Here is a 288,358-nt window from a genome sequence, read left to right as displayed (position 1 = left end):
AGTCTTCCATAGTGACCAGGGAACATCTTCTAGAGGAATGAGGGCCTCTAATAATATCAGAGTGATATTTCATTTCACAGCGGTGACACCCTGGATTTTATATCGTGAGAGCAGTGAGTCTAAGGCCCCCTTCACATGTCAGTGATTCTGGTACGTATGTGCTTTTTTATACGTACCAGAATCACTGACATACGCAGACCCATTATAATCAATGGGTCTGCTCACACATCAGTGATTTTTACTGAACGTGTCTCCGTGCAGCGTACACCTGTGGCCGTGATTCTACACGGAGATAAGTCCGTTTTTTTCTGGCATCACTGATGACCCACGGACCACACTATGGTGTGATCCGTGTGTGATCCGTGAAACACGTACCAGAAAATCATGGACATATTAAATATTTTCAACTAACCTTGCCTGCGATTCGCTGTGCAGCCTCCGCTCTCGGCAGCTCCTGCCTGGCTCATGAATATTCATGAGAGCAGGAATAGCCGACCAGGAAGTAGCTGCAGAGAGCGGTGGGCGGACGCTGCAGACCCGAGGAGTTCAGCACCATGGACAGCAGGAGCGAAGGCAGGTGAGTAATGTCCATTTGCAATCACGGATCACGGATTGCACATGGACAACCCACGTGTGCCGTGAATCACGGAGAGACATGTGCGTGTTTTACACGTCAGTGAAGAACGTCTGTTTTTCACTGACATGGGAAACGGGCCTTAGAGAGAGACTATGGAGCTCCCTGCCACAAGATGTTGGAAAAACCTCACAGGTTATTTACGAGATTCTGTATGTTGAACAATGGTCCAGAAAACTAGTCCGATTGCCATCAAGGGACCTGTCACAGTAAAACAGGGCTATTACCATGATCGGCTACATTCAGTTCTTTCCATTATAGGATGAACTCAATAAACATTTCTCTTTAACGATAAGTTATAAATGAGAGACCAGAGCTAAGCAACTAAGCACAGCTGAATACTACTGATTAATTAGAAAGGAAGGACCGTAGCTGAACTCAGATTCCTGTTCTGAAGCCGTAATAAGGAGAATTACTAGGCCAACTCAAGCATGGCTGCTTATCACGCTAAGCCAAGTGCAGGTCCAGAAGCGTGAGGCCCCTCTAACCAAAGCCGATGCTAGAGACCCAAGATGTGAAGTATGCAGCCCGAGGCGCAAAGGACGAGGCCACCGGTGCAAGGCCAAAGGCGCAGAGGCGCAAGGGCAAAGGCGCAGAGGCGCAAGGCGCAATGTCAGAGGCGCAAGGCGCAATGCCAGAGGCGCAAGGCACAATGCCAGAGGCGCAATACCAGAGGCGCAAGGCGCAATGCCAGTGGCGCAAGGCGCAATACCAGAGGCGCAATGCCAGAGGCGCAAGGCACAATGCCAGAGGCGCAATGCCAGAGGTGCAATGCCAGACGGGCAAGGCCAGAGGCACAATGCCAGACGCGCAAGGCCAGAAGCATGAAGCGCAAGGCGCAAGCCCTGAGGCGCAAGCCCGAAGGCACAAGGCACAAGCCCAGAGGAACAAGGCACAAGCCCAGAGGCTCAAGCCCAGAGGCCGAGAGCCAGAGAAGCCAAGCCATGAAGGGCAAGGCTGAGAAGCAGTAGGAGCAGAGACGCCAAGCAGTGAGGCTTGACTGTCCCAAGGTGCCAAGCCAGCGTGTGGTCAGAGCTGTGTGGCGTGTGGGCCGAGGCCAAAGCCGTGAGGCGTCATGCCGGAGCCCCAAATTGTGCATCAGGCCCAGGGTTGCATAAGGCCTGTGCTGTGGCTTCACCCCTCCTTTCCACCTCCAAACCTTAGAGGGATAGAGGAAACTGGTAATGCCAAGAGCCCTCCATGAAGAGAAGTGGCATCATGGGCAGGAAGACCACATCGTTGTAGATGGTGCGCTGATGGCTGAGGGACCTCTCTTCGAGAGATGTCGGCCCCGGACCTCTTGACAGAGAGAAGGGAAGGCCGAGACCCCCCGATCTCCCTGAGTCCATTCTCATACAGCGAGAAATGGCTGAGGGACTTCTCTTCGAGAGGTGTTGGCCCCAGGCGACTTGACAGGGTGAAGGGAAGGCCGAGACCCCCGATCCCCCTGAGCCCATACTTCTTGGGTCCGTATGATGAAATTCCAAAAGATAAAATAGCTCCACTCTAGGAGCACTTGTTATGCGTCTGTCTCCTGAAGGGACAGGAAAAACACTGAAGGGTGGAGGTGGGAGGGGCCTATTAACCTCTCTGTGATCCTGTCCCTGTATAGGTCAAGGGGATTAACTCCTCCTGTGGTGCTGTCCTGTGGTGCTGTCCGTTCTGGAAAAAAGGGGTACAACATCACATACCCACAGGCACTCAACCACCTATCAAAGAGAGGTATAGGCCCATACCACCTGCCCATTACCAATGTGCCAAAGATATGCTCAGGAGCATGAAGGAAGCTGGAGTAATCCGTGACAGTTGTAGTCCCGGGGCCGCACCTCTGGTACTCATGAAGAGGAAGGATAGTACCATGAGAGTGTGTGCAGACTACCGCCAAATTAATAAGATCATGCACAAAGATGCCTACCCCTTGCCCCGCATTGAGGAATCGTTGGCTGCCCTGAAATCTGCTAATTACTTTTCTACCCTTGATCTCACTAGCGGATACTGGCAGGTGACTGTTGCTGAGGAATACTGGGAGAAAACCACGTTTGTTACCCCGATTGGACTGTGTGAATTTAATAGCATGCCATTCGGGCTGTGCAACGGACGTTCCAGAGGCTCATGGAGTGCTGCTTAGGCCACTGCAATTTCGAGACGGTCTTGCTGTATCTGGACGACGTCATTGTATACTCCAAGACGTACGAGACGCACCTGGAACACCTGTCAGAGGTATTCGAGGCACTGTCCAAGTATGGGATGAAGCTCAAGCCATCCAAGTGCCACCTGCTGAAGCCAAAGGTACAATACTTGGGGCATGTGGTCAGTGCTGAAGGTGTGGCACCGGATCCAGAGAAAATTACAGCTATCCAGAACTGGCCAAGACCCAACATCGTCAGAGAGGTGCGGCAGTTCCTGGGCCTGATGAGGTACTGTCAGAGGTTTGTCAAGGGCAGGAACGTCTGGTGGGACAACCCGTGCATGGCAAGTCCTCTGGCCCTCTGTTCCAATGTGGCAAGGAACAAGAAGATTCCTTTGAGCAGATGAATTCTATCCTGACGGGAGACGAAATTCTGGCATATCCTGACTACGGTCTCCCGTTTATACTGTATACGGATGCCAGTAATGTGGGGCTGGGAGCCATCCTGTCACAGGTGCAGAAGGGCAAGGAGAAGGTGATAGCCTACGCTAGCCGGAAGCTAAGGCCCACGGAGAAGAACCCAGAGAACTATAGTTCTTTCAAGCTGGAGTTCCTGGCACTTGTATGGGCTGTGACAGAAAGGTTTAAGCACTACCTTGCTGCCACCAAGTTTACTGTGTACACGGACAATAACCCATTTACTCACCTGGATTTGGCGAAGCTGGGAGCCTTGGAACAGCGCTGGGTCGCAAGGTTGGTGAATTATGATTTTATCATAAAATACAGGGCTGGCCGCAAGAACACTAACGCTGATGCACCGTCTAGGATGCCCTATATGTTTGATGACGGGAGGGATGAATATGACCTGGAAGAGATTGAATTGCCTGCATTCCATCAGCCCACTCCCATGGAGCGGCCTCGACCATGTACCCATCAACAAGAAATGACCTGTGATCCATTGCCTCATCACGGCTGGCAAGAAGCCCAAGATAGGAACCCTGGAATCAGATTAGTTAAAGCATTGCTGGCCAGAGCCGATGCCCGTCTTGAGCCAGGCGCCCCGGAGGAGGCCAGAAAACTGTGGAAGGACAGGAGTCGGCTCTATCTCCACAAAGGCAAACTGTGTAGAAGCCTTACCCATCCCAAAACACATGAGAGGATCTGCCAGATCGTCATACCTCGGGAGTATGTTCCGGTGGTGTTGGAGGCGTACCATGATGGAGCCGGGCACTTTGGATGGAAGAAGTTGAGATGTTGCTGAAAAGTCGCTTCTATTGGATAGGGATGAGAGACTCCCTAGAAGCCTGGTGTCGGAATTGTGGTCCCTATGCCTTGAGGAGGCAAGATGGCACCAGTCAGCGAGCACCACTCCAGCCCATAGTCACCAAACAACCTCTCGAGATTGTGGACCTGGAACATGTCAAGTTGACCCCCAGCAGGAGTGGATACACGTACGCGCTCACAATGGTGGACCACTACTCTCGGTTCCTGGTGGTGGTACCGGTTAAAGATCTGACTGCCAGCACAGCGGTGAAGGCGTTCCAAGCGCACTTTTGTAGGCCGCATGGGTATCCCAACCGAGTCCTTACCGATCAAGGTCCAGCATTCGAGGCTTAAATCTTTCAGGAGTTCTGTAACCTGTACGGGTGCAAGAAGATACGTACCACACCCTATCATGCACAGATGAATGGGATGTGCGAAAAGATGAACCATCTTGTGATCAATCTGCTGAAAACTCTTCCCCTTGAAGAGCGGAACCAGTGGCCTGAAAAGCTACCAGATGTGGTGGACATCTATAAAATCATTCCGGTGGGATCCGCCAAATGCACCCCAGCCTACCTGATGAGGGCCAGACCTTGAAGACTCCCAGTGGACTTAGAGATGGAGGTTGAGTTGCCTGAAACCTACTTGCCCGGAGCGGATTGGGACTCACGTCGCCAGATCCAGTATAAACAGATTCAAAAGTGCGTTGAAGAGAGTTTGAATCAAACCAGGGAACGGCAAGAGAGGAACTTTAACAAACAGGCAAAAGCCACACCTTTCTCTCCCGGCGTGATTGTGATGAAAAGGAAGAGAAAGCTGCACAAATTAGATGATCAGTGGGAAAAGGAGCCATATGTGGTACAACCATCCAACTTCGACAACCAGAAGACCTGCCTAATCAGCAAGGATCAGGGAAGGAGCAAGGCTACTGTCTCCCGAGACCATCTAAAAAAATGTCCAGTGCCCTTAAGAGTAGCAGATGAACCTCAGCCCCAACCTCAAGTGGTGGAAGGAAAGAGAATGATCTGTACCATTCCAGGTGATTTTCCGGAAGATTGGCCTATGCAGAATGCAGCAGTATTAGTCCCATTGTTAACATTCCCACAACCCGTGGAAGAACCAGAACAGGAAAGGCTTACTGACACTGCACCCACTTCAGCACCTAGAGTAGCCTGTACCCTTGCCACGCACATGTAGAGTCCTACCAGCTACACCTAACAATGAGGGCGAGGAACCAGTAGACAATATTGCCAGGTCACAAGAGGGGGATGAGGGTCTGGAATTGAGAAGGTCGACCCTTGGTTAACTTTGGTCAGCCCCCACGGAGGTATAGGGAAGAATGCTAATGGTACCTGTAATATGTAAAATTCAAACCGTTAGGCATCTGTGTTTCTTTTATTATTTTTCAAAGTTTGTTATTTTTCATATAGAGAAAATGTTAGGAAGTAAGTGTTTTAATCAACAGAGAAAGTTAGATGATTGAAAAAAGATTTTATAGTGTGTACACCAGGTGCATGGACTTCGTTGTAATTATGCACCAATGTTTATAGTAAAAATGGACCATGGTCATGGGACTGGTTGTGACCAACATAGACTTGTGTATCGTAAATAGTTGCACCTCCTGTGCCCACCAGAGTCGTATTTTGCAACACCCGGGACCTTAACCTGGTCACGGACCCACAATAGGTATGCAGCGGGTCAGGTTGTTTGGGTGGCGAGTTAACGGGATCCGGGACATTGGGACTGGACTGTCACAGGAAGAGGCTGCAACGGAGCAGGTTGAGCCTCCGCTACTAACCTAACCGGTAGCGTTACACTGTTGAATTGATGAACTTAAGAGTTATGTAGCGTTTAAGTACCCAGCCTCCCTAATGTGGGATGAATTTTGTAAATAAAAATGTTCTTATTTTCTACATTTGCAGTTTGAAAAAAAACAAAAAAAACCTCTGATGTCCTGTGGGCAGGTCACGGATCACCAGGCAGCACCATTGGGGACGGGACCCAAGTAGCTCCCCTCAGCGGCAGCGGTATCCAGAACTTTGGTTTATCTAGTTGTCGGTGTCAGCTTAATGGACTGAGTGAGTACGCAAGTGACCCCCTTCACACCCAACAGCACTCCCTAGCCACCATCACAGAGTCCCGGGGCATACCCCCTACCCGTGGAGGGTCACAGCACCTGGCTGCCCCATTCCATCACCCCCGGGTACTCCCAAATGCGGATCCGGATCCGAGCAGCTCGGCTGCTGGCACGGGGGCGGCACACCTGATGTGTCTTAAGATTGGGTGAGTAAATCAAAATGACATCGAGATCTACAGTCCTGCTCATCGTTAATGGCACCCATGATGTTTAAGTACATAATGTGGAATATCTCCTGAAAAAATGAATCAAGTGAAACAGCTTTTTTGTATAGAGTAATCGTATTAAATACAAAAGAACAAATAATAAACAGCAATTTAAAACAAAAAACACTAGGAGGGGAAAAAAAATAAAAATGGAAGAACCTAAATCTTGCTGTGACACTGGTATTGGCCCCCTTTACATTACATTAGTATGGAAACACATTTTGACTCACCTATGAAAAATCACTAATGAGAATCACCTGTGATAAACTGTCAGTGCCCGTGTCACCTGAAAAAGGCAATGAATGAGGTCTTCAGTGTTTTAAAAAGCCACATAGTAGACTCTGTTCCTTTGTCACAATGGTGAAGACAAATTAGCTGTCTGAGAACATCAGAACTGCTATTAGCAAACTCAAGACTTCCAAAAAGTATAAGGCCATGTCCAAAGATCTTGATATCCCAGTTTCAAGAGTATGCAATGTTATTAAGAAGTTTACCAAGCATGAAACCATGAAGAATCTCCCCGGACAAGGGGGAAAAGAGAAAAATTGACAAGAGATGTCTTCGAAGATTGGTGCAAATGATGGAAAAATTGCCATGTGAAAGCATCCAAAGACCTGAAGGCCAACCTGTAGCAGTCTGGGATCATGGTTTAAACAAGTACCATACACTGCACACTAAACCAACCAGAGCTTTGTGGGTGAAGGCCAAGGAAGAAACCATTGCTGAAGAAAAGACATAAAAAGGAACGACTGATCTTTGTCAAAGAGTACCTTAATAAACCACAATCCTTCTTGGACAATGTTCTGTGGATAGATGAAACAAAAATAGACCTTTTTGGCAATGCAAAGTAACAAGTTTGTTTACAGATGGTGCAATGAAGTGTATAAGGAAAAGAACACCCTACCCACAGTTAAGCAGGGTGGAGGATCCATAATGCTGTGTGTCTGGTACTTGAGGCATTGACTGTATCACAGGAATCATGAAATCAGAATTATCAAGAAATTTTAGAGCGAAATGCACTAACCACTGGATTGAGTAAGATTATGGGTCCTCCAGCAAGACAATGACCCAAAGTTCACACCCAAAAGTACACAGGAATGGTTGAAAAAGAAAAAATGGACTGTTTTAAAATGGCCAGCATTGAGTCCTGACCTCAATCCCATTGAAAATCTATGGGGTGAGCTGAAGTCTGTCATTGGGAAAAAGAACCCTGAAAACATTCGAGACCTTGAACAAACTGGAACTGAACAAAAAGAAAGAGTGGGAGAAAATACCAACTGAGAAATGCAAGAAGCTTATACATGGCTACAAGAAACGTTTAGAGGCCGTCATCAATGCAAAAGGTTGTGCAATCAAGTATTAATTAGGGGTACCTTTATTGTACAGTCTATGGAAAAAATTAAGGGGTGCCAATAATGGTGAGCAGCACTGTACAACCACAAACCTGCCCACCAGGTGATGGAAAATATAATAGACAAAATGTTGAAAAATGGCGGGAGCATTAGTAAAACCAAAAGGCATGACAAGATTCTCACAATGTCCTTCAGTAGTATTAAAGGCCATTTTCCACTCATCACGCTCTCTGATTAGTCAAATAGTCTAGTCAGATTATTGGCTTCCCTGAGATCAAACTTGAAAACCATTTACCTCCAACAATCTGATTAAACAAATCAGCAATGAGCTGAGGGGATAGGATCTCAGATGGTAACCTCATTCAACTCACGAAAAGCAAGGATGCAGGCCCTCATCTTTTTTCTTAAAGATGAACCCCGCCGCCACAGGAGAAGAAGAGGGCCTAATGTGTCCCTTAGCAAGACTTTCAGAGACGTAATCTTTTGTAGCCTGTCTTTCAGGGCCAGAAAGATTGCATAACCTGGTCTTGTGTGGTTTTGCTTTTGGGAGCAAATTAATGGGGGAATCATACAAATCGTGAGGAGGCAGTTCCTGAAACTTTTCTGCCCAAGAAAACATCCTCAAACATTGGACAGAAAAGAGGGTAGGCTTTTAGCAGAAATGCTAGAGGTAATCGTAGTCATGCAATTGCTCTTATAGAAATCACTCCATTAAACTATTTCTTTGGATTGCCAGTCAATAACAGGATTGTGCATACCAACCAGGAAAAGTCCACTACAATTGGGATGGGAAGACCTTCAATGATGTAGAAAGAAAGGAGCTCCTTGTGAAGAGCCCCTATGCGAAGGTTTAGATTACGCAAAACTACCCTTAATAAGAGGTGCAGACTCTATAGCAAATATGGGAAAGCATTTCACCAGCATGCTACAGGAGAGACCAAAAGTCTGAGAAAACCAAGAATCCACCATATTGGCTCCCATCCTACTATCCAAAAAGACGAAAATGATCTCAAATTTTGTACCAATGACCACTTCTGCAGGTAAGACAAACAGACACATATGTAGAAAAAAACGCCCTGGTTGTAATCTCCACACAACCTGGGTTGAGAAGTTTTCCGAAGGTTTTTCTTCTTATTGACAGATGGACAAGCTCCAATAAAGTGACCCCGTTAACTACTAAAGAAACACCCCCCCATCTTATGGCGGATGACCAAAGACCCAGACTGAGGAGAAGCCTCCCTAACTGCATGGGTTCATCAGTGCACACAGGCAGAACTTCACCCATAGGAAGTACAACGTGGCCCAGATCCCCAAAACATGTCGGCCAGAGTGACAGAATCGGTAGGTAGGAAAAAGGACACACACAAACACACACACACATATTGGTGGCACGGTGGAATTAAATTACTGAGCAACTGATCGCAGGATATATAAAGAGACTTGCAGGGATAGGATTGATTCCAAGCATCCTGTCTGTTGGCTTTTGGTGCAATGCATTGAAGTCCTGATGATGCTGTTGGGGGTGACTCCTCTTCTTTTCTGACTGTGCACACAGACGGTCTGGAAGATGGAAAAGCAGGCAAGGGGCATGCGCTGCCCTCGGCAACAGCACAGGAAGTGGTTGAGACGTCTTCAATAAGATGGCACTGGAGCTAGCGCTATGCACAGGCGATGACTCCAATACCATCTTAGTGAGGAGTAGATTAAATACTTCACAATGCTACTGAGTGCACACAGGAAATAACTACAGGGAGGAAAGCCCAGGCAAAAAAAAAAAAGGGGTGGAATAAGAATGCAGGACTCGATCCACATAATCCCACCCCTGGTGCACACGCAAGTCGAACAAGCAGTGCATTAATTTCTGGGACTTGGAGTAAAGATATTTCAGCAATCAAGCATGGAATATGTGGAGTAAAGGTATCATTGCACTCAGCTTCCTGGTGCCACTGTGGCACTGGCTTTACTTTATATAGAAAAATTCTGCTGGTTGGTTCCCTTTAATCATCTCACAAATACATTTGTTAAAACAATGACCAGAGAGTGGTCAATGCTCTTAACATGAGTCATTTAGATAAATCCTTTGGTCAATTATGCAAAGTGCAAAATTATAGTGGCGATAACCAAACAATCAGAAAAACAAAAACGTATAAAATTAACAATGAAAATAAGGTAATTTTGTGCAATCATAAAAACATAAAAAAACAACAGAGTATTTCACAAGGTCTAAGGAACTGAACCATATTAAAACTTATTTTCTTAAATGTAAAAACAAGAAACAATAGTGCACACTGTCTTAAGAACTGAGCCCTAATATTAATGGGCTATTCCCATAAATTTAGGAACAAATAATTGTGCATACCCCCTTAAAGCGCAACAATAACCAGGATTTTCCTATATAAACTAAAGCCAGTGCTATATTGGCACAATCATGCTGATTCTAATCATACCTTTAGCTGTCAGCTCGGATGTATAGTTTTTGAAATCCAAGCAAGGAAAGTTTGTGAAATGAACAGCTTTTTGATTTGGGAGCAGCTACTAATAGCTGGGTGGGTTTTCATAGTGATCCCCGCCCCCTGCCTGTCTGTCCTCCCACTAACTTTTATTTATGCTAATTCTACTATGAAAGCGTTTTAATAATCTTTTCACTAAGATGGTGTCGAAGTTGGCGCCTGCGCAGAGCGCATTTTTCTGGCGCCATCTTTCTGAAGATGGCGTGACCCCCTGTAATTCTTTTTTTGCCACCACAGGAGGGCGTGCAGTCACATCAGAAGAGACAGCACCAAGCAACAGCTAACTGGAGGACGTGATCAGCTGCAGTCCAGGACAGCATGCCAGCAGCGTTTATCTCACCTGACCCAGTGACGACACTGCTGAGCAACCCGTGAGCTCGTGACATCGGCACCGGTTCGCACAGCATGGGTTCACGTGAGGTCAGTTCACAATGGACACACCTAACCCCGTGAACGTCAGTGTCGCACGACCCGGTCTCGGGTCGTGATATCGCGCAGCAGTGGCTTTACAGGGTTAGGTGAGTTAACTCATTTGATCCTGTGATATCATTGCCTCTACAGGCACACACACACTGCTATGAGATCCAGGTCACTGCAGGGAAGCACACAAAGCAGTGTGTGTTTGTGTGTGTGTGTGTGTGCCTGTAGTGCCATCTGGCACAATCGATGGGAAACGTTATGTCCTCCATTGATTTTGCCAGCAAGTATGGGATCAACGTGGGCACCCTGGATTTAGATTACGGCGGACTTGGATTATTGATTGGACAGGAAATTAAATTGGAACAGAGAGTGTCTTTTTGTTTATTTAATTTCTCTTTTTATGTCTTTTCAAGTTCGACTTTGGAGAACGTCAGGGAACATCGAAATAGATTATGGTGGACCTTTTATATTTTAATACATTTTTTAATAAATTGGTCAATGAGGGATGGCGTCGGGGGTTTTTGTTCTAATAACATTTTTTTTATTACTTTCAAATAATGGAATTCGTAGTGGGGGTGTCTGCTAGACGCCAACCCATTACTAATACCAGGGCTTGATGCCAGCTGGCAATTCACAGCTGGCATCAACCCAATATATTACCCCATTTGCCACCACACCAGGAAAACAGGAAGAGCAAGGTCCAGAGCCAGAATTGGCACATCTATAGGATGCACCACTTTTGGGGCAGCTGCTGGCTGCTATTGTTTGGCTGGAAATGGTCAAATAACCATGGCCCTTCCCACCCTAATATCAGCCCCCCGTTGTCTGCTGTATCTTGGCTGGTTTTAGAAAAATGGGGGGAACCCCACGTCATTATTTATTTTATTTTTTTTAAATAAATCAAATAAATAAATACAAAAAAAGAGTGGGATCCCCTCTATTTTCATAACCAGCCAAAGTACAGCAGACAGCTGAGGGTTGCAGCTCACAGCTGCTGCTGTTCTTGTGCAGGAGCATGAACACCTACAATGTTTATAGAATGAGCAGCACATGGACAAAAGAGAGATCTTGGAAACTTCTCTAGAATTTTGGCCCTAACACTTTTAAAAGGGAAGGTGTCGCGGTTTTTTATTTTTGTATTAAAAATAGTGGATTATGAAATCAAGTATTTTTAATACAAAATTAAAAATCACCGCTTACTTAGTTTTTATTTAATTCTAATTTTACTGAAGGCACTGGGGGCTGCCATGCTGGATTTGCTGTGTGTGTAACGACAGTTACTCCTTTATGGCAGCCCCTGTGCATAGAGAACAATGGCCGGGATCCGACCCCATTCAGTAACGTTACAGTAGGCGTCTGTGACCTGGATGCGCCCCCTGGGCTGTCCAGATCAGAGGGAGGAGATCAGCGCCATCATTGTGGAGCTCACAGATATGCGGTTTGCTCCACTTTACCCCTGTCAACCGCCGGGATGTGTGATTACGGGCCGCCTCCCCTCCCCTCCCCCCGCCCCGCCTTTACCGTCTCCAATGACACCCCCTCCCTCCGCTCTACCCAACCCCCGCTACTGCTGCTGCCAACGCCGCCCCTCCCCCGCCGTTACCGTCTCCAATGACACTCCCTCCGCTCTACCCAGCCCCCGCTCTGCCCGCTGCTGCTGTGTGTGTTTGTGTGCCCCTGCATAAGAGTACCGCTGCTGCTACCGTCTCCAAAACACCCCCGCTCACCCCCCCACCTCTTTCCTCCTGCCACCTGTGCGTGAACCGTTGACACTGTATGCAGGGCTGTGTATCTAATCCTATCCTGTGTGATACTGTATGCAGAGCTATGTATCTAATCCTATATTGTGTGATACTGTCTGCTGAGCTGTGTATCTAATGCTATCCTGTGTGATACTGTCTGCTGAGCTGTGTATCTAATCCTATATTGTGTGATACTGTCTGCTGAGCTGTGTATATAATCCTATCCTGTGTGATACTGTCTGCTGAGCCGTGTATCTAATCCTATCCTGTGTGATACTGTCTGCAGGGCTGTGTGTCTAACCCTATCCTGTGTGATACTGTCTGCTGAGCCGTGTATCTAATCCTATCCTGTGTGATACTGTCTGCACAGCTATCTATCTAATCCTATCGTGTGTGATACTGTCTGCTGAGCCGTGTATCTAATCCTATATTGTGTGATACTATTTACTGAGCTGTGTATCTAATCCTATCCTGTGATACTGTCTGCTGAGCCATGTATCTAATCCTATCCTGTCATACTGTCTGCTGAGCCGTGTATCTAATCCTATCCTGTGTGATACTGTCTGCAGGGCTGTGTATCTAATCCTATCCTGTGTGATACTGTCTGCTGAGCTGTGTATCTAATCCTATCCTGTGTGATACTGTCTGCTGAGCCGTGTATCTAATTCTATCCTGTGTGATACTGTCTGCAGGGCTGTGTATCTAATCCTATCCTGTGTGATACTGTCTGCAGGGCTGTGTATCTAATCCTATCCTGTGTGATACTGTCTGCAGGGCTGTGTATCTAATCCTGTCCTGTGTGATACTGTCTGCAGGGCTGTGTGTCTAACCCTATCCTGTGTGATACTGTCTGCTGAGCCGTGTATCTAATCCTATCCTGTGTGATACTGTCTGCACAGCTATCTATCTAATCCTATCGTGTGTGATACTGTCTGCTGAGCCGTGTATCTAATCCTATATTGTGTGATACTGTCTGCTGAGCTGTGTATCTAATGCTATCCTGTGTGATACTGTCTGCTGAGCTGTGTATCTAATCCTATATTGTGTGATACTGTCTGCTGAGCTGTGTATATAATCCTATCCTGTGTGATACTGTCTGCTGAGCCGTGTATCTAATCCTATCCTGTGTGATACTGTCTGCAGGGCTGTGTGTCTAACCCTATCCTGTGTGATACTGTCTGCTGAGCCGTGTATCTAATCCTATCCTGTGTGATACTGTCTGCACAGCTATCTATCTAATCCTATCGTGTGTGATACTGTCTGCTGAGCCGTGTATCTAATCCTATATTGTGTGATACTATTTACTGAGCTGTGTATCTAATCCTATCCTGTGATACTGTCTGCTGAGCCATGTATCTAATCCTATCCTGTCATACTGTCTGCTGAGCCGTGTATCTAATCCTATCCTGTGTGATACTGTCTGCAGGGCTGTGTATCTAATCCTATCCTGTGTGATACTGTCTGCTGAGCTGTGTATCTAATCCTATCCTGTGTGATACTGTCTGCTGAGCCGTGTATCTAATTCTATCCTGTGTGATACTGTCTGCAGGGCTGTGTATCTAATCCTATCCTGTGTGATACTGTCTGCAGGGCTGTGTATCTAATCCTATCCTGTGTGATACTGTCTGCAGGGCTGTGTATCTAATCCTGTCCTGTGTGATACTGTCTGCAGGGCTGTGTGTCTAACCCTATCCTGTGTGATACTGTCTGCTGAGCCGTGTATCTAATCCTATCCTGTGTGATACTGTCTGCACAGCTATCTATCTAATCCTATCGTGTGTGATACTGTCTGCTGAGCCGTGTATCTAATCCTATATTGTGTGATACTGTTTACTGAGCTGTGTATCTAATCCTATCCTGTGATACTGTCTGCTGAGCCATGTATCTAATCCTATCCTGTAATACTGTCTGCTGAGCCGTGTATCTAATCCTATCCTGTGTGATACTGTCTGCAGGGCTGTGTATCTAATCCTATCCTGTGTGATACTGTCTGCTGAGCTGTGTATCTAATCCTATCCTGTGTGATACTGTCTGCAGGGCTGTGTATCTAATCCTATCCTGTGTGATACTGTATGCTGAGCCATGTATCTAATCCTGTCCTGTGTGATACTCCTGCTGTCCTTGGTGACACTTTAGACATTTGTGGTCACCAACAAAATGGCTCTACACTGTGTCCCTACATTTCATCTTCCCTTATCCTTTGGAAACACCCAGATTAGGAGGGGGAGGTGTGATATCACACACAGGAGAGCAGATTCTGCCCACTTTACTGCAGCTGTCATCCAGCCTATTTCTACAGTAGGATTTCTGTAGGATTTCAGCAGCTGCTCCCCCTAGTGTTTAACAGTGGAAAAGATCAAACTTTTTAACTTTTTTTTTATATTTTGCTCAATTATAAACAAATAATAATATTATAAATTTGAACAAAATACACATCTCAGTCATTTTTAACTATGTCTCAAAAAGACCACTCCATAATAACATAAGAACCAGAAAGACCAGGAGTTTTTACAGGCAAAAATAGACAATTTTTATTAATACAAAAATGCACACATATAAGAAAATACATGAAGATTAAAATAGTGCTATAAAGGGGAAAACACCCAAAGACGCGTGGGACAGAGAAGCACGCTCATGTAAATATCAAAAAACATGGGTATATAGGTCAGGCCTCAATAGATTATCAAATGCAATCATGTAATAGACCTAAAATTCAATTGCTTACCCATTGTTAAAGGAGCGTCGCTAATGCGTCACTAATGCGTCCCACAGGTCACAGAACCCTTACTCCAACGCACGTTTCGCGTCATATATCTCAGCTTCCTCAGGGCGGGTTTGACTCATGATCCCAAAAACAGATCTTATATAGAACCCAAAGTGATACGATTGGATGGAATATGATTGCGACGCATGCGCATCGCACATAAGATGACCACTTCCGACCGGCAATGCACAAAGAGGAGGCGCCGGAAATCTATGTAACCAAGAACGCAAGTGTGTTGCCAACCTCATGGCGCATGCGCCGGGCTGGTCAAAGGAGACCTTTGAATAAAACACAATAACGGCGCGTGCACATCGCATGCGAGATGACCACTTCCGCTCCGTCCGGCAGTGCACAGATGAAAAGGCACCGGAAATCTTGGTAGCCAGGGACGAAAGTGCGTCACTAACCACATCGCACATGCGCCGGGCGGGTAGGAGGGACACGTCATACATGCGAGAAGCATGCGCACAGCGTAATAATCCAAATATGGAGAAATATTAACCCTGAATTAATGTCCTAGAAGGGAACACGGGACATTAGTGCGGCACTATTTACCCACCACATTTATATAGTAAGACAAGAATTGATATAATAAATGGAATCAAAATCCACATAATGAGGAAATCACATCAAAATTAGTGACATCATAGAAACCATGGCAAAAAGGGTCAAGTAACTAGCACATTATATCAAAGATACATATCACAAGAAATAGTTCAATAAATCAGTCTCTTTTGTTCTCCTCCAGAAAGTCAGGTTATATTCATAGATGATAATTATATATATCTCTTATGTTCCCCATGGCTTTTATCACTCTTCCGTAGTTGAACCATGTTATGGATCCTAAGGATTGGGATCAAGAGTATAGGTTTTAGACTAAAGCATAATTATAACACCAAATAAAAACAATCTAAAAACTGGCAAAACCGTAAAACACATGATAGCAAACAAGGAGTTCGGAGTAGGAGGTTTCAAAATAGAAGGACCCTCATAAGGACTTTATAGGAAAGGCGCAAAATTTGCCGCTTCATTCAGGCCCAAAGGGGCAACCGTATTCAACATAATAATCCATTTCATTTCTTTTTGCGCCAAAAGTTTCTTAACATTACCCCCTCTTATCCCAAGATGAATCACATCTATCCCTCTAGCCATAAATGTCTTAGGGTTACAAGAATGAAATTGCTTAAAATGGCGAGGGATAGTTTTGAGTTCGGTCGTGTCAGTCACTGTCCCCGCCGCCACAATGTTCCTCACATGCTCTCGGATTCTGACTCTTAGCTCTCTAGATGTAAGGCCGATATAGAGCTTATTACAGCCACATGTGGCATAGTAGATCACATTACTTGTGTCACATGAGATGTGTTCCCTAATAGAAAAGGTCTTCATACCATCACTAGTCGTAAAATCCGAGCATCGAGAGACATTCGGGCAGGAGAGACAGCGACCGCACGGAAAACAGCCCTTAATCGGACAACGTGAACCAAAAATGAAGTCTTGCTGTGGGGCGACATAATGACTTTTAACTAAGAGATCCTTCAAGTTTCTGCAGCGTCTCGCAGTCATCAAGGGCACTGCTGGTAGAAAAGATTTGATAGAGGGATCTGACTGAAGGACATGCCAGTATTTATTAAAAATTCGCCTCATATCATACCATTTCTCATTAAATGTAGAGATGAACCGTACATTCTTTGGTTCATTCTGCAGTGCCCTTTTTGAATGTCCACCTCTTCCCTGCAATAACTCACTCCGGGGGGCTGAATTAGCCCTCTGATAGGCCCTCTTTACACATCGGCCACTATATCCCCGCGCTCTAAATCTCATCCTCAAATCATCTGCCTGATCATGAAAAGAGTCATCCTGAGAGCAAATCCGCCTGATTCTTAGGTATTGTCCAATTGGGATAGCTGAAATGGTAGAATTAGTATGTGCCGAAGTGGCATGGAGCAATGAATTCACAGACGTCGGTTTTCTAAAAACATCCGTCTGCAATGCCATCGCCCCATCCACGAAAACCTTAATGTCTAAAAAATCAATTTCATTAACACTGTAACTAAAAGTCAATTTAATGTTGAATGTATTGTCATTGAGTTGGTCCGTGAACTCCCCGAGCTGAGATGATGAGCCATGCCATATGATGAATAAATCATCAATGTACCTCACCCACAACTGTGCCATGGGAGCAGCCCACGTGCCTCCGCCCTCAAACAAACCCCTCTCCCAGTACCCGAGAAAGAGGTTTGCATACGAAGGCACACAGGCCGCGCCCAAAGCAGTCCCCCGCCTCTGCAGATAAAATCTATCTTTGAAGACGAAGAGGTTGTGGGTGAGTACATATTCAAGGAGCAACTCGCAGACATGGCTATCCCAACACCCAAGAAAAAGCGGACAGCCCTCAAGCCATCATCATGCTGAATGCAGGTATATAGTGACTCAATATCAGCTACCACCAAGAGGGTTTCAGAGTCCACATGGATCCCGTCAATTCTCTTCAACACCTCAGTTGTGTCACGTACATAGGATGGAAGGGTCTCGACTAAAGGTCTTAAATAATGCTCAATGAATTGGCAAATCGGACTACATAACCCTTCCATCCCAGACACAATTGGTCTTCCAGGTGGATTGACGGGATCCTTGTGGACCTTAGGCAATAGATAGAATGTAGGGATCTTAGGATACTTAGTAAATAATCCATCAAAAACCCTCTTGGTAATAACACCCTGATCATAGGCATCATTGAGGATGAGGTAGAGTTCGGCTGAGAATGAGACCAAAGGAGAGGAATCCAATTTCATATATGTTAACTTATCACGCAGCTGCCTGTGGGCCTCCCTCTCATACATATCAATAGGCCATATCACGACGTTACCCTCCTTGTCTGCTGCCTTAAATACAACATCTTTCATGTTCTGTAGCTCATTCAGAGCCTTACGCTGGACCACTTTAAGGTTATCATGTGACCGGCATGTGGAGATCCCACGCAGCTCATCAGTGACAAGCTTGGTGAAAACCTCCACAGCCGGGCATAGTGACAAGGGGGGGGAACGTCGTAGATCTAGGCATTATATTAGGAGGGAACCCACCTGGCAGCTGAGTAGATTGTTCTTCTAAAAGATCTTCAAGATCCTGGAGTGTCCTCTGTTCGGTCTCATCCACAGCCGAGGGGACAGATGTTCTGGCATGCAGTTTCTTAAGGATGAGCTTGCGTGAAAAAAGGTGGACATCCTTCAATGCTGCAAAAAGGACACTCCAGGATCTTGAAGATCTTTTAGAAGAACAATCTACTCCGCTGCCAGGTGGGATCTCCACATGCCAGTCACATGATAACCTTACAGTGGTCCAGCGTAAGGCTCTGAATGAGCTACAGAACATGAAAGATGTTGTATTTAAGGCAGCAGACAAGGGGGGTAACGTCGTGATATGGCCTATTGATATGTATGAGAGGGAGGCCCACAGGCAGCTGCGTGATAAGTTAACATATATGAAATTGGATTCCTCTCCTTTGGTCTCATTCTCAGCCGAACTCTACCTCATCCTCAATGATGCCTATGATCAGGGTGTTATTACCAAGAGGGTTTTTGATGGATTATTTACTAAGTATCCTAAGATCCCTACATTCTATCTATTGCCTAAGGTCCACAAGGATCCCGTCAATCCACCTGGAAGACCAATTGTGTCTGGGATGGAAGGGTTATGTAGTCCGATTTGCCAATTCATTGAGCATTATTTAAGACCTTTAGTCGAGACCCTTCCATCCTATGTACGTGACACAACTGAGGTGTTGAAGAGAATTGACGGGATCCATGTGGACTCTGAAACCCTCTTGGTGGTAGCTGATATTGAGTCACTATATACCTGCATTCAGCATGATGATGGCTTGAGGGCTGTCCTCTTTTTCTTGGGTGTCAGCAATTGGGATAGCCATGTCAGCGAGTTGGTCCTTGAGCTCCTTGAATATGTACTCACCCACAACCTCTTCGTCTTCAAAGATAGATTTTATCTGCAGAGGCGGCGGACTGCTATGGGCGCGGCCTGTGCGCCTTCGTATGCAAACCTCTTTCTCGGGTACTGGGAGAGGGGTTTGTTTGAGGGCAGAGGCGCGTGGGCTGTTCCCATGGCACAGTTGTGGGTGAGGTACATTGATGATTTATTCATCATATGGCATGGCTCATCTCAGCTCGGGGAGTTCACGGACCAACTCAATGACAATACATTCAACATTAAATTGACTTTTAGTTACAGTATTAATGAAATTGATTTTTTAGACATTAAGATTTTTGTGGATGGGGCGATGGCATTGCAGACGGATGTTTTTAGAAAACCGACGTCTGTGAATTCATTGCTCCATGCCACTTCGGCACATACTAATTCTACCATTTCAGCTATCCCAATTGGACAATACCTAAGAATCAGGCGGATTTGCTCACAGGATGACTCTTTCCATGATCAGGCAGATGATTTGAGGATGAGATTTAGAGCGCGGGGATATAGTGGCCGATGTGTAAAGAGGGCCTATCAGAGGGCTAATTCAGCCCCCCGGAGTGAGTTATTGCAGGGAAGAGGTGGACATTCAAAAAAGGCACTGCAGAATGAACCAAAGAATGTACGGTTCATCTCTACATTTAATGAGAAATGGTATGATATGAGGCGAATTTTTAATAAATATTGGCATGTCCTTCAGTCAGATTCCTCTATCAAATCTTTTCTACCAGCAGTGCCCTTGATGACTGCGAGACGCTGCAGAAACTTGAAGGATCTCTTAGTTAAAAGTCATTATGTCGCCCCACAGCAAGACTTCATTTTTGGTTCACGTTGTCCGATTAAGGGCTGTTTTCCGTGCGGTCGCTGTCTCTCCTGCCCGAATGTCTCTCGATGCTCGGATTTTACGACTAGTGATGGTATGAAGACCTTTTCTATTAGGGAACACATCTCATGTGACACAAGTAATGTGATCTACTATGCCACATGTGGCTGTAATAAGCTCTATATCGGGCTTACATCTAGAGAGCTAAGAGTCAGAATCCGAGAACATGTGAGGGACATTGTGGCGGTGGGGACAGCGACTGACACGACCGAACTCAAAACTATCCCTCGCCATTTTAAGCAATTTCATTCTTGTAACCCTAAGACATTTATGGCTAGAGGGATAGATGTGATTCATCTTGGGATAAGAGGGGGTAATGTTAAGAAACTTTTGGCGCAAAAAGAAATGAAATGGATTATTATGTTGAATACGGTTGCCCCTTTGGGCCTGAATGAAGCGGCAAATTTTGCGCCTTTCCTATAAAGTCCTTATGAGGGTCCTTCTATTTTGAAACCTCCTACTCCGAACTCCTTGTTTGCTATCATGTTTTTTACGGTTTTGCCAGTTTTTAGATTGTTTTTATTTGGTGTTATAATTATGCTTTAGTCTAAAACCTATACTCTTGATCCCAATCCTTAGGATCCGTAACATGGTTCAACTACGGAAGAGTGATAAAAGCCATGGGGAACATAAGAGATATATATAATTATCATCTATGAATATAACCTGACTTTCTGGAGGAAAACAAAAGAGACTGATTTATTGAACTATTTCTTGTGATATGTATCTTTGATATAATGTGCTAGTTACTTGACCCTTTTTGCCATGGTTTCTATGATGTCACTAATTTTGATGTGATTTCCTCATTATGTGGATTTTGATTCCATTTATTATATCAATTCTTGTCTTACTATATAAATGTGGTGGGTAAATAGTGACGCACTAATGTCCAGTGTTCCCTTCTAGGACATTAATTCAGGGTTAATATTTCTCCATATTTGGATTATTACGCTGTGCGCATGCTTCTCGCATGTATGACGTGTCCCTCTGACCCGCCCGGTGCATGTGCGATGTGGTTAGTGACGCACTTGCGTCCCTGGCTACCAGGATTTCCGGTGCCTTTTCATCTGTGCACTGCCGGATGGAGCGGAAGTGGTCATCTCGCATGCGATGTGCACGCGCCGTTATTGTGTTTTATCCAAAGGTCTCCTTTGACCAGCCCGGCGCATGCGCGATGAGGTTGGCAACGCACTTGCGTTCTTGGTTACATAGATTTCCGGCGCCTCCTCTCTGTGCATTGCCAGTCGGAAGTGGTCATCTTATGTGTGATGCGCATGCGTCGCAATCATATTCCATCCAATCGTATCACTTTGGGTCCTATATAAGATCTGTTTTTGGGATCATGAGTCAAACCCGCCCTGAGGAAGCTGAGATATATGACGCGAAACGTGCGTTGGAGCAAGGGTTCTGTGACCTGTGGGACGCATTAGCGACGCTCCTTTAACAATGGGTAAGCAATTGAATTTTAGGCCTATTACATGATTGCATTTGATAATCTATTGAGGTCTGACCTATATACCCATGTTTTTTGATATTTACATGAGCGTGCTTCTCTGTCCCACGTGTCTTTGGGTGTTTTCCCCTTTATAGCACTATTTTAATCTTCATGTATTTTCTTATATGTGTGCATTTTTGTATTAATAAAAATTGTCTATTTTTGCCTGTAAAAACTCCTGGTCTTTCTGGTTCTTAAAACCAAATAATATTTAAACAAAACATTAACACATTAATGCTTTACATTTTTTCAGTTATTGAATGTTTTTTTTTTTTTACTACACCTTTCCTTTCAATCCTACCAGACATGTTTGCTCCATTATAATATCCCTGGCCTCTGCAGTCTCTGAGGTCAATGGCATGCTCATTCAGTTTTGATACAATCATGTTCACATTTTGTTCTCCAGTCTTCTGAAAAAAAAAAAATTGAAAAAATTCCAAAAACCTTTCTTGCACATGCCAAATTCCTGTTTGAGGATCTTTGGAGACATACCTGAAACCTATAAAGTTCTGTTCCGTACTTGAGACATCTGCAGTAGCATCACAAATAACAGAAAAATAAATAGTTTCTTTCCGCTCTGAAAGTATGGTATCTAGGACATGTTTTCCATAAATATTTATAAATTCATTTAGTGTTGCTTAGTTTAGGTAATGAGCTGGATTTTTTTTTCCACTTTTCTTGACTAACCTTGATCTTGTCTAGATGCTCTTTTAGTACACTATCATATTGTGAGATTTCCAAGGTTCAGAAAAAATTGCCATTAAGTAGGTCCAATTCTCTGCGACATTCCCCTGAAAGCCATGCTGCGTGAAACTAAATGCAGTGTCACATCCAACAGGCTTTCTAAAAGAGCCACAAGCTTTTCTGCTTCCTTCTCTAAACTTCTTTGCATCTCAAAGTCAACACCATTGCCATCTATTTTGGAATGTTCCCAAACTCCAGTTGTGGTTCCTGTGCGCTATGTTCATGCTCTGGTATTTTTCAATCATTGTCTACTTGACTGTTTATTTTTATATGATGGTAAGGTATACGTTCATACGATTAAATAAATAAATGCTCTGGTAACCTGAGTTACAGATGATGCCATTTGGAAATCAAAGGATTAAAACCGTCTTTCTGGCAAAGGATGCTGCCAGTTTTGATTCTCTGAGCAGCAGAAAATGCCATGCACGTTACACAATACATTATCTTCCTACTTGGGTTCCATCTTAGCCAATCGCTGATACACTCTTCATGCCCAATAGATGACTTGGTAAGAAGGAGAAACTCACTAAAGAAACGGTCATCAACATCCTTAGGCAGAGATTGTGCTATCTGCTTCAATTAATGCTTAAGGGGGCAGCCACCTCACTTGCTCAAACATTTGATGAGAAGCTTGCATCTGAGGAGTTCACAATTGCCAACATCACCACCCTTGGTGCTTTGTGGCTTTTTAAAGTAATGAAATAGAACGTTTTTCTTTTTAAGCCTTTTCTCTTCTTCATCACGCTCCCTTTTCTCCTTTCCTTTTTGAGAGAAGGATTGATGTTGGCACATTTTTCTGGATGTAGGTACACAATTTGTGCTTGCAAGGTAATCTGTAAATGAGTATTACATAAAATCAGAAAAATTTGGAAATCAACACTATATTATACTGGCATAGGGCAGCAGAAACAGTATAAAACATACAGGTAAGGCTGGTTTCACACCAGCTCTTTTTTTGACATTTATAAGGGGGATGTAAAAAGATCGAAAGAACAGAGTCTAAAAAGAATCAAAGATAAATCAGTAGTAACAAGAACGAGCGGAGGCACCGCTGTTCAGCTCCACTATGCAACGCAGTTGTCATGCTGAAAGCCTGAAAATAAAGCTGCATGCACCAGTTTTTGGGCTGCCAAAATATCAAGCCCCAAACGGACGCGTCAGCCATCACTATGTTAGTGAATGGCTGGAGATTCCACTTTTCACACAAGCGCTAAACGATTCAGCGCTTACTGCTGCTACAGAAACCAGTGCTGGATTAGAGCACTGGTGTGAAACTGGCCTTACTTGACCTGAGTTCAGTTACAATTTATGGTAGTTTAACCCCTTCACCCCCTGGCAATTTTTCCTTATCGTTTTTTACTCCCCTTCTTCCAAGAGGCATAACGTTTCTGACAATATAGTCATATGATGGCTTGTTCTTTACAGGACAAGTTGTACTTTGGAATGAAACAATTAGTTTTACCATATAGTGTACTGGAAAATGGGAAAAAAAAATCCAAGTGCAGAGAAATTGCAAAAAAAAGGACAATTGCATAATTGTTTTTGGGGTATTTTTTTTACCACGTTCACTATATGGTAAGACTGATGTGTTAGTATAATGCCTCACATTGGTACAAGTTCGTAGATACCAAATATGTATAGATTTACTTCTATCTAAGGGGTGAAAAATATTAAGAAGTTTGTTCAAAAAAAGAATAGCATTTTTGGAGACCCGTGGCGTCCTTATTTTTTGGGATCTACAGCTGTGTGATGGCTTATTTTTTGCGTCTTGAGCTAATGTTTTTAATTATAACATATTTGCATAGATGCGAAATTTTGATCGCTTGTTATTGCATTTCAATGCAATGTTGCGGCAACCAAAAAATGTAATTTTGGCATTTTTTTCTCACTACGCTGTGTACCGATCAGATTAATTGATTTTATATTTTGATAGATCGGGCATTACCAAAATATGTGTATTTTTATTGTTTTATTTCAATGTTGCAAAAGGGAGCTGATATTAACGTTTAGGCTTTTTAATTTTTTTTTTTTTAAAACATTTTTTAATTTTTTTTTTATTGCACTAGTCTCCATAGGGACTTTATGACCGTATATTCTGATTCCTTGGCAATTACTGGGAGGTACGAACTTGGACGTATATATACATCCAAAAGTGAAGAGGTTAAATGAAAGGGGTTCTTTGGTGAAAACAAGTTATCACCGATCCTCAGGTTAGGTGGGTGATGACTTTGATTGATTGATAGGTGGAATCCGACCATTGAAAACCGCACCTATTGGAAGAACAGGTAACTTTTATCTCTGACAGGACACTTCTATCCAAATTTTAAAATGCAGCGGCAGGTGAGATGTCTGACTGTGGCTCCCTTCATCCTCTTTAGGGGTGTCCGTAAAAGCCAATTACAGCGCTATCAGATACTGAGGGAATGAATGTATCAGCGATTGAGTTATACATGCTGCTCCAGTATAAGGCTATGTACGCACGTTGCGTTTTTTCCCGCGTTAACGCTGCGTTTTGAACTGCAGCGTTTCAGTGCCAAATTGCATGCGTTCTGCTTCCCCAGCAAAGTCTATGAAAAGTCCGAAAATTCAATGCGCACGCTGCGTTTTTAAACGCAGCGTTTTGGATGCCAAAAATCGCTGCAAAAAAAAGCAGAAAGTCACCACTTTTGTGCGTTGTAGCTGCGTTCTCCACCCATTGGAATCAATGATGTGGGTCAAAACGCAACCAAAATGCACTTGGACTGCATTTTTGTTGCGTTCTGCATGCTTTTTTGACAAGCAAAACGCAGGTCTTTTCAATCTCTCTCTGACGATGTCTGTCAATCTCTGTCTGTGTATGTCGGTCAATCTCTTTCTCTGTCAGTTGGTCGCTTTGTCTCTCTCTCTCTGTCCATCGGTCGGTCTCTCACCCTTCCTCATACTCACCAATCACTGGCACGGCGCTGCACGGCTGTCACAAAGCTCCGGCGACTTTTACTCTTTTGAAAATGCCGGCTGCTTATTATTCCATCTCGTATTCCCTGTTTTCCCTGCCCACCGGCGCCTATGATTGGCTGCAGTCAGACACGCCCCCACACTGGGTGACAGCTGTCTCACTGCAACAAATCACAGCCACCAGTGGGCGGCTCTATATCGTGCAGTAAAATAAATAATTAAAAAAAAACAACAAGCGGTCCCCCCTAATTTTGATACCAGGCAGAATAAAGCCACAAAGCTGAAGGCTGGTTTTCTCAGGATGGGGAGCTCCACGTTATGGGGAGCACCCCAGCCTAATAATATCAGCCAGCAGCCGTCCGGAATTAGATGCGACAGTCCCGGGACTCTACCCGGCTCATCCCAAATTGCCCTGGTGCAGTGGCAATTGGGGTAATAAGGAGTTAATGGCAGCAGCCCATAGCTGCCACTAAGTCCTAGGTTAATCATGGCAGGCGTCTCCCTGAGATACCTTCCATGATTAACCTGTAAGTTAAAGAAAATAAACACATACACCCGAAAAAATGCTTTATTTGGCATAAAAGGCTAAAAAACCATCCTTTTTCACCACTTTATTAACCCCGAAAAACCCATCCAAGTCCGGCGTAATCCACACGACGTCCCACAACGCTCTCAGCTTGACTACATGAAGCTGACAGGAGTGGTCACAGACCAGACATCTCTCTGTCAGCTCCACACAGCAACTGAAGTGAGCCGCACGATCAGTGATGACGTCAGTCAGGTTACCCGCGGCCACCGCTGGATCCTTCAACTGTGACAGCAAGTCGCCCGAGAGACTGAAGTGAGCTGCGCGATCAGCGATGATGTCACAGGTGAGTTGCGGTCTTGGGTGGAGGACTCCAGCTGGCCGCGGGTAACTTGAGTGACAGCAGCGCTGATCGCGCTGCTCACTTCAGTAACTCAGGGGGATTAGCGGTCACCGGTGAGTCCTTCACGAGTGACCGCTAATCAGGACACGATACACAGACAGAGCCGCGTTATGACAATCAATTCGGGTGAAGTTCATCCGAGTTCATTCTCATCGCACAACTCTGTCTGCTGTCAGCAGGCATGTAGCAAAGCTCAATTGCCGTGGGACCGCACTGCAAAAAATGCATCCAAAAAGCATGCAAAATGCATGCGTTTTGGATGCATTTTTTTGACAAACGCAGTGTTTACAGTTTAGAGAGTGCGTTCTTTTCCGCACTGTTATGAACGCAACGTGCGCACATACCCTAATGGTAATAAATCATGTTCCACATTTTGTTGATCAGTGCAGGTCCCACCCAGGCCCGGACTGACAGGCGGGAGGGGCGGGACTTCTCCCGGTGGGCTGGCCGGTGGAGAGGTGGGGGCAGGGCCGTATTTGCCACTAGGCACCCGTGGTCCATAAATTTTTTTTTTTTTGTTTTACATCCCCGCCCCCCGTCCCTCCCTCCGTTACACTCGGCTGTGTTCGGGGGGGGGGGTTGAGAGGGAGGAGAGGCGCACTTCTGTCTATTTAAATACATGGCGGGCGCCAGGCATAGTGAGCTGATTAACCCCGGAAGTTCCATCACCTGCACTTCCGGGGTCAGAGGCGCGCGGGCGCGACAATCAGCTGACTGCCCCGTGCTGCAGCGTCCAATGCTGCAGACACACGCCGCGGAGGAGGACACGTCTGAAGCTGGAGCCAGCCAGAAGAGGAGCCAGCCAGAGCAGGGCGGCGGGCACCGGAGCAGGTAAGGCAGAGGCAGAGCCTAGAATGTATGGGCTCCTTACAGGTTAGTTGATGATCGTTGCGATGCCTCTTTTTGTCCACTATAATCATGCAAGGGGAGGCTGGGGGGAGAGAGGCTGAGGCTGGGGGAGGCTGGGAGGGGGAGCAGGGAGGCTGATGCTCTGGGAGGCTGATGCTGGGGGAAGCTGGGAAGAGGGAGGCTGAGGCTGGGAGGGGGAGGAGGGAGGCTGATGCTCTGGGAGGCTGATGCTGGGGGAGGCTGGGAGGCTGATGCTGGGGGAAGCTGGGAAGAGGGAGGCTGATGCTGGGGGAGGCTGGGAAGAGGGAGGCTGATGCTGGAGGAGGCTGGGAAGAGGGAGGCTGATGCTGGAGGAGGCTGGGAGGAGGGAGGCTGATACTGGGGGAAGCTGGGAGGGGGAGGAGGGAGGCTGATGCTCTGGGAGGCTGATGCTGGGGGAGGCTGGGAGGAGGGAGGCTGATGCTGGGGGAGGCTGGGAGGAGGGAGGCTGATGCTGGGGGGAAGCTGGGAGCAGGGAGGCTGATGCTGGGGGAGGCTGGGAGGAGAGAGGCTGATGCTGGAGGAGGCTCATGCTGGGGGAGGCTGGGAGGAGAGAGGCTGATGCTGGAGGAGGCTCATGCTGGGGGAGGATGGGAGGAGAGAGGCTGATGCTGGGGCAAGCTGGGAGCAGGGAGGCTGATGCTGAGGGAGGCTGGGGGGAGAGAAGCTGATGCTGGGGGAGGCTGGGGGGAGAGAGGCTGATGCTGGGGGAGAGGCTGCTGCTGGAGGCGGGGGGAGAGAGGCTGATGCTGGGGGAATGGAAGAGAGGGGCCAATGCTAGAGACAGAGGACAAGGGTTGAGGGATAGAGCAATGACAATATCGATGGAGGGGGAGTATAAGGACTCAGAATAAGAGGGTCTCCTAGGGCTTACATGACATGTCACATGAGCCCTGCAGCCAATCAGCAGCTGCTAATGGACTGCTGAACTCTTATCCAGAGAAAGAGCAGCAGCACATCTGCTTATCAGTTTCCATGGTGGGTGTGAAGCAGCCCATTGACAACCACTTGTTAGCTGCAGGGCTGATGCAACATATTGTCATTCAAACCCCAGGTTACTCCATACCAAATTTGCTGAAACAGGGCCATCAGCAGAGGCGAGTATAGGTGAATATTATTTTACATGGGGTAATATATTAAGTGAGAATGGGATGTCTTGAGTAGTGGACAATCCTTGTATATTGCACATTTTTATGTCAATTTTTTTCTTTATGACATGCTGCACATATTTAATTGTTTTATTTTGAGAAGGATGATGTTAGTATATTCTATACGTTTAATAAAAAATATTTAAAACCATGACTCTTTTCTGTTATGGTAATTACACATATCTTTATGGCAAGTTCCAGCTACAGTACTGGTGCTGCATGCGTACAAGTATGTATTGCAGTGCTAAATTTACCACAATGCTAATGCAAATGGTTATTTTTTTGGAAAGCGATTTTTGCATGTGGGCTGCTTTGGTTTGAGTTCCAGGGCTGAATTTCAGTCCCAGTCGGGCCCTGGTCCCACCAATCCATAACTTATAATTTATAGTAAGGACACGTTAACAAGTTCAGTATTTTACATCACTTATTTGTAAGTTAAAACCAGGAATGGAACAATCAGGGGAAAAGTATAATGCAATAACTATAGAATAAGACATGACCCACACATCCAAAAATCATACTTTGATCTAATGACGCGAGGCAAAAATGTATATACCTGAACATTCTGATCACACTGTATGAAACCCCCTGCCATGTCACGGGGAACCTCTCAGGGAGTCCCTAACTTATTTGAAGCCTGAAAAGTGCGGCGCCATGCACCAACCACCGCCGCAGCGACAGTTCACCAGCAGGGCAGGTGACCTGACGCCTCACAACACCGTGCTGTAAGGCTGCGCACCCATGGCTCCAGCCCCCACCACCCCAACGACACAAGACCACCTCAGCAATGGCTGCCACACAGTACCAGCACCCTGTGAAAGGAGCCGGCTGACTCACCATCCACAAGCTCCCAGTATGTGAACTGAGAGCAAAAAGGCAAACTCTCCTTGCAGTCCTGCTAATTAAAAACGTCTGTGCAAAATGGGAGGAGTGCTGGTTCAAGTAAAAAAAATCAGAGGGGGACAGACAATGAAATATCTGTAGAAAAAGTATAATAGAAACACGGGCACCACTTCTCATTTTCACCCACTCCTGGCTCAGGCTAATAAATACTGAAGTATAATACTAACCAAATACTGAACGTGTGACTGGCCTTAGGATAGGCGACTACTTTTTTTACCGGAGAACCTCAATAAGTGTATAACTGCCATTGTTTAATAGTCGCAGGACAGGGAGGAATTAAATGTCCAAGTAATTATTCTGTATTGAAAAGAAAAAGAAACTGCCACTTATTGTTATGAGAGAGAACACAATCCACTATATCAAGACCAATAATACTACTTACAAGGGAGAAATACCAACACACCTTGACCAGACCTCCTATTACCACCACAGTGACTGAATAATACCACATACAGTGACAAATACCGCCACACCATCACCAGAACTCCTATTACCTCAACATAGTGACTGAATCACAACATATACAAGGGACAAATATCGCCACACCATGACCAGAACACAATACCACCACATGGTGAGTGAATAATATCAAATACAAGTAACAAATATTGCCACACTATGAAGAGATCCAGTCTATAAGAGCTTCGTTCAGGCCTAGTTCTGGCTCTCATTGACTTACATTGAGTGCTTGTGAGTGCTGCTTCTGACTTCCAGGAGAGATTTCTTTCGATCTATTATAGCGCATGTACCTGTATATACCTGATGAAAGCATATTGTCTGCTGAAACGCGTTGTATTAATAGGAGTTTGTAATTGAAAAAATAAAAATACAACATTTAATATCAGCTAGTGGTTCCTTTAGCGCTACAATAGACCGAAAGAAATCTCTCCTATATACCTACTCCCTACCTGGGATTTCGGTAGTAGCTGCAAAGGACCTGCCAACCCATTACAGAATCCAGCTGGAGACTGGAGGATAGTGGAGCAAAACCTGAATCCCAAGGTGCCAGAGGAGTTCAGGAGCTGACAACGATGCCAAAAGTCTGGATTCAATAAGTTTGGACACTGCATTCAGAACGGAGGATTACCCCGGACTGATACGCTTTCACTGGGGTTGTGCGGGGGCGCACAACCTGCAAAGGTGAGCAGATCTAAATTAAATTAATTATCTTGAACTATCCACGGATGCTTCTCATATTGCGCCTGTCTCTCTATTTCGCTTCTGACTTCCAGACAGCCAGAAGTTGCACTCGCAAAATGGCACCGCGCGACCGCAGCGCTGCGAAAAAATGGTAACAGTGAGTATAACACAATATACCTGCATTGAACGACATGGCCGGCCCAGGTTTTTGTGGGCCCCGGGCGAAGGAGTCTCAGTGGGCCCCATGCACACACAGACCTGCACATACAGATATGTACACACATTTACAGTACATATTTGAAGACAAATTCACATAAATACATATAAATAGACATAAATATAGACACAGTCATATACACTGACATAAATACATACACATATCATACATGCACACACAGACACATTACAGATATTTTTATAATGGGGAAGCTGGCAGCAGCCTCATTCACCTCCCCATTTGTCTCCATCCAGCTCCTCCTCTGCATGTGGCTGTGCAAACCGCTGCATGATGTCCATCACCGAGAGGGGTATACGAGGGCACCACAGCTGAGGTAAACGGGATCAAGCCAAAGGCACACACCTATATGATATAATCCAAAAAACAGAGAAAGGTGGTGTGCGACAAATGGGATGACCAAACGTTATGCAGAATGTCCATCACTGTCACTAACAGACATGGCCACGCACATGCACACCTACACTGCTGTATATACATCACAGAAGGACCTAGGGGGCTGCAGTATATACATCCCAAGAGGGGCTGGGGGCTACAGTACATACATCCCTGGAGGGGCTGGGGGCTACAGTACATACATCCCAGGAGGGGCTGGGGGCTACAGTACATACATCCCAGGAGGGGCTGGGGGCTACAGTATATACATCCCAGGAAAGGCTGTGGGCCTACAGTATATACATCCCAGGAGAAGCTGTGGGCCTACAGTATATACATCCCAGGAGAAGCTGTGGGCCTACAGTATATACATCCCAGGAAAAGCTGTGGGCCTACAGTATATACATCCCAGGAGAAGCTGTGGGGCTACAGTATATACATCCCAGGAGAAGCTGTGGGGCTACAGTATATACATCCCAGGAGAAGCTATGGGGCTACAGTATATACATCCCAGGAGAAGCTGTGGGGCTACAGTATATACATCCCAGGAGAAGCTGTGGGGCTACAGTATATACATCCCAGGAGAAGCTGTGGGGCTACAGTATATACATCCCAAGAGAAGCTGTGGGGCTACAGTATATACATCCCAGGAGAAGCTGTGGGGCTACAGTATATACATCCCAGGAGAAGCTGTGGGGCTACAGTATATACATCCCAGGAGAAGCTATGGGGCTACAGTATATACATCCCAGGAGAAGCTGTGGGGCTACAGTATATACATCCCAGGAGAAGCTGTGGGGCTACAGTATATACATCCCAGGAGAAGCTGTGGGGCTACAGTATATACATCCCAGGAGAAGCTGTGGGGCTACAGTATATACATCCAAGGAGAAGCTGTGGGGCTACAGTATATACATCCCAGGAGAAGCTGTGGGGCTACAGTATATACATCCCAGGAGAAGCTGTGGGGCTACAGTATATACATCCCAGGAGAAGCTGTGGGGCTACAGTATATACATCCCAGGAGAAGCTGTGGGGCTACAGTATATACATCCCAGGCAGGGCCGTATTTACTATTAGGCAGCCGTGGTCCGGTGCCTGGGGCGGCAGGTTGCGGGGGGCGGCACCTTCTGGCAGCAAAAAAAAAATTTTTTTTTTTTTTTTTTTTACTTTTTTTAATTTTTTTTTTTTTACAGATCCTCTCCCCCTCCGTTAGACAGTCGATTAAATCCGCTGTGTTTTCAGAGGGAGGGGGGGAAGGCGCATTTACATTTATTTGTGTCCGCGTCAATTAAGACGCGAATGCAAACAAACTGCAGCTGCCGAGCACAGGGAGCTGATTGACCCCGGAACTGCCGGCGCCTGCACTTCCGGGGTCACATGCGTGCGCCAATCAGCTCCCTCCTCTGTTCTGCGTCCACTGCCGTGTGGACATCACGTGCAGAGCTCACAGCGGGACGCCGCGATGGAAGCCGGTGTCAGAAGAGGATACTCACGTGAGCCAGGATAATGGCGGCGGGCACTGGATCAGGTAAGTGCTCGCAGAGCTGAAGATTCATAAGGAGCGTCGGAGATCTGCGCATGCGGGGGGGAGGCAGAGGCTTATACTGGGGGGAGGCTGGAGGGAAGCAGAGGCTGATACTGGGGGGAGGCTGGAGGGAGGCAGAGGCTGATACTGGGGGGAGGTTGGACGGAGGCAAAGGCTGATACTGGGGGGAGGCTGGAGGGAGGCAGAGGCTGATACTGGGGGGGAGGCTGGAGGGAGGCAGAGGCGGATACTGGGGGGGGAGGCTGGAGGGAGGCAGAGGCTGATACTGGGGGGGGAGGCTGGAGGGAGGCAGAGGCTGATACTGGGGGGGAGGCTGGAGGGAGGCAGAGACTGATACTGGGGGGGAGGCTGGAGGGAGGCAGAGGCTGATACTTGGGGGGAGGCTGGAGGGAGGCAGAGGCTGATACTTGGGGGAGGCTGGAGGGAGGCAGAGGCTGATACTGGGGGGAGGCTGGAGGGAGGCAGAGGCTGATACGGGGGGGAGGCTGGAGGGAGGCAGAGGCTAATACCGGGGGAGGCTGGAGGGAGGCAGAGGCTGATACTGGGGGGAGGCTGGAGGGAGGCAGTCGCTTATACTGGGGGGAGGCTGGAGGGAGGCAGAGGCTGATACTGGAGGGAGGCAGAGGCTGATACTGGGGGGGAGGCTGGAGGGAGGCAGAGGCTGATACTGGGGGGGAGGCTGGAGGGAGGCAGAGGCTGATACTGGGGGGAGGCTGGAGGGAGGCAGAGGCTGATACGGGGGGTAGGCTGGAGGGAGGCAGAGGCTAATACTGGGGGAGGCTGGAGGGAGGCAGAGGCTGATACTGGGGGGAGGCTGGAGGGAGGCAGAGGCTGATACTGGGGGGAGGCTGGAGGGAGGCAGAGGCTGATACTGGAGGGAGGCAGAGGCTGATACTGGGGGGGAGGCTGGAGGGAGGCAGAGGCTGATACTGGGGGGAGGCTGGAGGGAGGCAGAGGCTGATACTGGGGGGAGGCTGGAGGGAGGCAGAGGCTGATACTGGGGGGAGGCTGGAGGGAGGCAGAGGCTGATACTGGGGGGAGGCTGGAGGGAGGCAGAGGCTGATACTGGGGGGAGGCTGGAGGGAGGCAGAGGCTGATACTGGGGGGAGGCTGGAGGGAGGCAGAGGCTGATACGGGGGGAGGCTGGAGGGAGGCAGAGGCTGATACTGGGGGGAGGCTGGAGGGAGGCAGAGGCTGATATTGGGGGGAGGCTGGAGGGAGGCAGAGGCTAATACTAGAGGGAGGCAGAGGCTGATGCTGGGGGGAGGCTGGAGGGAGGCAGAGGCTGATACTGGGGGGAGGATGGAGGGAGGCAGAGGCTGATACTGGGGGGAGGCTGGAGGGAGGCTGAGGCTGAGACTGGGGGGAGGCTGGAGGGAGGCTGATGCTGAGACTGGGGGGAGGCTGAGACTAGGGGGAGGCTGGAGGGAGGCTGAGACTAGGGGGAGTCTAGAGGGAGGCTGAGACTGGGGGGAGGCTGGAGGGAGGCCGAGGCTGAGACTGGGGGGAGGCTGGAGGGAGGCTGATGCTGAGACTGGGGGGAGGCTGAGACTAGGGGGAGGCTGGAGGGAGGCTGAGACTAGGGGGAGTCTAGAGGGAGGCTGAGACTGGGGGGAGGCTGGAGGGAGGCCGAGGCTGAGACTGGGGGGAGGCTGGAGGGAGGCTTAGGCTGAGACTGGGGGGAGGCTGGAGGGAGGCTGAGCCTGAGACTGGGGGGAGGCTGGAGGGAGGCTGAGGCTGAGACTGGGGGGGAGGCTGAGACTGGGGGGAGGCTGAGACTGGGGGGGAGGCTGAGACTGGGGGGGAGGCTGGAGGGAGGCTGAGACTGGGGGGAGGCTGAGACTGGGGGGAGGCTGGAGGGAGACTGAGGCGGAGACTGGGGCAGGCTGAGGCTGGGGGGAGGCAGAGGCTGAGACTGGGGGAGAGGCTGATGCTGAGGGATGATAGAGGCTGATGCTTGGGGAGGCTGGGGAGAGAGGGTGAAGCTGAGGGAAGAGAGAGGCTGATGCTGAGGGAAGAGAGGCTGATGCTGAGGGAAGAGAGAGGCTGATGCTGAGGGAAGAGAGAGGCTTATGCTGAGGGAAGAGAGAGGCTTATGCTGAGGGAAGAGAAAGGCTGATGCTGGGGGAGAGAGCCTGATGCTGGGGGAGAGAGCCTGATGCTGGGGGAGTGAGGGGCTAATGCTAGAGACAGAGTACAAGGGTTGAGGCATAGTGCAATGACAAAATCGATTGGGTGGGGGGAGTGTAAGGACTCAGAATAAGAGGGGGGCAGCATTGGGAGCTCATTATGGAGAAGGGGCAGCATGTGTGGGATCAGTATGGAGTGGAGCAATGTAGGGGAGTCAATATCAAGAGTGGAGTAGTGTGTGTGTGTGTGTGTGTGTGTGGGGGGGGTCTCAGCATAAACGTTAGTGTGGTGGTCTTAGCATGAGTGGGGCAACATGGAGGTGTCATTATGGAAAAGAGGAAGGCAGCATTAGGAGCTCATGGAGAGGGGCAGCATGTATGGGACATTGTGAGAATGGGGCAGCATGCATGGGACATTGTGAGGAGGGGGCAGCATGCATGGGACACTGTGAGGAGGGGGCAGCATGCATGAGATACTGTGAGGAGGGGGCAGCATGCATGGGACACTGAGAAGGGGGAAGCATGCATGGGACACTGTGAGGAGGGGGCAGCATGCATGGGACACTGTGAGGAGGGGGCAGCATGCATGGGACACTGTGAGGAGGGGGCAGCATGCATGGGACACTGTGAAGAGGGGGCAGCATGCATGGGACACTGAAGAGGGGGCAGGATGCATGGGACACTGTGAAGAGGGGGCAGGATGCATGGGACACTGTGAGGAGGGGGCAGCATGCATAAGACACTGAGGAGGGGGCAGCATGCATGGAACACTGTGATGAGGGGGCAGCATGCATGGGACACTGTGAGGAGGGGGCAGCATGCATGGGACACTGTGAGGAGGTGGCAGCATGCATGGGACACTGTGAGGAGGGGACAGCATGCATGGGACACTGTGAGGAGGGGGCAGCATGCATGGGACACTGTGAGGAGGGGGCAGCATGCATGGGACAATGTGAAGAGGGGGCAGCATACATGGGACATTGTGAGGAGGGGGCAGCTTGTATGGGACACTGTGAGGAGGGGGCAGCATGCATGGGACACTGTGAGGAGGGGCAGCATGCATGGGACACTGTGAGGAGGGGTGAGCATGCATGGGACATTGTGAGGAGGGGGCAGCATGCATGGGACATTGTAAGGAGGGGGCAGCATGCATGGGAAATTGTGAGGAGGGGGCAGCATGCATGGGACACTGAGGAGGGGGCAGCATGCATGGGACATTGTGAGGAGGGGGCAGCATGCATGGGACATTGTGAGGAGGGAGCAGCATGCATGGGACATTGTGAGGAGGGGGCAGCATGCATGGGACATTGTGAGGAGGGGGCAGCATGCATGGGACACTGTGAGGAGGGGGCAGCATGCATGGGACATTGTGAGGAGGAGGCAGCATGCATGGGACATTGTGAGGAGGGGGCAGCATGCATGGGACATTGTGAGGAGGGGGCAGCATGCATGGGACATTGTGAGGAGGGGGCAGCATGCATGGGACATAGTGAGAAGGGGGCAGCATGCATGGGACATTGTGAGGAGGGGGCAGCATGCATGGGACATTGTGAGGAGAGGGCAGTATGCATGGGACATTGAGGAAGGGGCAGCATGCATGGGACATTGTGAGGAGGGAGCAGCATGCATGGGACATTGTGAGAAGGGGGCAGCATGCATGGGACATTGTGAGGAGGGGGCAGCATGCATGGGACATTGTGAAGAGGGGGCAGCATGCATGGGACATTGTGAGGAGGGGGTAGCATGCATGGGACACTGTGAGGAGGGGGCAGCATGCATGGGACATTGTGAGGAGGGGGCAGCAGGCATGGGACATTGTGAGGAGGGGGCAGTATGCATGGGACATTGTCCTCACATCATGCTGCTCCCTCCTCACAATGTACAGATCATATTTCATAATCGAGGAAGGTGTGGTGGGTATAATTTATAAGGGAGGACAGTGTGGTGTTTTAGTTTATTAGGGGCAGTGTGACAGTCACACTATATAAGTGGGGACAGTGTGGTGGGAATATTTTATACTCATGCTATGTTTTGATGTGCCTGTGGTGATCCCCATGGGGGGGGGGGTGTTAGTGCCCTTCTTTTCTCATTGATACTTTTTAAAGTGTTTTACAGAGTAGATCTGCCTTAAACAGATGTCGTGTGCGAAAACTAAGTTTTACGTTGTCACTAAGGGGCGCGACCACTTAAAGTGCCTAGGGCAGCATGAAGGCAAAATACAGCCCTGATCCCAGGAGAAGCTGTGGGGCTACAGTATATACATCCCAGGAGAAGCTGTGGGGCTACAGTATATACATCCCAGGAGAAGCTGTGGGGCTACAGTATATACATCCCAGGAGAGGCTGTGGAGCTACAGTATATACATCCCAGGAGAGGCTGTGGAGCTACAGTATATACATCCCAGGAGAGGCTGTGGGGCTACAGTATATACATCCTAGGAGAGGCTGTGGGGCTACAGTATATACCGTGTTTTTCCAAAAATAAGACACTATCTTATATTTTTTTTGCCCCCCAAAAAAGCGCTAGGGCTTATTTTTGGAGGAGGTCTTATTCTTGGAGAAACACGGTTGGGGGTAAGTTTATCCCCCCAAAAAGCAGACCCCCCCACTTCTCAGGAGACTCATACTCACCAAACCCGGACGTCTGCGTGGTTCCAAGGTCCTCCTGTGATCTCCGGTCAGTGCTGCACGCCGCCGTCCTAACCCTGCTGCTAGCTGACACGCTGACACACAGCAGATCACAGACACACACAGCAGATCACACACAGACACACAGCAGATCTCAGACACACACAGCAGATCACACACAGCAGATCGCAGGCACACACAGACGATCACAGATACACATAGCCGATCACAGATACACACACAGCAGATCGCAGATATACACAGCAGATCCCACACAGCAGATCCCAGGCACGCACAGCCATCACAGATACACACATCCGATCGCAGGCACACACAGCCGATCACAGGCACACACAGCCGATCACAGATACACACATCCGAACGCAGACACACACAGCCGATCGCAGAAAAACACAGCCGATCGCAGACACACACACACAGCCAATTGCAGACACACACACACACACACACATCACATCCAGCACTTACGGCAGCAGAGAATGAGAGCAAGTCACGTGTCCGGCCGCAGGTCCTGTTCCTTGCGCTGCACCGCACTGCCTCTCAGGATTCTCCCGGCGAGAAGAGATCGGTGTCACTGGATGAGGTGAGTGTGTATGCGATCCGATGTGTGTGTGTGTGTGTGTGTGATTTGTTGTTTGCGTGTGCGCCGATGTTTGTGTGTGCGATCTGACGGTGTGTGCGATCCGATGTTTGTGTGTGAGATCTGGTGTGTGTGTGAGATCTGATTGTGTGTGTGTGTGTGTGTGTGTGAGTGTGTGTGTGAGAGCTGATGTGTGCAGGTGTGTTATCACTGCAGGTCCTGCCGCTCAGTGTTGGGTGAATGTAATTGCCGGGTGCCGCTGTGTATAATGAAGTGTCCTGCAGTATCTGTATCTTTTTTAGCTGCACGGACACTTCATTATTGATCCGGGACTAGGGCTTATTTTCGGGGGAGGGCTTATATTTAAGCCTTTCTCCGAAAATGCTGAAAATCCCTGCTAGGGCTTATTTTTGGAAAAACACGGTATATATATATATTACAGGAGGGGCTGGGGCTACAGTATATACATCTCAGGAGGAGCTGGATGCTACAGTATATACATCCCAGGAGGGACTGGGGGCTACAGTATATACATCCCAATAAAGGCTCGGGGATACAGTATATACATCCCAGGGGAGGCTGGGGGCTATAGTATATACATCCCAGGGGAGGCTGGGGGCTACAGTATATACATCCCAGGGGAGGCTGGGGGCTACAGTATATACATCCCAGAGGAGGCTGGGGGCTACAGTATATACATCACAGGGGAGGCTGGGGGCTACAATATATACATCTCAGGAGGGGCTGGGGCAAAGACATTACTGGACAAGCATACACGTTACTGAGAGGCATACACATTATTGAAGATCATAGATATTACTGGGGTGGCATACAGCTCTGGGAAACATACATTTCTGGGTTGGGCGGCATACAGCTCAGGGAGGGTACATACAATTCTGAGATGGGGCACATACAGCTCAGGGTGCTGGGCTCTGCTACCTCCAAAAACTTCATAAGAATGAATGAAGCAGAGGCAGAACATGTAGGAGAGGTGAGTGCTGGGCTCTGCTACCTCCAAATGCTCCATAAAGAATGAATAAAGCAGAGGCAAAGCATATAGGAGAAGTGAGCGCTGGGCTCTGCTCCATTCTACAGGCTATAGAGAATGAATGGAGCACAGGCAGAACATGTAGGAGAAGTGAGCGCTGGTCTGTGCGCCATCTTTGCACAATTCATAGCAGGGTCTCCTCTCAGGATTAGTGGGGAGTCAATGAGGGGTTGACTGCTATCAATAAGTGAAATCTGTGTGCTAGGATTGCACTACTGGCCTCCGGGAAGATGGCGGCCACAGGAGCAGACACTTCCTAATGAGGAAACTTACCCCTATAGTCCCTGTGGTCATCACTACAGTGTGCCTATGGGTCATGCCCCGGGGGGGTCCATGCAGCTCAGGAGGGGTAGGGGCCAATACAGGTCGGGGGGGTATACACATTGCTGGGAGGACACTGGCAGCGCTGCGGCTCCTCTTTATCTCTGGGACTGGAGCACACTGAGCGCTAGCCCCACCTACAGATGAACTTCACTACCCCTGCACTTAAAGGGCCAGCAGCCAGCAAAGTGCAGCTGCAGCCTGAGCAACGGAATCCCTGGAACTCGGCCTGGGGCCCACAGAATAAATCACCACCCCGGCCGACTGCGAGGGACCCCGCCAGCTGTCTAGGACCCTGGCACTTGCCTGGGTGCTGACACCGGCCCTGTTGAGTGAAGCTGTGCTCTCTAGTCAAAATTCTGAATTTCACATACTTGCAGCCATATGACCTCTGCTCCCGGCTCGGACAACGGCGAATCCCCACAGTGCACAGGGAGTACACTGGGATGAGTCACAAGTCTGCAGTCACATAGAGGGACTGCAGATTTGTGGATTTAGACCTGATCACCCCTTTAAGGCGGGCTTTGCACGCTGCGACATCGGTAACAATGTGTTACCGATGCTGCAGCGATAGTCCCGCCCACCTCGCACGTGCGATATCTAGTGAAAGCTGCCGTAGCGATTATTATCGCTACGGCAGCTTCACACACACATACCTGCCGTGCGACGTCCCTCTGGCCGGCGACCCGCCTCCTTCCTAAGGGGGCGGGTCGTGTGGCGTCACAGCGACGTCACACGGCAGGCGTCCAATTGAAGCGGAGGGGCGGAGATGAGCAGGATGTAAACATCCCGCCCACCTCCGTCCTTCTCATTGCAGCCGGGAGGCAGGTAGGTGATGATCCTCGCTCCTGCGGCTTCACACACAGCGATGTGTGCTGCCGCAGGAGCGAGGAACAACATCGCACCTGTCGCTGCACCGGCATTATGGAAATGTCGGAGGCTGCAGCGATGATACGATAACGACGCTTTTGCGCTCGTTCATCGTATCAAATAGGTTTTACACGTTGCGATATCGACTGCGAGGCCGGATGTGCGTCACTTTCGATTTGACCCCATCCACATCGCACGTGCGATGTTGCAACATGCAAAGCCGCCCTAAGGCTTATTCAGTAGTCAGTGAAAATTGGTCTTCACTTAGACCGCAGTGCTTGGACTGGCTGCAGATCTCCTGACCTCCCAGTCCATGCACTGCGGTCCGAGCACAGACTGATTTTCACGGATGGCTGAATGAACCCTTATAGCAGGAGTGGGGAACTTTTTTTCTGGCAAGGGCTATTTGGAAATTTCTACTAACCTTATGGGGCCGCAGAAAATTATCAACTTTAAAATTACCCTGCTATACTTGATCAAACAATTAACTCAGCCTTACTGTGGAGGCTGGAGCTGCTTCTCTTTGGTGGGGCTGTGATGTTAGGTAATATTAATCATGTTTCTTTTTACAACTGCTTTTACAGGTTTGTCTCGGTCTAGAGCGCAGTCAAATGTTTGTGTTAATAAGTTTTGTAAATTATACATATAACAGGAGACACTGGGACTGGTGTATATACTGGTGTATATATAAGTTCATCTCAATAAATTAGAATATCCTCAAAAAGTGAAAAAAAAATGTCAGTAATTAAATACAAAAAGAGAAACACATTATATAGAGTCATTACAAACAGAGTGATCTATTTCAAGTGTTTATTTCTGCTAATGTTGATGATTATGGCATACAATGAAAACCCAAAAGTCATTATGTCTGAAAATTAGAATATTATATAAGACCAACTGAAAAAAAATATTTTAAACTCAGAAATATTGGCCTACCAAAAAGCCTGTGTAGTAAATGCACTCAATACTTGGTCAGGGCTCATTTTGCATGAATTAGGCTAAGTTGACACAGGGCACCTTTTGCTGCGTTTTTGAGGTCACAAAGATGCACCAAAATGCATGCATTTCCTTCTCCCAGCAAAGTCTATGAGATTTCGATTTTGCTGTCCACACTGGCCATCTTTTGTTGGCTGCGTTTTTCAAGATGCAGCTAATATGCAGCTAATATGCAGCATGTCAGTTATTTTTGTGTTTTTACCACGTTTTTGAACCCTCCAGTCAATAGATTTGACTTAAAAAAGCGCATTGGGCAAAACGCGGTTAAAACGTGTCAAAAACCTGGTAAAAACGCATTGCGTTTTGGATGCTTTTTTGGTTCATTTTAAGATGCACTCAAGATGCACTGACAAAAAAGATGCCGCGTGCAGGGCCGTATTTGCCACTAGGCACCCGTGGTCCCGTGCCTAGGGCGGCACGTTGCGGGGGGCGGCACTTTCTGGCAGCAAAAAAAAAATATAATTTTTTTTTTTGTTTTACAATCCCCGCCCCCCGTCCCTCCCTCCGCTACACTCGGCTGTGTTCGGGGGGGGGGTTGAGAGGGAGGAGAGGCGCACTTCTGTCTATTTAAATACATGGCGGGCGCCAGGCATAGTGAGCTGATTAACCCCGGAAGTTCCATCGTCTGCACTTCCGGGGTCAGAGGCGCGCGGGCGCGACAATCAGCTGACTGCCCCGTGCTGCAGCGTCCAATGCTGCAGACGACACACGCCGCGGAGGAGGACGCGTCTGAAGCTGGAGCCAGCCAGAAGAGGAGCCAGCCAGAGCAGGGCGGCGGGCACCGGAGCAGGTAAGACAGAGGCAGAGCCTAGAATGTATGGGCTCCTTACAGGTTAGTTGATGATCGTGGCGATGCCTCTTTTTGTCCACTATAATCATGCAAGGGGAGGCTGTGGGAAGAGAGGCTGAGGCTGGGGGAGGCTGGGAAGAGAGAGAGGCTGGGAAGAGAAAGAGGCTGAGGCTGGGGGGAGGCTGGGAAGAGAGACAGAGGCTGAGGCTGGGAAGAGAGAGAGGCTTAGGCTGGGGGGAGGCTGGGAAGAGAGAGAGACTGAGGCTGGGGGGAGGCTGGGAAGAGAGGCTGAGGCTGGGGGGAGAGAGGCTGAGGCTGGGGGAGAGGGAGGCTGGGGGGAGAGAGGCTGAGGCTGGGGGAGAGGGAGGCTGGGGGGAAAGAGACGCTGAGGCTGGGGGGAGAGAGAGGCTGAGGCTGGGGGGAGAGAGGCTGAGGCTGGGGGGGGGCTGGGGGAGAGAGGCTGGGGGGAGAGAGGCTGAGGCTGGGAGGAGAGAGAGGCTGAAGCTGGGGGGGAGGCTGGGGGGAGAGAGAGGCTGAGAGGAGAGAGGCTGATGCTGGGGGAGGCTGGGGGGAGAGGGAGGCTGGGGGGAGAGAGAGAGGCTGAGGCTGGGGGAGGCTGGGGGGAGAGGGAGGCTGGGGGGGAGGCTGGGGGAGAGAGAGAGGCTGAGGCTGGGGGGGGGAGGCTGGGGAGAGAGAGAGGCTGAGGCTGGGGGGGAGGCTGGGGAGGGAGAGAGGCTGAGGCTGGGGGGGAGGCCTGGGAGAGAGAGAGGCTGAGGCTGGGGGGGAGGCTGGGGAGAGAGAGAGAGGCTGAGAGGCTGAGGCTGGGAGGAGAGAGGCTGATGCTGAGGGAGGCTGATGCTGAGGGAGGCTGATGCTGAGGGAGGCTGATGCTGGGTGAGGCTGGGAGGGGGAGGGTTGGAGGAGGGAAGCTGATGCTGAGGGAGACTTGGAGGAGGGAGGCTGAGGGAGGAGGGAGGCTGATGCTGGGGGAGGCTGGGAGGAGGGAGGCTAATGCTGGGGGAGGCTAGGAGGAGGGAGGCTGATGCTGGGGGAAGCTGGGAGGGTGAGGCTTGGAGGAGGGAGGCTGATGCTGAGGGAGGCTGATGCTGAGGGAGGCTGATGCTGGGGGAGCCTGGAAGGAAGGAGGCTGATGCTGGGGGAGCCTGGGAGGAAGGAGGCTGATGCTGGGGGAGCCTGGGAGGAAGGAGGCTGATGCTGGAGGAGCCTGGGAGGAGGGAGGCTGATGCTGAGGGAGGCTGCGAGGAGGGAGGCTGATGCTGAGGGAGGCTGATGCTGAGGGAGGCTGATGCTGGGGGAGGCTGGGAGGCGGAGGGTGAGGCTTGGAGGAGGGAAGCTGATGCTGAGGGAGACTTGGAGGAGGGAGGCTGAAGGAGGAGGGATGCTGATGCTGGGAGGAGGGAGGCTGATGCTGGGGGAGGCTAGGAGGAGGGAGGCTGATGCTGGGAGGAGGGAGGCTGATGCTGGGGGAGGCTGGGAGGAAGGAGGCTGATGCTGGGGGAGGCTGGGAGGAGGGAGGCTGAGGCTGGGGGAGGCTGGGAGTAGGGAGGCTGAGGCTGGGGGAGGCTGGGAAGAGAGAGGCTGATGCTGGGAGGGGGAAGATGAGGCTTGGAGGAGGGAGGCTGATGCTGAGGGAGGCTGGGAGGAGGGAAGCTGATGCTGGGGGAAGCTGGGAGGGTGAGGCTTGGAGGAGGGAGGCTGATGCTGAGGGAGGCTGATGCTGGGGGAGGCTGGGAGGAGGGAGGCTGATGCTGGGGGAGCCTGGGAGGGGGGAGGCTGGGAGGAGGGAGGCTGATGCTGGGGGAGCCTGGGAGTAGGGAGGCTGGGAGGAGGGAGGCTGAGGGAGGCTGGGAGGAGGGAGGCTGATGCTGGGGGAGGCTGGGAGGAGGGAGGCTGATGCTGGGGGAGGCTGGAAGGAGGGAGGCTGATACTGGGGGAGGCTGGGAGGAGAGAGGCTGATGCTGGGGGAGGCTGGGAGGGGTAGGAGGAAGGCTGATGCTCTGGGAGGCTGATGCTGGGGGAGGCTTGGAGGAGGGGGGCTGGGAGGAGGGAGGCTGATGCTGGGGGAGGCTGGGAGGAGGGAGGCTGTTGCTGGGGGAGGCTGGGAGGAGGGAGGCTGATGCTGGAGGGAAGCTGGGAGCAGGGAGGCTGATGCTGGGGGAGGCTGGGAGGAGAGAGGCTGATGCTGGAGGAGGCTCATGCGGGGGGAGGCTGGGAGGAGAGAGGCTGATGCTGGAGGAGTCTCATGCTGGGGGAGGAAGGGAGGAGAGAGGCTGATGCTGGGGTAAGTTGGGAGCAGGGAGGCGGATGCTGAGGGAGGCTGGGGGAGAGAGGCTGATGCTGGGGGAGGCTGGGGGGAGAGAGGCTGATGCTGGGGGAGAGGCTGCTGGTGGAGGCGGGGGGAGAGAGGCTGCTGCTGGGGGAATGGAAGAGAGGGGCCAATGCTAGAGACAGAGGACAAGGGTTGAGGGATAGAGCAATGACAATATCGATGGGGGGAGTGTAAGGACTCAGAATAGGAGGGGGGCAGCATTGGGAGCTCATTATGGAGAAGGGGCAGCATGTGTGGGCTCAGTATGGAGTGGAACAATGTAGGGGAGTCAATATCAAGAGTGGGGTAGTGTGTGTGTGTGTGTGTGTGTGTGTGTGTGTGTGTGTGTGTCTCAGCATAAGCGCTAGTGTGGAGGTCTTAGTATGATGAGTGGGGCAGCATGGAGATGTCATTATGGAAAAGAGGAAGGCAGCATTAGGAGCTCATGGAGAGGGGCAGCATGCGACATTGTGAGGAGGGGGCAGCATGCATGGGACATTGTGAGGAGGGGGCAGCATGCATGGGACACTGTCAGGAGGGGGCAGCATGCATGGGACACTGTCAGGAGGGGGCAGCATGCATGGGACACTGTCAGGAGGGGGCAGCATGCATGGGACACTGTCAGGAGGGCGCAGCATGCATGGGACACTGTGAGGAGGGGGCAGCATGCATGGGACATTGTGAGGAGGGGGCAGCATGCATGGGACATTGTGAGGAGGGGGCAGCATGCATGGGACATTGTGAGGAGGGGGCAGCATGCACGGGACATTGTGAGGAGGGGCAGCATGCATGGGACACTGTGAGGATGGGGCAGCATGCATGGGACATTGTGAGGAAGGGGCAGCATGCATGGGACACTGAGGAGGGGGCAGCATGCATGGGACATTGTGAGGAGGGGGCAGCATGATGTGAGGACAATGTGCAGATCATATTTCATAATTGAGGAAGGTGTGGTGGGTATAATTTAAGGGAGGGCAGTGTGTAGTATATTAGGGGCAGTGTGACAGTCACAGTATATAAGTGGGAATATTTTATACTCATGCTATGTTTTGCTGTGCCTGTGGTGATCCCCATTGGGGGGGGTTAGTGCCCTTCGTTTCTCATTGATACTTTTTAAAGTGTTTTACAGAGTAGATCTGCCTTAAACAGATGTCGTGTGCGAAAACTCAGTTTTACGTTGTCACTAAGGGGCGCGACCACTTAAAGTGCCTAGGGCAGCATGACGGCAAAATACAGCCCTGGCCGCGTGTGAAAAATAGCCTAACTGTATCAATGCAGCATAGCATGGTGGCAATCAGCCTGTGGCACTGCTGAGATGTTATGGAAGCCCAGGTTGCTTTGATAGCAGCCTTCAGCTCGTCTGCATTGTTGGGTCTGGTTTCTCATCTTCCTCTTGAGAATCTATGGGGTTTAGGTCAGGCGAGTTTGCTGGCCAACCAATCAGTATGGACAGGTGCCAAGTCCTGCTGGAAAATGAAATATTCATCTCCAAAAAGCTTGTCGACAGAGGGAAGCATGAAGTGCTCTAAAATTTCCTGGTAGACGGCTGCTTTGACTTTGGTCTTGCTAAAACACAGTGGACCTACACCAGCAGATGACATGGCTCCCCAAACCATCACTGATTGTGGAAAATTCACACTAGACCTCAAGCAGCTTGGATTGTGGCCTCTCCACTCTTCCTCCAGACTCTGGGACCGGATTTCCAAATTAAAAGCAAAATTTACCTTCATCTGAAAACACCTTGGACTTCTGAGGAACAGTCCAGTTCTTTTTCTCCTTGGCCAAGGTAAGACCCTTCTGGCGTTCTCTATTGGTCATGAGTGGCTTGACACGAGGAATGCAACAGTTGTAGCCCATGTCCTGGATACGTCTGTGTGTGGTGGCTCTTGAAGCACTGACTCCAGCAGCAGTCCAGTCCTTGTAAATCTAGTTAACCCCTTCAGTGAACACCCGAAAAGAAATAAAAATCGTAGTAAAAACGCTAATCATGTGTGCCGCCCCTGCAGCAGTCGAACTGCTCAGAGCCGGGGATTATTCATGGCTCGAGGGTCTCCGGACCCAGGGGCTAGGGGCCACACTCAAATGAAGAAAGGGTTATTTACAGGGGAGTTATAGTTTGTGACGCCACCCGTGGTGTGTGTGTGGTAATTAGGAGTACCACCGCTGCTGTTGGGAGTACCCGGGGATAATGGAACGGGGCAGCAGGGTGTTGGAACCCTCCACGGGTAGGGGGGATGCCCTGGGACTCCGGTGAAAGGTGGGAACTGCCGTGGGGATGAAGGGGTCACTCTCGTACTCACTCAGTCCATAATCAGACACCGACAACCGGGTAAACCAAGTCTCTGGGTACCGCTGCTGCTGGGGGGAGCTCGTCCGGGTCCTGTCCCCAAGTGGTGCTGCCTGGTGGTCCGTGACCCGTCTCCTGGCACTTAGTTTAGACTTCAACTTGATGGCCCTGTAGCTTGGAACTAGCCGGGCCCCACTCCCCACTATGGCTAAGTGAAGGAGCTTGCTCTCAGGGCTTACGCTTTGGATTTTCTGGACCGTTTTTGGTTGGAAAGTCCTATCCCCCTCATTGTGCTAATGCCCCGATTTTGGAGCGGGTGGGAACGGATCATGAAGGCTCCGTTCTCCTCAGGTGAATTGTTGGGTTGCCTGAAGCTACTCCCCGACCTAGGGTCCGGCCATCCTCCTTGACGAGCCCGAGCACCTTGACACGATCCCCTGCGACCGGGGGTCCGACTCCTTCTAGGCCCAGACCACCGTCTGCAACCTAGCCCGTTACTTCAGGAGTCCCACTCCCTACCTCCTCTGAGCTCTTCTCAGCTCGAAGGCTACTCTCTACTCTCCTTCTCCACTCACTCCACTCTCCTCAACTCAACACACTTCATCACCTCCCCTCCCCAACCCCCCAGGTGGGCGACTCTATTCCTCTCAAGCCGTCCATTGGTGTGTTAGGTGGGTGTGGTGCAGGATGTCTTTAGGGTTTTGATTCGCTGATGGAGGCAACACTACTTAAGTAGGGACCCAGAACCAAGAGGGAGGCGGAATACTGCAAGGGAGGGCAGTTTGTGCAGTACCCTGTGACGACTTGTTAGTCCAGGGGCACCACACATACAGTCAACAAAAAAGGTGGAATAAAATGCAATCAAAAAGTCATATATAAGTAAAAATGTACCGCTGAAAATGTTACCATATCCCGCAACAAAACCCACCATATACCTCAATCAGCAAAAAAATAAAAAACCTATAGGTCTTATTGCAATGAAAAAAAAAATATTTCTATAAAATAGTTTTTATGGTGTAAAAGCAGCAAAACAAAAAAAAAATGGATTTTTGTGTACTCACCGTAAAATCGTTTTCTCTTAGCCATCATTGGGGGACGCAGGACCATGGGTGTTATGCTGCCTATCCATAGGAGGACACTAAGTAGATGCAAAACCATAGCTCCTCCTCTGCAGTATACACCTCCTGGCCGGGCCAGGCAACCTCAGTTTTAGTACACAAGCAGTAGGAGAAAAAGCCAGTAAAAACTTATCTCAACAGAGGAACATGAGAAAAAAAAGAGTCATAACCAAATAAGGTACTAAGAGAACCAAGTCATAACAGGGCAACAGGGTGGGTGCTGTGTCCCCCAATGATGGCTAAGAGAAAAAGATTTTACGGTGAGTACACAAAAATCCGTTTTTCTCTGACGCCTCATTGGGGGACACAAGATCATGGGACGTCCTAAAGCAGTCCATGGGTGGGAAAAATAAAAACAAGATAACGCAACCCAAGGACTAGGAACCAGTCCCAGACAGTCTGGATCACCTACTGAGAGAGGTGCTCTACTGCCGTTTGCAGAATTTTCCTACCCAGATTTGCCTCAGCTGAAACCTGGGTATGGACTCTGTAATGCTTTGAAAACGTATGTAGGCTAGACCAGGTCGCAGCTTTACAGACCTGTTCCACTGAAGCCTGATGCCGAATGGCCCACGAAGCGCCAACTGCTCACGTGGAATGAGCCCGCAGCCTACTAGGAATGGGCTTGAGTTGGAAGCGGTAGACTTCCTGGATCGCAGAGCGAATCCAGCGAGCCAGAGTCGCCTTTGAAGCTGCCTGTCCCTTCTTAGGCCCCGCAGGAATGACGAACAAAGAGTCCGTTTTCCTAAAGGGGGCTGTCCTGGATATGTAATATCTGAGAGCTCTGACCAGGTCTAACGAATGCATAGACCTTTCCACCCTATGAACTGGGTGTTGACAAAAGGAAGGCAGAACAATGTCCTCGTTCAAATGAAACGGGGTAGGAACCTTTGGAAGAAAATCCGGAAGGGGGCGCAGAACCACCTTGTCCTGGTGAAAGATCAGAAAAGGTTCGCGGCAAGAGAGTGCAGCCAGCTCCGAAACCCGTCTGATGGACGTAATTGCCACCAGGAATGTTACCTTCCAGGACAGAAGAGCAAGGGAGGATTCCTTGAGAGGTTCAAAGGGAGACCTCTGGAGACCGTCCAGAACGAGATTGAGGTCCCATGGGTCCAGCGGCCGTTTGTACGGGGGAACTAGATGGGAAACACCCTGGAGGAAGGTCTTGACTTGCGTTTTTTGAGCCAGGCGGCATTGGTAGACGATTGAGAGCGCTGAGACTTGCCCGTTAAGGGAACTGAGAGCCAACCCCGCTTGCAAGCCAGACTGTACAGGGGTAGAGGTGGAAATATGTAAGGCAGGCGGAATTGGTGCCAGGAGCAGACTAGAGCATCCGCGCCGATGGACTGCGGGTCGCGTGACCTGGCTATGACCGTGGGTACCTTTGCGTTCAACCTTGAGGCCATTAGATCCACGTCTGGTGTGCCCCAGCAAGTGCAGATGTGTAGAAACACTTCTGGGTGGAGAGACCATTCTCCGGCGGCCAGGCCTTGGCGACTTAGAAAGTCTGCTGCCCAGTTCTCTACCCCCGGTATGTGTACCGCTGATATCACTGACCCCGTCGATTCGGCCCAGCTGAGGATCTTGTGGGCCTCGAGATAAGCCGCTTTGCTGCGGGTGCCCCCCTGCTGATTGATATAGGCTACAGCTGTCGCATTGTCCGATTGGACTCGAATCTGACGACCCGCTAGCAGAGGGCAGAACGCCCTGAGCGCGAGGAAGATCGCGCGGATTTCCAGGATGTTTATGGGTAGGGAAGACTCCTGGGGCGTCCAACGTCCTTGAGCAGTGTGGTGCCGGTACACTGCTCCCCAGCCTAGGAGGCTGGCGTCCGTGGTCAGGACCAGCCAGTTCACTGGGAGAAAGGATCTCCCCTTCGATAGGGATGAGGACCGAAGCCACCAGCGGAGTGCGTACCTGACTGAAGGCGTCAGGTGAAGATGTCTGTCCAGGGAGAAGGGGCTCTTGTCCCAGGCTAGAAGTGCTAGCTGCAGTGGGCAGAGGTGCAGTTGAGCAAAGGGTACTGCTTCCATAGCCGCCACCATCCTGCCGAGCACCTTTATGCCGAATCGAATGGAGCGAGACGGAGGACGTAGAAGGCAGCGTACCCCTCGTTGAAGAGCGATCGCCTTGTCCAGTGGGAGATAGATCAAGCCCCGACGGGTTTCCAGGGACATGCCCAGGAAGGTGATGGATCGTGATGGGATCGGGGATGATTTGTCTAGATTCACTAGGCACCCTAAGCGGGATAAGGTGTCCACAGTCATCTGTACGCTGGTTGAGCAGTCACAGAAGGAGGGGGCCTTGATGAGGAGGTCGTCCAAGTAAGGGAGAACGACTACTCCCCTGGCGTGAAGGACGCTCATGGCGGCCGCCATGACTTTGGTGAAGACCCTTGGTGCAGTGACAAGGCCGAAGGGTAGAGCTACGAATTGAAAGTGGGAGTCCTGAACTGCGAAGCGGAGGAACTTTTGGTGATCTGGGGCGATGGGTATGTGCAGGTATGCGTCCTTGATGTCTATGGAAGCGAGGAATACCCCTTCGACCATGGATGCAATAATGGACCTTAGGGACTCCATTCTGAATCTCCGTACATGCCCATGTTTGTTCAGGTGTTTGAGGTCCAGGATGGGTCGAACTGACCCATCCTTTTTGGGGGCCACAAAGAGGTTGGATTAAAAAAAACCCCTGAAGTTCTCATCGTCCGGGACAGGTATTATCACTCCTGCTGCTCAGCGATGCTGAGAAAAAAGCTTCGCGTCGTTTTCGAGTCTTTGGGGGGTTTGAGAGAAAGAACCGACTTAGGGGTCGGGTCCGAAATTCTATGTGGTAACCGGAAGACACAAGGTCTCGCACCCATTTGTCGTCTGAGGCGGCAGCCCAGATGTGTTGAAAGAGCCGCAGTCGACCTCCTACAATGAGTGTGTCTTCCGGGGGGCCGAAGGAGTCATGAGGGGGGAAAACGTCGTGGACGAGTCTCCCTAGTCCTGGACTGTTTCGGTCTAGGCTGCCATGACGAAGTGGGTTTCGGGGAGAGCTGAGAAGGTCGGTCCCTGCGTAGTCCCCGGCTGGTGGCGGGGACAGCACGGGATGTCGACCAACCAAATAAGTTCTGAAAGGAGCGGAACGAGGACTGTGGACGTCTGGTGGAGGTCGTCCTGGACTTCAGCTGGGGGAGGGAGGTAGTCTTTCCTCCCGTGGTGTCAGAAATGAGCTTGTCCAGACGTTCGCCAAACAATCGGTCTGGAGAAAAGGGAAAGCCCGTGAGAGACTTCTTGAAGGCAGAGTCCGCTCGCCATTGTCGGAACCAGAGAGCTCTACGGATGGCTATGGCATTTGAGGCGGCAAACGCTGCGCAGGCAGCAGCGTCTATGGAGGCCTGCATGAGGTACTCCGCCGCAGCGGAGCTGTTTTGAGCTGTTACCTCTGTGAAGGTATGAGTGAACTGGGATTCCTCAAGCAAAGTGTTAAGGGATTCTGCCCAGACCAGATCGCCTTTGCGACCCACACGGAGGGCGAGAGGGAGGAACCCGCAGCCTCAAAAGCAGTGCGGGCGAGGTGCTACACCTGTCTGTCGGGTCCTTGATGGAGGAACCAGCGGGTAAAGACAGGAGCGTCTTTGTGGCAAGGCGGGAGACCGGGGGGGGGTCGACTGAGGGCGGATCGGCCCAGCCCTTAGGGGCAGGTGAGGCAAAAGGGTAACGGGATTCCATGAGTTTTCGGTTACCGAAGCACCTGTCAGGCTTCTCCCTTTGCTTTGTGAGGATATCCTGAAACTCTGGGTGATCAGCGAAAACGTTTTGGGGTTTCCTTGCCCTCTTAAAGGAGACTGCATGGTCAGTGGTAGTGGATGGGGGATCCTCCACATGCAAAGTTTGGTTGATTGCTGCTATAAGGGAGTCTATTGCAGTTTGATCATCTGGGGGTGATGAAACCAAGGAATCCTCCTGGTACAAACAGCATTCTCCCTCCTCCAGCTCTTCAGAAGCTGTGGAGCGTGTGGGAGAGCCTGCCCTGTGTGCTCCCAAGTGAGAGCCATGGGGGCCATGAGAGAGTGCTGGAGACACCCGGCCATGTGCTCTTCTCCTGATCCCTGCGACCGGTGAAGCATGTGCCCGGATTACCTCAGAAGGATCCTCCATAGGGGTATCCTCAGGCTGCGTTCCGTCCAGGGGCCCAGAAGGGTGTGGAGGACGCCATTGCATAGCCAGAACCAGGTATTGTGACAGTTTTTCCATGGATTGGGACAGAAACTGTGCCCATTCCTTTGGGCTGGGAGCCCTAGGCTCTGGGCTGACGGTTGCGGCGGTGGTGGCGGGGGGGTCTTGGGGGGCTATAGGGGCACAGGACTCACAGAAAGAAGAGGTGTGTTTACGTGGTAGCTCAGCGTGGCAGGCAGTGCAGGCTGAGTAATAGACTATGTGAGCCTTAGCGCTCTTAGTGCCCTTAGAATTCTGCATGTTCCTAATAGGAGTATGCCAGGAGGGGGAGCAATGGTCAGCAGAGCTACAAGTGAAGCAAGTACCTCACCAGAATCAGCCGATGGCTCTGCATCCTCAGGAAGGAGTAAGTTCTGTTTAGATCTTCGCACGCTTTCCTGGGGGGCGGGGCTTAGGGCTAAAAGAGCACAAAGAAGAAGTCAGTGTGCCCCCCTGCTGTCGGTAGCAAAAACGGCGGGAAGGGAGCTTCTGTGAGTTTTTCTCCCCCTCCCTCCAGTCAACACACAGCTTGTCACCGTGGATTATCTCTGTCGGCTTTACTGCAATCAGAGCATGCAGCTAGAGCAAATAAACAAAGCAAAGAAACAGTGTGAGTTCCTGAGCTGTGGGTCCTCCCCCCAGCCACCGGTAAATTATCTGGGCAAACAGTGAGGGACTTCCCCCCCTCCTCCAGCCAGCAAGCTAGAGAAAAATTAACACTGTGTTCAGGATCCCTGGGGCTCTCCTCGTTGCAATCAGCAAGGGACGTTCTCATAATAAAATACTGTGAATTCAGTAGTCCTGGGAGCCTTCCCCGTGTTTTCTCCCTTTGTCTGGGAAACCAGTCAGGGGGGATCTCACCTTAACACTGCTTCAGTCCAGGCAGTGGAAATAGTAGAGTCAGCTTGCTGTGATAGCTTTTCTCCCTGTGTCTGGCCACACAGGTGCAATGTTCATCTCAGAGCCTGCAAAGAGGGGCTGAGGAATTGTGCCTCTGCCCTGGGCTCTGGAAAATCGGTGTCTGTGGGACCCGTTGTCCAGTAAAAGGCAGCCCAGGATCCAGCGTCACAGGAGGGAGTACGTGGAGGCAGCACTCCGCGTTCCTGCCCGTTGATGGTTTTGGGAGATCGGTCCCAAAAGAAAACCGTCGCCCTCAAAAAATAACAAAACCTTGAAAGATGTGCCTCCTACAGACACTAAGCTAAAACTGAGGTTGCCTGGCCCGGCAGGGGGTGTATACTGCAGAGGAGGAGCTATGCTTTTGCATCTACTTAGTGTCCTCCTATGGATAGGCAGCATAACACCCATGGTCCTGTGTCCCCCAATGAGGCGTCAGAGAAATTATATATATAAGTGTGGTATCGCTATAATCGTACTGACCTAAAGAATAAAGGTGTCTTAGGCCTCTTTCACACATCTGTGCCTCTGGTACGTGTCACGTCCTTTTTCACACGTACTGTAGACACAGACACATGTAGAACTATTAAAATCAATGGGCTTGCACACGCGTCCATTTCTGACACCGACCGTGTGGAGCAATTGCGGTTTGTTTATTCTACCTCCCAAAGATCGTAGTATGGTGCGGCTCATATTTATCTTAAGATCTATGCTGAGTGCTTACACCGGGGATTATGTGTAAAGGTGTGTGCCCACTATCAGGAATAGCAGAGTTTTGGATGCAGCGTGTTTTCGCTGTGTCCAAAATGGTGCATTGTACAGTACAAGCACAGAGAATGGGATTTATGGAAATGCCATGCCCACTGTGCTTCTTTTCTCTGCAGCGTAAATTGACATGCGGACGGCTTCCCACCCTGTCAATTTATGCTTAAGGAGATGCGAGTGCTCTCCACAGGGAGAACAGAGCGAAATTCCACAGCACCCTGATCAGGGTCACCTGCAGTATCCTACGGACAACAGTTGCATCTCTGCAAGAGAAGACACGCTGCGTCCAGGAAACAGTGTGTGCGGATCGTGGGTGCATACTCTAAATCAGGGGTCTCAAACTCAGCTGGGTGTATGGGCCGCATATAGAAAAAAAAAATGAGGGGGGCCGCATTATTTGCAGGACAAAGTGAACATTTTTAATGAATCCATGTTTTTTTTCTATACATCTTGGATCACTTTTGTAAACATTTTTCGCTTGTTTATTATAACAAACGTGTACTTTTTTTGTTAAGTTTATATACAGAAAAGCATTTTTAATGTAAATAAAAAAAAGTCATGCTTTAGGATTTTTTTTTTTTTTACATTTTATCACCTTCTTGTAATTGTTTTACAATTAGCAGCATCATATAGTAATCTTAGCCAAAATCTTGTAGTAATGTGCCCATCCGTGTGCCCTGTAGTAAGGTGCTCATCCTTGTGGTATTGTGCCCAGTAGTATAGTGCCCATCCTTGTGCCCTGTAGTATTGTGCCCAGTAATATTGTTCCAATCCTTGTAGTATTGTGCTCATCCTTGTAGTATTGTGCTCTGTAGTATTCTGCCAATTCCCGTAGTATTGTGGCCATCCCTGTAGTATTCAGCCCATCCCTGTAGTATTCAGCCCATCCCTGTAGTATTGTGGCCATCCCTGTAGTATTTTGCCCATCCCTGTAGTATTGTGGCCATCCCTGTAGTATTGTGGCCATCCCTGTAGTATTGTGGCCATCCCTGTAGTATTGTGGCCATCCCTGTAGAATTGTGGCCATCCCTGTAGTATTGTGGCCATCCCTGTAGTATTTTGCCCATCCCTGTAGTATTTTGCCCATCCCTGTAGTATTGTGGCCATCCCTGTAGTATTGTGGCCATCCCTGTAGTATTGTGGCCATCCCTGTAGTATTGTGGCCATCCCTGTAGTATTGTGCCCATCCCTGTAGTATTGTGCCCATCCCTGTAGTATTGTGGCCATCCCTGTAGTATTGTGGCCATCCCTGTAGTATTGTGCCCATCCCTGTAGTATTCTGCCCAACCCTGTAGTATTCTGCCCATCCCTGTAGTATTTTGCCCATCCCTGTAGTATTCAGCCCATCCCTGTAGTATTCAGCCCATCCCTGTAGTATTCTGCCCATCCCCGTAGTATTCTGCCCATCCCTGTAGTATTCTGCCCATCCCTGTAGTACTGTGGCCATCCCTGTAGTATTCTGCCCATCCCTGTAGTATTCTGCCCATCCCTGTAGTATTCAGCCCATCCCTGTAGTATTCAGCCCATCCCTGTAGTATTCAGCCCATCCCTGTAGTATTCAGCCCATCCCTGTAGTATTCAGCCCATCCCTGTAGTATTGTGGCCATCCCTGTAGTATTGTGGCCATCCCTGTAGTATTCAGCCCATCCCTGTAGTATTCTGCCCATCCCTGTAGTATTCAGCCCATCCCTGTAGTATTGTGGCCATCCCTGTAGTATTCTGCCCATCCCTGTAGTATTGTGGCCATCCCTGTAGTATTCTGCCCATCCCTGTAGTATTCTGCCCATCCCTGTAGTATTGTGGCCATCCCTGTAGTATTGTGGCCATCCCTGTAGTATTGTGGCCATCCCTGTAGTATTCTGCCCATCCCTGTAGTATTCTGCCCATCCCTGTAGTATTGTGGCCATCCCTGTAGTATTGTGGCCATCCCTGTAGTATTGTGGCCATCCCTGTAGTATTCTGACCACCCTTGTAGTATTCTGCCCACCCTTGTAGTATTCTGCCCATCCTTGTAGTATTCTGCCCATCCTTTAGTAATACGCAAACAAAAAAAAAAAAATCTCCTCACCTTTCCTCCGTTCCCTGTGTGCCCACGATCAGTACTTGCAGAGTTTTGGATGCAGCATACTTCAGCTGCGTCCAAAACCCTGCTATGTATGGTAAAAGCACAGTGGGCATGGCATTTCTAAAAATCCCATGCCCACTGTGCGTGTACGGCCCGCAGTGAAAACGGAACTGCGGTGTGGCTTCCAGAGGCCGCAGCATGTGAATTTATGCTGCGGTGTCTGAAGCGTCCTCCCTAGGCAAAGCACAGCGAGGAGACCGCAGCGGCCCGAACCCCTGATCGCAGGCACGGGCAGCTGCGGTCTCCTAAGGAGCAGACTTGCGGCCCCGCCGATCAGGACGCGCTGTGTCCAGCACGCAGCGGGTCCTGATCTTGAGCACGTACCTTACCTGCTTGTCGCGGCCCGTGATGATCGCGGCTCTGTGCTGAGGGTCGGCGCCGGCAGAAACTTCACTGCATTTGAATCCATTTGCGGTGCAGCGCAGAGGAGCTGTGTCTGGACCAATGGCTGCTGCCTGCCAATCAGATGCAAGGAAGTGACGTCGCTGTATGACGTCACCTCCTTGCATCTGATTGGCAGACAGCAGCAGCAACTGGGATAGAACTGACAGCTCCTTGCACGGCACCGCAGATGGATTCAAATGCAAGTTCCTGCCGGCGCCGACCCTCAGCATAGAGCCGCGATTGTCACGGGGTCTGCGGGCCGCAACAAACAGCCTCAGGGGCCGCATGCGGCCCGCGGGCCGCGTGTTTGAGACCCCTGCTCTAAATCTATGAAAAACGTGATTCAGACAAAACTCCCAAAGCAATGTTCACGTTAATGAGGCAGAGGGAGTCACTTTGAACTCCCGTCTGGCCTGTGATCCGGCAGTGTCCATCTTTTTATGCCTCTCTTTTGACGTGCACTAAAAGGCAGTGATCAACAGTTTTGTGCACCTTTGAAAAGATGGACACCACTGAACAAAGACCAAACAGAGTCCAGAGTAACTCAGCTGCCTTATTATAGTGAAGGGATCCGTTGGGGATTTCACCTGAAGCATGTATTTCCGAGATGCAGATGGAAACTCTGATGCAAGCGCTCAGCATGGAGCACGGGATTAATGTGAACAGATCCCAAATGTTCTGTACCAAAATCACCACCAATAGCATTCAACTAAACCCACAAGTCCTCACTCAGGTCCGTTATCTGATAATGAAAATATATGGGGATTTCGCATTACTGGTAAAGGCCCAGTCACACGAAACAACTTACCAGCGATCCCAACAACGATACAACCTGATAGGGATCGCTGGTAAGTTGCTAGGAGGTCGCTGGTGAGATGTCACACTAAGCGACGCTCCAGCGATCCCACCAGCAACCTGACCTGGCAGGGATCGCTGGAGCGTCGCTACACGTGGAAGCAAGCTACGCTTGGTAACTAAGGTAAATATCGGGTAACCAACCCGATATTTACCTTGGTTACCAGCGCACACCACTTAGCGCTGGCTCCCTGCACACCTAGCCACAGTACACATTGGGTTAATTACCCGATGTGTACTCTGCTACATGTGCAGGCAGCAGGGAGCCGGCTTCTGCGGACGCTGGTAACCACGGTAAACATCGGGTAACCAAGAAGCTCTTCCCTTGGTTACCCGATATTTACCTTCGTTACCAGCGTCCGCCGCTCTCACACTGCCAGCTCCCTGTTCCCTGCACTCCTAGCCACAGTACACATCGGGTTAATTACCCGATGTGTAGTCTGGCTACGTGTGCAGGGAGCAGGGAGCCGGCACTGACAGCGTGAGAGCGACGGACGCTCGTAACAAAGGTAAATATCGGGTAACCAAAGGAAGGGCTTCTTGGTTACCCGATGTTTATCGTGGTTACCAGCGTCCGCAGAAGCCGGCTCCTGCTGCCTGCACATTCAGTTGTTGCTCTGTCGCTGTCACACACAGCGATGTGTGCTTCACAGTGGGAGAGCAACAACTAAAAAATGGTCCAGGACATTCAGCAACCACCAACGACCTCACAGCAGGGGCCAGGTTGTTGCTGGATGTCACACACAGCAACATCACTAGCAAGTTGTGCCTCAGCAGCGATGTTGCTAGCGATGTTGCTTAGTGTGACGGTACCTTAACACAAAGGCTCTGAACAATGCTATGGCTCCCCCACTTAAAAAAAAGAAATGAAGAAAAATCTGTGCTCTCAAATCTAAATGCTTTCTCCCTTCTGAGCCCCACAATGGGCCGAAACCATAGTTAGCGTCCACATGTTTGTGATTGTTGTAGTGAGGAAAGCCCGCTTAATTTACGAGGGTGTGTGTCTCCAGAAGTATGAGCTGGGCACAATGTATGGGCACTACAATGTACTGGGTACGACATGGACCTATTTGCAATTTGTAATTCTGCAACACTCACTGCGTTTGACACTATGGGTGTCTTCCAGAGACTAAATAGTCACTACACCCGTAGATTAATTCCCAGAGGGGTGTAATTTACAAAGTTTGGTCACTTGAGGGTATTTCTTCTTCTTTTCTGGCACTTACCGGCTTTGCAAATGGAGTCTGCAAACTATTTTAAGAAAATCTGTGCTCCAAAAATCAAATGGCACTCCTTTTCCATGGCCTGTGGTGGAGCCAAATGGTACTGTACAGTCACATGTGAGGTATTGCCACATTCAGGAGAAATTGTGTCAAACATTATGGGGCCTTTTTACTTATTCCCTTTGTGATGATTGGAACTCTGGAGTTAAAACAACATTTTAGTGGAAAAAATGTAATTATTTTTTGTTCACCGCCCAATTGTATACAATTTTGTAACACACCTGTAATGTCAATATGCTCACTGCACCACTGCATGAATTAATTGAGCAGTGCAGTTTGTAAAATGTGGTTTGTGCTGTTCTGGCACCTCAGGGGTTCTGCCAATGTGACATACCACCCATAAACTATCCCAACAAAATCTGATCTCAAATATGGTGCTCTTTCACTTTGTACTGTGCCTCAAAAGTAGTTTCAACCACAAATGGGGTATTGGTGAACTCCGGAGAAATTACACAACAAATTGTACAGTCCATTATCTTCAGTTAACCTAGTGAATTTTAAAACTTTGGGGCTAAAGCAACCTTTTTGTGGTTAAAAATGTATTTTTTAAATTTTCACGGCTCAACGTTATCAAATTCTGTGAAGCACATGGGGGATTCAAGGTGCTTAAACATCTACCTAAATTCCTTGAAGGTAATAGTGTCCAAAATAGGGTCACTTGTGAAGGAACTGCACTGTTTAGGCACCTCAGGGATTGTGCAAATTTGACAGGGCACCCGTAAACCATTCCAACTAAATCTGGACTCAAATATGGCGCTCCTTCCCTTCACTTTACACTGTGCTTCAAATATAATTCTTAACCTCATATGGGGTATTGGCGTACTCAGGAGAAATTGCACACAAATTTGTATGATCCATTATCTCCTGTTACCCTTGTGAAAATGATAGCTTTGGGGTTAAGGCAATATTTATGTGGTAGAAAATGTAATTTTGTTTTTCATTTTCACAGCTCAACGTTATAAAATTGCCTTGAAGCACCTGGGGGTTCAGGGTGCTCACCAATAATCCGGATAAACTCCTTGAGGGGTTTAGCTTGCAACATGGGCTCACTTGTGGGGGAGCTCCACTGGCTCTCCAAATGCAACATTATGTCTACTAATGATCCCAACTAATTTTGCAGTCAAATCGCGCTCCTTGTATTCCGAGCCCTGCTGTGCGCCCAAACAGTAAGTTCCCATTACATAAAAGATATCAGCATACTCAGGTGAAACTTCATAGTGTATTTTCTCCTGTTACCCTTGTGACAATAAAAGATTTGGTGTTTAAACAACAATATTCTGGTAATTTTTTTTTTATTTTTACTGCTCAACATCATAAAATTCTGTGAAGCACCTGGGGTTTCAAGGTGCTCACCAATCATAGATAAATTCCCTTTGGGGTCTGGTTTCCAAAAAGGGTCACTTGTGGGGAAGCTCCACTGTTTAGCTACAGTTGAAACCAGAAGTTTACATACACTATCTAAAAAGACACATTGAAAAACATGCATAACTATCTGACATAAAATCAAAATAAACTTTTTCTGTTTTAGGTAAATTAGGGTGACCAAAATTATTTATATTTGCCAAATGCCAGAATAATGAGAGAGAGAGAATGTTTAAAGGCATTTCTATTACTTTCTGCAAAGTCAAAAAATTACATGCTAAGCTTACTATGCCTTTAACCCCTTAACGACCGCGGGCCGTAAAATTACGTCCTTGCGGTCATAATGTTACTGCCCGCGGTCTGCCGGCAGCATCATGCTGCGATCAACGCACATCTCAGCTGATTTTCACAGCTGAGATGTGTGCCTGCTAGGCACTAGCAGAATCGTTATCTGCTCGTGCCGTTTAACCCCTTATATGGCGCTGTCAATATGTGACAGCGCCATTATAAGCGCGATTGCGGTAAATATTTCCTTACCGCCCGATACCGGAAGTCACGTGACGCGATCATGTGACTCCCGATAGTTGTCATGGTAGCGCAGGGTCATGTGATGACTCCTGTACTACACCTGACTTGCTTTCACTTTCGCTGTGCCAGCGGCACAGCAAAAGAGAAAGAGAGCGTATCTGCTGTTTACAGCCTTGTAGCTGTGATCAGCAGATACTGCAGAGCGATCGGAATGCTGATCGCAATAGCCCCCTAGGGGGACTAGTAAAATAAAAAAAAAAAAAGTTAAAAAAAGTTTTAAAAAATTTAAAAAAAAAACAAAAAAACCTAAAAGTTCAAATCACCCCCCATTCGCCCTATTGAAAATTAAAGGGTTAAAAAACCAAAAAATATACACACATTTGGTATCGCCGCGTTCAGAAACGCCCGATCTATCAAAATATAAAATCAATTAATCTGATCAGTATACGGCGTAGCGGCAAAAAAATTCCAAACGCCAAAACGATGTTTTTTTGTCGCCACAACTTTTGCGCAAAATGCAATAAGAGGCGATCAAAATGTAGCATCTGCGCAAAAATGGTACCGTTAAAAACGACAGCTCGAGACGCAAAAAATAAGCCGTCATTGAGCCATAGATCCCGAAAAATGATAACGCTACGGGTCACGGAATATGGCGTAAAACGTGCGCCACTTTTTTCGGACAAACTTCCGATTTTTTTTTAACCCTCTTATATAAAAGTAAACCTATACATGTTTGGTGTCTACGAACTCGCACTGACCTGAGGCATCACACCCACACATCAGTTTTACCATATAGTGAACACAGTGAATAAAATATCTCAAAAACCATAGTGCTATCGCACTTTATTTGCAATTTTTCAGCATTTGGAATTTTTTTGCCATTTTCTAGTACACTATATGGTAAAACTGATGGTTTCATTTAAAAGTACAGCTCGTTCCGCAAAAAATGAGCCCTCACATGACCATATTGACTGAAAAATAAAAAAGTTACGTCTCTCAGAAAAAGAATGGCGAAAAAAAACCCGGAAAGCGAAAAATCGGCCGGTCGTGAAGGGGTTAAACAATATGGGACAGCCCATATGATGAGGTAATGTCTTTGAAAGCTTCTGATAGGTATATTGGCAACATCGTAGCTAATTAGAGACACACCTGTGGATGTATTTTAATGCACACATGAATCACACTGCTTCTTTGTTTAGCATCATGGGAAAGTCAAAAGAAATCTGCCAAGATCTCAGGAACAGAATTGTGGACTTGCACAAGTCTGGTGTATCCTTGGGTGCAATATCCAGATACCTGAAGGTGCCTCATTCATCTGTACAAACAATTATACGTGCTTTGGTCAGGCATGTCCATATTAACCCAAGAACAAAAGCAAGACCTTGTGAAGATGCTGGCGGAAGCTGGTAAAATTATGTCATTATCCACAGTGAAACGAATATTGTATCAACATAGGCTGAAAGGCCACTCTGCCAGGAAGAATGCTTGCAAATGCACACAGGAACAAATATGTTAATTTTTGGAGACATGTCCTGTGGTCTTTTGAAACTAAAAATTGGACTGTTTGGCCATAATGACTATCGTTACATTTGAAGGAAAAAGGGAAACCTAAGAATACCATCCCAACTTTGAAATACGGAGGTGGCAGTGTTACGGTTGCTGCGAGCACTGGAGACTATGTCCAGATTTCTTGCTACTGCACATGTGCGAGCGCTGGAGACTAAGTCCAGATTTCTTGCTACTGCACATGTGCGAGCGCCAGAGACTAAGTCCTATCTTGGAGCCATTGCACATGTGCGGGTGACATCATCGCTGACACAAGGTCACATGTCTCTGACACCTTCTATGCCGATTGGTCGCTGGTCATGTGCTTGTGATGCCTTGCTCAGTGATAGGCCAGCATGACGTCACTCCTGTCGTTCTGGCAGCGGATTGGCTCTGGTGTCCTCCATCTTGGATGAGGCACAGAGTCTATATAAGACCCTGACACACGCCGCATGGCGCTCAGTCCTCTTGGTTCATGCATAAGAGTAGACGCTCTGTGCGCGTTCCTCTAGGCATTCCTCTGTCTATGCTAGGTGAGCGCTATCGGCAGGGTAGCGTTCTTATACCTTACAGCTTCGGCTGCTGTCCGCATCCTTACCTCTTAGGGGAGCGGACATAGGCAGGTGCCTGAGGCACATGGTCTGGCTGGGCCTTGTGGTTCGACTCGTAGGTGGACGTTGCCGCTAGGGTAACGTTCCTTATACTGCGTCTGGCAGTTGTTCGTATCCTCGCACACTAGGGGAGCGAACAGAGGTAGGAGCTTTGTGCGGCTTACGCTGCTGTTCGTCTCTTTTGCACCACTAGAAGAGCGGACCTAGGCAGGTGCCATATCTAGTGGTTCGTGTCCTCGCACACTAGTGGAGCGAACGCAGGTAGGAGCTTTGTGCGGCTTACGCTGCTGTTCGTCTCTTTTTCACCACTAGAAGAGCGGACCTAGGTAGGTGCCATTTCGCACACATTGCCTTTGTCTCTGTGATTATTAACAGAGATCATTCCACACACCCTCCAAGTAAGGGAGGAATTGCTTTACTTACTTATTATATCCTTCTGTGAGTTAACAGAGGTATTGCACCCTGCCATAGTCTGCAGCAGAGTCTTTGCACGGTGGACCCTGACTGTCTGATACTCCTTTAGGTTCTTATCAGACAGCCCCCCGTAACAGGCAGCATCATGTTGTGGGGTTGTTTTGCTGCAGGAGGGATTGGTGCACTTCAGAAAATAGATGGCATCATGAGGAAAGAAGTGACATGGTGTCCGCTAACGATTCCAGATAATTTTGAGTTAATAGTCAAATAGTGCTCCTTCCCTTCCGAGCCCTGCCGTGCGCCCAAACAGTTGATAGCCACCACTTGTGAGGTATCGACATACTCAGGAGAAATTGCACAACAAATTGTTTGGTGAATGAATTTTCTCTCCACTGTTTAGCCACCACAAGAGCTCTACAAACGTGACACAGCATCCGCTATCTATTCCAGACAATTTTGCACTCTAAAATTCAAATGGCGCTCCTTCCTTTACGAGCCCTACCGGGCACCCAAACAGTAGATTTCCACCACATATGGGGTATCGGCATACTCAGCAGAAATTGCACAACAAATTGTATGGTGCAATTTCTCATGTTACCCTTGTGAAAATGCAAACTTTGGGGCTAAAGTAACATTTTTGTGGGAAAAAGTAAAATATTCACTTTTTCCTTCGAGATTGCTTTAGTCCCTGTGAAGCACCTAAAGGGTTAATAAACTTATTGAATGTGATTTTGAGTACGTTGAGGAGTGCAGCTTTTAGAATGATGTCACTTTTGGGTATTTTCTGTCACCTAGGCCTCTCAAAGTAACTTAAAATGTGATATAGTTCCTAAAAAAAATGGTTTTGTAAATTTTGTTGTAAAAATTAGAAATTGCTGATAAACTTTGAAATGTTTTAAAAATTGAGCTGATGTAGACATGTGGGAAATGTTATTTATTAACTATTTTGTGTGACATAACTCTCTGGTTTAAGGGCATAAAAATTAAAAGTTTGAAAATTGCAAAATGGCCAAAATCTAATTTCCGATATTTTCACAAATAACCGCAAAAAATATTGCCCAAAATTTACCACTATCATGAAGTACAATATGTCACGAAAAAAAACAAAACTCAGAATCATTGAGATCCATTGAAGCATTCCAGAGGTATAACTTCATAAAGTGACACCGGTCAGAATTGAATAAAATGGCCTGGTCATGAAGGTGAATACAGAATCAGTGTTGAAGCGGTTATGGTATGTGCCCATGTAGCAGACTTGTGTGCAGATTTTCATTTTTTTTAAATCAGATCTTTTTTTATTAAACAAGTAAGAATCAATACAGAGAAAATATATTGCATCTTATATAACTAGTAAAAGCGTACATTGAAAAAACATATGTTGTCTATAAATCAGGTTCTTCCTCTGTATAAAAAAAAAAAAAAAAAGGATTCTTAGATCAGTTATATAAATTGAGCTTACAAACATGGCTCCACAGATAACCAAAGTTTAAATTATGCAATAATACCTCAGTCTAATAGAAAAGTCTCCTCCATCAGCCGTGTCGCTCCGCATCATATTTCCATACCCGCTTGCCTCTCTCTCCCCGTTTAGTCATCAATCACACCCTTCCGGCCCCTCCCACAGCGCCGCTCAAAGTCCACTCCGCCACGTAAAACACTAGTTTTAACTTTTACTCCCCAAACGTTCCATTCACTGCAAGCACAACAGTAACTGGTCCAACATTGCATCCTGCACTAGTGCCTCAGAGGGGAGACCCAGCGACTCCATCCATGGCTGCCAGATTTTGTAAAACTTTTCTCAGTGATTTTCTTTTTAAATAAACTCCCCTTTCCAATCTAATGACGTTATTTAATTTATTTTTAAGCTCTGATAATGTTGGTGGTAGAGGATCTAACTAATGGTATGCCAGTATCTTCCTTGCTTGATACAGGATACGGGCTATTCCCAGGGCTGTTGGAGAGTCCGGGTCTACTCCTCCCTCCCACAGACTCAACAAACATAAACGAGGTGATGGCTGTATTGTGATATGATATATTTGGTCTATGAGTCCCAGGGTTTGTTTCCAGAAATCACCAATGTGTCCACACTCCCACATAACATGCATCAAATGGGCATCATCCTGTCCACACCTAGCACATTGTGCATTTGGTCTAAGTCCCATCCTGAATAATAGGCTGGGAGTTTTATATACCCTGTGGATGAGATATATTTGAGAAAGCCTTTGGCACGTAGAGACCGCCAGTTTAGGGACCTGTTCTAGAATGTCGGACCACTGGTCTTCCGTCAGGGGACCAACATCCCATTCACTTTTAACAGACAGTGGGTATGTCTCCAGATGGGCAGGTAGTAATCTTTTGTATAGTTCAGAAATAAGGCCTTTAGAGGACTCAGATGTAAGCAGCATATGTAATGTTTGATTATGTGTCACTGTCACCGGATTTGTCCTCCCCTGTCTTTCCAGTGCGTGCCTCACCTGTAAATATTGATAAAAGAAGACATGCGGAAGATGAAACTGCGTTCTCAATTGCTCAAAACTCTTAAGAATATTATTTTGTAGTACTTGTGACACTAAATGGATCCCTTTATCTTCCCATCCTCTGAACCCCACTAATTTTTTAATTTCTGGCAAATCCGGGTTCCGCCACAGTGGCCAGAACTCCGTAGGCCCATTTATCTTCAAAAGAAACTTACCTCTGTCCCATACCCGAAATATCATAGCCAACGTGGGATATCGTGCCCCATTTATCTGTTTTTGTCTCACATCCAACTCACAACCCGGATATTTCCATACCGATCTCTCTCTCACTATATCACCACTGGTATCATATGCTCCTTCTTTGCCCCAACCCCTAAGATGTTGCATCTGGGAGGCTATATAGTATATATATGGGTTTGGTACCGCCAGTCCTCCCTCCTCCTTTCCCCGCTGTAGCACTTCCAGTCGAATCCTAGCCTGTTTTTTCTTCCAGATAAGTTCCCGGAATAATGTATTAATTTTTGCAAAAAATTCCCTACGTATCCACACTGGAGAATTATGTATAAGATATAGTAATTGTGGCATCATTACCATTTTGATTAAGTTGGATCTACCGATATTTGATAGCGGCAAGCGACACCAGGTGTGTACCTTTGCTCTTAACCGCTGCAACAGGGGTTCCAGATTTAGGGCCTGGAAATCCTTCGGATTTGGGCTAACAGTTACTCCCAGATACTTAAACTCTCGGACCACAGGAACCGGTATCTGCAAGTCCGAGAAATCCACTGGGAGAGGGTCTATCGGCATTAAAGCCGATTTGGACCGATTAATCCGAAGGCTAGACCTCCGCCCAAATTCTTGAATGATATCCATTGCCGGCAAAAATCGAGGAATGTACCCTGTCTAAATATAAAAGTAGGTCATCCACATATAATGATATTTTCTGCTCCACACCTAAATCCAGTTATCTCCCTGTATTTCCGTATTGCAACTGCCAATGGCTCTACTACGGTAGCAAATAGCAAGGGCGAGAGCGGGCACCCCTGTCTAGTACCTTTTCCAAGAGGAAAAGACTCAGAGACCCTGCCATTAGCCCTAACCTTCGCCACAGGTGTGTCATATAGCAGCTTCACCCAATTTATAAATCTGTGTCCAAAACCCATTTTCCGAAGTACCGCCCACAAATACCTAAATAGCTATCGAACGCCTTAGCGGCGTCTAAGGACAAAATTGCCCTTTCCACTGGCTTCTCAGAACTATGCTGAATCCCTAAGTATAATTTTCTAAGATTCATAGATGTGGCTCTACATGGAATAAATCCTGTTTGATCATTCTGTATAATAGATGAGATGACTCGGGACATCCTATTGGCGAGCATCTTGGCCAGTAATTTTGGGCGGTACCAGGTTTTAATATTAAGACTGTTAAAGCTTCCCTTATAGAGGGCAGGAGGATCCTCTGCCTTTCAGCCTCTTCAAATACTTTAAGTAGTTTAGGTAGTAGTAAGGGTGCATAAGTTTTATAAAACTCGCCAGGCAGGCCATCCGTTCCCGGAGCTTTTTCATTTTGCGTCTGGCCAAGCGCTTCCTCCAATTCTTCCAACAGGATGTCTCGATCCAACAAATCCCTTTCTTCGTCGGCCAGTGTGGGGAGAGAGAGAGCATCCAAATATTGCTCAATCTCAGTCTCCGTAAGGTCACAGTCTGATGTGTATAGCCGCATATAATACCTCTTTATGTCCCTCACTATATCCTCACTTTCCGTTCCAAGATCACCCGACTCCGTCTTCATCCTATTTATATATGAAGATCCTTCCTGCGCTCTAATGACCGTGGCTAGTAGGTGCCCTACTCCCTCCCCCTCTATGAAATATGTCTGCTTGAGGAAGTAACGTTTATTTGGTGCCGCCGACATGAGATTTTCCCTGAGTGACGTTTGTGCCTTCTCTAGAGTGTTTTTCGTTTCCTCTGTCGGGTTGAGCACCACCGCAGCCTCCGCAACAGATACTTCCTGAATCAGACGTTGGGTGTAGCGTCTGTTTTGGTTTTTACGTATGCATTTTTCTCTGATATAGATGCCCCTCACCACGGCTTTCATAGAGTCCCAAACTATATGTGATGGTGCGGAGCACTCATTAAGTTGGAAATATTCTAAAATATTATCATGTAAAGATCCCCCTATAAGCTGGATCCAGAAGGGATTAAGTTTCCAGATAGGCCTAGACAGGGTGAGGGGGTTTCCCCATGAAAGTGTAAAGGTCCAGTCACACTAAGCAACTTACCAGCGATCCCAGCAACGATAGGGATCGCTGGTAAGTTGCTAGGAGGTTGCTGGTGAGATGTCACACTGCGACGCTCCAGCGATCCCACCAGCAACCTGACCTGGCAGGGATCGCTGGAGTGTCGCTACACGAGTTGCTGGTGAGCTCACCAGCAACCAGTGACCAGCCCCCAGCGCCGCGTGGAAGATGCTGTGCTTGGTAACTAAGGTAAATATCGGGTAACCAACCCGATATTTACCTTGGTTACCACCGCACGGAGCTACACGTGCAGAGAGCAGGGAGCAGCGCACACTGAGCGCTGGCTCCCTGCTCTCCTAGTTACAGCACACATCGGGTTAATTACCCGATGTGTACTGCAGCTATATGTGCACAGAGCAGGGAGCAGCGCACACTGCTTAGCGCTGGCTCCCTGCTCTCCTAGTTACAGCACACATCGGGTTAATTACCCGATGTGTGCTGCAGCTACATGTGCACAGAGCAGGGAGCAGCGCACAATGCTTAGCGCTGGCTCCCTGCTCTCCTAGCTACAGCACACATCGGGTTAATTAACCCGATGTGTCCTGCAGCTACATGTGCACAGAGCAGGAGCCGGCACTGACAGTGAGAGCGGCGGAGGCTGGTAACTAAGGTAAATATCGGGTAACCAAGGACAGGGCTTCTTGGTTACCCGATGTTTACTGTGGTTACCAGCCTCCGCAGAAGCCGGCTCCTGCTGCCTGCACATTCAGTTGTTGCTGTCTCGCTGTCACACACAGCGATCTGTGCTTCACAGCGGGACAGCAACAACTAAAAAATGGCCCAGGACATTCAGCAACAACCAACGACCTCACAGCAGGGGCCAGGTTGTTGCTGGATGTCACACACAGCAACATCGCTAGCAACGTCACAAAAGTTGTTCGTTAGCAGCGATGTTGCTAGCGATGTTGCTTAGTGTGACGGGGCCTTAACATGGAGTGGTGAGTGATCAGATACGCTTCTAGGTAGATAGGCCACCGTTTGTACATATGAGGTCATAAGTGTGTTCCCAATAGCCAGGTCTATCCGTGACATAGTGTGGTGGGAGGTAGAGTAGCAGGAAAACTGTTTGGATGTGGGGTTTTGGACGCGCCAAAGGTCTACCAAACCCAGCTCTGTCAGCATTCTAGCAAATGAAGTTGAGGCTGCATCCTCTGATATGTTCCCCGAATGTAGCTTATCTAGATAAGGATGTAAGAAGGGAATTTTGTTTACTTACCGTAAATTCCTTTTCTTCTAGCTCCTATTGGGAGACCCAGACAATTGGGTGTATAGCTTCTGCCTCCGGAGGCCACACAAAGTATTACACTTTAAAAAGTGTAACCCCTCCCCTCTGCCTATACACCCCCCCGTGCCTCACGGGCTCCTCAGTTTTGGTGCAAAAGCAGGAAGGAGGAAACTTATAAATGGTCTAAGGTAAATTCAATCCGAAGGATGTTTGGAGAACTGAAACCATGAACCAAAGGAACAATTCAACATGAACAACATGTGTACACAAAAGAACAAACAGCCCGAAGGGAACAGGGGCGGGTGCTGGGTCTCCCAATAGGAGCTAGAAGAAAAGGAATTTACGGTAAGTAAACAAAATTCCCTTCTTCTTTGTCGCTCCATTGGGAGACCCAGACAATTGGGACGTCCAAAAGCAGTCCCTGGGTGGGTAAAAGAATACCCCGATAAAAAGAGCCGACAACGGCCCCCTCTTACAGGTGGGCAACCGCCGCCTGAAGGACTCGCCTACCTAGACTGGCATCTGCCGAAGCATAGGTATGCACCTGATAGTGTTTCGTGAAAGTGTGCAGACTAGACCAGGGAGCCGCCTGACACACCTGCTGAGCCGTAGCCCAGTGCCGCAATGCCCAGGACGCACCTACGGCTCTGGTAGAATGGGCTTTCAGCCCTGAAGGAATCGGAAGCCCAGAAGAACGGTAGGCTTCAAAAATCGGTTCCTTGATCCACCGAGCCAAGGTTGACTTGGAAGCCTGCGACCCCTTACGCTGGCCAGCGACAAGGACAAAGAGCGCATCAGAACGGCGCAGTGGCGCCGTGCGAGACACGTAGAGCCGGAGTGCTCTCACTAGATCTAACAAGTGCAAATCCTTTTCACATTGGTGAACTGGATGAGGGCAAAATGAAGGTAAGGAGATATCCTGATTGAGATGAAAAGGGGATACCACCTTAGGGAGAAATTCCGGGACCGGACGCAGAACCACCTTATCCTGGTGAAAAACCAGGAAGGGGGCTTTGCATGACAGCGCTGCAAGCTCCGACACTCTTCGGAGTGATGTAACTGCCACTAGAAATGCCACCTTCTGCGACGTGATAGAGACATCCCGCAGCGGCTCGAAAGGTGGTTTCTGAAGAGCCCTTAGAACCCTGTTAAGATCCCAGGGTTCCAGCGGCCGCTTGTAAGGTGGGACTATGTGGCAAACTCCCTGCAGGAACGTGCGGACCTGCGGAAGCCTGGCTAGACGCTTCTGAAAAAACACGGAAAGCGCCGATACTTGTCCCTTGAGAGAGCCGAGAGATAAACCCTTGTCCATTCCGGATTGAAGGAAGGAAAGAAAAGTGGGTAAGTCAAACGGCCAGGGGGTAAAACCCTTATCAGAGCACCAGGATAAGAAGATCCTCCAAGCCCTGTGATAGATCTTGGCGGACGTTGGTTTCCTGGCCTGTCTCATAGTGGCAATGACATCTTGAGATAACCCTGAGGACGCTAGGAGCCAGGACTCAATTGCCACACAGTCAGGTTGAGGGCCGCAGAATTCAGATGGAAAAATGGCCCTTGAGACAGCAAGTCTGGTCGGTCTGGGAGTGCCCACGGTTGACCCACCGTGAGGTGCCACAGATCCGGATACCACGACCTCCTCGGCCAGTCTGGAGCGACGATGATGGCGCGGCGGCAGTCGGACCTGATCTTGCGTAACACTCTGGGCAGCATTGCCAGAGGAGGAAATACATAAGGCAGTCGAAACTGCGACCAATCCTGAACTAATGCGTCTGCCGCCAGAGCTCTGTGATCCTGAGACCGTGCCATGAATGCCGGGACTTTGTTGTTGTGCCGAGACGCCATGAGATCGACGTCCGGCGTTCCCCAGCGGCAACAGATCTCTTGAAACACGTCCGGGTGAAGAGACCATTCCCCTGCGTCCATGCCCTGGCGACTGAGAAAGTCTGCTTCCCAGTTTTCTACGCCCGGGATGTGAACTGCGGAGATGGTGGAGGCTGTGGCCTCCGCCCACAGCAGAATCCGCCGAACTTCTTGGAAGGCTTGACGGCTGCGCATGCCGCCCTGGTGGTTGATGTACGCGACCGCCGTGGCGTTGACCGACTATATGCGGATCTGCCTGCCCTCCAGCCACCGATGGAACGCCTTTAGGGCTAGATACACTGCCCTTATCTCCAGAACATTGATCTGAAGGGAGGACTCTGTCGGAGTCCAGGTTCCCTGAGCCCTGTGGTGGAGAAAAACCGCTCCCCACCCTGACAGACTCGCGTCCGTCGTGACCACAGCCCAGGATGGGGGCAGGAAGGATTTTCCCTTCGACAGAGAAGTGGGAAGAAGCCACCACTGAAGAGAGGTTTTGGCTGCCAGAGAAAGAGAGACGTTCCTGTCTAGGGACGTCGACCTCCTGTCCCATTTGCGGAGAATGTCCCATTGGAGTGGACGCAGATAAAACTGCGCAAATGGAACTGCCTCCATTGCTGCCACCATCTTCCCCAGGAAGTGCATGAGGCGCCTCAAGGGGTGTGACTGGGCCCGAAGAAGAGAGTGCACCCCTGTCTGCAGCGAACGCTGTTTGTCCAGCGGTAGCTTGACTATCGCTGAGAGAGTATGAAACTCCATCCCGAGGTAAGTCAGTGATTGGGTCGGAGTCAATTTTGACTTTGGGAAATTGATGATCCACCCGAACCTCTGGAGAGTCTCCAGAGCAACGGTCAGGCTGTGTTGACATGCCACCCGTGAGGGTGCCTTGACTAGGAGATCGTCTAAGTAAGGGATCACCGAGTGGCCCTGAGAGTGTAGGACCGCCACAACGGAAGCCATGACCTTGGTGAAGGCCCGTGGGGCTGTTGCCAGGCCGAAAGGCAGTGCCACAAACTGAAGGTGTTCGTCCCCGATGGCGAAACGCAGGAAGCGTTGATGCTCTGGTGCGATCGGCACATGGAGATAAGCATCCCTGATGTCGATTGATGCTAGGAAGTCTCCTTGGGACATCGAAGCGATGACAGAGCGGAGAGATTCAATGCGAAACCGTCTGGTTCTCACGTGTCTGTTGAGCAGTTTGAGGTCCAAAACGGGACGAAATGATCCGTCCTTTTTTGGTACCACGAACAAGTTGGAGTAAAAACCGCGACCACGTTCCTGAAGGGGAACGGGGATCACAACTCCTTCTGTCTTCAGAGTGTTCAGCGCCTGAAAAAGTGCATCGGCTCGCTCGGGGGGCGGAGATGTTCTGAAGAAACGAGGCGGAGGACGAGAGCTGAACTCTATCCTGTAACCGTGAGACAGAATGTCTCTCACCCATCGGTCTTGGACATGTGGCCACCAGGCGTCGCCAAAGCGGGAGAGCCTGCCACCGACCGAGGATGCGGTTTGTGGGGGCCGAAAGTCATGCGGAGGCCGCCTTGGAGATGGTGCCTCCGGCGGTCTTTGGAGGACGTGACTTAGACCGCCATGCAGAAGAGTTCCTCTGGCTCTTCTGTGGCCTGTTGGACGAGGAGGATTGGGATCTGGCTGAGGGCCGAAAGGACCGAAACCTCGCTTGAATTTTCCGTTGCTGAGGTCTGTGTGGTTTGAACTGGGGTAAGGACGAGTCCTTTCCCTTGGATTGCTTAATAATTTCATCCAATCGCTCGCCAAACAATCGGTCGCCAGAAAATGGCAAACCGGTTAAGAACTTCTTGGAAGCAGAGTCTGCCTTCCATTCGCGTAGCCACAGGCCCTGCGGACTGCCACCGAATTGGCGGATGCTACCGCTGTACGGATAGCAGAGTCCAGGACGGCATTCATGGCGTAGGATGAAAATACCGACGCCTGAGAAGTCAAAGACGCTACTTGCGGAGCAGAGGTACGTGTGACCGCATTAATCTCAGACAGACAAGCTGAGATAGCTTGGAGTGCCCACACGGCTGCAAAGGCCGGAGCAAAAGACGCGCCTGTGGCTTCATAGATGGATTTCATTAGGAGCTCTATCTGCCTGTCAGTGGCATCCTTGAGCGATGAACCGTCAGCCACTGATACTACGGATCTAGCCACCAGTCTAGAGACTGGAGGATCCACCTTGGGACATTGAGCCCAACTCTTAACTACGTCAGAGGGGAAGGGGTAACGTGTGTCATTAAGGCGCTTAGTAAAGCGCTTGTCCGGAAAAGCTCTGTGCTTCTGGACAGCATCTCTGAAGTTAGAGTGATCGAAAAAAGCACTCCGTGTACGTTTGGGAAACCTAAACTGGTGTTTCTCCTGCTGTGAAGCCGCCTCCTCTACAGGTGGAGTTGGGGGAGAAAGATCTAGCACCTGGTTGATGGACACTATAAGGTCATTTACTATGGCGTCCCCTTCAGGTGTATCAAGATTGAGAGCAACGTCAGGGTCAGAGCCCTGGGCTGCGACCTCCGCTTCATCCTCCAGAGAGTCCTCAAGCTGAGACCCCGAACAGCGTGATGAAGTCGGGGAAGATTCCCAGCGAGCCCGCTTAGCCGGTCTGGGACTGCGGTCCGTGCCGGAGTCCTCCACGTGATACCTAGGGGCCACCCCGGGAGCACGCTGCGGCGCAGACCGAGAGGGGCCTGGGGGCGATGATCCCGCAGTGCCCGGGGCCTGTGTAAGGGCCGGTCTGGACTGCAAAGCTTCTAGTATCTTAGCAGACCATTTGTCCATAGACTGAGCCATGGATTGTGAAAGTGACTCAGAGAGTTTCTCAGCTAAAACTGCAAACTCTGTCCCTGCCACCTGGACAGGGGAAGCCGGCGGTTCCACCTGAGCCGAGGGTCCCACCAGTGCCCGAGGCTCCGGCTGAGCAAGTGCCACAGGGCCCGAGCATTGCTCACAGTGAGGGTAGGTGGAACCTGCAGGTAGCATAGCCGCACAAGAGGTACAGGTTGCAAAATAACCCTGTGTCTTGGCACCCTTGCTCCTTGTGAACGACATGCTGTTGTCTCCTAGGAGAGTGATCACTGAGGGTATATAGCCAAAAGCAAAACAATGCGGCCGAACAGAGAAAATGTATACAAATATATCTATATATATACACTTCGGCACCCTAGGGGGACCAGCACCGGGTGACCGGTGTGGCTTACCGACCGCCCAAAGCAGTGTGTGTCCACCAGATTCCCTGCCTTGGGTCTCCCAGAGCTGCAGCCAGAAGTCCTCCACCGGCAGAATGTGTTTAAAACATGGCTGCCGGCGTTCTCAGGGGAGGAGGGAGCCGTGGGCGGTGACTAATAAAGTGCGGGAATCTGGTGCCCCACAGTGATTAGTGAGGGGGGAGGAGGACACCTAAAGTGTGCTCCAGCGCTCACTGTCGATGTCAGGTCGACCGTCCCGCCCTTACCCCTGACTGGCAGGCCCGGGGGCGGGAGTTATGGCACTAGGCCGCATGAAGCCGGGGACTAAATTTAATACCGCGGCCGGCAAACAGGCGCGGTCGGCGCAATAGTCCCGGTCGTCATAAAAATACAGCAGCCGCTGCAGCGTCTGAGACCAAAGCGCTCCATGCACCGTCCCCAAGGGGACACAGAGTACCTTTAGATGCAGGGCCCTGTCCCTGATGATACCCAGTCTCCTGTCCGTCAGATTCCCACAGGGGCTGCGGAGGGAGCCCGGTCCCAGTGAATGGATGACCGGTTAGGATCCCACTTCTCCCAAAGCCTCTAAGGGATGGGGAAGGAAAACGGCATGTGGCTCCAGCCTTTGTACCCGCAATGGGTACCTCAACCTTAACAGCACCGCCGACTCAGTGGGGTGAGAAGGGAGCATGCCGGGGGCCCTGTGGGGGCCCTCTTTTCTTCCATCCGATACAATCAGCAGCTGCTGCTGACTAATATGGGAGCTTGAGTGAATGTGTGCCTCCTTCAACACAAAGCATAAAAACTGAGGAGCCCGTGAGGCACGGGAGGGTGTATAGGCAGAGGGGAGGGGTTACACTTTTTAAAGTGTAATACTTTGTGTGGCCTCCGGAGGCAGAAGCTATACACCCAATTGTCTGGGTCTCCCAATGGAGCGACAAAGAAATATGTGTTAAAATCTCCTATCAAGGCGCAGGGGGGAAGGAGTCTAAAACAGACAAGATTCTTTTTACTGGTTCGACTGAGTATGGTGGAGGGATGTATACCGCAACCAGAATAAATTGTATACCATACAGCGTGCAAAGTAAACAAACAAATCTGCCTCCAAGGTCAACCACTGATTTGTTACATGAGAACGGGATGGATTTGTGCACCAACACACTGACACCCCGTGCATGGGTCGAGTATGTGGAATGATATTCATGTGTGATCCATCCCTTCCTCAGCCAATCAACATTATCTCTTACCATGTGGGTCTCAGATAAACATAGAATAGTCGGGAGAAACTTTTGCAAATGAGTAATATAGCACACCTCTTATTTGCATCCCTGAGCCCCCTAACATTCCACACTACAATATTAAGTGATGTCGCCATAAGAGCAGGTTAATAAATAATAAACCAGAGCATACTCCATTACTGGGGGAGAGAGGCAATCTCTACCAATTCCTGTTAGCATTAGGTTGAGCGACACGACTGAGGTACACCACACCCCACATATTAATCGCAAAATACAACAGTAAAACGAAAAAACAAGGAGGTAAATAGAGCCCTGCACACCAGTGTACAGCGCCCCCGCTCTCAAAAACAAGTGTAACTTGCACATTTCTCTCAGATAGAGAGAATCAGGGCTAGAAAACTCGCCCAGAGTCCATGCAGGGAGAAGGGTCCACAGCTTTTTCCCGTAACTAGTTTCCACAGTGAACCGGTCATCTCCTGCCCTGGATCCAAAATGAAATGATCAGTAGTAATTATACCAGCATAGCGTCTCAGACAAAAAAAACGGCAGCACCTGGTGGTAGAAAGGGTGATCTTCAAGTATCCTTCCTCCTCATGGACCTCTCATTAAAATCCAGCCAAGACAGCGCCGCTCCCGCCGTATCAAAAAAGTGAGTTTCTCCATTCACCGCAATTCGCAGTCTAGCAGGATACATCATGGAGTATGGCACTTGTAATCCGCGCAGTCGTTGTTTAATCTCAGTAAATTGCGCCCTTTTACGTTGTACCTCCATGGAAAAAATCAGGGAAATTAAAGATCTTCCTCCCATTAATAGCAAACTCCTTAATATCTCTGGATCTGCGCAGAATAGCATCCTTGTCTTTAAAATGCAGAAGTTTGAGCAAGATAGGACGTGGGGGTGCTCCTGGCGGGGGTGCACGTGTAGGGACCCTGTGCGATCTCTCAATAGTAAAGAATGGAGATAAAACATCTTTGCCAAAAGGTGTCCATTAGCCATTTGTCAAAAAAGCCCAGGGAATCATTCCCTTCTGCCCTCTCCGGGACCCCCACCAGGCGCAGATTACTTATACGGGAGCGGTTCTCCAAATCGTCCACCTTGTTCAGCAGTGTTGTGATATTTTGCTTGGCTTTTCCCAGCTCCCGTGTTATTGGTGGCAATTTATCCTCCACTGCACTCACACGTTCTTCAAGCTCCCCCACTCAGGCTACAGGCTATATCCCGAGTGGCAGTTCCCATTTGGTTACTTAAAGTGGCCAGTGTGGTGTTGCAAGCGTTAACTGCTGCCAGTATTTCTGTGTGCACACAAAACTACATATTTTGGCAGGAAAAACACAGCAGAAAAAACATTGCATGGTTTTTTTGTCACGTTTTCTTATGCGGTTTTCCCTGAGTTTTTACGTCATGGCGATCGTTGTGGTCCTTTGCTGTAACCCCGCGATCTTCCTGCGGAGACCCAAGTCTGATTGCTAGGAGTGGTACCCGCGCCGCTCCCAGCAGTTTAACCCCCTAAATGATGCGATCACAGCATTCAGGAGGTAGGGAGAGAAATCTCTTACCTCTCTCTGGTGATCGGGGCTCTGTAATGCGATCACAGGGACCCAATCGCTGCCACGGCAACCTTGGGTCGTCACCATGACGACGCTGGGTTACTGAGCTACGGATCGCCTCATAGACCATGCTGCGTGCATGGTGTGTGAGGTCAAGTGTCAGTGCAGCACTGACAGATCTAATCCACTGTAGTGATCGAGCACGAACACTGCAGTGGATTATATCAGACCCAGGAAAAAAAGCTGAAAGAATTGACATGCTGCAGATTTTTTCTGCACCAAAATATGCAAGGAAAAAATCTGCAACTTGTGCACATCAATTTAGGATTCTCATAGACTTTGCTGGGATGCATTTTTCTTTGCAGTATTAAAATCTGCAAGAAAAAACGCATGGAAAAATGCAGCGTGGGCACACAGCCTTAGGCCCGTTTCACACGTCAGTGAAAAACACAGACGTTTTTCACTGGCGTGTAAAACACGCACATGTCCCTGCGTGTGCCATGAATCACGGCACACGTGGGTTGTCTAAGTGCAATCCGGGCTCCGTTCTCCGTGGCCCGTGATTGCACTTAGAAATCAACTCACCTGCGCCCGCTCCCGCTCTCCATGGTGCTGCTCCCGCGGTGCAGCATCCGGCTGGCGCTGACCCCCGCAGCAGCTGCTTCCGGGTCGACTGTGTCGTGCATCATTAATATGCGCGACAGTAATCAGCCGGCTTAGAAGCAGCAGGCTGCACGGGCTGCAGAGAGCGCGGCTGAAGCCGGGTGAGTAAAAATGTTTATTATTTTAAATGCAAGTTTTTTCTGGCACGTGTTTCACGGACCACACCACTGCGTGGTCCGTGGGACATCAGTGATGCCAGAAAAAAATGGACATGTCTCCGTGCGGCAATCACGCACACGCGGGTACGCCACACGGAGACACGTGCAGTGAAAAATCACTGACGTGTGAGCAGACCCATTCACTATAATGGGTCTGCGTTTGTCAGTGATTCTGGTACGTTTAAAAAAAAGCACAAACGTACCAGAATCACTGACGTGTGAAAGGGGCCTTAAGCAGTTAATTGAAAACTTTTTGGTATAACATCATAACCTGCAAACCAGGGTATCTGAGCTCTGATGTGTGGGGTACCGATGTGTTACCATGGCAGCAGGGGAGTTTTAGAGAGTCCAGTCTTCACCATCTTGATGCTCCAATAAACTGTGATATTGCGTCAAAGTACAGGCGATCAAACAATCACAGGATTAAGTTACCTATGGAGATTAAAAAAAGGAAGTCAGACATAGTAAATAAATAAAATGTAAAACAAAGAGCTGACAGTAAAAAAAAAATAATAGGATAGGAACATTTGGCACTGCCATGTCCGTAAAAGTTCGATGTATGAAACTATAACATTAATTAACCCATAAAATAAGTGGAATAGAGAAAAATTGCATGTTTTTTCATCACCACACCTTCCCCAAAAAATTAAATAAAAATTGATCTAAACATTGTATGCACTCCAAAATGGCATCAATAAAAATGCCTCACAGAAAAACAAGCCTTCACATTAGAACATTGGCCACTGCAGTAATCTGTCGTTGCTGGATGGGAGCCCTAAAAGAAGGGAATTTTGTTACTTACCGTAAATTCCTTTTCTTCTAGCTCTTATTGGGAGACCCAGACGATTGGGGTATAGCTACTGCCCTCCGGAGGCCACACAAAGCACTACACTAAAAAGTGCAAGGCCCCTCCCCTTCTGGCTATACCCCCCCGTGGTGTCACGGGTTCTCCAGTTTTAGTGCCAAAGCAAGAAGGAGGAAAGCCAATAACTGGTTTAAACAAATTAACTCCGAGTAACATCGGAGAACTGAAAAACCGTTCAACATGAACAACATGTGTACCCGCAAACAACAAAAAAATCCCGAAGGACAACAGGGCGGGTGCTGGGTCTCCCAATAAGAGCTAGAAGAAAAGGAATTTACGGTAAGTAACAAAATTCCCTTCTTCTTCAGCGCTCTATTGGGAGACCCAGACGATTGGGACGTCCAAAAGCTGTCCCTGGGTGGGTAAATAAATACCTCATGTTAGAGCTGCAAGACAGCCCTCCCCTACGGGGAAATCACTGCCGCCTGCAGGACTCTTCTACCTAAGCTGGCATCCGCCGAAGCATAGGTATGCACCTGAGAATGTTTGGTGAAAAATGTGCAGACTCAACCAGGTAGCTGCCTGGCACACCTGTTGAGCCGAAGCCTGGTGTCGTAGTGCCCAGGACGCACCCACGGCTCTGGTTGAATGGGCTTTCAGCCCTGAAAGAACCGGAAGCCCTGCAGAACGGTAGGCTTCCAGAATTGGTTCTGTGATCCATCGAGCCAGGATGGCTTTAGAAGCCTGCAACCTCTTGCGCGTACCAGCGACAAGGACAAAAAAAGTGCATCGGAACGGCGTATGGGCGCCGTGCGGAAAATGTAGATTCTGAGTGCTCTCACCAGATCTAGCAAACGTAAATCATTCTCATACCGGTGAACCGGATGATTGCAAAAGTACGGTAAGGAGATATCCTGATTAAGATGAAACGAGGATACGAGCTTAGGGAGAAACTCCGGAATGGGGCGCAGCACTACCTTGTCCTGGTGAAACACCAGGAAGGGAGCCTTGCAAGACAGAGCTGCCAGCTCAGACACTCGCCGAAGCGATGTGAACGCAACGAGAAACGCCACCTTCTGTGACAGGCGAGAAAAAGGAACTTCCTTCAGAGGCTCGAAAGGCGGCTTCTGGAGAGCAACTAGAACCCTGTTCAGATCCCATGGATCTAGCGGCCGCTTGTACGGGGGTACGATATGACAAACCCCCTGAGGGAACGTGCACACCTTAGAAAGACGTGCTAGACGCTTCTGAAAAAAACACGGATAGTGCTGAGACTTGCCCTTTGAGGGAGTCGAGTGACAAGCCCTTTTCTAACTCCTATTGTAGGAAGGAAAGAAAAGTAGGCAATGCAAATGGCCAGGGAGACACTCCCTGAGTAGAGCACCAGATTAAGAAAATCTTCCACGTTCTGTGGTAGATCTTAGCAGACGTGGGCTTCCTAGCCTGTCCCATGGTGGCAACGACCCCTTGGGATAATCCTGAAGACGCTAGGATCCAGGACACAAAGGCCACCCAGTCAGGTGCAGGGCCGCAGAATTCCGATGGAGAAAACGGCCCTTGGGACAGTAAGTCTGGTCGGTCTGGTAGAGACCACGGTCGGCCGACCGTGAGATGCCACAGATCCGGGTACCACGATCTCTCGGATCTGATTTTTTGCGCAGTACTCTGGGCAAGAGTGCCAGAAGTGGAAACACATATGTGAGCCGGAACTGCGACCAATCTTGCACTAAGGCGTCTGCCGCCAGAGCTCTGTGATCGCGCGATCGTGCCATAAATGCCGGGACCTTGTTGGTGTGCCGAGACGCCATTAGGTCGACGTCCGGCACCCCCCAGCGGCAACAGATTTCCTGAAACACGTCCGAGTGAAGGGACCATTCCCCCGCGTCCATACCCTGGCGACTGATGAAGTCTGCTTCCCAGAATTCTACGCCCGGAATGAGAACTGCGGATATGGTGGATGCTGTGTCCTCCACCCACATGAGGATTCGCCTGACTTCCTGGAAGGCTTGCTGACTGCGCGTCCTTTCTTGGTGGTTGATGTATGCCACCGCTGTGGAGATGTCCGACTGGATTCGGATCTGCTCTCCTTCTAGCCACTTCTGGAAGGCTAATGGGGTAAGATACCCTGCCCCGATTTCCAGAACATCGATCTGAGGGGTGGACTCCTGCTGAGTCCACGTCCCCTGAGCCATGTGGCGGAGACAAACTGCTCCCCACCCTGACAGACTCGTATCTGTCGTGACCACTGCCCAGGATGGGGGCTATGACAATGAGGTGGGAATAAGCCACTATAGCAGAGAGTCCTCGGCCGTCTGGGAAAGGGAGACTTCCCTGTCCAGGGAGGTTGACTGCCCGTCCCATTGGCGGAAAATGTCCCATTGCCGTTGGCGCAGATGAAACTGCTCAAAGAGAACTGCCTCGATGCTGCCACCATCTTCCTTAGGAAGTGCATGAGGCGCCTTAAGGGGTGCGACTGGCCTTGAAGGAGAGACTGCACCTCTGTCAGCAGTGAACGCTGCTTGTTCAGCGGAAGCTTCACTCTTGCTGATAGAGTATGAAACTCCATGCCGAGATACGTTAGTGATAGAGTCGGGGACAGATTTGACCTTGCCAAATTGATGATCCACCCGAAAGTGGAGAGTCTCCCGCGTAACATTCAGGCTGCGTTGGCATGCCTCGAGGGAGGGTGCTTTGACGAGTAGATCGTCCAAGTACGGGATCACCGGGTGTCCCTGAAAGTGCAAGACTGCTACCACTGCTGCCATGACCTTGGTGAACACCCGTGGGGCTGTCGCCAGACTGAATGGCAGAGCTACGAACTGAAGATGTTCGTCTCCTATCACAAAACGTAGAAAACGTTGGTGCTCCGTAGCAATTGGCACGTGGAGATAGGCATCTTTGATGTCTGTTGAGGCAAGGAAGTCTCCTCGAGACATTGAGGTAATGACGGATCGGAGGGATCCCATCCGGAACCGCCTGGCGTTCGCATGCTCGTTGAGCAGTGTCAGGACCAGAACGGGACGGAAGGAACCGTCCTTTTTTGGAGCCACAAAGAGATTGGAGTACGAACCCTCGCCCTCGTTCCTGAGGGGAGACAGGGATCACCACTCCTTCTGCTCTTAGAGCATCCACCGCCTGCAGCAGGGAAATGGAGTCGGAGGACGAGAACAGAACACTGTCCTGTGCACGTGAGCACAATGTCCGTCACCCACCGGTCTGTGACCTGTGGCAGCTAAATGTCGCCAAAGGCGGGGGAGTCTGCCATCAACCGCGGATGCGGAGAGAGAGAGAGAGAGCTGAGAGTCCTGAGGAGACCGCCTTGGTAGCGGTTCCTCCGACTGCCTTCCTTGGGCGTGATTGAGCCCGGCCGGAATCTGAGCCCGTCTGAGGTTTTGTAGCCCTTTTTGCACGAGGACAATTGGGACCTGCCGGAGCTTGGGAAGGACCGAAACCTCGACTGTACTTTTAGGACAGTATTAACAGGGTAAGTCGCAGTGCAGACATTGCGGGGTTACGGACGCCTCTGCGGTACAGATGTCCCTGTGCTCAAGGCCAGCTGCGCAAGAACAGCTGAAAAGGTTAGGTTGCCTATACGGCTGTGGATGCCGGAGCAACCGACACGCCGATAGCTTCCTAGACAGATTTCAACCAGAGTCCATCTGTCTGTGACTGGCATCTTTAAGTGAAGCCCCATCTCCAGTGCAACTATGGCTCTAGATGCAAGCCTGGAGATTGGAGAATCCACCTTTGGACCCTGGGTCCAGCGCTGACCACGTCAGGGGAAAAGGGATAACGTGTATCCTAAAAAACGTTTGGAGAAGACGCTTATCTGGTAAGCGTGGTGTTCCTGGACTGCTTCTCTGAAGTCAGCGTGGCCAGAAAAAAACTCAATATCTGTGTGAGATACTGAAAAAGGAACTTCTCCTGTTCGTCTCCTAACTCCACTGGGGGAGCTGAGGGAGAAAGATCCAACCTTCCATTGATGGACGGTATAGGACATTCCGTATGGCGTTACCACCCGGTGTATCCGGATCGATAGCGATGTCAGTATCAAAGCCCTGAAGAGCTGCCTTTTGGTCAAGTAGATTGCCCATGGCCTGTCTGGACTGCAAGTCTCTATATTATGACTACTCCGTCCCTGTCCATGGACAGGGTTGACAGGAGGTTTCTTTGGCCACAACTAGTAGAAACCCCGGCAGACGAAGTGCTAGAGACCCCCGCAGACGACGTGCTACAGGGGAGCATGCACACAATGGGACGGTGTCATGAACAGCATCCCATGTAGTAAAAACAACACTGAAAATCTGTGTTGCTTTTTTGCCGCTGCCGACTAGCTATCTAGAAGTATATAGCCAAGATTGGTGACCGTACAGTGCAATGTATAGCATACAGGCATAAAGTACAAATGACCACTGCAGCACAAGCAATACAAGCAGCATAGAAGCCTGTGCCCTGGCACCCCTGCTCTTCTGCTGCTGTATACTAGTCATCTAGGGGAATATAGCCAAGAGTGACCCTACAGTGCAATGTATAGCCTACAAGCACAAGTACAAATGAACACTGCAGCGCATGCAATACAAGCAGCATAGAAGCCTGTGCCCTGGCACCCCAGCTCTTCTGCTGCTGTAGACTAGTCCTCTAGGGGAATATGGCCCAGAAGAGTGACCAGACAGTGCAATGTATAGCATACAAGCACAAGTACAAATGCACACTGCAGCCCATGCAATACAAGCAGCATAGAAAAAAACCTGTGCCCCAGCACCCTTGGTTTTCTGCTGCTGTAGTCTAGCCATTCCAGGAGAATATAGCTAAGACTAGCGACTGTACAGTGCAATGTATAGCACATAAGCATAAACACAAATGAACACCTCAGTCGTGCAATACAAGCAGCCTAGAAAGCCTGTGCCTCAGCACACCTGCTTTCCTGCTGCTGATGTGTCGCTCCCCAAGCGGGCATATAGCGACCTATGCAGTTAAAAACAACACATGTACACACTGCAGTTATATGTGGTCAGCACTATGTGTGCCGCTTACCGCCCGCCTATAAGCGGGTGTATGATCGCCACCGTCCTGCCTGGTTGCTGAAAGTCCGAGCTCGGACTGCAGTAATGGCTGCCGGCTTCTTCCCCAGCTCATGTGAGGAGGGGCGGGCCGTGGGCGTGCCCCCAAGGCAGAGCGGGAATCCGGCGTCCGACAGTGTGCAGTGAGAGGGCTGGAGCATGTAAATAAGGCTCCAGCCCTCGGCGCTGCTGATTGCTCAGCGCCTGTCCCCTTCCCTGAGTGACAGGGAGGGGGCGGGAACGAAGCGGCACTAGGCCGCAGAAGCCGGGGACTGGATTTATAAGCGCCGCCGCCGTAAAAGCGCGGTCGGCGCCCAGTCCCCGGCGAACTACAAGTCCCAGCCGCGCCGCCGCTCCCGGAGCGTCCGGCGCGGTAGTTCCCAAACACAAAGTCACTCAGCAAGGCTGCAGTGACTGTAACCCCATTACTGTCCCCGGCGCACTAGCACACCCAGCAAGTCTGGAGTGTGCTGTGCCATGTGTGTACGGGGACACAGAGTACCTGTTAATGGTGCAGGGCCATGTCCCTGAACGGTACTCCAGCTCCGTATCCAGCAGGTTCAAATGGGTCTGTGGATGGAGCCCGGCGTCAGAGGTTTGAGGCCGGCAGGATCCCACTTCACCCAGAGCCCCTCAGGGGGATGGGGAAGGAAAACAGCATGTGGGCTCCAGCCGCCGTACCAGCAATAGGTACCTCAACCTTACAACACCATCAACGGGTGAGAAGGGAGCATGCTGGGGGCCCTATATGGGCCCTCTTTTCTTCCATCCGAAATAGTCAGCAGCTACTGCTGACTAAAATCTGTGGAGCTATGCGTGGATGTCTGACCTCCTTCGCACAAAGCTTGAAAACTGGAGAACCCGTGACACCACGGGGGGGTATAGCCAGAAGGGGAGGGGCCTTGCACTTTTTAGTGTAGTGCTTTGTGTGGCCTCCGGAGGGCAGTAGCTATACCCCAATCGTCTGGGTCTCCCAATAGAGCGCTGAAGAAAAATGCCTCTTACCTGATGGCATCCGCGACTCTTGTTTTGATTAGCCGTCCTGGCACAAAGTCTTATGTGCATCACACAACAAAGATGACCACGTGCCAGACTAGATAAAGGTAGAGCCATTGATGTAGTCACGTAAGAAATTATTCTCAGGGCTACTGTCTAGTGGTCTCGTCACTGAAGTGGCCAATAGTCTAGGTGCTCTGAATCGTCTTGCGACAACTTTATCTTGTACAGCTCCACTGATGAAAAAGTTATACTTTATAGACATCTATAGTTTAAGTCCGGTCGGACCCAGTTAACTTGAACATCTGCGGGTTTGCCCATCTCTAGTTAAGAGTGTTTGTGTGGAAGAGTGGCCCAGAATCCCACCTAAGCAATGCATGAGACTAGTTTCTCCATACAGGAGGCATCTTGAAGCTGTCACCACCAACAAAGGCTTTTGTACGAAGTATTAAATAAATTTCAGTAAGGCTGGTTTCAGACGTCCGTGTTTAATCAGGTACCAGTCACACGCATGGTTATGGTCATACGTGTGTCATACGTGTTAGTAACAGAAAGAAAGAGAAGATCAGCTCACCCAGTTCAATGAGGACTCCAATGAGGGACAGGTGCACGGAAAGAAAGCCGGCCAGGCTGGGAACTCCAAGACAAAAGGGAATCCAGCATCCATGTCCAAAATAAGTAAAACTAAATTTTATTTGAATTCCATTAAAATAAGGGGGTCACATCCAAGACATAAAAAATCCCCATGAGGATGGTAAGATACAGATGGTACGCGTTTCGAGCTACTTGCTCTCATGGATTAGGACTAAGTGCAAGTAGCTCGAAACGCGTACCATCTGCATCTTACCATCCTCATGGGGATTTATTATGTCTTGGATGTGACCCCCTTATTTTAATGGAATTCAAATAAAATTTAGTTTTACATATTTTGGACGTGGATGCTGGATTCCCTTTTGTCTTGGTGTGTCATACGTGTGGCACACGTGTTTGCATTCGTGTGACAGGTACCGGAGAAAACATGGGTCTGTGAAATAAAAAGATTTTTCATATTTACCTGCTTTCTCCGGCTCTGCTGCCTCCTGCTCCTGACTGCCGCTCATTATATTCATCGATTATTCACCGCACTCAAGACCTGGAAGCCGGAGTATCGCAGGGACAGCGAGGGATACAGCACCGCCAAGGACAGACAAGTATTCTTCAGCACAGTGACATCCAGGAGGTCATCGGAGTTCCCAATGAACTCTGACATCCTGATGACCCCCGCGCTACAGTTTCATGGGTTCATCTGAGTTTACTGGGAACTGTGATGAGTCCCTGATGATGCCCCCGCAATGTTCCGGCTTCTAGGTTCTCACCACACACACACACACACTGAGCACATATACACACATAGCAGACACACATGGATACACCGAGCGCATACACACATAGCGCACATGCATGTGTATACACACACACACTCTGCTGTACACTCATCCAGCGATGCGGTCCCCGGCACTGAAGTCCCCAGTGCTGCTCCACAGGGCACTGAGTATTCAGTGAGTATAATGAGCATTGATAAGGAGCGGGAGGCAGCAGAGCCGGAGACAGCATCGCTGAAGAGAAGTAAATATAGAAAATGTTTTTATTAAAAAGACCCTTATTTTCTCCGGTATGTTTTACACTGATGTCACAAGGATCACATCAGTGTGCGATCCGTGTGACATCCGTGCTGCCGGAGATGCCTGCGTGTGGGGTCATGAAAGGTCACACTGTCCGTGTGCAAACACGGATGCGTGAGCCACATCACAGAATAACATGGGTACGTGTGACATCCGTGTTAAAAACGGCTGGTTTCAGGCGACCGTGTTTCAGGTACATGTGTCACGGTGTTTTAACACGGATGCCGCACGTACCCATGTTATTATTTGCTGTTACTCACACGTTCGTGTTTTCACATAGACCGTGTGACCCCTCGTGGCTCTCTACGCACACACGCAGGCATGTCCGTCTATTTCGCCAGTAGCTAGGGTGTCACACGGATCGCACAGTGATGTGATCCGTGTGACATGTACCGGAGAAAACACGGGTCTTTTTAATAAAAAAAGATTTTCTATATTTGCCTATCTCCAGCAGTGCTGTCTCTGGTTCTTCTGCATCCTGCTCCTGACCCCCGCTCATTATACTCACTGAATATTCAGTGCCCTATGGAGCTGGAAGTGGGGACAGCGCTGGGGACTTCAGTGTCAGGGACCGCATCGCTGGGTGAGTATACAGCAGAGGGTGTGTGTTTGTGTGTGTGTGTTCAGTGTATACAGTGGTACCTCGCATAACGAGTAACCCTCTTAACGAGATATTCGCTTAACAAGCAAAGCTTTCTGTAAATTTGTAACCCGCTTTACGAGAAAGCTTTGCTGGACGAGCGAAATTCTCACCGCACACACTTCCGGTTTCGTCCATCCACCACACTCTGACCCGCACTTGCAGTCCACACAAACACACAAGCACGCACAAACACACACAAGCACGCACAAACACACACGCACACACATACAGTATTATGCTCACCTTACCTTCCGTTCCGTTCCACCGCCGGCCTCATGGTTCTTGTAGTTCCCGGGTACATCGCGACGTCCTTGCGGCGAACTACAAGACCCAGGAGGCCTGCGATGGAATGGAAGGTAAGGTGAGCATATAATATAACATAATATGTGTACCTTTCATTTCATCGCCGGCCTCCTGGGTGCTGTAGTGTGCCGCTGCGCTCCAGTCCACGCTGTGTTTCTGCATCCATAGCGACGAGGGAGGAACTTCCTGTCACCGCTAATGAAAGGCAGAGCGCTGGCCAATCAGAGGCAAGCGGCTCTGCCTTTGACGCCAGCGCTCTGGCCGGGAACTTCCTGCCTCGTCGTTATGGTAACACGATACACAGCCCGGCCCCGTACCAGAGAACAGCAAGTGCCAGCAGACCGGCGATGGAACGGAAGGTAAGATGAGCATATAATATGTGTGTGTGCATGCGTGCTTGTGTTTGTTTGAGTTTGTGTGTGTTTGTGTATGTGTTGAATGATAGAATAGGGGACCAGGATGGGACATTTTAGAAGTTGTGGAACGGATCGTCAGCATTGCAATGATTTCCTATGGGAAACCTTGCTCTGCTGAATGAGTACCTTGATTAACAAGCACAGTCCCAGAACGGATTGTTCTCGTTAAGCAAGGTTCCACTGTACATGCATGTGCGCTATGTGTGTGTACGTGCTCGGTGTATCCATGTGTGTCTGCTATGTGTGTATACATATGTGTGTATATGTGCTCAGTGTGTGTATGTGTGTGTTGAGAACCTGGAAGCCGGAACATCGCGGGGACACATCACAGTTCCCAATGAACTCTGATGAACCTGTGAAGCTGTAGCACGGGTGTCGCGGGGGTCATCAGGATGTCATCAGAGTTTATTGGGAACTCCGATTACCTCCTGGATGTCACTGTGCTTGCAGAATACTCACCAGAGAACTGAGGAGAGTATTCATTTAATCAATCAATGAGTAGACAGTGGGGTTGCATAATGCTATATGGTACTGCATGACACTATATGGGGGGTATATAGTGCTGCATATTACTATATGGGGGTGCAAAATTCTATATGGAGCTGCATAATGCTATATGGGGCTGTATAATGCTATTTGGTGGTGCATAATGCTATATGGGGGCTGCATACTACTATATGGGGGTGTATGCTGCTATATGGGGGTGTATGCTGCTATATGTGGGGCTGCATAATGCTATATGGAGCTGCATAATACTATGTGGTGCTGCATAATAATATGTGGGGTTGCATAAAACTATATAGTGCTGCATAATAATATGTGGGGTTGCATAAAACTATATGGAGGAATGAAGGGAATTTTGTTTACTTACCGTAAATTCCTTTTCTTCTAGCTCCTATTGGGAGACCCAGACAATTGGGTGTATAGCTTCTGCCTCCGGAGGCCACACTAAGTATTACACTTTAAAAAGTGTAACCCCTCCCCTCTGCCTATACACCCTCCCGTGCATCACGGGCCCATCAGTTTTGGTGCCAAAGCAGGAAGGAGGAAACTTATAAATTGGTCTAAGGTAAATTCAATCCGAAGGATGTTCGGAGAACTGAACCATGAACCAAAAGAGCAATTCAACATGAACAACATGTGTACACAAAAGAACAACAGCCCGAAGGGAACAGGGGCGGGTGCTGGGTCTCCCAATAGGAGCTAGAAGAAAAGGAATTTACGGTAAGTAAACAAAATTCCCTTCTTCTTTGTCGCTCCATTGGGAGACCCAGACAATTGGGACGTCCAAAAGCAGTCCCTGGGTGGGTAAAAGAATACCTCGATAAAAAGAGCCGTAAAACGGCCCCTTCCTACAGGTGGGCAACCGCCGCCTGAAGGACTCGCCTACCTAGGCTGGCATCTGCCGAAGCATAGGTATGCACCTGATAGTGTTTCGTGAAAGTGTGCAGACTCGACCAGGTAGCCGCCTGACACACCTGCTGAGCCGTAGCCTGGTGCCGCAATGCCCAGGACGCCCCCACGGCTCTGGTAGAATGGGCTTTCAGCCCTGAAGGGACCGGAAGCCCAGAAGAACGGTAGGCTTCAAGAATCGGTTCCTTGATCCACGGAGCCAAGGTTGACTTGGAAGCCTGCGACCCTTTACGCTGGCCAGCGACAAGGACAAAGAGCGCATCAGAACGGCGCAGGGGCACTGTACGAGAAATGTAGAGTCTGAGTGCTCTCACTAGATATAACAAGTGCAAATCTTTTTCACATTGGTGAACTGGATTAGGACAAAAAGAAGGTAAGGAGATATCCTGATTGAGATGAAAAGGGGATACCACCTTAGGGAGAAATTCCGGGACCGGACGCAGAACCACCTTATCCTGGTGAAACACCAGGAAGGGGGCTTTGCATGACAGCGCAGCTAGCTCAGACACTCTCCGAAGTGATGTGACTGCCACTAGGAAGACCACCTTCTGCGAAAGGCGTGAAAGAGAAACCTCCCTCATCGGCTCGAAAGGTGATTTCTGAAGAGCCGTTAGCACCCTGTTAATTTCCCAGGGTTCTAGCGGACGCTTGTAAGGAGGGACTATGTGGCAAACCCCCTGCAGGAACGTGCGTACCTGCGGAAGCCTGGCTAGACGCTTTTGAAAAAACACGGAAAGCGCCGAGACTTGTCCCTTGAGAGAGCCGAGAGACAAACCCTTTTCCATTCCGGATTGAAGGAAGGACAGAAAAGTGGGCAAGGCAAACGGCCAGGGAGTAAAACCCTGATCAGAGCACCAGGATAAGAAGATCCTCCACGTCCTGTGGTAGATCTTGGCGGACGTTGGTTTCCTGGCGTGTCTCATAGTGGTAATGACCTCTTGAGATAACCCTGAAGACGCTAGGATCCAGGACTCAATGGCCACACAGTCAGGTTGAGGGCCGCAGAATTCAGATGGAAAAATGGCCCTTGAGACAGCAAGTCTGGTCGGTCTGGTAGTGCCCACGGTTGACCCACCGTGAGATGCCACAGATCCGGGTACCATGACCTCCTCGGCCAGTCTGGGGCGATGAGGATGGCGCGGCGGCAGTCGGACCTGATCTTGCGTAACACTCTGGGCAGCATTGCCAGAGGAGGAAATACATAAGGCAGTCGAAACTGCGACCAATCCTGAACTAATGCGTCTGCCGCCAGAGCTCTGTGATCTTGAGACCGTGCCATGAATGCCGGGACCTTGTTGTTGTGCCGAGACGCCATTAGGTCGACGTCCGGCGTTCCCCAGCGGCAACAGATCTCTTGAAACACGTCCGGGTGAAGAGACCATTCCCCTGCGTCCATGCCCTGGCGACTGAGAAAGTCTGCTTCCCAGTTTTCTACGCCCGGGATGTGAACTGCGGAGATGGTGGAGGCTGTGGCTTCCACCCACAGCAGAATCCGCCGAACTTCTTGGAAGGCTTGACGACTGCGTGTGCCGCCTTGGTGGTTGATGTACGCCACCGCCGTGGCGTTGTCCGACTGAATTCGGATCTGCCTGCCTTCCAGCCACGGCTGGAACGCCTTTAGGGCTAGATACACTGCCCTTATCTCCAGAACATTGATCTGAAGGGAGGACTCTGGCTGAGTCCAGGTACCCTGAGCCCTGTGGTGGAGGAAGACTGCTCCCCACCCTGACAGACTCGCGTCCGTCGTGACCACAGCCCAGGATGGGGGCAGGAAGGATTTTTCTTTCGACAGAGAAGTGGGAAGAAGCCACCACTGAAGAGAGGCTTTGGCTGCCCGAGAGAGGGAGACGTTCCTGTCGAGGGACGTCGACCTCCTGTCCCATTTGCGGAGAATGTCCCATTGGAGTGGACGCAGATGAAACTGCGCAAATGGAACTGCCTCCATTGCTGCCACCATCTTCCCTAGGAAGTGCATGAGGCGCCTCAAGGGGTGTGACTGGGCTCGAAGGAGAGATTGCACCCCTGTGTGTAGTGAACGCTGTTTGTCCAGCGGGAGCTTCACTACCGCTGAGAGAGTATGAAACTCCATCCCGAGGTAAGTTAGCGATTGAGTCGGTGTCAATTTTGACTTTGGGAAATTGATGATCCACCCGAACCTCTGGAGAGTCTCCAGAGCAGTGTTCAGGCTGTGTTGGCATGCCACCCGGGAGGGTGCCCTGACTAGAAGATCGTCTAAGTAAGGGATCACCGAGTGTCCCTGAGAGTGTAGGACTGCCACCACTATTGCCATGACCTTGGTGAAGACCCGTGGGGCTGTCGCCAGGCCGAAAGGCAGTGCCACGAACTGAAGGTGTTCGTCTCCGATGGCGAAACGCAGGAAGCGCTGATGCTCTGGTGCAATCGGCACGTGGAGATAAGCATCCCTGATGTCGATTGATGCTAGGAAGTCTCCTTGGGACATCGAGGCGATGACGGAGCGGAGAGATTCCATCCGGAACCGTCTGGTTTTCACGTGTCTGTTGAGCAGTTTGAGGTCCAGAACGGGACGGAATGATCAGTCCTTTTTTGGCACCACAAACAAGTTGGAGTAAAAACCGCGACCCCATTCTTGAAGGGGAACAGGGATCACCACTCCTTCTGCCTTCAGAGTGCTCACCGCCTGAAAAAGAGCATCGGCTCGCTCGGGGGGCGGAGATGTTCTGAAGAAACGAGTCGGAGGACGAGAGCTGAGTTCTATCCTGTAACCGTGAGACAGAATGTCTCTCACCCATCGGTCTTGGACATGTGGCAACCAGGCGTCGCAAAAGCGGGAGAGCCTGCCACCGACCGAGGATGCGGTTTCGGGAGGCCGAAAGTCATGAGGAGGCCGCTTTGGGGGCGGTTCCTCCGGTGGTCTTTTTAGGACGTGACTTAGACCGCCATGAATCAGAGTTCCTCTGGCCCTTCTGTGGCCTGTTGGACGTGGAGAATTGAGACCTGGCTGAGGGCCGAAAGGACCGAAACCTCGATTGTATCTTCCGTTGCTGAGGTCTGTTTGGTTTGGACTGGGGTAAGGACGAGTCCTTTCCCTTGGATTGTTTAATGATTTCATCCAATTGCTCGCCAAACAGACGGTCGCCAGAAAATGGCAAACCGGTTAAGAACTTCTTGGAAGCAGAGTCTGCCTTCCATTCGCGTAGCCACATGGCCCTGCGGACTGCCACTGAATTGGCGGATGCTACCGCTGTACGGCTCGCAGAGTCCAGGACGGCGTTCATGGCGTAGGACGAAAAAGCCGACGCCTGAGAGGTTAAAGACACAACCTGCGGAGTAGAGGCACGTGTGACTGCATTAATCTCAGACAGACAAGCTGAGATAGCTTGGAGTGCCCATACGGCTGCGAATGCCGGAGCAAAAGACGCGCCTATGGCTTCATAGATGGATTTCATCAGGAGCTCTATTTGCCTGTCAGTGGCATCCTTGAGCGACGAACCATCTGCCACTGCTACTATGGATCTAGCCGCCAGTCTAGAGACTGGGGGATCCACCTTGGGACACTGAGCCCAACCCTTAACTACGTCAGTGGGGAAGGGGTAACGTGTGTCATTAAGGCGCTTAGTAAAGCGCTTGTCCGGAAAAGCTCGGTGTTTCTGGACTGTATCTCTGAAGTTGGAGTGATCAAAAAAACGCACTCCGTGTACGTTTGGGAAACCTAAATTGGAATTTCTCCTGCTGAGAAGCTAACTCCTCAATCGGAGGAGTTGGAGGAGAAAGTTCTAACACCTGATTGATGGACGCTATAAGGTCATTTACTATGGCGTCCCCTTCAGGTGTATCAAGATTGAGAGCGGCGTCAGGATCAGAGCCCTGATCTGCCACATCCGCTTCATCCTCCAGAGAGTCCTCATGCTGAGACCCTGAGCAGTGTGATGAAGTCGAGGGAAGCTCCCAGCGAGCCCGCTTAGCCGGTCTGGGACTGCGGTCCGTGTCGGAGTCCTCGCCGTGGGACCTAGGAGTCACCCCAGGAGCACTTTGCTGCGCCGACCGAGGGGGGCCTGGGGGCAATGATTCAACAGTGCCCGGGGCCTGTGTTACCGGTCTGGACTGCAAAGCTTCAAGTATCTTAGCAGACCATCTATCCATAGACTGAGCCATGGATTGAGAAAGTGACTCAGAAAGTTTCTCAGCCAACACTGCAAACTCTGTCCCTGCCACCTGGACAGTGGTAGCCGGTGGTTCTACCTGGGCCGAGGGTCCCACCAGTGGCTGAGGCTCCGGCTGAGTGAGTGTCACAGGGGCCGAGCATTGCACACAATGAGGGTAGGTGGAACCTGCAGGTAACATAGCCGCACAAGAGGTACAGGTTGCAAAATAAGCCTGTGCCTTGGCACCCTTGCTTTTTGCGGACGACATGCTGTTGTCTCCTCTTAGAGCAATCAGTGAGGGTATATAGCCAAAGCAAATAGTGCGGCCGAACAGAGTAAATGTATACAATATAAGGGTATAAATATACACTTCGGCACCCAGGGGGGCCAGCACCTAGTAACAGGTGCGGCTTACCGACCGCCCTCAGCGGTTGTGTGTCCACCAGATTCCCTGCCTGGGCCTCCCAGAGCTGTGGAGCTCGTTCTGAACTTCTCCACCGGCAAAAGTGCTGATAGCAATGGCTGCCAGCGTTCTGAGAGGAGGAGGGAGCCGTGGGCGTGCCTCAGAAAGTGCGGGAATCTGGTGCCCCGCAGTGCTCAGTGAGGGGGGAGGAGGATACCTAAGTATGCTCCAGCCCTCACCGCTGACGTCCAGTCTAGCGTCCCGCCCTTACCCCTGACTGGCAGGCCCGGGGGCGGGAGTATGCGGTACTAGGCCGCAAAAGCCGGGGACTAAAGTTATTAGCGCGGCCGGCAAACAAGCGCGGTCGGCGCGGTAGTCCCGGCGACACAAAACACCCAGCAGCTGCTGCAGCGTCCGTTACACAGGCGCTCTATGCGCCGTCCCCAAGGGGACACAGAGTACCTCAGAGGAGCAGGGCCTGTCCCTGATGATACCCGGTCTCCTGTCCGTCAGATTCCCCCAGGGGCTGCGGAGGGAGCCCGGTCCCAGTGTATGGTGACCGGTTAGGATCCCACTTCACCCAGAGCCCCTAAGGGATGGGGAAGGATAACGGCATGTGGCTCCAGCCTTTGTACCCGCAATGGGTACCTCAACCTTAACAGCACCGCCGACCAGAGTGGGGTGAGAAGGGAGCATGCCGGGGGCCCTCTTTTCTTCCATCCGATAAAGTCAGCAGCTGCTGCTGACTAAAATGTGGAGCTTGCGTGAATGTGTCTGCCTCCTTCAACACAAAGCAAAAAACTGATGGGCCCGTGATGCACGGGAGGGTGTATAGGCAGAGGGGAGGGGTTACACTTTTTAAAGTGTAATACTTTGTGTGGCCTCCGGAGGCAGAAGCTATACACCCAATTGTCTGGGTCTCCCAATGGAGCGACAAAGAAATGGGGAGTGTATTATAATATATTAAGGACTATGAATGGTGCATTTTAATATATGCAGAGCTATGGGGAATGCATTATAATATATTCCAAAGACATACAGATAGGGACTCTAGATTGTGAGCCCCAATGGGGACAGTGTTGCCAATGTATGTAAAGTGCTATGGAATTAATAGCGCTATATAAATGAATAAAATTATTATTATTATTATTATTATTATATGAAGGACTATAGGGTGCATTATATTATATAGAGGGCTGTGTGGCCCATTATTATATGGAGGACTATTGGATGCATTATAATATATGGAGGACTATGGAGGTGTATTAGGCTATGTGCCCACGTTGCGTTCTGTCCCTGCAGAAATTTCTGCAGCGATTTGAACAGCACATGTGCGCTTCAAATCGCTGCAGAAACATTCTGTACTGAAAAGACGATTTCATGTGCTCTGGATGCAGCCCCTCCCATAGACAGAGCGGGGGCTGCATCCAAAGTGCACGAAAGAAGTGACGTTGCTTTTTAGAACACAGCAATTTGGCAGGATGCAAATCGCTGCATTCTAAAACGCAACGTGCGCATGGATAATGCACAATCCTCATAGATTGTGCTGGGGACGCAGGACGCATGCAGTTACGCTGCGGTGCAGAACGCAGCATAATTGCATGCAATACGCACACGTGGGCACAGAGCCTTATAGTACATGGGGGACTATGGGGGAGCATTATTCTTTATGGAGGACTATGGGAACTATTATACTTTATGGAGGACTATGTGAGGCCCATTATACTATATGGAAGGCTTTGTGGGGCCATTATAATTTTTGGATGGCTATGAGGGAGCCTTTCTACTTTATCTAGTTATCTGAAGGCCATTATACTGTATGCAAGCAATTTTACAGTGTGAAGGTTTGTGTGGGGGTCTATCATACTGTGTGGGGGTCTATCATACTGTCATTAGATGATTTGGAGGGATAGTAGATGCCATTATACTATATGTAGTAGTGATGGGCAGTCCGGCTCTTTTTGGTGATCCAGTTCCCATGGCTCCGCTCACCAAAAAGAGCCGGATCTTTCAGATCGTTCTTGGCTCCTTATTAAATGTGTTCACCCCAGGTGAACACATATTTAAGATTATAGTGACGCCATTGAAACCACGCCCACCCATGGCTAAACCACGCCCACTTATAAGGGACCAATTAGATCGCGGAGTGGGCGGGGTTTCAGTGGCAAAAAGAGCCATTTAGCGATTTTAGTGGCTCACTTTGGTGATCCGGCTTGACCGACACATCACTAATATGTAGGGCCATTATACTGCATGGAGGGGTTTTGGGGGTCCTATTAGAAATCCTGCTATGATGCCCAATGATTTCTATGTACACCCCTGGTGGTCAATACTTATTTCATCTGCTGTATAAACAGATTTGTATTGCCCTGAAGAATCACGCGTTGCCGGTTCACTTTTAAAACAAAACCTAAAAAATCAATGGCGTCATTCAGTTGTTTTTTCCCCTCACAATTTCAAGGCTCCTAAAAATGTCCTTTTTTTCCCCCACTACATTACATATTAAAGTGAAAGATGTCAACCAACATTGCAACTTGTCATACAAAAAAAAAAAAAAAAAAAAGCCTTTGTTTGTGGAAAAATAATGTGTGTGGGGGGGGGGGGTATGGTCTGGACCTTGCAAGAAAAAAAAAATGTTTATATAAAAAAAAAAAAAATACAGGTAGATTGCACATGAGTTACAGGCAACTTGAAGTCGATAGGATCAGAGTCACACGGGTGCTTTACACGCTGCGACATCGCTAGCGATATTGCAGCGTGTACAGCACCTACTATCTATGCTCAAAATAAAAAAAAAAAAAGGATACCTGCGAGAGGAGGGCGCAAATGTAAAGGTGAAGAAACCTTCTAGAAACTTTTTTTGTGAGACTTCTTGAAACATACCCCTGGGGTCATAAAGGGGCAAGACCTGTAACATGGGGTCTCGTCTTCTCAGATAGTTTTTTGGCAGCCACCGTCACATTCCTCTCTGAAAGCCATTTTATAGCTAGTATGCCAAAAACCCAGCTCAATCCTTACGTATCAATGTAACCCCCATGGTCTTTGAGGAGCATTTTATCCCCCAATTGAGATGCCACTATTTTTCCTGAATACAGGTACTGGGACATGCTGCCATTACAAAGGTGAACTAAAACAGCAGCACTAATAACATGACTGTTGGCGCCTGACAGAGGAAGGCAAGAAGGAAAAATGGCGGCGGGCTCACTGCTGAGGTAAAACTTCAAAGAAATACCTGAGCGTCTGTCAGCCAATCAGCGCGGGTGTGAGAATGACTGACGTTCATCTTGGCCAATCAGTGCGTGCGACGTGGAAGCGCTAAAATAGGTGACCCCGAACAGGATGTGAAGGGCGTGGCGCTGAGATCTCCAACTGACGAGGCGGGGCGATATGTCGTGATGTGTACGTGTGATATCCTCACGATAAATCCTATGTAACGATTGTGCATATTCCTGCTCTTGTCGCATACCTGCCCAGTCAAATGTGTGTGTGAGGTAGAACTATGTAAACAAGGTATATCATGTAGTTCTCCGGCATTTAGGTTTAGGACTGCTGGACTTTGTAGTGCTCCACGGGCACACATAATGAATCAGTATTGGGTTCTGTCTGACTAGTACTAATGCTGTGCAGTCATTGCCTCTCCCACATGTTCCACAGTTGTCGCCATTGTTCTCCATCCACATAATGTCACTTTTTTTCAATATTATTATATTTACTCCCTGAGCGAGTTTCTGTGTGAATTTGGTACCATTCCCCCTCCCAATGACACCCCCCCCCCTCCTGCAGGCGTTCATGGTAAGGCGTTACCATTTGGACTACTAACTCCAGTCCATCCCTGTCCGCCATGTTGTCTCTTCACTCCACATCATCAAAATTAGTTTTCATGTTACCGTTATGGGCATAGCGAGGTTTTACAAGTCTGGGGCTACGCGCCAGCGATGGTCAAAGATGGTTGGCTGTGGCGGCAGAATACAAGTGAAATGGGGACGCACTGTGACCCCCATGGGTACCACGACAAGCAAGACCCAAAAAATCGGCCATTTTTGGATATTCTTGTGACTGTCTTGCTTGTCGCAATATCTTTGGGTTTGCAGTGCGGCCTCATTTCATTTTTATTGCATCGCCATGTAGCCACGACACCCAGCCATCGATGTTGAGGGAAATGTCGCTGCGAAGCAACAACATAAATCACTCAAAATTGCCTACAAGAATAGTACAAGACGTGATATGTGCCTATTTAGGCAATAAGCAGTGATCAGCTCATTTGTCTGTTGTGATGACTTTTATACTGCATAATGCCGATCTTTATGTTGCTGCACCAGGGTAGTTGTGAGTGGTCATTGCACATCAGCGATCCTGCATTTAAAGGTGTTGTCCCATTCTTAAAGGGAACCTGTCACCAGATTTGGTGACTATAAGCTGCGGCCACCACCAATGGGCTCTTGTATACCACATTCTAACATTCTGTATATAAGAGCCCAGGCCGCTGTGTAGAATGTAAAAATGACTTTATAATACTTACCTAAACGGTTGCTGCAGTGCAGATGGGTCAGATGAGTGTCTCCTTTGTCCGGGTGCGGTGCCTCCTCTTTTGGTCATCTTTGTCCTTCTGAATCCGGGGTGCATGACACGTCCTACGTCATGCACACAGGCCGGCATTGAGGTCCTGCGCAGGCGCACTTTGAACTGCCCTGAGTAGGGCAGATCAAAGTGTTGTAGTGCGCAAGAGCGGGACCTCAATGCTCGCCTGTGTGCATGACGTAGGTCGTGTCATGCACCCCGGCTTCAGAAGAAGGAGAACAAAGATGTCCAAAAGGAGGCGCCGCACCTGGACAACGGAGACACCCATCTGACCCATCTGCACCGCAGCAACCTTTTAGGTGAGTATTATAAAGTCATTTTTACGCTCTACACAGCGGCCTGGGCTCTTATATACAGCATGTTAGAATGCTGTATATAAGAGCGCAGTGGTGGTTGCCACCGGTTATAGGGCCCCAAATCTGGTGACAGGTTCCCATTAAATTCTAAATTTTATTTTACAATTCGGAATAAACAGATACTCCTCTCCTGCAATTATGCCATTCCAGCAATGTAAGCGCCAGGTCTAATGGCAATGACGTGACATTATTATGCCATGTGAGCACTGCAGGATGCCAGCGGCCGCTAATTGGCTGCTGTTTGTACATTTCCCTCACAGAAAAGGTGGACACACAAGTGTGAAAATAGCATTCAGTTTTGGATCTGTACAACACAGCTCCGTCAAATGTATAGTGGCACAGCTTGGTACCACATATCTACCCCCTATTTGAATCAATAGGGGGTAGATGTGCATTACCCGCTCGCGGCCACTATTCCTTCGACAATTGTGCTATGCAGCTTCACAAATGGGTAGTTCCAGCAGGTGTTGTGACCTGGGTGCGTCCCACCGACACTCATCAAACATTTATAACCTAAAAATGGGTACTCAGTGTTAAAGTAACATACAACCCCTTTAATGAGGTATTATCCGAGAAGAGCACAAACCCTTTAAATTCTCCCTGGTTTGTTGCTACTATGAATTTCAGAGGTGAATCTACCTTCTATCTGAATCCTCACAATTGACTTAATGTGGGTTCACTGCACTTACAAGGATGACCCCATACCAACGAACCGAAACCCTGATCCTAAATACTTATATGCCCAAACGCAGTCCTTGCACAATATACTTCATGTCTTATTTATTTCAAGGTCTAGGAACAATGTGACAGACTGTATGTATAGTATAGTCAAGAGCCACAGTTCTAGTGTTTGTTACTGGGTTAAGGCCCCTTTACACACTGACACTTTCTAGCGATCCCGACCTGGCCGGTCAAACAGGCAGATCTGGCCAACGACGCAGCAGCGATACGGACCTGCAGAACAACATCGCTGCTCGTTGGGTACGTGTCACACAGCAGGGGATGCTATAGCACGCTGGGTTCTAAGTCGCTAACGATGTCGTTGTAACGGTGTCAAACACACCGATGCATGCTGCGCAGCGGGAAACAAAGGACCAAAAATGGTCCTGAAAGATTTGTAGCGATCAGCAACCTCACAGCAGGGGCCAGGTCGCTGATACGTGTCACACACTGCAATGTCGCTGGGAGGTCGCTATTACGTCACAAAACCGGTGACGTTACATATCGCTAGCGATGTTGCAGTGTGTAAAGGGGCCTTTAGCCTTATTAATGCAGGAGACCTATATTAGATAAAAGTTGGTTAAGGCCCTGTGCGCACTTACCGTTTTTTGCCGCGGATTTCCTGCGGTTTTGCTGCATGTTTCGCTGCAGAAAATGTTCAGAACATCTCTGCAGTGATTCACCAGCAAAACCTATGGAAAAAAAAATGCTGTGCGCACTATGCGGAATTTGACAGCTGCATGTTTTGCTGCGGAATTCCCGCAGCAAAAACAATTGCATGTCACTTCTTTTCCGCACGTTGCTGCGGGATTTCACTCCATTGACTGCCATGTAATCGTGAAATCCCGCAAGGAATAACGCAGGCAGCAAATTATGTGCGGTTCATTGTGTTTTCCTGCGTTATTCCTTCCGGTATTTCGCGGTTTACCTGCAGTAATGTACATCGCTGCCTGCGGTTTGCAGGGAAGTGATGTCATTATGCCAGGAAGAGGAAGCAGAGCAGAGAGTAAACACACACACATCACACTCACACACAGACATCACATAGATCTGAAAATAAGGAGCGCTGATAGTGTAACACCAAAGTACCAAAGTGATTGGTGGGGTATAACTGAAAAATATACACTCACCTGGATCAGTTGTGACAGTCACAACCACTACTGCGCATGAGATAATGGCGCCTGCTGCAGCCCCACGTGGATGAGCATACAAGATAGGGTAGAGAGGGGGTTAATGCCGCGCATCAGCCGAATGAAGACGTATATTGTTGATGAAGATGAGTATTCTTTTATTTCATAGGTCTACGCGTTTCGAGGTGAAAACCTCTTCGTCAGGACCAGTGCATCAACAATATACGTCTTCATTCGGCTGATGCGTGGCATTAACCCCCTCTCTACCCTATCTTGTATGCTTGTTGATGAAGATGAGTATTCTTTTATTTCATAGGTCTACGTGTTTCGAGGTGAAAACCTCTTCCTCAGGACCAGTGCAACAACAACACAGACATCACAGACATAGACATAGAACACAGACACAGACATATAAAATACACATAGAAATGAAACGGAAATATAGAAAACAAAACACGTGGGCTCCGCCGTATTTTTACCTTCCAGCTGAGGTAAGCACACAGCGGCGACCCGGTATTATCAGTCTGGGGAGGGCGAGGGGCAGGGTTAATGTCCCCCACCCCCCTCCCACAGCCGAGAATATCAGCCGCAGCTGCCCCGGGACTGTCCCCGGCTATTCTTGTTGCCGTGATGCGGTGGCAATCAAGGTAATGTAAGGAGTTAATGGCGGCGGATCGCCACCACTAAGTCCAGGCTTGATCATGGCAGCGTCTATGTGACAGCTGACATGATCAACCCGTAAGTAAAGTGAAAAAACACACACACACACACCGAAAAATCCTTTATTTTAAATAAAACACAAAAAAGCTCCTGGTTCACCATTTTTATTAACCCCCCCCCACCCCCGAAACACACAGCTCCGCCGTAATGCACGTCCTGCGATGCTTGCATCCAGCCGCGACTGACACACAGTGCTGAATGCAGGCTCGCAGCGAGACAGCAGAGATAACCACAGGGCATTTCTCACGGCCGGTAATGTGAACTCACTACCGACCGTGAGAAATGCAGCGTGTGCTCACAGGGACTCTCTATCTATCTATCTATCTATTCTTCTATCTATTCTTCTATCTGTCTATTTCTCTATCTCAGAATGAAATGACTTTTTTTTTTTTCAATGTGCTTTATTGCATTGAATGCAATAAAGCACATGTACCAACCCGCACGCGGCAATACCGCGAACAATACCGCGGTAAAACCGCATGCGGTTTTCGGTTGCGGTTTGCCGCGTTTTTTTTTTACCGCGGGTGCGGTAATCTTTCAATGCCTGCGGAATTTTCTTGAGAACATTCCATTTTCCAGTGCGCACAAAGCCTTAGGCTATGTGCCCACGGGCGCTCGTACCTGCGGATGTATCCGCAGGTACGAGCCCGTGTTTCCCGCAGCTGCCCGCCGGCGTCCGCAGCTATTTTTAGCTGCTAGATTACAGCGGAATAGCTGCGGGAAACATGCGGAGATTCATGCGGCTTACCTGCGGATGTCCCGGCCTCTATCTCCATAGCGGAGGGCCGGGACATCCGCAGGTAATTCCGCATGAATAATTGACATGCAATTATACATGCGGATGCCTACATCCGCAGCATGGTCGCCAGCCGCACTTTCCGCAGCGTGGACACAGCACTCCCCATGTCCCATAGGATAACATGGGGAGTAACTGTACATGCTAAAACCTGCGGATTTATCTGGAAAATCCACAGAAACAAGGTCCCGTGGGCACATAGCCTTAACGTGCCTCTCCCAGTGAAATAACCCATCATCTAATGTGTTTGTGTCTGACTATCTCCCGACAGAGGAGGCTATTTTATAAAAAAAACAAAACAAACAAGCACAGGAATTCTCAGCCTGTGTGTGGGCGAGTCAGGAGAGATGGCTGTCCGCTGTCTACTGTGTATGGCCGGCTTTACAGATGAAATAGGGCTGGTTTCTGCGCACAAGAATTTACCTCCAAAAGTCACTGTCAGGCCCTGTGTGCACACACTGCGTTTTTTGCTGTGTTTTTTTCAGCCAGTGGTGCATTTTTCAGCCAGAGGGAGTGTTTTTTGCTCAAGAAGAAAACTTCTGTGTGCGTACATACCCTTAGGGTGTGTGCACACGCTGCAGAAATTTTCTCCAGTTTATTTTCTGCATCAAATCAGCAAGTAAAAAATAAGCAACGTGCACTCAGCACTTCAGAATTCTCATTGACTTTTCTGGCATAACTGACGTGAAGACATGCAGAGTTGGGCAATAAAAACGCATCAAAAAAGCACCATGCGCCCACAGCCTTAGGATATGCTCACAAGTTGTTTTTTGCCGCTTATTTTCTGCATCAAAACCTGCTCTTTTGGCAGTAGAAAAGATGCTTCCAAAAAGGCCCATTATTCTCTATGGGGGGGGGGGGCTGTATGGAGCCCATTATGCTGTATGGAGGGCTATGTGGGGCCCATTATTCTGTATGGAGGGCTATGTGGGGCCCATTATTCTGTATGGTGGGGTATGGGGGCCCATTATTCTGTATGGTGGGGTATGGGGGCCCATTATTCTATATGGAGGACTATGGGGGGCCCCATTATTCTGTATGGAGGACTATGGGGGCCCATTATTCTGTATGGAGGTTTATGGGGGGCCATTATTCTGTATGGAGGTTTATGGGGGGCCATTATTCTGTATGGAGCTTTCTGGGGGACCCATTATTCTGTATGGAGGACTATGGGGGGCCCATTATTCTGTATGGAGGACTATCGGGGTTCCATTATTATGTATGAAGGTTTATGTGGGGCCCATTATTCTGTATGGAGGTTTATGTGGGGCCCATTATTCTGTATGGAGGTCTATGTGGGGCCCATTATTCTGTATGGAGGTTTATGTGGGGCCCATTATTCTGTATGGAGGTCTATGTGGGGCCCATTATTCTGTATGGAGGTTTATGAGGGGCCCATTATTCTGTATGGAGGACTATGGGTGGCCCATTATTCTGTATGGAAGTTTATTCTGCCTTTGACACAGTAGACTATTCCCTTATACTACAAATTCTCGTCTCGGGGCATCACAGACTTGGCGCTATCTTGGATCTCCTCATACTTAACCAACCGAACTTTCAGCGTCTCCCACTCTCACACCACCTCCTCATCTCGCCCCTTATCTGTCGGTGTCCCTCATGGTTCAGTTCTTGGACTCCTGCTGTTCTCCATTTACACCTTTAGCCTGCGGGACAGCTCATAGAGTCCCATAGCTGTCAGTATCCTCTCTACGCTGATGATACGCAGATCTACCTTTCTGGACCTGACATCACCTCCCTACTAACCAGAATCCCACAATGACTGTCTGCTATTTCATCCTTTTCCTCTGCTCGATTCCTAAAACTGAACATGGACAAAACAGAATTCATTGTCTTTCCTCCTCCTCACTCACCCCCCCACCTGACATATCCATCAATGTCAATGGCTGCTCACTTTCCCCAGTGCCACGTGCTCGCTGCCTGGGAGTGACTCTAGACTCTGATCTTTCTTTCAAGCCACACATCCAAGTCCTCTTCACCTCCTGCCGCCTCCAACTCAAAAATATTTCCCGGATTCGTAAATTCCTTTCCCAAGAAGCTGCAAAAACCCTAGTACATGCCCTTATTATCTCCCGCCTGGATTATTGCAACCTCCTGCTCTGTGGCCTCCCTTCTAACAGTCTTGCACCCCTACAATCTATTCTAAACTATGCTGCCCAGCTAATCCACCTGTCCCCCCCCCCCGCTACTCCCCGACCTCTCCTCTCTGCCAATCCCTTCACTGGCTTCCATTTTCCCAACGACTCCAGTTCAAAACACTAACCATGACATACAAAGCCATCCACAACCTGTCTCCTCCCTACATCTGTGACCTAGTCTCCCGGTACCTACCTGCACGTAACCTTCGATCCTCACAAGATCTCCTTCTCTACTCCCCTCTCATCTCCTCTTCCCACCATCGCATCCAGAATTTCTCCCATGCCTTTCTCATACTCTGGAAAGCTTTGCCACAACATATCAGACTCTCGCCTACCTTGATAAGCTTCAAAAGGAACCTGAAGACCCACCTCTTCCGACAAGCCTACAACCTGCCGTAACCCTCAGTCTGATATAACGCCGCACAACCAGGTCTACCCTTACCTACTGTATCCTCACCTATCCCTTGTAAACTGTGAGCCCACACAGGCAAAGACCTCTATCCTCCTGTACCAGTCTGTGCCTTGTATTGTTTATGATTATTGTACTTGTCCCTATTATGTATACCCCTTTCACATGTAAAGCGCCATGGAATACATGTCGCTATAATAAATAATAATAATAAATGGTGGGCCCATTATTCTGACGGAGGTTTATGTGGGGCCCATTATTCTGTATGGGGGTTTATGTGGGGCCCATTATTCTGTATGGGGGTTTATGTGGGGCCCATTATTTTACATGGAGGACTATGTGGGTCTTGCAACTAGGTTAGTCCTCAATTTTGTCCGAATTTTTAATTTTGGGCCTGCGTGCGTTTGACATCCTTGTAACATGCTATTTAGTTTCACATTAGTCGACGGGACGTTGGTTTCACAAGACTAGTCGTCTCACTAATCATGTTGCGGTTTCTCTGTGGGTGTAATAAACTGAGGGCTCTTTTCCACTCGCGATTTCCTTCTGCGAGTGCGATGTGATAAAACATCAGATTGCACTCGCACCAGTATTAATCAATGAGACAGTTTCCTCTGTCCTGTTTTTTTCTCCACACGAATCGGGCTCTCGGTGCAATCGCAGCATGCTGTGATTTGCACCGAGTCTCGGCTCACGTCTGTAAAATCGCACTGGGCTCGCATGTTATGCGACTGCAGTGCAGTGCACGCAGAGACAGACAACGGAGGAGATGGGGAGAAAGTGCTCCCTCCCTCTTCTCCGCACCTGTGATGCGATGGCAAGATCGCATCACAGTTGCATGACCCTCGGCTGACAACGCAGCAGAGGGTCATTAGCATATCGCTTCCGATGCTCCCTCATCGGAAGCGGTACGCAAGTGGAAAAGAGCCCTTAGGAGAACTATCATCACCGAAGGTCTTGCGCATGCTCTTGACTTTCTTGACATTATGTCAGGGAACAGGCTCCCAGCTTCACTGCACACTGACAGCAAGTGATGAAAGTGTTAAAACTTGCAGAGAGAAGGTGGTAACGCTGGCTCTTGCAAATCATGTTATAACGCCCACAGGGGCACAGTAACATATTAGTGGGACTAGTGTGGGCAAACCAACACCCCCTCGACTTGTCTGAAATTAATAAGCATTTTGGATTTTTTTTTAAAAAAGACTTGTTATGCAGGGTGTTAATATAAGAATAAACACATGCTGGCTATTTAAGGGCTATGGGGGGAGGTGGTAGGTTAGTACCGAGAGTCCATTCAGCTGTTGAGCAAGTTAAATGTACATTATATAACAGAGAGGTATTGGAGCGCTAGCAAAATGTGGAGACTGTGAATAAATTAATAACATACCATTATTAATGGTCTTTAAAGTCACAAACTTGTTTTTGGCTTCGGTTCGGAGCCTTTTTTCACCCGATGAAGGTTCCGTCCCAGTGCCGAAAGCCCAGTTTGTGACTTTGAAGACTATTAATAATGGTATCTTGGTTTATTAATTTCTTGAAGCTCTTCTAATTTTGTCCCACAAGAAGGGCCTCATTCATTTAGACTGGTGTTGCATTCGCCAGCCTTGATGAACAGGTTCGATGGAGTACGATGCAGCTGATTTATTAAGCAGGACACAACACTTAATTAACGTTTGGCCTGCGGAGGCTGGAGGATGCTAGACACCCTTGCATGAGGAGAGGGGATCCCATTTGAGCAGGCAGGAAATGCCATGTGTTTGTGAGGAAATGAGATGAATAGGTATGAGAAAGTTGAATGGCTACTGCATAACTGGAGTGCACCACCACAAATATACTCCAGCCAGAAACTAGTGGTGTAACTTACTCAAAAGTGGTATAACTTTCATGAATGAATGAATGGGCAGGCATAGCGACACCCCTTCCCACCTATGCTATGCCCACATTAGCTTAGCTGGCTAGTACCAGTGTGTAAATGCCAAAAGTTGCAAAACAGTTGCACAAAAAACTTGTGACTTTTTAATGTGCTTTTTGTTGGAATTTTGGTGTAAATATCTTACTGAATTGTGCCAAGATAGTAGCCCCATATACTGCCCACATTATTTCCACATATAGTGCCAAATAATCTGTAGTATTCAAATTAGATTCTGTAAACGAGCCCTTATATCGCTATATACATTTTTTGCACTGTGGGCGTTTATTGGCTGGTTTATTTTCCCTCTCACCCCTAACAGACGAACACAAAAGCCGGCTCCATACACTCGACGTTCTGCCTGATCAGTTGTGTGCCACAAATTACCACCATCGGGGTCTAAAAATTTTGGGAAATCTAATAGTGATCAAATTACCATCTCTGTGCGAAAGCATTGTAGCAAATATGTACACCGTTTGATGATGAGACTTTAATATGTCTACAATTGTACTTAGAGAAGCTCCGCTACCTTATAGGTCACAGGACAAAAGCTGCTAAAAGATGTAAAAATGTAGGGGGTGGTTGTAGTTTTGTCTGTGACCACCAGGGGGCAGTCTTGTAGCTGTGATCCTCTTGTCCACATTTACTTTCTATAGGTGATTAATATGTGAACACTTCATGTAATAAAAACTAGAAAACAAAAGGTCAGAAATGAGATCTTAACATTGTTAATCACTGATCTGACACCGTCCTAAACGGCAGGGGTGATTTCTGTTAATCTTTACCATGATATTGCCATTTACAGACAGGGCCCAGATCACATGGCCATATTAAAATTGGTTTGGTCAAGTTTGCAAATTGAGGACATGATTTTCTCCGAGAGTTAATTTATTTATTTATGCGGTGGTGATGGGTGCATGAACTATTCTGGTCCATAAATTGTCCGAATAGTGCATCCTTTTACACCTAGTGATATTATTTTCTCCGTTAAGAACAGCGGTCTTTGTGGAAACACTACTAGTGGTCTTTGTAATATCGGTGCACTGACTGATAAAATGCACTGAAAATAGCTTGTCTGAATGAGCCAAGAGGGTGAATTCATACAGACAATTTTGTTGCAGAATTTTCTGTGACTTTCCCATTCATCTGAATGGATGAATGGACTATGCAGCTATATATAATATATTTATTCATTTATATAGCGCTGTTAATTCCACAGCGCTTTACATACATTGGCAACACTGTCCCCATTGGGGCTCACAATCTAGAGTCCCTATCTGTATGTCTTTGGAGTGTGGGAGGAAACCCACGCAAACACGGGGAGAACATACAAACTCCTTGCAGATGTTGTCCTTGATGGGATTTGAACCGAGGACCCCAGCGCTGCAAGGCTGCAGTGCTAACCACTGAGCCATCCATCATAAAGCTGCCAACACAACCCCACTCGCATATCTAGAACTTATATTTCTGCCACAGAAAATTCGGCAACAATTTCCACCGTAAAGTGTCTGACATCGGGAATAAATACTGACGTGATTGTTGTGCCCACGTGGCAGCTCTGTAGGTGCGATAATATTTGAAAATGGACCTGTCACTAGGTAAACTGAATATATATTTAAATAGATCTCTTAGACCAGATGAGGCTGGTTTACTTACTTTGAAAAATCCTTAGCAGAATGACTGTATATTCCTTTTTGAAAGTTTTACTGTTTGATATTAAAATGAGGATTTTAGGAGTCTGCCTTTAGCTGGACTCCTAAAGGTCTAAGGCCTCTTCCACACATCCGGTTTTTGCCGTCAGGCACAATCCAGCAAAATGTGGATAAAACGGATCCGCCGCCAGATCCGTTTTATTCCCCATTGACTTGTATTAGTGTCGGATTGTGCCGGATGGCCTTGTGTTGCATGTGGCGGCAAATTTCTTTGTCCAGCTGCCGGAAAGGATGCAGCATGGAACGTTTTTTGTCTGCGGCAAAAAATCGGACCATGCCGTCCGGCATGTTGTATAATAGAAGCCTATGGGCGCCGGATCTGTCGTCATCCGGCATATGATGGAATCCAACGACAGATATGTTTTTTTTAACTGAGCACGCTCAGTATCACAACGGATCTGTCAAAAAACGGAAGGAACGCGTGGAAAAAACTGATGTGACGGATGTGTTTTTTCGCCGGATCATGCCTGATGGCAAAAAACTGATGTGTGTGAAAGTAGCCTAAGGGATGTATTTAATAATGTATGCAGATTGTATGGCGAAAACTGGTGATAGTCATTTTTTTTCCCTATTAAAATGAATCTATCACAAAATTGCAGCAACAAAATAGAAAAATTGCGTTCAATTTGGGAGTGAGTGGAAAATGCAATTTCTTCTGGGAGTTTTTTCCCCAACTGCATATTTAGAAAGCTGCATTTTCCTCCAAATTGTAAGATAACATAGTAAGCCAATGTCATGGTGCCGCCTGGCTAGGATCTCATAGATTTGGCGGTCCACTATGTTGTGCTTTTAATTAACCCTATTCACTTCCATGCCACCTTCTGCTGCAGTAATGTAATTGTACCGTCCTCGTCTGTTATATACCATTGTGTACAATGTTATACATTAGAGTTGAGGAAAAGATTCAAAGTACCTTGTGCATGGTTACTCCGGACCCGGGTGGTACGATCGTCTCCAGCCACTACACTGGGCAACGTTTGTGATTTCTAGGCCCCTACAACATCATGATGTCACCTGAGGTGCTCGGAATGTCATTATAGTATTATACCGTGCGGAGCTGCCGCCCCACCACCGTGCGGAGCTGCCGCCCCACCACCGTGCGGAGCTGCCGCCCCACCACCGTGCGGAGCTGCCGCCCCACCACCGTGCGGAGCTGCCGCCCCACCACCGTGCGGAGCTGCCGCCCCACCACCGTGCGGAGCTGCCGCCCCACCACCGTGCGGAGCTGCCGCCCCACCTACACCCCACCTACTGTCTCCTCCCCAAAATCCTTTAGGATGTAAGCCCGCAAGGGCAGGGCCCTCTTCCCCCTGTGCTAGTCTGTCTATTGTAACGTGTACATGTATTCTGTATGTAACCCCCTCATGTACAGCACCATGGAATCAATGGTGCTCTATAAATAAACAATAATAATAATAATAATAATATTAGTAACAGTTTTTACTAGATCCTATTTAGAAATGCTGTGTAAAAAAAAAAAAAAAAGAAAAAATTGTCACATAAATGGCATTGAGCTTTGACAATTATATTCTGTGGATTTTCACTACATACTGCAGTGCAAAGTCTGTAAAAAATCTGCCACATATTTGCAGAAACATCCGCCATAAAGAAACAAATACTATATACAGTTTGAAAAGGGGGGGTGGGGGGCTTTGCTGCTGTAGAAAATTAGCAAGGTATCTGTTTCTTGTGTACATGTCCTTAATTCTATTGTTTAGGACCAGGGCTCTCTCCAGTGACTGCCAGTGTCCTGCCTGTTGTGTAACTGTGAAGAGACTTTAATTACAGGACACAATGACCGTTCTTTTGGTAAGAACGCCTAAAACAACAATTGGGGCAGAAGTCTCCTTCCCCTTTGTCTTAAGGCTGCAGGCATAGGCAGGCCTTCCTTCACAGAGAACAGGCGACGCGGGGTTAATGCTCTGCAATTTGCAGCCAGCCAGGGCGGAAGCTGGGTTTTCTCTCTCTCTCTCTGTGTTGCTTTAAGGACAGCTTGATTCGGCCTTGGAGGATGGGGGAATAAAAGGTTTGTTGAAAAGATCTGACAGCCCCAGTGCTCCTCCTGTGTCCCAGGAAGGCCCTGTCTGGGTATTAGTGTCACCGACCTCATTCCTCCTTACTCTGTACCTGGATTCTCTGCTCCAGAGCTCAGGGATCAATGGTCCCACAGGTTTGCTTCTATTATGCATTTTTTTTGTCTAACTGTAACTACACATTGTAACATTGTGTCCTCTGTGTATCACGGGAGCTCTGTGAAGGAGAGGAGGGTGATTGTGTGTCACTGTAATTATATATCGCTATACATGTGCGTCTGCTAATGGCCGTGTGTTTTTTGCATTCACTTCCAGATCCGCAGTATGAAGGCCTAGCTGAAGCCTGTCTCTTTCTCTGCTCAGGATGGCTCCTGCCTGCGAGAGCTGTACAAAGATAATCACTCAGGAAGTGGCTCAGCCAATGACCTGAAGCATTACATGTGGATTCCCGAAAACCTCCAATCCTGCCCCGGCTTGCATCAGGGGAGTCTGATCATCAGGCTGAAGTGCCAAGCCCTTTCTGTCTGAGAACTGAGAGTCTGTCCTCCATGTTTTATAAGTATTGACATATAACACTGTAACAATGCATCCACACAGGTAAGCCAGAGCTTGGTTGTTGTTTTTTTTTTTTTTTTTGGTAGTTTAATCCCCATCTTCTTGGACACACTGTGCTTTTCCAGGTTGCATCTCTGCGACTTCTCGCCTCAATTTCACTAAACCAGCAAGTATTTTACATTTTGACTTTCTGGAGGGATCACATGGTTGGGTGCCATTGACCAGTGATTCCTGCTGGGGTTACAGCAGTGGTACTGGGGGGTACCCTGCTCAAGTAACTTTCCTGGAAAGACTGGAGGGTTTCTGCACAAAGCCCCCCTCCTCCTTCCCCTGTTCACCAAGGAAGATCTCTGCATTATTGTGTATTCCTGTGTCACATGCTGCTCAGAGAAACATGGAGGCTCCCCCAGCACAAGGCTTCAGCTGACGTACAGGCCACCAAACAGAACGCAGTGGCTCCCTGAGCAACTTTTTATTTTTTTTATTTTTTCAGTTTCTTAAAGGACAAAAGAAATATTAACCCAGGACTGCTACTTTTAATACCGGCCACAAGGATTCTCCCAGCACTCATGCCTGACATACGTCTGGGGCCTAGGTTGCATCTGTCGGATTTTTAGAATACCACCGTATCTGAAGCCTTTCTCTGTTTTATTCGGGGCCCTGTGGATCGGCGCAGTCTGCGCACTCATGATTTCTCTTGCTTTTCACCAATATATCATTTTTTGATATATTATATGTATATATTTTTTTTTTTGTGTATGTTCTGGTATGTGACTTCCTAAGGCTAGGAACAAACCAATATGGATGTCAAACAGTAAGTATATGAACTGTATCACTATGACGCTGTATTTATGTCAACTTTCTTTACGTTAACGTTAAACACAAGTTTTCGGTAACCATAGATAGAAGTGTAGAAAACCTGCTGATGTTAAAGACGTACAGATACATTTTGTCATTTGCAGGCCGACGTTGTAATACAGCTATTCCTATGATTAACCCTTTGTGGTGTAGCTGCAGTTCTGGACATCACAAAGGGTTAATGTGAGGCACTTAATTTAGTTTTTTTTTTCCCCTTTTGGGGAGGGGGAGAGGGGTTGGGGCGCGAAAGGGTTTTTCTTTTTCCTTGAATATAATAAGGTAAGTTATGAGGCTCATGTGTAATGTAAGCAGCAGTCTATTATTAGAGGCAGGAAACAAAATGGTTCGTGTACATGATGTCCTACCCTCTGATTTCTTCATTAACCGAGCCTCTGCTTTACTTCCTGCCATTTGTGAATTGCACACTCGTGTTGTGGATATTAATGTATTTAGAGGGCAAGATTCCTAATATTCATTAATAGTACTTTTTAGATGTTTTCTGACATCGCAAGTCCAAATAAGCAATAGGTCTGAGCGCCCAGTCCCGAGAATGGATGTGGTTTCATCAAAATAGGCCTTTACTTTTTATCTGTCTGCAATCTTTTTATTTTTTTGTCACTTTGGCAAGGTTAAATTTTAGGTACTGATGGTAAATCTTGGGTGCCAGATGTCCCAACCTACGATCCTAACGTGAATGTGGATTAAAAATGTTATGTAAAAGCTGCATAAAGGTTCATTAACCCTCTCCTATCCGCTTCATGTGACCGCAGCTACTGGATATTTGCTTTTTATCCTTTTCCAGAATTTTAATTGTAGCTAAAGAACCTCTATTGTGTAATTAATTTTTGAAATGACAACCCAGCAGATGGCATGTGTCGCTGATATTTACTCCCACCGAGCTCTCGGAGACGTTCCCAGCAGTTAAAGGGTTATAAAAATGGTGCCAGCGTCATTGACGTCACCAGTAGTCTCCATCTTGTTAGACAATCGTGTCAAATGCCAGTGTCATGTAAGATGTTCAGCTTTTTCTAAAGCAGTGTTCTTTACCTGCTATTTGGTTTATTGATACGCTTTTTGTCTTTTTGCCATCTTTCTCGCAGTGATGTTTCCGCTCCATTACCGAGAAATATATATAATATATATATAATTTATTTAAGCATGTGTTGTATGTTTATGCATTTATATCTGTGTTAATGATGCATTTAGACCACCATTAGCTAATCGTCGAACAAGCGCTTGTTCCTGATTATCTGCCAGTTTAAGTAATGTCAGCCATCACATGATGAGCGAGCAAAACATATTTTGTACCCTCATTCGTTGGCCCGTGTAAACATATAAAAAGTACACACAGCAGTACACTGCCGGCGCAGAGGTATATGCAAACCTTGAATAGATATACTTTGCTGCCATACAGAGTGTACTTATAAAATTAAGTTACTTATCGCACTAGTTCGCCACTTTGTTTGCGACCACCAGCCATGACCCGACGAGGCAAACTTTTGTCTTTGATGGGACCCTAACCATTTCTATCTGACACACACCGCTCCTGGGTCAAAAGCCTACAAATTTAAAGAGCAGGTAGGATTCAGTGTAACCTGGCAGATAAATGAGTACGGAATCGCTAATGATCAGAGATGGTGCTAATCGATTTGCAGGACCTGTCAGTAAACTAGTCGGTGGACGAAGGCCCTCCCACCTCCCGGCAGCTGCTCCTCCTCTTTTGATTATCCAATCTGACGCAACATCATCACTCTGGCAATACGCACATGTGACGTCATGCCAGGCCGGCTAATCAAAAAAAGAGCTGCGGAATCCACCAGCTAAAAGGCGCTTTTCGGGACGCCCATCCAGCGACTACAGATTACAGACATGGCCAATGGAAAGGGGTTTGCGAATCCATCTGCACCATCTCCACTAATGATGCATTGACAGGCTGAAATTGACACATCTAAATGTAACCTTTATTATCTAACCGGACCCCTATCTGATGTGCATCCAGGGATCTTTGGGCAGCACCAGACCTTATGTATTTTCATGTTTATCTACACCCATGTTTTGCAATGAAGAGGTTAAATTCCCCCACTTTCTTCCCAAAGAAAATGTCATCTGACTGAATTATATTTTCACCCCTATGGGTAACAGGCCACAGGTAAGGCTGCTTTCACACATCAGTTTTTTGCCATCAGGCACAATCCGGCGATTTGCAAGAAAAATGCATTCGGCTTTTGTTGCCGCCGGATGTGTTTTTTCCCTCATAGACTTGTATTAGCGCCGGATGGTGCCACCTGGCCTCGCGTTCAATCTGTTTTTTGCCGCATCCGTTGAAATTTGTCAGTCCAGCGGCGAGAGAGGACGCATACAGGAACGTTTGTTGCCAACGGCAAAAAAACGCCCTGCACCGTATCCGGCGCCGTGCGGCATGCTATAGAATGACAGGCTATGTGCGCCTGATCCCGGGGCATTTGGCAAAAGACAGAAATAGGGGCCGGTTCCTCTTCTTCTTTCTTTTTTTTTTTTTCTTTACAACTGAGCATGCCCAGAAGAGGTAGAAATCTCTCTCTCGTCGGTCTCTCTCTCTCTCTCTCTCTCTCTCTCTCGTCGGTCTCTCTCTCTCTCTCTCGTCGGTCTCTCTCTCTCGTCGGTCTCTCTCTCTCTCTCTCTCGTCGGTCTCTCTCGTCGGTCGGTCTCTCTCGTCGGTCGGTCTCTCTCGTCGGTCTCTCTCTCTCGTCGGTCTCTCTCTCTCGTCGGTCTCCCCCTCTCACCCCCTCTCCCATACTCTCACCGATGCTGCGCTGCACGGCTGTCACAAAGCTCCGATGGCTTCTGATTTGAAAATGCCGGGCGCTCATTATTCAATCTCATATTCATTGCATCCCCCACCCACCGGTGCCTATGATTGGTTGCAGTCAGACACGCCCCCACACTGAGTGACAGCTGTCTCACTGGAAACAATCACAGCTGCCAGTGGGCGGGTCTATATCTCGCAGTAAAATAAATAATTTAAAAAACCGGCGTGCGGTCTCCCACAATTTTGATAACAGCCAAGGTAAAGCCACACGGCTGAAGGCTGGTATTCTCAGGATGGGGAGCCCCACCTTATGGGGAGCCCCCCAGCCTAAAAATATCAGCCAACAGCCGCCCGGAATTGCCGCATCCATTAGATGCGATAGTCCCGGGACTCTACTCGGCTCATCCCGAATTGCCCTGGTGCGGTTGGCAATCGGGGTAATAAGGAGTTAATGGCAGCCCATAGCTGCCACTAAGTCCTAGGTTAATCATGGCAGGCGTCTATAAGACACCCCCCATGATTAATCTATAGTGAAAGTAAATAAAGGATTTTTCAGTGTTTGTGTTTATTTGACATGAAAGACAAAAAAACACCCTTTTTCACCACTCTATTAATCCCCAAATACCCCTCCAGATCCGGCGTAATCCACACGAGGTCCCACAATGCTTTCAGCTCTGCTACATCTGAAGCTGACAGGAGCGGCCGTAGTACATCGCCGCCGCTCGCTGTGAGCTCTACAGAGCAACTGAATTGAGTCGCTTGTCAGCAGTGACATCACTCAGGTAGTGACGGCGTGTGTGCGGTGATGATGGGGGCAGTAGTGTCTGTTTGTGTGGTGATAATGGGGGCAGTAATGCTGGTGTGTGCGGTGATGATGGGGGCGGTAGTGCTGGTGTGTGCGGTGATGATGGGGGCGGTAGTACTGGTGTGTGCGGTGATGATGGGGGCGGTAGTACTGGTGTGTGTCGTGATGATGGGGCGGTAGTGCAGGTGTGTGCGGTGATGATGGGGGTGGTTGTGCCCGTGTGTGCGGTGATGATGGGGACGGTTGTGCCGGTGTGCACGATAATGATGGGGGCAGTAGTGCACATATGTGCGGTGATGATGGGGGTGGTAATGCCGGTGTGTGAGGTGATGATGGGGGCGGTAGTGCCTGCGTGTGCGGTGATGATGGGGGCGGTAGTGAAGGCGTGTGCGGTGATGATGGGGGGCGGTAGTGCCGGCGTATGTGGTGATGATGGGGGCGGTAGTGCCTGCATGTGTGCGGTGATGATGGGGGCGGTAGTGCCTGCGTGTGTGATGTGATGATGGGGGAGTTAGTGCCTGCGTGTGTGATGTGATGATGGGGGCGGTAGTGCCGGTGTGTGCGGTGATGATGGGGGCGGTAGTGCCTGCTTGTGTGGTGATGATGGGGGCGGTAATGCCTGCGAGTGTGATGTGATGATGGGGGCGGTAGTGCCGGTGTGTGTGTGTGTGTGTGGTGATGATGGGGGCGGTAGTGCCGGTGTGTGTGGTGATGATGGGGGCGGTAGTGCCGGTGTGTGTGTGTGGTGATGATGGGGGTGGTAGTGTGTGTGTGTGTGTGTGTGTGTGTGGTGATGATGGGGGCGTTAGTGCCGGTGTGTGTGGTGATGATGGAGGCGGTAGTGCCGGTGTGTGCGGTGATGATGGGGGCGGTAGTGTCGGTGTGTGTGCAGTGATTATGAGGGCGGTAGTGCCGGCGTGTGTAGTAATGATGGGGGCGGTAGTGCCTGCGTGTGTGGTGATGATGGGGGCGGTAATGCCTGAGTGTGTGATATGATGATGTGGGCAGTAGTGCCGGTGTGTGTGGTGATGATGGGGGCGGTAGTGCCGGTGTGTGTGTGTGTGGTGATGATGGGGGCGGTAGTGCCGGTGTGTGTGTGTGTGTGTGTGTGTGGTGATGATGGGGGCGTTAGTGCCGGTGTGTGTGGTGATGATGGAGGCGGTAGTGCCGGTGTGTGCGGTGATGATGGGGGCGGTAGTGTCGGTGTGTGTGCAGTGATTATGAGGGCGGTAGTGTCGGCGTGTGTAGTAATGATGGGGGCGGTAGTGCCTGCGTGTGTGGTGATGATGGGGGCGGTAATGCCTGCGTGTGTGATATGATGATGTGGGCAGTAGTGCCGGTGTGTGTGGTGATGATGGGGGCGGTAATGCCTGCGTGTGTGATGTGATGATGGGGGCGGTAGTGTCGGTGTGTGCGGTGATGATGGGGGCGGTAGTGTCGGTGTGTGTGCAGTGATGATGAGGGCGGTAGTGCCGGTGTGTGTGGGGTGATGATGTGGGCGGTAGTGTCGGTGTGTGCGGTGATGATGGGGGCAGTAGTGCCGGTGTGTGTGCGGTGATGATGGGGGCGGTAGTGCCTGCATGTGTGATGTGATGATGGGGGCGGTAGTGACGGCGTGTGCGGTGATGATGGGGGCGGTAGTGCCTGCGTGTGTGATGATGATGGGGGCGGTAATGCCTGCGTGTGTGATGTGAGGATGTGGGCGGTAGTGCCGGTGTGTGCGGTGATGATGGGGGCGGTAATGCCTGCGTGTGTGATGTGATGATGTGGGCGGTAGTGCCGGCGTGTGCAGTAATGATGGGGGCGGTAATGCCTGCGTGTGTGATGTGATGATGGGGGGCGGTAGTGTCGGTGTGTGCGGTGATGATGGGGGCGGTAGTGTCGGTGTGTGTGCAGTGATGATGGGGGCGGTAGTGCCGGTGTGTGTGTGGGGTGATGATGTGGGCGGTAGTGTCGGTGTGTGCGGTGATGATGGGGGCGGTAGTGCCGGTGTGTGCGCGGTGATGATGGGGGCGGTAGTGCCGGTGTGTGTGTGTGTGTGTGTGTGTGGTGATGATGGGGGCGGTAGTGCCGGTGTGTGTGGTGATGATGGAGGCGGTAGTGCCGGTGTGTGCGGTGATGATGGGGGCGGTAGTGTCGGTGTGTGTGCAGTGATTATGAGGGCGGTAGTGCCGGCGTGTGGAGTAATGATGGGGGCGGTAGTGCCTGCGTGTGTGGTGATGATGGGGGCGGTAATGCCTGCGTGTGTGATATGATGATGTGGGCAGTAGTGCCGGTGTGTGTGGTGATGGGGGCGGTAATACCTGCATGTGTGATGTGATGATGTGGGCGGTAGTGCCTGCGTGTGTGGTGATGATGGGGGCGGTAATGCCTGCGTGTGTGATGTGATGATGGGGGCGGTAGTGTCGGTGTGTGCGGTGATGATGAGGGCGGTAGTGCCGGTGTGTGGGGTGATGATGTGGGCGGTAGTGTCGGTGTGTGGGGTGATGATGTGGGCGGTAGTGTCGGTGTGTGCGGTGATGATGGGGGCGGTAGTGCCGGTGTGTGTGTGTGGTGATGATGGGGGCGGTAGTGCCGGTGTGTGTGCGGTGATGATGGGGGCGGTAGTGCCGGTGTGTGTGCGGTGATGATGGGGGCGGTAGTGCCGGTGTGTGTGCGGTGATGATGGAGGCGGTAGTGCCGGTGTGTGTGTGTGTGTGTGTGTGTGTGTGTGTGTGTGTGTTGATGATGGGGGCGGTAGTGCCGGTGTGTGTGCGGTGATGATGGGGGCGGTAGTGCCGGTGTGTGTGCGGTGATGATGGGGGCGGTAGTGCCGGTGTGTGTGCGGTGATGATGGAGGCGGTAGTGCCGGTGTGTGTGCGGTGATGATGGGGGCGGTGATGCCGGTGTGTGTGTGTGCGGTGATGATGGGGGCGGTAGTGCCGGTGTGTGTGCGGTGATGATGGGGGCGGTAGTGCCGGTGTGTGTGCGGTGATGATGGGGGCGGTAGTGCCGGTGTGTGTGCGGTGATGATGGGGGCGGTAGTGCCGGTGTGTGTGCGTTGATGATGGGGTTTCTCTCTCTCTCTCGCTTTGGAATGAAAAAGAAAAAAAAAACCAAACGAACGGATCTATTTTTTTGCTGGATCAGTCGCATCAGTTTTTACACAATCTGCAATGGATCCGTTGCATCGGGCACAAACAAGATTGTGCCTGACGGCCAAAACCGGATGTGTGAAGTAGCCTAATAGAAACGGCCGTGTTTGTCACCTATGTATTTACAGGAAAGATGTCTGCATTGCAGCAAGATGTCCGAGAGGGAGGAAGGAGCAAAAAAAAAAAAAAAATAAGGGAAAAATAAATTAAAATTCCAGCCGTCAGACCAATCCAGCGTCCGGTTAGGGGTTTTGCACCAATGGCAGCACAGAGCTGGTTAACAGCTAATAAGTTGGGAGCGGAGGACAGCGATGTGCTTCTAGACGTTTCCTGCGATGCCCAGGAGCTGATCAGCCTCTCGTTACAGCGCCTTGTAAAGTAAAGATCTGAATATGCTGTATATAGCCAGAAAAGGGTAAGGCTATGTTCACACACTGCATCTTTTACTGTGTTTTTGCTGCATTTTTGAGGTCACAAAGATGAACCAAAACACATGCATTTCCTTCTCCCAGCAAAGTCTATGACACTTCTGTTTTGCTGTCCACACAGTGCATCATTTTTGGCTGTGGTTTTTGCAGCATGTCAATTCTTTTTGCGTTTTTTTTCCAGCGTTTTTGAGCCCTTCCAGTCAATATATTTGACTTAAAAAACGCATTGGCATAATGCAGTAAAAAAAAATCATCAAAAATGCATGCGTTTTTGCCACGGATGCCTTTTTTTGGAGCCAAAAACGCTGCATCTTTGTGGTCAAGAAAAGATGCAGTGTGTGAATGTAGCCTAAGGGTACCTTCACACTTAGCGATGCAGCAGCGATCCGACCAGCGATCTGACCTGGTCAGGATCGCTGCTGCATCGCTACATGGTCGCTGGTGAGCTGTCAAACAGGCAGATCTCACCAGCGACCAGTGAACAGCCCCCAGCCAGCAGCGACGTGCAAGCGACGCTGCGCTTGCACGGAGCCGCCGTCTGGAAGCTGCGGAGACTGGTAACTAAGGTAAACATCGGGTATGGTTACCCGATGTTTACATTAGTTACCATCGCACACCGCTTAGCTGTGTGAGCAGGGAGCCGCGCACACTGCTTAGCGCTGGCTCCTTGCTCTCCTAGCTGCTGTACACATCGGGTTAATTAACCCGATGTGTACAGCAGCTACATGTGCAGAGAGCCGGAGCCGGCAGCACAGGCAGCGTGAGAGCTGCAGAGGCTGGTAACTAAGGTAAATATCGGGTAACCACCTTGGTTACCCGATGTTTATCTTGGTTACAGCTTACCGCAGCTGCCAGACGCCGGCTCCTGCTCCCTGCTCGCTTCATTTGTCGCTCTCTCGCTGTCACACACAGCGATCTGTGTGTCACAGCGGGAGAGCGCCTTTGAAGAAAACGAACCAGGGCTGTGTGTAACGAGCAGCGATCTCGCAGCAGGGGCCAGATCGCTGCTCAGTGTCACACACAGCGAGATCGCTAATGAGGTCACTGCTGCGTCACAAAAAGCGTGACTCAGCAGCGATCTCGGCAGCGAGCTCGCTGTGTGTGAAGCACCCCTAAATCTCAGTGACTGACCGATTGTAGGCCAATACAGCTGATCAACGAGATTAGAAATGAATTTGATACCGAGGCCATAGTGTATACTCCCCTCGTATAGGCCCCTGCAAAGTCTGGGCCAAAAGTAGAGACCTCACTATACTGATGTGAAAAGTGACATAAAGTAGTGACCGTGGGGTGCAAGGAGGGTTCTGCATCGGTGGTCACTCCTCCCAATGAAGAAATCTCTCACTCAGGGTCACATGGCTGATAACAGGGAGCAATAGTTTACATCTGCCTATCCCAGAGATTATTTAATGCCAGCTTGAAAAGGATGATAACAGAGGGCAATACATCACACCCACCTATTCTACAGTTAGGCTGGGTTCACACATAGCGACAACGACGTCGCTGTTACGTCACCATTTTCTGTGACATAGCAGCGACCTTGTAAGTCGCTGTTATGATCGCTGCTTAGCTGTCAAATACAGCAGAAGCAGCAGCGATCATAACGTCGCTACATGTGCAGAGAGCAGGGAGCTGCGCACACTGCTTAGCGTTGGCTTCCTGCTCTCCTAGCTACAGTACACATCGGGTTAATTAACCCGATGTGTACTGCAGCTACATGTGCAGAGAGTAGGAGCCGGCACTGGCAGCGTGAGAGCGGCAGAGGCTGGTAACGAAGGTAAATATCGGGTAACCACCTTGGTTACCCGATGTTTACCCTGGTTACAGCTTACTGCAGGCTGCCAGACGCCGGCTCCTGCTCCCTGCTCGCTTCATTTTGTCGCTCTCTCGCTGTCACACACAGCGATCTGTGCGTCACAGCGGGAGAGCAACAATAAAAAAACGAACCAGGGCTGTGTGTAACGAGCAGCGATCTCACAGCAGGGGCCAGATCACTGCTCAGTGTCACACACAGCGAGATCGCTAATGAGGTCACTGCTGCGTCACAAAAACCGTGACGTAGCAGCGATTTCGGTAGCGATCTCGCTATGTGTGAAGCACCCCTTAGCATATCACCCGCCTGAAATGGCTGATAACATTGGGTAATAGATTATATCTTTTTATTCGACATAGCTTTTCTCCAGCCAGAAATGGGGAACCAAACCCACCAATATCAACTGGTCTGTCCACGAGTGTATGGGGTGCGATGGGCGATTGATCGTCAAAGATGTTGTTCGATTTGTCTGATTTCGGACTGACGATCACACTGTCCTCCTGAGATGTGGCGCTGGCAGAGATGTCAGTCAGCAGCTATCCCATAGAGAGCACAGGAGCGCTCGGTCGAATGGGCGCTTCTGTGTATGGGAGAGTCTGCTTGTGGCCCAATGATCGGCCGACAGTCATATAGTATGTATGGCGGGCTTAAGCCTCTCTCCAGCCTGAAATCAACATAATTGATTACTCCCTGTTATCAGCCATCAACCGTCAGAACCTCACCAGACAGAAATGGCTGATAACAGGGAGCAAAAGATTATATCTTCCTATTTCACAGCTAACCTCTTCCCAAACTAATGACTATTAGCCTTGATGATTCTCGTGATTGAACTGATGTGTGGTTATGTTGGTTTGCTGCGGAGGAAACGGGAACGTGATACTGGGCCTGATGGCTAATGGTGTAGAAACCCCTGGGACTAGGAGTGGCGCCATTACTGCATATACCTGGTCTTAGCATTTCTCTGTGGTGTATACAGCTCTTTTGTCATCTGCTTGGTAGAAGATTGGGTGTGTGCCCACTGATGGCCCATGAGGTCGGGGCTGGACATCTGCTATATTTAGTGTAGTGGCATATTTGGGTAGATCTGTAATATGAGATTGTGCGTCTGTAACATATAGAGGGTGCTGTGTGGGATACCACAGTGAGGGGCACACTATGCCACATCCTCCCACCATGCCCTCAAAGTTCTACCCAATCATTCAGTGAAAGACCGTTTTTATGTAAAGAAATAATAAAAAAAATTCTATGATGAAATCCTTTTCAATATTCTTTATGATTTTGTTTCCCATTTTCAAGATCCCTGCTTGCTGTCACTGAAAGCATTATTTTATTTTAATTTTTTTTTTCGTTTACCCACCGTGGGCCTGCCAGTTTGCTTTAATGTTTTAGGAAGTTGGGCAGGATTTTTTCAAAATAGTGAAGCTTTGCCCATGGGTTTCACAGGACCCCTTCCCATATGTAATCATCTAATATATAAATCTGAGTGTATGTGTGTATGTATTTGTGTGTATGTCCGCTAAAGGAATCCTCACCGTCGCATGTACAATCACAAAATTTTGCACAGACTCCTCATGTGACTCAGGGAACGTCATAGACTATGTTTTGACAAGAAAATTTAACCCCTTGCTTTACAGTTACTCTCCAAAAAACATGCTTTCATTAAAGTGAATGGAGCTGTGAGCTACAGGCTATTAATAGGAGCTGTGAATAGTTGCTATAGGAACAAAGGACAGTCATAGTATAACAAGCTTATGTGTGAGGTAATATGATGTCGATGGAGAGACAGACAGACACAGACTGACAGGCATAGACAGAGAAAGAGGCACACAGGGAAAGAGACAGAGACAAACAGGAAAAAAAAAAAGCCAGACAGACATACAGACACACGGGGAAAGAGACACAGAGGTAGAGGAAAGAGACAGAGAGACAGACAAAGTCAGACGGAGATAGAGACAGACAGACGCGGGGATAGAGACAGACAGACGCGGGGATAGAGACAGACAGACGCGGGGATAGAGACAGACAGACGCGGGGATAGAGACAGACAGACGCGGGGATAGAGACAGACAGACGCGGGGATAGAGACAGACAGACGCGGGGATAGAGACACAGACGCGGGGATAGAGACACAGACGCGGGGATAGAGACAGACAGACGCGGGGATAGAGACAGACAGACACACGCGGGGATAGAGACACACGCGGGGATAGAGACAGACAGACAGACGCGGGGATAGAGACAGACAGACAGACGCGGGGATAGAGACAGACAGACAGACGCGGGGATAGAGACAGACAGACAGACGCGGGGATAGAGACAGACAGACAGACGCGGGGATAGAGACAGACAGACAGACGCGGGGATAGAGACAGACAGACAGACGCGGGGATAGAGACAGACAGACAGACGCGGGGATAGAGACAGACAGACAGACGCGGGGATAGAGACAGACAGACAGACGCGGGGATAGAGACAGACAGACAGACGCGGGGATAGAGACAGACAGACAGACGCGGGGATAGAGACAGACAGACAGACAGACGCGGGGATAGAGACAGACAGACAGACAGACGCGGGGATAGAGACAGACAGACAGACAGACGCGGGGATAGAGACAGACAGACAGACAGACGCGGGGATAGAGACAGACAGACAGACAGACGCGGGGATAGAGACAGACAGACAGACAGACGCGGGGATAGAGACAGACAGACAGACAGACGCGGGGATAGAGACAGACAGACAGACAGACGCGGGGATAGAGACAGACAGACAGACAGACGCGGGGATAGAGACAGACAGACAGACGCGGGGATAGAGACAGACAGACAGACAGACGCGGGGATAGAGACAGACAGACAGACAGACGCGGGGATAGAGACAGACAGACAGACGCGGGGATAGAGACAGACAGACAGACAGACGCGGGGATAGAGACAGACAGACAGACAGACAGACGCGGGGATAGAGACAGACAGACAGACGCGGGGATAGAGACAGACAGACAGACGCGGGGATAGAGACAGACAGACAGACAGACGCGGGGATAGAGACAGACAGACAGACAGACGCGGGGATAGAGACAGACAGACAGACAGACGCGGGGATAGAGACAGACAGACAGACAGACAGACGCGGGGATAGAGACAGACAGACAGACAGACGCGGGGATAGAGACAGACAGACAGACAGACAGACGCGGGGATAGAGACAGACAGACAGACAGACGCGGGGATAGAGACAGACAGACAGACAGACGCGGGGATAGAGACAGACAGACAGACAGACGCGGGGATAGAGACAGACAGACAGACAGACGCGGGGATAGAGACAGACAGACAGACGCGGGGATAGAGACAGACAGACAGACAGACGCGGGGATAGAGACAGACAGACAGACAGACGCGGGGATAGAGACAGACAGACAGACAGACGCGGGGATAGAGACAGACAGACAGACAGACGCGGGGATAGAGACAGACAGACAGACAGACGCGGGGATAGAGACAGACAGACAGACAGACGCGGGGATAGAGACAGACAGACAGACAGACGCGGGGATAGAGACAGACAGACAGACAGACGCGGGGATAGAGACAGACAGACAGACAGACGCGGGGATAGAGACAGACAGACAGACAGACGCGGGGATAGAGACAGACAGACAGACAGACGCGGGGATAGAGACAGACAGACAGACAGACGCGGGGATAGAGACAGACAGACAGACAGACGCGGGGATAGAGACAGACAGACAGACAGACGCGGGGATAGAGACAGACAGACAGACAGACGCGGGGATAGAGACAGACAGACAGACGCGGGGATAGAGACAGACAGACAGACGCGGGGATAGAGACAGACAGACAGACGCGGGGATAGAGACAGACAGTTATATCCCGGGCAATGCCGGGTGCTACAGCTAGTTTTATTATAAGGGTAGGGCACAGCCTGGGAGATAAATTGCTGCCACCAATGGGCTCCAGCATTAAAAGACTGGATCCCATCCATTGCTGGGACAGGTTTTTTTTTTCTTCTGAACACCAAATAGCAGTATCAGTCTTTTCATATTTTTAGTGCAATATACAAAAAGTGTAGGCATGTGCGGTGCAGACTTCACCCGTTATATTGAAATGGATGAAATAAAAATTGCCTATTGCCGGCCATACACAGTAGATGGCTGTAGGACAAATAATGCTTCTGGTGATGGCTCGACAGCTGTCTCTCCCACAGACAGGAGTGCTTGTCCGCCGAGCTCCTGTGTTCTCTGAGAGTCACCACCAGACATGTCTGCTGGCGGCTTATCTCCGGGAGAACAATGCGATCAGCAGTCTGATGTTGGAAATGCCCGATCGACTTCTCCCTCGACGATCAGTTGACCGCATCCATATACATAGCAGATTGTCTGGCAGCCATTACTCCCATACGCTCTGCTGAGTGCTCCTCTATTCTCTGAGAGCCGCTACCAGACTCCTCTAGCGGTGGCTTACCTCTTCGAGAACAAAAGGATCAGCAGTCCAAAATCAGACATGCCGGATCCCTATCTCCCCCCAACATCATCTGTCGGAGGACCCCATACACATCAGAGTGACGATATTGGCGGGTTTGGACATCGATAGTCCAATGGGCATGGGGACCTTCAATCTTTGGATGTACCTGCAGCAAGTCTGACTTGTCTGAAGTTGTCCTCAGACATGAGGGAGCTGTGCAGACGTGCGGTCCCACATCCGTTCATGGGATCTGATGACAGACAATCCTGGGGAAGATATGGGATCGGTCAGGGGAGGTGAGATGTGGCGGTAGTGTCCTTCTGTGGGTTTTTTTGTTTTGTGTTTTTTTTTTATGATACTTGATCGACTGAATACATCATTTTTTATTTTTGTCAGTGAAGAAAGTGGGTGCCGTGGATTTCACCGGGCCTATACAAAAAGGTGGTTCTTTATGCCGGCTGCCGCATTGTAGAACGAGTGATTTATTCAGTGTTTATAACCAGCCGTTTACCACACGTTTATTTTCAGACTGGACTCCTGCACTGATGGTATCATGCAGAACACAAGACCCGTTCCTCCGGTCTCCAGTGCTCCATGATGATGGGATGTCACCATCTTTGATGACTCGATGAGGGTCCTAGTTGTTTCTTCTTCTTCTTCTTACCCCAGATCTTAGATACCAAGAAAAAAGATTAGATTATTAGTTTAGAAACCGCACTGTGTCTCCTATAAAACCCTGCTGTGGAGGATCCCGGCCTCTGCCCCTCTGCTCATCCACACGGAGCTCCGACCTTTGTTCCGGCCGAGTCTGTGTAAACCATACCGGTCTTTTCCTGTCTGAATTCTCTCTAAACATTTGGTTTTCATCTAGTGTTGCTGAAATAGAAGGCATGTTTTCCCCCTTTGCTATGGTGCTGTCGGCGGGGGAGATGGCAGCAGCCGAGTCCACATATGCCCCTATTAAATAAACTGCTTCCATTTTAGCTCCAGTGCAGGAATGGGGCAGTGCATTTACTGCCAGACGCCATTTTCAGAGCCTGCACAAGGTACATAGTCCTCGATGACTAAGACTGTGATAGGTGAGTCTTTCTGTATCAGCTCCCATTCCTCCAGCTGCTCGTCTTTCACTATTACACAGGCTTCACATACATTTATTCTCCATTATCATGAATCCTTGTATCATGCAACATGGAGGGGGGTGGACAGATCTGGTATCCTCATTTTTTTGTAGACTTGTCACTAATGTATCCTTTTGCCTTTCATGCAAGTATTACAGATGTGTGGCAAGCAAAGCAAGCCCAGATCTGTATGGTAACACTATAGATATATATACCAGGTCTGCAACAATTGTAATGTTGCATGCAAAGCAAAAAAGCAGGAAGGATGAGGGGGACAGATGGCAAAGAAATGGTTAATTCAAAGCATTAGGACATGAAGTGCATTTCTTGTTACCTTCTCTCCATGGACAGAGGGGAAGAATTATCCTGGTACAGGGCGCACTTAGTATTATTTCTGGATTTGCCGAATTGTTAATGACCAAGCTAATACGGATCTACACAGCTTCTTATCAATAATTGTCCGATGCACGGCATGTAGGTGCCCGTTTATGGATGGTAACCCTTTCCTCATCGCAGTCCATGACTTAAGGATGTCAGAAAACATCAAATTTCTTGTGCACTAAAAAATAAAAATGATCATAACAAAACAAAAAAAAGCTTCCCCCTCCTCCCCTCCCCCATTAATCTTACCTTCCTAGAGACTGTCTCAATCTGGTGCAGCGTTCTCGTCGGAGAGGTTATTTCAAGTGTACGTATCCATACTGACCGAGGGGCTTTGTAAATGACGGAGGCGGCTGCTCCTGATCATGTACACAGATGCTCTGCATGGGGAGGATGTCATGTACAATTCTCAGATTGTCTTGAGGGTGCCCAGGGATGACAAGGGGGTTTACATGTTTATTAAAGATGTTTTGTTTTTTTCCTCCCTTCTTTTCATATCCTGATCTTGCTGTAGAGTTGCTCAGTGCAGACGCTCTCCTTGCAGGATCCTGCGGGACTGGGCATGTCTCCTGAATACTGACACTGGAAGTGCAAAGTGTACTCCTTTGCCTGCACCACTTCTTATTATTAATATGGTCCAGCTGGTTCCTCGTTTATCCCTCCAGTCACATGTATGTATAATTAGTCGTGGTACCTGCAGCCTCAGAGAGCCCTAGTGCTGCTACATTGCTCTCCTCCTCTCAGGGAGGACATGGTTAAATCTGAAGCTGTCACCTATCTTCTCTCCATCTATCACTGGCTGAGATTGACACTAGTGAGAGATGCAATGTGGAGCGAGGGAATCCACATGTGTGTATGTGGGGTCAGCGCTATACGGGGGTTATGTGCCTGATGACCTGACAGGGTCACTTACCCTCTTTCTTTGTCTTCCACAGTTTGGCAGAGGAGGAAGTGAAGACTGAGCCGGAGGTGGTGGAGGGGATGGATGTCACCACTCGATCCAAAGGTGAGGAGCCTTACTGCCGTTTCACATCTGCGCTTTCCTGCACCTAAACTTGCAAACCAAGAGCCGGTATCCACTGCTGGCATATAGCTCCAAAGACGACTGGCTGCAGGCTTTATGGGGTTAACCCCTTTCACTGCTACAGTGATTTAGCTTAATCCTCTGGGAGAGTCCGATTCAGCAGATGTGTCTAGAGCCGCAGCTTCTATTTTCCCTGCCTAAAAAGTGATCCCAACTTTTTGTAATGGGTGGATGGGAAGATTATTCACTCATTCATTCATTCATTAATTCACTCCCAATGACTTCCAAGAGCTATGGTCGTAGCCCAGGAACCCTTGGTAATAGCCAAGAGATTTGGGATATGATAAGGTTAAACTACTATAGTGAGGCTGAAACATTTTGTATAGCAGGACGTCGCTCGTCTGCCTTGTTAATAAGGACCAGGCCATACAGAATCAATATATCAGCATCCCCGGATATCCCTGTGTATTTCGGTTGGCACCGGCTGATATGTTTGCAATGTCAGGTAGTTTTATGCAGCAGTGCTTTCTACGATCGGTTTCTTTTTTCCATTTACACGTGGGGTTGCTCTTTAAGCCGTCCAGCTGCTTCTCTTCAGCGGCTCGTCCAGTGGTGTCTTCCGGTTTATGCTGCCACATGACTAGTGCAGATCAGTCTAAATAAAGAAGTTGTTGCGGCGAAGCTTGTACACCTCACCACAAAATTAAATATGGCCCCCCACAAGGTCATTACATACGCTTCCCAGTTCTGTGTAACATAGGAGATGACTAGTACCACCGTACCGCCTGCTCCTACATTACTAGCCGTGCTTTTTTTCCTGGCTATTAAGCACTGTGTAAACCTGATGTGCGGGTCCACTGTCAGGATCGGCCTGGCTGGCAGTGTTTACCAGGCACCATTTTGTTTACTTACTAGCAATGTCCTCAAAATGGTGGTTGGAGAAAATCTTAGCAGAGGCCTGCCGTCTCCAGGCTGTGGTTTTTTTTTTTTTTTTTTTTTTTTTTTTTAATCTGCAGCAGTCCACACAGATGTGATCCCAGTCATCTGCCGACGACGTGACACCGCCGAAGCCCTTAGGCAAATTATTGATCAGTATAGCGGGATCTAGCGTTGTTATTAAGTGGTAAGACTTCGCATTGCCCCCTTTATCCTGAGAAATGTTCCCTCTGCGCTTTCTGATGGGTATTTAGGCTAAGTTCACACTTCCGTTGTTTTGCATCAGTCACAATCCGTCGCCTAGAGGAATTACGGTATCCTGCAAAATATTTTGCAGGAATCCTGTTTTTCCCCATAGACTTCTATTAGTGACTGATTGCGACTGATGATGCTGCGTTGCATCCTCTGCGTCGCGGTCAGTCGTTTTTTAACTGACCGCCGGGCGGGAACAACGCAGCCTGTAACGTTTTTTGAGCAGCGCGATCCGTAGGATTTTGCTGCGCATGCTCTCTTTGGCTCCCTGCCCCCGTAACCAGGATAAGCATCGGGTAACCAAGCAATGCGCTTTGATTAGTTACCCGATATTTACAGTGGTTACGGGTGCAGGGAGCCCGCGCTAAGCGGTGTATGAACCAAGATAAATATCGGGTAACCAAGCGAAAAGTGCTTTGCTTTTAGTTACCCGATATTTACCCTGGATACAGTGTGCAAGGAGGCCGACACTTCACCACTCGGCTCCGTCCCCTCCCGCACTCCGCATGTGTACACTCACACACACACACTCTCTCACACTCACACACACACACACACACACACACTCACTTGTCCCCAGCCCTGCAGTCCCCGCGGCACTGACGTCCTCAGCTCCACAGCCCCGTTAGGCTCCGCCCCCTCGCGCTCCGCCCCCCTTCCGCACTCCGCATGTACACACGCATGTAGACACACACACTCACTCACACACTCACTCACCTGTCCCCAGCCATGCAGACCGCGGCACTGACGTCCTCAGCTCCACCCCCCGAACTCTGCCTCCGAACTCCGCCCCCCCGAACTCTGCCTCCGAACTCCGCCCCCCCGCACGCAACGGAGTCCGACAATGAAATTCTTTTCTTTGTCATCTGTTGTACAACGCATCAGTCACATGCGTCAAGCAACGCATGTGACTGATGCAAAACAACGGAAATGTGAACTTAGCCTTAGATGGCAGGAGACGGGCAGAGGTGACGAGGAGTCTCTTGAGTGCTTATCCAGAGAGGGGCAGCAACTGACCCTGAAAGCTGACTATCCCTCTCCACCATGCTTTTCTAATGTAGAGATGGTAATACACAGATACAATCACTGAGCTCCTGAGCCAGGCCATTGTAATAGTATAACACTCGTACCTTTTTTTTTTTTTTTTTTTTTTTTTTATTAAAGTAAAAAATAATGGCGCAAGAACCGGGACCCTCTGGTGCCCCCAGTACAAAGTTCTAGCCTTCGGGCACAACTTTGCAATAGTGTCTCATATTTGGTTCTCCCTCTTATTTTTGTGATTAAACATGCATAACCAACCTCACCTGGACACAGATATTACCGTGAAATTCTAATCTGACATCTGTTAATCTAGAAAGCCCGATGATCCATCTCTTCTGTATGTAACACCACAGCAATATAATGTGGAAATCCTCTACAGCCACGGACTGAGCAAATTGAACCAGCACTGACCCAGATTCTGGGGTAACCATTTATATTTTGGGAAACGTCCTGCACTTCAGCGTAAAGAAATTACATGCCCTACATATGGTCAGTGTTTTTCAACTTCTTTTAACCACTTCAGGCTTCCTCAAAAAAATGACTGGTCCGTTCTTCTGCCATCTTCCACTTGGGAACCATTCACTATTAAGAGGCAAAATTTTTAAGAAAAAAATGTTCACAGCAAAAGACTAAAAAAAAGCCATGTCAGAAAAACACAATCTGTGTTTTCATGAAGCATCTTTTTCAGGAAAAACTCAGCTGGTATGGAGACATCTAAAAGTTGCAGTGTCCACATATCCTTATAGACATTTCATTGATAATCTACTAATCCTCGGGTGGCATGTTCAACAAATTTATACAATATTACTGAATATAATTGTATCTCCTACCCTCTAGATATCTGCTGATTGTCCACTGTGTGTGGAGATAGATGATGGCTCCCCTGTGTGTCACCTATCAGGTTTAGCAAGGCTAAACTTTTGTTTTATAACATGTCCTTTGTTTGTTTAGCTGATAACCCGCTCCAGGATGTCTGGAAGCCATTTATCTCCCTCCCCTAAAGGTACCTTCACACATAACGACTTACCTGCGATCCCAAAAACGATGCGACCTGATAGGGATCGCTGGTAAGTCGCTGGGAGGTCGCAGGTGAGATGTCACACAGTCAGATCTTACCAGTGATGCAGGAACAATACAGGTCGCACTAGCGACCTGTATAACGATCTCAGCAGTCAATGTGATCCTGTTACACAGTGTCAAACACAGCGATGTGTCCTGCCCAGCAGGACGTCGCCTTTGAAGAAAATGACCTGGACCATTCAGCAACGACTAGCGATCTCACAGCAGGGGCCTGATCGCTGGTAGGTGTCACACATAACGAGATCGCTAACTGGATCGCTACTGCGTCACCAAAACGGTGACTCAGCTGCGATCTCGCTAGCGATCTCGTTATGTGTGACAGTACCTTTACTGAAATGTCAGACACACTGCTAATTTATATATCCAAGTCTGGTCCGGTCATGGTGCCCATATATCTAGTTCGGGTTTGGCTTTGTCATGACGCTCATGTATCTCATTCATGTCTGGTTTGGTCATGACGCTCATGTATCTGGTACAGGTCTACCTCGGACATACTGCCCTTGTATCTAGTCCAGGTCTGGCTGCGTCATGGTGCCCATGAATCTACTCCGTGTCTCACTCGGTCATGGTCCCCATGTATCTAGGCCGGGTCTGGCTCGGTCATGGTGCCCATGAATTTACTTCAGGTCTGGCTTGGTGGTGCTCATGTATCTAGTTTGGATGTGGCTCAGTCATGGTGCCCATGTATCTAGGCCGGGTCTGGCTTTGTCATGGTGCCCATGTATTTACTCCGGGTATGGCTTGGTGGTGCCAGTGTATCTAGTTTGGGTCTGGCTTTGTCATGGTGCCCATATATCTAGTCTGGATTTTGTCCAATCATGGTGCCCATGTATCTAGCCCGGGCCTGACTTGGTCATGGTGCCTGTGTATTTAGTTTGGGTCTGGCTCGGTCATGGTGTCCATGTACCTAGTCCAGGTATTACTCAGTAATGTTGCTCATGTATCTAGTTTGGGCCTGGATCTGTCATGGTGCCCATGTATTTACTCTGGGTCTGGCATGGTGGTGCCCAGGTATCTAGGCCTGGTCTGGCTTTGTCATGGTGCCCATGTATCTAGTTTGGATTTTGTTCGATCATGGTACCCAGGTATTTAGCCCGGGTCTGGCTTGTTCATGGTGCCTGTGTATCTAGTTTGGGTCTGGCTCGGTCATGATGCCCATGTATTTAGTCCTAGTCTGGCCCCTTCATGATACCCTTGTATCTAGGCCAGGTCTGGATCGGACATGATGCCCATATATGTAGTCCGGATTTGGCTCCATTATGGTGCCCATGAATCTAGTCCGGATTTTGTCTGATCATGGTGCCCATGTATCTCTAGTATCTCTAGTAGTCAAGGTCTGGCTTGTTCATGGTGCTCATGAATTCAATCCAGGTCTGGCTCAGTCATGGTGCTCATGTATCTAGTCCGGGTCTGGCTCGGTCATAGTGCCCATGTATTTAGTCCGGATCTGGCTCGGTCATGGTACTCATGTATGTAGTACTGGTCTGGCTCGGTTAATGTGCCTATGTATTTAGGCCAGGTCTGGATCGGTCATAGTGCCCATGTATCTAGTCCAGGTCTGGTTTGATCATAGAACTCCTCTACCTAGTTTGGGTCTGGCTCAGTCATAGTGCCCATGAATCTAGTTTGGATTTTGTCTTATCATGATGCCCATATATCTAGTCTAGGTCTGGCTTGTTCATCGTGCCCATTAATTCAATCCAGGTCTGGTTCGGTTATGATGCTCATGTATCTAGTTCACATCTGGCTTGGTCATGGCGCTCATGTATCTAGTATGGGTCTGCCTCAGACATGCTGCCCATGTATCTAGTCCTGGTCTGGCTCTGTCATGGTACCGATGAATCTACTCTGGGTCTTACTCAGTAATGGTGATCATGTATCTAGTTTGGGTCTGGCTCGATCATGGTGCCCATGTATCTAGTCTGGGTCTGGCTCGGTGGTGCCCAGGTGTCTAGGCCGGGTCTGGCTTTGTCATGGTGCCCATGTATATAAGCTCAGATTTTGTTCGACCATGGTGCCCATGTATCTAGTCCGGATTTTGTTCAATCAAAGTGCCCATGTATCTAGCCTGGGTCTGGCTTATTCATGGTGCCTGTGCATCTAGTTTGGCTCTGGATTGGTCATGATGCCCATGTATCTACTCTGGGTCTGGCTCAGTCATGGTGCCCATGTATCTACTCCAGGTCTGGTTCAGTCATGGTGCCCTTGTATCTACTCCGGGTCTGGCTCAGTCATGGTGCCTGTGTATCTACTTTGGGTCTGGATTGGTCAATGGTGCCCATGTATCTAGTCCGGGTCTGGCTCGGTCATATTGCCCATGTATCTATTCTGGGTCTGTCTATGTCATGGTACCCATGAATTCAATCTCCATCCAGGTTTGGCTCAGTCATAGTGCTTATGTATCTAGTTCGGCTCTGGCTCAGACATGTATCTAATCTGGGTTTGGCTCGCTCATTGAGTCCATGTATCTAGTCCAGGTCTGGCTCGGTCATAGTGTCCATGTAGCTAGTCTGGGTCTGGCTCGGGCATGTTGCCCATGCATCTATTCTCGGTCTGGCTCTGTCATGGTACCCATGTCTCTAGTCCGGGTCTGGCTAGGTCATGGTGCCCATGTATCTAGTTTTGGTCTAGCCTGGTCATGCTGCCCATGTTTTTAGACTGGTTGTTGTACGATCATGCTGCCCATATATCTATCCTGGGTCTGGCTCGGTCATAGCGCTCATGTATCTAGTCCATGTCTGGCTGAGTCATGGTGCTCATGTATCTAGGCTGGGTCTGGCTCAGTCATAGCGGTCATGTACCTAGTCCATGTATGGCTCAGTCCTGGTGCTCATGTATCTAGGCTGGATCTGGCTCGGTCATGGTGCCCATGTATCTAGCCTGGGTCTCACTTGGTTATGGTGCCCATGTATCTAGTCTGGATCTTCCTCGGTCACAGTGCCCATGTATCTAGTCCGGGTCTGGCTCGATCATGGTGCTCATGTATCTATTCTGGATTTGGCCCAATAAGGGTACTGATCTATGTACCCCAGGCCGGTTAGGTTATGGTGCCCCTTAAACCAACCTATGCCCCAGTGTATGTAGCCTAGGTTTGCTTTTATCCTAGTTTCTGTGGCTGGTTCTGTCTTGGTACATGTGTGTTTTACCCCGGGCCTGTCTGGGTACCACTGTATGTGCTAGGACTGGTTTTGTCTTGGTGTCTTTCTCTATCTTGGGCTAGGTTTGGTAACGGTGAATGTCTTAACATAATGGGAGTTCTGTCTCTTTACATCAAGTGTTTTCTCTGGTTTTCCAGGCGGGGGATGTGAGTGGAGGGGGATGGGAGGAGCGGCCTGCCCTCTTCATATTGCACACTTGGCCTTGGCGGGGTGATGGGCATCTGTGAAGCTTATTTATGTGAAAGCATCAGCATTAAATGCTTCTTTCCCTCATTTCTACCTGCTTATATTACATGGCGCATGTATCCCACCCAGCAGCCCCCACTGTCAGTGTCACATCTCGGGCAAAGCTTTACGTCACATTTTCCATGGCAACCTCCTCACTGTGTCTGTGCGCAGAGTCCACTGTGTGCCTCTTCCCCGGCAATCCTGTAACAATGAGTTCTTTGTCCTCCGCTTGTTTCATTCCCTCAGATGGAATGCAACGTCCCAACTATTCCCAGGGTCCAGGAACGTGATTTCCCCTTTCCAATAGCATACATCATCTGTGTATATGACGTTGACGTCATCGCTGCCATTCCCTAATATCGTTATAAGGATTCTACAGGTCACAAGTGTTACCGTAGCCAACAGATTCTCAGTGACTCAATGTTTGCATTATTTTTTGGCTTGAGCCTCGGCAGCCATTTTGGATCTGTCATGATAATCAGGTCAGATGTGTAGTATATAGGTACATATTTACCTTTTTTATAATTTATTCTAAATTGGGATCTGACCATACCAAAATATTAGATATTCCGGAGTAAGGAAGGTATAGTGTATAAAAAAAAACAAAAGTGAAAGAATAACCTTTACCTGGAAATATGGCAGATGAAAAAACAAAAAAGAGCACTTCACCTCATTTCTACGCGAATATAGGAGTTGTGACTGTCACAACCCCTATAGGTGAGTTTACCTATTTTAATTTTCTTGGTGTTTTATTTGGTAAGACCCAATTGCGCCACTTTTCCACAGCTTTAATCTCCCTGATCTGACATTTCACGCTCTTAGGACGCCCCTGTGGGCATGCTACCATGCTAACATGCTACTCAATGCAGCGTCACCAGCGTGACTTGCGTACCTGTGTCTGCTGTGACCGCTGATCAGAAGTCCTGGCACTTCTGGTTATGCGCACTATGCCCGGCATTATGCCCGGTTATGCCCGGCATTCAGATCAACGGTCACAGCGAACACGGGTACACACACCACCGCTGGTGATGCTGCAATGAATAGCATGTTAGTACGCCCCTGTGGGCGTGCTGCCATGCTAAGGCTAAGTTCACACTTCAGTTGTTTTAGATCCGTCAGGTCCATCAGCAACGGATCAGTCGTTTTTTAGTTGGCAACTGATGCAACGGGTGTGTTTTTCACAGGATTCCTTTCACAGGAATCCTGTGAAAAAACTGATCCGTTGCATCCGCTGTGCGTCCGTTTTTTGACGTATCAGTCATGATCCGTTTGTGTTTGGGACAGCCCAGTGGGTGTGCCAAACATGCTGGGCATGCTCAGTAGAGCATGACGGAATCCTGCGCTGGATTCCGTTGTAAGACGGATTACGACGGAATCCAGCACCATAGACATACATTACATTACAAGCTTGACGGATGGCGACGGATTCCTGTGCGGCGCGTTAATTTTGACGTCCTGAAAAACGTTACATTCTGCGTTGCTCCCCGCTCGGCGGTCAGTCAAAAACGACGGACCGCGACGCAGCGGATGCAACGCAGGGTCATCAGTCGCAATCCGTCACTAATGGAAGTCTATGGGGAAATACTGGATTCCTGCAAAATATTTTGCAGGATTCTGTAATTCCTCAAGGCTACGGATTGTGACTGATGCAAAACAACTGAAGTGTGAACTTAGCCTAAGGGTATGTGCGCACGTTGCTTTTTACCTGCTTTTTTGCTGCTTTTTCTTCTGCGCTGTTTAATGCCAAAATGGATGTGTTCTTCTATTCAAGCAAAGTCTATGGGAATTTGGGTTTCTTGTTCACACTATGTTGTTCAAAATGCTGCCTTTTTGTGGCAGAACTTTGGTCAAAAACTCAGCTTTGCAGTTCAAAACCCAAATGGCAAAAACATTTGACATGTTGCTTCTTTGAAAAGCTGAGTTTTTGACCAAAGTTCTGCCACAAAAAGGCAGCATTTTGAACAACATAGTGTGAACAAGAAACCCAAATTCCCATAGACTTTGCTTGAATAGAAGAACACATCCATTTTGGCATTAAACAGCGCAGAAGAAAAAGCAGCAAAAAAGCAGGTAAAAAGCAACGTGCGCACATACCCTAAGAAGGCAGAATGAGCGCAGGAACTAACGCCCTTGGGACTAGTCCCTGCACTCAGCATATCATAAAGGATTTTAGAAATGCTTTTTCTAAAGATCTCTTTATCTATGCTAGTGTATACAGGGACAGTTATGCAGGGATTAGCAATATACACCCAGAACTGCTCGTGGTTCCCACATGCTCAATTTTTATTTTATTTTGGCTGTGTGGGGGGATGATAATTCACTCTAGAAGAAAACATTGGAGGGGTATATGTATTTGAAGGATTCACCATACATGAACAGTAGATGCGAGTCCCCACATTTATCTTGAGTTTGGACCCTGGTACATACAGAGGCCATTGGAGAGGTGGTCTCCAGTCATTTGTATGGGAATCTGCCCGTATTCCCACTGGCAGAGTTGCACATCTGCGCCTTGTGCTCCACAGTTAGATTCCTGGGGGTCAGGAGGGATAGCTATGATCTGAACAAGAACAGATGTCACTTTTTTTTTTTTGGACCGCTAGTTTATCAGATCACATCTGTAAAGCACTGTGGAATTAGTAGCGCAATATTAAGTAACTAATATTAAAATCAGAGCTGTTCTATATTGTTCTTTTAGCCTTGTTTTTCTCTGCATTAACTTGCCTCCACCTTTGTGCAATATTCTATGCAGTTACAGATCTTCTATCAGATCAGTGTGACCGTGGTGCCGGAAGGGGTTAATAAAAGGAACTGAAACCTCCTTCCTCCCTTTGTGACCCCTCTATTTCCTCCAGGTTTCTGTCCCCAAGCTGTTGTGTATTGTTTACCTGCTCTTTGGTCTTATCAGTTGCAGGGACTGCTGGGTGACAACCAATATGGCTGCTACTGCAACTCTGGACATCGTGATCATCCATGTTTTCTTGCCTCTGTGTTATGGAGGCTGTGAACTCGGGTCACCACTGATGTGGGAGCTGCAGCAGCCACAATCATTGTCGCCCACGTTCTCCTCAGACCGATGAGCACAAGGTAGGATCGCACCAGGAAAATGCGCTGTGGATTTTGTAGTCTGATATCAACAGTGGCAATCTGCAGCATATGACAGTACCAAAAAAAATAAATCTTTATCTATCTATCCCTCCTATCTATCCCTCCTATCTATCCCTCCTATCTATCCCTCCTATCTATCCCTCCTATCTATCCCTCCTATCTATCCCTCCTATGTATCCCTCCTATGTATCCCTCCTATGTATCCCTCCTATGTATCCCTCCTATGTATCCCTCCTATGTATCCCTCCTATGTATCCCTCCTATCTATCCCTCCTATCTATCCCTCCTATCTGTCCCTCCTATCTGTCCCTCCTATCTGTCCCTCCTATCTATCCCTCCTATCTATCCCTCCTATCTATCCCTCCTATCTATCCCTCCTATCTATCCCTCCTATCTATCCCTCCTATCTATCCCTCCTATCTATCCCTCCTATCTATCCCTCCTATCTATCCCTCCTATCTATCCCTCCTATCTATCCCTCCTATCTATCCCTCCTATCTATCCCTCCTATCTATCCCTCCTATCTATCCCTCCTATCTATCCCTCCTATCTATCCCTCCTATCTATCCCTCCTATCTATCCCTCCTATCTATCCCTCCTATCTATCCCTCCTATCTATCCCTCCTATCTATCCCTCCTATCTATCCCTCCTATCTATCCCTCCTATCTATCCCTCCTATCTATCCCTCCTATCTATCCCTCCTATCTATCCCTCCTATCTATCCCTCCTATCTATCCCTCCTATCTATCCCTCCTATCTATCCCTCCTATCTATCCCTCCTATCTATCCCAATCTAATCTAATCAAATCAAATAAGCTTTATTGGCAGGACCAAATACAAATTAGTTTTGCCAAAGCAAGTGTGCATTAGGGACTGAGGCTGTGGGGATGGTGGGTGGGGACTGGAGGAAGGATGGATGGGGCACATCCAGGGTGGGGACTGTGGGGGCACTTCTAAGATGGGGGCTATGGAAGTCCATGGCTTATGATGGGGCATATCCACGGTGGGGACTGTAGTAACGGTGGTTGGGGCATATCCAGGGTGGGGATTGGGGGGGCCACATCTTGGATGGGGGGCTATGGAAGTCCATGACTTATCATAGATCTCTTTCTCGAAGTCTATGACATTCGCTCACATACCGCGCTGCTATCTCCACTGCGCTCTCTTCTTCCCCCAGCAGGATATATATTTTCTCTTCCTCCTTCATGGCGCTGAAATCCGGGAAGAGATGGGAGAGTCTCCTGAAGTGAGTGTCCCTCACTGCTGAGTACTTGGTGCAGTGTAGCAGGAGGTGGATTTCATCCTCCAGGGCCTCCAGGTCACAGTGTTGGCACAGTCTGTCCTCCCTGGGCTTGTAGCTCTGCTTGTGTCGACCGGATTCGATGGCTAGACTGTGGGCACTGAGTCTATATCGGCTCAGGGTCCTGCGGTCTCTGGGATCCGGGAGTTTCTCCAGATATGGGGCCAGTCTGTAGTCTCTCTGTAGTCTCTGATACGTGGTCAGTTTCTGTGAGGTGTTGATGTCGGTCCTCCAGTCACTGACATACCTCTCCTGGCCCTCGTCTACCATCTTCCTGAGTCTGGTTCTTGTCAGGCTGCTGTGATTGGTTATTTTGTCCAGTTGGGTTTGGGAGAGCTGTGCCAGGGGTCCTGGTTCATCTGGCCCACATATATATATCAGAGCTTTGTGGTGATGGGAGCTTGGATTGCTACTCTGTAGGTGAGCCTGAAATGATAGTGACCTCTTCAGAGCTGCAAGGTGTAGAGGGAATCTGCCCAGCTCAGCTCGACAGGCGCTGTTGGAGGTGCTTCGATGGACCTGGAGAAGGTGCTTACAGAATTCCAGGTGGAATATTTCTGTTGGGCTGGAATCCCACCTTGACCAATCTGGGTAAGTGTGAGGGCCCCAGACTTCGCTGCCATACAGGAGGATTGGGGCGATGATGGAATCGAAGATTTTTAGCCAGACCCTCACTGGTGGCTTCAGATGATACAATTTCCTTCGGATGGCATAGAAGGTTTTGCAGGCCTTGTTTTTCAGGGTCTCTATGGCTTGTTTGAAGCTCCCTGACTGGTGAATTTCCAGGCCCAAGTAGGTGTATTTGTCTGTTCCTGTAAGAGTGCAGCCGTTTACGACAAATGAAGGATGCTGGTCAAATCTTCTTTTTCTCTTCTGGAACACCATGATGTTGGTTTTCTTTTCTTATTTTCCTATCTATCCCTCCTATCTATCCCTCCTATCTATCCCTCCTATCTATCCCTCCTATCTATCCCTCCTATCTATCCCTCCTATCTATCCCTCCTATCTATCTATCTATCTATCTATCTATCTATCTATCTATCTATCTATCTATCTCTGGGCAGTGGTCACTGGATGGACATCTGACTGATGGATACACGCTCAGAGAGTCTGTCCATACATGGTTACACATGGCCGCTAACACCATAGACTGTCCCTGATGTTATCACAACCCCAGCTCTGCAAAATGTCTCATCTCTCCCAAGAATTCAGTGCTGGCAATTTACAAGCACTAATCCTGCATGGACACCACTGCCTGCACTGTAGGGGGAAGGGCGGCCATCAGATTAACCCCTGGTGTTCCTGCAGACTTTAAGACTGCCTGTCCCTTGTCCTTGCTTTGCTGCAACATGAGGGGGAAACAGTTAACTGCAAGTGATCTCCGGTATATTCTGCATTATTATAGTTCGCTATTAAATGTCCAACACTGTTAGGTTGGTTACAGATAGCAGTTCTGTATTGCAGTCCTCTGACTAAATGAAGGTCTGATATATTTTTCCCTAGAAATATTGCAACCCTGCAGATAGAAAGGGAAAGCAGAGATACAAAACTGAGCAATGTCATGTGGACATTTACCAGGCCCCAGATCAGGATCAGGATGATATTTAGCCATTTATATCCCTTTCGGTGTCCAGGGTCTGTCATTATGATTGTTTTTATAATTTATAGTTACAGTATTACTATTTAATGAATCATTTCATTTTAAATATCATTGTACAGTTTATTACTGGTGGTCATTCTACTTTATAGTGCAGAGGAATTTAAGAAAAAAAAACACTCTTTTTATCTTTCTGTGACCCCATTTTAGTGTGTTATCAACGGGTACATACATGACTTGACCTGTTCTGATCCTGAGTTACAGCCTGTATTAAATTGCAGAGCTGCACTCACTATTATGCTGGTGGAGTCACTATGTACTCATAAATGAGTACACCCCATTTGAACAGTAAGATCTCCCTCAACAGAAGAATAATTTGCTACATTTTGACAAGACTAGGTTTCATAGAACACTATTTTAACCAGTAACCTGAAAATAATATTAATATAATTTGATTGGAAAATCTTCGGATTTACTCAACTTAGTTCCTGCCAAAATGAATACACCCCACATCAAAAACTACTACGTCTAGTATTTTATATGACCTCCCTGATTTTTAATGACCGCACCGAGTCTTCTAGGCCTGGAATGAATAAGTTGGCAACATATTGCAACATCAATTTTTTTTCCATTCTGCAAGAACGACCTCTGGTAGGCCGCTTTCACACTTGCGTTCAGCGCAATCCGCCGCTATGGAGAGTAGCGCAGTCCGTTAACGCACTGTGCTATTCTCCATAGACTTGTATTGACGACGCACTGTAACGCAAGTGTCTGCGTTTCATCCGCTGGACGACACTGGGTCGTTATTTTGACGCAGCGTCGAGCGGAGGGAACGCTACATGTAGCGTTTTTTGGGTCGTTAAAATAACGCACCTTGACGGATTCCGTTAGAATCCGCCAAGGTGTCTAATGATTATCTATGGTGGCGGATTCCGCCGCTATGCGCTAAGCGGCAGAATCCGCTGACTGATTCCGTCGCGTTCTACTGAGCATGCTCAGCATGTCCAGCAGATTGATCTAAATCATTTAAAATCACTCCTGGTCTCTCTCTTCCCTCTCACCCCCTCTCTCATACTCACCGATCACGGGCGCGACGCTGCACAGTTGTCACAAAGCTCCAGCGGCTTTTCCTCTTTTGAAAATGGCAGCCGCTCATTATTCCATCTAGTATTCACTGCTTCCCCCGCCCACCGGTGCCTATGATTGGTTGCAGTCAGACCCACCCCCACGCTGAGTGACAGCTGTCTCACTGCAACCAATCATAGCCGCCAGTGGGCGGGTCTATATCGTGCAGTAAAATAAGTAAATAATTTAAAAAAAAAAATGGCGTGCGGTCCCCCCTAATTTTGATACCAGCCAAGGTAAAGCCACATGGCTGAAGGCTGGTATTCTCCGGATGGGGAGCCCCACGTTATGGGGCAGCCGCCCGGAATTGCCGCATCCATTAGATGTGACAGTGGGACTTTACCTGGCTCATCCCAAATTGCCCTGATGCGGTGGCAATCGAGGTAATAAGGAGTTAATGGCAGCAGCCAATAGCTGCCACTAAGTCCTAGGTTAATCATGGCAGGCGTCTGAGACACCCACAATGATTAACCTGTAAGTGAAAGTAAATAAACACACAAACCCGAAAAAATACTTTATTTGGAATAAAAGATAAAAAAACACCCTCTTTCACCACTTTATTAATCCCCAAATACCCCTTCAGGTCTGGCGTAATCCACACGAGGTCCCGCGACGCATCCATATCTGTTACATGAGGCTGACAGAAGCGGCTGTAGAACACCGCCACTCTGTCAGCTCCAGGCAGCAACTGAAGTGAGTCGCGCTGTCAGCGAGGACGTCACTGAGGTAGTCTGTGCAGTGATGATGAGTGCGGTAGTGCCGGTGTGTATGCAGTGATGTGTGCGGTAGTGCCTGCATGTGTGCGGTGATGATGGGTGCGGTAGTGCCGGTGTGTGTGGTGATGATTAGGGCGGTATTGCCGGCGTGTGTGCATTGATGATTGGTGCGGTAGTGCCTGCGTGTGCGCGGTGATGATGGGAGCGGTAGTGCCGGTGTGTGCTATGATGACGAGTGCGGTAGTGCCGGGGTGAGTGCAGTGATGATGATGATGGGGGTGGTAGTGCCGGGGTGTGTGCGGTAATGATGGGGGCGGTAGTGCCGGGGTGTGTGCAGTGATGATGGGAGCGGTAGTGCCGGGGTGAGTGCAGTGATGATGATGGGGGCGGTAGTGCCGTGGTGTGTGCAGTGATGATGGGGGCGGTAGTGCCGGCGGTGTATGCGGTGATGATGGGAGCGGGAGTGCCGGGGTGTGTGCAGTGTTGATGGGGGTGGTAGTGCCGGGGTGTGTGCGGTGATCATGGGGGTGGTAGTGCCAGGGTGTGTGCGGTGATGATGGGGGTGGTAGTGCCAGGGTGTGTGCAGTGATGATGGGGGCGGTAGTGCCGGGGTGTGTGCGGTCATGATGAGGGCTATCTCTGCTTAACGCAACGCATTATTTCACATGAATCTATTGCATTTATATCACACTATTTACAACGCATCCGTCACATGTGTTACACAACGCATTGTGACGGATGCCGCTCAACGCAAGTGTGAAAGTAGCCTTAGGCGGGCTTTGCACGTTGCGACATCGCAAGCCGATGCTGCGATGTCGCACGCGATAGTCCCCGCCCCCGTCGCAGCTGCGATATCTTGTGATAGCTGGCGTAGCGAAATTTATCGCTACGCCAGCTTCACATGCACTCACCTGCCCTGCGACCGTCGCTCTGGCCGGCGACCCGCCTGCTTCCTAAGGGGGCGGGTCGTGCAGCGTCATAGCGACGTCACACGTCAGGCGGCCAATAGCGGAGGAGTGGCGGAGATGAGCAGGATGTAAACATCCCGCCCACCTCCTTCCTTCCGTAGCCGCCGCAGGTAAGGAGATGTTCCTCGCTCCTGCGGCTTTACACACAGCGATGTGCGCTGCCGCAGGAACGAGGAACAACATCGTACCTGTCGCGGCATCGCAATTATGAAAAAGTCGGAGCCTGCAGCGATGATACGATAACGACGCTTTTGCGCTCGTTAATCGTATCATCTCGGCTTTACACACAACGATGTCGAAAGTGACGCCGGATGTGCGTCACTTACGATTTGACCCCACCGACATCGCACGTGCGATGTTGCAACGTGCAAAGCCGCCCTTAAAGCCTGGATGCTGGATGGAGAGTGATGACAACTTGTCTCTTCAGAATTCCCCATAGGTGTTTGGTTGGTTCAGATCCGGAGACACTTGGACACTGAATCACTTTCACCCTGTTTTTCTTCACAATTGCAACAGATGTGTGTTTTGGATCATTGTTATTTTGGAAAGGTGCACGTCTACTAAGGGCACAGAGCGATGGCAGCATCTTCTCTTTCAATCAAGAGCAGTACATTTGTTAAATCATGATGCCCTCAATGAAATGTAGCACCAGCACACTCATGGAGCCCCACATAAGCACACTGCCCTCACCATGTTCCACTGTTGGCACCAGACAACATTCTTTGTACTTCTCACCTTTGCAACTTCATAAAGTTTTGAAGCCATCAGTTTAATTTATCTTTGTTTCTTCACAGTATAGAGTCCCAGTAGTCTTAATATTTTTCAGCATTGGCCTTGACAAATTTTGGACTGCCTTTTTAGTGTATGGGTTTTAGGAGAAGCTTCCTATGTGGATGACCCCCCCATGCATGCTTTTACTCTGCAGGGTACGTTATATTGTGTCACAGAACCCCGCCCCCCCAGGTTTGGTTTTGAATTTGCATGTCAATTTTCTTCAACCCCCCCTCATCAGAAAACGCTCCTGTGTAGGTGGTAGCCTCCATGGTCAGCCTGGACGTATCTGAGAGATTTTTCATGTTTGTTAAATTTTTGGATCACTTTTGCTGCAGTGTTCTGACTGATAAGTAAAGCTTTGCTGATCTTATTGTAGCCTTCACCTTTCTTGTGCAAAGAAATTATTTTCTTTCTCAGGTCTTGAGACACTTCTCTTCCATGTGGTGCTATTGCAGACCGCATGAAATGGGAAGGTGTTTTATTTGTTGAGTAACTCCTTTTTATAGTCACCTGTCTGCTCAACACCTACCTAATGAATACTGTATTTTTCAGATTATAAGGCACACTTTTCCTGTCAAAAATTTGGGAGGAAAATGAGAGTTGCATACAGCTTACCGGGAGGTGGAAAATTGGCCCGGGGGCTGTGCAGCTGGCTGCCTCTCTGTGCGGGCAGCCGGCTGGCTGTGCTGTCTGTACGGGCTGCGGTGGTTGTTTGGAGCAGGGCGGTGCGGCAGGTGTCCCAGATGCTGTGGCTCCAAGTGATGGCACCCGGAGTCGGCGCGTGCGCAGATGAATCTCTCGGCTCAAGATCTTGCTGGCCTGCTCGACACAGCCAGCACAACCTCCGCTGCCAGCGCAGCCCCAACCGCTGCCAGCGCAGCCCCAACCACTGCCAGCGCAGCCCCAACCGCTGCCAGCGCAGCCCCAACCACTGCCAGCGCAGCCCCAACCACTGCCAGCGCAGCCCCAACCACTGCCAGCGCAGCCCCAACCACTGCCAGCGCAGCCCCCATCAGCAATATTCCTGTGACCCTCTGGTAAGAAAACACCGGAGTATAAAACGGACCCCATTATTATTATTTTTATTTTTTTTTAAATTCTAAATTTGGGGTGCGTCTTTTATAAAATGGAAAATACGGTAATTAGACTTAGATGTTTGGATGAGTTCTTGTCTATAATACATTTTTAGTGTAAACATTAGCTTTGCTCCCAATACTTGGGGTGTACTAATCTTTGCTATGTGATCATGAATTAATTTGTTAGAAAAATGTACTTTTATTTGGAGTGCAAAATAACAAAATCTTGTTTACAATCAATGGTCCCCCTTTGTGCAAGTATCTTGTGGTATTGTATTCCATTGATTCTGAAAGGAAACAAAAAGTTTTCTGAGAGATCTGTTGGAGTGAACTCATTTATGCTGGACACCTAAAATCAGTCCAGGATAAGTAATTTAAGGCGGGCTTTGCACATTGCAACATTGCAAGCCGATGCTGCGATGTTGCACGCGATAGTCCCTGCCCCCGTCGCAGCAGCGATATCTTGTGATTCCTGGCGTAGCGAACATTATCGCTACGCCAGCTTCACATGAACTCACCTGTCCTGCGACGTTGCTCTGGCCGTTGACCCGCCCCCTTCCTAAGGGGGCGGGTCGTACAACGTCAGAGCGACATCACACGGCAGGCGGCCAATCAAAGCGGAGGGGTGGAGATGAGCAGGACGTAAACATCCCGCCCACCTTCTTCCTTCCGTTTAGCCGGCAGCGGCAGGTAAGGTGATGTTCCTCGCTCCTGCGGCTTCATACACAGCGATGTGTGCTGCCGCAGGAACGAGGAACAACATCGTACCTGTCGCGGCAGCGTAATTTTTTTGAAAAAGTCGGAGCCTGCACCGATGATACGATAACGACGCTTTTGCGCTCGTTAATCGTATCATCTAGGATTTACACACTACGATGTCGAAAGTGATGCCGGATGTGCGTCACTTTCGATTTGACCCCACCGACATCGCACGTGCGATGTTGCAACGTGCAAAGCCGCCCTTAGGCTGGGGCCACACGGGGACTACTGCGATCCCCTTGCATGAGACTCGGCTCGTGCTGGCAGTACAGCAGAGCCGAGTCTCATGCTTGTGTCCTTGCAACTGAGGTCCGTTAGTGCGAGCAGACCTCAGCTGCGGGGGGCGGGCCGGCACTCAGGAGGGGAGGGAGGGATTTCTCTCCCTCTCGCCTGTGTAGCCGGCTATAGACATTCTCGCTCTGCACGCACGGTACACCGGTGTACCGCGAGTGCAGTGCGATTTTTCTCTCGCCCCATTCACTTGAATGGGTGCGAGAGAAAGAGTCTCGGATTACAATCGCAGCATGCTGCGATTGTTTTCTCGGTCCGATTAGGGCTGAGAAAACAATCGCTCATGTGTGCTGTCACACAGGCTAGAATTGGTCCGAGGGGAATGCGATGTTTTATCGCACTCCACTCGCACCGATTTTCTCGCCGTGTGGCTTAGGCCTCAGAGTTACATCTTGTAAGGCCCACTTCGAGGGTTTTTTGTGTTTTTTCATGCATTTTTCCTTGCTTCTTTTAATCCATAAAAGCAAGGAATAAGCATCCCAGCAAAGTATATGAAAATCCTGACTTGCTGTACACAAGCTCCTTTTTCTTGCAGATTTTGTTGCTGAAAAAAGAAGCAGCATGTCATTGTTTCTGTGTTGATTTCCTGCATGTCTATAATTCACACCTGCAGTGCTTTATCACTATAGGGAATTATAGAGCAGCACTTTGCCTCAGCAGTGTGTGCGAGGCTCTCCTTAGCTCAGTAACCCCGGGTCGTCACGGTGACGACCCATGGCTACTATGGCAGCGATCGGATCCCTGTAATCGCAATTCAGGGACCCGATTGCCAGGGAGAGGTTAACAATTCCTCTCCCTGCCTTCTGAATTCTGCGATTGCACTGATTGCAGCATTCAGGAGGGCTAAAGGAAGCCTGTCACCAGATCTGGCGACTATAAGCTGCGGCCACAACCAATAAGCTCTTATATACAGCATTCTGAAATGCTGTATATAAGTGCCCATGCCACGCTGTATAGCGTGTAAAACACCTTTTTATATTACTCACCGGGGGGTGGTCCAATCCGATGGGTGTCGCTGCTCTCCAGTCTGACGCCTCCTCTCTGCTGCAGTCTCAGTCCTCCTATCAAGCCCAGGCCGGCATTGCGGTACTGCTCAGGCGCACTTTGATCTGCCCTGCTGAGGGCAGATCAAGGTACTGTAATGCACAGGCGTGAGGAAAGGTTAAACACCGCCCGCGTATTCGCACTACAATACTTTGAGCTGCCCTGAGCAGAGCATATCTGAGTGCGCCTGCTCACGACCTACATGCCGGCCAGTATATATGAAGTAGGACGCGTCATGCACACATGCCTCAGAGGAAGGAGAACAGCGATCGCCGCAGACAGAAGCTGCCGGACCAGAGAGCAGCGACGCCCATCGGACCGGACCGCACCCCGGATGTGTATTACAAAGTGTTTTTTACATTATACGGAGTGATCTGGGCTCTTATATACAGTATTCCAGAATACTGTATATAAGAGCTCAGTGGTGGTGGCAGCTTAGTCGCCAAATCTGGTGACAGGTTCCCTTTTAAACTGGCTGGAGTGGTGCAGGGACTGTTCCTGACAATGAGGGCCAGGTCCCGGCTTTAACATCAACTGGCGACCCGGTGGCGATCATGGGGGTACAGCACCTGAACCCACGCAATCGCCATGACTTAGAAAAGCACAAAAAAGAAGCATATTCTAAAACGCGCAAATGCAATAAAAAAATTACACGTTTTTTTTTCTGCTACGTTTTTTGTGCCAGTATTATACTTCAGAGCTGCACTCACTATTCCTCTAGTGCAGTCACTGTGTACATACATTACATTACTTATTCTGTACTGATTCTGAGTTACTTCCTATATTATACTCCAGAGCTGCACTCACTATTCTGCTGGTGGAGTCCCTGTGTACATACATTACATTACTTATTCTGTACTGATTCTGAGTTACTTCCTATATTATACTCCAGAGCTGCACTCACTATTCTGCATGATTTGTCTTGCAGGTCCTGCTGTTGCGTACCCAGAGGGCTTACCACAGGAACATGGAGACAGTCAACAGTCCAGTGAGTAACGGCCATCTTGGCGTATTATCTGTGCAGACTCCTTTTTATAATTTCGCATACTTTATTTTCACTGCGATGGTACCTTGGAGCCCACATCTTTAAACTGTTTGAGGCTCAGTCGCAGGTCACACAATTTTAACCATACAAAAATGTGCAGCATGTGATGCTATTAATTTTTATGTTTGGGAGGATAGACACAATGCTACAACCAAACTGACCCCGTTATTCCTGTCAGGTGCCGCCTGTCTCCCTCATGCGATGGATCTGTTTTCTGTTCGAAATCCATTTCAGGCCCTGTGCGCACTAGAAAATGGAATTTTCTTAAGAAAATTCTGCACCCTCTAAAAGATTACCGCACCTGCAGTAAAAAAAAAAATGCCGCAAACCGCATGTGATTTTACTGCGATTTGCTGCAAATTTTCCGCAGGTTGGTCCCTGCGGTTTTTTACCATTTATCTATGGCAAAAACCGCAGGTACCTGCAGAAAAGAAGTGACCTGCACTTTCTTTTTGCTGCAGAAATTCTGCGGCAAAACCTGTAGGGGAAAAAACCGCAGTGTGTGCACAGGGCCTAAAATAGGAATTCTGTTTTTCTGTTCTGCTAACACCAGTGTGAAACCAGCCTTAAAGTGAATCTATTACCAGGTTTTTGATACCTAATGTGAGAGCAGTAAAATGTAGATAGACACCATGATTCTAGCAATATGTCACTTACTGGGCTGCTTGCTGTAATTTTGATAAAAACACTATTAGGCTATGTGCCCACGTTGCGTATTTGCGTAGAGTTACGCTGAATGCGTCCTGCGTCCCCAGCACAATCTATGAAGATTGTTTATAACCCATGCGCACGTTGCGTTTTAGAACGCAGCGATTTGCATGCTGCCAAAACGCTGCGTTCTAAAAAACAACATGTCACTTCTTTTGTGCGTTTTGGTTGCAATGTTGGTCTCTCTCTCTGTCTGTCTGTCGGTCTCTGTCTTCCTGTCGGTCGGTCTCCCTTTCTCTGTGGGTCTATCCCTCTCCCCCCTTTTCATACCCACCGATCACTGACCGAACACCGGCGCGGCGCTGCACGGCTGTCGCACTGCGGCGGCTTCTCCAGCTTTTGAAAATGCCGTCCGCTTATTATTCAATCTCGTATTCCCTGCTTCCCCCGCCCACCGGCGCCTATGATTGGTTGGAGTCAGACACGACCCCACGTTGAGTGACAGCTGTCTCACTGCAACCAATCACAGCCGCCGGTGGGCGGGTCTATGTAGTGCAGTAAAATAAATAAGTAATTAAAAAAAAAACGGCATGCGGTCCCCCCCAATTTTGATACCAGCCTAGATAAAGCCACACGGCTAAAGGCTGGTATTCTCAGGATGGGGAGCCCCATGTTATGGGGAGCCCCCCAGCCTAAAAATATCAGCCAGCAGCCGCCCGGAATTGCCCCATCGATTAGATGCGACAGTCCCGGGACTCTACCCGGCTCATCCAGAACTGCCCTGGTGCAGTGGCAATCTGGGTAATAAGGAGTTAATTGCAGCCCATAGCTGCCACTAAGTCCTATGTTAATCATTGCAGGCGTCTGAGACACCCCCAATGATTAACCTGTAAGTGAAAGTAAATAAACACACACACCCAAAAAAATGCTTTATTTGAAGTAAAAGACAAAAAAACACCCTCTTTCACCACTTTAAAATCCCCAAACACCCCTCCGGGTCCGGCGTAATCCACACGAGGTCCCACGACGCATCCAGCTCTGCTATATGAAGCTGACAGGAGCGGCTGTAGAACACATCCGCTCCTGGAAGCTCCAGGCAGCAACTGAAGTGAGTCACACTGTCCACGGAGACGTCACTCAGGTTACCCGCGGCCACAGGTCTCGGGTGGAGGACTCGAGCTAGCGGCGAGTAACCTGAGTGACGGCACTGGTGATTGCGCGGTTCAATTCAGTCACTCAGGAGATTTGCGGTCACCGGTGAGTCCTTCACCTGTGATCGCAAATCAAGCCGCAGCACACGCACAGAGCCGCGCGATCACAATGAAGTCGGGTGAGTTCATTCTGATTGCGTGGCCCTGTCCCGCAGCCATCCATGTGCTCTTTTTGACAGTCCGGTCCCACTCTGCTCTGCTGCAAGTCTATGGGGATGCAGCAGAGCCGAGTGGGACTGCACTGTCAAAAATGTGCGTTCTGGATGCTTTTCCCATGGCAGAGCAAGCATCCAGAACGCAGGAATTCTGCAGTTACAATGCGTCTCAGAACGCAGCTTTTCGGCTGCGTTCTGAGACACACATGCGGTGACTTACACGTTGCGTAATAGAACGCAACGTGGGCACATAGCCTTATACTTGCTGCAGATTATCACTCGAAAACTAGAAAACCTGCTGCCAGGTTAATTCTGTATATTCATGAACTCTGTATAACCCTGCCCACACCACTGATTGGCAGTAGTGTGGGCGGGGTTATACAGGGCTGAGCATTCAGAGAACTGCCAGATCTGTAAAAGATAACCTAGTGATTTATCAAAATTACAGCAAGGAGACTGGTAAATGACACATTGCTGGAATCTGGGTCTCTGCATCTTCATCATGTTGCTCGCAGATGTAGTAACGAAATCTGGTGACACCTTCCCTTTAACACTAGAAGTCCCAGAGAGGGGTCATTTTGACATTTCTACCATTGGAATCCTACGGAGCTCGAAATTTCTGGGACGTCTAGTGTTAAAGGGGTGGTCTGGGACCTATTCTTAGGATAGGTGATCAGTGTGTGACCCCTGCCGATCAGCTGTTACCGGTGCCTCTGGCCATAACTACTCGGCTTTGGAGCTGCACAACACAGCCCCATCAACTTAGACTTAGTGGCCACTGTTGGGTACCGTATATCAGTCCCCCCATTGTAATCTATAGGTGGAAGATATGCAGTACCCAGCTGTAGCCACTATTTTGTCGACAGAGCTGTGATGTGCAGCTCCGAAGGGGAGTAGTTCTCGCATCCACAACGGCTGATTAGCAGGGTTGCCGGGTGTCACACCACCACCTATAAGACATGTTAAAGTTTCAGACAAGCTCTTTGAAGCCCCTAATATATTTATTAGACTAAAGTTGGCCGAACTCGACGATATCTGCAGGATCTCTGCAGTGGCTTTCTGGCTCTCCACCTACAGATGATGACTTGGAGAGAAGAAAGCCGGACTGATGGGTTTCCAATTGCTGATCCTTTTTCCCTCAAGATAAGTGGCTTCCAGGGACGTTGGCTGGAGGCTCTCACTGAGAATTTGTCCGTGTCTTCCTGTGTATGGGGGAGTCGAGGGAGAAGACTGAACAACAGTCTGGCTGACGCCTATGTCACATGTCTGGGGACTGCTACAGATGACGGCCTCGGTGTGCTCTGATATTTGCCGCTACACGTTGGCCATGAAATGCACTAGTGCTTGCTGAGATTGCACCTTCCCCTGAATGGCTGTGAAATGCTGCACACAGGAAGTCTGCTGCTGTCATTGCTGCCTCTTATTATTCCTGGAATCCGGCTTTGTCCTGCTTCTCTAATGACTTCCCACAATCCTTTGCAGCTGTAACCTGATCCTGTCATGCGCTACCTAGATTCTCGCACAGGAAACATTACAAGACATGGCCAAGTCTGTGCACACCCACCTCCTGTAATCATCGCAATGCCACCTTATATTCCTACTGGCTTAGATTTACACCACCTCTTTTATACCCCAGCCACATCCAGAGCTGCAACCTGTGATTAGTGCTGGAGGATTCTCGCTGCCTTCCATTACTGTGACTGCAGCTCTGGATGTGACTAGTGCTTAATACTTGGTGTATCTCAATGCACTATAGGAGAAGCAAATTGTGTTTGGTTATAACATGTATTTTATCTATGTAATAAGGCTTCTGGCCACACAGGTTTTTTGTAAAAATATGTCATAACCTATAACTTAACAGTGGCAATCTATTCGGTTGGTGACAGACATGTGGGCACCATGTCCTGGTGTTGCCCAGAGAAATGATTATTAGCTATATCCAAAAGGTAAGTCGTTCTGTGTATAACATACACCCCCCATCCCCCACATCATAAGAATCGGAAGAGAACTTGACTTTTAAGACATCAAACAAACCTCAAAACGTGACTTTGTGGTCACAGCAGCCGCCTCGTATGTTCCCCACTGATAGACGCCTGAACATCTGTTCTCACCGGCGTGTTAAGTACTACAAGGTCCAGGAATTCCTCTTATGTCACGCTGGAAGTGAGAAACTTCAAGTACCAAGTCCTCATAACTGCGTAGATGGCTGGTCTGGGCACAACGGGGGCGGCATATTGCCAACTTTACACTTTGTGAATGTCTCTTGACTACGGGGGGCTACATCTGGCCGTAGACATGAGGGATAGGTGAGTTTTATTCCTCATGAGGAGCACAAGTAAATCACGAAGTGAGCACTGCCGAGTTGTTGTGCCCCTTGTGTGCCCTCAGCACGGTGCCTGCCTGACAGTGTGCTTTCAGTGCATCAGCATGAAAGAGGACACTACTTTTGGCCACGCACATCATTAGGATTTACTTCTGTGCTCAGGTCGTCAAGCTCAGAAATGGTCATTACCCATCTGTGACAGAACAGAAAATGAGTGGAAAAAAATTGGCATCAGTGGCAGATTTTGCAAAGGTTGAAAGGTGCAGTGAAAGTCTTCAGCCTAAACCCGGAGCACATGGATGAGCTTAACTAAAATCCCCACCTATTTGCTGCTACAGTAAGAAGCTGCACCTTTTCTGCCCAGAAAGCTCTATATCGTGTGAACATGTGCTGACTGTAGTAGAAATCCTAGGTTTGGACTTTGGTCTGGGGTCTAAGTCCTTACATGAGGAAAATCTCAATTGTACCAGTCTATTACTCTGGTAAATTCAAGAAATAACCCAAAAGCAGGAGTCAGCTACCCAGGCAGCAAAAAGTTAACTGTTGAGGACTTTTCTTTCCAACAAAGGGGTCACAGTGTGTTTGGTGAGGGGGTGGCGATCTGTGACCCCTGACTTCCTTTCCACTTTGGAGGTCAGCTGCAATCCAGGACCAGCCCCAGATTAGCTTGTATATCGGTGCTGCCACCGTGTGTTCGCAGATTTACTTGTAGCCTTTACTAGTGGCCTCCATCTAGAGCAGTATAGTGGCTTGTACGATACACTCTGTCTGCTGAGTTCGTTAATGATAATCACCTGTTACAGGGAACTTGATCATTTTAGCTCAGTTTGACGAGGATCCCCCATTTTTACTACTGCACAAAGCTAGTGTAATGTGTTGGAGCACATTATCACTACAGAACCAGGCTGAAGAGGGAAAAACGCCTTGGCTTATCAGGGAAGTGATGGCTCGGGGAGTTGGTGCATACAGCTCGCAGTCTGGGTCTTCTAATACATGTGTGAGCTCAATGGCTTTTAGGTAAAACTCTTGGAGAAAAATAGCTCCCTCTTTTTTGTTCTTTGTTTTTTTTTCCTGGGAGATTATGCACCATGCGGGAAACCTACAATAGCCTCTACATATTAAAACACATGCACTCTTGGTCGGGCTGTGCATTTGTAACGCTCGACGGGGCAGGTGGTTAAGCTACTCGTTGCCGGGCCTTTTCGAGTCGGGTCAGGCGATGTCACAGGTGGCCTTGTCTGGTTCCGTTGCCCCGAGGCGTACAGCAAATGGTGGGGGAAGCGGGGTATTTGGGAGAGTTTGTTGTGACGCCACTTGCGGCGAGGGAGTAGCCGCCGCTGCAGAATCCCTCGCCGGGGCAGGTGTTATGGCAGCTGGGATGGTGTCGCTCCCCACAGGCGGAGTGGCCCCGGGTGGATGAAGAGGGTTTTAATGGCCGTTGGCGCCTAAGCGCTGGGCGGCGATGCCGGTAAGGAAGAGCCAACACAGTCTCTGCGGTTCAGGGTGTAGCTTACTCACAACTTAGCTGCCAACCCAGTCACACTGGTCACCGCCGTTATGGGCTCCGGTCAATCGCAGGCAGGTAAGGGGCCAACACCGGTGTTTTGTTAGAGAAGGAGAGAGTCCTATTTCTAGGGTGTCCCCCTCCGTAGTTGGGTACCCTGGCTGAGCTCCCGCTCCAAGCCCCGGGCCTAATAAAGTCCAAGTTTTCCAGAGATGTCTTGTCAGAACAATGGTCCCGACGGATTTCCTTTTTGTGAGTGTGTTGCGCCTATTTCTACCCCAGGTGGACCCCGCCCCCCAGGTGGCTGGCTTCAGTGACCAGGGAAGTCCCATGTATCATGATGGCCACCCCCCTGCCTACCCTGAGCCATCCAACCTTGTGAGAAGGCTCCTATGCTGTATGTAGTGTGTGGATGTGGAACACCGGTGATTAAACCCCCCCCCTTACCATGGGCATGGTGGGGACCGGAGACCGTGAACAGCAAAATGAATGATCAACGAACAACTATTCAAAGGCGTACGGGCTCCTTATGTGCCCCTGTTTGAAAGTTGGGCCCTTGTAGGAGTGCCCATTTGGGGCATTTAGCCTGTACCGCAGAGTGCGATTCCTCACCCCTCTTAATATTTCCCTTTCATGTTTTTTAGGTATGCACAGCAGCTTGACTCTTGAAGGCTAGACCTGTATGTCCTGGGTCGGATGCTTGCTAACTGGGATATGTAAACCCAAGTTTTTGTCTCATTTCAGACCCAGGCTCCGTTGAGCGACCTGGGCAGAAAAGAAAATGCCCCAGCCCCCAACATTCATCCAATGGACACTCCCCACAAGACGCATCCAGCAGCCCAAGTAAAAAGAAGAAGAAACCGGGAATGTTGAACAGTCACAACAAAGACCAGGTATGGAGAATATGCGCAGCCCCCTGATTTAATATTACTGTGTCCATGACTGACTGCCCCATGTTCCCGCTGCCTCGTAGTGACAAAATCTACAGCCTCTGGGAATTCGATCTAAGAGCCATTCACTGGTTAACTATTTTATTAGGTAGATGTTTTTGGGTTCCTCTCTCCTTCACTGACCCATTCCTGGATCCTCTACAACACTTGTCTACCATGTGCTAAGGACATTAAAATTCCTAATAATAACCTTGTACCAGTGTAAACTGGTCACTTTTGCTGTTCTGGTTCCCTGTGTTATCCTGGTAGGCTTTACATCATTTCTGGGATACAGAGTCCTTACCCTCCATCTATGGACACGTGCAGTGGTCGCTATATTGTACCCGCCCAAGACGGCATCATGTCTCCATCATCCGGGTCATCTGCTGAGCTATCCGTTTACTACTTTTTGCCCTATAAAAAGTACATATGGATGTTGCCCATATTCATCCATCCCTCCCCAGAGATACAGCCAGTGACGCCTGCCCTGTATCCATATTTCTAGATCATATATGCAATTGGGTAGCTGCAGCGTAAAGTTTAATGGAACGCACAGCTGAAAGATTTCTTAAATCCACCTCATGGCTGCCACAAATGTGGCCAGCTATTGAGGACGTTATTTCGGCAGTCTTTCATATTCACCATTTCTATAGATAAGGCTGTGAATATGTATTATTTGTGAGTATCTCTTGTCCTCCCTCAGATTATATTGGGGAGGACTTCGTACCCAATATTTGGTATGGGCTGCAGCTTCCATTGCTCCCATATACTTGAAAGAACACTTCCGTCCATCTTACACCTCTGCAGCAACCAAGCAAGAATGATTGTCATTTGTTTCCCCTTATACGTCCCAGTGTTACTGAGTAAAGAGAATAAAAGTCATGTCATGTTTTTTGTAACTGTCCAAAAAAGTATGAAAATAGATCTGTATTGTGAAAAGAATCATGGCTTTGTCACCCTGTAAATGCTCATCGGCTCGGGGAGATTTCTGTGCATCATCCTAAATTCTGCTGCTTGTGTATCCAGACTTAGTCGTTGTGGAAAAAGCATGTTTTTCTTTTTGTTTGTTTTTTTTTTCCAGCAAAATTTGCTGCATTGTTGTGTTTTTTTGTATTTTTTTTTATTTTAAAGTATTATTGCTTCAGCTACATTATTTCATGTTCGATGATTATCTTCTTTGTACACTGCCTGACCTAACATATTGCACAATTGACAAGCTCTCGGCTGTTTGCAATAAACCAATGAAACAAGAACATGTACATAGCTCAACATAACTAGTACGGTATAACAAGTGGTTTCTCCAAATTCACCACAAAGTGTTACTTTTACTGACCAATGGAGTCTCAGAATTTATTCAGCCGTCTTTAGTACTTAGCAGAGCATCTTTTGCTGTTATAACCAAATGTGATACATAGACAAACATCAGCCAATTGGTAGCCTTCCAGAGGAAATTTAGCCCATTGCTCAGGGCAATGGCATCCAGTGCATTAATATATTATATAAACTATTTTTGGTATTACTGTAATCTTACTGACGTAGAGAATCATATTTATTGGGTATTTTTATACAATTGGAAAAAAAAATGAAGGGTGAGTTTCTATCACTAGTACAGTACATTATATGGTAATTTGAATGGTGTCATTAAAAACTACCACTCACCTCAGAAAAATCAGCTCTCATACGTCTATGTTGAAGGGAAAAATAAGAGTTATAGCTTTTGCAACAAGGGGAGGGAAATACAAAACAAATAATGTCCGGGTCCTTTAAAGGAGTTAAAGAATGCATCTGCCGCATATTGACAAAGGATTAGCCTCTGAGCCCGCTCTATACAGCCCTAGGCGACCTGTGATCAAAAATGTATGTCATGGGTAATTCACAAGTTTTATCCCGCCAAAGGTTTTCTATGGGGTTGAAGACAGGTGACTGTGATGGCCGCTCACTTCCAGGACTTTTTAGAATACAAACTTTGGTATACTTAGGTATACTTGGATTATTGTTCTATTGAAAGGTCTAATGGATTTCTTAATAATTGATTAAATACATCTTGCCCTCCATACACTGCAGGTTTTAAGTGCCAGAGTAAGCAAAGTAGCCCCAGAGCCTCATCAAACCCACGCAACGCTTCACTGTAGGCATTACTGAGGCCTTGACACGCTACACGTTAGGCATCACTGAGCCCCCTCAATGTTTCACGGTAGGCAACACTTATCCCGCCCCCTCCACGCTTCACTAGGCATCACTGAGCCCCTTCCGCGTTTCACTGTAGGCATCATTAAGCCCCACCATTGTTCACTGTACCATCGCTGAGCCCCCCTCATGCTTCACTGTAGCATCACTGAGCTCCCACCATCCTTGACTGTAGGCATCGCTGAGCACCCGCCATGCTTCCCTGTAGGCATCGCTGAGCCCCCCGCCATGCTTCCCTGTAGGCATCGCTGAGCCCCCCGCCATGCTTCCCTGTAGGCATCGCTGAGCCCCCGCCATGCTTCCCTGTAGGCATCGCTGAGCCCCCGCCATGCTTCCCTGTAGGCATCGCTGAGCCCCCACCATGCTTCACTGAACGCAGGGTGTTTTTTTTTAGCATATGCTTTAGTCTTTTTACTGCTGACAGATGTCGCTGATCAGTTGGCTCGAAAAGTTCCATTTTTGTTTTCTTGATCCACCAGACAGAATCCAAAACTTGTGGGGATTATTTATTTGCTTTTGGGCATTTGAAGCTGACATTTCTTGTATTTTTGGTTCAATAGTGGTCCGATGTCTTGGAGTTCTGGTATAGAGACGTTTAGCGTTTACTATATGCCTAAGACTAAGTGCCCACTATCTTTTTCAGGTATAAACTGATTAAAAAAACTTGTTAAAAAATGCTCAAAAGAATGAACAGATGCATTTCTATGTAAAAGGACTTGCTGCTATTTGTTCAAGCTTTTGAATGTTTTTTTTTTTCTTTTTTTAACCGCTTCAGGTTCTATAAATGCCAAGTGATTAAAATGGGAAAGGTCAAAACATCTTTTGGAGATTTTTGCCGTAGTTTTTGCTTTTTTAAAACAAATGCTTTTGGTTTCTTTATTATGAAGGGGAGTGAAGAAGACAGTAAAAAAAAAAAAAGACAATAAAAAAGTATGTGGAAAAGAAGGGAATTTTGTTACTTACCGTAAATTCCTTTTCTTCTAGCTCTTATTGGGAGACCCAGACGATTGGGTGTATAGCACTGCCTCCGGAGGCCACACAAAGCAATTACACTAAAAAGTGTAAGGCCCCTCCCCTTCTGGCTATACACCCCCAGTGGGATCACTGGCTCACCAGTTTTAGTGCAAAAGCAAGAAGGAGGAAAGCCAATAACTGGTTTAAACAAATTCACTCCGAGTAACATCGGAGAACTGAAAACCGTTCAACATGAACAACATGTGTACCCGCAAACAAACCAAAAATCCCGAAGGACAACAGGGCGGGTGCTGGGTCTCCCAATAAGAGCTAGAAGAAAAGGAATTTACGGTAAGTAACAAAATTCCCTTCTTCTTCGGCGCTCTATTGGGAGACCCAGACGATTGGGACGTCCAAAAGCTGTCCCTGGGTGGGTAAAGAAATACCTCATGTTAGAGCTGCAAGACAGCCCTCCCCTACGGGGAGGCAACTGCCGCCTGCAGGACTCTTCTACCTAGGCTGGCGTCCGCCGAAGCATAGGTATGCACCTGATAATGTTTGGTGAAAGTGTGCAGACTCGACCAGGTAGCTGCCTGGCACACCTGTTGAGCCGTAGCCTGGTGTCGCAATGCCCAGGACGCACCCACGGCTCTGGTAGAATGGGCCTTTAGCCCTGATGGAACCTGAAGCCCCGCAGAACGGTAGGCTTCAAGAATTGGTTCTTTGATCCATCGAGCCAGGGTGGCCTTAGAAGCCTGCGACCCCTTGCGCTTACCAGCGACAAGGACAAAGAGTGCATCCGAACGGCGCAGGGGCGCTGTGCGGGAAATGTAGATTCTGAGTGCTCTCACCAGATCTAACAAATGTAAATCCTTCTCATACCGATGAACTGCATGAGGACAAAACGAAGGCAAAAAAATATCCTGATTAAGATGAAAAGAGGATACCACCTTCGGGAGAAACTCCTGAATGGGGCGCAGCACTACCTTGTCCTGGTGGAAGACCAGGAAGGGAGCCTTGGAAGACAACGCTGCTAGCTCAGACACTCTCCGAAGAGATGTGATCGCTACCAGAAAAGCCACTTTCTGTGATAGTCTAGAAAGTGAAACCTCCTTCAGAGGCTCGAAGGGCGGCTTCTGGAGGGCAACTAGTACCCTGTTCAGATCCCATGGATCTAACGGCCGCTTGTACGGGGGAACTATATGGCAAACCCCCTGTAGGAACGTGCGCACCTTAGAAAGTCGTGCTAGACGCTTCTGAAAAAAGACGGATAGCGCCGAGACTTGCCCTTTAAGGGAGCCGAGCGACAAACCTTTTTCTAACCCAGATTGGAGGAAAGAAAGAAGGGTAGGTAATGCAAATGGCCAGGGAGACACTCTCTGAGCAGAGAACCAGGATAAGAATATCCTCCACGTTCTGTGGTAGATCTTAGCAGACGTGGGCTTCCTAGCCTGTCTCATGGTGGCAACGACCCCTTGGGATAAGCCTGAAGACGCTAGGATCCAGGACTCAATGGCCACGCAGTCAGGTTGAGGGCCGCAGAATTCCGATGGAAAAACGGCCCTTGGGACAGTAAGTCTGGTCGGTCTGGTAGTGCCCACGGTTGGCCGACCGTGAGATGCCACAGATCCGGATACCACGCCCTCCTCGGCCAGTCTGGAGCGACGAGTATGACGCGGCTGCAGTCGGATCTGATCTTGCGTAGCACTCTGGGCAAGAGTGCCAGAGGTGGAAACACATAAGGGAGCCGGAACTGCGACCAATCTTGCACTAGGGCGTCTGCTGCTAGAGCTCTTTGATCGCGAGACCGTGCCATGAATGTTGGGACCTTGTTGTTGTGCCGGGACGCCATTAGGTCGACGTCCGGCCTTCCCCATCGGCGACAGATTTCCTGAAACACGTCCGGGTGAAGGGACCATTCCCCTGCGTCCATGCCCTGGCGACTGAGGAAGTCTGCTTCCCAGTTTTCTACGCCGGGGATGTGAACTGCGGATATGGTGGAGGCCGTGGCTTCCACCCACATCATAATGCGCCGGACTTCCTGGAAGGCTTGCCGACTGCGAGTCCCTCCTTGGTGATTGATGTATGCCACCGCTGTGGAGTTGTCCGATTGAATTCGGATCTGCTTCCCTTCCAGCCACTGCTGGAAGGCTAGTAGGGCAAGAAACACTGCTCTGATTTCCAGAACATTGATCTGAAGGCTGGACTCCTGCTGAGTCCACGTACCCTGAGCCCTGTGGTGGAGAAACACTGCTCCCCACCCTGACAGACTCGCGTCTGTCGTGACCACCGCCCAGGACGGTGGTAGGAAGGATCTTCCCTGTGATAATGAGGTGGAAAGGAGCCACCACTGCAGAGAGTCCTTGGCCGTCTGGGAAAGGGAGACTTTCCTGTCCAGGGATGTCGACTTCCCGTCCCATTGGCGGAGAATGTCCCATTGAAGTGGACGCAGATGAAACTGTGCAAACGGAACCGCCTCTATTGCCGCCACCATCTTCCCGAGGAAGTGCATGAGGCGTCTTAAGGAGTGCGACTGACCTTGAAGGAGAGCCTGCACCCCTGTCTGTAGTGACCGCTGCTTGCTCAGCGGAAGCTTCACTATCGCTGAGAGAGTATGAAACTCCATGCCAAGATACGTTAGTGATTGGGTCGGTGACAGATTTGACTTTGGGAAGTTGATGATCCACCCGAACGCCTGGAGAGTCTCCAGTGCAAAATTCAGGCTGAGTTGGCATGCCTCCTGAGAGGGTGCCTTGACCAGTAGATCGTCCAAGTAAGGGATCACAGAGTGTCCGTGAGAGTGCAAGACTGCTACCACTGCTGCCATGATCTTGGTGAACACCCGGGGGGCTGTCGCCAGACCAAATGGCAGAGCCACGAACTGAAGATGTTCGTCTCCTATCACGAAGCGCAGAAAGCGTTGGTGCTCCGTAGCAATCGGCACGTGGAGATAAGCATCTTTGATGTCTATTGATGCTAGGAAATCTCCTTGGGACATTGAGGCAATGACTGAGCGGAGGGATTCCATCCGGAACCGCCTGGCGTTCACATGCTTGTTGAGCAGTTTTAGGTCCAGAACAGGACGGAAGGAGCCGTCCTTTTTTGGAACCACAAAGAGATTGGAGTAAAATCCTCGCCCCCGTTCCAGAGGGGGAACAGGGATCACGACTCCTTCTGCTCTTAGAGTCCACCGCCTGCAGCAGGGCATCTGCTCGGTTGGGGTGTGGGGAGGTTCTGAAGAACCGAAGTGGAGGCCGAGAACTGAACTCGATTCTGTACCCGCGAGACAAAATGTCTGTTACCCACCGGTCTTTGACCCGTGACAGCCAAATGTCGCAAAAGCGGGAGAGCCTGCCACCGACCGAGGATGCGGAGGGAGGAGGCCGAAAGTCATGAGGTAGCCGCCTTGGAAGCGGTTCCTCCATTTGCTTTCCTGGGGCGTGAGTGAGCCCGCCAGGAATCTGAGCTCCCTTGTCCTTTCTGAGTCCCTTTGGACGAGGAGAATTGGGGCTTGCCCGAGCCTCGAAAGGACCGAAACCTCGACTGCCACTTTTTCTGTTGAGGTTTACTTGCTCTGGGCTGTGGCAAGGAAGAGTCCTTACCCTTGGACTGTTTTATGATTTCAGCCAATGGCTCACCAAACAGTCTGTCTCTAGATAATGGCAAGCTGGTTAAGCATTTTTTGGAACCAGCATCTGCTTTCCAGTCCTTTAACCATAAGGCTCTGCGCAAAACCACAGAATTGGCGGCCGCCATAGAGGTACGGCTCGTAGATTCTAGGACAGCATTGATAGCATAGGTCGCAAACGCAGACATTTGCGAGGTTAGGGACGCCACCTGTGGCACTGCTGGATGCATGATAGCATCCACCTGTGCTAAACCAGCTGAAATAGCTTGTAGTGCCCACACGGCCGCGAATGCTGGAGCAAACGACGCGCCGATAGCTTCATAGACAGATTTCAACCAAAGGTCCATCTGTCTGTCGTTGGCATCTTTAAGTGAAGCGCCATCCTCTACTGCGACTATGGATCTAGCCGCAAGCTTGGAAATTGGGGGATCCACCTTTGGGCACTGGGTCCAGCGTTTGGCCACTTCAGCGGGAAAAGGATAACGGGTATCCTTAGAACGCTTAGAGAAACGCTTGTCTGGATGAGCGTCGTGCTTCTGGATTGATTCTCTGAAGTCAGAGTGGTCCAAAAAAGCACTTAATTTACGCTTGGGATACAGGAAATGGAACTTCTCCTGCTGTGCAGCTGCCTCCTCTGCAGAAGGGGCTGGGGGAGAAATATCCAACAGCCTATTAATCGCCGATATAAGGTCATTAACCATGGCGTCACCATCAGGGGCATCCAGATTGAGAGGGGCCTCAGGATTAGAATCCTGATCACCGTCCTCAGTCTCATCATAGAGAGATTCTTCTCGCTGAGACCCTGAGCAGTGTGATGACGTCGAGGGTCTTTCCCAGCGAGCTCGCTTAGGCTGCCTGGGACTGTCATCTGAGTCAGAGACTTCAGCTTGTGATGCTTGAGACCCCCTTGAAGTACGGATTAGTTCCAACTGAGGGGGACTAGAGAGCATAGCCACAGCAGTGTCCATGGTCTGAGGAACTGGCCTGGCCTGCAAGGTCTCCAGGATTTTTGTCATAGCCTCAGACATTTTATCAGCAAACACTGCAAAGTCTGTCCCCGTCACCGGGGCAGGGTTCACAGGCGTCTCTGCCTGGGCTACCACCACCATAGGCTCTGGCTGACGAAGTGCCACTGGGACTGAACATTGCACACAATGTGAATCATTGGAGCCTGCCGGTAGATCAGCCCCACATGCAGTACAAACAGTGTACACAGCCCGTGCCTTGGCAGCCTTGCGTTTTGCGGATGACATGTTGCTGCCTCCTCAGAGCAGTACAGGGTGTCCAGCCAAGAAGCGACCTTACAGTGCAACTATATATATATATATGGTACCAAGAAAAAAGTACACTAATATATCACTGAGGCACTAGTGGGGCCAGCACTACTGTGCAGCTTACCGCCCGCTTAGGAGCGGTGTGTGGTCGCCAGAAATCCCTCTAGTCTGGGTCTCCCAGAGCCTGCTGCCTCTCCCCAGCCAGATCGCATGTGTAATGGCTGCCGGCGTCCTTGTGGAGAGGGGGGGCGGGCCCTGGGCGTACACCGACGAAGAGCGGGAAGTCTGCTTCCCCTTGTGCCTAGTGAGAGGGCTGGAGCATGTAAATAAGGCTCCAGCCCTCGGCGCTGCCATTGAGCAGCGTCTCTCCCCTACCCTGATTGACAGGGTGGGGGCGGGAACGAAGCGGCGCTAGGCCGCAGAAGCCGGGGGCTAAAGTTAAAAGCGCCGCCGCCGTAAAAGCGCGGTCGGCGCAAAGCCCCCGGCGCACCACAAGTCGCAGCTGCGCCGCCGCTCCAGGAGCGGTCGGCGCAGTAGTTCCCAACACACAACGTCACTCAGCAAAGCTGCAGTGACCTAACCCCCAGCGTACAGCGCCACTGTCCCCGGCGCACTAGAACGCTCAGCAAGCCCTGAGAGTGTCCGTGCCTGCCGGGGACACAGAGTACCTGAAAGTTGCAGGGCCTTGTCCCTGAACGGCACTCCCGCTCCAAATCCAGCAGGTTCTCTGGGTCTGTGGATGGAGCCCGGCCCCAGGGCTTGGGGGCCGGCAAGATCCCACTTCCACAGAGCCCTCCAGGGGATGTGGAAGGAAAACAGCATGTGGGCTCCAGCCTCTGTACCAGCAATAGGTACCTCAACCTTACAAGCACCAACCGCGGGTGAGAAGGGAGCATGCTGGGGGCCCTATATGGGCCCTCTTTTCTTCCATCCGATAGAGCCAGCAGCTACTGCTGACTACAAACAGTGGAGCTATGCGTGGATGTCTGACCTCCTTCGCACAAAGCAGAAAACTGGTGAGCCAGTGATCCCACTGGGGGTGTATAGCCAGAAGGGGAGGGGCCTTACACTTTTTAGTGTAATTGCTTTGTGTGGCCTCCGGAGGCAGTGCTATACACCCAATCGTCTGGGTCTCCCAATAGAGCGCCGAAGAAAGTGCTTGTGGCCAAAATCGTTGGGAAAACCACTCTGGAAACAACCAAAAAAATGACATAAAGAACGCTTCGCTAAAAAAAAAAAAGCTAGTTTCCTGAAGCATTTTCTGCTTGAAAAAGTCAGTGGATTGGCCTGAGTTTAAACGGAACTACTCATCTGGAAAATTGCTATTATTATTATTATTATTATTATTTATTAAATATATAAATACAATATTAATATACCATTAATAAAATTATTATTATTCTATATGGAGCTAATCTTCAGGTTAATAGTGTTTTGAAACTTGCCCGGCGCTTGCACATTGAACCCCGCTGCCGGGAGGAAATTAATCCACCTGGTAGCGTACGGGTTTCAGTCACGGGGATGTGCCATCATGGGTTCAGTCACTGCTCTGTGTAGAGAAAGCAGCGGCTGTAACGGCGACCTCTACACTGACTGACAGCCGCTGAGCATCGGACCCTGCTATCAGTCAGTTTTGGGGTTGCGGTTACAGACACTGCTCTCCATACACAGAGCGGTGACTGAACCCTTGTGATTGAAACCCGAACGCTGCCGGGAGGAATGAAGTTCATTTCCTCCAGTCAGTGGGGTTTAATGTGCAGGCGCTGGGCAGCTTAATCTGCAGGTTAATAGTGTTTGAAACCTGTCCGGTGCCTGCACATGGAACCACGCTGTCTGAAGGAAATTAAGTTTAACCCTCCCTGTAGTGTTACGGTTTCAGTTACGGGGGCTGTGCCGGCGCGGGTTCAGTCATCGCTCTGTGTATGGAGAGTAAAGGCTGTAACCGCCCCCTGAACTGACAGTCGGGGTCTAGTGCTGTGTGGCTGTCAGTTAGAGCGGGGAGCGCAGTTACAGCTGCCGCTCTCCATACACAGTGCAGTGACTGAACCCACGCCTGTGGTCCTCGAGACTGACAAACGCTGCAGGAAGGCTTACAGTTAATTTCCTCCCGGCAGCGAGTGTCAATGTGCAGGTGCCAGGCAGATTTCAATGCTATTAACCTGCAGATTAGCCCCACATCTACAGGATGGGTGAGTGCGGAATTACTTTTTTCTCCACTCTGTTGACTTAGCCATATTACTACAATGCAGTCATGTCACAGTATCCCAATGGCTGGACTGGCTAAGGCTGCTTTCACACATCCGGTTTTTCGTGTGCGGCACAATCCGGCACTTTGCAGAAAAAACAAAACCCATTTTTTTTGCTGCCGGTTGCGTTTTTTTTTTGCATAGACTAACATTAGTGCCGCATTGTGCCACATGGGCTTGCGTTCGCTCCGGTTTTTGCCACATGCGGCAGATTTAGCCCATGCGGCGGCCGGATGGAACGTTGCCTGGCATGTTTTTTTTGTGCGGCAAAAAAAAAAACGCATCGCACCTCATCCGGCCGATGCGGCGCATTTTCCTATGCATGCCTATAGACGCCGGATGCGGCAAAAACCGCATCCGCCCGCCGCATGCGGTTTTTGCCACTGCGCATGCTCAGTAGCCTGCCGCAAAAACCGGACGGGCCGCATGTAAAAAACTTATGCAAAGGATGCAGTGTTTTCGCCGCATCCGTTGCATAGGTTTACAGTCGGATTGAGCCGCAGTGCTAAAACCGGAGGTGTGAAAGCAGCCTAAGGGGCACTTTGCACACTGCGACATCGCAGGTGCGATGTCGGTGGGGTCAAATTGAAAGTGACGCACTTCCGGCATCGCATGCGACATCGCAGTGTGTAAAGCCTAGATGATACGATTAACGAGTTAAAAAGCGTCGTAATCGTATCATCGGTGCAGCGTCGGCGTAATTCATAATTACGCTGACGCGACGGTCCGATGTTGTTCCTCGCTCCAGCAGCAGCACACATCGCTGTGTGTGAAGCCGCAGGAGCGAGGAACATCTCCTACCGGCGTCACCGTGGCTTCCGTAGGTTATACGGACGGAAGGAGGTGGGCGGGATGTTTACATCCTGCTCATCTCCGCCCCTCCGCTCCGATTGGCCGCCTGCCGTGTGACGTCGCAGTGACGCCGCACGACCCGACCCCTTAACAAGGAGGCGGGTCGCCGGCCACAGGGACGTCGCACGGCAGGTGAGTGTGTGTGTGAAGCTGGCGTAGCGATAATTTTCGCTACGCCAGCTATCACCACATATCGCTGCTGCGACGGGGGTGGGGACTATCACACTCGGCATCGCAGCATTGGCCTGCGATGTCGCAGTGTGCAAAGTGCCCCTAAGTTGTTTGATGCAATTTTATCTCATGCACACCTGCTACAAGTACTGACACCCTGGATTATTACATTGGGTGCTAGAGAAAAATGTGTGCTCTTATGGGGGATTTAATTCAGGGGGTGAATAATTCTGAGACTGCAGTAGTCGGTAAAAGTGTCATTTTAGGTTGTTTGGCAAATCACTTGTTGTCCATAGGCTGCTTTACACCAGACAATCTATCGTGCGATAGATCGTCGGGGTCACGGTTTTTGTGACGCACATCCGGCATCGCTGGCGATGCCGGCCTGTGTGACACCTCCTAGCGACGCAGTATCGCTCACAAATCGTGAGTCGTGTACTGGTCGCTAGGTTCCATAATATCGTTTAATTTAGTTGTTCATCGTTTCCGTGGTAGCACACGCCGCTCCGTGTGACACCCCGGGAACGATGAACAGCAGCTCACCTGCGTCACGCGGCCGCCGCCGGCTATGTGAAGGAAGGAGGTGGGCGGGATGTTTACGTCCCGCTCATCTCCGCCCCTCCGCTTCCATTAGCCGGCGGCCGTGTGACGTCGCTGTGACGCCGAACGTCCCTCCCACTCCAGGAAGTGGACGTTCGCCGCCCACAGCGTGGTCGCACGAGAGGTAAGTACGTGTGACGGGGGTTACCGAGTTTGTGCGCCACGGGCAGCGATTTGCCCGTGACGCAAAAAGGACGGGGGCGGGTACGATCGATTGTGAAATTGCACAATCGGTCGTACCGTGTAAAGCAGGCTTTAGTTGTTCAGTTCTTTACATAGTTTATTGCGAACAGCAGAAACCTAAAACATTTTCCTAATAAACCTAACTTGCAATGTAGGGGCTGGGTGAATTAAAACTCATAAACAACTTAATAATTTACCATTGCACATATAAGCATGTTGGCTGCAGAGTTATGTGCAGAAAATCCACGTTGTCTTAGAGGGATCTCGTCTACACGTTGTGGAAATTTCCGGTGTGTAAACTGCCGGGTGGAGTGGAAATCTGCAGCTTGTCTATTCTTTCTGTGAATATTCCTTGCAGATGTCACCACCTACAATTTATGGGCATATTCACACTTGAAAGACTCACTGCTGCCATCTGGAGGTGGACAATCTGCAGCATATAAGGTTGTGTTTTTGGAAGCGGCTTTTTTACTGCCAAGAAAGCAGGTTTTGCTGCAGAAAAAAAAACCTGCATAAAAAATGCAGCGCATGAACATAGCCTTAGGCGGGCTTTGCACACTACGACATCGCAGGTGCGATGTCGGTGGGGTCAAATCAAAAGTGATGCACATCCGGCGTCGCAGTCGATATCGTAGTGTGAAAATCCTTTTTGATACGATTAACGAGCGCAAAAGCGTCGTTATGGTATCATCGGTGTAGGGTCCGACATTTCCATAATGCCGGTGCAGCGACAGGTACGATGTTGTTTCTCGTTCCTGCAGCACCACACATCGCTGTGTATGAAGCCGCAGGAGCGAGGAACATCACCTTACCTGCGTCCCGGCTGCAATGCGGAAGGAAGGAGGTGGGCGGGATGTTTACATCCTGCTCATCTCCGCCCCTCCGCTCCTATTGGCCGCCTGCCATGTGACGTCACTGTGACGCCGTACGACCCACCCCCTTAGGAAGGAGGCGGGACGCCGGCCAGAGCGACGTCACAGGGCTGGTGAGTGCATGTGAAGCTGGCATAGCCATGATGTTCGCTACGCCAGGAATCATAAGATATCGCTGCTGCGACGGGGGCGGGGACTATCGCGCTCGACATTGCAGCATCGGCTTGCAATGTTGCAGCGTGCAAAGTACCCCTTAGACTCTCAGTGAAGTAGATATTTTAACAAATCCAATTCACATGCTGCGGGGGAAACCCCCCAAAAACGTGCTCAACTTTGCCTGCAGTGCAGATTTTAAGTCCACCTATTGTCTGTTTCTGCTGCAGATTTTCCCCATCAACTGATCCCTTTTCAGTGGTATGAAATCCATGACAAAATCTGCACATAAATCATGCAGTTCATGATGCATATTTGTTGCTACATGGTATTAAAACATTTAGTATAACGCCTCTGGCTGGTTGATGGTGCCCACACCCAAAGCTGTGTTACTAGCATGAGAAGATAAAGCTTTCTAATTATATTATTTACCTTGCATTTATTTATTTGCTGCTAACATGCTGTAAAGAATCACTTACTGTATGAAGGGGTTGTCACCTTTTAAAAAATCCTAGTCTCTGGGCACAGTTTATGTTAGAGAAAATTAAGTGCATTACTCAACATCCCCAGGTCCAGCACTAAATCTCTGCCGCTGCTCCTGGTTTCTCATATTCAGTGCTGCTGACGTAACATCAGCGACTCTAAGAGGGCTTTTGGTCTGGGCCTTTGAGCTCACTGAATGCTGGACCTGGGGAAGTTAAGTGAAGCACATTTTATTTAAAAAAAAATAAATCTGCATTAGAGGACACAGGTTTTCCTAACTGGGGCAACCCGTTTAAAGTATTGGGTCCAGTAAGGTAGTACTGCATACATCTCCATTGTGAGCAACTTTCTTCTGCATACCAGCTAAACAAGCTTTGACGCCTTATGGTGGATTGCCTCAGTACTTTCATGGAGGGCTCAGACCCCCATGAGCTGACTCGATAGTTGCTAGTATACAGTATGTCACAAAAGTGAGTAATGCCCCTCACATTTTTGTAAATATTTTATATATTTTCATGGGACAACATTGAAGCTCTGACACTTTGATACAATGTAAAGTAGCCAGTGTACAGCTTGTATAACATTGTACATTTGGTGCCCTCTAAATAACTTAACACAGCCATTAATCTCTAAACAGCTGGCAACAAAAGTGAGTACACGCCTAAGTGAAAATGGCCAAATTGTGCCCAGTTAGGCATTTTCTGTACTTTCTGTTATGTGACTCATTACTGTTTAAAAGATCTCAAGTGTGAATGGGGAGCAGATGTTATATTTGGGGTTATCGCTCACACACTCTCTAATACTGGACACTGGAAGCTCATCATGGCTCCTCATGGCAAAGAATCCCCTGAGGATCTAAAAAAACTAATTGTTGCTCTACATAAAGCTGGACTAGGCTATAAGAAGATTGTCAACCCCCTAACAGCTCAGCATGGTGGCCAAGACCACACCGTGGTTTAACAAGTCAGGTTCCACTCAGAACAGGCTTCACCATGGTCATCCAAAGACGTCGAGTGCATGTGCTCAGCGTCATATCCATAGGCCGTCTCTTCAAAATAGATGTAGAGGCTACAGAGGTGGGGGGGCAGTCTGTCAGTGCTCAGACCATATGCCGTACCCTACATCACATTGGTCTGCATAGTTGTCATCCCAGAAGGAAGCCTCTTCTAAAGATGATTTACAGGAAAGCCCGCAAACCGTTTGAAGATAAGCAGACTAGAGATGGATTACTAGAACCATGTCCTGTTCTCCGATGAGACCAAAATAAACTTATTTGGTTCAAATAGTGCCAACCGTGTGTGGTGACTGTCTACAGTCAAGAATGGTGGTGGGAGTTTCATGGTTTGGGGCTGCATGAATGCTGCCGGCTGTGGGGAGCTAGAGTTCATTGAGGCAACCTTGAATGCCAATATGTACTGTGACATACTGAGGAAGAGCATTGTCCCTGCCTTTGTATTCCAACATGATAATGACCTCAAACATACCTCCAAGACGACCGCTGCCTTAATAGAGAAACCGAGTAAGGCTGGGGCCACACGGGGCACTACTGCGATGCTCGCATGAGATTCGGCTCACGCTGGCAGCACAGCAGGAGCCGAGTGTCATGCGAGTGTGCCTGCATCTGAGGTCCGACCCTGCGAGCGGACCTCAGCTGCGGGGGGAGGGCCGGCACTGAGGAGGGGAGGGCCGGCACTGAGGAGGGGTGGGAGGGATTTCTCTCCCTCTCTCCTCCGTAGCCGGCTATTGCGATTCTCGCTCTGCGAGCACAGTACACCGGTGTACTGCGAGTGCAGTGCGATTTTTCTCTCGCCCCATTCACTTGAATGGGTGCGAGAGAAAAGAGTCTCGGATTACAATGGCAGCATGCTGCGATCGTTTTCTCTGTCCGATTAGGGCTGAGAAAATAATCACTCGTGTGCTGACACACAGGCTAGAATTGGTCCGAGGGGAATGCGATGTTTTATCGCACTCCACTCGCACCGATATTCTCGCCGTGTGGCTTAGGCCTAAAGGTGCTGGACTGGCCAAGCATGTCTCCAGACTTAAACACTATGGAGCATCTGTGGGGCCTCCTCAAATGCAAAGTGAAGGAGTGCAAGATCTCTCACATCCACCAGCTCCGTAATATCATCATGGAGGATGGAAGAGGATCCAGCAGCTCCTGGGACGCTCTCGTGAGCTCCATGCCCAAAGAGTTAAGGCAGTAATTTTAAAATGATGATGGCCACACAAAATATTGACTGCTTAGACACAATTTGACCTTTTTCACTTAGGGGTGTACTCACTTTTGTTGCCAGCGGTTTAGACCTCAATGCTGGGTGTTGAGATATTTAGAGAGCATCAAATTTACATTTTTATACAAGCCATACGCGGACTACTTTACATTGTATCAAAGCGTCATAGCTTCAGTGTTGTTCCATGAGAAAATATAATGAAATATTTACAAAAATGTAAGGGGTGTACTCACTTTTGTGACATACTGTATATGATGAACAGTGTGAGCATGTGTGTTTGCCCTACTTTCTGCTCACTCCGGCAGTGTACACTGTATATTTGCTCGTGTTTTGTCTACATTTTTATCATTTTTACTTTTGCTAACTGCACATTGAGCTTTGTGTTGTGTCTCCTATCCATGTACACGTGTTTTGAACCCAATCCTGTCTCTCTTGCCTACATTTCAGTCAGAGCTAAGACATGGTCCGTTTTACTATATGAAGCAGCCACTCACCACAGACCCTGTTGATGTTGTACCGCAGGACGGCCGCAATGACTTCTACTGCTGGGTTTGTCACCGGGAAGGACAAGTCCTTTGCTGTGAGCTCTGCCCCAGAGTTTATCACGCTAAGTGTCTGAAACTGACTGCTGAGCCTGAGGGCGATTGGTTTTGTCCTGAGTGTGAGGTGAGGCTCCACGTGTTACCAGCTCAGTGGACCTTACATACTTCTATTATATTGTGCTTCTGGATTATTGTAGGGGCAGCAGGGGTTAGCACAGGCGGCATTAATGCGCAGTCCTTGGTAATCCATCTGGACACCTCTTAAGGTCTGTTTATATGGACTGATCGGCGGCACTATACCACCGCTGACCGGTAAACGTTTTGCCAATTGTTGGTCACCCGATTGCCTGACGGTAAACGAGCAAAATCAAATAATGCACACGGAGCGGTCTATACTAGATCTGCACTAGATCGCTCAGTACACATAAGCAACCATAGTTCCCGGCAGTGTGTGCCCTGGTCATGTAGAACAATGCACCGACAAGAATAATGATCTTTTATGTTGCACAAAAGATCATTTCACGCAATGATTTAGTACATTACTCATTCATCAAGTGATCAACAACCTGTTTATACCGCAAGATAATTGTGAAATGAGCGTTTATAAGCGTGCTTGTTAACGATTATCCTTTGCTGTAAATGCCCCTTTAGTCTTTGCATCAAGGCATGTTTGGATGACTTAGGGCCAGTTATTAAGAATTGGGGGTCTCCAATGAGTAGTCAGCTATCTTTCCCTTCCCACTAGTGATCAGATCAGTCCACTACTGTGCAAGCTGTGTCACTGGGACATTGGGGTGTTAAAGGGAACCTGTCACCACTTTTTTGGCCTATAAGCTGCAGCCACCACCACCGGGCTCTTATATACAGCATTCTAACATGCTGTATATAAGAGCCCAGGCCGCTGTGAGAACATAAAAAACACTTAATAATACTTACCTAACGGTTGCGCGGTTGGTCATATGGACGTCTCCGTTGTACGGTGCCAGCGATACCTCTTTTGGCCATCTTTGTTCTCCTTCTCTAGCCGCGGTGCATGACGCGTCCGACGTCCTCCACACTCACCAGCATTCAGGTCCTGAGCAGGTGCACTTTGATCTGCGCTGAGCAGGGCAGATCAAAGTATTGTAGAGCGCCTGCGCAGGATCGGCAAGTATGTAGGACGTAGACGCGTCATGCACACAGGCTTCAAAAAGAGGACCAAGATGGCCGAAAGGGGAGGCGCCTGCACTGGACAACGGAGACGCCCATAAGGCCCACCGTGCGACCGTTAGGTAAGTATTATAAAGTGTTTTTTATGTTCTCACAGCAGCCTGGGCTCTTACATACAGCATGTTAGAATGCTGTATATATAGAAGAGCCCGGTGGTGGTGGCCACAGCTTATACGCCAAAAAAGTGGTGACCAGTTCCCTTTTAAGGTCCATAAATTAAATCTCTTATAGAGTGAAGGGATGTTTAGTAGGAGAGGGTATCCGTGGTAATGAGTGGGGAATGTAGAGGAGACCCTCCAGGTACACCATCTATGGCAGTGTTCCCCAACTCCAGTCCTCAAGGCCCACCAACAGTGCATGTTTTCAGGGTTTCCTTAGCATTGCACATGTGTTGGAATCATCACCTGTGCAATACTAATGAAATCCTGAAAACATAGCCTATGTAATACTTAAAAAATCCTGAAAACATGGACTGTTGGTGGCTCTTGAGGACTGGAGTTTGGGAACACTGATCTATAGGAGCCCTCTTACGGCATCTCTGGAAGTGTTGGGGTCGTCGCTTTATCCTTTACTAGTGATGTTTTTGTATCTCCAGAAAATCACAGTTGCAGAATGCATAGAGACACAGAGTAAAGCAATGACTATGTTGACCATAGAGCAGCTCTCGTACCTGCTGAAATTTGCACTACAGAAGATGAAGCAGCCTGGGGTAAGTCCACCTCTGAGGGCCAGAAATCCGCCGCAACGCCTTTAAATAAAGCTCTACCCTGATGGGTGTCCTCGTGGCTTAGGTGATCAGGTGCCTTTAGTCCGGGAATCGACACAAATGGCATCTCCTGATATAATGTTGCATGTCAGAAGATGACTTGGCCTAGTTTCACACTTGCGTTCAGCGGAGTCTGTCACTATGGAGAATAGCGCAGTCCGTTAATGCACTGCGCTATTCTCCATACACTTGTATGGATGACGCACTGTAACGCAAGTGTCAGTGTTGCATCCGCCGGACGACACAGCGTTGTTATTTTGACGCTGCGTCAGGCGGAAGGAACGCAGCATGTAACGTTTTTTTGAGCAGCGGAATCCTTTGGATTTCACTGCGCATGCTCTCTCTGGCTCCCTTCACCCGTAACCAGGGTACACATCGGGTAACCAAGGAACCCTGGTTGCGTGTGCCGGGAGCCCGGCACTTCCCCGCTCGGCTCCGCCCCCTCCCGCACTCCGTATGCATACACACACACACACACACACACACACACACACACACACACACACACACACACACTCTCACACTCACTCACCTGTCCCCCAGCGATGCAGTCCCCGCGGCACTGACGTCCTCAGCCATGGCCCTGCTCGGCTCCACCCACCGCACTCCGTCCCCCACTCCCGCTCCCCGCACACATTGTCGGCGACCGAACGATCAGCTGATCACCCGGCGGCCGGCTACTGTGACTGATCGGCCGGCTACTGTGAGTGATCGGCTGATCACCCGGCGGCCGGCTACTGTGAGTGATCGGCTGATCACCCGGCGGCCGGCTACTGTGAGTGATCGGCTGATCACCCGGCGGCCGCCTACTGTGAGTGAGCGGCTGATCACCCGGTGGCCGGCTACTGTTAGTGATGCTGATCGTTCACAATAGTCTGCCGACGGTAAAACTGTAAAAAAAAAACAACCAAACAAAACGAATTGCAGTGTTTTGCAGCATCCGTCACACAACGCAATGCAACGGATGCCGTTCAACGCAAGTGTGAAACTAGCCTTAGTGTGGTCTCACTCAGAGATGCAATCTGTACGGACAGGACCTTGACATGCAAAGTGGCAATGGTAAAATTACCAGCAGATGTACACACATTCTGCTTCACTATATACAACATGCATTACTGCTGTCAGTCCTGTCCCGGTGGCCCCACATTTGATGCCCCTATTTTTTGTGTATGCAGAAAATGGAGAATCCCTGCAGATGTTGCCCTGACCCGATCCAGTTTTAAGAAGCCATTGCTAAAGGGAGTGGTGCTGATGGCCAAGCTGCTGTGCTTGCAGCTTTTGCTGTAAAAGCGTCTACTCAACTCCTCATTATGTGGAGACTTGGTGTGATTTATACTCAAAATGCATCTTGCTCTGGGGGAGATTTTTTTTTATAGCTAAAGTAAAGTGGATTATCTTTCTGAGTTTTTTTAAAAGCAAAAAATATAAATAATTGTGGATGCAATATTAATAAGATTGAGGAAAGCACTGTCATGTCCATCCAGGTGCCTCACTAAGCGTTTTTGGTGCAGTTTGTTTTCATAAACTTCATGGAGTCCTTCCCCAGCAAAGTCTATGAGAAATCTGAAATGCTGTTCACATGTTGCTTCTTTTTTACATATAGGTTTTGCTGCAGTTTGTCTGCAGCAAAAAGAAGCAGCATGTCACTACTTTTCTGCAGGTCCCTGCGGTTTTCCCTGTGTTTTTGCTATTGATAATGTTTAAAAAAACGCAGGGACAAAAACGCAGGCAAAAACACTTCCGTTTTTGGGGTGCATTTTTCTGCCAGAGGTGCGTTTTTCGCTGGAGAAACAAATCTGCAGTGTACGCACATAGCCTTTTTGGAGTTCTTGGTCCCTGGCACCCCACTGCTGAGAGACATGAAGATATAAACTGCAGTTTGCCAAAATGTACGTGAGCAAGCCAAAATCCTGAAGGGAAAGCGTTTTGTGGAGAGATAAGACCAAGATAGAGCTTTTTGGTAAAGAACATCATTCTACTGGTTACCGAAAACAGAATGAGGCCTACAAAGAAAAGAGCATAGCACCTACAGTCACATATGGTGGAGGCTCACAGATGTTTGGGGATGTTTTGCTGCCTCGGGCACTGAGGGCCTTGACTGTGTGCAAGGCATCACAAAATCTGAAGATTACCAAATGATTTTGGGTTGCAATGTAGTGCCTAGTGTCAAAAAGCTGTGTTTGTGTCCTAGATCATGGGTCTTCCAGCAGGGTAATGACCCCAAACATACTTCAAGCAGCCCCAGAAATGGATGGAAACAAAGCGCTGAAGAGTTCTGAAGAGGCAGCAATGAGTCCAGATCTAAATCCCATTGAACACCTGTGGAGAGATCTTACAATTGCTGTTGGGAGAAGGCGCCTTCAAATATGAGAGACCTGGAGCAGTTTCCAAAATAAGAGTCCAAAATTCCAGCTGAGAGGAGGAAGAAGTTGTTGACTGTTATAGGAACCTATTAATTAAAGTTATATATTCCAAAGGGTGTGCAACCAAATATTAAGTTGAGGGGTGCCCACAATTTTGTCCGGCCCATTTTTGGAATTTTGTGTGACATAATGTCTAATTTGCCCTTTTAAAGAAAATTAAATGTGTATGACAAAACGTGTGATTGCAATAATTTTCTGGGAGAAATACTTCTTCATTATCAGGAACAATTTCAGGGGTGCCAACACTTTCAGCCATGACTGTGTTGTGCAGTTTAGTATCCATATATAATAATATTGAGCGTCTTATGTTACAGACAGAGCCCTTCCAGAAGCCGGTGTCATTGGAGCAGCATCCTGATTACTCAGAATATATATTTAATCCTATGGATCTCAGTACATTAGAAAAGGTCAGTGCCTCCATCCTACATGGCCCATGTTATTGTGTGGTGAGGCCAGTGGCTGCTGTTTAGGTTTTTCTGTGGATAGCACCACCCTTTTCACTTTTAGCAGAAAAAGTTAAACATTCTCTTCCTTCCCCAAACATAATACATTTATGTTCTATTCAGTATATTCTATCCTTTACCCCATAATACCATTTTTCCAGAGTCCCCCATACACGTAAGATTGGCCAGTTTTCCTCTAATGTGTAAGTTGGGGGGCATTAGTCGCAGAGCACCCCTTCGTAGTGTTACCCGACCTTTCACAGCTCTGCTGCATGTCTGAGACGCCCCTGGATGGCTCACCTGTCACCATGTATGTGCCAGGCCTTTTTCTTTAGGGGGTTAATGCAGTCTGGGCCTTTGCTGGTGCTGGATATTGCCATAAATTATCTTACATGTAGCTGCTGTTTCCCTTGCAGTTTTGCTTGGTATATATACCTATCCATTAAACTAGGTTTTTTTTTTGTGCAGAATGTTAAAAAGAAAATGTACGGTTGCACAGAAGCCTTCTTGGCAGATGCCAAATGGATATTACATAATTGCATCATATATAATGGGGGTAAGTGATGATTATTGCCAAGGCTGCAGCAAAATGAAGAATACTAAATGGTTCGGTGCGCTGTACACTTCTGCAGTATGAATTCACTTCTATTATAGCTGTTTTCCATCACCCCTTGGTCCACGGTTCTGTATTTGACTGCATGAACTGTACCCAGAAGTGCTTTATCGAATAGTTTAATCCAGATCAACCTAAAAGGCCTAAAGTATGAGCAGCCTAAGTGAGAAAAGCACATGGAAACTTTAGGTGCAGATGTACCATGGTGAAACGATAACTGCAAACCCTAAAACCGATGGCGCAGTTGTTTTTTCAGACACATTAAAAGGGTGGTTCACACATTTTTTTTATTCTCTCTATTAGTGTAACTTACCATTTCAGTTGTCTTCTTAATTGCTTTCTTTTTCCAGTTCTGGCACTGAGCGGCGCTATTCTGCTTGTCCAGTGCCGGTCACATGACCCCCGGGTGCTGTGGCCTCTGGTATCTGCTGATGTCACGTCAACTTCTGGGCTCTGAAAGTTGACGTTACATCAGCAGCAGTAGCTGTCTCTGATCCTTAGTGACTGGGCTGTGGGCGGTGATCACCGCACGTCACAGCCCAGCATGAGAAGGAAAGGAGGCTTTACTTACCATCCTGCAGCTGGGGGCCGGCACCAAGAGCAAGAGGAGAGAAGGAGGAGTCATGTCTGTCGGGTGAGTATGTTTTCGTACGGGGGTGGGGGTGAGAGGATGAGCAGAGCGGAGAGTGCCACTGCAAAGGATCATGGGAATTGTAGGAACTGAACCCAGGAGGTCAGGAGAGAGAATAACCCCATCAGAGCTGGAGCCAGCAATGAGGAAGTGCTGCTAGAGCATGATAAAAGGTAATATTGCTGAAATAACATAAATATGTGGAGAGGCACATAATATCAAGATTTATGAGAAAAAAAAATCCGGTGAAGGACCTGTCTGCAAAATTGTGAGACCAAAGCCTTGTTGCCTTACTTTTCCACCACAATGTTTTATATATACAGTATCTTATATGGCACCTGGTGACTCTATAGGCAGAAATCCAAGGAGCGGCAGGCAGCCAGTCAGCGACTGCAGACTTAAGGCCCCGTCACACTAAGCAACATCGCTAGCAACATCGCTGCTAACGAACAACTTTTGTGATGTTGCTAGCGATGTTGCTGTGTGTGACATCCAGCAACAACCTGGCCCCTGCTGTGAGGTCGTTGGTTGTTGCTGAATGTCCTGGGCCATTTTTTAGTTGTTGCTCTCCCGCTGTGAAGCACAGATCGCTGTGTGTGACAGCGAGACAGCAACAACTAATGTGCAGGCAGCAGGAGCCGGCTTCTGCGGAGGCTGGTAACCAATGTAAACATCGGGTAACCAAGAAGCCCTGTCCTTGGTTACCCGATATTTACCTTTGTTACCAGCCTCCGCAGCTCTCACTGTCAGTGCCGGCTCCTGCTCTGTGCACATGTAGCTGCAGGACACATCGGGTTAATTAACCCAATGTGTGCTGTAGCTAGGAGAGCAAGGAGCCAGCGCTAAGCATTGTGCGCTGCTCCCTGCTCTGTGCACATTTAGCTGCAGCACACATCAGGTAATTAACCCGATGTGTGCTGTACTAGGAGAGCAGGGAGCCAGCGCTCAGTGTGCGCTGCTCCCTGCTCTCTGCACGTGTAGCTGCGTGAGCTGGTAACCAAGGTAAATATCGGGTTGGTTACCCGATATTTACCTTAGTTACCAAGCGCAGCATCTTCCACGCTGCGCTGGGGGCTGGTCACTGGTTGCTGGTGAGCTCACCAGCAACTCGTGTAGTGACGCTCCAGCGATCCCTGCCAGGTCAGGTTGCTGGTGGGATCGCTGGAGCGTTGCAGTGTGACATCTCACCAGCAACCTCCTAGCAACTTACCAGCGATCCCTATCGTTGTTGGAATCGCTGGTAAGTTGCTTAGTGTGACTGGACCTTTAGTGAAGTTGCTGATAATCCCGTTGTGTAAATGTGTATTAACCCCCTTAACGACCGCGGGCAGTAAAATTACGTCCTAAATGTCATAATGTTACTGCCCGCGGTCCTCCGGCGGCAGCATGCCGCGATCGGCGCACATCTCAGCTGATTTTCACAGCTGAGATGTGTGCCTGCTAGGCACGAGCAGAATCGTTATCTGCTCGTGCCGATTAACCCCTTAAATGGCACTGTCAATACGTGACAGCGCCATTATAAGCGCGATCGCGGTAAACTTTTACTTACCGCCCGATACCTGAAGCCACGTGACGCGATCACGTGACTTCCGATAGTTGTCATGGTAGCACAGGGTCATGTGATGACTCCTGTACTACATATGACTTGCTTTCACTTTCGCTGTGCCCGCTGCACAGTGAAAAAGACAGAGAGCTTATCTGCTGTTTATAGCTGTGTAGCTGTGATCAGCAGATACTGCAGAGCGATCGGATTGCTGATCGCAATAGCCCCCTAGGGGGACTAGTAAAAAAAAAGAGTTAAAAAAAAGTTTTAAAAAATTTAAAAAAAACAAAAAACTAAAAGTTCAAATCACCCCCCATTCGCCCCATTGAAAATTAAAGAGTTAAAAAAAATAAAAAATATACACACTTTTGGTATCGCCGCGTTCAGAAACGCCCGATCTATCAAAATATAAAATCAATTAATCTGGTCAGTATACGGCGTATCGGCAAAAAAATTCCAAACGCCAAAACGACGTTTTCTTTGTCGCTCCATTGGGAGACCCAGACAATTGGGTGTATAGCTTCTGCCTCCGGAGGCCACACAAAGCATTACACTTAAAAGTGTAAACCCCTCCCCTCTGCCTATACACCCCCCCCGTGCATCACGGGCTCCTCAGTTTTATTGCTTTGTGTTGAAGGAGGCACACATCCACGCAAGCTCCACATTTTAGTCAGCAGCAGCTGCTGACTATATCGGATGGAAGAAAAGTGGGCCCATAACAGGGCCCTCGGCATGCTCCCTTCTCACCCCACTCTGGTCGGCGGTGCTGTTAAGGTTGAGGTGCCCATTGCGGGTACAGAGGCTGGAGCCCACATGCTGTTTTCCTTCCCCATCCCTTAGGGGCTCTGGGTGAAGTGGGATCCTAACCGGTCACCAGGCACTGGGACCATGCTCCCTCCGCAGCCCCTGGGGGAATCTGCTGGACAGGAGACCGGGTATCGTCAGGGACAGGCCCTGCTCCTATGAGGTACTCTGTGTCCCCTTGGGGACGGCGCATAGAGCGCCTGTGTAATGGACACTGCAGCAGCTGCTGGGTGTGTTTGTGCGCCGGGACTACCGCGCTGACCGCGCTTGTTTGCCGGCCGCGCTTATAACTTTAGTCCCCGGCTTTTGCGGCCTAGTACCGCATATTCCCGCCCCCGGGCCTGCCAGTCAGGGGTAAGGGCGGGACGCTGCACTGGACGTCAGCGCTGAGGGCTGGAGCATACTTTGTATCCTCCTCCCCCCTCACTGAGCACCGTGGGGCACCAGATTCCCGCACTTTCTGAGGCACGCCCTCGGCTCCCTCCTCCTCTCAGAACGCCGGCAGCCATTGCTATCAGCACTTCTGACGCTGGAGAACTTCAGAGGGGAGACAACTCCGAGCTCCACAGCTCTGGGAGGCCCAGGCAGGGAATCTGGTGGTCACACAACCGCTGAGGGCGGTCGGTAAGCCGCACCTGTTACTAGGTGCTGGCCCCCCTGGGTGCCGAAGTGTATATTTATATGCTTATATTGTATACATTTACTCTGTACGGCCGCACTATTAGCTTTTGGCTATATACCCTCACTGATTGCTCTAAGAGGAGACAACAGCATGTCGTCCGCAAAAAGCAAGGGTGCCAAGGCACAGGCTTACTTTGCAACCTGTACCTCATGTGCGGCAATGCTACCTGCAGGTTCCACCTACCCTCATTGTGTGCAATGCTCGGCCCCTGTGACACTCACTCAGCCGGAGTCTCAGCCACTGGTGGGACCCCCGGCCCAGGTGGAACCACCGGCCCCCACTGTCCAGGTGACAGGGACAGAGTTTGCAGTATTCGCTGACAAACTTTCTGAGTCTATGGATAGATGGTCTGCTAAGATACTAGAAGCTTTGCAGTCCAGACCTGTAACACAGGCCCCGGGCACTGTTGATTCATTGCCCCCAGGCCCCCCTCGGTCGGAGCAGCAAAGTGCTCCTGGGTCGACTCATAGGTCCCACGGGGAGGACTCCGACACGGACCGCAGTCCCAGACCGACTAAGCGGGCTCGCTGGGAGCTTCCCTCGACTTCATCACACTGTTCAGGGTCTCAGCATGAGGACTCTCTGGAGGATGAAGCGGATGGGGCAGATCAGGGCTCTGATCCTGATGCCGCGCTCAACCTTGATACGCCTGAAGGGGACGCCATAGTAAACGACCTTATAGCGTCCATCAATCAGGTGTTAGATCTTTCTCCTCCAGCCCTTCCGAGTGAGGAGTCAGCTTCTCAGCAGGAGAAATTTCATTTTAGGTTTCCCAAACGTACACGGAGTGCGTTTCTTGATCACTCCGACTTCAAAGATGCAGTCCAGAAACACCGAGCTTTCTTCGGCGCTCTATTGGGAGACCCAGACGATTGGGTGTATAGCTACTGCCTCCGGAGGCCACACAAAGCATTACACTAAAAAGTGTAAGGCCCCTCCCCTTCTGGCTATACACCCCCAGTGGGATCACTGGCTCACCAGTTTTCGGCTTTGTGCGAAGGAGGTCAGACATCCACGCATAGCTCCACTGTTTAGTCAGCAGTAGCTGCTGACTATATCGGATGGAAGAAAAGAGGGCCCATACTAGGGCCCCCAGCATGCTCCCTTCTCACCCCACTTGTGGTTTGTAAGGTTGAGGTACCTATTGCTGGTACGGCGGCTGGAGCCCACATGCTGTTTTCCTTCCACATCCCCCTGAGGGGCTCTGAGGAAGTGGGATCTTACCGGCCCCAAAGCCCTGAGGCCGGGCTCCATCCACAGACCCATTGAACCTGCTGGATACGGAGCTGGGTACCGTTCAGGGACATGGCCCTGCACCATTCAGGTACTCTGTGTCCCCGTACACACAGGCACAGCACACTCCAGACTTGCTGGGTGTGCTAGTGCGCCGGGGACAGTAAAGGGTTACAGTCACTGCAGCCTAGCTGAGTGACTTTATGTATGGGGAACTACCGCGCCGGACGCTCCGGGAGCGGCGGCGCGGCTGGGACTTGTAGTGCGCCGGGGACTTAGCGCCGACCGCGCTTTTACGGCGGCGGCGCTTATAAATCCAGTCCCCGGCTTTTGCGGCCTAGCTCCGCTTCGTTCCCGCCCCCACCCTGTCAATCAGGGTAGGGGAGAGACGCTGTACAATCAGCAGCGCCGAGGGCTGGAGCCTTATTTACATGCTCCAGCCCTCTCACTGGACACTGTGGGACGCCGGTTTCCCGCTCTGACTTGGGGGCACGCCCACGGCCCGCCCCCTACTCACACGAGCTGGAGAAGGACGCCGGCAGCCATTCCTGCAGTCCGAGCTGAGAGATCGGACTCTGGGCGACCAGGCACAGGACTAGGGCGACCACACACCCGCTTATAGGCGGGCGGTAAGCGGCACCTGAAGTGCTGACCCCACTAAATACCGAAGTGTCCATTTGTATCTATATGCCCTCTTAGATGGCGACACATCAGCAGCAGGAAAGCAGGGGTGCTAAGGCACAGGCTTTCTAGGCTGCTTGTATTGCATGTGCTGAAGTGTTCATGTGTATTTATGCTTGTATGCTATACACTGCACTGTACAGTCGCTAGTCTGGGCTATTTTCACCTAGAATGACTAGACTACAGCAGCAGAAAAGCAGGGGTGCTGAGGCACAGGTTTTTTCTATGCTGCTTGTATTGCAGGGGTTGCAGTGTTCATTTGTACTTATGCTTGTATGCTATACATTGCACTGTATGGTCGATATTCTGGGCTATATTCCCCTAGATGGCTAGTCTACAGCAGCAGAAAAGCAGGGGTGCCAAGGCACAGGCTTTCTATGCTGCTTGTATTGCATGTGCTGCAGTGTTCATTGTACTTTATGCTGGTATACTATACATTGCATTGTACGGTCGCCATTCTTGGCTCTATGTCTTAGATGGCTAGTCGGCAGCAGCATATAAGCAACACAGGCTTTCGATGCTGTTTTTACTGCATGTGATACTGTTCCACGGCACTGAACCCCATTGTGTGCAATGCTCCCCTGGAGCACTTGGTCAGCCGGGGTCTCTACTAGACGTGGCCAAAGGAACCACCTGTCAAACCTGTCCAAGGACAGGGATGGAGTTGAATTGGGATAGAGACTTGCAGTCCGGACAGGCCATGGGCAAATCATTGCTCCCTGGCCACCCTCATTGGGAATAAGATCGGTTCCCCGGGGGGGGTCCCAGGAGGCTCTCTGTATGATGAGGCAGACGTAGCTCATCAGGACTTTGATCCTGACAACGCTCTCAATCCGGATACACCGGATGGTGACGCCTTAAGGAATGATCCTATAGCGTCCATCAATGGAATGTTGGATCTTTCTCCCTCAGCTCCCCCAGCGGAGGAGTCAGCTTCACAGCAGGAGAAGTCCCATTTCAGTAGCTCAAACGTAGATTGAGTATTTTTCTGGCCACGCTGACTTCAGAGCAGCAGTCCAGGAACACCACGCTTACCAGATAAGCGTTTTCTCCAAACGTATTAAGGATACACGTTATCCTTTTCCCCCTGACGTGGTCAAGCGTGGGACCCAGGGTCCAAAGGTGGATTCTCCAATCTCCAGGCTTACGACTAGAGCTATAGTTGCAGTGGAGATGGGACTTCACTTAAAGATGCCAGACAGATAGACTGTGGTTGAAATCTGTCTATGAGGATAGCGGCGTGTCGGTTGCTCCGGCATTTACAGCCGTATGGGCACCCTAAGCTTTTCAGCTGTTCTTGCACAGCTGGTCTTGAGCATATGTACATTTGTGCCGCAGGGGCGTCCGTATCCTCGCAATGTCTACATTGCGACTTACCCTATTAAGGCTGTCCTGGAAGGACAGTCGAGGTTTCGGTCCTTCCCAAGCTCGGGCAGGTCCCAATTGTCCTCGTCCAAAAGAGCTGAAAAGCCTCAGAGGGGCTCAGTTTCCGGGGGCTCAATCACGCCCAAGGAAGGCAGCCGGAGGAACCGCTACCAAGGCGGTCTCCTCATGACTCTCAGCTCTCTCATCTCTCCGCATCCGCGGTTGATGGCAGACTCGCTCGCCTTTGGCGACATTTAGCTGCCACAGGTCACAGACCGGTGGGTGAGGGACATTGTGCCCACGTGCACAGGACAGAGTTCTGTTCTCGTCCTCCGACTCGATTCTTCAGAACGTCCCCACCTCCCCACCGAGCCGATGCTCTTCTGCACGCAGAAGGAGTGGTAATCCCTGTTCCTCTTCAGGAACAAGACACGGTTTTCCTCCAATCTGGTTGTGGTGCCAAAAAAGGATGGCTCTTTCCGTTCCGTTCTGGACCTAAAACTGCTCAACAAGCACGTGGAGGCCAGGCGGTTCCGGATGACACCCTCCGCTCCGTCATTGCCTCAATGTCTCAAGGATATTTCCTAGCATCAATAGACATCAAAGATGCTTATCTCCACGTGCCGATTGCTACAGAGCACCAATGTTTTCTACGTTTCGTGATGGGAGACGACCATCTTCAGTTCGTAGCTCTGCCATTCGGTCTGGCGACAACCCCACGGGTGTTCACCAAGGTCATGGCGGCAGTGGTAGCAGTCTTGCACTCACAGGGACACTCTGTGATCCCTTACTTGGACGATCTACTTGTCAAGGCACCCTCTCAAGAGGCATGCCAATTCAGCCTGACTGTTGCGCTGGAGACTCTCCAGACGTTCGGGTGGATCATCGACTTCTCAAAGTCAAACCTGTCACCGACCCAATCACTAACGTATCTTGGTATGGAGTTTCATACTCTCTCAGCGATAGTGAAGCTTCCGCTGGACAAGCAGCGGTCACTACAGACTGGGGTGCAGACTCTCCGTCAAGGTCAGTCGCACTCCTTAAGACGCCTCATGCACTTCCTCGGGAAGATGGTGGCGGCAATGGAGGCGGTTCCGTTTGCGCAGTTTCATCTGCGTCCTCTTATTGGGACATTCTCCGCCAATGGGACGGGAAGTCAACATCCCTGAACAGGAAAGTCTCCTTTTCACAGAAGGACTCTCTGCAATGGTGGCTTCTTCCCACCTCATTATCACAGGGAAGATCCTTCCTACCACCGTCTTGGGCGGTAGTCACGACAGACGCGAGTCTGTCAGGGTGGGGAGCAGTTTTTTCTCCACCACAGGGCTCAGGGTACGTGGACTCAGCAGGAGTCCACCCTTCAGATCCATGTTCTGGAAATCAGAGCAGTGTATCTTGCCCTACTAGCCTTCCAGCAGTGGCTGGAAGGAAAGCAGATCCGAATTCAGTCGGACAACTCCACAGCGGTGGCATACATCAATCACCAAGGAGGGACACGCAGTCGGCAAGCCTTCCAGGAAGTCCGGCGGATTCTGACGTGGGTGGAAGCCACGGCCTCCACCGTATCCGCAGTTCACATCCCCGGCGTAGAAAACTGGGAAGCAGACTTCCTCAGCCGCCAGGGCATGGACGCAGGGGAATGGTCCCTTCGCCCGGACGTGTTTCAGGAAATCTGTAGCCGCTGGGGAAGGCCGGACGTCGACCTAATGGCGTCCAGGCACAACAACAAGGTCCCAACCTTCATAGCACGGTCTCGCGATCACAGAACTCTGGCGGCAGACGCCTTAGTGCAAGATTGGTCGCAGTTCCGGCTCCCTTATGTGTTCCCACCTCTGGCACTCTTGCCCAGAGTGCTACGCAAGATCAGATCCGACTGCAGCCGCGTCATACTCGTCGCCCCAGACTGGCCGAGGAGGGCGTGGTATCCGGATCTGTGGCATCTCACGGTCGGCCAACCGTCGGCACTACCAGACCGACCAGACTTACTGTCCCAAGGGCCGTTTTTCCATCGGAATTCTGCGGCCCTGAACCTGACTGTGTGGCCATTGAGTCCTGGATCCTAGGGTCTTCAGGATTATCCCAAGGGGTCGTTGCCACCATGAGACAGGCTAAGAAGCCCACGTCCGCTAAGATCTACCACAGAACGTGGAGGATATTCTTATCCTGGTGCTCTGCTCAGGGAGTGTCTCCCTGGCCTTTTGTATTGCCTACCCTTCTTTCTTTCCTGCAATCTGGGTTAGAAAAAGGTTTGTCGCTCGGCTCCCTTAAAGGGCAAGTCTCGGCGCTATCCGTCTTTTTTTCAAAAGCGTCTAGCACGACTTCCTAAGGTGCGCACGTTCCTGCAGGGGGTTTGTCATATTGTACCCCCGTACAAGCGGCCGTTAGATCCATGGGATCTGAACAGGGTACTAGTTGCCCTCCAGAAGCCGCCCTTCGAGCCTCTGAGGGAGGTTTCACTTTCTAGACTATCACAGAAAGTGGCTTTTCTGGTAGCGATCACATCTCTTCGGAGAGTGTCTGAGCTAGCAGCGCTGTCATCCAAGGCTCCTTTCCTGGTCTTCCACCAGGACAAGGTAGTGCTGCGCCCCATTCAGGAGTTTCTCCCGAAGGTGGTATCCTCTTTTCATCTTAATCAGGATATCTCTTTGCCTTCGTTTTGTCCTCATGCAGTTCATCGGTATGAGAAGGATTTACATTTGTTAGATCTGGTGAGAGCACTCAGAATCTACATTTCCCGCACGGCGCCCTTGCGCCGTTCGGAGGCACTCTTTGTCCTTGTCGCTGGTAAGCGCAAAGGGTCGCAGGCTTCTAAGGCCACCCTGGCTTGATGGATCAAAGAACCAATTCTTGAAGCCTACCGTTCTGCTGGGCTTCCGGTTCCATCAGGGCTGAAGGCCCATTCTACCAGAGCCGTGGGTGCATCCTGGGCATTACGACACCAGGCTACGGCTCAACAGGTGTGCCAGGCAGCTACCTGGTCGAGTCTGCACACTTTCACCAAACATTATCAGGTGCATACCTATGCTTCGGCGGACGCCAGCCTAGGTAGAAGAGTCCTGCAGGCGGCAGTTGCCTCCCCGTAGGGGAGGGCTGTCTTGCAGCTCTAACATGAGGTATTTCTTTACCCACCCAGGGACAGCTTTTGGACGTCCCAATCGTCTGGGTCTCCCAATAGAGCGCCGAAGAAGAAGGGAATTTTGTTACTTACCGTAAATTCCTTTTCTTCTAGCTCTTATTGGGAGACCCAGCACCCGCCCTGTTGTCCTTCGGGATTTTTGGGTTTTTTTTTTTTTCGGGTACACATGTTGTTCATGTTGAACGGTTTTTCAGTTCTCCGATGTTACTCGGAGTGAATTTGTTTAACCAAGTTATTGGCTTTCCTCCTTCTTGCTTTTGCACTAAAACTGGTGAGCCAGTGATCCCACTGGGGGTGTATAGCCAGAAGGGGAGGGGCCTTACACTTTTTAGTGTAATGCTTTGTGTGGCCTCCGGAGGCAGTAGCTATACACCCAATCGTCTGGGTCTCCCAATAAGAGCTAGAAGAAAAGGAATTTACGGTAAGTAACAAAATTCCCTTCTTTCCGGATAAGCGCTTTACTAAGCGCCTTAATGACACACGTTATCCCTTCCCCCCTGACATAGTCAAGGGTTGGGCTCAGTGTCCCAAGGTGGATCCTCCAGTCTCTAGACTGGCGGCCAGATCCATAGTTGCAGTGGCAGATGGTGCATCACTCAAGGATGCCACTGACAGGCAGATAGAGCTCCTGATGAAATCCATCTATGAGGCTATCGGCGCGTCCTTTGCTCCGGCATTTGCAGCCGTATGGGCACTCCAAGCTATCTCGGCTTGTCAGTCTGAGATTAATGCAGTCACACGGGCCGCTACTCCGCAGGTTGTGTCCTTAACCTCTCAGGCGTCGGCGTTTGCGTCCTACGCCATGAATGCTGTACTGGACTCTGCGAGCCGTACAGCGGTAGCATCCGCCAATTCAGTGGCAGTCCGCAGGGCCATGTGGCTACGTGAATGGAAGGCAGACTCTGCTTCCAAAAAGTTTTTAACCGGTTTGCCATTTTCTGGCGACCGCCTGTTTGGCGAGCAATTGGATGAAATCATTAAACAATCCAAGGGTAAGGACTCGTCCTTACCCCAGTCCAAACCTAACAGACCTCAACAACGGAAGGTACAATCGAGGTTTCGGTCCTTTCGGCCCTCAGGCAGGTCTCAATTCTCCTCATCCAACAGGCCTCAGAAGGGTCAGAGGAACTCTGATTCATGGCGGTCTAAGTCACGTCCTAAAAAGACCGCCGGAGGAACCGCTCCCAAAGCGGCCTCCTCATGACTTGCGGACTCCCCAAACCGCATCCTCGGTCGGTGGCAGGCTCTCCCGCTTTTGCGACGCCTGGTTGCCACATGTCCAAGACCGATGGGTGAGAGACATTCTGTCTCACGGTTACAGGATAGAGTTCAGTTCTCGTCCTCCGATTCGTTTCTTCAGAACATCTCCGCCCCCCGAGCGAGCCGATGCTCTTCTTCAGGCGGTGAACACTCTGAAGGCAGAAGGAGTGGTTATCCCTGTTCCCCTTCAGCAATGGGGTCACGGTTTTTACTCCAACTTGTTTGTGGTACCAAAAAAGGACGGATCTTTCCGTCCCGTTCTGGACCTCAAACTGCTCAACAGACACGTGAAAACCAGGCGGTTCCGGATGGAATCTCTCCGCTCAGTCATCGCCTCGATGTCCCAAGGAGACTTCCTAGCCTCAATCGACATCAGGGATGCTTATCTCCACGTGCCGATTGCACCAGAGCATTAGCGCTTCCTGCGTTTCGCCATCGGGGACGAACACCTTCAGTTCGTGGCACTGCCTTTCGGCCTTGCAACAGCCCCACGGGTCTTCACCAAGGTCATGGCAACAGTGGTAGCAGTCCTACACTCTCAGGGACACTCAGTGATCCCTTACTTGGACGATCTTCTTGTCAAGGCCCTCTCTCGGGTGGCATGCCAACACAGCCTGGACATTGCTCTGGAGACTCTCCAGAGGTTCGGGTGGATCATCAATTTCCCAAAGTCAAAACTGACACCGACCCAATCGCTGACATATCTCGGGATGGAGTTTCATACTCTCCCAGCGATAGTGAAACTTCCGCTGGACAAACAGCGTTCACTACGGACAGGGGTGCAATCTCTCCTCCTAGCCCAGTCGCACCCCTTGAGACGCCTCATGCACTTCCTAGGGAAGATGGTGGCAGCAATGGAGGCAGTTCCATTTGCGCAGTTTCATCTGCGTCCACTTCAATGGGACATTCTCCACAAATGGGACAAGAAATCGACGTCCCTCGACAGGAACGTCTCCCTTTCTCGGGCAGCCAAGGCCTCACTTCAGTGGTGGCTTCTTCCCACTTCCTTGTCGAAGGGGAAATCGTTTCTGCCCCCATCCTGGGCTGTGGTCACGACGGACGCGAGTCTGTCAGGGTGGGGAGCGGTCTTCCTCCACCACAGGGCTCAGGGAACCTGGACTCCAACAGAGTCCTCCCTTCAGATCAATGTTCTGGAGATAAGGGCAGTGTATCTAGCCCTAAAGGCGTTCCATCCGTGGCTGGAAGGCAGGCAGATCCGAATTCAGTCGGACAACGCCACGGCGGTGGCATACATCAACCACCAAGGCGGCACACGCAGTCGGCAAGCCTTCCAGGAAGTTCGGCGGATTCTGCTGTGGGTGGAAGCCACAGCATCCACCATCTCCGCAGTTCACATCCCGGGCGTAGAAAACTGGGAAGCAGACTTTCTCAGTCGCCAGGGCATGGACGCAGGGGAATGGTCTCTTCACCCGGACGTGTTTCAAGAGATTTGTTGCCGCTGGGGGAAGCCGGACGTCGACCTAATGGCGTCCCGGCACAACAACAAGGTCTCGGCATTCATGGCACGGTCTCAAGATCACAGAGCTCTGGCGGCAGACGCATTAGTTCAGGATTGGTCGCAGTTTCGACTGCCCTATGTTTTTCCTCCTCTGGCACTGCTGCCCAGAGTGTTACGCAAGATCAGGTCCGACTGCCGCCGCGCCATCCTCATCGCCCCAGACTGGCCGAGGAGGTCGTGGTACCCGGATCTGTGGCATCTCACGGTGGGTCAGCCGTGGGCACTACCAGACCAACCAGACTTGCTGTCTCAAGGGCCATTTTTCCACCTGAATTCTGCGGCCCTCAACCTGACTGTGTGGCCATTGAGTCCTGGATCCTAGCGTCTTCAGGGTTATCTCAAGAGGTCATTGCCACTATGAGACAGGCCAGGAAACCAACGTCAGCCAAGATCTACCACAGGACGTGGAGGATCTTCTTATCCTGGTGCTCTGATCAGGGTTTTATTCCCTGGCCATTTGCCTTGCCCACTTTTCTGTCCTTCCTTCAATCCGGAATGGAAAAGGGGTTGTCTCTCTGCTCTCTTAAGGGACAAGTCTCTGCGCTCTCTGTGTTTTTTCAAAAGCGTCTAGCCAGGCTTCCGCAGGTACGCACGTTCCTGCAGGGGGTTTGCCACATAGTCCCCCCTTACAAGCGCCCGCTAGAACCCTGGGATCTGAACAGGGTGCTAACAGCTCTTCAGAAACCACCTTTCGAGCCAATGAGAGATATTTCTCTTTCTCGCCTCTCGCAGAAGGTGGTCTTCCTAGTGGCAGTCACATCACTTCGGAGAGTGTCTGAGCTAGCTGCACTGTCATGCAAAGCCCGCTTCCTGGTGTTTCACCAGGACAAGGTGGTTCTGCGTCCCGGTTCCGGAATTTCTCCCTAAGGTGGTATCCCCTTTTCATCTCAATCAGGATATCTCCTTACCTTCTTTTTGCCCTCATCCAGTTCACCAATGTGAAAAGGATTTGCACTTGTTAGATCTTGTGAGAGCACTCAGACTCTACATTTCTCGTACGGCGCCCCTGCGCCGCTCGGATGCGCTCTTTGTCCTTGTCGCTGGCCAGCGCAAAGGGTCGCAGGCTTCCAAGTCAACCTTGGCTCGGTGGATCAAGGAACCAATTCTTGAAGCCTACCGTTCTTCTGGGCTTCCGGTTCCTTCAGGACTGAAAGCCCATTCTACCAGAGCCGTGGGTGCGTCCTGGGCATTGCGGCACCAGGCTACGGCTCAGCAGGTGTGTCAGGCGGCTACCTGGTCGAGTCTGCACACTTTCACGAAACACTATCAGGTGCATACCTACGCTTCGGCAGATGCCAGCCTAGGTAGGCGAGTCCTTCAGGCGGCGTTTGCCCACCTGTAGGAAGGGGCCGTGTTACGGCTCTATTACCGAGGTATTCTTTTACCCACCCAGGGACTGCTTTTGGACGTCCCAATTGTCTGGGTCTCCCAATGGAGCGACAAAGAAGAAGGGAATTTTGTTTACTTACCGTAAATTCCTTTTCTTCTAGCTCCTATTGGGAGACCCAGCACCCGCCCCTGTTCCCTTAGGGCTGTTGTTCTTTTGTGTACACATGTTGTTCATGTTGAATTGTTCTTTGGTTCATGGTTTAAGTTCTCCGAACATCCTTCGGATTGAATTTACCTTAGACCAATTTATAAGTTTCCTCCTTCCTGCTTTTGCACCAAAACTGAGGAGCCCGTGATGCACGGGGGGGGTGTATAGGCAGAGGGGAGGGGTTTACACTTTTAAGTGTAATGCTTTGTGTGGCCTCCGGAGGCAGAAGCTATACACCCAATTGTCTGGGTCTCCCAATAGGAGCTAGAAGAAAAGGAATTTACGGTAAGTAAACAAAATTCCCTTCTTTTTGTCGCCACAACTTTTGCGCAAAATGCAATAACAGGCGATCAAAATGTAGCATCTGCGCAAAAATAATACCGTTAAAAACGTCAGCTCGAGACGCAAAAAATAAGCCGTCACTGAGCCATAGATCCCGAAAAATGAGAACGCTACGGGTCACGGAATATGGCGTAAAACGTGCGCCACTTTTTTCGGACAAACTTCTGATTTTTTTTTTAACCCCTTATATAAAAGTTAAACCTATACATGTTTGGTAGCGGAAAATCGGCCGGTCGTGAAGGGGTTAATCCCTGTTGATCTGATGTCTCTTCTCTACTCACGCGAGCTGCCTATACTGAACACAGGTGACTGCGGACAGCGATCAGGGAATAATAAGTCTGTATTGCCTCACTGTGTTCTTCAAATCATGGTACAGATTATGGGGGTTGTAGTGTCACAGCCTTAGGTCACCCCTCCTGATCCGATGTAATTTTTATTTTGTTTCTTTTACACAGGAAATCACAAATTAACGCAAACCGCAAAAGTAATAATCAAGATATGTGAACATGAGGTGAGAATAGAAGCCAGTAACATGTGGATGCCATGCATTGTGTATTATTCTCGTGTTTAGGGGGTTATCAGACTGTGTTCCTACTCTCTCCTACTCTCCATCGGCCTTTGTCTGAAATGCTCAGCTTCCTTGACTCCAGAGGTGATGGCTGCAGACTCCAGACTTTTGCCCTGCTATGATTGCTATGAGTGCAACATTGGCCATAGACTATAGCTGTCTGCTATTCTTCCAGCACCACACTCTTCCACAATAGAAATAATATCATAAATAACAGCACCAAATCCTTCTGCACCCCAAGAGATAAGCTAATGCAGAGGCTGTTGCCAGCTGCCCAAGGGCACCAATGACACATTAGACTAATGTCTGACCAACCTGCTGATATTGACTGGTACGGCCGACTGTCTAATGTGTATGGAGCTGTGGCTGACTGATGGTCCGAGAGATGTCGCTGGCCTATATCCAGTTTTGGACTGCTGAAATCAAAGTGTCAGCATGCGGCTTTCTCACAGAAAGCACAGGAGCACTCGGACGATCCTGTGTATGGGAGTGATGCCAGAGATGGCTGTCGGCCGGAGCATCATACAGCTGACAGCTGTCTAATGTGTATATTGGCTTCACCCTCCTCCCCATTGAAAACATATGCACGCTCAGCAGAGCCGATCATGCATATGGGTGGAGGAGGGTTCAAGAGCGAGAACCTTCAGCCAACCACAATCTAAGAAATATGGGCACTTTACGTCAACCCAATAACTTCAATATTTCCCCGTAACCCATCGATATTTGCCATCACGAGTGACAGGGCAGTCCAATGCATATTAGATGGTCGGCTAATGCACCATATATTGACCTCGGGTGTCTGCACGCCTCACATAACAGGCTTTTAGTGAAGTAAATCACTCTTTGCATTTAAAAGAAATTCAAGCAAGATCTTACCACTGTATACACATAAATACTAAAGACTTGAAAGCTCCATTTCCTGCTCTTAAAGGTGGGGTCATTACGGAGATGTGACACATAGCTCCATGTGTATGACGGTGATCAGGGTTTGCTGTGTCATCAGCATTTCACAATCGTTTCCTGTTTGTGCCCTGATCTCAGCAGGGAGCGTGACTCTGGGAGGGTAAACTGCTCCTTCTGCTGTCCAGAGATGGTAACTGCACCAGATGTACAGGAAAATAGACACTAAATATATGTGCTTCATTCCTTAAAGCCGTACAAATATGTCACAGGCCATAACAGAATAAAGACTGATTGTAGAATTTAATCAGGTATTGATTTTAACAAAATCTAGGAGCGGACAAAGACAGAAGCGGCCCCTGTGCAAGACCAATATATGAGCCCTTTGCAGCCCAATAGCTCATCATAATGCACAATTGCACCTCTTAAGCCCCTGTGCGACTGCGTAGGTTGCACCGATGTTTTTCTTTATCGTTCCTTTGGGAGACCCAGACCATGGGTGTTTAGCTTCTACCTCTGGAGGACACACAAAGTACTACACTTAAAAGTGTAGCTCCTCCCCCTGAGCTTATACACCCCCTGGTGAGCAGACCCAGCCAGTTTATCGCTTTGTGTTCAGGAGGCATACATCCACACATGCATTCTCATATGATTTTTTTCCTTTGGATCGAGATTGATGAAGTGCGGGTCCACGTCTGGACCCCCGGCATGTCCCTTCTAACCCCACTGTGTCGGCGGTGCTGTAAGGTTGATTTCCTAGGCTGGAGCCTTACATGCCGTGCTCCTTCACCATCCCTCCTGGGCTCTGGCTTGAAGTGGGAGCCAGCACAGTCTCCGTGCTTGGCAGGAGACCGGTCTCCATCCGCAGCCCTTCATGACCCTGCTGGACCGGAGCACTCATCCCCAGGGCCCTGGCCCTGCGTCTCAGCAGCTAAGTACCTGAGACTTTTATATTTCAGGGTCCCTGTACTTTATTGTTGGGGGAGAGTGTGCTTATTGTGTTTACTGACATTTCCGGCGGGTTCTCTAGCTGTCGCCTGAGAACCGCGCCGATGGCGCCTGCGCGTCGGCCGCGCCGCTCAAATTTAGGCCCCGGCTTCGCCGGAGGCCTAGTTTCTGTTTCACTGCCCTCCATGTCACTCATGCAGAGGGATAGGCTCGGCTCCTCCCGGCGGCCGTTTTGTACAGGGGAGGGACACTCCCCACTGCAGTGTGTGTCCCCTCCCCTGTAGGTCTCTATGGCCCTCCAGATCCCGCTCCTCAAGCAAGTCCCGCCCCCTCTCTTCGCTCCGGCGGCCATTTTCTCAGCGTTCTCTCAGCGCTGGTCTGCACTCTGCATCCCTGCTGAGGTGCTGTGCTTGGAGGTCCGGGCTTCGGGATCTGGAGGGCACACAACACCGCTCCAGCGGTCTGGTAAGCCACAACCAGTCTCCGGTTGTGGTCCCCTGTATATACTCTCTGGGGTTCATTCTCTGGCAGAGCCCCCACTCCAGCAGCATGTCTCACATGAGGAGCAAGGCCCTAAAGCTTTATGCTGTATGCGCTGCAGGAAGGTCCTGCTGCCTGAACCGAGCACCTTCCCACATTGTGATGCCTGCTCTAACTTGGCGGTGCCATAGCCTGGAGTCTCACCCCCAGTGGTATCTCAGGCTGCTCCTGCTCCTGTGGCTGAACCCCCGGCTTGGGGAGAATCCTTTTCTAGGTCTATCTCCCAGTCTTTTGCTGAGTCCATGGGACTTCTGTCCAGGACTTTGATGAATATGCATCAGCTCCCTTCACAGGGTGCCTCTGCTGCTAAAGGTCCCTCAGGACCAGAGCTCACAGAGGATTCATCATCAGGGCCCAGACCCCGTCCTCGTAAGAAGAGACGCAGGGTTCCCTCTCCCTCCTCCTCCCGTGGCTCTGATTCGAGAGCTGACTCGCAGGATGAGGAGGATGCCTTTACTGGGGGCTCGGAGGCTAACTCCATGTACCCCATTGATCTGTCCGAAAGTGACTCAGATCTTAGTGACTTGATTGCTTCTATTAATTTTGTACTGGATCTCAATCCGCCAGTATCAGAGGAGCAACCCTCTCTGGCAGAAAAGCACCAGTTTACCTTGCCTAAGAGAGCAAAGAGTGTGTTCTTTAACCACTCCAGTTTTCAGGCCTCTGTGACCAAGCCCAGGGCCTGTCCTGACAAACGCTTCCCAAAGCGTGGTTCTGATGACCGTTTTCCCTTTCCACCTGAGGTGGTCAAGGAGTGGGCTCACTCCCCAAAGGTAGACCCTCCGGTGTCTAGGCTCGCAGCCCGGACCGTTGTGTCGGTGGCTGATGGAACTTCCCTTAAGGATTCCACTGACCGCCAGATTGACCTTCTGGCCAAATCCGTGTATGAAGCGGCGGGGGCCTCGTTTTCTCCGACTTTTGCAGCAGTGTGGGCTCTCAAGGCCATCTCTGCTTCTCTAGAGGAGATGCATTCCCTCACCAGGGAATCTATGCCCGAAATGGATGCCTTAACTTCCCAAGCTTCGGCCTTTTTATCCTATGCCATGTCTGCCATGCTGGAGGCTTCTCACCGCACTGCGGTGGCTTCGGCTAACTCCCTCGCTATCCGCAGAATCTTGTGGCTTCGGGAGTGGAAGGCAGATGCTTCTTCAAAGAAGTACCTTGCTGGGCTCCCTTTTGCTGGGTCCCGGCTGTTCGGAGAACAGCTGGATGAAATTATTAAGGAAGCTACTGGCGGGAAGAGTACTTCCATGCCACAAACCAAAGCCAGGAAACCTGCCCAGGGTAGGAATCAGTCGAGGTTCCGCTCCTTTCGTTCCTTCAACTGGTCGTCCTCTAAGCCCTCTGCCTCGTCCGCTAATTCAGCCAAGGACCAGAAATCCAACTGGCGCCCAAAAGCGCGTCCACAGAAGACCGCAGGAGCTGCTGCCACTAAGGCAGCCTCCTCGTGACTATCTGCCCGCTCCAGCAACGTCCTTAGTCGGTGGCAGGCTCTCCCACTTTGGCGACGCTTGGTTTCAACACGTCTCCGATCAGTGGGTGAGAGATATCATCTCCCACGGCTACAGGATAGAATTCTCTTCCAGTCCGCCAAACAGATTTTTTCTCTCAACTCCCCCTTGCTCCAAGGCCGCCGCCTTCTCACAGGCCGTGGCAGCCTTGCAGGCCAATGGAGTAATTGTACCGGTTCCCGCCCGGGAACGGTTCAGAGGTTTCTACTCAAATCTCTTCCTAGTTCCCAAAAAGGACGGTACCTTCCGGACCATCCTGGATCTGAAGCTTCTCAACAAGCATGTTCAGGTGCGGCGCTTTCGCATGGAGTCTCTGCGATCAGTCATTGCCTCTATGTCCCAAGGGGATTTCCTGGCATCCATCGACATCAGAGATGCCTATCTGCATGTGCCAATTGCAGTGTCACACCAGCGTTGGCTACATTTTGCAGTAGGAGAGGATCATTTCCAATTCGTGGCTCTCCCCTTCGGGTTGGCCTCGGCCCCTCGGGTATTCACCAAGGTCATTGCAGCAGTGATTGCAGTTTTGCACCTCCAGGGGTTGGCAGTGATTCCTTACCTGGACGACCTTCTAGTCAAGGCTTCATCCAGCGCAGACTGTCAGCGGAGTGTCTCTCTCACTCTCTCCACTCTAGCTCAATTCGGGTGGCTGGTCAATCTGCCCAAATCCACTCTGACTCCGACCCAGAGTCTCACGTACCTAGGGATGCAGTTCGAGACCTTGACGGCACTTGTGAAGTTGCCCTTAGTCAAACAGCAGTCCCTCCAGCTAGCGGTGCGTTCTCTGCTGAGGCCCCGCCGTTATACCCTCAGGCGTCTGATGCAGGTGCTGGGTCAAATGGTGGCGTCCATGGAGGCTGTTCCCTTTGCCCAGTTCCATCTTCGCCCCCTGCAGTTGGATATTCTCCGCTGTTGGGACAAGCGGCCTTCCTCCTTACACAGGTTAGTGGCTCTGTCGCCACAAACCAGGAGCTCTCTTCAGTGGTGGCTTCGGCCTCTCTCCCTGTCCCAGGGGCGCTCCTTCCTGGCCCCGTCCTGGGTGATTCTCACCACGGATGCCAGCCTATCCGGCTGGGGAGCGGTATATCTCCACCACAGAGCACAGGGCACTTGGACTCCGTCCGAGTCAGCCCTTTCAATCAATGTGCTGGAAACCAGAGCCGTGCTTCTAGCTCTCCTAGCTTTTCACCACCTGTTGGCGGGCAGGCACATTCGAGTCCAGTCAGACAACGCGACAGCGGTTGCCTACATCAATCACCAAGGCGGGACACACAGCCGCCTGGCAATGTTGGAGGTACACCGCATCCTTCAATGGGCGGAGGATTCCAAGTCCACCATATCCGCAGTCCACATCCCAGGCGTGGAAAACTGGGAGGCAGATTATCTCAGCTGGCAAACCGTGGACGGTGGCGAGTGGTCCCTGCACCCGGCAGTGTTTCAGTCAATCTGCCGCAAATGGGGCACTCCGGACGTGTACCTAATGGCATCCCGTCACAACAACAAGGTTCCCGTTTACGTGGCTCGCTCCCACGACCCTCAGGCATTCGCCGCGGACGCACTGGTTCAAGACTGGTCCCAGTTTCGTCTGTCCTACGTGTTTCCCCCTCTAGCTCTCTTGCCCAGAGTTCTGCGCAAGATCAGAATGGAGGGCTGTCGAGTCATCCTCATTGCATCGGACTGGCCCAGGCGAGCTTGGTATCCAGACCTGCTCCATCTGTCCGTAGAGATGCCGTGGCATCTCCCGGACCGTCCAGACCTACTCTCACAAGGTCCGTTTTTCCGCCTGAATTCTGCGGCTCTCAAATTGACGGCGTGGCTCTTGAGTCCTGGATCTTGACTGCTTCTGGTATCCCTCCTGAAGTCATCTCCACTATGACTCGGGCCCGTAAGTCTTCCTCCGCTAAGATCTATCACAGGACTTGGAAAATTTTCCTGTCCTGGTGTCGCTCTACTGACCATCCTCTTTGGCCATTCTCCTTGCCGACCCTTCTGTCTTTTCTACAGTCCGGTCTGCAGCTAGGACTGTCCCTCAACTCTCTCAAGGGACAAGTCTCAGCTCTGTCAGTTCAGTTCCAGCGGCGTCTCGCTCGGCTGGCTCAGGTCCGCACCTTCATGCAAGGCGCGTCTCACATCATTCCGCCTTACCGGCGGCCCTTGGATCCCTGGGACCTTAATTTGGTTCTCACGGTTTTGCAGAAACCCCCCTTTGAGCCTCTTAGGGAGGTCTCTTTTCATCGTCTTTCACAGAAAGTGGTTTTTCTGGTGGCCATAACTTCCCTCAGGAGAGTCTCTGATTTGGCCGCGCTCTCTTCGGAGTCACCTTTTTAAGTTTTTCATCAAGACAAGGTGGTTCTCCGTCCGACTCCGGATTTTCTTCCTAAGGTGGTCTCTCCTTTCCACCTTAATCAGGACATTACCCTACCTTCCTTTTGTCCGGCGCCTGTTCATCGCTTTGAAAAGCGCTGCATACTCTGGATCTGGTGCGTGCGCTCCGGATCTATGTGTCTCGCACCGCTGCACTTAGGCGGTGCACTTCTCTTTTTGTGCTACCCACAGGTCGGCGCAAGGGCCTCTCTGCTTCTAAGCCGACCTTAGCCCGTTGGATTAGATCGACCATTTCGGACGCCTACCAGAGTTCTCAGGTGCCTCCCCCGCCGGTGATCAAGGCACATTCGACCAGAGCTGTTGGTGCCTCTTGGGCTTTCAGGCACCAGGCTACGGCTCAACAAGTCTGTCAGGCTGCCACTTGGACTAGCCTGCATACCTTTTCAAAGCACTACCAAGTGCATGCTCATGCTTCGGCAGATGCGAGATTGGGCAGACGCATCCTTCAGGCGGCTGTCGCCCATTTGTGAAGTTAGTTAGGTTCTGCCTACTTCTTACCTTTTTTTCGGTTTATTTCCCACCCAGGGACTGCTTTGGAACGTCCCATGGTCTGGGTCTCCCAAAGGAACGATAAAGAAAAAGAGAATTTTGTTTACTTACCGTAAATTCTTTTTCTTATAGTTCCGTATTGGGAGACCCAGCACCCTCCCTGTTGGCACTTCTTGTTCCGCGTGTTATCATCGGCTGTTGTCGTGGACAGCGTCTCCGGTTGTTCCGGCTATTGCTCTGTTCTACTTGTGGGTGGCTATTCTCCTTCAGCTTTTGCACTAAACTGGCTGGGTCTGCTCACCAGGGGGTGTATAAGCTCAGGGGGAGGAGCTACACTTTTAAGTGTAGTACTTTGTGTGTCCTCCAGAGGTAGAAGCTAAACACCCATGGTCTGGGTCTCCCAATACGGAACTATAAGAAAAAGAATTTACGGTAAGTAAACAAAATTCTCTTTTTTTCATCCCTACTGCAGTGTACAAGAAACATCCACATAAAATGTATGCAGAGATCTTCATAACCCCAGCTATATCTGGGTCAGAGTTACCCATGTACAACACTATAGTTTAGAATCTATGTAACACTGCTTAATACGTGTATCTGTTTACTGTCTTTCAGATGAATGAGATTGAAGTCTGCCCTGAATGTTATTTAGCTGCTTGCCAAAAAAGAGATAATTGGTTTTGTGAACCATGTGTGAGTATATAGTCCGTCGGTTGAGGGGCATGCTACATTCTTTCCTTCCTGTATATATCGTTAGTCACCTCTGCAGAAGTGTCCATCGTTTCTTCATTAGATGCTGTTTTATGTTAAAGGGAATCTGTCACCAGATTTGTACCCTTTAAGCTGCGGCTACCACCAGTGAGCCCTTATATACAGCATTCCAGAATACAGTGCCCAGGGTGCTCTGTATAACATATAAAAACACCTTTATTATACTCACCTAGGAGGTGTTTGGGTCCAATGGGCGCCGCTGGTCTCGGTCCGGCGCCTCTTCTCTTCATTCCATTGCCGTCCTCCTTCCCTGCTTCATGTGACTGACTTGTCCTATGTCATCCACACAGTGTCCTCCATTGCACTCCTGTGCATGCGCACTTTTCTCTGCCCTCCTGAGGGAAGATCATAGGATTGTAGTGCGCATGCACGGGCAGTCTTTGATCTTTCGCCGCACCTGTGCATTACAGTACTTAGCTCTGCCCTCAATAGGTCAGAGAAAAGTACACTTGTGCAGGAGCGCAATGGACACTCTGTGTGGATGACATAGGACAGTCATGGCGAACCTTTCACAGGCTGAGTGCCCAAACTGTAGCCCTAAACCTAATTTTTTTTCTGAAGTGCCAACATGGCAATTTAACCAATCCTATTATGTAAATAATTGATTGTAACCTTACCTTTGCAGTCTTCCCTTCTCCTCAGCAGGGGGCATCACACTCATGTGTGCTTACCGCACATTGAAGCTGAGCCCCTGCCCTTTCCAGACACAGCAGTTGGATTGATCTTTCTGGAAACAAATGCAGCCTATTAGACAGAGATTTTAGCCTGGAATGCAATCAGATGTCACCCTGTAATCCACATCTACATTTCAAAGTCTGAACATCTCGAAATCCCATAATGACATACAAGTTGCTCCCCTCCCCCTTCATTATGCATTCATGTCTCCCCTCCTGCGCCAGTTACTAGTAAACACGTCCCCCATCCTGATATATATTTCCTACATTCTGGTATACTTGTCTCCATCATGTACCCTATCCTGAAAAATGTCCCCCTTCATTGTAAATGTACCCCCATCCTGGAAAATGTTCCCCCATCCTGGCAAATGTTCCTTCCCCCATCCTGGCATGTTCTCCTCCTATCCTGGCATGTTCCCCCCATCCTGGTAAATGTACCCCATCCTGGCAAATGTACCCGATCCTGGCATGCTCCCCCATCCTGGTAAATGTACCCCATCCTGGCATGTCTCCCCAGCCTGGCATGTCTTCCTATCCTGGCATGGTTCCCCCCCATCTTGGCATGGTTTCCCCCCCCATCCTGGCATGGTTTCCCCCCCCCCCCCATCCTAACATGGTTCCCTCATCCTGGCATGGTCCACGCCCCATTTGGCATGATCCCCCCCCCCCCATCCTGGCTTGCTGCCCCATTTTGGCATGTTCCCCCATTCTGGTAAATGTACCCCATCCTGGCATGCCCCCCCCCATCCTGGTAAATGTACCCCATCCTGGCAAGTCCCCCCCCATCCTTGCACAGCAGCACACAGTGTAAAAAAAGAAACAAAATAAAAACCACTCACCTTCCAGTACCCGCTCCACCGCTGCACGCTGCTTGACACTTTGTTCCCGCACAGCCACAAGATGTCATTACGCCGGCACAGCTTACTTGTGCTCCCGATGCCTCCTAGGCAACAAAAAAGAGGAGTGTCAGAGCGAGGAGAAATGTCTCCTCTGCTCCAACGCAACTTTGAACTGCTAATGTGATCGCGCCAGCAGTTCAAAGCACTTGGATGAGGTGACAGCGTGTGTGCCGGCAGAAAGGGCTCTGTGTGTCCCAGCTGGCACACGTGCTATAGGTTCGCCATCACTGACATAGGACATGTCGTCCACATGGAGCTTGGAAGGAGGACGGCGATGGAAGGAATAGAGGAGGCGCTGGAACGAATAGAGGAGGCGCTGGGCTTAGAACGCCGACACACATCGAACTCTACCTCCCCCTAGGTGAGTATAATAAAAGGTCTATTTTATGTTATATAGAGCAGCCTGGGCTCTTATATACAGTATTCTAGAAAGCTGTATATAAGGGCTCAACGGTGGTGGCTGCAGGTTACAGGGGACAAATCTGGTGACAGGCTCCTTTTTAAATTGCAATGCCCCTCCTGACATACCAGCTGATAAATGATTAGATTGACGAGTGTGGAAGAAAATCAAAGCCAACTGAGCTATAGAAATTTTATTGCTGCCTCTCTTGTTGTTTTTTTTTTTTTTTTAATTTATTTATATATATATATATATATATATATATATATATATATATATATATATATATATATATATATATATATATATATATATATATATATATATATATATATATATATATATATACACATATATACATACATACATACATACATACATATACATATATATATATATATATATATATATATATATATATATATATTATGTATGTATGTGTATGTACATATATAATCTCTTATTTCTTTGTCGCTCCTAATTGGGAGACCCAGACAATTGGGTGTATAGCTACTGCCTCCGGAGGCCACACAAAGCATTACACTAAAAAGTGTAAGGCCCCTCCCCTTCTGGCTATACACCCCCCGTGGGATCACGGGCTGCTCAGTTTTCAAGCTTTGTGCGAAGGAGGCACACATCCATGCATAAGCTCCACTGTTTAGTCAGCAGTAGCTGCTGACTATGTCGGATGGAAGAAAAGAGGGCCCATATAGGGCCCCCAGCATGCTCCCTTCTCACCCCACTTGCGGTTTGTAAGGTTGAGGTACCTATTGCTGGTACGGAGGCTGGAGCCCACATGCTGTTTTCCTTCCCCATCCCCCCTCAGGGCTCTGGGTGAAGTGGGATCTTACCGGTCTCCAGGCACTGAGACCGGGCTCCATCCACAGACCCAGAGAACCTGCTGGATTTGGAGCTGGGTATCCTCAGGGACAGGGCCCTGCGACATTAAGGTACTCTGTGTCCCCGTACACATCGCGCATACACGCACCAGCATTGCTGGGAGTGTTAGTGCGCCGGGGACAACAGCGCGGAGCGCTTGTGCTATTATTCACTGCAGCTTTGCTGAGTGAATTTATGTATTGGGAACTGCCGCGCCGGCCGCTGCTGGGTGTTTTACACTGTGGCGCGGCTGGGACTTGTGGTGCGCCGGGGACTTCCGCGCCGGCCGTGCACATAGGACGGCCGCGCTTATTACTCGAGTCCCCGGCTTTGCGGCCTAGTTTTCCTTTCGTTCCCGCCCCCAGCCCTGCCAGTCAGGGACGGGGCGGGACGCTGTACAGTAAGTCAGCGCAGGGAGCTGGAGTCTGCTTTGCATTCTCCAGCCCCCTTCACTAGACTCAGTGGGACGCCGGGTTCCCGCTCTTGTCTCGGGCACGCCCTCGGCCCGCCCCTCTTCTCTGGACGCCGGCAGCCATTCCGGCACGCAGAGCGGGAAAACGGAGACAAGCGCTGAGCTAGCAGTCACAGGAGGCGCCACACACCTGCTTTTGTGCGGGCGGTAAGCGGCAGCTGCAGTGCTGACCCACTAATGCCGAAGTCTCCTGCTGTACTTTTGTAAAGTCGCTATTCAGGATGCAGGCCTAGAAACAGCAGCTAAAAAGCAGCGGTGCTAAAGCACAGACTTTCTATGCTGCTTGTCTTGCATGTGCTGAAGTGTCATGTGTCCTTTGGGCTTGTATGCTATACATGGCACTGTAATGGCTATTCTAGATGGCTAGCCAGCGGCAGCAAACAGCAAGGGTGCCTAGGCACAAGCTTTCAATGCTGCTTGGATTGCATGTGCTGCAGTGTTTATTTTCATGCGTGTATGCTATACATTCACTGTATGTAGCTATTCTTGGCTAATGCTCCTGAATAACTAGACAACAGCAGCAGAAAAGCAGAGGTGCCAAGGCACAGGCTTTCTAAGCTGCTTGTACTACATATGCTGAAGTGTTTATTTGTACTTCATGCTTGTATGCTTTCACTGTAAGGTCGCTATTCTTAGCTAATGTTCCTAGATGGCTAGACAACAACAGCAAAAAAGCAGGGGTGCCAAGGCACAGGCTTTCTATGCTGCTTGTACTGCACGTGATACGGTTCCAGGGCCCCCAGTATGTGCAATTGCTCAACCGGGGTCTCCGCTACAGGTAGCCAAAAGACCACCTGTGATTCCTGTCCATGGACAGGGATGGAGTTGCAGTTTCCGCTGCTATATTGTCTGTGATTATGACTAATAGCTTACAGACTTTGCAGTCCAGACAGACCTTGGCCAAGGTTGATTCAATGCCCCTGGCCACCCTGACTTGGAATAAATCAGGGTTCCAGGGGGGTCCCATACATCCCAGGGTGCAGGCTCTGACACGGACGACAGTCCCAGACGGCCTAAGCGAGCTCCATGGAAACGGCCCTCGACTTCATCACTGGTCAGGGTCACCACAGGAGTACTCTCTGTATCAGGGGACAGACGTAGCTGTTCAGGACTCTGATCTTGAGACCGCTCTCAATCCGGATGCACCGGATGGTGACGCTATAGTGAATAATCTTATAGCGTCCATCAATGGAAAGTTGGGTATTTCCCTCTCAACTCCTCCAGTGGAGGAGTCAGCTTCACAGCAGGATAAATCCCTCTTTCAGTATCTCAAGTGTATATTGAGTATTTTTCTGGTCACTCTGACTCCAGAGAAGCAGTCCAGAATCTCCACGCTTATCCCGATAACAGTTTCTCCAACCGTATTTAGGATACGCCGTGTCTCTTCCCCCCTGACGTGGTCAAGCGCTAGACCCAGTGTCCAAAGGTGGATCCCCCAATCTCCAGGCTTGCGGCTAGATCTATAGTTGCAGTGGAAGATGGGACTTCACTTAAACATGCCATTGACAGACAGATAGACCTCTCGTTGCAATCTGTCTATGAAGCTATCGGCGGATCGGTTGCTCCGGCATTCGCAGCCGTAGAGGCACTCCAAGCTATTTCAGCTAGTATTGCGCAGGGGGACGCTGTCACATGTACATCTTGGCCGCAGTAGCGTCCTTAACCTCGCAATGTCGGCATTGCGACTCAAGCTGTTAATGCTGTCCTGGACGCTACGAGCCGTACGTCAGTGGCGTCCGCCAACTCCGTGTTTTTACGCAGAGCCTAGTGGTTAAGGGATTGGAGCAGATGCTGCTTCCAAAAAAGTGCTTAACCAGGTTGCCGTTATCTGGTGACAGACTGTTTAGTGAGTGGTTGGATGTAATCATTCAACCGTACAAGGGTTCGGATTCTTCCTTACCCCGGCCCACATCAAACAAAACCCAACAGGTGAATGGACAGTCGAGGTTTCGGTCCTTCCCAGGCTCGGGCAGGTCCCAGTGGTCCTCGTCCAAAAGGACGCAAAAGGCTCAGAGGGGCGCAGATTCCTGGCGGGCTCCATCACGCCCGGGGAACGCAGCAGGAGGAACCGCTACCACGGCGTTTTCCTCATGACTTTCAGCCCTCTCACTCCGCGTCCCCGATCGGTCGCAGACTCCCCCGCTTTAGCGACACTTACCTGCCACAGGTCAAAGGCCGGTGGATGAGAGACAGTTTGTCCCAAAACTTCCTCACCGGCCGAGCCGAGGCTCTTCTGAAGGCAGAAAGAGTAGTAATCCCTGTTCCTCCTCAGGAACAAGATACGCTTTTTACTCCGATCTGGTCGTAGTGGCAACATAAAACGGCTCACCTAGCACGTGAAAACCAGGCGGTTCCGGACGGAATCCCTCCGCTCCGTCATTGCCTCAATGTCTCAAAGAGATTTCCTAGCATCAATAGACATCAGGATGCTTATCTCAACGTGCCGATTGCTCCAGGACACCGGCGTTTGCTACCATTCGTTATTGAAGACGAGCATCTTCAGTTCGTAGCCCTACCCTTCGGTCTGGCGACAGCCCCATGGGTTTTCACCGACTTCACGGCAGCAGTGTGAGCAGTCCCGCACTCTCAGGGTCACTCTGTGATCCCTTATTTAGGCGACCTACTTGTCAAGGCCCTCTCTTAAGAGGCATGCCAACACAGCCTGAACATGGCGCTGGAGACTTTCCAGGGTTTCGGGTGGGTCTTCAACTTTTCAAAGTTAAACCCAATCGCTGGCATATCTTGGCAAGGAGTTTTCACACTCTCTCAGCGATAGTGAAGCGTCCGCTGGACAAACAGCGTTCACTACAGACGGGGGTGCAGTCTCTCTTTCAAGGAGACGCCTCATCCAGAGGCAGTCCCTTTCACGCAGTTTCATCTGCGTCCACTTCAATGGAACATTCTTCGCTAATGGGAGGAGTAGTCGACGTCCCTACACAGGAACGTCCCTCTTTCTCAGACGATCAAGAACTCTCTTCAGAGGAGTCCACTCTTCAGATCAATTGTCTGGAGCTCTGGGCAGTGTATATTGCTCTACAAGCCTTCCTGCAGTGGCTGGAAAGCAAACAGATCCGAATTCAGTCGGACAATCCACAGCGGTGGCATACATCAACCACCAAGGCGGACTACGCAGTCGGCGAGACTTCCAGGAAGTTCGCCGGATTCTGCTGTGGGTGGCAGACAGAGCATACACCATATCCGCAGTTACCAGGGCGTGGACGCAGCAGAATGGTCTCTGCACCCGGACGGGTGTCAAGAATCGGCACAATAGCAAGGTCCCGATTTTCATTGCGATCAAAGAGCTCTGGCGACAGGCATCTCACGGTCGGACAACCGTGGGCACTACCAGACCGGCCAGACTTACTGTTCCAAGGGCCGTTTTTTCCATCGGAATTCTACGGCCCTGAACCTACTGTGTGGCCATTGAGTCCTGGATCCTGGTGTCCTCAGGATTATCCCAAGGGGTCGTTGCCACTATGAGTCAGGCTAGGAAGCCCACGTCTGCTAAGATCTACCACGGACGTGGAAGATTTTCTTATACTGGTGCTCTGTACAAGGAGTGTCCCCCGGGCCATTGGCATTGCCTACTCTTCTTTCCTTCCTGCTATTTCGGTTGGAAAAGGGCTTGTCGCTCGGCTTCCTTAAAGGGCAAGGCTTGGCGCTATTGGTGTTTTTTTCAGAGGCGTCTAGCACGACTTCCTCAGGTACGCACGTTCCTGCAGGGGGTTTGTCATATCGTCCCCCCGTACAAGCGGCCGTTAGATCCATGGGATCTGAACAGGGTACTACTTGCTCTCCAGAAGCCGCCTTTCGAGCCTCTGACGAATGTTTCACCTTCTCGACTATCTCAGAAAGTGGCCTTTCTGGTAGCGATCACGTCTCTTCGGACAGTGTCTGAGCTAGCAGCACTGTCATCCAAGGCTCCCTTCCTGGTGTTCCACCAGGACAAGGTAGTGTTGCGCCTCATTCAGGAGTTTCTCCCTAAGGTAGTATCCTCGTTTCATATTAATCAGGATATCTCCTTACCTTCCTTTTGTCCTCATCCGGTTCATCGGTATGAAAAGGACTTACATTTGTTAGATCTAGTGAGACCACTCAGAATCTACATTTCCCGCACGGCGCCTTTGCGCCGCTCGGATACACTCTTTGTCCTTGTCGCTGGTAAGCGCAAAGGGTCGCAGGCTTCCAAATCCACCCTGGCTCGATAGATCAAAGAACCAATTCTTGAAGCCTACCGTTCTGCTAGGCTTCCGGTTCCATCACGGCTGAACGCCCATTCAACCAGAGCCGTGGGTACGTCCTGGGCATTACGTCACCAGGCTACGGCTCAACAGATGTGCCAGGCAGCTACCTGGTAGAGTCTGCACACTTTCACCATACATTATCAGGTGCATGCCTACGCTTCGGCGAACGCCGGCCTAGGTAGAGGAGTCCTGCAGACGGCAGTTGCCTCCTCGTAAGGGAGAGCTGTTTTGCAGCTCTAACATGAGGTATTAAGTTACCCACCCAGGGACAGCTTTTGGACGTCCCAATTGTCTGGGTCTCCCAATTAGGAGCGACAAAGAAGAAGGGAATTTTGTTACTTACCGTAAATTCCTTTTCTTCTAGCTCCAATTGGGAGACCCAGCACCCGCCCTGTTGTCCTTCGGGATTTTTGGTTTTTTTGCGGGTATACATGTTGTTCATGTTGAACGGTTTTCAGTTCTCCGATGTTATTCGGAGTGAATTTGTTTAAACCAGTTATTGGCTTTCCTCCTTCTTGCTTTAGCACTAAAACTGAGCAGCCCGTGATCCCACGGGGGGTGTATAGCCAGAAGGGGAGGGGCCTTACACTTTTTAGTGTAATGCTTTGTGTGGCCTCCGGAGGCAGTAGCTATACACCCAATTGTCTGGGTCTCCCAATTGGAGCTAGAAGAAAAGGAATTTACGGTAAGTAACAAAATTCCCTTCTTTGTCTGTCTGTCTTGCTCCAAAATTACGTCATTGCAGTGACGCATTGGCTGCTCGCCTCCGCACACATTGGCCGCTCGGCCCCGCCCCCGTACACATTGCCCTCTTGGCCCCGCCCCCCACACACATTGGGCACCTATCCACCTCCCCCCCAGGACTACTCCTCCTATTATACTCCTCTCCCCTCAGGACGACTCCTCCTATTATACTCCTCCCCCCAGGACTACTCCTCCTATTATACTCCTCTCTGAGGGGTGCGCAGCATGGGGGATGGAGCACGATGGGGGGTGTGCAGCATGGGGGGATGAAGCACGATGGGGGTGCGCAGCATGGGGGGATGAAGCACGATAGGGGGTGCGCAGCATGGGGGGATGAAGCACGATGGGGGGGTGCGCAGCATGGGGGGATGAAGCATGATGGGGTGTGCAGCATGGGGGATGGAGCATGATGGTGGTGCGCAGCATGGGGGATAGAGCACGATGGGGGTGCACACCTCCCCCCAAAACGCACACACACCGCCACACTCACACTGGGAACCACAAACACTGCCCTACACAGACACCCACACACACAGACAACGCCGCACACACACAACACCCAACACACAAACACCGTGGCACACACAAATATACGCACACACCGCACAACACACACACCCTGCACAAAACATACCTCCAAAACACACACACGCACCCCACACACACACACCCACCACACACACACACCCACCACACACACACACACATCACACACACACAGCCATCACACACACACACCGCGCAACACACACAACGCTGCAGACACACAGCGCTCCACAAACAACGCAACACACAAACACCGCTCTCACACACCCCCACACCCAGACAACACCCAGAACATTTACAGCGCCCTACACAATAATAATAATTATAATGGGAATCTGTCAGCAGGATTTCACCCTTTCTACTTCCTGTTGGGCGCATGGCCATTAGTGGCAGCAGACTGACCCATACCTTATCTTTTGTATAGAAGCTTTCTGAGCTGCTAGTCTGAGCATGCTCTGACAAGGGCTAATGTCATTGAAAGGGGAGGAGGTGAGCTGTGACATCACCAATTGTGAATGGTGGATTCTGTGAAATCTGTATATAGAGGTGAAAACCCATTCTTTTTAAGGCCTCCTTCACTCAAGTAAAAAAAAAATATATATATTTTTATGTTTTTAAATGCATTTTTAGTGACACATTATTTGATTAGTGTCAGTTTGTACACGTGGACGCCGCTTCAGCCTCTCTCCTTGCCACTGATGCCAGTCCCGGATCTCCCCTGGAGGCGTCCTCTCACCTCACACTGTGATCCTGTCAACCCTTCACCCACGAGCATACTCTGCAAAAACGTGTGGAACCTTACCATTATTTGCGAACCTCCGGTTGTCCTCCGAGTTTCGTATTTCCTTACTCTGACCAGTGATGCAACAACCTTGAGAAAGGCTCTATGCCGAAACGTTGGTGCTGTTGCTTTGGTTAGGTTCCTTTTGCAGTGTATTAGTCAATAAATTCACTTTCTTTGTCGCTCCATTGGGAGACCCAGACAATTGGGTGTATAGCTTCTGCCTCCGGAGGCCACACAAAGTATTACACTTTAAAAAGTGTAACCCCTCCCCTCTGCCTATACACCCTCCCGTGCATCACGGGCTCCTCAGTTTTATGCTTTGTGTGGAAGGAGGCACACATCCACTCATGAATCTCAGATTAGTTATATCGGTTGGAAGAAAAGTGGGCCCCCACGGGGCCCCCGGCATGTTCCCTTCTCACCCCACTATGTCGGCGGTGCTGTTAAGGTTGAGGTACCCATTGCGGGTACAAAGGCCGGAGCCTCATGCCGTCTCCTTCACCATCCCTTAGCGGCTCTGGGAGAAGTGGGATCCTGAGCGGTCATCCATCCACTGGGACCGTGCTCCCTCCGCAGCCCCTGAGGGAATCTGTCGGACAGGAGTTTATTTATCCTCAGGGACCGGGCCCTGCATCACTAAGGTACTCTGTATCCCCATGGGGGATGTGCATGGAGCGCCTTTATCCCGGACGCTGCAGCAGCTTCTTATTTGTGACGGCCGGCGGACTTCCGCGCCTGTTTGTCGGCCGCGGTCTTAAATTTAGTCCCCGGCTTCAATTGCGGCCTAGTAGCAAAACTCCCGCCCCCGGGCCTGTCTATCAGGGGTAAGGGCGGGACGGCCGGCCTGACGTCGGCTGTGAGGGCCGGAGCATCCTGTATGTTTTCTCCCCCCTCACTGATCACTGTGGGGACTCCAGATTCCTGCACTTTTTTCTAACGCCGCCCACGGCTCCACTCCTCCCCTGAGAGCTCCGGCAGCCATTTCTTTGGCATTCTGCCTGTGAAGGATTTCCTGGAAAAAGCTCTGCAACGCTGGGAGACCTAAGGCAGGGAATCTGGAGGACACACACTCCGCTTCTTAGCGGTCGGTAAGCCACACCGGTCACCCGGTGCTGGTCCCCTTAGGGTGCCGGATTAGATACTATATATATTTATATATTTCTGTTCGGTCGGGCTGTATAACCTTCCCATATACCCTCAGTGATCACTCTCCTAGGAGACAACAGCATGTCGTCCACATGGAGCAAGGGTGCCAAGGCACAGGGTTATTTTGCGACCTGTACCTCTTGTGCGGCTAAGTTACCTGCGGGTTCCACCTACCCTCACTGTGAGCAATGCTCAACCCCTGTTTTGCTTCCTCATCCTGAGCCTCGGTCACTAGTGGGCCCCTCGGCTCAGGTAGAACCCCTTGCTCCCCCTGTTCCAGGCGGCAGGGACAGAGTTTGCAGTTTTTTGCTGAAAAACTCTCTGAGTCACTCTCACAATCCATGGCTCAGTCTATGGACAAATGGTCTGCCAAGCTGCTTGAAGCTTTACAGTCCAGACCGGTCCTTACACAAGCCCCGGGCCCTGTTGGATCTTCACCTCCAGGCCCCTCTCTCTCCGCGCCGCAGCACGTTCCCAGGGGGGACCCTAGGTCTCACGTGGAGGAATCCGGCCCGGACCACAGTCCCAGACCGGCTAAGCGGGCTCGCTGGGAATTTTCCCCGACTTCTTCACGCTGCTCGGGTTCCCAGCGTGAGGACTCTCTGGAGGACGAGGCGGACGTCGCAGCTCAGGGCTCTGACACTGACGTTGCTCTCAATCTTGATACACCTGAACGGGACGCCATAGTAAATGACCTTATCTCGTCCATCAACCAGGTGTTAGATATCTCTCCCCCGCCGCCACCGGTAGAGGAGTCGACTTCTCAGCAGGAGAAACACCAGTTTCGGTTCCCTAAACGTACACGGAGTGCGCTTTTCGATCACTCTAACTTCAGAGATGCTGTCCAGAAGCCCAGAGCGGTTCCGGACAAGCGCTTTACTAAGCGCCTTACTGACACACGTTACCCCTTCCCCTCTGACGTGGTTAAGGGTTGGACTCAATGTCCCAAGGTGGATCCCCCAGGCTCTAGATTGGCGGCTAGATCTGTGGTATCGGTTGCAGATGGATCATCGCTAAAGGATGCCACTGACAGGCAGATAGAGCTCCTGGTAAAGTCCATCTATGAAGCCACGGGCGTGTCTTTTGCCCCGGCCTGTGCAGCCGTGTGGGCACTACAAGCTATCTCAGCTTGTCTGACTGAGATTAATGCGGTCACACGTAATTCTGCTCCGCAGGTTGCGTCTTTGACTTCTCAGGCGTCAGCTTTTTCTTCCTACGCCATGAACGCAGTTTTAGACTCTGCTAGCCGTACAGCGGTGGCATCCGCTAACTCTGTGGCAGTCCGCAGGGCCATGTGGCTGCGCGAATGGAAGGCAGACTCGGCTTCCAAGAGGTTCTTTAGCGAGCCGATGCACTTTTTCAGGCGGTGAACGCTCTGAAGACAGAAGGAGTTGTGATCCCTGTTCCCCTCCAGGAACATGGTCGTGGCTTTTACTCCAACTTGTTTGTGGTGCCAAAGAAGGACGGCTCGTTCCGTCCCGTTCTGGACCTCAAACTGCTCAACAGACATGTGAGCACCAGACGGTTTCGGATGGAGTCTCTCCGCTCTGTCATCGCTTCGATGTCACAAGGAGACTTCCTAGCATCAATCGACATCAAGGATGCTTATCTCCATGTGCCGATCGCACCCGAACATCAACGCTTTTTGCGTTTCGCCATTGGGGACGAACACCTTCAGTTCGTGGCATTGCCTTTCGGCCTGGCGACAGCCCCACGGGTGTTCACCAAGGTCATGGCATCTGTTGTGGCGGTCCTACACTCTCAGGGCCACTCGGTGATTCCCTACTTAGACGATCTTCTGGTCAGGGCACCCTCTCAGATGGCGTGTCAAAACAGCCTTTCCGTCGCTCTGGCGACTCTCCAGCAGTTCGGGTGGATCATCAACTTCCCAAAATCCAAGTTGACACCGACCCAATCACTGACGTACCTTGGGATAGAGTTTCATACTCAGTCAGCAGTAGTCATGCTACCGCTGGACAAGCAGCTTTCGCTGCAGGCAGGGGTGCAATCTCTTCTTCGGGGTCAGTCACACCCCTTGAGGCGCCTCATGCACTTCCTGGGGAAGATGGTGGCAGCGATGGAGGCAGTGCCCTTTGCGCAATTCCATCTGCGGCCACTCCAGTGGGACATTCTCCGCAAATGGGACAGGAGGTCGACTTCACTCGACAGAAACGTCTCTTTTTCCCTTGCAACCAAGACGTCACTTCAGTGGTGGCTCCTTCCCAACTCTCTATCGCAGGGAAAATCCTTAAGCCTTCCAGGAAGTCCGACGAATTCTGCAGTGGGTGGAAGCCACAGTTTCCACCATCTCCGCAGTTCACATCCCGGGCGTAGAAAACTGGGAAGCAGATTTTCTCAGTCGACAGGGCATGGACGCGGGGGAATGGTCTCTTCACCCAGACGTGTTTCGAGAGATCTGTCGCCGCTGGGGAACGCCGGACGTCGATCTCATGGCGTCACGGCACAACAACAAAGTCCCGGCATTCATGGCCCGGTCTCAAGATCACAGAGCTCTGGCGGCGGACGCATTAGTTCAGGATTGGTCGCAGTTTCGACTGCCCTATGTATTTCCTCCTCTGGCGATGCTGCCCAGAGTGCTGCGCAAGATCAGGTCCGACTGTCGTCGCGCCATTCTCGTCGCCCCAGATTGGCCGAGGCGGTCGTGGTACACGGATCTGTGGCATCTCACGGTGGGTCAACCGTGGGCGCTCCCAGACTTGCTGTCTCAAGGGCCGTTTTTTCCATCTGAATTCTGCGGCCCTCAACCTGACTGTGTGGCCATTGAGTCCTGGCTCCTAGCGTCCTCAGGGTTATCTCAAGATGTCATTGCCACCATGAGACAGGCCAGGAAATCTATGTCCGCCAAGATCTATCACAGGTCTTGGAGGATCTTCTTATCCTGGTGCTCTGATAAGGGTTTTTTCTCCCTGGCCCTTTGCCTTACCCACCTTTCTTTCATTCCTTCAATCCGGAATGGACAAGGGTTTGTCTCTCGGCTCTCTCAAGGGACAAGTATCGGCGCTATCCGTATTTTTTCAAAAGCGTCTAGCCAGGCTTCCGCAGGTCCGCACGTTCCTGCAGGGAGTTTGCCACATAGTCCCACCTTACAAGCGTCCGCTGGAACCCTGGGATCTTAACAGGGTGCTAACGGCTCTTCAGAAACCACCTTTCGAGCCGCTGCGGGATGTCTCTTTATCACGTCTTTCGCAGAAGGTGGCATTTCTAGTGGCAGTTACATCGCTCCGTAGAGTGTCGGAGCTGGCAGCGCTGTCATGCAAAGCCCCCTTCCTGGTTTTTCACCAGGATAAGGTGGTTCTGCGTCCGGTCCCGGAATTTCTCCCTAAGGTGGTATCCCCTTTTCATCTCAATCAGGATATCTCCTTACCTTCATTTTGCCCTCATCCAGTTCACCAATGTGAAAAGGATTTGCACTCGTTAGATCTGGTGAGAGCTCTCCGGCTCTATGTGCCTCGCACGGCGCCCCTGCGCCATTCAGATGCGCTCTTTGTCCTTGTCGCTGGCCAGTGTAAGGGTTCGCAGGCTTCCAAGTCAACCTTAGCTCGGTGGATCAAGGAACCGATTCTTGAAGCCTACCGTTCTTCTGGGCTTCCGCTTCCTTTGGGGCTGAAAGCCCATTCTACCAGAGCCGTGGGTGCGTCCTGGGCATTGCGGCACCGGGCTACGGCTCAGCAGGTGTGTCAGGCAGCTACCTGGTCTAGTCTGCACACTTTCACGAAACACTATCAGGTGCATACCTATGTGTCGGCAGACGCCAGTCTAGGTAGGCGAGTCCTTCAGGCGGCGGTTGCCCACCTGTAAGAGGGGGTCGTTTTCGGCTCTTTTTATCGAGGTATTCTTTTACCCACCCAGGGACTGCTTTTGGACGTCCCAATTGTCTGGGTCTCCCAATGGAGCGACAAAGAAGAAGGGAATTTTGTTTACTTACCGTAAATTCCTTTTCTTCTAGCTCCTATTGGGAGACCCAGCACCCGCCCCTGTTCCCTTCGGGCTGTTTGTTCTTTTGTGTACACATGTTGTTCATGTTGAATTGTTCTTTTGGTTCATGGTTCAGTTCTCCGAACATCCTTCGGATTGAATTTACCTTAGACCAATTTATAAGTTTCCTCCTTCCTGCTTTTGCACCAAAACTGAGGAGCCCGTGATGCACGGGAGGGTGTATAGGCAGAGGGGAGGGGTTACACTTTTTAAAGTGTAATACTTTGTGTGGCCTCCGGAGGCAGAAGCTATACACCCAATTGTCTGGGTCTCCCAATAGGAGCTAGAAGAAAAGGAATTTAGGGTAAGTAAACAAAATTCCCTTCTTTGCATAATTCCCCTCTTGTCTTCTATTTGAGTGCTGGGATTTTCTTCATTATATGATTCTTTATCCCCATAGCACCTACAGTATATGTGGTAGAGCCTGTAATTTCTACATATTGTACACGTGGTTGATCTGACCCACAAAGACACTTCTTGGAAAAGCAAAACAAAAAAACCCCACAACTATTTATTTAATTTGTTTTTTTTTAATTTATATACTGCCAACATATTTTACAATGGTCCAGAGAGACTGCTACGGTCCCCACAGGGGCTCATAGTGGGGGAAACCACAAGAAAAAAATTAAATGAGATAAAACATACCTATCCCCTGCAGATGTTGTCCTTACTTATACCCAGGACCTATGGCATGTTTTTGGTCAATGTGAAAAGGACTTTTTAAAACTGGACGGTAACATTTGATAGTTGTTTTTGATTGGTGATTTCTGTGTCCTTCAGAGCAATCCGCACCCTCTGGTCTGGGCGAAATTAAAAGGATTTCCCTTTTGGCCGGCAAAAGCCCTAAGAGACAAAGAAGGACAGGTAGACGCCCGCTTCTTTGGACAGCACGACAGGTAGGATCTCAACATCCGATTGATGAATTACCAGTTTATTGAGTAAAGTCTCAGATTTTACAGTATTTTTTTCATCCTATAGAGAGGTGGCATATGCCATTTCTTGTTGAACAATGGGGTCCAATTTCTTAACCCTGATAAAGCCTAAGGGGAAAAAGGAGTGCAGCTCCTGATTTAGTCCCCAGCAAACCCTGAATGTGCGAGGAAACGCAGCTTTCCTTTTTCACTTGAATGAAGGGCGTGCTGCAATTCCCTGCTCTGCAGAAAAAACTTTGAAGGGGACATAGAGATAAAGCTGCACTGCCGCTCCTTTTGTGGGCTTTCCCTAGGCCAACAAAAGCTTCAATTATTGCTTTTATAGGGTTTGGGTTTTTTTTTTTTAAAGGAAAAGAATACTTCCAGGTTAACCTATACTGATAATAAATGTATGTTCATTATTTATTCACTGTAGAAGAAAAAGGTTGATGTGTTGGGAATCTTTACTATGAGTACAGTATTAATAAAGCCGCATTGATTTTAAAGGCCCTGACAGACACACACATTTGCGAAGTCAGCTGAACCGCCCAACTTTGGCCGGATCGGCAGACCATCTAATCCAGAGGTCCCAAATACGAGGGCCGCATGCGGCCCCTCAAGCTGCGTCTTTTAGTCCGCAGGCACGTGGACCCAGTAACGATCACGGCCGGTGCAGGGGCTGCAGTCATCAGCACTTTATTTCATATGAACGTTTTGCTGGCACTGTGCACGCAGACTCAGGCTCTCTCTGTGCAACTTGATGGCAGCCGCCGGCCAATCAGAAACAAGCGACTGACACGTAGGACCTCAGCTGCATGCCTCTGATTGGCCAGCGGCTGCTAAAAGTTGTGCAGATAGAACATGACTCTGCGCAGCGCCGACAAAATGTTCATCTGAATTTCAGATGAAGCGCTGATAGTGGCTGCGATCGTTACCGAGTCCACGTGCCTGGAAGCAAGAAAGAGGGCGACGAGGGAACGGAGGATAGGTGAGAAAAATGTTTTGGTATGTGTGCGTGTGTTGCCCGCTGAGGCTGTACAGGGAAGTGTGTGTGTGTGTGTGTGTCTGTGTGTGTGTGTGTCTGTGTGTGTGTCTGTGTTTGTGTGTGTGTGTAGAATGGCACAATGGGGGACCAGGGACATTACTGCAAGAAAGGGTCCAGTGAAGGGGACATTACTACAAGAAGAGGACCTGCATGGGCAGATTACTACAGGATGAGAACCAGGATGGGCACATTACTAAAGGTTGGGGACCAGGATGGGGCACATTATTACAGGATGAGGCCAGAATGGGGCACATTACTACAGGATGGGGACCAGGATGGGCTAGTTACTACGAGATGAGGCCCAGAATGGGGCACATTACTACAGGATGGGGACAAAGATGGGACACATTACTATAGGTTGGGGACAAGGATGGGGCACATTACGACAAGGATGGGGACATTACTACATGATGGGGACAAGGATGTGCACATTATTACAGGATGAGGACCAGGATGGGGACATTACTACAATAAGGGGACAAGGATGTGCACATTAAAACCGAATTGGGATAAGGGTGGGCACATTACTACAGGACGGGGACAAGGATGGGCACATTACTACAGGATATAAATGAGGATGAGCACATTACTACAAGGGGACAAGGATGAACACATTACTACAGGATGGGAAGCAGGATGGTGCATATTGCTACAAGAAGAGGAATGTGATGGGAACATTACTACAAGATGTTGCCAAAATCACTCTATGGTGTTAATTGTAACATTTTATTACTTACAAAAAGGGAATAAAATGAAGAAAAAAAAAAAATCTTTTTTTTTTACCAGCAAAAAAGTTATGTATATTTATTTAAACAAAAAACATGCACATTTGTTATAATAAACAAACAAAAAAATAGTACCACTTAAAATGTCACTTTGTTCTGAAAAGAATGTGTCCCCCCACCCCAAATTTTGGTTTCCTATGTGCGGCCCTTATGCCCAGCTGAGTTTAAGCCCCCTGATCTATTGTATACAGAGGCCTCCCGACATTCCCAACCCCAACAGGATCTACACACCGTTTTTTAGTATTATAACAAATTTGATCTCATAGCAATACATTGAGTTGTCTTGTTCAGGTCCAGAAAACAACTTTAGATAAAGTCTGGCTGAACCCTCAGAACCCAAACTTCCACGGATCCGCTCATCTCTACTTCTAATTCTTCTTTTCTATTAAAGGCGTTGTTCAGACTTGGCGTGCAATCTGCAGCCACTCTGTGACTGCAGGCTTGTGACTACATGAGGTCAAGTTGTATTCATGCGGTCACATGCTGATTAGACTTGTCCTCCCTCACTCAACAGAAGTGAATTGAGCCGTGCACGTCTAGTCAGCATGTGACCACTTCTAAGTGTATATATGTATATATATTACAACCAAATTTTGTAGAGGCTTGTATATATGCGTGTGTATCTATGTATGTATGTGTACGTGTGTATGTATGTATGTGTGTATCTATATATATATATATATATATATATATATATATATATATATAATTGCCTTATTCTGTCTGTCTGTCTTGCTCCAAAATTGTGTCCTTACGGTGACACAAAGCTGATTGGCCAATGGGCTCGCCATGGCCCCGCCCCCCCGCACGGATTGGCCGCTCGCCCATGCTCCGCCCCCCACAGATTGGCCTCTCGCCCCGGCACCCTGCAGGCATTGGCAACTCGGCCACGCCCCGCCCCCCCCTCACGCAATGCACGCTAGCTCTGGCCCCGCCCCCCCCACGCATTCCCCGAACCGACACGGTCATGGAGCCACGACTCCCAGGTGAGCACTGTACCCCCGGGAGCCCACATCAGGGTACGCCGCCAAACCAGCCGACACATACCCTCGCATTGCTGGGGCTGGCCGGCGTATGCTGGTGTGGGCTCCCGTGCGAGCGGGGGACGAGATACGCTGGTAACCATGGTAGCATAGTTACCAGCGCATCAAGGTCCTGCAGCGGCGGAACATACACACACGCACACACATAACAGCACACACACACACATCAGATCACACTCACTCTCACACACACACCTCACACACACATCACATCGCATCCACACACTCACAACATCCTGGGATATCACTTGCTTCTCGGCGGCGATACTGTGCTGTGAGCTTCCAGGACCTGCCGGAGGATCACATGGCCAGAAGCATGTAGTATCTCCGGATGTTGTGAGTGTGAGCGCGTATGTGCAATATCGTCAATGTGTGTGTGCGTGAGTATATGCGATCGGGGGTGTGTGTGTGTGTGTGTGTGTGTGTGTGTGTGTGTGTGTGTGTGTATGCGCTCTGATCTGTCAGTGTCGGCAGAGGAGCACGGCGTGCTGGAGGAGGCTGGGAGGAGAGAGGCTGATCCTGGGGAAGGCTGGGATGGGGAGGCTGAGAGAAGAGAGGCTGATGCTGGGGGAGGCTGAGGCTGCGGTAGGCTGGGAGGAGAGAGGCTGATGCTGGGGACCGAAAAGGCTGATGCTGGGAGGAGAGAGGCTGATGCTGGGGGAGGCTGAGGCTGGGGTAGGCTGGGAGGAGAGAGGCTGATGCTGGGAGGAGAGAGGCTGATGCTGGGGGAGGCTGAGGCTGGGGTAGGCTGGGAGGAGAGAGGCTGATGCTGGGAAGAGAGAGGCTGATGCTGGGAAGAGAGAGGCTGATGCTGGGAAGAGAGAGGCTGATGCTGGGAAGAGAGAGGCTGATGCTGGGAGGAGAGAGGCTGATGCTGGGGGAGGCTGATGCTGGGGGAGGCTGATGCTGGGGGAGGCTGAGGCTGGGGGAGGCTGAGGCTGGGAGGAGAGAGGCTGAGGCTGGGAGGAGAGAGGCTGAGGCTGGGAGGAGAGAGGCTGAGGCTGGGGACAGAGAGGCTGATGCTGGGGACAGAGAGGCTGATGCTGGGGACAGAGAGGCTGATGCTGGGGACAGAGAGGCTGATGCTGGGAGGAGAGAGGCTGATGCTGGGAGGAGAGAGGCTGATGCTGGGAGGAGAGAGGCTGATGCTGGGAGGAGAGAGGCTGATGCTGGGAGGAGAGAGGCTGATGCTGGGAGGAGAGAGGCTGATGCTGGGAGGAGAGAGGCTGATGCTGGGAGGAGAGAGGCTGATGCTGGGAGGAGAGAGGCTGATGCTGGGAGGAGAGAGGCTGATGCTGGGAGGAGAGAGGCTGATGCTGGGGGTAGAGAGGCTGATGCTGGGGGTAGAGAGGCTGATGCTGCGGGTAGAGAGGCTGATGCTGCGGGTAGAGAGGCTGATGCTGCGGGTAGAGAGGCTGATGCTGGTGCAGCATGGGGGATGCAGCACGATGGGGGGTGCGCAGCATGGGGGATGGAGCACGTTTGGGAGTGCGCAGCATGGGGGATGGAGCACGTTTGGGAGTGCGCAGCATGGCGGATGGAGCACGTTTGGGAGTGCGCAGCATGGCGGATGGAGCACGTTTGGGAGTGCGCAGCATGGCGGATGGAGCACGTTTGGGAGTGCGCAGCATGGCGGATGGAGCACGTTTGGGAGTGCGCAGCATGGCGGATGGAGCACGTTTGGGAGTGCGCAGCATGGCGGATGGAGCACGTTTGGGAGTGCGCAGCATGGCGGATGGAGCACGTTTGGGAGTGCGCAGCATGGCGGATGGAGCACGTTTGGGAGTGCGCAGCATGGCGGATGGAGCACGTTTGGGAGTGCGCAGCATGGCGGATGGAGCACGTTTGGGAGTGCGCAGCATGGCGGATGGAGCACGTTTGGGAGTGCGCAGCATGGCGGATGGAGCACGTTTGGGAGTGCGCAGCATGGCGGATGGAGCACGTTTGGGAGTGCGCAGCATGGCGGATGGAGCACGTTTGGGAGTGCGCAGCATGGCGGATGGAGCACGTTTGGGAGTGCGCAGCATGGCGGATGGAGCACGTTTGGGAGTGCGCAGCATGGCGGATGGAGCACGTTTGGGAGTGCGCAGCATGGCGGATGGAGCACGTTTGGGAGTGCGCAGCATGGCGGATGGAGCACGTTTGGGAGTGCGCAGCATGGCGGATGGAGCACGTTTGGGAGTGCGCAGCATGGCGGATGGAGCACGTTTGGGAGTGCGCAGCATGGCGGATGGAGCACGTTTGGGAGTGCGCAGCATGGCGGATGGAGCACGTTTGGGAGTGCGCAGCATGGCGGATGGAGCACGTTTGGGAGTGCGCAGCATGGCGGATGGAGCACGTTTGGGAGTGCGCAGCATGGCGGATGGAGCACGTTTGGGAGTGCGCAGCATGGCGGATGGAGCACGTTTGGGAGTGCGCAGCATGGCGGATGGAGCACGTTTGGGAGTGCGCAGCATGGCGGATGGAGCACGATGGGGAGTGCGCAGCATGGGAGATGGAGCACGATGGGGGGTGCGCAGCATGGGGGATGGAGCACGATGGGAAGTGCACACCTCCCCCCAACACACACACACGCGCGCGCGCGCACTGCACATCACACCACACACACCCACTGGGAACCACAAACAACTGCCCTACACAGACACCCACACACACAGACAACGCTGCACACACACAACACCCAACACACAAACACCGCGGCACACACAAATATACGCACATACCGCACAACACACACATTGCACAAAACATACCTCCCCCCAAAACACACCACACACACACAAACCGCGCAACACACACACACACACACACAACGCTACAGACACACAGCGCTCCACAAACAACGCAACACACGCAACACACATACAACACCGCTCTCACCCCCCGTCACACCCAGACAACACCCAGAACATGTACAGCGCCCTACACAAACACTTGGTAACTACACACAACAACATATATATATATATATAAACAAAAATCATACATGAACTACACAATACGTAAATTCTAGAATACCCGATGCGTAGAATCGGGCCACCTTCTAGTATATATATATATTATATATCTCTAATATATGAAGCTGAATGTGTGTATGTATGTATGTATGTATGTATGTATGTATGTCCGGGATTGGCATCCGCACCGTCGCAGCTACAGCCACAACATTTTGCACACTCACACTTCTGGACCCCGAGAGCGTCATAGGCTATGTTTCGAGGGCAAATTTTAACCCCGCGCTTTACAGTTATTCGCCAAAAAACCTGCCTTCATGAAAGCAAATGGAGCTGGGAGCCACAGTGCAGCCAGAACTTCAGAAGAATGCGCAGCCATGCCCTTATATGGAATGTTGGCGTGTCACAATGCAGCCAGGGAAAGAGACAGACACAGACAGGGAAAGAGGCAGACACAAAGAGACAGACACAGACAAAGAGACAGACACAGACAAAGAGACAGACAGGGAAATTGACGAAGATAGATAGACAGACAGGGAAAGAGATAGATAGACAGGGAAAGAGACAAACAGACAAAGATAGAGAGACAGAGATATATACAGAGGGGGAGACAGACAGAGAATGGGAGAGAAACAGAGAGACAGTTACTATCCCGGGCAGCGCCGGGTGCTATGTTGTGAGACAAAATTTTAACCCCGCGCGTTCCAATTTACCAATCAATTTTGCCCCTATCTACATAATGGGAAAAAAGTGAAACGAAAAGTGTTGGGGGCAAATTGACTTAAAGAATGAGAGCAATGGCGCCAAAGAGTATATACCATACAGTTGCTAAGGTGGGGCCCGACATGGGATACTCGCCACACTCGGGGATATGAACACACACGCAAAATGCGCCACACACTATCACGTGCTTGAACACATATACCACCCTCAGCACATATCTCACCACACATACACCAACCTCGCCACATAATCGCCCTAAACACACACAAGTCTGGTATTATCCTTCAAAAATAAAAATCTGATTAATAAGCAGCCAAACTACAAGAACAACAAATGTACCATATAGCAAATACGGCAGCTGTCAGTCACATGACCTGTCTATATGTGTATGTGTGAGCTAATATATACTGTCAGGGGGAGGGCTTTCTGTTGCCTGGAGATTTATCAGGCTGCCAATAGCAACCAATCACAGCTTAGCTTCTATTTTGCTACAGTTAATTAATCTGAGCTCTGATTGGTTAATATAGGCAACAAAGGACATTCTCAGTATGTGTGAGGTCATAGGATGTTAAATCTGTGTGGAATATCTGTGGTGTTGAAATATATGTTGTGAAATGCTTCTATTAGCTTTGGTTTTGCCTTTTAATAATTACATTTATATCTATTTGTTTTGTGGTTTTTGTGTGCAAAATAAATTTTTGTGAATACAGTAGTACAGCTAGTCTAATATATAAAGCTGTGTGTGTGTGTGTGTGTATGTCCGGGATTGGCATCTGCACCGTCGCAGCTATAGCCACAAAATTTTGCACACTCACACGTATGGACCCCGAGAGTGTCATAGGCTATGTTTCGAGGGGAAATTTTAACCCCGCGCTTTACAATTATTTGCCAAAAAACCTGCCTCCATTAAAGCGAATGGAGCTGGGAGCCACAGTGCAGCCAGAACTTCAGAAGAATGCGCAGCCACGCCCTTATATGGAATGTTGGCGTGTCACAATGCAGCCAGGGAAAGAGAGACACAGACAGGGAAAGAGTCAGACACAGACAGAGTAAGAAACAGACATAGACAGGGTAAGAGACAGACATGAAGAGACAGACACAGACAAAGAGACAGACTGACAGGGAAAGAGAGGGAAAGTGACAGACAGAGGGAGAGAGACAGACAGACAGAGGGAGAGAGACAGACAGAGAGACAGTTACTATCCCGGGCAGCGTCAGGTGCTATGTGGTGAGGCGAAATTTTAACCCCGCGCTTTCCAATTTACCAATCAATTTTGCCCCCATCTACATAATGGGGAAAAAGTGAAACGAAAAGTGTTGGGGGCAAATTGACAGCTGCCAGATGTGAACAAGGGGGACTTAAAGAAGGAGAGTGATGGCGCCAAAGAGTATATACCGTACAGTTGCTAAGGTTGGGCCCCGACATGGGATACTCACACTCTGGGATATGAACACACACACAAAATGCGCCATACACTACCACGTACTTGAACACATATACCACCCTCAGCACACATCTCACCACACATACAAAAACCTCACCACATAATCGCCCTAAACACACAAGTCTGGTATTATCCTTCAAAAATAAAAATCTGATTAATAAGAAGCCAAACTACAAGAACAACAAATGTACCACATAGGAAATACGGCAGCTGTCAGTCACATGACCTGTCTATATGTGTATGTGTGAGCTAATATATACTGTCAGGGGGAGGGCTTTCTGTTGCCTGGAGATTTACCAGGCTGCCAATAGCAACCAATCACAGCTTAGCTTCTATTTTGCTACAGTTAATTAATCTGAGCTCTGATTGGTTAATATAGGCAACAATTTAATAATTGCATTTCCATCTATTTGTTTTGTGGTTTTTGTGTGCAGAATACATTTTTGTTAATACATTCTATTTTGTTAACAGCAGTTATTAACCCAGGTGAAGCCGGGTAGTACAGCTAGTATATACAGTTAGGTCCAGAAATATTTGGACAGTGACACAAGTTTTGTTATTTTAGCTGTTTACAAAAACATGTTCAGAAATACAATTATATATATAATATGGGCTGAAAGTGCACACTCCCAGCTGCAATATGAGAGTTTTCACATCCAAATCGGAAAAAGGGTTTAGGAATCATAGCTCTGTAATGCATAGCCTCCTCTTTTTCAAGGGTCCAAAAGTAATTGGACAAGGGACTCTAAGGGCTGCAGTTAACTCTGAAGGTGTCTCCCTCGTTAACCTGTAATCAATGAAGTAGTTAAAAGGTCTGGGGTTGATTACAGGTGTGTGGTTTTGCATTTGGAAGCTGTTTCTGTGACCAGACAACATGCGGTCTAAGGAACTCTCAATTGAGGTGAAGCAGAACATCCTGAGGCTGAAAAAAAAGAAAAAATCCATCAGAGAGATAGCAGACATGCTTGGAGTAGCAAAATCAACAGTCGGGTACATTCTGGGAAAAAAGGAATTGATTGGTGAGCTTGGGAACTCAAAAAAGCCTGGGCGTCCACGGATGACAACAGTGGTGGATGATCGCCGCATACTTTCTTTGGTGAAGAAGAACCCGTTCACAACATCAACTGAAGTCCAGAACACTCTCAGTGAAGTAGGTGTATCTGTCTCTAAGTCAACAGTAAAGAGAAGACTCCATGAAAGTAAATACAAAGGGTTCACATCTAGATGCAAACCATTCATCAATTCCAAAAATAGTCAGGCCAGAGTTAAATTTGCTGAAAAACACCTCATGAAGCCAGCTCAGTTCTGGAAAAGTATTCTATGGACAGATGAGACCAAGATCAACCTGTACCAGAATGATGGGAAGAAAAAAATTTGGAGAAGAAAGGGAACGGCACATGATCCAAGGCACACCACATCCTCTGTAAAACATGGTGGAGGCAACGTGATGGCATGGGCATGCATGGCTTTCAATGGCACTGGGTCACTTGTGTTTATTGATGACATAACAGCAGACAAGAGTAGCCGGATGAATTCTGAAGTGTACCGGGATATACTTTCAGCCCAGATTCAGCCAAATGTCGCAAAGTTGATCGGACGGCGCTTCATAGTACAGATGGACAATGACCCCAAGCATACAGCCAAAGCTACCCAGGAGTTCATGAGTGCAAAAAAGTGGAAAATTCTGCAATGGCCAAGTCAATCACCAGATCTTAACCCAATTGAGCATGCATTTCACTTGCTCAAATCCAGACTTAAGACGGAAAGACCCACAAACAAGCAAGACCTGAAGGCTGCGGCTGTAAAGGCCTGGCAAAGCATTAAGAAGGAGGAAACCCAGCGTTTGGTGATGTCCATGGGTTCCAGACTTAAGGCAGTGATTGCCTCCAAAGGATTCGCAACAAAATATTGAAAATAAAAATATTTTGTTTGGGTTTGGTTTATTTGTCCAATTACTTTTGACCTCCTAAAATGTGGAGTGTTTGTAAAGAAATGTGTACAATTCCTACAATTTCTATCAGATATTTTTGTTCAAACCTTCAAATTAAACGTTACAATCTGCACTTGAATTCTGTTGTAGAGGTTTCATTTCAAATCCAATGTGGTGGCATGCAGAGCCCAACTCGCGACAATTGTGTCACTGTCCAAATATTTCTGGACCTAACTGTATATATGTATGTATGTATTACATACATACATACATACATACATACATACATACATACATACATACATACATACATACACACACACACACACACACACACACACACACACACACACACACACACCTATCTATCTCTTTCGTGAACCCTATTCTCAGGTCAACACTGCCACTGTGTGTTCAAATACTTCCACCCAGGTCACAACTTACAGTAGTTACCCGAGCTGCTGCAGGAGAGGATGAGCGGCGGCAGTCACAATGGCTTATCTGTTGCTGTTCTGTCACTTTCTTCCAGGGCCTGGGTTCCGATGAACAATTGCTACCTCATGTCAAAAGAAATCCCATTTTCTGTAAAAAAGACAAAGAGCATCTTCAACAGCGCCATGCAGGAGATGGAGGTATATGTGGAAAACATTCGTAAAAGGTTTGGCGTCTTTAACTACGCTCCCTTCCGGACACCTTACACACCCAACAACCAATACCAAATGCTGCTCGACACTACCAATCCAAGCGCTGGCTCTGCTAAGACAGAAAAACAAGAAAAGATCAAACTGAATTTTGACATGACGGCATCACCGAAGATTCTCATGAGCAAACCCATATTACACAGCGGTGGAGGGCGACGGATTTCCTTAACAGACATGCCACGCTCCCCCATGAGCACAAACTCCTCCGTGCACACCGGCTCTGATGTAGAGCCAGACGCTGAGAAGAAAACCATGTCCAGTCACTATAGTGCAAGTGAAGAGTCCATGGACTTCATAGATAAGAGCACAGGTGAGTGAGGAGCCTACATCCACCCTCTCCTCCATGACTGTAGTCTGCACGTATTTTACAGTGGTTGGAATTCTAGATGGGATGATGTGTTCACTGTTATCAGCTGACTAAGAAGGGCACAAGCTGCCTGTAGGGTAGGTGACATTTTTCATTAAATAAAAGTGGAACTGATAAATGCTGTTTACTGTTCTGTTATCAGCCAGAAAAAGTCATTTGTACAACACCATTATATGAAAATACTGGACTTTGTTAAATTTATATGCATCTCTTTTTACAGCTTCTCCTGTATCGATAAAGACAGGACATGGCGGAAGCATATCGGGCAGTCCTAAGCCTTTCTCTCCACAATCCTCTACGCCAATAACATGTAAGACGGAGAGAAACACAAGCACGGGCAGCATCCTCAACCTAAACCTCGGTCAGTGACTGATAAGGAGGCCGCTTTCTGAGTAATACAGTGAATGGGATTGTCCCCCACTTTTATACTGATTACTTTAAAGTATAGGTCATGAATGTAAAAGTGTGGACAGCCCCTTTAAAATCTACACAGTGGATTATTTCCGAAGTATGATGAAATGCTGCACATAAACATACAGAATAAACTGAAAGTTAAGGTCCGACAGCCATAAGCTTGGATATACAAACCATGGCTACATTCTTTGTTATAAAGTGTTAGGAGTGCAGAATCAGCCTCTTATGAATGAGTTTTAGTTTTTGCTGAAAAATTAAACTATAAAGGGAACGCATCATCTGAGTCATGCTGCTCAAACTACAGGAATCACAGTCTTGGTGCACAATTGCAACCAGGTACATTAGAACAATTCAGATAACGTATACTTTGAAGATCCAACCGGGGACCGTAGAGAAGACACTTGTCCAGCAAACTCTTCCTAATATTGCTCTAGGTGATTGACCGGTTTCTCTCTCCTGTGTATATAGGGCAAGACCTGTCAATTATTTCTCGCAGCAGAATTGGTCTGAGTCAGACTAGTTTCATCTCTGGCTGTAATCCCCAGCAGGATCTTCAAAGTATAGGTTGTGCAACCAAGAACTGATTCAGGCCACCCGCAACTTAGGCAGCACAAACTAGTTCCCTTTAATCCCAGTGCTTCTGTCCCAGGACTAGTCCGGCAGTATGGTCATTCACCTCTGCACTTCACTGGCATTATGCTCCCCGTGGCATTGATTAACCAGTGTGTGCTGAAAGAACAGGGAGGAGGAGAACAAGTTGCCCCTCTTCTCCTCCTGCACATCGTTACAGATGACAGCAGGAGGCTGATAAAACACTCCAAACACTTTGTCAGGTTCCCTTTAAATACATCAAAGTTTGTGCAGGTGTTAGCTGAGAGGAGAGTAAATATTTCTTATCTGGCATCAGTGGGATCCAAATATTTCAGGAAGCAAAGAAAATCGATTTACCAGATACTAGATCAATGAAATTTTCAGTTTTTTTTTTTTCTCACCTGCACAAGTCCTGTCTTTGTCCAATAATCTGGATAACTTTTTACTTGTTAGTTTGGCTCTGGATTTAAGAGATTTTACTGTATTCATGTTTGTTTACTGTTCTGTTGAACCAATCCAACATAATCCTATATTTTTATTGAGTTTCTTTTTTTTTCCTTTTATAAAAAAGATCGCAGTAAAGCAGAAATGGACTTGAAGGAGCTGAGTGAGTCGGTGCTTCAGCAGTCACCGGCCACCTCGCTCATCTCTCCCAAGAGACAGATCCGAAGCCGCTTCCAGCTCAACCTGGACAAAACTATCGAGAGCTGCAAAGCCAAATTAGGTGTGTTATTGTGCACCGATGGCTGAAGTTATGTGCCAGATTTACTGCATTTACACAGCTAATTTATTAATCTGCCTCAATCCAGGAATTAATGAGATTCCCGATGACGCCTACGCCACAGTGGAGCACAGCGACTCGGAAGAGTCGGAGAAGACCGATTCTAGTGATAGTGAATACGGGAGTGACGAGGAGTTGAAATCAAAGAATGAACACGATGATGAAGACAAAGAAAGTGTGAAAGAAAAGGAAATCTCGCCGCCTTCCATAAAGAAAAAATCCAAGCCTTCAATCCTAGCGGAAGTGAAAGAAGAATCCAAGAGTGCAACGGCGGCGTTGGATAAAACGGATGCTGCGGGGAAGGAGAAGCCGGCGCCTCCAGCGGAGAAGGATGTTCCTGACAAGAGTAAATCCCTCCCGCACTCCGCAAAAGAAAAACTAAAGGGGAAGGATGAGAGGGATTCCCCCACTGTACACCTTGGACTGGATTCCGACTCCGAGAGCGAACTAGTCATTGACTTGGGTGAAGATCACTCGGGACGAGAAGGACGTAAAGCCAAAAAGGATGCTAAAGTTATGGCAGCAAAACACCCAGAAAGTATGTCTGATAATGTGTTTTGTTTTTTTTGTTGTTTTTTTTTTCTTCTTTAAAAAAAGAAAAAAATGTATAAAAATATCTTTATTAGAGGACAACTGTGCATGTATTTTTTTTATTATTATTATTATTATTATTTATAATTATTATAGCACCATTTATTCCATGGTGCTTTACATGTGAAAGGGGTATACATAATAGGGACAAGTACAATAATCATAAACAATACAAGGCACAGGAGAATAGAGGACCCTGCCCGCGAGGGCTCAGTCTACAAGGAGATAGGTGAGGATACAGTAGCTGAGGGTAGAGCTAGATGTGTGGCGTTATATCAGACTGAGGGTTACGGCAGGTTGTAGGCTTGTCGGAAGAGGTGGGTCTTCAGGTTCCTTTTTGAAGCTTGTCAAGGGAGGCAAGAGTCTGATATGTTGTGGCAGAGCATTCCAGAGTATGGGGGAGGCACGGAAGAAATCTTGGATGCGATGGTGGGAAGAGGAGATGAGATGGAAGTAGAGAGGGAGATCTTGTGAGGATCGAAGGATATGTGCAGTTAGGTACTGGGAGACTGGGTCACAGATGTAGGGAGGAGACAGTTTGTGGATGGCTTTGTAGGTCATTGTTAGTGTTTTGAACTGGAATCGTTGGGCAATGGGAAGCCAGTAAAGGGACTGGCAGAGAGCAGAGGCCGGGGTGTAGCTGGGGGACAGGTGGATTAGCTGGGCAGCATAGTTTAGAATAGATTGTAAGGGTGCGAGACTGTTAGAAAGGAGGCCACAGAGCAGGAGGTTGCAATAATCTAGGTAAAGTATACTTTTTACTAATCTGTACATTGTGTTGTGTACGTTACCAATGATATATTCTCTCACTGGTTCATGTGCAGTAAAATCGCCAGCCGTATCCAATGCCAGCAGCCAACCAGCAGCCGAGACTCCTATCATGACCCGCTCTGCATCCCAGGCTGCTCCGGCAGTCGGGGTAACGGTGACTACAAGTTCCGCATCAGCTGCGAGCACTCCGACAGCGGCAACCGGCAGCCCAGTGAAGAAGCAGAGACCCCTGCTCCCCAAGGAGACGGTTCCCACTGTGCAGAGAGTGGTGTGGAATTCTTCCAGTAAGTTTCAGACCTCATCCCAGAAATGGCACATGCAGAAAGTTCAGAGGCAACAGCAACAGCAGCAACAACAGCAGCAGCCGAGCACGCCTGCGCCGTCACAGTCTCCACAAGGGACGAGATACCAGACACGGCAGGCTGTGAAAGGTATTGCATGCTGATCACATCCCTGTCATGTCACTGGCCCAGTCCTCAGGACCAGTGTCTCATTCACCTCAGTCTGAGGATCCCATTCGGCATCATCTCCTGTACATTCCTCACCTTCCATCTAACAAGCAGGAGAAGACCGGTGTGGGCATCTCCTCTGATTCGTCATACTAATATTTCTCCGTAAGGTTTACAAAACATTGCACGTAAAGCTGTGGATGTTTAGATGTATTTTGATCATTATTTGCATTAAGGCACTGGATAAATCAAATACCCTGCTCCTGCTATCCAGGCATAGAGGCAGCAACGGAGAACTAGATTTCACCCCAGAGATGCAACATAATTATTTAAAAATGATGCTTGTGTAAGAAATAATGTTGTATGACTATATAATACAATTTCCCTCATACATTATTTAAAGGGGTTGTCTGGCAGGTAAATTCTATAATGACACAGAATTGGATAATAAAAGTACCGGCCTCCTTTCTAATCTTCACTCCATAGTCCCATGTCACGAAATGGCCCACAAATAATCACTGGCCACAGAGAAGACCCTCCTCAGTCAGTAATTGACTGGGTGACATTTCCTATATGTCCAGATTTGAACAGAAAGTAGACATCTATGGTTTACACCTATACTTTACCCACTGGACAACCCCTTTGTCAGCACCTCATAAGCCAATTGCCAGAGCACCTTAGCGGAGCTGATGCACAAACAATAAATCCTTCATTTTGCAATTTTTTTTTTTATCTTTAGCGGTACAACAAAAAGAAGTCACTCAAGCTACATCCACCTCCACCATAACTCTGGTGACCAGCGCCCCCCCACTTGCAATGGTGACCAGTCCGGGACAGTCACTGACCACATCAGTCACCAGTGATCTGCCCATCGCTACTGCCTCAGCTGATGTCGCTGCTGACATTGCCAAATACACCAGCAAGGTAAGTAATGTCCCTTATAATACAGAGCTAGACCCCTCTATCTCCTCCACCCCTATAGAGAATAAATCGAGAATGTGCCACTGCCAAATGGGGACCATGAGTCCTCCACTGTGGCGATCAGTGGGGTCACAACAGTCAGCATCGTCCCCATCTGTCATGTGGATATGTAGTAGCTTCTTCTTGCTGAAAATATCCTTTCAAGCCTTCATTTCAGGGTCTGATGAGGCTAGAAGTTTTAGCTTAAGGGAAGAGTCACACGGCCATATATGGCCACGTGTTCATGTGTCATGGCCTTCCGTGTGACCCCTTGGGAAAGTTAATTGCCCATGCCTGGCATATAATAATAATGTGATACTTATCCCTTTTAGGCCACATACACACATTGAGTGTTTGGTGAGCTTTTTACCTTTTGTATTTGTAAGTGCCGCGTCCCAGGGCATGCAGGGGAGCTGATCAGACCCGGGCGTCCGGTTCTCAGAGTCTGTCAGTGGTGGCCAGTGCCCATTCCCATTCCCAATTCCATGACCCCAGGGGACGCTTGTAAAAGAGGTTATATTTGCAGGTGATATAGTTTTTAATGTCTGTGACGCCACTTGCGGTATGTGTTAATGTGTAGAAGTCACAACTGCACAATATCTCACCACTGAGGCTGATGGTATAGGGCAGCCTGGATGTTATCACTCTCCGCAAGTAGAGCGTTGCCCCAGGGGGAGGATGTTGGTGGTTGTAGTATGTTAGTTCATGATGCAGGAATGCAGCAGTAATGGAGACCACACAGGGACTGAAGGTTAACCAGTTCTTTACTCACACAGGTGGTAAGATGCAGCCTGGTGCTGGTTGCAGGGGTCCCAGGTTCCTTTCGTCCAGTGCTGTGGTTCCGTTGGCTCTGTTTCTGGCACCTCGTAATTCGGGGTCCCCATGGCGTGAAGCTGTTTGGGGTCTCTCCCTGATTCTGTCTCTCTCCTGCTGCTGCTGGCCCGTATGACAGGTGGCGTGAACCGATGCGGGGCCAGACCTTTGTGTTACTCTCTGCTTCCTTCTCTGCCACTGTGTCCCGAACACTCTGGTCATGATGAACTGTGAAAGTCCCCGTCACCTGCAGACTTGCCAGTTGGGCCTGAAACTTCCACCTGGCCTAGGGCTCTGTACCCAGCCGTGCCTTGATGCCTGGAGTTCCTGTTACTCGACTCCCTGGCGACCACTCCTTATGCGCCAACTAAGACCACCTCAGGCCCTTGCAGTGGACCTGAGCCTCCACACATACATCCGTCCTCCACTCCTCCTTCTTCTTATTCTCACTAAAACCGTTATTTCTTTGTCGCTCCATTGGGAGACCCAGACAATTGGGGTGTATAGCTTCTGCCTCCGGAGGCCACACAAAGTATTACACTTTAAAAAGTTTAACCCGTCCCCTCTGCCTATACACCCTCCCGTGGATCACGGGCTCCTCAGTTTTATGCTTTGTGTGGAAGGAGGCACACATCCACTCATGCATTCTCATATTAGTTATGTCGGTTGGAAGAAAAGAGGGCCCCCACGGGGCCCCCGGCATGTTCCCTTCTCACCCCATTACGTCGGCGGTGTTGTTAAGGTTGAGGTACCCATTGCGGGTACAAAGGCCGGAGCCTCATGCCGTCTCCTTCACCATCCCTTAGCGGCTCTGGGAGAAGTGGGATCCTGAGCGGTCATCCATTTACTGGGACCGTGCTCCCTCCGCAGCCCCTGTGGGAATCTGCCGGACCGGAGTCTATTCAACCTCAGGGACCGGGCCCTGCAACTCTAAGGTACTCTGTGTCCCCATTGGGGACTGTGCAGGCGCACCTTCTTCTCGGACACTGCGGCAGCTGCTGAATTGAGAAGTCCGGCGGACTTCCGCGCCCACCGCGCCTGCTTGTCGGGCGCGGTCTCAAATTTAGTCCCCGGCTTCATCGCGGCCTAGTCGCAAAAATCCCGCCCCCCCGGGCCTGCCAGTCAGGGGTAAGGGCGGGACTGCCGACCTGACGTCGGATGTGAGGGCCGGAGCATCCTGCATGTTTCCTCCCCCCTCACTGATCACTGTGGGGACCCTAGATTCCCGCACTTTCCTGGCGCCGCCCACGGCTCCACTCCTCCCCTGAGAGCTCCGGCAGCCATTTTTTGAGCGTTCTGCCGGTGGAGGATTCTCAGGAACAGCTCTGCAGCTCATTGGGACCTAAGGCCGGGAATCTGGAGGACACACACACGCCGCTTGTTAGCGGTCGGTAAGCCACACCGGTCACCCGGTGCTGGTCCCCCCTAGGGTGCCGGAATAGATACATATTTATATATATATATTTCTGTTCGGTCGGGCTGTATACCCTTTTTTGCCCATATACCCTCAGTGATCATTCTCCTAGGAGACAACAGCATGTCGTCCACAAGGAGCAAGGCTGCTAAGGCACAGGGTTTTTTTGCGGCCTGTACCTCTTGTGGGGCTATGTTACCTGCGGGTTCCACCTACCCTCACTGTGAGCAATGCTCGACCCCTGTTTCGCTTGCGCAGCCGGAGCCTCAGTCACTAGTGGGCCCCTCGGCTCAGGTAGACCCCCCGGCTCCCCCTGTCCAGGCGGCAGGGACAGAGCTCGCCTCTTTTGCTGAGAAACTCTCTCAGTCACTTTCACAATCCATGGCTCAGTCTATGGACAAATGGTCTGCCAAGCTGCTAGAAGCTTTGCAGTCCAGACCGGTCCTTACACAGGCCCCGGCCCCTGTTGGATCGTCGCCTCCAGGTCCCTCTCGGTCCGCGCCGCAGCGCGCTCCCAGGTTGGGCCCTGGGTCCCACGTGGAGGACTCCGGCCCGGACCACAGTCCTAGACCGGCTAAGCAGGCTCGCTGGGAATCTTCCCCGACTTCTTCACGCTGCTCGGGTTCCCAGCTTGAGGACTCTCTGGAGGACGAGGCGGACGTCGCAGCTCAGGGCTCTGACCCTGACGTCGCCCTTAATCTTGATACACCTGAGGGGGACGCCTTAGTGAATGATCTTATCTCGTCCATCAACCAGGTGTTGGATCTCTCTCCCCCGCCTCCTCCTGTAGAGGAGTCGGCGTCTCAGCAGGAGAAACACCAGTTTCGGTTCCCCAAACGTACACGTAGTGCGTTTTTCGATCACTCTAACTTCAGAGACGCTGTCCAGAAGCCCAGAGCGGTTCCGGACAAGCGCTTTACTAAGCGCCTCACTGACACGCGTTACCCCTTCCCCTCTGAAGTTGTTAAGGGTTGGGCTCAATGTCCCAAGGTGGACCCTCCAGTCTCTAGATTGGCGGCTAGATCTGTGGTATCGGTCGCAGATGGCTCATCGCTAAAGGATGCCACTGACAGGCAGATAGAGCTCCTGGTGAAGTCCATCTATGAAGCCACGGGCGCGTCTTTTGCCCCGGCCTTTGCAGCCGTGTGGGCACTCCAAGCTATCTCAGCTTGTCTGTCTGAGATTAATGCTGTCACACGTAATTCTGCTCCGCAAGTTGCGTCTTTGACTTCTCAAGCGTCAGCTTTTTCTTCCTACGCCATGAACGCAGTCCTAGACTCTGCTAGCCGTACAGCTGTGGCATCCGCTAACTCTGTGGCAGTCCGCAGCGCCATGTGGCTGCGCGAATGGAAGGCAGACTCTGCCTCCAAGAGGTTCTTAACCGGTTTGCCATTTTCTGGCGAACGCTTGTTTGGCGAACGATTGGATGAGATTATTAAGGAATCCAAGGGAAAGGACTCCTCCTTACCCCAGTCCAAACCTAAGAGACCTCAACAACGAAAAATACAATCGAGGTTTCGGTCCTTTCGTCCCTCCGCCAAGCCCCAATCCTCTTCGTCCAGCAGGCCGGAGAAGGGCCAGAGGAACTCCTATGCGTGGCGGTCCAAGTCACGCCCCCAAAAGGCTGCAGGAGGCACTGCCTCAAAAGCGGCCTCCTCATGACTCTCGGCATCCCCTAGCCGCATCCTCGGTCGGTGGCAGGCTCTCCCGCTTTGGCGACGCCTGGTGGCCACATGTTCAAGACCGATGGGTGAGAGACATTCTGTCTCACGGTTACAGGATAGAGTTCAGCTCTCGTCCTGCGGCTCGGTTCTTCAGAACCTCTCCGCCCCCCGCTCAGGCCGACGCACTTTTTCAGGCGGTGGACGCTCTGAAGACAGAAGGAGTTGTGACCCCCGTTCCCCTTCAGGAACGTGGTCGCGGCTTTTACTCCAACTTGTTCGTGGTGCCAAAAAAAGGACGGATCATTCCGTCCCGTTTTGGACCTCAAGCTGCTCAACAGACATGTGAGAACCAGACGGTTTCGGATGGAATCCCTCCGCTCCGTCATCGCCTCGATGTCACAAGGAGACTTCCTAGCATCGATCGACATCAAGGATGCTTAGCTCCACGTGCCAATCGCACCCGAACATCAACGCTTCTTGCGTTTCGCCATCGGGGACGAGCACCTTCAGTTCGTGGCATTGCCTTTCGGCCTGGCGACAGCCCCACGGGTTTTCACCAAAGTCATGGCATCCGTCGTGGCGGTCCTGCACTCTCAGGGCCACTCGGTGATCCCCTACTTAGACGATCTCCTAGTCAGGGCCCCTTCTCGGGTGGCGTGTCAACACAGCCTTACCGTTGCTCTGACGACTCTCCAGCAGTTCGGGTGGATCATCAACTTTCCGAAATCCAAGTTGACACCGACCCAATCACTGACTTACCTCGGGATGGAGTTTCATACACAGTCAGCGGTAGTCAAGCTACCGCGGGACAAACAGATTTCTCTGCAGGCAGGGGTGCAATCACTTCTTCGGAGTCAGTCACACCCCTTAAGGCGCCTCATGCACTTCCTGGGGAAAATGGTGGCAGCGATGGAGGCAGTGCCGTTCGCGCAATTCCATCTACGGCCACTCCAATGGGACATTCTCCGCAAATGGGACAAGAGGTCGGCTTCCCTCGACAGGAACGTCTCTTTCCCTTGCAACCAAGACGTCACTTCAGTGGTGGGTCCTTCCCAATTCTCTATCGCAGGGAAAATCCTTCCTACCCCCAACCTGGGCTGTGGTCACCACGGACGCGAGCCTTTCAGGGTGGGGAGCGGTTTTTCTCCACCACAGGGCTCAGGGAACCTGGACTCCGACAGAGTCTTCCCTTCAGATCAACGTTCTGGAGATAAGGGCAGTGTTTTTGGCCTTATTGGCTTTTCATCGGTGGCTGGAGGGCAGGCAGATCCGCATCCAGTCGGACAACGCCACTCCCGTCGCATACATCAACCACCAAGGCGGCACTCGCAGTCGTCAAGCCTTCCAGAAAGTCCGGCGGATTCTGCAGTGGGTGGAAGCCTCAGCCTCCACCATCTCCGCAGTTCACATCCCGGGCGTAGAAAACTGGGAAGCAGATTTTCTCAGTCGTCAGGGCATGGATGCGGGGGAATGGTCTCTGCACCCAGAAGTGTTTCGAGAGATCTGTCGCTGCTGGGGAACGCCGGACGTCGATCTCATGGCATCACGGCACAACAACAAAGTCCCGGCATTCATGGCACGGTCTCAGGATCACAGAGCTCTGGCGGCGGACGCGTTAGTTCAGGATTGGTCGCAGTTTCGACTGCCTTATGTGTTCCCTCCTCTGGCGATGCTGCCCAGAGTGTTACGCAAGATCAGGTCCGACTGCCGTCGCACCATTCTCGTCGCTCCAGACTGGCCGAGGCGGTCGTGGTACCCGGATCTGTGGCATCTCACGGTGGGTCAACCGTGGGCGCTTCCAGACCGCCCAGACTTGCTGTCTCAAGGCCCATTTTTCCATTCTGTGGCCCTTAACCTGACTGTGTGGCCATTGAGTCCTGGCGTCTTCAGGGTTATCTCAGGATGTTATTGCCACCATGAGACAGGCCCGGAAGCCAACGTCCGCCAAGATCTATTACAGGTCTTGGCAAATCTTCCTATCCTGGTGCTCTGCTAACGGTTTTTCTCCATGGCCGTTTGCCTTACCCACTTTTCTTTCATTCCTTCAATCCGGAATGGACAAGGGGTTGTCACTCTGCTCTCTCAAGGGCCAAGTATCGGCGCTCTCCGTATTTTTTCAAAAGCGCCTGGCCAGGCTTCCGCAGGTCCGCACGTTCCTGCAGGGAGTTTGCCACATAGTCCCACCTTACAAGCGTCCGCTAGAACCCTGGGATCTTAACAGAGTGCTAACGGCTCTTCAGAAACCACCTTTCGAGCCGCTGCGGGATGTCTCGTTATCACGTCTTTCGCAGAAGGTGGCAAAGCCCCCTTCCTGGTGTTTCACCAGGATAAGGTGGTTCTGCGTCCGGTCCCGGAATTTCTCCCTAAGGTGGTATCTCCTTTTCATCTCAATCAGGATATCTCCTTACCTTCGTTTTGCCCTAATCCAATTCACCAATGTGAAAAGGATTTGCACTCTTTGGATCTTGTGAGAGCACTCCGGTTCTACGTGTCTCGCACGGCGCCCCTGCGCCGTTCAGACGCGCTCTTTGTCCTTGTCGCTGGCCAGCGTAAGGGCTCTCAGGCCTCCAAGTCTACCTTGGCTCGGTGGATCAAGGAACCGATTCTCGAGGCCTACCGTTCTTCTGGGCTTCCGCTCCCTTCAGGGCTGAAAGCCCATTCTACCAGAGCCGTGGGTGCGTCCTGGGCATTGCAGCACCGGGCTACGGCTCAGCAGGTGTGTCAGGCAGCTACGTGGTCTAGTCTGCACACTTTCACGAAACACTATCAAGTGCATACTTATGCTTCGGCAGACGCCAGTCTCGGTAGGCGAGTCCTTCAGGCGGCGGTTGCCCACCTGTAAGAGGGGGCCGTTTCCGCTCTTTTTATTGAGGTATTCTTTTACCCACCCAGGGACTGCTCTTGGACGTCCCAATTGTCTGGGTCTCCCAATGGAGCGACAAAGAAGGGAATTTTGTTTACTTACCGTAAATTCCTTTTCTTCTAGCTCCTATTGGGAGACCCAGCACCCGCCCCTGTTCCCTTCGGGCTGGTTTGTTCTTTTGTGTACACATGTTGTTCATGTTGAATTGTTCTTTGGTTCATGGTTTTCAGTTCTCCGAACATCCTTCGGATTGAATTTACCGTAGACCAATTTATAAGTTTTCTCCTTCCTGCTTTTGCACCAAAACTGAGGAGCCCGTGATCCACGGGAGGGTGTATAGGCAGAGGGGAGGGGTTACACTTTTTAAAGTGTAATACTTTGTGTGGCCTCCTGAGGCAGAAGCTATACACCCAATTGTTTGGGTCTCCAATTGTCTGGGTCTCCCAATAGGAGCTAGAAGAAAAGGAATTTACGGTAAGTAAACAAAATTCCCTTCTTTTGACCACTCCCCTCCCTGGGCTTCCAGCTCCTGGATTGGTCAGGTCCCAGCCAATGGGCAGCGACCCCTCTACACCTGTTGCTTGGGCTGGGAAGTGGACAATTTGAATGTCTGTTGTCGGTTGCCAGCACTGAACTCCAGGAGCCTGGGATTTTGTTGTTTCTTAGCAACATCTGACACCATAGGGTGCAGGGTGCTGATAAGTAAAAACCAGCAGTGGGTAATGAATACAGAAGTAGTGCTTGTGTTTCTATTATACTTTTCCTCTGATTGTTCCACTCCTGGTTTTGGGTTAATCAGATTAAAAAATAATAGAAATATTTGCACCATGTCTGCATTTTTTACCCACTTCTGGGTTTGGCTTACAACTACCGAGGTAAAAACGTGTGCCATGGCCTAATGCGGAGGAGGATTGTAACGTAATGCTCAGACTAGCTGTCGGCTCTCCCCCCTTATCCTGAGCATGACTGCATGTATTTCTATGCAGCTGGCACGCTTAGGTTGGGAGAGCCGATGGCCGGTCCGAGCATTGCATTATGATCCTCGTCTAAGTTGTATGGCCGTGTGACTCTTCCTTTTATAGAAAGAAATATATTTTTCTGGCCATAGTTGTCTGGTGTTTCAGCCCAGCCTCAATCAACTAAATACCAAATTTAATCATAGAAACATAATTTCTGTATCCTTCCATCTCATTCCGAATACATAGCATTTGGCTTGTGGTGATATAATTTTCCTAGCCCTCTTTCACTTTCATTTTAATAGTCCTATATGTTTAATTTAGCATTTAACAGTGGCCACATTGACTATTAAAGAGGGCTAATCTAGGTAACCAGTACAATCCACCTCAGTATGCTGTGAAGACCCACATGTATACATTAAATAAGTTGGCAGAACCTAATAATTTTGATAGGATTGGACGGCCACAAAATATGTTGGGGTCTCCTAACTCTCCCCAGACAGACAATATGGGGGACATAAGGATCAGTTGATGGTGTTTGAATCGCCCACTCCTTCAGTTCGGTTGGTAGATAAGCCACCGACTGCTCATTATGGAAGCTGTTCTCTCACACAGCAGCGCCTGGCCGATTACGGTCTGTGGGGAAGGTGGGAGCAGAATAATTAAGTTACTAGAGATCCAAGACTATGGCCAAGCTGAATGGGGCAAACAGTGGGGCTACCCTAAAGGCACCTGTAGTTTACGAGTAGAGATGAGCAAACCCAAACTGTAAAGTCTGGAGTTCGTGCAGAAAACGGACTTTTAAAAAACTCAGTGTTCGGAGTTTGGGTGCTGTACATATCCTAACCACTTGGTCGGGTACACTCTTTGCTTGGTCCAGTGCGAGCCGCTTGAAGTCTCTAAATGGCTCTCACTGGAGGTAAAAAAGTTTTCGGATGCACTGTGTAAAAAAACAAAAAAAAAACAAAACTAAAAAAAATTCCTCACCCTCCCTCCGCTGGAAATGCTCTGTTTATGGCTGGCTTTATGTGGGCAGAGAGCCGAACTTCCTAATCATTGACTTCCATTGAGGTTCAGATCAAGTCCGAGTCCTGAACTTAACTTTAGATAAAGTACATCTGAAGCTGCCAAATCTGAACTTCCACTGGTCCGCTCATCTCTACTAATGTGGTGGCAGCAGCAGGGTAGGAGATGACAGTCATAATACGATATAGTACAACCCCTGGCAAAAATTATGGACTCACCTGGCTCTGAGGATGTTCATTCAGTTGTTTACTTTTGTTTAAAAAAAAAAAGCAAATCACAAACATGGCACAAATCGAATGTCATTTCAAATGTCAACTTTCTAGCTTTAAGAAACATTAAAAAAAAATCATGAAAACATAATGTGCTAGCTAGTAACTGTTACTTTCTTTTTCGCTCCTAATTGGGAGACCCAGACAGTGGGTGTATAGCTACTGCCTCTGGAGGCCGCACAAAGAACTACACTTAAAAGTGTAAGGCCCCTCCCCTTCTGGCTATACACCCTCCCGTAGGAGTACAGATTCCTCAGTTTTAGCTTTGTGCGCAAGGAGGTCAGACACGCACGCATAGCTCCATTGTTTTTAGTCAGCAGCAGCTGCTGACTATGTCGGATGGAAGAAAAGAGGGCCCATACAGGGCTCCCAGCATGCTCCCTTCTCACCCCACTGTATGTCGGAGGTGTTTGTAAGGTTGAGGTACCCATTGCGGGTACGGCGGCAGGAGCCCACATGCTGATTCCTTCCCCATCCCTTTTTACAGGGCTCTGGGTGAAGTGGGATTTACTGGTCTCCAGGCACTGAGACCGTGCTCCATCTACAGCCCCTGGAGAAGATGCTGGATGGAGCGGAGTACATCAGGGACATGGCCCTGCTTCCTCAAGGTACTCTGTGTCCCCGTGCATTTGGCGCTCACATCGCAGCATGCTGGGTGTTGTAGTGCGCCGGGGGACATCAGCGCTACGGCGCTTGTGCCATGGCCTCATTCAGCTTCGCTGAAGCAGGCACACTTCTGGGAATCGGTCGCGCCGGCCGCTGGGACTGCGGCGCGGCTGGCACTTGTGGTGCGCCGGGGACTTCAGCGCGGCCCGCGCTTTTACGGCGGCCGCGCTGATAACTCGAGTCCCCGGCTTTTGCGGCCTGCTTCCGTTCGTTCCCGCCCCCGGACCTGCCAGTCAGGAGAGGGGCGGGACGCTGGCCACGTCTGCGAATCGGTCACGCCGGCCGCTGGGACTGCGGCGCGGCTGGCACTTGTGGTGCGCCGGGGGCGCGGCCCGCGCTTTTACGGCGGCCGCGCTGATAACTCGAGTCCCCGGCTTTTGCGGCCTGCTTCCGTTCGTTCCCGCCCCCAGACCTGCCAGTCAGGAGAGGGGCGGGACGCTGGCCAGTGCATCAGCGCCGAGGGCTGGAGTCGTTTTTACATACTCCAGCCCTCACAATCGGCACAGAGGGGACACTGTTTCCCGCACTTTGTTTGGGAACTCCCACGGACCGCCCCTCTCCACAGACGCCGGCAGCCATTCCTGCTGACACGCTGAGCTGCAGAGGGGAGCCGGGGAGACCCAGACAAGGAATCCTGCAGCCTCTTACCCGCTATTCAGCGGGCGGTAAGCAGCCCTCAGGGCTCACCCCCTCTTGTGCCAGTAGTATTCTTAGTATTTTGTTTCTACAAATACTTGGTATTACATAGCGCTGGTCGCTCTTTGGCTATAGACTCTCTCACATTGCAGAGAGCCAGCAGCATGTCGTCCGTAAAACGCAAGGGTGCCAAGGCACAGACATTATATGCTTCCTGCACCGCATGTGGGACTTTTCTACCGGCAGGCTCCACGGACCCCCATTGTGTGCAGTGCTCGGCCCCTGCGGCGCTTGCACAGTCGGGACCTCTGCTGGACGTGACCCAGGGTGTACCACCTGTGAATGCTGTCCAGGTGACAGGAACTGAGTTTGCAGCTTTTGCTGACAGAATGTCTCTCACTATGTCACAAATTCTTGACACATTGCGAGCTAGGCCTGTACTTCAGGCCACGGACACTGTGCAATCATTGCCCCCTGGTCCCCCTCAGCTCCAAGCTCCGGGACGGGCATATACACCTCAGGGTGAAGACTCTGACTCGGACGATGGCCCCGGGCAGCCTAAGCGGGCTCGCTATGACGGGCCTTCACATTCATCTCAATGGTCAGGATCCCAGCGAGATGACTCTATGGGTGATGAGGCGGACGTAACTGATCAGGATTCTGATCCTGGGACCGCTCTCAATCTAGATACACCAGATGGTGACGCCATAGTTAATGATCTTATATTTAACATCAATAAGATGTTAAATATTTCCCCACCAGCTCCTCTTGTGGAGGAGTCAGCTTCGCAGCACGAGAGAATCCATTTCAGATACCCTAAGCGTACTTTAAGCACTTTTCTGGACCACGCTGACTTTAGAGACGCAATCCAGAAACCCCACGCTTATCCTGAAAGGCGTTTTCCTAAACGGCTTAAAGATACACGCTATCCTTTTCCCCCTGAGGTGGTCAAGGGTTGGACCCAGTGTCCAAAAGTGGATCCTCCAATTTCCAGGCTTGCAGCTAGATCCTTGGTTGCAGTTGAAGATGGAGCGGCACTTAAAGATGCCACTGACAGGCAGATGGAGCTCTGGCTGAAATCCATCTATGAAGCGATTGGAGCGTCATTAGCGCCTTCTTTTGCAGCCGTATGGGCACTCCAAGCTATCTCAGCCGGGCTTGCGCGAGTTGACTCCGTCACACGTGCATTTGCCCCGCAGGTAGCACCATTGACCTCGCAAATGGCGGCATTCGCGTCGTACGCGATTAATGCTGTTCTTGACGCTACAAGCCGCACGGCAGTGGCGTCAGCCAACTCCGTTGTTTTGCGTAGGGCCCTGTGGTTGAGACATTGGAAAGCAGATTCTCATTCCAAGAAGTGCTTAACCAATTTGCCTTTTTCTCGTGACCGATTGTTTGGAGAGCGTTTGGATGAAATCATCAAACACTCCAAGGGTAAGGACTCATCCTTACCGCAACACAGACAAAACAGACCCCAACAGAGGAAGGGTCAGTCTGGTTATCGGTCCTTTCGAGGACCGGGCAGGTCCCAATTCGCCTCGTCAAAAAAGACTCAAAAAGACCAGAGACGCTCAGATTCTTGGAGGTCTCAGTCACGCCCAAAAAGGACAGCCGGAGGAACCGTTGCCAAGACGGCGTCCTCCTGACTTGCGGTCTCCGATTCCCACACCCGCGGTCGGTGGGAGGCTTTCCCACTTTGGCGACATCTGGCTGTCACACGTCAAAGACCGTTGGGTGAGGGATATTCTGTCTCACGGGTACAGGATAGAGTTCAGTTCTCGTCCGCCAACTCGTTTCTTCAGAACTTCTCCACCACCAGACCGAGCCGATGCTCTGTTGCAGGCGGTGGCCGCTCTAAAGGCGGAAGGAGTGGTGACCTCCGTCCCTCTTCAGGAACAAGGTCACGGTTTTTACTCCAATCTGTTTGTGGTCCCAAAAAAGGACGGATCGTATCGGCCCGTCCTGGATCTAAAGTTGCTCAACAGACACGTAAAAGTCAGGAGGTTCCGGATGGAATCCCTACGCTCCGTCATAGCCTCAATGTCTCAAGGAGATTTTCTAGCATCAATAGATATCAAAGATGCGTATCTCCACGTGCCGATCGCACCAGAGCATCAGCGTTTCCTACGCTTCGTCATACACGACGAACACCTGCAGTTCGTAGCGTTACCTTTCGGTCTGGCAACAGCCCCCCGGGTCTTCACCAAAGTCATGGCAGCAGTAGTAGCTGTTCTGCACTCGCAGGGTCACTCGGTCATCCCGTATCTAGACGACCTGCTTATAAAGGCACCCTCTCAAGAGGCATGCCAACACAGTCTGAAGGTGGCACTAGACACTCTCCAGAGTTTCGGGTGGATTATCAACTTTCCAAAGTCTCATCTAACCCCGACCCAATCTCTGACTTATCTTGGCATGGAGTTTCATACTCTCTCAGCGATAGTGAAGCTTCCACTGGACAAGCAGTGCTCGCTACGGACTGGAGTGCAATCTCTCCTTCAGAGCCAGTCGCACTCACTGAGGCGCCTCATGCATTTCCTAGGAAAGATGGTAGCAGCAATGGAGGCAGTCCCGTTCGCGCAGTTTCATCTGCGCCCTCTACAATGGGACATTCTACGCCAATGGGACGGGAAATCGACGTCCCTCGACAGGACTGTCTCCCTCTCTCAGACTGCCAAGGACTCTCTGCGTTGGTGGCTTCTCCCCACCTCATTGTCACAGGGAAAGTCGTTCCTTCCCCCGTCCTGGGCAGTGGTCACGACGGATGCGAGCCTATCAGGGTGGGGAGCGGTGTATCTCCACCACAGGGCTCAGGGGATGTGGACTCTGGAAGAGTCCACCCTGCAGATCAATGTTCTGGAAATCAGAGCAATCTATCTTGCCCTGCGAGCCTTCCAACAATGGCTGGAAGGCAAGCAGATTCGGATTCAGTCGGACAATTCCACGGCGGTGGCGTACATCAACCACCAAGGGGGAACACGCAGTCGCCAAGCTTTTCAAGAAGTCCAACGGATTTTGACGTGGGTGGAAAGCAGAGCGTCCACCATATCCGCAGTTCACATCCCAGGCGTGGAAAACTGGGAAGCAGACTTTCTCAGTCGCCAGGGCATGGACGCAGGAGAATGGTCCCTTCACCCGGACGTGTTTCAGCAGATCTGTTGCCGCTGGGGGACGCCGGACGTCGATCTGATGGCGTCACGGCACAACAACAAGGTCCCAGTTTTCATGGCACGGTCTCACGATCACCGAGCACTGGCGGCAGACGCCTTGGTTCAGGATTGGTCGCAATTCCGACTCCCCTATGTGTTCCCACCTCTAGCATTGTTACCCAGAGTTCTCCGGAAAATCAAGTCCGACTGCCATCGAGCCATACTCGTAGCTCCAGATTGGCCAAGAAGGGCGTGGTACCCGGATCTGTGGCATCTCACGGTAGGCCAACCGTGGACACTACCAGACCGTCCAGATTTGCTGTCTCAAGGGCCGTTTTTCCATCTGAATTCTGCGGCCCTGAACCTGACTGTGTGGCCATTGAGTCCTGGATCCTAGCGGCCTCAGGTTTACCTCATGAAGTTGTTGCCACAATGAGACAGGCTAGAAAACCATCCTCAGCTAAGATCTATCACAGAACGTGGAAGATATTCTTAGCGTGGTGCTTGGCTCAAGGGTTTTCTCCCTGGCCATTTGCATTGCCAATTTTTCTTTCCTTCCTGCAGTCTGGGTTGGAAAAAGGTTTGTCGCTTAGCTCTCTTAAGGGTCAAGTCTCCGCGCTATCCGTATTCTTTCAGAAGCGCTTGGCACGGCTTTCTAAAGTACGCACGTTTCTCCAAGGAGTTTGTCATATCGTTCCTCCTTACAGACGGCCATTGGAACCCTGGGATCTGAACAAGGTTCTCATTGCTCTCCAGAAGCCGCCTTTCGAGCCTTTGAAAGAGGTTCCCCTTTCTCGGCTTTCACAAAAGGTAGTTTTTCTTGTGGCGGTCACGTCTCTTCGAAGAGTGTCCGAGCTAGCGGCGTTATCTTGCAAATCTCCCTTCCTGGTGTTTCACCAAGACAAGGTAGTACTGCGTCCAATTCCAGAGTTTTCTCCCAAGGTGGTTTCTTCCTTTCATCTCAATCAGGATATCACTTTGCCATCTTTGTGTCCGCATCCAGTTCACCAATTTGAAATGGGTTTACATCTGTTGGACCTGGTGAGAGCACTCAGGATTTACATTTCTCGCACGGCGGCTCTACGCCGTTCTGATGCGCTCTTTGTCCTAGTCGCTGGTCAGCATAAGGGATCGCAAGCTTCCAAATCCACCCTGGCGCGGTGGATCAAGGAACCAATTCTTCACACATACCGTTCTGCTGGGCTTCCGATTCCATCTGGACTGAAGGCCCATTCTACCAGAGCCGTGGGTGCGTCCTGGGCATTGCGGCATCAGGCTACGGCTCAGCAAGTGTGCCAGGCGGCTACCTGGTCGAGTCTGCACACGTTTACCAAACACTATCAAGTGCATACCTACGCTTCGGCAGATGCCAGCCTAGGTAGACAGGTCCTTCAGGCGGCGGTGGCCCACCTGTAGGAAGAGGCTGTCTGACAGCCCGTTCATGTGGTATCTTTTTACCCACCCAGGGACTGCTTTTGGACGTCCCACTGTCTGGGTCTCCCAATTAGGAGCGAAAAAGAAGAAGGGAATTTTGTTTACTTACCGTAAATTCCTTTTCTTCTAGCTCCAATTGGGAGACCCAGCACCCGCCCTATTTGTTCTTAGGGTTTCGTTTTTCCCGGTGCACATGTTGTTCATGTTGTTTCTTAAGTTCTCCGATCTTGTTATCGGATTGAATTTGTTTTTGAAACTGTTATTGGCTTTCCTCCTTCTTGCTTTGGTACTAAAACTGAGGAATCTGTACTCCTACGGGAGGGTGTATAGCCAGAAGGGGAGGGGCCTTACACTTTTAAGTGTAGTTCTTTGTGCGGCCTCCAGAGGCAGTAGCTATACACCCACTGTCTGGGTCTCCCAATTGGAGCTAGAAGAAAAGGAATTTACGGTAAGTAAACAAAATTCCCTTCTTTCAAGACCAAACGGAGAAAAATTATGGAATCACTCAATTCTGAGGTAAAAATTATGGAATCATGAAAAACAAACAAACAAAAATACACTCCAATACATCACTAGTATTTTGTTGCAGCACCTCTGGCTTTTATAACAGCTTGCAGTCTCTGAGGCATGGACGTAATGAGTGACAAACAGTACTCTTCATCAATCTGCCTCCAACTTTCCCTGATTGCTGTTGCCAGATCAGCTTTGCAGGTTGGAGCCTTGTCATGGACCATTTTCTTCAACTTCCACCAAAGATTTTCAATTGAATTTAGATCCGGACTATTTGCAGGCTATGACATTGACCTTATGTGTCTTCTTTCAAGGAATGTTTTCACAGTTTTTGCTCTATGGCAGGATGCATTATCATCTTGATAAATTATTTCATCATCCCCAAACGTCCTTTTAATTGATGGGATAAGAAAAGTGTCCAAAATTTCAATGTAAACTTGGGCATTTATTGAAGATGTAATGACAGCCATCTCCCAGTGCCTTTAGCTGACATACAGCCCCATATCATCAATGACTGTGGAAATTTACATGTTCTCTTCAGGCAGTCATCTTTATAAATCTCATTGGAACGACACCAAATAAAAGTTACAGCATCATCACCTTGCCCAATGCAGATTCGTGATTCATCACTGAATGGGACTTTCAATCAGTCATCCACAGTCCACAAATACTTTTCCTTAGCCCATTGTAACCTTGTTTTTTTCTGTTTAGGTGTTAATGATGGCTTTTGTTAAGCTTTTCTGTATGTAAATCCCATTTCCTTTAGGCGGTTTCTTACAGTTCATCACAGAGATTGACTCCAGTTTTCTCCCATTTGTTCCTCATTTGTTGTGTTGTGCATTTCCTGTTTTGGAGACATATTGCTTTGTTTCCTATCTTGACGCTTTGATGTCTTCCTTGGTCTATCAGTATGTTTGCCTTTAACAACCTTCCCATGTTGTTTGTATTTGGTCCAGATTTTAGACACAGCTGACTGTGAACAACCAACATCTTTTGCTACATTGTGTGATGATTTACCGTCTTAAGACTTTGATAATCCTCTCCTTTGTTTCAATTGTCATCTCTTGTGTTGGAGCCATGATTTATGTCAGTCCACTTGGTGCAACAGCTTTCCAAGGTGTGATCACTCCTTTTTAGGTGTAGATTAACGGACAGATCTTATTTGACGCAGGTGTTTTGGGAATGAATATTTACAGGGTGATTCCATAATTTTTTCCTCGTAATTGAATGATTCCATAATTTTTTCCTCGTTTGGTCTTAAAAAGTAAACGTTACTGGCTAGCACATTGTTTTTCATGATTTTTTTTTTTTTTTAATGTTTCTTAAAGCCAGAAAGTTGACCTTTGAAATGACTTTAGTTTTGTGCCATGTCTGTGATTTGCTTTTTTTAAACAAAAGTAAACAACTGAATGAACATTCTCCGAGCCAGGTGATTTCATAATTTTTGCAAGGGGTTGTATTATCATAGGTAATGGGCTTTTATGCATGGGGAGAGATGGGAGTATGACAGCCTCAGATGTGACGATCTCTGTAGACATGTAACGTGGCCTGTACTAATTTATCGGGAGACTGCACCATCTTTTCCTAACCCTATAAAATGTGCCCAGGAGATGGCGGTATCTCAGAGGGCCATGCTTCCCTTTTCTTTCCTGTGACTGAAGTATGTTCCAGCTCATTGATCCATAGAGTCCTTACTTGTTACCTTGTCCTGCGACCTATTCCTCCAATGTGTCATTGTTATTTTGCTAATAGGGATGCTCACTGGCTAATTTTTAAGGCATGTGCACAATTTAAAGCACTACTCCACTGTTTTGTTTTGTTTTTTTATATCATTCCTGGAGTGGTGTTTTATATCTAAGCCCCTTGCCCCCTGTCTTATACTCACCTGCCCATTTTTTCACCTGTTTACTCCATCGCTCAAGTTGGTCCTCTGCACTTTGTGACCTGCCGGCTAACCAAGGGGTTCATGGAGCACTCCGGAGGTCACAAATCAATACAAGTGCTTGAGAGCCTCGTTCTGGCGCCGCGGGACGGAGCGACGCCGCAAAAGATTGAAGATGCTGAAGGGCAAGCATAAGAACTGGGGCAGGGAACTTAGATTTAAAGCGCCACTTTCTTCATCGTTCCTTATGGGAGACCCAGACCATGGGTGTATAGCTTCTGCCTCCGGAGGACACACAAAGTACTACACTAAAAAGTGTAGCTCCTCCCTCCGAGCATATACACCCCCTGGATGACCAAATCTAGCCAGTTCAATGCTTTGTGTTCAGGAGGATCACACATGCATTTTCATCTGATTTTTGATTTTAAAGAGTTGGAAGAAAAGCGGGTCCAAGCTGGACCCCCGGCATGTCCCTTCTCACCCCACTGTGTCGGCGGTGCTGTTAAGGTTGATTTCAAGGCTGGAGCCTTTACATGCCGCGCTCCTTCACCATCCCTCGGGCTCTGGCTTGAAGTGGGAGCCAGCACGGTTCTCACTGCTTTGCAGGAGACCGGTCTCCATCCGCAGCCCTCTCAGGACCCTGCCGGACGGAGCACTCATCCCTCAGGGACATGGCCCTGCGTCTCTCAAGCTAAGTATTGAGACGTAATTGTAAGGGGGTCCCTTGCATTTTTTATTGTTGGGGAGAGTGTGTGAGTTATTTTGGTGACATTTCCGGCCGGTTCTCTGGGTTTCCCCTGAGAACCGCTCCGAGGGTGCCTGCTCGCCGGCCGCACTGTAAAATTTAGTCCCCGGCTTCAGCTGCGGCCTACTTTCGGTTTCACTGCCCCTGCATGTCAGTCATGCAGAGGGACAGTGCGGCGCCGCCCACCGGCCGTTCAGCAGAGGGGAGGACACTCCTCTCTGAGGAGATGTTTCCCTCCCCTGTATATCCCCTTGGCCCTCCGGTTCCCGCTCTTGGACTAGGCCCCGCCCCCCCTCCTCACTCCGGCGCCATTTTCTCAGCGTTCTCACACTGATCGGCGCTGGCTGCTGCATCTCTGCAACCTGTCTGGGGGTCCGAGCTGTGGAATCCGGAGGGCATACAAATCGGTCTGGTAAGCCACAACCTCTGGTTGTGGACTTTATTATACACTCTCTGGGGGTCATTCTGAAGGAGTGTGTTCTTACTGCAGAGCCTCCACCTCAGCAGCATGTCTCACACTAGGAGCAAGGCAGCAAGGCTGTACTCAATATGCACTGCATGTAAGCTCGTACTGCCTGAACCGAGCACATATCCTCATTGTGATGCCTGCTCTAACATGGTGGTGCCTCAGCCTGGAGTCTCCCCAGTGGTCCCTCAGGCTGCTCCGGCCCCGGTGGCTGAACCCCCGGCTTGGGTAGAATTGTTTACTAAGTCTATCTCCCAGTCCTTTGCTGACTCCATGGGAGAGCTGTCCCGTACTCTGCTGAGCATGCATCAGCCCCCTTCACAGGGTGCCTCTGCTGCTTCGGCTCGCTCTCCAGAGCTCACAGAGGATTCTTCATCTGCTCCCAGACCCCGTCCTCCTAAAAGGAGACTCAGGGATCCCTTGTCGCAGGACGAGGAGGATGTCTTTACTGGGGGCTCGGACGCTACCTCTATGTGCCCCATTGATCTGACTGAGGGGGATGCAGATGTTAGTGATTTGATTGCGTCCATTAATACTGTACTGGACCTCAATCCGCCAGTATCAGAGGAGCAACCCTCTCTGGCAGAAAAGCACCAGTTTACTTTGCCTAAGAGACCAAGGAGTGTGTTCTTTAACCACTCCAGTTTTCAGACCACTGTGTCCAAGCCCAGAGCCTGTCCTGACAAACGCTTTCCAAAGCGTGGTTCTGATGACCGGTTTCCCTTTCCACCTGAGGTGGTCAAGGAGTGGGCTCTCTCACCAAAGGTGGACCCTCCGGTGTCTAGACTCTCAGCCCGGACAGTTGTATCTGTGGCTGATGGCACCTCACTCAAGGATCCCACTGACCGCCAGGTTGACCTCCTGGCCAAGTCTGTCTATGAGGCGACAGGGGCCTCGTTCTCCCCATCTTTTGCAGCAGTGTGGGCTCTCAAAGCCATCTCTGCTTCTCTGGAGGAGATGCATACCCTCACTAGGGACTCTATGCCTGAATTGGTTGCTTTAACTTCCCAGGCTTCAGCCTTTTCAGCCTACGCCATGTCTGCCATGCTGGAGGCCTCTCACCGCACTGCGGTGGCCTCCGCCAATTCCCTCGCTATCCGCAGGATCTTGTGGCTTCGTGAGTGGAAGGCGGATGCTTCCTCAAAGAAGTACCTTGCTGGGCTCCCATTTGCTGGGTCTAGGCTGTTCGGTGAACAGCTGGATGAAATTATTAAGGAGGCTACTGGCGGGAAGAGTACTTCCTTGCCACAGACTAAAGCCAGGAAACCTGTCCAGGGCAGGAACCAGTCGAGGTTTCGTTCCTTTCGTTCCTCTAACTGGTCATCCTCTAAGCCCTCGGCCTCGTCCACTAACTCGGCCAAGGACCAGAAGCCCACCTGGCGCAAGAAGCCGCGTCCACAAGGGTCCGCAGGAGCTGCTGCCACCAAGGCAGCCTCCTCTTGACTATCTGGCCGAGCCAGCAACGTCCTTGGTCGGTGGCAGGCTCTCCCACTTTGGCGACGTGTGGTTTCAACACGTCTCCGACCAGTGGGTGCGGGATATCATCTCCCACGGCTACAGGATAGAGTTCTCTTCCAGCCCGCCAAACAGATTTTTTCTGTCAACTCCCCCCTGCTCCAGCCTCCAAGGCCGCCGCCTTCTCTCAGGCCGTGGCATCCTTGCAGGCCAACGGAGTAATTGTGCCGGTTCCCGCCAGGGAACGGTTCAGAGGTTTCTATTCAAATCTCTTCCTAGTCCCCAAAAAGGACGGTTCCTTCCGGCCCATCCTGGATCTCAAGCTTCTCAACAAGCATGTTCAGGTGCGGCATTTTCGCATGGAGTCTCTGCGATCAGTCATTGCCTCAATGACCCAAGGAGATTTCCTGGCATCCATCGACATCAGAGATGCCTATCTGCATGTGCCAATTGCAGTTTCAGACCAGCGTTGGCTACGTTTTGCAATCTGAGAGGAACATTTCCAATTCGTGGCTCTCCCCTTCGGGTTAGCCACGGCCCCTCGAGTATTCACCAAGGTCATGGCAGCAGTGGGTTGCGGTCCTGCACCTCCAGGGGTTGGCAGTAATTCCTTACCTGGACGACCTTCTTGTCAAGGCTTCATCCAGCGCAGACTGTCAGCGGAGTGTCTCGCTCACTCTCGCCACTCTTGTTCAATTCGGGTGGCTTGTCAATCTGCCCAAGTCCACTCTGACCCCGACCCAAAAACTCATGTACCTAGGGATGCAATTCGAAACTCTGCCGGCACTTGTCAAGCTGCCCTTAGTCAAACAGCAGTCCCTCCATCTGGCGGTGCGCTCTCTGTTGAGGCCCCGCCGTCACTCCATCAGGCACCTTATGCAGGTGTTGGGTCAGATGGTGGCGTCAATGGAAGCGGTTCCCTTTGCCCAGTTCCATCTGCGTCCTCTGCAGCTGGACATTCTCCGCTGTTGGGACAAGCGGATTTCTTCCTTGCACAGGTTGGTGGCTCTGTCGCCACAAGCCAGGAGCTCTCTTCAGTGGTGGCTTCGGCCTCTTTCTCTGTCTCAGGGACGCTCCTTTCTGACCCCGTCCTGGGTGATCCTCACCACGGATGCCAGTCTTTCCGGCTGGGGAGCAGTATTTCTCCACCACCGAGCACAGGGCATTTGGACTCCGTCCGAATCAGTCCTCTTGATCAATGTGCTGGAAATCAGAGCTGTGCTCCTAGCTCTCGTAGCCTTTCACCACCTGTTGGCGGGCAAGCACATTCGAGTCCAGTCAGACAACGCGACAGCAGTTGCCTACATCAATCACCAGGGCGGGACTCGCAGCCGCCTGGCAATGTTGGAGGTTCAACGCATCCTGCAGTGGACGGAGGACTCCAAGTCCACCATATCTGCAGTCCATATCCCAGGCGTGGAAAACTGGGAGGCAGATTCTCAGCCGTCAAACCGTGGACAGCGGCGAGTGGGCTCTGCATAAAGCAGTGTTCCGGTCGATCTGCCGCAAGTGGGGCACTCCGGAAGTGGATCTAATGGCATCCCGGCACAACAACAAGGTCCCGGTTTACGTGGCTCGCTCCCACGATCCTCAGGCCTTTGCAGCGGACGTGCTGGTTCAGGATTGGTCCCAGTTTCGTCTGGCTTACGTGTTTCCCCCTCTAGCTCTCTTGCCCAGAGTCCTGCGCAAGATCAGAATGGAGGGCTGTCGGGTCATACTCATCGCCCCAGACTGGCCCAGGCGAGCTTGGTACCCAGACCTGCTCCGTCTGTCCGTAGAGGTGCCGTGGCGTCTCCCGGACCACCCAGACCTTCTCTCTCAAGGTCCGTTTTTCCGCCAGAATTCTGCGGCTCTCAGATTGACGGCGTGGCTCTTGAGTCCTGGATCCTGACGGCCTCCGGCATTCCTCCCGAAGTCATCTCCACTATGACTCAGGCTCTGAAGTCTTCCTCGGCCAAAATTTACCACAGGACTTGGAGAATTTTCCTGTCCTGGTGTCGTTCTTCCGGCCATGCTCCTTGGCCTTTTTCCTTGCCAACCATCCTGTCCTTTCTACAGTCCGGTCTGCAGCTAGGACTATCCCTCAATTCTCTTAAGGGACAGGTCTCGGCTCTGTCAGTGTTCTTTCAGCGGCGTATCGCCTGACTGGCTCAGGTGCGCACCTTCATGCAGGGCGCATCTCACATCATTCCACCTTACCGGCGGCCCTTGGATCCCTGGGGACCTTAATCTGGTCCTCACGGCCTTACAGAAACCCCCCTTTGAGCCTCTTAGGGAAGTTTCTTTGTTTCGACTTTCACAGAAAGTCGTCTTTCTGGTGGCCATAACTTCTCTCAGGAGAGTCTCTGATTTGGCCGCGCTCTCTTCGGAGTCACCTTTTTTGTTTTTTCACCAAGACAAGGTAGTTCTCCGTCCGACTCCGGACTTTCTTCCTAAGGTGGTGTCTCCTTTCCATCTTAACCAGGACATTTCATTGCCTTCCCTTTGTCCGGCCCCTGCTCATCGCTTTGAGAAAGCGTTGCATACTTTTGATCTGGTGCGGGCGCTCCGGATCTATGTGTCACGCACCGCCGCTCTTAGGCGGTGCACCTCTCTTTTTGTGCTGACCACAGGTCAGCGCAAGGGTCTCTCTGCTTCTAAACCGACCCTAGCTCGTTGGATTAGGTCGGCCATATCCGATGCCTACCAGAGTACTCAGGTGCCTCCCCCGCCGGGGATCAAGGCACACTCGACCAGAGCTGTCGGTGCCTCTTGGGCTTTCAGGCACCAGGCTACGGCTCAGCAGGTCTGTCAGGCTGCCACTTGGTCTAGTCTGCACACCTTTTCAAAGCACTACCAAGTGCATGCTCATGCTTCGGCAGATGCGAGCTTGGGCAGACGCATCCTTCAGGCGGCTGTCGCCCATTTGTGAAGTTAGGTTTTGCCTACTTCTCAGTTTTCTGTTTATTTCCCACCCATGGACTGCTTTGAGACGTCCCATGGTCTGGGTCTCCCATAAGGAACGATGAAGAAAAAGAGAATTTTGTTTACTTACCGTAAATTCTTTTTCTTATAGTTCCGACTTGGGAGACCCAGCACCCTCCCTGTTGCCTGTTGGCAGTTTTCTTGTTCCGTGTGTTTTCACCGGCTGTTGTGGTTCCGGTTGTTCCGGGTTTTGCTCTGTCTCTACTTGTGGGTGGATGTCCTCCTTCAGCTTTTGTACTAAACTGGCTAGATTTGGTCATCCAGGGGGTGTATATGCTCGGAGGGAGGAGCTACACTTTTTAGTGTAGTACTTTGTGTGTCCTCCGGAGGCAGAAGCTATACACCCATGGTCTGGGTCTCCCATGTCGGAACTATAAGAAAAAGAATTTACGGTAAGTAAACAAAATTCTCTTTTTATCAGTGAAATGAAAAAAAAAAAAGCTGGAGTGGTGCTCTAAGAGAAACCCAGTTAACCTATTGTGATTTCTTTTCATGACTTTATTTTATTTTTATTATTTTTGTTCCAGATGATGGAGGCAATTAAAGGCACAATGACCGAAATATACAATGATTTGTCTAAAAATACAACGGGGAACACCATAGCGGAGGTATGGCTATATATTAAATGTTTGTGAACTAAAAGGAATTTGAAATGTTCATTGTGGGTTTACATTAGAGATTTATCTCTATTGTTGATTTTTTTTTTTCCTTCACAGATTCGACGTTTACGAATAGAGATTGAAAAGCTGCAGTGGCTTCATCAGCAGGAGCTGTCAGAAATGAAGCATAATTTGGGTAAGAACTGGGCCTCGAGCACAGAGGTTGTTATTCTGCACTGTTATGGATCTAATTCATAATAATGTATGTACATGTATGTTGTATCTGTATGCATCATTTATACCGGATACTCCTTATAGGTCCTTGTTTAAGCAATATATAACTTTTTTTTTGTCTGAGGTGTGTTTTTTTTATGCCACTCTAGAACTTACCATGGCAGAGATGAGGCAGAGTCTGGAGCAGGAGAGAGACCGGCTGATTGCAGAGGTGAAGAAACAAACAGAGCTGGAAAAACAGCAAGCGGTGGATGAGACCAAGAAGAAGCAGTGGTGTGCCAATTGCAAAAAGGAGGCAATTTTCTACTGCTGCTGGAACACCAGCTACTGCGACTACCCGTGTCAGCAGGCACACTGGCCCGAACACATGAAGTCCTGCACGCAGTCAGGTACAATTAATACATATATCCAGATTTTTATTATCATTAGTTATATGCTAACTCCACTAATGAATATTTTAAACAAAGAGAATACCGGAGCACTTGCGCATTTCAAATATAAATAATTTTATTACACACCTATACCGACAATAATAAAAGACTACATAAACACTTAAAATTGAAGTGTGACAGTGTACAAAACACACATAGATGAGGGGGACTAAAGCTGGCTGAATTTCTGATGCTATAATGATACACTTGATTTAATTTAAACAAAGGAGCCTTCGTTGGTCTTATACCTCAAGCTAATACAAAGCAACAGATTGCAAGTCTATAGAGCATATACTGCAAGGATGCCGTATGTGTATATAGAAAAGAGCCTCCCAAAATATTGTGTCTTGTTGTGACCATAGATGGGTAAAGTGCACCTGTGCATCCATGCAAACATGCCCATAGATTGCATTTCACCTAGATTATACAATTAAAGTGCTTAGTGCATACAACAGGTTAATTGATGCTATGTCATCCGGAGAGTAAATGTAGCCACTACGTCTGGTCATGGTACATGGATATAGTAAATACAGTCACCATTTATATAAACCAGTATAGGTTAATGCTATACTGCTAGGATGAGCGTGATAATAATGGCTGAGCAAGTAAAAACCTGCACATATAAATCAACTATCATCAATCCGATTACAATTCATGGTCAACACAATAACGCATGTGGCTTGAATCGCTCAGCCTGTCATAGCATAACATTATATTACCCATTGTGGATAGGTGGATCAGCTCAGCTAGACCTCCACCCCAATGTACATTTCGCAGTAAAATGTTTCCTCAGGGGGCTGCAGTCTGGTACAAGCAGGATATGGAGCACCCACGTCTCCAGACATGTCATGCACTGTACATCTGTGGTGACCGGACACTTCTCTTATTGCCATATACAGTGTGTCCACCCATATCCTGTCCACCACCATTAACTTGAGAATGGCGGCAACTATAGGCATAGAAGTGGTGTCTAGGTATAGTAAAGTATCCATGCGCTACGCAATGAAACCACCTATAGCAGCACCTGGTGGAAAACAACGGAGTTAGCATTTTTATCTCAAAAACTGAACGAGCTAGAGAAAAAAAGTGAATTACAAAGTTGTAGGGCATCATCAGTTCAATACGAAACGACACCTTGCATACAGAAATGCTATGATTAGAACATGTAAAACTCACAAGGCTGCGGACGTGAAGCGATACCTCATGGAGACCTTCCTACAAGTCATTGGGTATGGTGGCTGCGTGGAGTGGCCTCCACGCTCACCTAACCTGACCCCATTGTACTTCTTTCTGTGAGGTCACATCAAACAGCAGGTATATGCGACCCCTCCACCAACATTGCAGGACCTACGACGACGTATCACAGATGCTTGTGCAAAAAAGTCACCTACCATATTGCACAACGGGCAGCAAGATACAGTATGCTGTCCAGAGTCCAGATGTGCATTGCAGCTGACGGTGGCCACTTTGAGCATCAAAGTTAAAGGAGCGCCATATGCGTGACCAGCATTCAATGTTTTGGGGTGTCATGGGTTTGATATCATAGCATTTCTGTATGCAAGATGTCAATTCGTATTGCATTGATGATGTCCTGCAACTTTGTAATTCACTTTTTTCTCTATCTCGTTCCGTTTTCAAGATAAAAATGCAAACGCCGTTGTTTTTCACCAGGTGGCGCTATAGGTGGTTTCATTGCGTAGCGTCTAGACACCACTTCTATGCCTATAGCTGCCACCGTTCTCAAGTTAATGGCGGTGGACAGGATACAGGTAGACACACTGTATATGATTCCAACGTGAATTTGCCCATAAACTACATGTAGAGCAATATATTACCTGACATATATAAAATATAGGGTCTCGTGCCAGTACAGGCAGCACACAGCGAAGGTGCATCTTCAGTGTGTAAATACCAGACGTGCTGGCAAAGTTTCCAGCCCATCCTTTAAACAGATCCTTAGGCCTCCATATGTCTGACAGATGCTAAGAAATTGCCTTGCTGTTCTCCATTTGTCAGATACTTACCAGCGCTACCATTGCTCTGTATTGTATTGTATTGTATTCACAGCCACTGCAACGCAGCAGGAAGCCGATCCTGACCTCAGCGCGGAGAAACCGGCACCAGCCACAAGTGGTGCCCAGCCCCCGCCTGCCGAACCTGCCACAACGCCGAAAGAGAAAGAAGGCACTGCTGATAAGAGCAAAGAGAGTGTCACTGTACGTATCGCTGGTCGGTAGCTTGACTCGTCCAAAGTGAGTGAAGACCATTCTGTGTGTCTGTCTGCCGAGGACAGAAGCTTCTCGCTTGCCGTCCGTTTCTGAAATGCATTTTTTTCCCCATAAACTCATCATTGCTGTAAGAAACTTTGAGTTCTGATCCGTGTCTTATCTCTTGCTTGGTCTGATGTGTGCAGCGTTCTGGAGCTTCTGTTACATCCATGACATCCATTACAAGTGGCGGCTGCTGAAATAGAGGCTGATTCAGTAATGTTCCCCTGTGATTATTAAAAACGTGCAACACCCCTATACCCCAGTGCCCTGCATGACTCCGAAACCTCATGTTCATTGCAAAATTGAAATCAGATTTACTCCTTTAAAGCCTTGGTCAGTCTCTGGGTAGGAATTCACAGAAACCCTACATAAGTCATTGGTAATTCATCATGGCGTCTGGAGCAGCACCAGAGTCTGCAAGACCTCCAGATTGCCATCACGACTGAGGAAAACAAGCTGCTGGATGGTTTCACCACATATGACCCACACACTATATGCAATAGATTGCATACATTTATTTTTACATTACTTATCCATTGTTTAAAGGGAATCCTGTCATGTTCCTAAACGGTTACCCTGCAGTTGTAGGGTTAAGCTGCAGGTTAACAGTGTTATAATGCTGTTCATGCTCCATACTGACATACTTTTCAAGAGTTGACATATTTCAGTCATAGTCGTGCTTAGAGCAGCTTCAGCATGGTGATGTACGCCCCGGCACATTGATTGACATCTGTGCAGAGCAAGTTGTGAATCAAGGTGAAGAGATGTGCTCACAAGGATAAAGCCGCTGTACGGTCACGTCTCTGACTGAGGGCAGCTCCCTGGAAGAATGACGTTTATTTTCTCCAGGAAGCCAGGCTAACAGCAGTTAACCTGCAGATTGAGAATATGTCTGCAGCTTACTTTCATTTGGGGACATGACAGGTTCCCTTTTAAGTCAATGATTGGCAGTCCTGTGTCATATATTGCCATTGCTAAGTGTAACTAGACATGATCACAAGTATTAATAATTTGACTAGAAAATACAATATTTTTTTTTTTTCTTGGCGGGGGGGGGGGGGGGGGGGGGAACACTACTGATGCCGTTTTCATTCATGACCCCCTAATCCATAATGGTATCATGTGCTAACCATACCTGTGGTTATATCAGTGATTTCCCGAAACGATGGTCCTTCCAATCATTGCAGATACCATGCTGTGACTACATCTGGCTGACCAGCATGCACTTACAAACGGACCATGTACAACACCTGCCTAATCCATGCCTCGACAATGGCAGAGTTCTGTGGCTCCCTCTTATTATTCTGGGCCTCTCATTAATCGCTGCACAGAGTGCACGAGAGGGAGGTGACGGAGGTCCTGCAATCACATGGCGGTGTGAGATGTCAGAGACACAGGATACACCGTAATAATGGATCCATAGGCGTAGATACACAGACACAGTGTGCTCCACGGTATTTTGTACAATTCTGTGGAGAATGATAGCTCACGTACGAGAGCTCGGGTATTGTGGTTTGAGTCTTTGGCGCTTCAACTTCATCATACAGCGGACATACCCAACATCCCCGCAGCCTCTTCACACTCCTTCATTTTGCTTTATATCCTCCGCCCTCATTAGTCAGGATCAGGAGGCAGACGTGTAAAGCGCCTTCGTTATTGTACTCAGCAGCAGTCACTGTCCTCATGGTCAAGTCTGCAATTTAAGGTTCCCTGTGCTGTCTCTGCAGATAGCAACAGGTGTGGCAAGCAGCCAGCCCATAAAACTGGTCCACGTGCCGCAGAACGCTGCCTTTATCCCAACTACTCAGTCCACAATTGTAAGTACCAGCACTCTCATCCAGTCTGTCGTTGGCATCCCAGTAGTGTAGTGACTCCGTGTCTCCTCTCTGTGTCGCTTTTGCAGTGTGATGTCGCCAGCCCTGGCCCCATCCTCCACCCCGCACTTTTGCTCTTATCACTGAGTCACGTTCACCAACCCTCCACTCCGTGAAACATGAGGTGCTCAGACACTGGGCAGACGGGCACAACACGCCGACCCCACATCACCTCCTGTTTTACAGATGGATCATTGGTGACCATGATGTCACTTGCTTTTGCTCTTTAGCTTTGCCTTTTCATGCTTTTTCTCCCAAATTATTGGCTGTAGCATGAGACTGCACCATATAATCAGAATCTCTTATATAACCAGCATCTAGTTTGCATGTTAATAATGTCTTGTGTGCGAGACTGTGGGGAGAGTAAGTGGAGGGAGAGCGCTCTGCGCTAGTCATCTATGACAACGTCTGTTCATTGGCATTGGGGTATGTGTACACGGGAAGGAAAGAACAGAGCACATTCGCCTAAAGATTTTTGCTGTGGATTTTACCCTTCTGCATTGAGTGGGGTGAAATCTAAAGTGGAAATATGTAACCAAAAATGACCCGCTGTGGAATGACCTGCCATACTGTAACCTGTCACAGATTTATTGTTAGGCACAACCTGCATTTCTTTCCGGTGTGAATGTATAAGTGCATCTCAATAAATTAAAATGTCATCAAAAAGTTAATTTATTACAGTAATTCAATATAAAAAGGGCAACGCATATACAGTCATATGAAAAAGTTTGGGCATCCCTATTAATGTTAACCTTTTTTCTTTATAACAATTTGGGTTTTTGCAACAGCTATTTCAGTTTCATATATCTAATAACTGATGGACTGCGTAATATTTCTGGATTGAAATGAGGTTTATTGTACTAACAGAAAATGTGCAATCCGCATTTAAACAAAATTTGACCAGTGCAAAAGTATGGGCACCTCAACATAAAAGTGACCATTAATATTTTGTAGATCCTCCTTTTGCAAAAATAACAGCCTCTAGTCGCTTCCTGTAGCTTTTAATGAGTTCCTGGATCCTGGATGAAGGTATATTTGATCATTCCTGTTTACAAAACAATTCCAGTTCAGTTAAGTTTGATGGTCGCCGAGCATGGACAGCCCGCTTCAAATCATCCCACAGATTTTCAATGATATTCAGGTCTGGGGACTGGGATGGCCATTCCAGAACATTGTAATTGTTCCTCTGCATGAATGCAGTAGATTTGGAACGGTGTTTTGGATCCTTGTCTTGCTGAAATATCCATCCCCTGCGTAACTTCAACTTCATCACTGATTCTTGCACATTATTGTCAAGAATCTGCTGATACTGAGTTGAATCCATGCGACCCTCAACTTTAACAAGATTCCCGGTGCCGGCATTGTCCACACAGCCCCAAAGGATGATGGAACCTCCACCAAATTTTACTGTGGGTAGCAAGTGCTTTTCTTGGAATGCCGTGTTTTTTTGCCTCCATGCATAACGCCTTTTTGTATGACCAAACAACTCAATCTTTGTTTCATCAGTCCACAGGACCCTCTTCCAAAATGTAACTGGCTTGTCCAAATGTGCTTTTGCATACCTCAGGCGACTCTGTTTGTGGCGTGCTTGCAGAAACGGCTTCTTTCGCATCACTCTCCCATACAGCTTCTCCTTGTGCAAAGTGCGCTGTATTGTTGACCGATGCACATTGACACCATCTGCAGCCAAGATGATGCTGCACGTCTTTGGAGGTGGTCTGTGGATTGTCCTTGACTGTTCTCACCATTCTTCTTCTCTGCCTTTCTGATATTTTTCTTGGCCTGCCACTTCTGGGCTTAACAAGAACTGTACCTGTGTTCTTCCATTTCCTTACTATGTTCCTCACAGTAGAAACTGACAGTTTAAATCTCTGAGACAACTTTTTGAATCCTTCCCCTGAACAACTATGTTGAATAATCTTTGTTTTCAGATCATTTGAGAGTTGTTTTGAGGAGCCCATGATGCCACTCTTCATAGGAGATTCAAATAGGAGAACAACTTGCAAGTGGCCACCTTAAATACCTTTCCTCATGATTGGATACACCTGCCTATGAAGTTCAAAGCTCAATGAGGTTACACAACCAATTTAGTGCTTCAGTAAGTCAGTAAAAAGTAGTTAGGAGTGTTCAAATCAAGAAATTGATAAGGGTGCCCATACTTTTGCACCGGTCAAATTTTGTTTAAATGCGGATTGCACATTTTCTGTTAGTACAATAAACCTCATTTCAATCCAGAAATATTACTCAGTCCATCAGTTATTAGATATATGAAACTGAAATAGCTGTTGCAAAAAGCCAAATTGTTATAAAGAAAAAAGGTTAACATTAATAGGGGTCCCCAAACTTTTTCATATGACTGTATTATATAGAGTCATTACACACAGAGTGATCTATTTCAAGTTGTATTTCTTTTAATGTTGAGGATTATGGATTACAGCCAATGAAAACCCAAAAGTCATTATCTCAGAAAATTAGAATATTATATAAGACCAACTGAAAAAATGATTTTACCCTCAGAAATGTCGGCGCCTACTGAAAGTCTGTACAGTAAATGCACTCAATACTTGGTCGGGGCTCCTTTTGTATGAATTACTGCATCAATGCGGCGTGGCATGGAGGCGATCAGTCTGTGGCATTGCTGAGGTGTTATGGAAGCCCAGGTTGCTTTGATAGCAGCCTTCAGCTCGTCTGCATTGTTGGGTCTGGTGTCTCTCATCTGTCTCTTGCCAATACCCCATAGATTCTCTATGGGGTTTAGGTCAGGCAAGTTTGCTGGCCAATCAAGCACAGTTATACTGTGGTTATTAAACCAGGTATTGGTATTTTTGGCAGTGTGGACAGGTGCCAAGTCCTGATAGAAAATTACATTTCCATCTTCAAAAAGCTTGTCAGCAGAGGGAAGCATGAAGTGCTCTAAAATTTCCTGGTAGACAGCTGCGCTTACTTTGGCCTTCATATAACACAGTGGACCTACACCAGCCAGCAGATGACATGGCTCCCCAATCACGGATTGTGGAAACTTCACACTAGACCTCAAGCAGCTTGGATTGTGGCCTCTCCACTCTTCCTCCAGACTCTGGGACCGTGATTTTCATCTGAAAACAACAACTTGGACCACTGAGCAACAGTCCTGTTCTTTTTCTCCTTGGCCCAGGTGAGACGCTTCTGGCCTCGTCTATTGGTCATGAGGGGCTTGACACAAGGAATGCAACATTTGTAGCCCATGTCCTGGATACGTTTGTGTGTGGTGGCTCCTGAAGCACTGACTCCAGCAGCAGTCCACTCCTTGGGAATCTCCTCCAATTTTTTGAATGGCATTTTCTTAACAATACTATCAAGGCTGCGGTTATCCCAGTTGCTTGTGCACCTTTTTCTGCCACACTTTTCTTTGTCGCTCTATTGGGAGACCCAGACAATTGGGGTGTATAGGCTATGCCTCCGGAGGCCGCACAAAGTATTACACTTAAAAGTGTTAAGCCCCTCCCCTTCTGCCTATACACCTCCCGTGCTCCCACGGGCTCCTCAGTTTTTTGCTTTGTGCGAAGGAGGTCAGACACGCACGCACAGCTCCATAGATGGGTCAGCAGCAGCTGCTGACTATATCGGATGGAAGAAAAGTGGGCCCATATAGGGCCCCCAGCATGCTCCCTTCTCACCCCACTCTTGTCGGCGGTGTTGTTAAGGTTGAGGTATCCATTGCGGGTACGGAGGCTGGAGCCCACATGCTGTTTCTTCGGCGCTCTATTGGGAGACCCAGACGATTGGGTGTATAGCACTGCCTCCGGAGGCCACACAAAGCAATTACACTAAAAAGTGTAAGGCCCCTCCCCTTCTGGCTATACACCCCCAGTGGGATCACTGGCTCACCAGTTTTCTGCTTTGTGCGAAGGAGGTCAGACATCCACGCATAGCTCCACTGTTTGTAGTCAGCAGTAGCTGCTGGCTATATCGGATGGAAGAAAAGAGGGCCCATATGGGGCCCCCAGCATGCTCCCTTCTCACCCGCGGTGGTGCTTGTAAGGTTGAGGTACCTATTGCTGGTACAGAGGCTGGAGCCCACATGCTGTTTTCCTTCCACATCCCCTGGAGGGCTCTGTGGAAGTGGGATCTTGCCGGCCCCCAAGCCCTGGGGCCGGGCTCCATCCACAGACCCAGAGAACCTGCTGGATTTGGAGCGGGAGTGCCGTTCAGGGACAAGGCCCTGCAACTTTCAGGTACTCTGTGTCCCCGGCAGGCACGGACACTCTCAAGGCTTGCTGAGCGTTATAGTGCGCCGGGGACAGTAGCGCTGTGCGCTGGGGTTAGGTCACTGCAGCTTTGCTGAGTGACGTTACAGGTTGGGAACTACTGCGCCGACCGCTCCTGGAGCGGCGGCGCAGCTGCGACTTGTGGTGCGCCGGGGACTTTGCGCCGACCGCGCTTTTACGGCGGCGGCGCTTCTAACTTTAGCCCCCGGCTTCTGCGGCCTAGCGCCGCTTCGTTCCCGCCCCCACCCTGTCAATCAGGGTAGGGGAGAGACGCTGCTCAATAGGCAGCGCCGAGGGCTGGAGCTTTATTTACATGCTCCAGCCCTCTCACTAGGCACAGTGGGAAGCAGGCTTCCCGCTCTTCGTCTGTATACACCCAGGGCCCGCCCCCCCTCTCCACAAGGACGCCGGCAGCCATTACACATGCGGTCTGGCTGGGGAAAGGCAGCAGGCTCTGGGAGACCCAGACTAAAGGGATTTCGGCGCCCACACACCCGCTCATAAGCGGGCGGTAAGCAGCACTTTAGTGCTGGCCCCACTAGTGCCTCAGTGTTATATTAGTGTACTTTTTTCTTGGTACCATATATATATATATATATATATAGTTGCACTGTAAGGTCGCTTCTTGGCTGGACACCCTGTACTGCTCTGAGGAAGCAGCAACATGTCACCCGCAAAACGCAAGGGTGCCAAGGCACAGGCTGTGTACACTGTTTGTACTGCATGTGGGGCTGATCTACCGGCAGGCTCCAATGACTCACATTGTGTGCAATGTTCAGTCCCAGTGGCACTTCGTCAGCCAGAGCCTAATGTGGTGGTAGCCCAGGCAGAGACGCCTGTGAACCCTGCCCCGGTGACGGGGACAGACTTTGCAGTTTTTGCTGATAAAATGTCTGTGACTATGACAAAAATCCTGGAGACCTTGCAGTCCAGGCCAGTTACTCAGACCATGGACACTGCTGTGTCTATGCTCTCCGGTCCCCCTCAGTTGGAACTAATCCGTGCTCCAAGGGGGTCTCAAGCATCACAGGCTGAAGTCTCTGACTCAGATGACAGTCCCAGGCAGCCTAAGCGAGCTCGCTGGGAAAGACCCTCCACGTCATCACACTGCTCAGGGTCTCAACGAGAAGAGTCTCTCTGTGATGAGACTGAGGACGGTGATCAGGATTCTAATCCTGAGGCCCCTCTCAATCTGGATGCCCCTGATGGTGACGCCATGGTTAATGACCTTATATCGGCAATTAATAGACTGTTGGATATTTCTCCCCCAGCCCCTTCTGCAGAGGAGGCAGCTGCACAGCAGGAGAAGTTCCATTTCCTGTATCCCAAGCGTAAATTAAGGGCTTTTTTGGACCACTCTGACTTCAGAGAATCGATCCAGAAACACGACGCTCATCCAGACAAGCGTTTCTCTAAACGTTCTAAGGATACCCGTTATCCTTTTCCCTCTGAGGTGGCCAAACGCTGGACCCAGTGTCCAAAGGTGGATCCCCCAATTTCCAAGCTTGCGGCTAGATCCATAGTCGCAGTAGAGGATGGCGCTTCACTTAAAGATGCCAACGACAGACAGATGGACCTTTGGTTGAAATCTGTCTACGAAGCTATCGGCGCGTCGTTTGCTCCAGCATTCGCGGCCGTGTGGGCACTCCAAGCTATTTCAGCTGGTTTAGCACAGGTGGATGCTATCATACATCCAGCAGTACCGCAGGTGGCGTCCCTAACTTCGCAAATGTCTGCGTTTGCGACCTATGCTATCAATGCTGTCCTAGAATCTACGAGCCGTACCGCTATGGCGTCCGCCAATTCCGTGGTTTTGCGCAGAGCCTTGTGGTTAAAGGACTGGAAAGCAGATGCTGGTTCCAAAAAATGCTTAACCAGCTTGCCATTATCTAGAGACAGACTGTTTGGTGAGCCATTGGCTGAAATCATAAAACAGTCCAAGGGTAAGGACTCTTCCTTACCACAGCCCAGAGCAAGTAAACCTCAACAGAAGTCGAGGTTTCGGTCCTTTCGAGGCTCGGGCAAGGCCCAATTCTCCTCGTCCAAAAGGACTCAGAAAGAACAAGGGAGCTCAGATTCCTGGCGGGCTCACTCACGCCCCAGGAAAGCAAATGGAGGAACCGCTTCCAAAGCGGCTACCTCATGACTTTCGGCCTCCTCCCTCCGCATCTCGGTCGGTGGCAGGCTCTCCCGCTTTTGCGACATTTGGCTGTCACAGGTCAAAGACCGGTGGGTAACAGACATTTTGTCTCGCGGGTACAGAATCGAGTTCAGTTCTCGACCTCCACTTCGGTTCTTCAGAACCTCCCCACACCCCAACCGAGCAGATGCCCTGCTGCAGGCGGTGGACTCTCTAAGAGCAGAAGGAGTCGTGATCCCTGTCCCCCCTCAGGAACGGGGGCGAGGATTTTACTCCAATCTCTTTGTGGTTCCAAAGAAGGACGGCTCCTTCCGTCCTGTTCTGGACCTAAAACTGCTCAACAAGCATGTGAACGCCAGGCGGTTCCGGATGGAATCCCTCCGCTCAGTCATTGCCTCAATGTCTCAAGGAGATTTCCTAGCATCAATAGACATCAAAGATGCTTATCTCCACGTGCCGATTGCTACAGAGCACCAACGCTTTCTACGCTTCGTGATAGGAGACGACCATCTTCAGTTCGTAGCTCTGCCATTTGGTCTGGCGACAGCCCCTCGGGTGTTCACCAAGATCATGGCGGCAGTGGTAGCAGTCTTGCACTCTCACGGACACTCTGTGATCCCTTACTTGGAATCTACTGGTCAAGGCACCCTCTCAAGAGGCATGCCAACTCAGCCTGAATGTTGCACTGGAGACTCTCCAGGCGTTCGGGTGGATCATCAACTTCCCAAAGTCAAATCTGTCACCGACCCAATCACTAACGTATCTTGGCATGGAGTTTCATACTCTCTCAGCGATAGTGAAGCTTCCGCTGGACAAGCAGCGGTCTCTACAGACTGGGGTGCAGGCTCTCCTTCAAAGTCAGTCGCACTCCTTAAGACGCCTCATGCACTTCCTCGGGAAGATGGTGGCGGCAATAGAGGCGGTTCCGTTTGCGCAGTTTCATCTGCGTCCACTTCAATGGGACATTCTCCGCCAATGGGACGGGAAGTCAACATCCCTGGACAGGAAAGTCTCCCTTTCCCAGACGGCCAAGGACTCTCTGCAGTGGTGGCTCCTTTCCACCTCATTATCACAGGGAAGATCCTTCCTACCACCGTCCTGGGCGGTGGTCACGACAGACGCGAGTCTGTCAGGGTGGGGAGCAGTGTTTCTCCACCACAGGGCTCAGGGTACGTGGACTCAGCAGGAGTCCACCCTTCAGATCAATGTTCTGGAAATCAGAGCAGTGTATCTTGCCCTACTAGCCTTCCAACAGTGGCTGGAAGGGAAGCAGATCCGAATTCAATCGGACAACTCCACAGCGGTGGCATACATCAATCACCAAGGGGGGACACGCAGTCGGCAAGCCTTCCAGGAAGTCCGGCGGATTATGATGTGGGTGGAAGCCACGGCCTCCACCATATCCGCGGTTCACATCCCCGGCGTAGAAAACTGGGAGGCAGACTTCCTCAGTCGCCAGGGCATGGACGCAGGGGAATGGTCCCTTCACCCGGACGTGTTTCAGGAAATCTGTCGCCGATGGGGAAGGCCGGACGTCGACCTAATGGCGTCCCGGCACAACAACAAGGTCCCAACCTTCATGGCACGGTCTCGCGATCAAAGAGCTCTAGCAGCAGACGCCCTAGTGCAAGATTGGTCGCAGTTCCGGCTCCCTTATGTGTTTCCACCTCTGGCACTCTTGCCCAGAGGGCTACGCAAGATCAGATCCGACTGCAGCCGCGTCATACTCGTCGCTCCAGACTGGCCGAGGAGGGCGTGGTATCCGGATCTGTGGCATCTCACGGTCGGCCATCCGTGGGCACTACCAGACCGACCAGACTTACTGTCCCAAGGGCCTTTTTTCCATCGGAATTCTGCGGCCCTGAACCTGACTGTGTGGCCATTGAGTCCTGGATCCTAGCGTCTTCAGGCTTATCCCAAGGGGTCGTTGCCACCATGAGACAGGCTAGGAAGCCCACGTCTGCTAAGATCTACCACAGAACGTGGAGGATATTCTGATCCTGGTGCTCTGCTCAGGGAGTGTCTCCCTGGCCATTTGCATTGCCTACCTTTCTTTCTTTCCTGCAATCTGGGTTAGAAAAAGGTTTGTCGCTCGGCTCCCTTAAAGGACAAGTCTCGGCGCTATCCGTCTTTTTTCAGAAGCGTCTAGCACGACTTTCTAAGGTGCGCACGTTCCTACAGGGGGTTTGCCATATCGTTCCCCCGTACAAACGGCCGTTAGATCCATGGGATCTGAACAGGGTACTAGTTGCCCTCCAGAAGCCGCCCTTCGAGCCTCTGAGGGAGGTTTCACTTTCTAGACTATCACAGAAAGTGGCTTTTCTGGTAGCGATCACATCTCTTCGGAGAGTGTCTGAGCTGGCAGCGCTGTCTTCCAAGGCTCCCTTACTGGTCTTCCACCAGGACAAGGTAGTGCTGCGCCCCATTCAGGAGTTTCTCCCGAAGGTGGTATCCTCTTTTCATCTTAATCAGGATATCTCTTTGCCTTCGTTTTGTCCTCATGCAGTTCATCGGTATGAGAAGGACTTACATTTGTTAGATCTGGTGAGAGCACTCAGAATCTACATTTCCCGCACGGCGCCCCTGCGCCGTTCGGATGCACTCTTTGTCCTTGTCGCTGGTAAGCGCAAAGGCTCGCAGGCTTCTAAGGCTACCCTGGCTCGATGGATCAAAGAACCAATTCTTGAAGCCTACCGTTCTGCTGGGCTTCCGGTTCCATCAGGGCTGAAGGCCCATTCTACCAGAGCCGTGGGTGCGTCCTGGGCATTACGACACCAGGCTACGGCTTAACAGGTGTGCCAGGCAGCTACCTGGTCGAGTCTGCACACTTTCACCAAACATTATCAGGTGCATACCTATGCTTCGGCGGATGCCAGCCTAGGTAGAAGAGTCCTGCAGGCGGCAGTTGCCTCCCCGTAGGGGAGGGCTGTCTTGCAGCTCTAACATGAGGTATTTCTTTACCCACCCAGGGACAGCTTTTGGACGTCCCAATCGTCTGGGTCTCCCAATAGAGCGCCGAAGAAGAAGGGAATTTTGTTACTTACCGTAAATTCCTTTTCTTCTAGCTCTTATTGGGAGACCCAGCACCGGCCCTGTTGTCCTTCGGGATTTTTGGTTTGTTTGCGGGTACACATGTTGTTCATGTTGAACGGTTTTCAGTTCTCCGATGTTACTTCGGAGTGAATTTGTTTAAACCAGTTATTGGCTTTCCTCCTTCTTGCTTTTGCACTAAAACTGGTGAGCCAGTGATCCCACTGGGGGTGTATAGCCAGAAGGGGAGGGGCCTTACACTTTTTAGTGTAATTGCTTTGTGTGGCCTCCGGAGGCAGTGCTATACACCCAATCGTCTGGGTCTCCCAATAAGAGCTAGAAGAAAAGGAATTTACGGTAAGTAACAAAATTCCCTTCTTTCCTTCCCCATCCCCCTCAGGGCTCTGGGTGAAGTGGGATCTTACCGGTCTCCAGGCACTGAGACCGTGCTCCATCCACAGCTCCTAAGACTCTGCTGGATAGGAGCCGGGTATCGTTCAGGGACATGGCCCTGCTACTTGAAGGTACTCTGTGTCCCTGTGGGGACCGCGCACAGCAACACTCCAGCATTGCTGGGTGTGCTAGTGCACCGGGGACCGCGGCGCTGACCGGGTTAATGTGCCATTACACACTCAGCGTCGCTGAGTGTGTTTATGTAGGGGGACTACCGTACTACCGCCGCTGCCATGTTTTTAACACTGAGGCGCGGCTGGGACTTGTAGTGCGCCGGGGACTTCCGCGCGGCCGCGCTTTTATGGCAGCCGCGCTCATTACTTGAGTCCCCGGCTTGTACGGCCTAGTGTTTCCTCCTCCCGCCCACAGCCCTGACAGGCAGGGGAAGGGCGGGACGCTTTACAGACGAGCTGCAGTGAGGGCTGGAGCATGCTTTGCATACTCCACTCCCCTCACTGCACTGTGAGGCACCAGTTCCCGCACTTTCTAAGGGTCACGCCCACGGCTTCCTCCTCTCTCAGGACGCCGGCAGCCGTGCCATTACACACTCAGCATCGCTGAGTGTGTTTATGTAGGGAGACTACCGCGCTGACCGCCACCGCCATGTTTTGACACTGAGGCGCGGCTGGGACTTGTAGTGCGCCGGGGACTTCCGCGCGGCCGCGCTTTTACGGCGGCCGCGTTTATTACTCGAGTCCCCGGCTTTTGCGGCCTAGTCTTTCTTCCTCTCGCCCACAGCCCTGACAAGCAGGGGAAGGGCGGGACGCTGCACAGGATGAGCAGCACTGAGGGCTGGAGCATGCTTTGCATACTCCACCCCCCTCACTGTCCTCTCCTCAGAAGCCGGCAGCCATTCCTGTCAGCTCCTTGAATGCTGCAGAGGGGGACAAATTCTGACAGACCCAGGCAGGGACCCTGGTGGCCTCACAACCGCTTTATGCGGGGGGTATGCAGCATCTGTGGTGCTAGCCACATTTGTGCAGGAGTGTAATTTTAAATCATATGTTTATAAGATATGCTTTACACTGTATGGTGCACAGTTGATTCTGTATATATATTGTGTTGCTCAGGGAAGTCAACAGCATGGCGCCCATAAAAGGCAGGAGCGCCAAACCACAGGCTTACTATGCTGCCTGCGCCGCATGTACGACCCCTCTGCCGGCAGGATCCACTGAGCAATCCAGACCGGTATCTCAGCACAGGGGCACTGTTGAATCATTGCTCCCTGGCCCACCTCAGTTGGACCAGAGGTCTCCCCGGGGTGTCTCATAGATCCCAGAGTGAGGTCTCTGATACAGACCCCAGCCCCTGACCGTCTAAGCGAGCTCGCTGGGAAATTCCCTCGACATCTTCATATTGGTCAGGGTCTCAGCGGGGGGAATACCTGGATGATGAAGCGGAGACAGCTGATCAGGATTCTGATCCTGAGGCCGCTCTCAATCTTGATACGCCTGACGGGGACGCCATAGTGAACGATCTTATAGCGTCTATCAATCAAAGATGCCACTCACAGGCAGATGGAGCTCTGGTTGAAATCCATCTATGAAGCTATCAGCGCTTCTTTTACACCAGCATTTGCAGCCGTATGGGTGCTACAAGCTATCTCAGCAGGTCAAGCGCAAATTGACGCAGCCACACAGACGTCGGCATTTGCGTCTTACGCTATTAATGCTGTCCTGGACTCTGCGAGCCGTATGGCGGTTGCTTCCGCCAATTCGGTGGTACTCTGCAGGGCCTTGTGGCTACGGAACTGGAAGGCAGATTCTGCTTCCAAAAAAGCGTTTAACCAGTTTGCCAATTTCTGGCGACCGACTGTTTGGCGAACGTTTGGATGAAATCATCAAACAATACAAGGGAAAGGATACATCTTTACCCCAGCCCAAACCGATTACATTATAGTCAATGGAGTGAAATCCCGCAGCTACCTGCGGAAAAGAAGTGACATGCAATTGTTTTTGCTGCAGGAATCTGCTGTCAAAATCTGCATAGTGCGCACAGCATTTTTTTCCCATAGGATCTGCTGGTGAATCACTGCAGAGATGTTATGAACATATTCTGAAGCGAAACATGCAGGAAATCCGCAGCAAAAACCGGCAAGTGCTAACAAGGCCTTACTCTCCTTGTGGAGTGTGTCCATGACTGCCTTCTGGACATCTGTCAAGTCAGCAGTCTTCCCCATGATTGTGTAGCCTACTGAACCAGACTAAGGGACCATTTGAAACCCTTAGAAAGCCTTTGCAGGTGTTTTGTGGTAATTATTCTAATTTTCTGAGATGACTTTTTGGTTTCCATTGGCTGTAAGCCATAATCAACAACATTAACAGAAATGAACACGTGAAATTGATCACTCTGCTTGTAATTACTCTATATAATATGTGTTTCCCTTTTTGTATTGAATTACTGAAATTAACTTTTTGATTTTCTAATTTATGGATGCACTTGTACTGTAGACAGTGCTTTAATGTCATACTGTGTGCCTTTCCTCTTGATATCACTAGATCTTTTCATCACAATAGGGTGTGACTGTGAACCTTATTCGAGAAATTTCCAAATTGTCTCTCCAGTAAAGGAGACAAACTCTAGCACAGCGCCACCTATTGGAAGTAGCGATGCTCGAGAAATTTCTTAATTTTATTCTCCCCTTTAGGAAACCATTGTACAGATTGAATCTTCCTGTGATGCTAATGACAATGAGTTGCTTTGTAAAGTGACCTTGGATGTACCCCGAATATCATGGTCCAGTTGCGTACTGCAATACACGGGCTGGCCACGGTTTTCCTGACCTAAAATTGACAGCTTCATAGGCAAATATGAGGCTGTCACAATCCGGTCAACAGAGCCTTGGTCAGTCTGTGCATTGCGGTACGTACTCTGACCATGATACACGGACATCTGACTAGGGCCTTTATTGATACTGTGCTGATTTGGAGCTCAATTATATTATATTCTCTAGTACCTTTTAAAGCTGCAAACATAAATTGAAGATCTAAGATAAAGTCTCTCTGCTGAAGTCTAAGCTCGAATGGACAACATCAGCCACTTTGAGTGAAAATAAGAAATCAACACAAATTACTGCATTTAGACATTAAAAGGAATCTGTAAACAGGTTTTTGCCATGTAATCTGAAAGCAGAATGATGTAGGGGTTGAGATCCTGATTCCACCTATGTCACTTACTGGGCTGTGTTTTTCTGTTTCAATAAAATTTGTATTTTATGAGCAGAATATTATCACTAGACCAATAAGTGTCACTCATATATCAATGTGAGAGAACATCATCGCGTCCAGCAAAACCTACTACAGCCGAGCATGAACAGAGTCTGCCTGAGAGTTAAATTGTGACTGCAGCTCTGGATGTGATTGGAGTATAAAATACAATTAGGGTGAAGGACGAGCAGCGGTTTCTGGAGTGACACTAGAGATAATGGCACGTGATGAAACCTCATTATATGAATTGTTTTTTCCATAGGACTGCCACTATTTTTTTTATGTCTGCGCCTTTGAGGTGTTTGATCTTCACATCTTCTCATGAGTGCCAAATCTCGATCTCACATTTTGTGAATGAGAATCTCAAATCAAAAAAAGGCAATTCATACATTTTCTTTGCTATTTCCAGTTAGATTAGTTTTAATTAACCCGCATAGATACATTATTGTTAGAATCCGGAGCCTGGAGTATATAAAAAAGGAGGGATAGACAGCCAGGGGTCTGCTTCACGAGGACAGCTGGTCAAATGATGTGAGAAAGCACCAATGTGGGGCGCAACAAGATTATTGGGCAACCCGTTGATTTTATTTTACACTTGTATGTGGCATTGTAGCGAGGACTACGTAAAAATGTTTTATTCCATGTAATGTTGATTTCTGTAGCTGAATCGTAACCTCCTGTTTCTTCTCAACAGACCATCCCCGTGGTTGTGAGCCCCAGTGCCGGAGCGGTGGCGGTGAGAGCCGGCGTTCAGTATGTGCAGACCACCATGCCGGTCCAGGTGAGGAGAGTGTGACCCACAAGCATTAATCCAATGAGATGATACTGAAAACACTACATTGCGAGCGTCCGGACCCAGCGCCTCGTCCTGTATGTAAATATTGTACAATCTGTGGATGTGATTTAAGAACAGAACCATCTTTTTATATTTCTATTGGCTTTAACTTATGAACGTTTTTTTCCGGAGTGGCAATATCATGACGCCGATTATAAGGGACGCTGCTGAACGGACGGAACGACAAGGTGTAGATAAGCTGGAGATTCTTGTATCATTATAATCGGTGTACAAAGACGTGAAAAATGATACAAGATTTTATATGAATTGTAATCACAGAAAAGACCGCGCTCAATGCAAGAGGCCGCGACGTTCAATCAGGAGCTTCACCCCAATGTGGGGACTTCCCGCAGAAACTATCCTAGCAATCCGGAATTGAATACCATGTTTCTCTATGGACAAAAAAAAATTAAAAATTATGGTGATGCCTTCAGTCTGTTACATTGACGCCACAGGTTCACTCTGTATCTTATGTAAAAACACTGCTGATGTCTGTATATGAGGACCCTCTGTATAATATCATTCCAGTGCCACGCGTTGTACTTTTATCACACTGTTGATTTTCATCATTGTTCATAACGGAGACGGTGTGTACAGTAATCAATGGCAAATTCAAGATGGCAACAAGGCACCATCACTCATAAGTGAGAGGCAATATCTGTGGCGAGCGATTCGGAGCGCGGGACTGGCCGGCTTTCCCTTGTGAAACATAATTGCTTTTAGCATATGGAAGTATTTTTTCACATTTTCTTTGTATAAAATTTGTATTAAATCCAAACATTTTCTTTTTATGCCATTTCTTTGCTTTTGGCTGCTGTAACGATTATCATATTCTTTTCTGCTTTGATTTATGGACACCACTCAGTGCTGAAGCCAAAATCTTCTACCCGGTCATCGCCGTAGCAGAGAACTCTGATTAGGGTGCACTTAATATAAGGCTGCAGTCACATTTGCGATTGACCCGCGCGTGACTCATGCGAGTCTTTCAGTGCATCATCCGACACGGTAGCTGCTCTCTGGACAAGAGCGGGTCAGCTTCATATATTTCTACTAGCTGTTCCCAGCCAGCTAATGCTCGGAACGTCCCTTCCTATCTAATTAACGCTGCTGGTGATTAATTAAACAAAAGTAAATAATGACAACATTTAGTAGCGTTGAAGTGGTTGAATTACGTGTAAGTGAAATTGATAATTGTCGACTGGCAACGAAAACGTGACGTGAAAAATGCTGGGAGTTGCAATTTAGCATGACGCGGCCTTTGTCTATTATTGACGGAATGAGCTCAGCTTCAGATGTGTGAGTGTGCAATGTACACAACAGGATTTTTGTCTGTTTTTACAGGACCTGTGATGATGTCACATGGAGGGAAGAAGTCACAGGTCATGTGATCAGCTCCTCAGTGTATGCAGGACTCTGCTGTGGGTATACAGCTCTCGCCCCCCCCCAAGGGTATACAGCTTTCCCCCAAGGGTATACAGCTCTTCTCCCCCCAAAGGTTTACAGCTCACGTCGTAGGTATATAGCTCCCCCGAAAGGTATACAGCTGTCCCCCTCAAGGGTATACAGCTCTCCCTCCCCTCCCAAGGGTTTACAGCGCACCTCCCTGGTATATAGCTTACCCCCAAAGGTATACAGCTGTCCCCCTCAAGGGTATACAGCTCTCCTCCCCCCAAGGGTACACAGATCACCTCCCTGGTATGTAGCTCCCCCCAAAGGTATAAAGCTCGGTTGATATAAACCTTCTGATATCTCTCTCTGTCCTTATCAATCTGCTCAAGTGTTCGTTGATGATAGGCGTTGATTCTATTTTCTTGGTCTTGTTAAACTTGCTCATGGGTTCATTGAGTAAAAGCAATCTGCCTGTTATTGAGATATCATTCATTCTGCTGAGCGGTTCGTTGTTAAGTTTCCTTATATATTTGCTTATCCAGCTCTATCTGCTCTGGTGTTCGTTGTTGGTAACCAATCCTACGATTTTGTCGATTCTTGTTGTCGAGCAGCTACTGCATCGTTGTCCGGATTTTCCTGCGGCCTGTGAGATGGAGCTGGCGACTTCTTGGTTAATTTTATTTGGGAGAATGCGGATGCAATTAAATGTACGTTTACTTTAGTTGAAGTGGTTGAATTATATGGAAAGTAAGTTGATAATTGTCGACTCACAACATGAATCCCAATGGTACACGGAAAGCAAGACGTTGTAATAGTAGTGACCGTGGAACAAAAACGTGACGTGAAAAATGATGGGAATTTCAATTTCTTTGTCGCTCCATTGGGAGACCCAGACAATTGGGTGTATAGCTTATGCCTCCGGAGGCCACACAAAGTATTACACTAAAAGTGTAAAGCCCCTCCCCTTCTGCCTATACACCCCCCGTGCATCACGGGCTCCTCAGTTTTTATGCTTTGTGCGAAGGAGGCTGACATCCACGCATAGCTCCACAGCTTAGTCAGCAGCAGCTGCTGACTAGGTCGGATGGAAGAAAAGAGGGCCCATAGCAGGGCCCCCAGCATGCTCCCTTCTCACCCCACTGTGTCGGCGGTGCTGTTAAGGTTGAGGTACCCATTGCGGGTACACAGGCAGGAGCCACATGCTGTTTTCCTTCCCCATCCCTTAATGGGCTCTGGGTGAAGTGGGATCCTAATCGGTCTCCAGGCACTGGGACCGTGCTCCCTCCGCAGCCCCTGGGAATCTGCTGGATAGGAGCCGGGTATCGTCAGGGACAAGGCCCTGCTACTGTGAGGTACTCTGTGTCCCCGTGGGGACCGCGCATGGAGCGCTTGTGCCATACACATTGCAGCACTGCTGGGTGTATTAGTGCGCCGTGGACTACCGCGCGGCCGTGCTTATTGCCGGCCGCGCTTATAACTTTAGTCCCCGGCTTCTGCGGCCTAGTGTCGCATATTCCCGCCCACAGGCCTGCCAGTCAGGGGAAGGGCGGGACGCTGCACAGATCGTCAGCGCTGAGGGCTGGAGCATACATTAGTATCCTCCTCCCCCCTCACTCAGTACACTGGGGCACTAGATTCCCGCACTTTCTTGGGCACGCCCACGGTCCCCTCCTCCCCACAGAACGCCGGCAGCCATTCCTGTCAGCGATTCAGACGCTGGAGAGGAGAGACATCACAGGGAGACCCAGGCAGGGAATCTGGTGATCACACAACCGCTCTGAGCGGTCGGTAAGCAGCACCTGTGGTGCTGGCCCCACTGAGTGCCGAAGTGTGTATATATATATATATATATATATATATATATATATATATATATATATATATATATATATATATATATATATATATATATATAGGCTTATAGGCTAAACATTTGCACTGTACGGGCGCTCTGTTGTTTTTTTGACTATATACCCTCCTGGATTGTTCTCAGAGGAGACAACAGCATGTCGTCCGCAAAAAGCAAGGGTGCCAAAGCACAGGCGTACTTTGCAACCTGTACCTCATGTGCAGCTATACTACCGGCAGGTTCCACTGACCCTCATTGTGTGCAATGCTCGGCCCCTGTGGCACTTACTCAGCCGGAGCCTCTGCTACAGGTGGCCCAGGTGGAACCACCTGCTACCACTGTCCAGGTGACAGGGACGGAGTTTGCAGCTTTTGCTGACAAACTGTCTGAGAGTATAGATAAATGGTCTGCTAAGATACTAGAAGCCTTACAGTCCAGACCGGTGACTCAGGCCCCGGGCACTGTTCAATCTTTGACCCCTGGTCCCCCTCAATTGGAACAGCAAAGTGCCACTGGGGTGACCCATAGGTCCCAGGGTGAGGTCCCTGACACGGACCGCAGTCCCAGGCCGCCTAAGCGGGCTCGCTGGGAAATTCCCTCCACCTCATCACACTGCTCAGGGTCTCAGCATGAGGACTCTCTGGAGGAAGAAGCGGAGGTAGCAGATCAGGATTCTGATCCTGAGGCCGCTCTCAACCTAGATACACCTGAAGGTGACGCCGTAGTGAATGACCTTATAGCGACCATCAATCAGGTGTTGGATATTTCTCCCCCAGCTCCTACAATTGAGGAGTCAGCTTCTCAGGAGAAATTCCGTTTCAGATTTCCCAAGCGTACATTGAGTACGTTTCTGGATCACTCTGACTTCAGAGAGGCAGTCCAGAAAAACCGAGACTGTCCAGACAAGCGTTTTTCCAAGCGCCTTAAGGATACACGTTATCCCTTCCCCCCTGATGTTGTCAAGGGCTGGACTCAGTGTCCTAAGGTGGATCCTCCAATCTCCAGACTGGCGGCCAGATCCATAGTGGCAGTGGAAGATGGGGCTTCACTCAAAGATGCCACTGACAGACAGATGGAACTATGGTTGAAATCCATCTATGAAGCTATCGGCGCGTCTTTTGCTCCAGCATTCGCAGCCGTATGGGCACTCCAAGCTATCTCAGCTTGTAAGGCGCAGATTAATGCAGTCACGCGTGCCTCTGCTCCGCAAGTGGTGTCCTTAACCTCTCAGGCGTCCTACGCCATTAATGCTATCCTGGACTCTGCGAGCCGTACGGCGGTAGCATCCGCCAATTCGGTGGTAGTCCGCAGGGCCATGTGGCTACGTGAATGGAAGGCAGACTCTGCTTCCAAAAAGTTCTTAACCGGTTTGCCATTGTCTGGCGACCGCTTGTTTGGTGAGCGATTGGATGAAATCATTAAACAATCCAAGGGAAAGGACTCATCCTTACCCCAGTCCAAACCAAACAGACCTCAACCACGGAAGGTACAATCGAGGTTTCGGTCCTTTCGGACCGCGGGCAGGTCTCAATTCTCCTCGTCCAAAAGGCCTCAGAAAGATCAGAGGAACTCCGATTCATGGCGGTCTAAGTCACGTCCTAAAAAGACCGCCGGAGGAACCGCTCCCAAAGCGGCCTCCTCATGACTTTCAGCCTCCTCAAACCGCATCCTCGGTCGGTGGCAGGCTCTCCCGCTTTTGCGACGCCTGGCTGCCACAGGTAAAAGACCGATGGGTGAGAGACATTCTATCTCAAGGTTACAGGATAGAGTTCAGCTCTCGTCCTCCAACTCGTTTCTTCAGAACATCTCCGCCCCCCGAAAGAGCCGATGCTCTTCTGCAGGCGGTGTGCACTCTGAAGGCGGAAGGAGTGGTGATCCCTGTTCCTCTTCAGCAACGGGGTCACGGTTTTTACTCCAACTTGTTCGTGGTGCCAAAAAAGGACGGATCCTTCCGTCCTGTTCTGGACCTAAAACTGCTCAACAAGCATGTGAAAAACAGGCGGTTCCGGATGGAATCGCTCCGCTCCGTCATCGCCTCAATGTCCCAAGGAGATTTCCTGGCATCAATCTACATCAAAGATGCTTATCTCCACGTACCGATTGCGCCAGAGCATCAGCGCTTCCTGCGTTTCGCCATAGGGGACGAACACCTTCAGTTCGTGGCACTGCCTTTTGGCCTGGCGACAGCCCCACGGGTCTTCACCAAGGTTATGGCAACAGTGGTGGCAATCCTACACTCTCAGGGACACTCTGTGATCCCTTACTTAGACGATCTACTTGTCAAGGCACCCTCTCAAGGGGCATGCCAACACAGCCTAAACATTGCTCTGGAGACTCTCCAGAGTTTCGGGTGGATCATCAATTTTCCAAAGTCAAATCTGACACCGGCCCAATCACTGACATATCTTGGCATGGAGTTTCAAACTCTCTCAGCGATAGTGAAGCTTCCGCTGAACAAACAGCGTTCAATACAGAGAGGGGTGCAATCTCTCCTTCAAGGCCAGTCACACCCCCTGAGGCGCCTCATGCACTTCCTAGGGAAGATGGTAGCAGCAATGGAGGCAGTTCTTTTTGCGCAGTTTCATCTGCGTCCACTTCAATGGGACATTCTCCGCAAATGGGACAGGAAGTCGACGTCCCTCGACAGGAACGTCTCCCTTTCTCGGGCAGCCAAGGCTTCCCTTCAGTGGTGGCTTCTCCCCACTTCTCTGTCGAAGGGGAAATCCTTCCTGCCCCCATCCTGGGCGGTGGTCACGACGGACGCGAGCCTGTCAGGGTGGGGAGCGGTTTTTCTCCACCACAGGGCTCAGGGTACTTGGACTCAGACAGAGTCTTCCCTTCAGATCAATGTTCTGGAGATGAGGGCAGTGTATCTTGTCCTAAAGGCGTTCCAGCCGTGGCTGGAAGGCAAACCGATCCGAATTCAGTCGGACAACTCCACAGCGGTGGCGTACATCAACCACCAAGGCGGGACACGCAGTCGGCAAGCCTTCCAGGAAGTCCGGCGGATTCTGCTGTGGGTGGAAGCCACAGCCTCCACCATATCCGCAGTTCACAACCCGGGCGTAGAAAACTCGGAAGCAGACTTTCTCAGTCGCCAGGGCATGGACGCAGGGGAATGGTCCCTTCACCCGGACGTGTTTCAGGAGATCTGTTGCCGCTGGGGCATGCCGGACGTCGACCTAATGGCGTCCCGGCACAACAACAAGGTCCCGACATTCATGGCACGGTCTCAAGATCACAGAGCTCTGGCGGCAGACGCCTTAGTTCAGGATTGGTCGCAGTTTCAGCTCCCTTATGTGTTTCCTCCTCTGGCACTGTTGCCCAGAGTGTTACGCAAGATCAGGGCCGACTGCCGCCGCGCCATCCTCGTCGCTCCAGACTGGCCGAGGAGGTCGTGGTACCCGGATCTGTGGCATCTCACGGTCGGCCAACCGTGGGCACTACCAGACCGACCAGACTTGCTGTCTCAAGGGCCGTTTTTCCATCTGAATTCTGCGGCCCTCAACCTGACTGTGTGGCCATTGAGTCCTGGATCCTAGCGTCTTCAGGGTTATCTCAAGAGGTCATTGCCACTATGAGACAGGCTAGGAAGCCAACGTCCGCCAAGATCTACCACAGGACGTGGAAGATATTCCTGTCGTGGTGCTCTGCTCAGGGGTTTTGCTCCCTGGCCATTTACCTTGCCCACTTTTCTGTCCTTCCTTCAATCCGGATTGGAAAAGGGTTTGTCGCTCGGCTCCCTTAAGGGACAAGTCTCTGCGCTCTCTGTGTTTTTTCAGAAGCGCCTAGCCAGACTTCCACAGGTACGCACGTTCCTGCAGGGGGTTTGTCACATCGTCCCTCCTTTCAAGCGTCCGTTAGAACCCTGGGATCTGAACAGGGTGCTGATGGCTCTTCAGAAACCACCGTTCGAGCCAATGAGGGATATTTCTCTCGCACGCCTTTCGCAGAAAGTGGTCTTCCTAGTAGCAGTCACTTCACTTCGGAGAGTGTCTGAGCTAGCAGCGTTGTCGTGCAAAGCCCCTTTCCTGGTGTTTCACCAGGACAAGGTGGTTCTGCGTCCGGTTCCGGAATTTCTCCCTAAGGTGGTATCCCCCTTTCATCTCAATCAGGATATCTCCTTACCCTCTTTTTGTCCTCATCCAGTTCACCAATGTGAAAAGGATTTGCACTTGTTAGATCTGGTGAGAGCACTCAGATTCTACATTTCTCGTACGGCGCCCCTGCGCCGCACGGAGGCACTCTTTGTCCTTGTCGCTGGCCAGCGTAAAGGGTCACAAGCTTCCAAATCAACCCTGGCTCGGTGGATCAAGGAACCAATTCTCGAAGCTTATCGTTCCTCGGGGCTTCCGGTTCCCTCAGGGCTGAAGGCCCATTCTACCAGGGCCGTGGGAGCGTCCTGGGCCTTGCGGCACCAGGCTACGGCTCAGCAGGTGTGTCAGGCAGCTACCTGGTCGAGCCTGCACACTTTCACGAAACACTATCAGGTGCATACCTATGCTTCGGCAGATGCCAGCCTAGGTAGGCGAGTACTTCAGGCGGCGGTTGCCCACCTGTAGGACGGAGCCGTTTACGGCTCTATTATGAGGTATTATTTACCCACCCAGGGACTGCTTTTGGACGTCCCAATTGTCTGGGTCTCCCAATGGAGCGACAAAGAAGAAGGGAATTTCTTTGTCGCTCTATTGGGAGACCCAGACAATTGGGGTGTATAGGCTATGCCTCCGGAGGCCGCACAAAGTATTACACTCAAAAGTGTTAAGCCCCTCCCCTTCTGCCTATACACCCCCCGTGCTCCCACGGGCTCCTCAGTTTTTTGCTTTGTGCGAAGGAGGTCAGACACGCACGCACAGCTCCACAGATTGGTCAGCAACAGCTGCTGACCATGTCGGATGGAAGAAAAGTGGGCCCATATAGGGCCCCCAGCATGCTCCCTTCTCACCCCACTCTTGTCGGCGGTGTTGTAAGGTTGAGGTATCCATTGCGGGTACGGAGGCTGGAGCCCACATGCTGTTTTCCTTCCCCATCCCCCTCAGGGCTCTGGGTGAAGTGGGATCCTATCGGTCTCCAGGCACTGAGACCGTGCTTCATCCACAACTCCTGTGGAGCCTGCTGGATAGGAGCCGGGTATCGTTCAGGGACATGGCCCTGCTACTTGGAGGTACTCTGTGTCCCCGTGGGGACCGCGCACAGCAACACTCCAGCTTTGCTGGGTGTGCTAGTGCACCGGGGACCGCGGCGCTGACCGGGTTAATATGTGCCATTACACACTCAGCGTTGCTGAGTGTGTTTATGTATAGGGACTGCCGCACTGACCGCCGCTGCCATGGAAACACTGCAGCACGGCTGGGACTTGTAGTGCGCCGGGGACTTCCACGCCGGCCGCGCTTTTACGGCGGCCGCGTTTATTACTAGAGTCCCCGGCTTTTTGCAGCCTAGTTTCCTTTCCTCCCGCCCACAGCCCTGACAGGCAGGGGAAGGGCGGGACGCTGCTCAGAACGAGCAGCACTGAGGGCTGGAGCATGCTTTGCATACTCCACTCCCCTCACTGTGCACAGTGCAGGCACCAGTTCCCGCTCTTTCTGGGTCACGCCCACGGCTCCCTCCTCTCCTCAGGACGCATTCCTGTCAGCTCCTCGGACGCTGCAGAGGGGGACAAGATCTGGGAGACCCAGGCAGGGACTCTGGTGGCCTCACAACCGCTTTAAGCGGGTGGTAAGCAGCACCTGTGGTGCTAGCCCCATTGTGCAGTAGTGTAACATTATATGTTTATTTTACACTGTATAGTGCACAGTTGATTTCTGGCTATATACCCTATTGTGTTGCTCAGGGAAGATAATAGCATGGCGCCCACGAAAGGCAGGGGTGCCAAAACACAGGCTTATTATGTTGCCTGCGCCGCATGTACGACCCCGCTACCGGCAGGTTCCACTGACCCTCATTGTGTGCACTGTTCGGCCCCTGTGGCACTTACTCAGCCGGAGCCTCTGCTAGGGGGGGCCCAGGGGGAGCCACCTGCTAACACTGTTCAGGTGACAGGGACGGAGTTTGCAAAACTCTGAGACTATGGCTAAGATACTGGAAGCCTTGCAGTCCAGACCGGTATCTCAGCACAGGGACTCGGTTCAATCTTTGTTCCCTGGCCCACCTCAGCTGGACCAACAATGTCCTCCCGGGGTATCTCATAGATCCCAAGCTGAGGGTTCTGACACAGACCCGAGCCCCAGACCGACTAAGCGAGCTCGCTTAGATTTTCCCTCGACATCATCATATTGTTCAGGGTCTCAGCGAGGGGAATCTCTGGTTGATGACGCGGATGTAGCTGATCAGGATTCTGATCCTGAGGCCGCTCTCAATCTTGATACTCCGGACGGGGACGCCATAGTGAACGACCTTATTGCGTCCATCAATCGTATGTTGGATATTTCTCCCTCAGCTCCTCCGGTGGAGGAGTCAGCTTCTCAGCAGGAGAAATTCCGTTTCAGGTTTCCCAAGCGTACACCGAGTATGTTTCTGGACCACTCTGATTTCAGAGAGGCAGTCCAGAATCACCATGCTTGTCCAGATAAGCGTTTTTCTAAGCGCCTTAAGGATACACGTTATCCTTTTCCCCCTGACGTGGTCAAAAGTTGGGCTCAGTGTCCCAAAGTGGATCCTCCAATCTCCAGACTGGCAGCTAGATCCATACTTGCAGTGGAAGATGGGGCTTCACTCAAAGATGCCACTGACAGGCAGATGGAGCTCTGGTTGAAATCCATCTATGAAGCTATCGGCGCTTCTTTTGCCCCAGCATTCGCAGCCGTATGGGCGCTACAAGCTATCTCAGCAGGTCAAGTGCAAATTGACGCAGCCACACGCACGTCCGCGCCACAGGTGGCGTCCATAACCACTCAGACGTCGGCATTTGCGTCTTACGCTATTAATGCTGTCCTGGACTCTGCGAGCCGTACGGCGGTTGCAGCCGCCAATTCGGTGGTACTCCGCAGGGCCTTGTGGCTACGGGAATGGAAGGCAGATTCTGTTTCCAAAAAGCGCTTAACCAGTTTGCCAATTTCTGGCGAACGATTGTTTGGCGAGCGTTTGGATGAAATCATCAAACAATCCAAGGGAAAGGATACATCCTTACCCCAGCCCAAACCGAACATACCCCAACAGAGGAAGGGGCAGTCGAGGTTTCGGTCCTTTCGGGGCGCGGGCAGGTCCCAATTCTCCTCGTCCAAAAGGCCTCAGAAGGATCAAAGGAACTCTGATGCATGGCGGTCTAAGTCACGTCCTAAACAGACCACCGGAGGTGCCGCTACCAAAGCGGCTTCCTCATGACTTTCGGCATCCTCACTCCGCATCCTCGGTCGGTGGCAGGCTCTCCCGCTTTTGCGACACCTGGCTGCCACGGGTAAAAGACCGTTGGGTGAGAGACATTCTGTCTCACGGTTACAAGATAGAGTTCACCTCTCGTCCCCCGACTCGATTCTTCAGGTCATCCCCGCCTCCCGAGCGAGCCGAGGCTCTTCTGCAGGCGCTGGGCATTCTGAAGGCAGAAGGAGTGGTGGTCCCTGTTCCTCTTCAGCAACAGGGCCACGGTGTTTACTCCAACTTGTTTGTGGTCCCGGATGGAATCCCTCCGCTCCGTCATCGCCTCAATGTCCCAGGGAGATTTCCTTGCATCGATCGATATCAAAGATGCTTATCTCCACGTACCGATTGCTCCAGAGCACCAGCGCTTCTTGCGCTTCGCCATAGGAAACGAACACCTGCAGTTCGTGGCACTGCCGTTCGGCCTGGCAACAGCCCCACAGGTTTTCACCAAGGTTATGGCTACTGTAGTAGCTGTCCTCCACTCTCAGGGTCACTCGGTGATCCCGTACTTGGACGATCTGTTGATCAAGGCACCCTCTCTAGAGGCATGCCAACACAGCCTCGACGCTACCCTGGAGACTCTCCAGAGTTTCGGGTGGATCATCAATTTTCCAAAGTCAAATCTGACACCGGCCCAATCGCTGACATACCTTGGCATGGAGTTTCATACCCTCTCAGCGATAGTGAAGCTTCCGCTGATCAAGCAGATCAGAATTCAGTCAGACAATTCCACAGCGGTGGCATACATCAACCACCAAGGCGGCACACGCAGTCGGCAAGCCTTCCAGGAAGTCCGGCGGATTTTGCTGTGGGCGGAAGCCACGGCCTCCACCATCTCTGCAGTTCACATTCCAGGCGTGGAAAACTGGGAAGCAGATTATCTCAGTCGCCAGGGCATGGACGCAGGGGAATGGTCCCTTCACCCGGACGTGTTTCAGGAGATCTGTTGCCGCTGGGGGGTGCCGGACGTCGACCTCATGGCGTCCCGGCACAACAACAAGGTACCGGCGTTCATGGCACGGTCTCAAGATCCCAGAGCTCTGGCGGCAGACGCCTTAGTTCAGGATTGGTCGCAGTTTCAGCTCCCTTATGTGTTTCCTCCGCTGGCACTGTTGCCCAGAGTGTTACGCAAGATCAGGGCCGACTGCCGCCGCGTCATCCTCGTCGCTCCAGACTGGCCGAGGCGGTCATGGTACCCGGATCTGTGGCATCTCACGGTCGGCCAACCGTGGGCTCTACCAGACCGACCAGACTTGCTATCTCAAGGGCCGTTTTTCCATCTGAATTCTGCGGCTCTCAACCTGACTGTGTGGCCATTGAGTCCTGGATCCTAGCGTCTTCAGGGTTATCTCAAGACGTCATTGCCACTATGAGACAAGCTAGGAAACCAACGTCCGCCAAGATCTACCACAGGACGTGGAAAATTTTCCTGTCGTGGTGCTCTGCTCAGGGTTTTTCTTCCTGGCCTTTTGCCTTGCCCACTTTTCTGTCCTTCCTTCAATCTGGACTGGAAAAGGGTTTGTCGCTCGGCTCCCTTAAGGGACAAGTCTCAGCGCTCTCTGTGTTTTTCCAGAAGCGCCTAGCCAGACTTCCACAGGTACGCACGTTCCTGCAGGGGGTTTGTCACATCGTCCCTCCTTACAAGCGGCCGTTAGAACCCTGGGATCTGAACAGGGTGCTGATGGTTCTTCAGAAACCACCATTCGACCCAATGAGGGATATTTCTCTCTCACGCCTTTCGCAGAAAGTGGTTTTTCTAGTAGCAGTCACTTCACTTCGGAGAGTGTCTGAGCTAGCAGCGCTGTCATGCAAAACCCCTTTCCTGGTGTTTCACCAGGACAAGGTGGTTCTGCGTCCGGTTCCGGAATTTCTCCCTAAGGTGGTATCCCCCTTTCATCTCAATCAGGATATCTCCTTACCTTCTTTTTGTCCTCATCTAGTTCACCAATGTGAAAAGGATTTGCACTTGTTAGATCTGGTGAGAGCACTCAGAATCTACATTTCTCGTACGGCGCCACTGCGCCGCTCGGATGCACTCTTTGTCCTTGTCGCTGGCCAGCGTAAAGGGTCACAGGCTTCCAAATCAACCCTGGCTCGGTGGATCAAGGAGCCAATTATCGAAGCTTACCGTTTGGCTGGGCTTCCGGTTCCCTCAGGGCTGAAGGCCCATTCTACCAGAGCCGTGGGCGCGTCCTGGGCTTTGAGGCACCAGGCTACGGCTCAGCAGGTGTGTCAGGCGGCTACCTGGTCGAGCCTGCACACTTTCACGAAGCACTATCAGGTGCATACCTATGCTTCGGCGGATGCCAGCCTAGGTAGACGAGTCCTTCAGGCGGCGGTTGCCCACCTGTAGGAAGAGGCCGTTTTACGGCTCTCTTACGAGGTATTATTTTACCCACCCAGGGACTGCTTTTGGACGTCCCAATTGTCTGGGTCTCCCAATAGAGCGACAAAGAAGAAGGGAATTTTGTTTACTTACCGTAAATTCCTTTTCTTCTAGCTCCAATTGGGAGACCCAGCACCCACCCCTGTTTTTTTGTGTACACATGTTGTTCATGTTGAATGGTTTCAGTTCTCCGATATTCCTTCGGATTGAAGTTACTTTAAACCAGTTTATAATTCTTTTTCCTCCTTCTTGCTTTTGCACCAAAACTGAGGAGCCCGTGGGAGCACGGGGGGTGTATAGGCAGAAGGGGAGGGGCTTAACACTTTTGAGTGTAATACTTTGTGCGGCCTCCGGAGGCATAGCCTATACACCCCAATTGTCTGGGTCTCCCAATTGGAGCTAGAAGAAAAGGAATTTACGGTAAGTAAACAAAATTCCCTTCTTTGTTTACTTACCGTAAATTCCTTTTCTTCTAGCTCCAATTGGGAGACCCAGCACCCGCCCCTGTTCCCTTCGGGCTGTTGTTCTTTGTGTACACATGTTGTTCATGTTGAATGGTTTCAGTTCTCCGATATTCCTTCGGATTGAATTTACTTTAAACCAATTTATAATTTTTTCCTCCTTCTTGCTTTTGCACCAAAACTGAGGAGCCCGTGATGCACGGGGGGTGTATAGGCAGAAGGGGAGGGGCTTTACACTTTTAGTGTAATACTTTGTGTGGCCTCCGGAGGCATAAGCTATACACCCAATTGTCTGGGTCTCCCAATTGGAGCTAGAAGAAAAGGAATTTACGGTAAGTAAACAAAATTCCCTTCTTTGCAGTACGTGCCCTTTGTCTGTCATTGGCTGAATCAGCTCAGCTTGAGATATGAGTGTGCAATTATCGGGGGAGACCGCTAAGGGGTCTTTAGGATCACAGAGTCGGAGTCCAAATCAAATCTGTGCAGATGTAGGTATGAGAAAAAATGACCACACAGAGACATGTCTCTATCTGGGAGTAGCTCAAAGTTCTTCTCTCTCGTATATTATAAAATACACACAGTTATTCAGTTGAACATTGTCCCTGATTAGTCATAGATAAAGAACAGAGTCCACCATGTACATCATCAGCCTGTTACTGGCATCCTAATACCAGTTCAAACCAGCTACTGAATACTTCTTTGTTCATTGTACATTTTGGCTTCATTATCTTTAACACCTTGCTGACCAAACATCTTAGCTGGTGAGAATCAACGGATTATAAATTCTCTCAGTATATTATGAATACTTGCATTGTTCAGCCTAGTATAATTTGTTTCAATGACACTTTCCAAAGGTGCATCCTGGTATGTACATCATCATCTAAACAATAATCATGCAAACACAGATGATCTTATTATATGGACAATTGATTCATAGCCTGGACCTTCACACAATGTACATAACAGGATTTCTCTCTGTGCTTACAGGACTTGTGATTTTGCATAATTTTCCGAAACCCGTAGCATTCTCATTTTTCGGGATCTATGGCTCAGTGATGTCTTATTTTTTACGTCTCAAGCTGACATTTTGTACCACTTTTGCACAGATGCTACTTTTGGAATTTTTTTGCCGCTACGCCGATTAACGATCAAAATAATTTATATAAATTGTTTCTATAGATCGGGCATTTCTGAACGCGGCGATATCAAATGTGTATATATTTTTTTAATTTTTTTAACCCTTTAATTTTCACTGGGGCGAAAGGGGGGTGATTTGAACTTTTTTAGTTTTTTTTTTATCTTTTTTTAATTTTTTAAAACTTTAACTTTTTTTTTTTTTATTTTACTAGGTCCCTTAGGGGGCTATATGGATCAGCTGTCTGATCGCTCTGCCATATCTCCAGATCACAGCTACACAGCTGCTTTACTTTCAATGCCAGCACTATTCCAGCATTGAGAGAAGTGACTCATGTTAGCTACAGGCGTCACCGCATGGCAAGCACCAGAAGTCACGTGATTATGTGACGTGACTTCCGATGGGGGCGGGGTAAGTCATCATTATGGCTGCGCGCATATACATCTCACTACCAGATTTTGGCAGCGAGATGTAAGGGGTTAATAGTCATGGGTGGAATGATGTAAGGGGTTCATAGTCGCAGGTGGAACTCTATTCCACTTGTCAGGTGTTGAAATCAGCTGATGTGTGCGGATCGCCGCGGCCTGCCCACGGCAGGGGGCGGGGATTAACCTCACACGATCCATGACGTACCCAGTACGTCATGGGTCGCTAAGGAGTTAACCCTCCTATTACTGCCTGCTAGTTTCCTCCTTCTGTAGCTCGATCCTATATTACAGGAGGGTGCTCCAGTGTGCTTCTCTACATTGTGTATTTAAAGGTCTGTTTTTAAGGGATTAATGGTTATAAGTTATTTTACCACTTTGATTTGGGGGTTTTTTAGCTGGTTTAAAAAAAATAATCTTCGGTTTAATGTAATGTCTCCCACCATGTACTACTTAGCTGACTTGAGTGTATCTGAAATTTCTCCTCCATTTTTAGAAAGATGAACTGGATTGCGTTTCTCACCTTTGTACAGTACTGTGCAAAAGTTCGAGGCAGCTGAGGAAAAAATGTTGCAAAGTAAGGATGCTTACAGAAATAAAGTGTTAATAGTTAATTCTGGTCACTTAACAAAATGCACATTGAATGAATAAAAGCAAAATCTAAATAAAATCTACATTCGGTGATCGCTTTTGCCTTTAAAACACCATTAATTCTTCTAGGAACACTTGCACTCAGTTTTTCAATGAACTTGGCAGGGATGTTGTTCCAAATATCTGGGAGAACTAACCCCAGATCTTCTATGTAGGAAACTGTCTCTTTATGTAATCCCCGACAAACTGGATGATGAAATTAGGGCTATTGGGGTTGTATTGTCCCCTCCAGGACTTCTTTAGGCTGAGTATAGTTCTTAATGACATTGGTTGTATGTTTGGAGTCGTTCTGCTACTGCAAAATAAATCTGGAGCCAATCAGACTCCTCCCTGATCGTATTACATGATGGATATTTATCTACCTGTATTTATCAGCATTGAGGACACCATTGACCTTGACCAAATCCCAATTTCAGTTTCTGAAATTCAGCCCCAGACTTGCA

At 49.6% G+C, this 288,358-nt stretch overlaps 1 protein-coding gene and 1 long non-coding RNA gene across 11 annotated transcripts; one reads left to right on the top strand and one right to left on the bottom strand.

The window, feature by feature from the left end:
- Nucleotides 1-109,338: 109,338 nt before the first annotated feature.
- On the top strand, nt 109,339-273,051 carry ZMYND8 (zinc finger MYND-type containing 8). 10 transcript variants are annotated; one of them, XM_075350625.1, is made up of 24 exons: nt 109,339-109,442; nt 109,765-110,046; nt 126,755-126,825; nt 147,223-147,282; nt 153,925-154,073; nt 170,394-170,612; nt 172,293-172,406; nt 175,201-175,293; nt 175,798-175,885; nt 191,131-191,186; nt 198,632-198,709; nt 214,352-214,467; nt 224,937-225,418; nt 225,696-225,836; nt 227,052-227,204; nt 227,290-227,799; nt 228,677-229,054; nt 229,812-229,996; nt 253,469-253,549; nt 253,658-253,736; nt 253,924-254,163; nt 256,273-256,421; nt 258,203-258,292; nt 272,120-273,051. In XM_075350625.1, exons 2-24 carry the CDS (start codon nt 110,033-110,035, stop codon nt 272,219-272,221), a joined length of 3,648 nt encoding a protein of 1,215 aa, XP_075206740.1. In that variant the 5' UTR covers nt 109,339-109,442; nt 109,765-110,032; the 3' UTR covers nt 272,222-273,051. The 10 variants fall into 10 exon arrangements, with proteins under 10 accessions (XP_075206740.1, XP_075206738.1, XP_075206736.1 ...); XM_075350623.1 differs by lacking the exons at nt 109,339-109,442; nt 109,765-110,046 and adding an exon at nt 110,058-110,818; XM_075350621.1 differs by lacking the exons at nt 109,339-109,442; nt 109,765-110,046 and adding an exon at nt 124,498-124,616.
- LOC142311844 (uncharacterized) lies at nt 123,717-126,738 on the bottom strand. Its single transcript, XR_012754304.1, has 3 exons — nt 126,069-126,738; nt 125,773-125,997; nt 123,717-124,991 (listed from the first exon to the last, which is right to left on the bottom strand). It is a non-coding gene; the product is annotated as an uncharacterized LOC142311844 (long non-coding RNA).
- Nucleotides 273,052-288,358: the final 15,307 nt, after the last annotated feature.

Source organism: Anomaloglossus baeobatrachus, chromosome 5 (assembly GCF_048569485.1).
Source record: "Anomaloglossus baeobatrachus isolate aAnoBae1 chromosome 5, aAnoBae1.hap1, whole genome shotgun sequence".
NCBI lineage: Eukaryota > Metazoa > Chordata > Amphibia > Anura > Aromobatidae > Anomaloglossus > Anomaloglossus baeobatrachus.
The sequence above is the reverse complement of the archived record's forward strand: the minus strand, read 5'-3'. Positions and strand labels throughout refer to the sequence as shown.

What these genes read in the sequence shown, in the direction of transcription:
- ZMYND8 (XM_075350620.1), top strand. Translation starts at nt 126,571, where the DNA reads ATGGTTAAATCTGAAGCTGTCACCTATCTTCTCTCCATCTATCACTGG. An exon ending in TGTCACCACTCGATCCAAAG is followed by an intron (nt 126,826 to 147,222) that starts GTGAGGAGCCTT and finishes TTTGTCTTGCAG; the next exon opens with GTCCTGCTGTTGCGTACCCA. An exon ending in ATTGGTTTTGTGAACCATGT is followed by an intron (nt 198,710 to 214,351) that starts GTGAGTATATAG and finishes TGTGTCCTTCAG; the next exon opens with AGCAATCCGCACCCTCTGGT.